At 39.6% G+C, this 288358-nt stretch overlaps 5 protein-coding genes across 6 annotated transcripts in view; 2 read left to right on the forward strand and 3 right to left on the reverse strand.

Moving 5' to 3' along the window:
- Positions 1 to 10612: 10612 nt before the first annotated feature.
- On the reverse strand, positions 10613 to 92647 carry LOC145994314 (uncharacterized). The gene is made up of 6 exons (XM_083130417.1): positions 92534 to 92647; positions 86323 to 86415; positions 81374 to 81521; positions 72738 to 72871; positions 67450 to 67599; positions 10613 to 10825 (listed from the first exon to the last, which is right to left on the reverse strand). The coding sequence occupies exons 1-6, from the start codon at positions 92604 to 92606 to the stop codon at positions 10671 to 10673; spliced, it is 753 nt and encodes a 250-aa protein (XP_082986543.1). The 5' UTR covers positions 92607 to 92647; the 3' UTR covers positions 10613 to 10670.
- Positions 92648 to 94495: 1848 nt separating this feature from the next.
- LOC145994052 (protein takeout-like) lies at positions 94496 to 170610 on the reverse strand. The gene is made up of 8 exons (XM_083130136.1): positions 170441 to 170610; positions 148347 to 148439; positions 114841 to 114988; positions 108154 to 108287; positions 104148 to 104297; positions 103309 to 103468; positions 98149 to 98168; positions 94496 to 94524 (listed from the first exon to the last, which is right to left on the reverse strand). Exons 1-8 carry the CDS (start codon positions 170538 to 170540, stop codon positions 94496 to 94498), a joined length of 834 nt encoding a protein of 277 aa, XP_082986262.1. The 5' UTR covers positions 170541 to 170610.
- A 25619-nt stretch (positions 170611 to 196229) lies between these two features.
- Positions 196230 to 221284, reverse strand: LOC145994315 (protein takeout-like). The gene is made up of 6 exons (XM_083130418.1): positions 221063 to 221284; positions 218422 to 218514; positions 210985 to 211132; positions 206591 to 206724; positions 197268 to 197417; positions 196230 to 196479 (listed from the first exon to the last, which is right to left on the reverse strand). The coding sequence occupies exons 1-6, from the start codon at positions 221172 to 221174 to the stop codon at positions 196328 to 196330; spliced, it is 789 nt and encodes a 262-aa protein (XP_082986544.1). The 5' UTR covers positions 221175 to 221284; the 3' UTR covers positions 196230 to 196327.
- A 2109-nt stretch (positions 221285 to 223393) lies between these two features.
- On the forward strand, positions 223394 to 227202 carry LOC145994317 (uncharacterized). Of its 2 annotated transcripts, none has more exons than XM_083130419.1 (2): positions 223394 to 223444; positions 225577 to 227202. In XM_083130419.1, exon 2 carries the CDS (start codon positions 225614 to 225616, stop codon positions 227102 to 227104), a length of 1491 nt encoding a protein of 496 aa, XP_082986545.1. In that variant the 5' UTR covers positions 223394 to 223444; positions 225577 to 225613; the 3' UTR covers positions 227105 to 227202. The 2 variants fall into 2 exon arrangements, with proteins under 2 accessions (XP_082986545.1, XP_082986546.1); XM_083130420.1 differs by having other exon boundaries at positions 223402 to 223429.
- Positions 227203 to 235898: 8696 nt separating this feature from the next.
- The window catches only part of LOC145994053 (circadian clock-controlled protein daywake-like), a 54898-nt gene continuing 2438 nt past the window's right edge, over positions 235899 to 288358 (forward strand). The window contains exons 1-5 of the mRNA XM_083130137.1: positions 235899 to 236040; positions 236501 to 236593; positions 240336 to 240483; positions 283367 to 283500; positions 288289 to 288358. The exon at positions 288289 to 288358 is cut by the window's right edge and continues 80 nt beyond it. Of these exons, the coding sequence (XP_082986263.1) occupies positions 235899 to 236040; positions 236501 to 236593; positions 240336 to 240483; positions 283367 to 283500; positions 288289 to 288358 (587 nt within the window). The remainder of the gene's footprint in view (positions 236041 to 236500; positions 236594 to 240335; positions 240484 to 283366; positions 283501 to 288288) is intronic.

The raw sequence follows: 288358 nt of genomic DNA on the forward strand, positions 1-288358 counted from the left end.
CCAAACATTTTCGACCGGGTGGGCAGAAGCTGTATATTCATAAATTAGGGTGGGCACTATAAATCTAAGACCTTATATGAGTTTTTCATGCACTCATGCTCGCCCCCCCCCCTCCAACATATACAGGGTGTCCTAAAACAACTTCAACAACGGTTGGATGCTGATATATATATATATATATATATATATATATATATATATATATATATATATATATATATATATATATATATATATATATATATATATATATATATAAAACAAGAAACTTTTCCTCATACTCATAATCTCGAAAGTGCTTAGTTTCTGATCTATGAGCGCTGAAAATCTAACCTGTATGTACAGTCATGGGCACGTCTGGGTTATAACAATCCCATTAACTTTCAATGCAATCATTACAACCCAGAAGTGTCCATGACTACGTATACAACCCAACTCACCAAACGATCGCTCTGACGTAACTTCCAGGGACGCGTAACAAGATTGCCACTTGAATTGAAAACAACAAACTTAGGAGTCTTATCTGGCAAAATACAAAAGAATAATTATACTTGCGATGTTGTAAGCATAGGTGCGCGCAGAATAATTTATTTGGGGGTCCCTTAAGAGAAGTTTCAGTTACCTACCTGGACATGGCTAGCCTATACTCGTAACTTCATGTTATTTTCACAGAAACTATTAAGTATATGAACATGAAATTTTAACAATATAGAATGAGCATTTGATTTGTTATCACTTTAGCACAGGTCGATATTTTAAGTAATGAAAGTAAACAATTGAAAATGATAAATACAAGGCTATATCTCTACAAGTACTATCAGCTGAATCACTCTCACGAAGTACACCTGTAGGTTCAGTTTTACCATGTTTTCTAACGCACATTAGCCTACTTCATAAAATATATTGCTGTACCTGGTCACTCGATAGTTAATGCCATGTGTTACATGTCATTTTAAACCGTAGAATTCAGATGTAAGCAAAAATCTGAAAATTGATACACTTGTCATTGAATGAGAAGTGAGAGAGCATTCATGAAAATCTTTGAACATGAAAGTCTTATTGGAAATGTTAGAAGGTTGCATTAACAGACAAGTCGGTCCTCGGGAAAAATAATATTTACGGTCCGATATGTGAAGCGGCTCTGCGATTTATCAAGAAAAAAATAATTTATTTACTACGTGATTACTGATTACTATAGTAAAGGAATATCACATTGTTTTGTGGAGAGGGAGAGACTCAGAGAGAGAGAGAGAGAGAGCTGGTCATCTCAAATGAAACGAAATTCCTTATTTTTTACCACTGATATTATTTTCATTATTTTAATGGTAGTTCAACATATTTTCTTTATTTTTTAGAAGACGTTTGGGGTAGCCAGGTACCTTTGGCACCTCCGTGTGTACATCTGCCTGTAAGAAGTATCTATATCATTTACAAACTGGCCAAGACATATAATTACCAACAGATACGGACTGAAATTCAAGACGCTTCATTCTAAAATGTCCCCATTGTGTTTCGAGTGTCGTGCAGTACCAATAATCGTGAATCGCGAGATACACTTACGACATGTTGATGAAATCGACGAACTGAGAAATGCAAACATAGTGTGTTCGCCACCTTGTTTTGTTTCACACGCAGACTGCAAACCCCTTACTAAAAATAATGAATGGTAAAATCTCTTGCAATAAAATGAAAAAATATCGTTTAAACATTAATTAATTCGCAGATTAAAACTAATACATTATAACTGAAATCAATCCGATCTGTATAAGGGTGTCACTAGTTGACGTGTGCATTCCGAGCGCCCAATACATATCAGCGTTTGACATAAGTATGAATAATGTCTTATTAGCAAAATTTAAAAAAAGCAAGAACCCGGGTATAAATCAAATTATTAGTTCATTTTGCATAATATTTATCTAAGCTAAAGAAGGACATTTTGGCAAAATATCACCGAAATGTAATAAATAAATAAATAAATAAAATTGTATGTATTATGTTATGAAGCACAAAGTTCTAAAATTGTGTCCCTATTCTATGTTAGTTAACCACAAGAAAAATCACATGATTACGTAACTGATAGGGGAAATGTATCTGCAAGAAGAATTTTTGCCTCCCTGATGGCATAGTGGTAAAGTCGTCGCCTTGTGATCAAGCGGTCTCGGGTTCAATAACCGGTGGAGGCAGATAGTGATTCGGACCCCACTTTAAACTGTAGGTCCAGTCCCGATTAGCCTATCTGTGCATAAACAACTCATTTAAGAAGATTCCTAATACGGTTGCTAACTCATCAAGTCATTACTAATTCTGCAGCTATTTTTCAAACCTACAGAGCTGTTTTATCAAAATCTATTTTTGTGATTGCTTCTTATTAGTAGAATGAATATAAAATTATTATTATCTATTTTGGATACGATATCGAAATTAGAAATTACAGGTATATAAAATCGTGGTGATGAAAGGGACGTATCAAATTACCTCTGTCTTAGTATTTCAATATAGACCTAACTAAACAACTTTGTGTGTTGCAGGAGGAAGCAATGCGAAGAAGAGGTTTTTATTTGTTTAACAGATCACCTTAATCATACCCAGGCCGGAAGCCCGGAGTTGACAACATCAAGCAACTCCACTCCACCCCTTCTACACTCAGTTTCAGTTACAACTTTTTGGCCAAGTTATGGCAGACAGTTAATTATATTTCTATATTTTTGCCACATTTCAAGTATCTATTTCTTTTCATTATGTGGCACATTTTCAAAGCAATTTGATGCATCATCCCTGTGAAGGTCCGAAGCTGCAGCCCTCAGGCCCATAATCTTGTTCTAATCTTGATCATATTCTGCACAATTTTGCTCCTCTCATAAAGCCTCCTAAGCCTACTGGCTGCTTAAGCATACAAGTGGGCATTAGATCACATTTTTTGTTTCAAAAGATTTGGAAATTCCTTTCGCTTTCCAATGACAAAATTAAGGAAGTTGAAAGAAAAGCTTAAATTAATCCCATTCAACTTATTATAGACTCTGACTTTTGTAAACCTATTCACGAAATCAGTGTTTCGGCAAAGCTTTTTATTGAATGATAATATGTGAACTTGTCTGTAATATAGATAATATTCACAAGTAAAATATACATGAAGTGAACACCATAATAAACTTATTTATTAGACCTTTCGCATTCTCCCAAGAGTATATATTTATTGAATTTGATTGGGTTGGCACAGCAATTTTTGGGTGGGCAATTGTCCATCCGTGCCCACCCCTGTCGCCGTCCCTGTCGGGGAGGCACAATAGTTGTAAGAGAGAGAGAATGCATTGGCGTCTCGTGAAATTGTTTGAGCCCTATTAAACCAATATTGATTTCAGCCTGCAAAAAAATTGAATTCAATAATTTTCTTGTTCGCTTTGCTCGCAATATATCATTGTTCTCTGTAATGCATTGTAAATTACCAGACAGAGAAATAAGACTTGTCTTAATTGATTTTGTTATAACAATTGTTTCGAGGAAAGGGAGCGTGCAGACAATTTATGTAATTTTTGCTGTTGGTTTATTGTGAGATGGATGAATTGGTTGCCTAATGGATTTAAAGAATATAAGTTGTATATAATATGTATTAAATAAACTTTGAATATGCACACAATTTAGTGTCCACATCGCTCCATGTTGCATATATCGTCGGTGAAGGGGCGAAGTGGCGTAACTCGAAAAATTGCGTTTTTGATTTATGACTACCTCCTCTGTTACCTGTCAAAATTTCGTGGCTGAATTCCCACTGGTTCCGGAGATTTAAGCACCCTGCAATTGGCGTATCTTGAAATTTTCTGCATAAAGATATCTACGAAGTTTCTTCAGTGGCTGCTAAGAAATGAAGGCGCGTACTGGCGTAAGCTTATATCGGGAAACAAGATATACGATTTACGAAATATTATATAAATTTATATAAGATTTATAAAACAAAGGTGAATCATACGTCTATGCACAAAAAAGTTAGTTCCAGGGAGAAATCTGAAAGAAAAATGTGATGGAATCGAATCCAGGAATTCTGGAGCTACACTTACTTCGCCACAGAAGACGACCAAACTATTTACATTTTTCAAATTATTTAGAGAATATTTTCGTTCACTGTAAATTAATGGAAAGATGAAATAGGTCTATAAGTTAGATAAAACTAAATTAATGCTTACTGGAAGAAATCAATGTTTCCTTTCTTTTCCTAATGCCTCAGGCCTCCCCGATGGTGCAGTGGTAGCGTCGTCGCCTTGTATTCAAGGGGTGCTGGATTCGATACCCGGTGGAGGCACATAGTGGTTCGGATCCTACTTTAAACTGTATGGCCAGTCCCTTACTATGCATAAAGTGGACTTTAAAAACTGTTTCTTTTACTTTATGGGTGTGAGTGATCGGAGTTTATGGGTCCGGGACGGGATCGATACGGTATATAAAACTATCCAGATCTTCAGGACAGAAAATGTCACGTATTTCCCGACTAGTTCAGAAAATTTTATGGATGGGTAATGTTCAGAATTTCCAAACACTACAAAAATTATCGAGTTCCACTCACATTTTGTCCCCAAAGAAATCATTTTCGGTATTTTGATGCCATTTCTAGAAGATTTCCCTTCCGATAATTAAGTATATCCAGAATTCTTATTTCGCGATCATTTTAAATTCCTGACATGTCGGAAATCCCGAAAGTAAGGAAATCATTTCCCGAAGTTTCCCGGGACAGGACTTCTGGATCCCGCAAACTGAAGTCTGCTTTCCGTTGCGACTGGTAGTATGTCAGAGGTCCCAGGTTCGAATCCTCGTCATTGTGTTTGTTCAATCACCATGTTCCTGACGTGAAATAACCAGAATACGTAAACTTTAATAAACAAATATCGTATCCGATGCAGAGGCGGGCTGATTAACATCTGTGCATAAATTGGACTTGAATCTAGGGATGTACAATATCGGAATTTTGATATCGAGATATATCGTCAAGAAAATATCGTCGCAGACGATACTATATTATTTCCGTATCGTGATATGGGCGATATATCATCTCCCTCTCTACAATATATATCGCAAAAATATCGTGACGATATATCGTCTAGTTAATATCGCCTGGACGATAGTTCCTCAATATCTCGATATATCGTCGATCAGTACTTGAATCAGTTGAAATGTCGGTTCTGCCAACCGAAGGTTTCGTGTTTTGATGACGTTACTTTCGTCTCAATATGTGTTCCTTGCACCCCTAGCACACGTGGTTTTACCACAGAGAGCAATGTAATAAAAACGGACTCTTTTGAACGTTCGTACCGCCGAAAGGACCCACCGAAGAGAAAAATGACACTTGCATTAAAATAAAAAAAAAATCATTATGACCTGCCTGCTTCCACTGGATCATTCACTGTGCCTGCACTTCCTTCTTCTTCCTCCATGATATATGTGGCGCCGTTCTTTCCTTTCAACATGTTTACAGTTAATCGGATATCATGAGTAAGCAGTTGCAGTGGAAGGAATCTTCCAAAGCAAAAAAAAAAAAAAAACATTTGTTTCCCCGCCATAATGAATTCACAGTTGCCTTCTCCTTAGATATAACACTGACATAGTGTTGATTGATTGGTTGATTGAGTTGGTGTTTAAGTCCACTTTATGCATAGTAAAGCAAATTTGGACTGGACCTACAGTTTAAAGTAGGATCCGAACCACTATGTGCTTCCACCGGGTATCGAACCCAGCACCCCTTGAATACAAGGCGACGACGCTACCACTCCCGCAACCATCGGGGAGGCCTGAGGCATAAGGAAAAGAAACGAAACATTGCTTTCTTCCAGTAAGCATTAATTTAGTTTTATCTAACTTGTAGCTTCCTTGACTGAAATATTGATTGTACCCATGTGTTATGTCGCCCCTCCTTCCTTCGAAAATTTTTAAGCCCCCCTGTACTTTTTGAGGACATCATACACTTCCTCAACATAAGATAACAACATTGTGAGGACGCTAATCACTTGTGCACCAGAAGTAATAAGCCTTGTGAGGACATTATACACTTCATCAACAGAATATAGTAGACTTGTGGGGACACTACTCACTTTGCATCAGAAGTAATAAACCTTGTGGGGACATCATACACTTCTTCAACAGAATATGGTAACCTTGTGGGGACACTACTCACTTGTGCACCAGAAGTAATAAGCCTTGTGAGGACATTATACACTTCATCAACAGAAGATAGTAACCTTGTGGGGACACTACTCACTTTGCATCAGAAGTAATAAGCCTTGTGAGGACATCATACATTTCTTCAACAGAAGATAGTAACCTTGTGGGGACGCTACTCGCTTTGTATCGGAAGTAATAAGCCCTGTGAGGACATCATACACTTCTTCAACAGAGGATAACAACCTTGTGGGGACACTACCCACTTTGCATCAGAAGTCATAAACCTTGTGAGAACATCAAACACTTCTTCAACAGAAGATATCATCCTTGTGGGGACACTACTCGCTTTGGATCAGCAGTAATATACCTTGTGAGCACATAATACACTTCAACAACAAAAAGGTAAGCTTGTGGAGCGAAAAGTTTCTTAAACGTATATCGAATTTCTATCGCGAATTGAAGCCATGACTTCCTTATTTAAAAGCATCCGAGCACATAAAGTAAATTGATTGAATTTGTGAGATGTAAATAATGCCTAAAAGGATAATATATTATCATAAATTAAAAATGTACATAAATCAATAATAATAATAACAGTTAGTATTTTCATGGCGTGTAAAGTTACATTTTAGCTTCCTTGAAAAATATATTGACTTTGCCCATGATACACCCCTCCCGCTTCCGCTTGGAAAATTTCTACCCTTGAGCGCACTATATATTTCTTCAAAGGAAGATAACAACCTTGTAGGGACACCACTCGATTTTCCATCAGAAGTTATATCCCTTGTAAAAGCACTTTTTAAATTATTAACTAATTTAATTTAGTAACACTGTCGAGTCTTGTTTCATGCCTTGGTCACCATTGTAATGTTTAATTGAATTTAGATAAAAATTAACATTTAACGTAAAGCAAAGCATGATTCGAAATGTATATAAATTAAACACAAACAGTTTGTGAGAACAATGAAAGATACTTTGCATATATCACATTTTGCATCGTTTCTTTCTGGCTTTTTGGGTTAATCGTGACGATTAGATAAAATTGATGAAGGGACACGGGAAGAAAATAATCGAACTCGGAACTTTATTGAATCAATTTCAAGTCCTATATCCCTCTGCAAGATTTCCACATCATATCACATGGTGGTGGTATTATTATTATTATTATTATTATTATTATTATTATCATTATCATCATCATCATTATTATTTGTAATACGCGTGCTATGTAGCGTTTTACTTTTTGTCTTGATGTTAAAACACAGAAGTTTGCATTTCTACCCAAAATAGCACAACACTCGTTAGTATAATTATTTTGCTAACTTTAATTGTCAGTCATTTAATTACATCCACCGTCAGATGTCTCCTATTTCATGTAACATCTGTTTCTCTTTTCCAGTGGTTTATTCTCTGCAGGACAAGTATTTACGATTTTGTTTATGAAAAATATCATAAACGACAAAAACTGCAAAAATCGACAGAGACTAAAAGTATTTCCTCTCTTTTATTGTCAAGTACCAACAGGGTAGCATTTTGAAACTTATTTACACATCGGTCCCCACAGCGTCTGTACAGAATCAATCGTGTGTATGGAGTGTATGTGCAAATTTTCATGAATCTAATGGACCTTGTGGGGACCCGAGGCCACCTGATTTCACAGGCCTTGTGGGGACTGGTGTCCCCACAAGGATAGGAAACGTTTTTCTTGTATAATTTGCTCACAATGTAGGTTACTTTTAATTTTCGGGAGTTTATAGTTTTACTGTGTTATTTGTCACATAATTTCAACAAACACATCAGACTACGACTGTGATTTCCCCCGGTCCCCACAGTGTATGTGCACTAACAGAGTCCCCACAAGGTAGCATATGCACGTATGTGTGTGTGTGTGTGTGTGTGTGTGTGTGTGACACTTATAATTGGTCCAATTCTAAACAGTATGCTGCTTACACTATACAAGCATAGGTTTTATGGAAGCGAATATGGGTAATTCTATATACTTCACCGATCGCTATGGAGTGAGCATAACGCGCTGCTAAACCAGAGGTTCCAGGTTTGAACTCTTTTTCAATCTTGTCGACAACACAGGGAATAATTCCCTGTGCAACAAGCAGAGAATTTTTCACTCTGTACCAGGAACAACACCGGAAAGTGGAGGGCCAGAAGTGAAAATAGATGGGATCGCAGGTGGACTGTGGTTTAAGAATAAAACCTGTTTCTCGCAGGTTTCTGAAAATTACAAATAGTTGAAAATTCTGACTCATTTATCCCAACAAAGCAATCTATCAGTATTGTCTTCCTGTTTAATTTTTATGAAGCTTTGAATATCTACAGGATGTGACATAAAAGGTTGGTTAATTTCCTTTCGCTAGGAGAGTTTCTGTAATGGCGTTGGCAACACTTATTGATTGTCATTGGCATCACCAATGTACACCATTTACAGACATGGATCGCTGGAGCAGAGATCAACGTGCTGTAGCTGTGAGGGAGTTTTATAAAAATGGCGACCCCTTTGCCGCTGGGAGAAGAGAATATCGACGTTGTCTGAATCTCGCTAGACACGATCCTATTCCATCGGCCAATGGAATCAGGATGTACCTGATAGAAGAACTTTGAAGCTACAGGAAGTGCGCTGAAGTAGAAACATTGCTATTCGCATGTTGGAATGTAGCATGGACGATTTCGATCGCAGATTGACCAAGCGTCAACGACGAAATGCTGGTTACGTGGAGCAGGACGTAATTTTCAACACGTGAACGTAACTCTGCATATTTACAAATGGCAATGTATAATGGTGTAGTTGATGTGTGTGTATTTTTGTCTAATGAAACGTAGCATTAGTTACGTTACATTAAAAAATGTTCATTTTTAAACCACACCCTGTTGTTCAAAATTAGCTGCACATGTTGATTTCTGAAATTGCATTAACACAACATGCAGAAGTTTCTGGAGGGGGGGGATTGAACCCTAAACCCCCTTCATATTCAACCAAGGAACAAAGTACTTGAAATTGGGTATCAAACACGCGAGACATCATTATTAGCGCTCGGAAGTTGAGGAAAAATCCTTTTTTTTGTTTTTCCTAGTATCCGAAGACGAGGCCCAACATGATATATGTTCATTTTGGGTCATTGTAGACCAGAAAAAAGTGGGTTTTCTTTGTCCTTTTTTGTTTTTTCGGCGTTTTTTTTGGCTTATTGGTCCTTTTTTTAGCCTTGTTTTAGGTCTTAACGGCTTTTTTTTTGCAACTTCACCTTCTTTCGACTACCTTTTTACTGCCCATTCTCAATTCCTATCATCGTCAATTCATCACCTCTTAAACATCCTTTCTGTAGTAAATAAATATATATATATATATATATATATATATATATATATATATATATATATATATATATATATATATATATATTTGGACGACTAAAGCAGGTACGGTACAAGGTCCTTTAACCGTAACTTGTCTGGAAGGTCGCGCTGTAAGTGGCAACTTTCTCTTGTTTTGAAGGTTTCAGTTTTTTCGCACTGTGTTTTCCATACCACCAGAATTTTGTATTTTTTTATTCATTAAATATGTAATTAAAACTGAAGTTATGAATTAATTTGGATCACATTTATACGTCCTTTTTTCCGTTTTTAGGTCCTTTTTTTGATATTTTTAGGTCTTGTTATAGGTCTTTGTTTTGGCTATTTTAAGGTCTTCAACTTCCGAGCTCCTAATCATTACAAAGCGAAAGATTTAATCTCAATTCCAAATTATAACAAAACACACACTGAAATCTATACACAAGACGTTTATTTCTCGTACAATCTGTATTATTATTATTAATACAGATACTTTGGTGCTTGTGCACATTATAATTATTGCACCTGCATCATGTTTTTATTGCACAGTCAAATATTACATGAAAGCCTGCCTGCCATTACTGATAATGCTTAAGTAGTTCATAGATTTACCAGTAGATGCCAGTAAGGACAGTAACTATCCCCGACATCTACTGGTCGCATTATATACCACGTGCACCAGCGTAGTTTTTAATAAAACTTCTCGAAAATGCATCTTTTAACCTGTTTAGATATTTTTTTCAAAAATATCTTGTTATCTTAAGTAAAAAATGTTTGAAATAGAAGATAATCTGTATAAATGTGAACTAATGATAGCCCATCATAACTTTCTTGACCTACTGAGAAAAAAATATCCTCACCTTTTCTAACTTTCATAGTGCTTTAAATGTTTGCGTTGTTTATATTTTGTACATTTCACGTCACTTAGGCTATTCGCAGCGATGATGATGTATTCAGATCCTACAAGTGAGAAACAAAATTAAGACCAGTACGAGATTCGAATCCGAAACATTCGGAGCCGAACACTGAACTTGTTCCATTTAGTTTGTGTATGAAGTAAAGTTTAGGCTCAATAAAACACATTGTAATTTAATTATTAAAATTTATTTTTAAAAGTTTCGTGCACAATAAATATTTTGAATAAATATATGTAAATAAATTACAATTGTCTGTTTTAAAAAAAGCTATTTTGGGAAAATTTCAGAATAGGGTATTTTAGCAAATATTCTATTCGCTATGTCCTTGAAGACAGCGCTGTATGCTTCTTCGTAAGCCCACTTGTACTGCGGAAATAAAACGTCCATGTTGGAGTTCAGAAAGTCGTTCACCAGTTCTTCACCTGCAAAGTAACGATACATTACGAAAGTTAGTATGTAAAAAGAAGTAAGTTTTCATTACATCACCCGAAAAGTTACTCGCGTAGTTGAAGTTACTCATTTTGAAAAATGAGTCCGTTGCATTTACCGTTCCTTACCTTATAACAGCTACAACTCGAGTTACTTCGACAGTTACTTTATGAATATGCAAGAATTGCAAACAGACTGTTACTTTCTTCGTTACTTTCTACATTAATTTTTACATGTCGTTATATTATCATATAATATGTAGATTGATTGATTGATTTGTTGTTTTAAGTCCACTTTATGCACAGTAAGGCTAATCGGGACTGGACCTACAGTTTAAAGTGGGATCCGAACCACTATGATCTACCACCGGGTATCGAACCCTGGACCCATTGACTCATAATAAATTAACTATAAAGAAATTTAAGTAAGTAAATTCAATGTAAACACTATTCTCAATAAATGTAGGCTATATCACGTAGGTCATTTACTAGCAACACACACACACACATGACCTTTCCACGCAGTACACCCTGCACTGCATTTACCAGGCTAAAAAGCCTGTGCGGTCTAGACTCATTCATGGCCGCAGTATAATCTTCCAATGGGGCTCGTCTTGTGACGTCCCTATACTCTGTCCCAGCTATCTGTGGAGCAGGCGAACAAGAACAAGTCTCTGCGCAAGTAGTGATGCGAGACTGCTCCACCAATGTACGGTGAGAGGGACGGAATTGCGTAATGGGTGACTGGAGTTACCCGCTTTCACTAGCTTTCACCACTCGATTTCTGTCCTCCTCCTCTGCCATTATGCGCGGCCCTGCTCCAGAGTTAGCTGGGACAGGGTATAATTGTCCGTTAATCCTCTCATCCCATCACCATTCATTCTCATCTTCCCAATTAGCCAAATGTGGCAGAAAAGGGAATTAAATTAAACTAAATCAATAGCCGGCCTCTGTGGCGGATTGGTTAGCACATCGCGCTACGACGCCAGGGATCCTGGGTTCGAATTCTGGCCTGGGCATGGATGTTTGCGAGTGTCCATTCATCAATTGATTCATTGATTTGCTTTATTTTACTTGTCTGCCACTGTTTGGCTAATTTGCGATGATGGGGATGAGTGATGACATGATGATGAAATTGATGAATGGGGACTCACAGACATCCATGCCCAAGCCGGGATTTGAACCCTGGTCCCCTGGCGTCGTAGCGCGATGTGCTAACCGCTCCGCCACAGGTGCCGGCTCAATTCATCAATTTCATCATATCGTCACTCATCTCCATTTTCGGAAATTAGACAAAAGTGGCACAAGAAGCTAAGTGAAATAAAGACAATAAATCAATAACGCACATACATGGGTACATATCAAGATTAGGGGAGGAGAAAACGCGCATGAAAACGCAAAGAAAAGTAACATCGAGACGAATTATTAACTTGTTTTTCGTTACTAAAAAAGTAACTAAATTGCAGTTGCTAATTCAAAATATCTAACAGTTATTAAAAAAGGGAACCGTTACTTCCAAATATAGGTTATTTCAAGACCCAGAATTTTATGATATGGTGAAAATGTGAAATCTGCGGCAGAGACTATTTAAAAAGAGAAAGGTTCGTTGTAATAAGATTGTATATGTTACAACAGTATCACTGCGAATGTTCTTAATGATAGAACGACAAACTTCAGTAAAAGGTTATGACGTTTTTTAAGCACTTGATGCAAAATATACGAATATTACACGTCAATTTGCTTCGGTAAAACACAAACGCAACCTGGGATAAAGAAATAAGAAACTACTTACAAATTTTCGAATTCAGGCTTCAGCCATCTTCTTTTAGTAGTTGTCATGATAATTTTTACCTCATTCTTTATTGATATTTTTTCTTTCCAGAATCGAATACAAGTTGACATAATTTCTACAAAGTTTTATATTAACAAATTTGAATAGTTTTTTACAATATTGTGTGATAATAACTTATTATTGAATAATTTGAAATAAAATATTTTTAAAAAAATCGCTACTATGTTGGGATATGGTTTGCTATGGTGAACAATAGATGGCTCTGGACTTATGAGTATATTTCTAACGTTTTTGTTTATTGTGTCTGAATGTTTTACTGTGGTAGAAATGAGTTAATATCTGGATATTTTTTTACAGAATTTAGAATTTTATTTGAATTTGAGAAGATAAACCACATGTAGGAAGATAACAAAGTTTAATTTCTAATTGCCATAAAGAAAAATGTATGCAATTTCCTTTTATACAAGTAATAAGAGCTAATTTTTTCTTGCCAAATGGTTAAAAAAATATATTCTCATTTCATTTTCTGACAGCTACGTTCTCGTTATCGGTTATACCCGGAATACCTATCCCAAGCATTTCCGAACTCCCGAGAGCACTATAAATGGGGTTAACAACCTGCCTCAGGAGGAGAACGCCAAGGGACCGAGATCGGGTAGCAAGAGCGCGACAATGCCGAACGGGGATAATCGACTACAGGGCCGCCCAGAAGCCGTGGGGCCCAAGCCAGAGGCCAGCCAGCGGGAGCAGCTCCGAGCTGGCCGTTCCAGCGTCCAGGGATCCTGATATAAGTACCTGCCCCTTTATGGTGCTAATCCTTCCACCCCTAGCTTCTCCATTTTATTAACATTCTATTGGAGTGCGTACTAAATAAATTCTGCCAATTAACTATTCAATTTGTGTTACGTTAATTACCTGTTCTACCTCTGACTCGTCGCCCATTGGTCAACAGGTCTTACCCTCTAATACAAAGGGTAAAATCCGGTGCGACTAAGGTTTTAACGCCCCCAATTGTTTCTCCAGGGACCAACCCTGGGACAGAACCTTAGCCCGAAACGTGGTGGAGGTAACGTTCTGAAAGAGCTCAGTGCAGTCGTAACTTTAAGGAGAGTCCCATAACTATACCGCGTATGGAGATTGGGCAGCTACCGTGACATAATCCTTGGCTCCAACAAAAGGGAACGTCATTTTCCATTCAACATAATTACAATTACTTGAAGGGGCGATGTAGCCAGATTCAAGGGCCGAGAAAATATTTTTAGATGGTCTTCGCTGCACATGGCTGAAAATATTATATCTCTTTTTCACTTTTTCTATAGTTTATCCTTCATTTTCTTCTCTATGTCTATTCCTTTCTTCCATTTTCTGATTTCCTACCTCATTTCTTTCTTTTCTTCTCTTTTCTAACATCTGCTTATAATCAAGGAGTCTCACGTTCAATCACCGGTCGAAGAACAATCCACAGTGGTTCTGAACCTACTTCCTTGGTTTCGTGATCTCTCTCTCTCCATTTCTCGCTCCCTTTCTCTGTCTCCTCTTTCTTTCTAATAAGCTTTGCTCAACACGTGCGAATGAATCTGCTTGCCTAACTTTATGCTGCTTCTTCATGCACTGGGTGATGACGTAAAGTTGGATTAACACTCCCGTACTTGCGCGTATCGCCAAGAAAGGAAAATCTAGCTCTCCGTTATTCAGTTTGCCATGATGTTCTTTTTGTTCGTTGTTTAGTAATATAAAGGTGGGTCCATTCACCTGTTCTGACGAGAATTGTAATGTCTTCAATAGTAGGTTGTGACTAGAGACCGGATTTTAAAGGGAAGTCCTTTTGTAGTTTTCAACACGGATCATGGAATAAATAATAACAGTGTTGATAATTTATCTTACACTAACAAGATTGCATGGTTTTGACGTCCCTTTGTTTTCCCTTTTTCAGCCCACATTCCATTTTCCCCATTTAAAACAAACACCTTCCTTGGTGTCTTTATTGACAAGATATCAAATATCTGTACGATTGTTTTTTCTCTGAACAAAACATTCAATAATTGTCTATTTGGTGCAGTTTAGAGGAACGAAAGAACAAGCTCCTTCCACCTTACCTTCCCTCCATGAGTGTTGGGAGCAAGTTGCACCCAGAGGCCAGCATAGTCTGCCTTTTACCTACCCGCTGCCCGCTTGCACGCGAGGACAGGTATACCTGCTCGCCTGCCCACGGCAACGAGTCGACTTGCGTCTTTACCCGGGTTCTTGGTCTTCAAGGCGCTCTGCGCTTACAAGGTACCTGGGCATTCAACAAGACCCGGGCGCCTGCAAAACCTGCTGGAAGGAAACAGCCCTCCGGCAGCGTGTCGCTCCAGGTGTTTCATCACCACGTGGACGGCTTCAGCCAGTGTTGCCTACTTACGTAGCTTCTAAATCCTATGAAGTCCTAGGAGGAGCTCTCTCCTCCAAGGAGAATTTATATACTTAGCGATTTCAGTTCAGCGTAAGCAGTTTTTATCTTATTGCTAGGAAATGCACGCAATATTACAGCTTCATTTATCTAAATGAATGATCGAGCAAACAAAAATCTCCTCACTGAAAACTAATTGTTTTTCATTGCATGGTGCCTTAACCAGGCACGCAGTGGCGCAACCAGAGGGGGGCAGGGAGCATTGCTCACAACCTTAGACGGAAATTTAGTTTAGCCGAGGGGCCAGGGTGTGGGTCAAACATTAAAGTACAAGAAAAAGCAGGCTAGCAGAATTTAAGAATAGCAGGGCTAAAGGGTACTTAAGATGGAATTAATTTTCATATTTTTCTTGCATTTTCCTTCCAGACGGCCAAGCGCACCTGCAGAGGGGGAATGGAGGGGTAATTGCAACCCCTTGATTTCAAATTTTATGAAAGTAGAAATATATTATAAAATATTGTACAGTCTCGTCAAGTTCAATGCCGTAGCAAGGGGGTAGCGGGAGTCGGCCCTGGGCGCCGAACGATCTAAGTGAGAAAAGTTTTAAAACAGAGAATGCCATGGCGGCCCGTGATATTATTTGCTATTAATGTTGGTTTGTTACGAGTTGGATGAATTGATTATGTAATGTATTTATATAATATATATGCTTTAATGAAATTTTGAATATGTACACAATTTAGTGTTAGCATATATATTTCTTATTTTACGTCGCTCCATGTGAAAAGAAAATATTGTAGATGGAAATTTTACATGCTATATGTATGTACATTTGGAATGCATTTATCATGCACTTTCTTTCTTTCAAAAACAGTTTGTGTGCTTGTTTTCCATTATTAGCTAATGTGAAATTGACGTGCTGAAAAAATATTTCTAATCCTCTGTTTCAACACAAATGCGTGAGAACCGACTTCCACCCCCTTTTTGCATGATTTATGAGGATAATAATGCCTTTCATGCTACTTTATTACTATTATTGTGATTGTTGTTGTTGGCACGTTTATCAAAGTACTTGCCGCCCCCCAAACGAGGGTAACGGCAATGCCCCTGGCCCCTGGCTGGCTACGGCCCTGGTGTTCGCAGTAGAACAGTGTGTTGTTCGACTCGCGACCTCAGCGTCGAACGTGACATGTTTCAGTCCTGCCCTATATCACTATATATCTATACGTATATTGGTTGTTTACGACATGTACTTATGGATCCTGTGCCACGGAAAACCTATTTCAATCTGTGTGTATAGGGGGGGGGGGTAGCAACATTCGTAAATCTCATTTCATTGGCGATGTGGCTTACGAAGCTTTGAGTTCCCTTTTCTAAGTAGTGAAAATATATTGCAGTTGGCAACACTGCAGACAGGTGTGCGCCCGGTGCAGTTTCTAGTCGAAGCAACTACGTCATGCAGAGGGAGGGGCGTGCAGTTGATTGAATGAACGCACTGAGACCTACTAGGTATCTTACGACTGCGGGTACCCGGCGGGTTTTCGATACCTGCCAAGAACGATCTGGGCAGATGGTCAGTCAAGGTGCTCAAGCGAGGGTGTTGCGCAGGTTGCATGGCATTTCAGGAGCGATGTCTCGCGAACGGGTCTGCTCCAGGTCTTGTGCAGGCCTCTAGTTGCACCAATTGTTGAAACAATTCAATCTGGGCTTACGCAGCAACAAATACACTGTAATCGGAACTCCTGTTGGGTTGAAAGTGTACTTTATCTGCTAGATTTAGACTTTTATTGTGAAGGTTTTTGAATAGTTTTAACTTAACTGTGTGACACTGACTGCAGTATTGAGTGTCAGTGAGATGGCGAAGCTAGGTGCAAGTGGCAACAAGCTGTTTCAAGGAAGATTTCATCGAAACGGATGGTAAAGCACATGACTTCGTGGCCTTGACTGCACCTAACTTCCGGTTCGCGGAACCGGTCGTATGACTAAGATAGTAGAGTGGAGGGTTGTAGGAGTTGTCAGTGGTAGGAGTGCTATTAGTATTATTATAATTATAGTATAGAGACAATATTGTTATTGCCTGATTAATTGATTTGGTGACTTAAGTTCACTTCATGCACAGTGAGGCTAACCCGGACTGAAACTGAGCCCGTTAATATTATTATTAGGTTAGGTTAGGTTACGTTAGGTTAGGTTGACCAACGAATACGGAGGGTTCTGAATATGTACTTGGAAGGAAATTTGCTGAAATGCTTACGTACACTGGCGTATATTACGAAGCTAGAATAAGGGTTATCTCTGTAAATGATGTTATTTTCTAATTACTTATAACATATTGTGCGACACGACACTAAAAACGCCAAATTGTATACAGTGGCGAAGCGTCCTATGAGGCCGGGCCTACCCACGCCATTACTCTTTTAAAGGTGTATTTACTTATTTCGTCAAAACACATGTAATGCAATGGAAAAGTTTGGAATTTTAATTTATGATAATTACAAAAAAAATCTAACCCTGTCCAATATACGAACTTTCCACGGAGTGAGGCACATTTGCTGGGGCCTCTTCTCTTCACATTCCGTCCTACGGTCGTATATGCGGGAAGCCTAATCTTACGAGTACTGTATGTATGCTTATAACGTGCTCGTGAGGCCGGCCTCGCGGTGTTACCCACTAGGACGAACAGAATATCAGCAACACTGCATTTCCGCCAGGGTTGGAAATTTGTGGTGTACCGGCATTTTTTGTAAACATTAGCCTGTGTTCGTGCAGAGATATTTCCATTTCATTGTACATTCTCCATATTTTGTACGAAACTTAGGTTTTCCTTCCTTTCATCGACAAGTGTAAGTGAAATTGAAAATTACGGAGTACTGTAGTTCTGACTTCGTTTTCTGGTCAGAGTGCTGATGGTCTTGTCGATTCACCCAACACCGTAACGTAGACAGAAAGTCTAAAGAACTTATATGTGTAAAGTAAGTCTTCTTACCAAATTATGTAAATTAAAATGCTAGCTACGCCTTATATTTACAAAGTAGTTTTACTTTCACTGGAAATAGAATAATTTATTTTTATCGTGAACGGGGATTCCCTCGCTCCTGAGCAGGACGCTACAAGGGAGCTTGGCTCGGAGCGCGAGGTTCGTGGCGGTAGAGCTTTGTTTGTGATTCGTGTCTTGTGCAGCGATCAGATTTATGCAAGAAGTGCCGGACTGAAATGTAAGAACAATCGAGTTCTTAATTGAGCGAAGATGTAATCGTCGGTAAGGTAGGACCCACTTTTGGTCTTTCATGTTTCCTTCTTATAACAATCATTTCTAAAATGTTTTCAACTATATTTTCCTTTCCAAGTAGCAGTGGCAAGTGACAGCAAAATATATATATATAAAAATATATATTAAAAGTTGTTGAAGCGTTATTTAATGCGTTAACACTGTCGTCGAATAGATATTACAAGCAGACATTTTTTTATGCAGCCGACACAAGCGAAGAGGTAGGCAGTTTCGTTTACCCTGAAGGGATAACAAGAGAAGAGGGCAGGGAATTAGAGTACAATGCAAGGGAAGACTTTTTTGGGGGGTTTAGGACAAAGACTGTTGTGTTATGGGGTTATTGCGCGGGCCATGTCTGTTTCAGTTCTGGCGGAACAGGCCAGTGTTGTCACATTGGATTGGCAGAAAAGAGCTGAATTACGACTAAAAATTGGGATTCTATTCTCTCAAGCAACTACATTTATTATACCCTGTTTATATGTTACATAGTAACTGTCGTGTTGCCGGGTCCCAAACAAGGATCCTATGTTCTATTATCACGTAAAGGTGTCTACTAACACAAGGGGTAGAACAAACTAGGATGCGAAGTATACACACTGAATGAGAAAGGTCACCTTTACTTATGTTTTTTTCTTGAAAGCCCCGTGGTGGTCATCCTAACACGTTACGAAGCCAGGTGACCTAATTGTGGTCATGTCAATGTTTCCTGATCATCTTTAATTCCTTCTCCATACATTTTCACCGTCACGATTAGCATAGAGTACAACAAATGAGACGAAAATATTCAAAATTTAAATTATGTTTACTTGCACATACAGGTGTCAGAAATTCATTTATCTAGAAAGCCAAGACTGGAATTAACTACAACCATTCCTTTAGTTAGACAACAGATAACAATGGTGTTTTCCTCCGTGCGAGGAAGTCTTGCTAAAAAAAACTAAGTTGGCAGCAGTAGAACGTACCAAACTGACAGTCGCTGAAAGTGCGGAATTCTGTCGTCTGCTCACGGCACAAACGTCAGACTGACCCGAAAATTATGGGGTTCTAGCCCTTTTCACCTCAATTGCAAAATAAATTTAGGAAAAAAGTGATGAAGAATTGACAACAGGGCTCGAGCACTATTCGTTGGATTTTCGCGATGTCCCATGATTGGTAGTTCTTTCTGGAGGTGTGTGCATAAATCAGGGGTTGAAAAAATACAAACAAAAAAAAAAGAAACGAAATGAACAAAAATCTAGATCGATGACATCTGGTGGGCGGGAGGAGAACGTCTAAGACATAATTATCGTACTGATGGCCGGTAACAACACTTTTGAAAACGTCACGCCACTGCTAAGTAAAGAAGCGGCCTGGAGAGACATTGAACCACTCTCCATGACATAGCCCCCCCTCCCTTTCTTTTTACATATTTAAGCAACTAATGGAAATTATCGCACTTTTGTGCCTACCCTGCTAGGAACTCTACGCTTCGCCACTGATTGTATATACATTTTTAAATATGGTGCCATAATTTTAAGTCTATAGCATGCCAATTGACAAGGCCACCAGGCAGCTTGTACAAGTTGGTTGTAGTATTCTACAGAAAAGTAAAAGTTATCTCTGTAGATGGGGATGTCATTTTGTAAATATTTGTATATTTTCTGACTGTATTTGTGGATTAGGCTTAGTCATTCCAGTAATATACAAGTTGCTTGTACAAAAGGGTAACCCACGACGTGACCAACCGAATTCCCTTTGTGCGCTTCTCGCCCTTGAACTTCCCTTGTGCGCTTTGCCCACGTATGTCTGGTCCACGGAACCTTCCTTCCGTCTGTTTTATTCGTTGTCACCCTTTTGACAGCTGAGTTGTGTCTTGTGAAAACAACGGGTGTTAAATTCGTCTTAATATACACAATGACCCTTCATTGTCATGGGCGTTCTCGAACATTACGAGTCTGAGTCAGTTTGAGTTCTAATATGCTGCAGTGATATGATATTACATGTATGTATAATTCCGTGTAGAAACATTCACTATATTATTTCACTGTATTTATATACAGGGTGACCTGTAATTAGATGTACGTATTATCTGAAAGGGGTTAACGTAGAGGCAATTTGTAATAAATTTGACCATATGATTGCCCGTCCGAAAATTAGTAGTTTTCGAGATAATCGAATTTCTATTGTTTTCTCAAATGACAATTTTCCACATAAAAATACGAATTGAGAAAAAACAGCTCATTGTATGGCACATATTTCAGCGTTTTCTGATAGCCAACAAATAAGTGGTTCGTTGAAAAACGTTTGTCCCAAATAACAATCACATGTAAGTAACGGGTTGGTTTAAACTTACAAGTGGTGATAAAAAAATCCAATCTTAGTTTACTTGGCAACATATGAATAACAAAATGGTATGACACGAAGCGTACAAATTACTTAAATTACTTCCTTGTGTCATCAGCTATCCAACAAGGTACAAATGTTGCTAACATTCACATTTGTGTATAAGAAATGATACTTCATTCATCTTCATGTGAATGAAATCAATGAACAAAACAATTATAGAAAATTACACGTCTTGCTCAAAGTGGGCACCTCCGTTACGAATGCAGGCACGCAGGTTTTTACGGACATTTGTTCTCGTAACTCGTGATGTGATGGTGTCTTTGATGTGTTGACCAGCTGTTAAGATCCTCTCCCTGAGCTCTTCTTGCGAGTTTACCGGTGTCTTGTAAACTAAGTCTTTCATGTGGCTCCAAATGTAGAAGTCGCAAGGCTACAAATCTGGGGATCGAGCCGGCCAAGGAATCGGGCCGCCTCGGCCAATCCATTTCTTTGGGTAATTTTCATCCAGCCACTGTCGCACGCCCAGCAGAAGTATGGATGGGCGTCATCAACAATCATTAGATCGAGCCATTTTTCCTGCCCCAGATCTTAAATGGCATCACTTATGAACATTTTTTGAGGAACGGGATGGCAATGTTGTTGGAGGATGTGCCTCTAGCTACAAGACGTGACATGATTTACCAGCATGATTTACCCCGATCGATTTGACGCCTTGCAACTTTTACATTTGGAGCCACATGAAAGACTTAGTTTGGGCCTCCCCCATGGCGCAGTGGTAGCGTCATTGCCTTGTAATCAAGGGGTCCCGGGTTCGATACCCGGTGGAGGCACAAGTGGTTCGGATTCCACTTTAAACTGTAGGTCCAGTCCCGATTAGCCTTACTGCGCATAAAGTGGACTTAAAACACCAAATCAAACCAAACCAAAGACTTAGTTTACAAGACACCGGTAAACTCGCAAGAAGAGCTCAGGGAGAGGATCTCAACAGCTGGTCAACACATCAAGGACACCATCACATCACGAGTTAAGAGAACAAATGTCCGTAAAAACCTGCGTGCCTGCATTCGTAACGGAGGTGCCCACTTTGGGCAAGACGTGTAATGTTCCTTAATTGTATTGTTCATTGATTCCATTCACATGAAGATGAATGAAGTATTATTTCTTGTACACAAATGTGAATGTTAGCAACATTTGTACCTTGTTGGATAGCTGATGACACAAGGATGTAATTTAAGTAATTTGTACGCTTCGTGTCATACCATTTTTGTTATTCATATGTTGCCAAGTAAACTAATATTGGATTTTCTTATCACCACTTGTAAGTTTAAACCAACACGTTACTTACATGTGATTGTTATTTGGGATTTTTTTTTCAACGAACCACTTATTTGTTAGCTATCAGAGGCCGCTGAAATATGTGCCATACAATGAGCTGTTTTTTCTCAATTCGTATTTTTATGTGGAAAGTTGTCATTTAAAAAAAAACAATAGAAGTTCGATTATCTCGAAAGCTACTAATCTTCGGACAGGGAATCATATGGTCAAATTTATTGCAACTTGCCTCCACTCTAACCCCTTTCAGATAATACATCTAATTATAGGTCACCCTGTGTACTGTGTATGCATTATAAAAAAATAGTTGAATACTGGACACAGCGAATTCTCTGTTTTTCCCTTCAGCTAACAGTTAGTTTGGCAACAGCGCATTTGCAATGACTGCATATTGGCTGAACTCATATTTCTTCTAAAAGCATACACAGTTTAATCAAGTTGCCATGTGTTAGATGACCGGTCGAGACACACTGTGTAGTTCGAATACTACTTTGAACTATTGTCCACAGTGGCGCAACCACAGGAGGGCAGGGGGGCATTGCCCCCCCCCCCAACCTTGGTCGGAAATGTGTTCTAGAGGGGGCAAGGAGGGGCAAACATTAACGGCCAAGTGTACCTGCAGGGGGCAATTACCGCCCACATGTTCAAATTTTATGCTAATAAAAATACTTTTCGTAAATTTTTCTTGATCGCAATGCCTGCTTTTCTTAGTCTTATCCAGCTCAGAACCGTAGATAGGTGACTGCGGGAATCTGTCCTGGGTGCGATATAAATTAAAGAAAGTTGTAAAATTGATTGATTGATTTGTGTTTTTCTAAAGTCTACTTTATGCACAGTAAGGCTAATTGGGACTGGGCCTATAGTTTAAAGTGGGATCCGATTCACTATGTGCCTCCACCGGGTATCGAATCCGGAACCCCTTGATCACAAGGCGGCGATGTTACCATACACCATCGGGAGGCACGAAAGTTGTAAATGATATAATGCCATGGCGTTCCATGAAATTATTTGCGCCCTATTAGTAGTGTATATTGGCCGGTTCTACGCAATACTTAGTAGGTATGCCTTTTTTTTATCAATCGAATATAAGTTTTTGACATATTTTGACAATTTTTTGTCGATGTTTTAGCGTTTAGCGATGTTTTAGTACAAATTTTCACTATACTCATTTTTTTTCCACTCATACTTGGTAGGTATATTATGATCTTACGTGATACAACTTAACCTATCCTTTTTTTTTACGATTATTTAATTTTTTTTTTACGATCCTAAGTGATATAACTTAACCTATCATTTTTTTTATTTATGCACTGTTTGAACGTCATCATTTGAGGATCATATTTTGTAGGTATTTTTTTTTATCAATTGAATATAAGTTTTTGACATATTTTGACAATTTTTTGTCGATGTTTTAGCGTTTAGCGATGTTTTAGTACAAATTTTCACTGCACTCATTTTTTCCATTTATACTTGGTAGGTATATCACGATCTTACGTGATACAACTTAACCTATTTTTTTTTTTACGATTTTTTAATTTTTTTTACGATCCTAAGTGATATAACTTAACCTATCATTTTTTTATTTACGCACCGAACTAACCTACAAGGGACTCTGTTTGTTTTAATATTTCAGTATTATAAGGTTTTCACAAATTTTATATAACCTAAAATGTGTTGGATGTTGATTTTTAGTATGTGGCAATTTTTTATGAATTTTAAAACTGTTCCGTCACCCTCTCGTTCTTCACGTCGTGGACGAAGGACTTCTCTGCAATCAGGATGACGCTGCATAGAGTATCGGCAGGCAGCGCGTCGTGGAACTCGCAGACGATCTTGATGTTGGTGCGATCGTTGACCACCACCTGCCTTCTCTTAGATGTGTTGATGACGGTCATGGGTCTCCGTGCTTTGAATTCGCTGGGCGTGTAGTACATGTCCACGCTTCCCTCGGTCACGCGTTTGTAAGCCGTGTAAGCTTCGTAAAGTTTGAGGTAATCGTCTTTGGTCACGTCGAGGTTGTAATTCTCGCGCGGGAACACTTCGTTCCTACCGTTCTTCAGATAAACGTTCTTGATCTTGCAGTCGTCGAACTTGCTGGAATCTTTTTCCTGATTCTTGTCCCTCCCGGTCTGAAAAAGCACCACGACGAAATCTGGCATGTCGAACTGTATGTTGTTGAACTGCGTCGTCACGTCGAATTCCATGTGACTTCCCGACGCCATCTTCTGCACGCACTGGTAACCGTGAAAGTGAATCGACACCTGTGGACTTTTCAAGATCTCCGCTTTGTACTTGAGGGCGTAGTTCGTTTCGTATTCCACCACCGGCATTCTCAATTCCATGCTTCGGATGACGCATTTCGCTGCTTCGGGTAAAGTGTTGGCTATCGGCGTGGTGCCGTCCGGACCCAAAGTAGCGTATCGCATCAGTGCGTCGTTGTCGTTGGCCGCTCTTTGAAACGTGATCCTCAGTCCTCCCTTCCACATGATCTCCTTGTAGTCCGAGAAGAAACCAGGCAGCAGACGCATGGGAAAGAGCACCGTGTGACTTCTCGTCGATATTTTGGTCCCGGCTTCGAATCCCCCGGCCTGGTAGTACGCTGCGCCCGTTTTGGATAATTTCAACGTTCCCACTGCCGTCGACGTGATGCCTGGATAATCTATTCTGTCGATGACGGTGTTGTGTTTCCTCACCTCCACCTGCGAGAACAGGTGAGGCACGAAGTTGTCCACGAGTATCAAGTTTGCTGCTGCGGGAAACGCGTCTCCGCTTTCTTTCTTCACCACGTCGAATTGAAGGTAGAGGTCCGCTCTGTGAGGATGAACGAACCCATCGCCTACGTCCACGTCGTATTCGATCTCCCTGTTCGCTTCGTTGAGATTGGCGAACGTGCGACGGTTGGGAGGGAAAGATTGCAATTCGTAACTTTCGATTTGCTCCATTTTACATGTATGGTTATTTATTATACGTTGATCTCCACGATGGCCGTCGTAGTGGCACCTGCGAAATCCACCACGTCTCCTTTCTCGTTCGTCACCACCAACTCTATGTCGTCTATGCGGTTGCGACATACTGGAAAATAGATCGGCGAAGAGGGCGTGTAGATGATCGGTTCCATGAACTCGGAACTTGGTTTGAAAGTGGCTATGATTCCCGTCTGCTTGTGACTTCCTAACAATCCGTCCGAGGATTTCGTGATCATGCCTTCCGCCACGTTACAGTGTACGTTCAGAGTCTCTATGGCCAGGAATTTAGGAATGTTGGTTGCTACGTGCTTGATGCCAGCTTCGAGTTTTGGGTGGTTGTTCTCGAAACCTAAAAGTTCTCCCATGGTGCCCAGGTCCACGGTCTCCGTCGCGGATAGGATTTCCACTCTGTGCGTGACCGAATTTTGAGAAAGGTACGTGCCTTTGGGTAATTGAGCTTGCAAAGTGGAAAGATTGTATTGGCCTGGCGTGACGACAATGTGTTCGCTTCCGACGCTAATTTTGTTGTTGTGCTGGGTGACGTTAGGTATGAGGTACATGCTGTAGAATGCACGCATAGCCACGGATTTAGGATAGACGATGTCGTCGTGCAGCGTGAGTTTCAAGATCGAAGATTCGCTCGTGAGATGGAACACGCCCATCCTAGTGATGCTGTTTGAGGTTCCACAATGCTTTCTGGAAATCTTCGACCGTAGGGTTATTTATTTTAGAGAGAAACGCGAGCACGGAGAGGCAGAGATGACCGCAGTTCACGTCTCCGAAATCTTGAATGCGTTCGTCGTTGTAGTATATAGAGGTTTTGCTCGTTTTCAGATAATGAATTAAATTTGTAGGTGGAACACCTCCGAAAGAATCGAAAACGAATGCTTTATCATCATTTTTGTGGTAACATATCCAATGCGTGCCCGGATTTTCTTGACCGTCCAAGTTGACTACTCCGCATTCTCTTCTTTTGACGGTTGAAGGTAACGAGTCGGACATGAAAACTCCTCTGAAGTGTTTAATTTGTAACGGTTCGATCAGAGATTCAATGTCTCGGTTGGTGAGTGCTTCTGTTTCTTTTTTTTAAACTTTCTCATCACGCCCTTCCCCTTTTTCTTCTCCATGGCCAGGTTGTGACGTTTCTGTTCTTCCAACTCGGCCTTGTTCTTCTTCGAGTCGATGACGGTTTTCGCGATGGCGGCACTTCCGCCGGCCAAACTTCCAACGGCCCCCAATGCTGCCAGGATGGCCGGGATGCTGAATATAAAACCTCCGATCTTTTGCTGTTTCCGCGAACGCTGCAATCTTTTCAATTGAGGTGTGCTGAGCAGTAATTTCATTCCGTGTCCTTTCGACAAGCAAGAACGTTTCTTCTCACGTTGTTTCTTGGTAAGTAACCCATCGAGGGCACCTAGATTTTTAAGATTGGAGTATGGTATCTGGTACACGACACCCTTGGGCTTCATGTTGATGCTCTATGTGTTATTTTCACGGTATGTTATTTATATATATATTCTGAGATTTTTTCTTGTGTATTTTTTTTACGGTATGTTATTTATATATAAATGTTCTGAGATTTTTTTTCAAGGCCTCGCAGTCGTTACACAAATTCTATTACGTGCTTCGTTTTCTTGCCAAGAAGTTCCTTTGTCCCCTTGTACACGATTCGAGTTTTGTTCTCGATTAAAATAGATAGCTTCTCGTCGGATAACATGTTAGCGTATCGATCTGGTAAAAATAGACTGTATTGTGCGTTGAGCAACAGGCGTACCTTGGGGCCATACTGGGTAGAAACGATTGAACCGGAAGTTATCGTGTAAGGTTTGTCGATTTCCAATTCCTGAATTTTTACATACTCGACTGACAAATTTAGCATTTGTTTTAATGCTTGGAGATCACTTATTTTTTCAGTCGTCATATCAAAGAAAAATTTCAAAGTGTTAGAGAGAAATTTAATTGTTTTTCACGATGTGTGTTATTTATATATACCGAAGATTATTTTTTTTCACGATGTGTGTTATTTATATATCAAGTTTTTTTTGACACGTATATATATTATTATTTTTTTAACAGAGGAAGAAAGTCCGTGCTTCGGAAAACGCGATGATGTGCGTAATGATATCTTCCGTCTCCTGCTTAGACTTGCGCCAATCTACTGTGTACCGTCTTCTTCCCTGCCTTGCCTCGTGCAATTCATCTAACCTTTCGTTTAATTTTTCCCCTGCAGCCAAAAGCAGAATGTTGAGATCACCGCACCTCAGGCCGCTGATCTCCCGAAGATGGTCCTTGAGAACCATTTCACAAGGGATGCGAAATTCCGGCGTCGTTCTTGCTATGATTACAAGTTTCCCTACATCTCTGTTTACTACTTTTTTGAATATTTTAGATAGTAGCTCGGGTGGCAAATCAGTTATATGAGACATGTTGTTATTATTATTATTTTTTACTCTATGTTATTTATATACCCCACCCCAATTTTTGTTTCGTGTTCATGGCGATGGTGGTACCCAGTGCGGCGACCCGTTCACCCAACGAAGCGTCTCTGCTCACGAACCTTTCGAAAGCTGCGTGCTCTAACTTTCTGTCTGCTTCGTGACGTGCGTCCAGATCCGTCTGCGTGGTGTTGTAGGCGATGTCGTGATCTTTGCATGCCGCGTCCAACGGATTCACACCCTTGTCTCCTCTCTCCAATCTTTTCTCGAGTTTGGTACCCGGTCCGCAGTACTGGTAGCCAGGTAAATGCATCTCGAAAGGTAACTTCTTGATGATGTCGTTCACGAGTCCTTTTCCTTCGGCCACGTTCCAAAATTTCGGAGGCAGTGTGTTGATGATTTTGATCAGGTAACCTATGCCCTTGTCGTCGTTCACGATGAAGTTGGAAAGTTTCGTGCTGATCATGTCCATGATGCCAACCTTCTCGTTGTAGAAATTACGATTGCCTGCATTCTCTTCGCCGGCTATCACCAACAATCGGTCCACGAGTTTCCTAACGTCGTCCACCCAAACGAATTCTTTGGGTAACGTGTTGTAGCGTTTGACGCCGCTGCCTGTTTTGACCTGGTTCCAAATCGGTTTGATGAGATTCCTGTACTTCTCGCCGCTGCTCGATTTCACCCTATTCTGCGAGGCGTCGTTGTTCTGGTACAAGGCATCCGTCATGATCAGAATTTCCTTGTAACTTTGGTAATCTTCGTCGGTGTAATCTTTCGGCTGCTTTTCGGCGACGAGTTCCCACAGTCCCACCGTACCCGGATACCTGTTCCAACTATCCTTGTCGCCTAAATTGACTTTAATGTCGTTGCCTTCGAAGGTCACCTTCGATTTCCCAATCTTCCACACCACACCGCCGCCTTCGCTGGTTTCCATGCTGGGATACAATCCGAACACTTCATCCTTGTCGAATTTCCCCGTGCTCAGGTAGTCTCGTGCCAAAGGTCCCAACTCGATTTTATCCGAAGACGTGCTGCCTATGGCTCGACGTCGTGCAGGTGCATCCTTCAGTTCGAACGGCGTCGAAGGAATGCTCGAAATGGGCGTGGGTACGGCGTAACTTTTAGCTGCGAGCGGTACGAGTTCGTTGATCAAATTTTTATTTTGTTCCGTGACACTTTTAATTTCTTTACCTAGACTGCTGATGGCATCGATCACGGGTTGATCCTGACGTTTCTTCTCTTCGTAGAATCCGCGATTCTCGGATTTCCAACCTTTGAAGCGTTTCGCGAGGTAATCGCGAAGCTTGAGATTTTCGTCTTCGATTTTTCGTTTCGTCATGACGTTATTTATACACGTCGTTTCTCACAACGTTGCAACGTTTAGAAAGTCGTTGATTTTGTTTCTGTATTTTCCGTCGTTGGGTTTCCTCGTCATGTCGATCGTCGCGAATCCGAAATCGTCACCGTTCCAGCAAGTAGAGCAGCAGCGTTCCGAAAATTGATTGTAGTTCATGTCTCCGCCTACGTAGTCATCGTACGCATGCTTGAGGTTGGTGTGATCTTGACGAAACAAACATATGAAATTAGCGTTGTCGCGTACTAACTGTTTTGGAATTTTGGAAAACGTTTGAGCTAGGTAGAAGCAATCCATTCCTTTGTGACGACCTTGCGTGAAAAAGTTGCGAATTTCATTTTGATTTTCCAGGATGGCGTCGTCGAACACAACGACTGAATTTTCACGACAATCGTCGAGTGGTTTTATTTCCGAGGCAAACGTTGCAATGTCCAGACCATCGTACAGTTTCATCAGTTGCTGGTATTTGGATTGCTCCAAACTTTTCGAGAACACGTACAGGTGCCTGTTCTTCCAATCTAACCAATTCGGTGCGAGGAGAAAATTGTCCACGAGCAGTGTCGTTTTCCCACACCCCGAAGGACCTACGATCAGACAGCGGATGCTGTCGGGAAGCAACTCGCCGTTCTTTTTTTTTCTCGTTTGACTTTCCGGATCCGGTAGACGCTTCACCACGTTCCACGTACTCACAAGATCACTTCGTCCGCGTCGATCCAACTCTTTTCCGGAAGTCCCAGCCATTTGACCAAAAGTTTGTCACCTTTCCTACGCAATACTTTCTCGATGAGGTACGTGTCGGGGTGTTTCGTTTTAGAGAGTTCCTCTTCGTAAAATCTTCCTTTCAAAATCTCGCCGCTACTATCTTTTATTATATACGTGTGTCGGTTTCCAGGTAGAACTCGAACCACCGTAAAGAGTTCCGTGCTCCAATTTTTTGTGAATCCCTTCTCGAAGGTGCGTTTGAATTTGCTGATCCTCACCCGGTCTCCAATTTTGTATTTAGCTTTTTTTGTCGTGGGTGTGTACTTTGGACAGTAAACGGTAGAAATTAAACGCTGCTCGTCGGACTTGGTAACGTCGGCTGGCTTCATGCCTATCGTTCTGTGTACCGTTTCATTATAGGTGTCGACGAGTTCCGGCAGGATGTCGACCCATTTGTAATTTCCCCGAAGCGTGAATCGTTTCCACATGTGTGTTTTCAAGGTTCGATTGAATCTTTCCACGATGCTGGCTTTGATGTGACTGAAGGTCGAATAATGTCGAATCTTGTGTTTTTGAATAAACTTTTGGAATACGGCGTTGTAAAATTCTTTACCGTTGTCCGTTTGCAGAAACCGTGGTTGTCTGCCGCCGCTTTCGCGAAAAATTGTCTTGAATGCTTCCGTGACGCATGTTCCCGTTTTCGCCTTCAAAGGTAGAGCCCATGCGAATTTCGAAAATGTGTCTATGACGGTGAGGAGGTACTTGTTGCCCTTGTTCAATTTATGTACGTTTTTCAAATTGCCGCTACTCATCTCCACGAGGTCGCTTTGCCAGAGGTCGTCGATGCCCTTGGTTACCACAGCCAAACGTTCGTAGTTGCGGCGTGCAGGTTTATGCAATTCTTCGACGATGGCTTGCCTAGACATTTTTTCTTAGAGATTACGTTTCAAGAGAAGCACAAGCGTGATGGGATTCAAAGAGGGTGGCACTTCGCTCGTGTTTTGAATGATCAGCTTATCGCCGGCACTCACGTCGAAAACGGTGAGATCTTCGTCTTCGTGTATTTCATATATGTTGCGCGTTTCGTTCCAACGTGCCAGAGGAATGTTTCCTGCTTTCTGGACACCACGATTCGATATCAAAGTCATGGTGGGAACGCTAGCTTTTCTACCGTGAGACCAGTACGAAAATTCGTTTATCTGAATTGTGCCATCGAGGAGAAACTTGTAGTACGGATGATAAGGATGCAACATGTACAGTTTGTTACCTTCGACGAACGTGGAGATTCTCTGTTGATTGGGTACGCTGTTGATTTCGATGGCTTGCAGAGAATGCAGTTTAGCGAATTTAGTGTCGACGCCGAGCAGATTACTGTGAACTTGTCCGAGTTTATTTTCGATGGGCAGCAAATGCTCGACTATGGTATCCGTTACGGCAGAAAACGACGGTTTGATTTTCACTTCCACGTTCAACTGCTTGTAGTTTTCGTTGAGTTCTTGCAACTTGGCACCGAAAAAAGCCAGCGTCGATTCTTGTGTGGATTCCAGCACTCCAACTTGATCTCTGATATTGACGACGACGTTCTGAAGGTTCTCGACTTGATTCAATTTCGAGCTCTTCTCGGTAAGATCGTTCACGATGCTTCGCATCTCTGTAAACTGCGTGTGAAGGTCGGCGACGCTCTGCGAAGTGGGCAGCATCCTTATCATCCGTACTACAAGTTTCTCCTCGATGGCACAATTCAGATAAACGAATTTTCGTACTGGTCTCACGGTAGAAAAGCTAGCGTTCCCACCATGACTTTGATATCGAATCGTGGTGTCCAGAAAGCAGGAAACATTCCTCTGGCACGTTGGAACGAAACGCGCAACATATATGAAATACACGAAGACGAAGATCTCACCGTTTTCGACGTGAGTGCCGGCGATAAGCTGATCATTCAAAACACGAGCGAAGTGCCACCCTCTTTGAATCCCATCACGCTTGTGCTTCTCTTGAAACGTAATCTCTAAGAAAAAATGTCTAGGCAAGCCATCGTCGAAGAATTGCATAAACCTGCACGCCGCAACTACGAACGTTTGGCTGTGGTAACCAAGGGCATCGACGACCTCTGGCAAAGCGACCTCGTGGAGATGAGTAGCGGCAATTTGAAAAACGTACATAAATTGAACAAGGGCAACAAGTACCTCCTCACCGTCATAGACACATTTTCGAAATTCGCATGGGCTCTACCTTTGAAGGCGAAAACGGGAACATGCGTCACGGAAGCATTCAAGACAATTTTTCGCGAAAGCGGCGGCAGACAACCACGGTTTCTGCAAACGGACAACGGTAAAGAATTTTACAACGCCGTATTCCAAAAGTTTATTCAAAAACACAAGATTCGACATTATTCGACCTTCAGTCACATCAAAGCCAGCATCGTGGAAAGATTCAATCGAACCTTGAAAACACACATGTGGAAACGATTCACGCTTCGGGGAAATTACAAATGGGTCGACATCCTGCCGGAACTCGTCGACACCTATAATGAAACGGTACACAGAACGATAGGCATGAAGCCAGCCGACGTTACCAAGTCCGACGAGCAGCGTTTAATTTCTACCGTTTACTGTCCAAAGTACACACCCACGACAAAAAAAGCTAAATACAAAATTGGAGACCGGGTGAGGATCAGCAAATTCAAACGCACCTTCGAGAAGGGATTCACAAAAAATTGGAGCACGGAACTCTTTACGGTGGTTCGAGTTCTACCTGGAAACCGACACACGTATATAATAAAAGATAGTAGCGGCGAGATTTTGAAAGGAAGATTTTACGAAGAGGAACTCTCTAAAACGAAACACCCCGACTCGTACCTCATCGAGAAAGTATTGCGTAGGAAAGGTGACAAACTTTTGGTCAAATGGCTGGGACTTCCGGAAAAGAGTTGGATCGACGCGGACGAAGTGATCTTGTGAGTACGTGGAACGTGGTGAAGCGTCTACCGGATCCGGAAAGTCAAACGAGAAAAAAAAAAAGAACGGCGAGTTGCTTCCCGACAGCATCCGCTGTCTGATCGTAGGTCCTTCGGGGTGTGGGAAAACGACACTGCTCGTGGACAATTTTCTCCTCGCACCGAATTGGTTAGATTGGAAGAACAGGCACCTGTACGTGTTCTCGAAAAGTTTGGAGCAATCCAAATACCAGCAACTGATGAAACTGTACGATGGTCTGGACATTGCAACGTTTGCCTCGGAAATAAAACCACTCGACGATTGTCGTGAAAATTCAGTCGTTGTGTTCGACGACGCCATCCTGGAAAATCAAAATGAAATTCGCAACTTTTTCACGCAAGGTCGTCACAAAGGAATGGATTGCTTCTACCTAGCTCAAACGTTTTCCAAAATTCCAAAACAGTTAGTACGCGACAACGCTAATTTCATATGTTTGTTTCGTCAAGATCACACCAACCTCAAGCATGCGTACGATGACTACGTAGGCGGAGACATGAACTACAATCAATTTTCGGAACGCTGCTGCTCTACTTGCTGGAACGGTGACGATTTCGGATTCGCGACGATCGACATGACGAGGAAACCCAACGACGGAAAATACAGAAACAAAATCAACGACTTTCTAAACGTTGCAACGTTGTGAGAAACGACGTGTATAAATAACGTCATGACGAAACGAAAAATCGAAGACGAAAATCTCAAGCTTCGCGATTACCTCGCGAAACGCTTCAAAGGTTGGAAATCCGAGAATCGCGGATTCTACGAAGAGAAGAAACGTCAGGATCAACCCGTGATCGATGCCATCAGCAGTCTAGGTAAAGAAATTAAAAGTGTCACGGAACAAAATAAAAATTTGATCAACGAACTCGTACCGCTCGCAGCTAAAAGTTACGCCGTACCCACGCCCATTTCGAGCATTCCTTCGACGCCGTTCGAACTGAAGGATGCACCTGCACGACGTCGAGCCATAGGCAGCACGTCTTCGGATAAAATCGAGTTGGGACCTTTGGCACGAGACTACCTGAGCACGGGGAAATTCGACAAGGATGAAGTGTTCGGATTGTATCCCAGCATGGAAACCAGCGAAGGCGGCGGTGTGGTGTGGAAGATTGGGAAATCGAAGGTGACCTTCGAAGGCAACGACATTAAAGTCAATTTAGGCGACAAGGATAGTTGGAACAGGTATCCGGGTACGGTGGGACTGTGGGAACTCGTCGCCGAAAAGCAGCCGAAAGATTACACCGACGAAGATTACCAAAGTTACAAGGAAATTCTGATCATGACGGATGCCTTGTACCAGAACAACGACGCCTCGCAGAATAGGGTGAAATCGAGCAGCGGCGAGAAGTACAGGAATCTCATCAAACCGATTTGGAACCAGGTCAAAACAGGCAGCGGCGTCAAACGCTACAACACGTTACCCAAAGAATTCGTTTGGGTGGACGACGTTAGGAAACTCGTGGACCGATTGTTGGTGATAGCCGGCGAAGAGAATGCAGGCAATCGTAATTTCTACAACGAGAAGGTTGGCATCATGGACATGATCAGCACGAAACTTTCCAACTTCATCGTGAACGACGACAAGGGCATAGGTTACCTGATCAAAATCATCAACACACTGCCTCCGAAATTTTGGAACGTGGCCGAAGGAAAAGGACTCGTGAACGACATCATCAACAAGTTACCTTTCGAGATGCATTTACCTGGCTACCAGTACTGCGGACCGGGTACCAAACTCGAGAAAAGATTGGAGAGAGGAGACAAGGGTGTGAATCCGTTGGACGCGGCATGCAAAGATCACGACATCGCCTACAACACCACGCAGACGGATCTGGACGCACGTCACGAAGCAGACAGAAAGTTAGAGCACGCAGCTTTCGAAAGGTTCGTGAGCAGAGACGCTTCGTTGGGTGAACGGGTCGCCGCACTGGGTACCACCATCGCCATGAACACGAAACAAAAATTGGGGTGGGGTATATAAATAACATAGAGTAAAAAATAATAATAATAACAACATGTCTCATATAACTGATTTGCCACCCGAGCTACTATCTAAAATATTCAAAAAAGTAGTAAACAGAGATGTAGGGAAACTTGTAATCATAGCAAGAACGACGCCGGAATTTCGCATCCCTTGTGAAATGGTTCTCAAGGACCATCTTCGGGAGATCAGCGGCCTGAGGTGCGGTGATCTCAACATTCTGCTTTCGGCTGCAGGGGAAAAATTAAACGAAAGGTTAGATGAATTGCACGAGGCAAGGCAGGGAAGAAGACGGTACACAGTAGATTGGCGCAAGTCTAAGCAGGAGACGGAAGATATCATTACGCACATCATCGCGTTTTCCGAAGCACGGACTTTCTTCCTCTGTTAAAAAAATAATAATATATATACGTGTCAAAAAAAACTTGATATATAAATAACACACATCGTGAAAAAAAATAATCTTCGGTATATATAAATAACACACATCGTGAAAAACAATTAAATTTCTCTCTAACACTTTGAAATTTTTCTTTGATATGACGACTGAAAAAATAAGTGATCTCCAAGCATTAAAACAAATGCTAAATTTGTCAGTCGAGTATGTAAAAATTCAGGAATTGGAAATCGACAAACCTTACACGATAACTTCCGGTTCAATCGTTTCTACCCAGTATGGCCCCAAGGTACGCCTGTTGCTCAACGCACAATACAGTCTATTTTTACCAGATCGATACGCTAACATGTTATCCGACGAGAAGCTATCTATTTTAATCGAGAACAAAACTCGAATCGTGTACAAGGGGACAAAGGAACTTCTTGGCAAGAAAACGAAGCACGTAATAGAATTTGTGTAACGACTGCGAGGCCTTGAAAAAAAATCTCAGAACATTTATATATAAATAACATACCGTAAAAAAAATACACAAGAAAAAATCTCAGAATATATATATAAATAACATACCGTGAAAATAACACATAGAGCATCAACATGAAGCCCAAGGGTGTCGTGTACCAGATACCATACTCCAATCTTAAAAATCTAGGTGCCCTCGATGGGTTACTTACCAAGAAACAACGTGAGAAGAAACGTTCTTGCTTGTCGAAAGGACACGGAATGAAATTACTGCTCAGCACACCTCAATTGAAAAGATTGCAGCGTTCGCGGAAACAGCAAAAGATCGGAGGTTTTATATTCAGCATCCCGGCCATCCTGGCAGCATTGGGGGCCGTTGGAAGTTTGGCCGGCGGAAGTGCCGCCATCGCGAAAACCGTCATCGACTCGAAGAAGAACAAGGCCGAGTTGGAAGAACAGAAACGTCACAACCTGGCCATGGAGAAGAAAAAGGGGAAGGGCGTGATGAGAAAGTTTAAAAAAAAGAAACAGAAGCACTCACCAACCGAGACATTGAATCTCTGATCGAACCGTTACAAATTAAACACTTCAGAGGAGTTTTCATGTCCGACTCGTTACCTTCAACCGTCAAAAGAAGAGAATGCGGAGTAGTCAACTTGGACGGTCAAGAAAATCCGGGCACGCATTGGATATGTTACCACAAAAATGATGATAAAGCATTCGTTTTCGATTCTTTCGGAGGTGTTCCACCTACAAATTTAATTCATTATCTGAAAACGAGCAAAACCTCTATATACTACAACGACGAACGCATTCAAGATTTCGGAGACGTGAACTGCGGTCATCTCTGCCTCTCCGTGCTCGCGTTTCTCTCTAAAATAAATAACCCTACGGTCGAAGATTTCCAGAAAGCATTGTGGAACCTCAAACAGCATCACTAGGATGGGCGTGTTCCATCTCACGAGCGAATCTTCGATCTTGAAACTCACGCTGCACGACGACATCGTCTATCCTAAATCCGTGGCTCTGCGTGCATTCTACAGCATGTACCTCATACCTAACGTCACCCAGCACAACAACAAAATTAGCGTCGGAAGCGAACACATTGTCGTCACGCCAGGCCAATACAATCTTTCCACTTTGCAAGCTCAATTACCCAAAGGCACGTACCTTTCTCAAAATTCGGTCACGCACAGAGTGGAAATCCTATCCGCGACGGAGACCGTGGACCTGGGCACCATGGGAGAACTTTTAGGTTTCGAGAACAACCACCCAAAACTCGAAGCTGGCATCAAGCACGTAGCAACCAACATTCCTAAATTCCTGGCCATAGAGACTCTGAACGTACACTGTAACGTGGCGGAAGGCATGATCACGAAATCCTCGGACGGATTGTTAGGAAGTCACAAGCAGACGGGAATCATAGCCACTTTCAAACCAAGTTCCGAGTTCATGGAACCGATCATCTACACGCCCTCTTCGCCGATCTATTTTCCAGTATGTCGCAACCGCATAGACGACATAGAGTTGGTGGTGACGAACGAGAAAGGAGACGTGGTGGATTTCGCAGGTGCCACTACGACGGCCATCGTGGAGATCAACGTATAATAAATAACCATACATGTAAAATGGAGCAAATCGAAAGTTACGAATTGCAATCTTTCCCTCCCAACCGTCGCACGTTCGCCAATCTCAACGAAGCGAACAGGGAGATCGAATACGACGTGGACGTAGGCGATGGGTTCGTTCATCCTCACAGAGCGGACCTCTACCTTCAATTCGACGTGGTGAAGAAAGAAAGCGGAGACGCGTTTCCCGCAGCAGCAAACTTGATACTCGTGGACAACTTCGTGCCTCACCTGTTCTCGCAGGTGGAGGTGAGGAAACACAACACCGTCATCGACAGAATAGATTATCCAGGCATCACGTCGACGGCAGTGGGAACGTTGAAATTATCCAAAACGGGCGCAGCGTACTACCAGGCCGGGGGATTCGAAGCCGGGACCAAAATATCGACGAGAAGTCACACGGTGCTCTTTCCCATGCGTCTGCTGCCTGGTTTCTTCTCGGACTACAAGGAGATCATGTGGAAGGGAGGACTGCGCGTTACGTTTCGAAGAGCGGCCAACGACAACGACGCACTGATGCGATACGCTACTTTGGGTCCGGACGGCACCACGCCGATAGCCAACACTTTACCCGAAACAGCGAAATGCGTCATCCGAAGCATGGAATTGAGAATGCCGGTGGTGGAATACGAAACGAACTACGCCCTCAAGTACAAAGCGGAGATCTTGAAAAGTCCACAGGTGTCGATTCACTTTCACGGTTACCAGTGCGTGCAGAAGATGGCGTCGGGAAGTCACATGGAATTCGACGTGACGACGCAGTTCAACAACATACAGTTCGACATGCCAGATTTCGTCGTGGTGCTTTTTCAGACCGGGAGGGACAAGAATCAGGAAAAAGATTCCAGCAAGTTCGACGACTGCAAGATCAAGAACGTTTATCTGAAGAACGGTAGGAACGAAGTGTTCCCGCGCGAGAATTACAACCTCGACGTGACCAAAGACGATTACCTCAAACTTTACGAAGCTTACACGGCTTACAAACGCGTGACCGAGGGAAGCGTGGACATGTACTACACGCCCAGCGAATTCAAAGCACGGAGACCCATGACCGTCATCAACACATCTAAGAGAAGGCAGGTGGTGGTCAACGATCGCACCAACATCAAGGTCGTCTGCGAGTTCCACGACGCGCTGCCTGCCGATACCCTATGCAGCGTCATCCTGATTGCAGAGAAGTCCTTCGTCCACGACGTGAAGAACGAGAGGGTGACGGAACAGTTTTAAAATTCATAAAAAATTGCCACATACTAAAAATCAACATCCAACACATTTTAGGTTATATAAAATTTGTGAAAACCTTATAATACTGAAATATTAAAACAAACAGAGTCCCTTGTAGGTTAGTTCGGTGCGTAAATAAAAAAATGATAGGTTAAGTTATATCACTTAGGATCGTAAAAAAAATTAAAAAATCGTAAAAAAAAAATAGGTTAAGTTGTATCACGTAAGATCGTGATATACCTACCAAGTATAAATGGAAAAAATGAGTGCAGTGAAAATTTGTACTAAAACATCGCTAAACGCTAAAACATCGACAAAAAATTGTCAAAATATGTCAAAAACTTATATTCAATTGATAAAAAAAAATACCTACAAAATATGATCCTCAAATGATGACGTTCAAACAGTGCATAAATAAAAAAAAATGATAGGTTAAGTTATATCACTTAGGATCGTAAAAAAAATTAAATAATCGTAAAAAAAAAGGATAGGTTAAGTTGTATCACGTAAGATCATAATATACCTACCAAGTATGAGTGGAAAAAAAATGAGTATAGTGAAAATTTGTACTAAAACATCGCTAAACGCTAAAACATCGACAAAAAATTGTCAAAATATGTCAAAAACTTATATTCGATTGATAAAAAAAAGGCATACCTACTAAGTATTGCGTAGAACCGGCCAATATACACTACTCCTATTCAATTAATATTGATTTCTGCCTGCAAAAAAATTGGATCCAAAAAATTTCTTGCTCGCTTCGCTCGCAATTTCTGTTATGTTTGTTGGCTGTAATGTATTGTAAATCGCCGGACAGAGAAATAAGACTTGTCTTCATTGATTTTCTTGTAAGTGCATGAACAATTGTTTTGAGGATAGGGAGCGTGCACATTGAAGAGACAATTTCTGTAATTATTGCTGTTGGTTTATTGTGAATTGGTTGTGTAATGTATTTAAATAATATATGCTGTATATACTATTTTTTAAATAAACTTTAAATACATACGTACACAATTTAGTGTCCACGCCACTCCACGTTGTATATAATGTGAAACAAATATCGTGCATGAAAGTTACGTTAATGTAAAAAAGAATTCTACTTGGAATTCATTTATCAAGCATTTTCTCTCTTTCAAAAATAGTTTATGTGCTTGTTTTCCGTTATTAATGTGAAATTGAACGTGTTAAAAAAAAATCAAATCGTTTGTTCGAACACAAATGCTTTAGCACAAACTTCTACCCCCTTTTTGCGTAATTTATGAGGATAATAACGTCTTTGATACTACCAGTACTAATAGTAATAAAATGTTGGTCCTGGGTTCGAATCCCGGGTTGGGCATGGATGTTTGCGGGTATACATTCATCATTTTCATCATGCCATCACTCATCCCCATCTTCGCAAATTAGCAAAAATTGGCACAAGAAGCGAAGTCAAATAAAGCAATTCATAATAACAATAATGATAATGTTATAATAACATTATTAGTAACATTATTATATTAACATTATTTTTCTTCACATTATTATTAAAATTATTATTATTGTAATTATTATTATTGGTACGTTTATCCTGGTAGTTGCCCCCACAGACAAAAATTCGTGGTTGCGCCTCTGATCGGCTACGTAGTTATTAATTCATTTGAACATGAAGTTGGACCACTTTTGCCATTCCTCTGCCTCCAGATCACTTGTCTCTTCTTCTTTATTTCTTTATTTGTTTTTCTCGTTATTTCCTTCTCTGACTTCATCTCCTTTTTTCTTTCTCCCTCGCCCCCTCTTCCTCCCTCTCTCCCTCCCTTTCTCTCTCTCTATCTCCCCTCTATTTCTTACTCTTTATAGTTGTGTGAAGTAGAAATCAACTGGATAGTCATTTGTTTACTCTCGCAAACACAACAGACAAAAATGTCGTCCTTTGCTTGTGCTAGAGAGGTTTTCTCTTCTTTGTAGTGAATTTATTGATTGGTTGATTTGGTGTTCTAAGTCCATTTTATGCACAGCAAGGCTAATCGGGACTGAACCTGTAGTTAAAGTGAGATTCGAACCACTACGTGCCTCCACCGGGTATCGAACCCAGGACCCCTTCATTACAAGGCAACAACGTCTTTGTTGTGAAGTGTGTGTGTGAGTGTAGATCAGTGACGGCGTCAGGGAAAAGTGACGGGGGGGCAGTCACATTGAAACGCCCTAAAACACTATATATAAATATATAATAATAATACTTCTATTATTATTAATATCTAATAATAATAATTATTATTATTATTAACTATATTCATTATGGTGCTTGTGATTGTCCTTTATTCAGAGTGGACGTTTACTGCCTAAATTAATTCTTGATTACGAGTTTATCTCCATATGATTCGCTTTAATAAAGTCATTAATTCTTTTTTTTATTCGTGGGAACTGCCTCAAGTTGCATTGTTTCTAATGGCCTATTTCAGCATTGAAAGACATTTATAATTTTATAATTCATCGTCTTTCTTGAGATGAAACTACTGATAAATATTCAAGTTATAAGATAATAATATAAATGACGAAAAAACTTTTCGAAGAGTTTAATTTTCTTGCAAAATAAACATAACGTTGGAAGAAACTGATATTAAGTATTTAAAAAACGAAAGTCACTTAGTGAAGTGCAATTCTCCTGTAGGAGAATTCTGCTGTATCTGCTTTGGAGAACACATTGCCCACCGTCGGTACGTCCAGGACTTGACATTTCTTCTCAATAGCAAGGACAGCCAAATGAGGCATCCTGTTTCGAGCAAAGCATTTCAAAGATTCAAACACGAGAAGGTTCTTTCACATGCTGCATTGGAGAGAATACAACTACAGTGTGAGCCTTGTGAAATGCCAATTTATACTTTCCTAGGATTTCGAAGAAATCTAAATCCATTAAATGGAGTACTTTCGTTCCATCTTCGTAACACTGAAGAGTTTTGGGCGAAATCTGCGTTTCATCTTTCATGGAAATGTTATCACATGAATAAAAATCTGAAAAGGGTTACAGTTATCTCATAATTCAAGAAATATTCTGACCCTGCTGCACCTCTCACTCTACCACTCCAAAGTATGTTTGTGCTACACAATTACAAGCACCTATGGAGTTCTTGGGGAAGAACTTCTTCGATTTTCATATGTACGAGAAAAAGCGATCCTGCTTCTAATGATTGAAGAGTGGAAAATCCTAAAAAGCGTTCCTTTACCTGCCCGCGATACAAATATCTTTCTTGTTCCTATCTCGCAATGTATTTTTTCATCTGACATCTGTGCGAATACTCTCACCTCATCCACTTCCTGACTTATTTTGCTGAGAATAAGTGTGGACATTAAGCAGATTAATTTGTTTTGAATATAATTTTGAGTGTAATTTGCATTTTAAGGTTCAAGTTCAATACATTTCCGAATAATATCCCCTCATTTTGAAATTAACTTTAAGAGTATCGAAGAAATTCCCTTTGGTAAGGTTTGCCTCAGACTCATCATCTCGAAAATCAAGTTCCTGAATAGTAAAAAACCACAACAACTGACATGTAGTGTCGGCTCTCTTGGATCAGTTTTGGTCCCACGTTCGATACCCGGTGGAGGCACTTTAAACTGTAGGTCCGTTCCCGATTAGCCTTAACGTGCATAAAGTGGACTAAAAACACCAAATCAACCAACCAACCAAATCTTGAATCACCTTTGAATGTATTTTACTAAATAGCGTTGTCACTAACGACCCACGATTAGAATAATTTGCCCGTACTACAGATGTGTTTTGTGGTCCTCAGAATGTTCGTGACGTTTTAAAACCATCCACATTCAACGCTTTTTTCCAGTTCTTAAAACTGGTTAAAACTTAGGTTAATCGCGACGATTACAGGACATACATGAATGAGAAATGGCATGCAGCACACACACACACATATATATACCTATATACATACGAGAGAACATTTTTCATTACATTTACTGTAAGGTCCTTCCATTTTTACAAGCGATTTATAATTACAATCATAGTAATTATAGGTGATTGATTATCAATGTGGATTTAAACGTAACAGATCAACTACAGATCAAATTTTTCACATCAGACAGACACTTGAAAAAAAGTGGGAATATAATCAAAATGTCCATCGCTATTCATTGATTTCAAAAAAGCATATGATTCGGTCAAAAGAGATAAATTATATAATATATTAGTAGAGTTTGGAATACCTAAGAAGCTTGCTAGTATGATAAAAATATGCACCAGTGAAACAGAAAGTAAAATTCGTGTGGGTATTAATATGTCTGACAAATTTACAATTCATGATGGGTTAAAACAATGAGATGCATTATCTCCATTGCTCTTTAATTTCCCCTTAGAATATGCTGTTAGGAAGGTAAAAGAAACTAAAGGAGGACTAAAATTAAATGGTGTGACTCAGTTGTTAGCATATGCAGATGATGTAGACTTACTGGGGGATGATGTGAATACAATTAAGAATAATGCTAAAATATTTTTCAAAACTGCTAAAGAGATAGGTTTGGAAGTTAACAAAGTGAAAACTAAATATATGCTTACAGGCCGAAACCAAGTGTTAGGTAATAATCAAAATCTAATTATTGATAACAACTCGTTTGAACCAGTTTCCAAATTCAAATACTTAGGAGTAATATTAACAAATGAAAATTATATTAAAGAGGAAATAAAAAGTAGGCTTAATTCAGGAAATGCATATTACTTCTCTCTTCATAAACTTTTGTCTTCTCGTTTAATATCTAAGAAACTAAAAGTTAAAATATACAAAACAGTAATTTTGCCTGTAGTATTATATGGATGTGAAACTTGGTCCCTTACATTGAAAGAGGAACATAAATTGAGAGTATTTGAAAATAAGATCCTTAGGAAAATCTTTGGACCTAAAAGAGATGAGGAGACAGGTGAGTGGAGAAGGTTACATAATTTAGAACTACATAATTTGTATTCACGTCCAAATATTATTAGAATAATGAAATCAAGAAGACTTAGGTGGGCAGGCCATGTGGCACGAATGGGAGAGGAAAGGAGAGTTTACAGGATTCTTGTTGGGAAACCTGATTATAAGAGACCTGTAGGAAGGCCAAGACGAAGATGGAGGGACAACGTTGAGATGGACCTAAGTGAAATCGGTAGGGATGGAAAAGAGTATATAGAACTTGCTCAAGATAGGGAAAGATGGAAGGCCTGTGTTGCTGCAGCCATGAACCTTCGGGTTTAAGAAGGCTAGGGAGTTAGTTAGTTAGTTAGTTAGTTATAGTAATCATAGTAACTAACTGTTGACTTTGTCATTTCCATTATTCCCGTATTTATTGTTATTCGTTTGAACGTTTCGTGTAGCGTTTTATCAAAAATGCTTTCTTTTGTTACTAGGAGTTAACCTGCTTTGTTCTAAAATCCATTTCCACAGCAATTAATAAAGAATTATGTTTATGTTTACATATCTCTCCAACAATGTGACTGTTATGAAGAGACGGCATTGTTTTAACTTCGAGTTACTTCCACTTAAGAGTTCAGTATGGGGCTTATGGCGACAGTGTTGCCGCAAGGTGTGCAGTAGAAGAAAGCTCCAGCGCGCATCGAGCGTCTGCTGTAGTACACACCGCAACAGAAGTTACTGGTCAACGGGTACTGTTCAATGGGACTGTTCACTGCCAAACTTTTCCTCTAGAGGCGCCACCCCTGTTGTGTCCCTAAATAATTTCATTCGTCATCTGGTTGCCCTAAGCTTTACATTGGAGCGCGATAGGATGGCTATACCAACGTTATTTTCAATGAAGGTAAGAATTTCTCGTGGAAAGATAACAAAAATGTGTTTAGCAAACCTTTAGGATTATGTAGCAAGTCATAAGTTTCCGAAAATTACATTCTCCTGCATCTAAGAATTAATATATTAAAGCGCAACGAAAGGGTAGCTCAGACGGGCTTATAGTATATTTATGCACAAAGAGCACTAAACGTGACGTAATTTTGGTTGACCCTAGCTGCCATGGGTCTATAATAAAAAAAATAGATTTTTACACTACGCTTTTATATTTTCTCTTGTTGCGACTTGCGAGTATGTGCAATTCAACGGCGGGAGTAGGAATCGGAGAAATTACCGAAATTACAAAAAGAAAATGTATTAAGTGAATAAGCGCATAATATTTATTATTATACACTATGCCCTATCCGATAACTTAATATTAACATATGTTTTCTTTGTATTAAGCAGACATTTCCCCCTCGTATTTTCGTCCTTTTAAAATTCTAATTCCTGTAAATAAGAAAACCCTAGAGGTTGCGAGATATGAAACAGATTGTAACATATTTTTTGTAATAACTATTCTTCTCGATAAAAGTGTATGTATAAAATAGAGAACCATATTTACCAACTATGAGGAAAAGTATGATATCACGCAAAAAACTGAGTCAGGTATTAATAACAATTATATAAAACAGTATCTTTACCAGATTCACAAGAATAAAGCACTAAAATTGTGAAAATTGCAAGTGACGTAAACAAGTGCTGTGCAAATTTTAAGGCTTTTTTTGAGTCCCTATTATCTTTTATGTTGTTGACGATCGTGTATTAAAATTCTTAGTTTCACAGCACTGGTTATTTATCAACCATGTTCCGACATAATTTCTGAGGTTATGATGAAATTAAACTTTCAATTTAATGTAATAGCAGCACGTTCAGCATCAAATTCTCCATGTATTTAAATGGGAGAACAATTGCCCATCAAAAGCGTGGGGACACAACAGGGGTGCTGCCACCTACAATAGTTTGCTTTGACCAGGCCCATACAAGAATGCATGACTTGGTGGGAAGCTGTTCATTCTGGTCCGTGAAGGAAGATTTGAAAATAACTGTTTCCGAATGTACTTTTCATACGTCTTGCTCTCTATTTTGTCACATGCGTCGGCAGTGTTTTTCTTTCTTTTATGCACAGAAAGTCAAATCGGGACTGGAGCTACAATTTAAAGTGGGATCCGAACCACTATGTGTCTCCAACGGGTATCAAACCCGGGACCCCTTGATTAGAAGGCGACGACGTTACCACTGCGCCATCGGGGAGGCCTCTTTCACATTTTTCAGTGCACTGTCTCATTTGAAACGGAACAGGTGTTCATTATAATACCGGCATACACCAAAGCAAATCCCCCCCGGTCGTCGCATTTTAATTAAGGGATTAGGGTTCCATACCCGGTGGAGGCACATAGTGGTTCGTATCTCACATAAAACCGTAGGCCCAGTCCCAATTAACATATATGTGCAGAAAACTCAATGAATCAATTACTAGAGGTGTGAAATAGATGAAGTTCTGTTGTATTTTTGTGAACAATGATTACAGAAAGAAAGAGACAGACATTGGAAATATTGAATCTAAAATGCTCTCGCTTTGTGCCCATCAGTTAGTTATTGTCTTGCAAGCAACAAGTCCCGGATTAAATTTACTTAAGTATCTAATAAATCTATTCCCTGTTTATGCATTTGCGTCAAACTTTACTATCTGGAAAAGAACTGCTCCATTTTATGTTCTTTTAATATAATGCTATCAATACTTTTTATAACAGTTAGTCATTCTTTGGGAAGATCAAGTGAACCGGGGTCTTCCCGCTAGATCCGGCATTGCATACAATATTCCTGTTTTCAGAGAAGAATTCCCCAAACGAGAAAGAGCACACACAAATAATAAACTACTTGACCTGACCCCAAGACGGAAGCCTATTCATGAACGTTTGTCTGGCCATTCCTCACCCCCTTCCCAACACGTGTTTGCAGCGAGTGGCAACAGGCGGAAGGCTGTTATTATTAACTCCCCATATCGCGGTTAACGCAAGAAAGGAAAGCGCATTTTTTGAATGGTCTGAATTGTAAAAGAAGGTATAGACTATCAGAACCTTACATTTCCTCTTCGAATGTTAACGACTTTTCTTTCTGACAGAAAAACACTTGTTTGGGGGTGGGGATCTCAAAAGTAAAAGCCCACAACAGCCCATACTGAACTCTTAACTCAGGCTCCTCTATAGCGTGACAAGTTAATTGTTAACTCAATTATTTTGATTTTGTCTAGAGCGCAATCAACTTATAAATATGGAAAGAAAACTGAATTCAGACTTAAAAAAATTGTGCTTCATGTTACATCTTGTGGAGTGAAATGCACTCGCATTGAGGTATGTCGTTTCACTAAAGGTATGCATTGCGTATAGTTAACCCTAATCTTAGAAAGACGTAACTTAAAACTTTGAAAGGGGAACACTCTGATATATATATATATATATATATATATATATATACACACACACACACACACACAACAACAACATTAGCGGCGATTGGGTGCCAAAACTAGGGGTACCAAAGATACTACTTTCTCTTGGTAGACAAGATATAGCATGAAGAGGTCCTAGTGCGAGGGCGAAAGTGACAAAAAGTGGGGGGAACTAGCCCCTAGTCGCCGCCACTGCATAACAATATAGTCAACTTCTCCTGTTAAATGTATTTACGAAATTAACGGCTTTGGGAGGGTCGGATGGTAAGAAACACACCTTCTGGTGGTAAAGAAACTATCTTAAGACTTCAGAACCTACAGAATAGGGTCTCTTATTTTCAATGCGAGGCTTTAGACTAAAAGTGAATTCAGTTTTGAGACGTATATGTACATTTAGCATGCATGTATATTAACTTCCAGTGTATATATATAACGGTTTATGTAAAAATTTTGTTATTGATTGTTAGTATTGAAACAATCCATTTCTGCTAGTGAACCATGTTGATTTGAGCATTTAAGAAAGATGGCGGTAAGTCACTTTCTAACCCTTAAACGTTTTCAAGGGCTAGGCATCACAGACACTATTTGCAGGATTTATAAGGGCTGGGAAGAGAGGGTAGGGTAATAGGCTTTGGGAGGGGATCATGCGTTAGAGTCTTTGCACGAGTTGCAAGGTCTTCGTTAGTAGAAGGGTTGTTGTCATGCTTCATGCTGGAGGGGAGATTTCAGACCGAAGCGACACGCGACACATGCCGTTTGTCGCTTGGTTATGAAATCTCCCTACGAGTCCCTTAGGGTATGGGTTGGAGGATGGGAATGCGACTCTTCAGTTTGAAGGTGCAATACTCTTAACGACTTCTATCAATGGTATCGTTTCTAGCTTTTAATATTTTTTTTGCTGAAGTCAGACGTTCTCGCATTGCTAACGGTGCTCAATCTTTGATTTATGTAAAATAAGAGGCCTTACTTTTGTAGGTCGATTTTATAATTTAATAGCGCGATTAAAGAGGTGGGTTGGTTGGAATAGACATTGGCTTAAAAGGTGATCATGTGCAATACCGCTCGCAGTTCCATCTGGCGGCGGAGAAACAACGAATCAGCGTTTAGTTGAATTTTATTCGATTGACATCGGGGATTTTCGAGTCACGAGACACCGAAAGTTCTTGGTGCGACGAAAAAAATTAGCATCGAATGCACAATGTTGCCAAACGTACTGCAAAACGGGGAAGGGAGAGAGAATAGTTGGTCAGCGCAGTTACTGGATAAAAGTTGTACAATAGTACATAAAGCACGGAAAATTAGTACATAAAACAGTGTACAAATAAGCTAATAAAAACAATTGACAAAAACAGACGTACGCTTGGCAACGTTGTAAGGGGAGAGCGATGTTACAGCTACAGCTTTACTTCGCAACTGATATTATTGACACTCATTGGGTCACACATCCCCAAAGACAATTGGTGGATAGATGGAGCTATGCAGAAAAAAGTAGTCCAGCCGCCAGTTGGATCTGCGTTCACTATAATAACCTTGCAGGAAATGTACCGTCCATACTGGAATAGGTTCATTTAAGTTAACTTAGCGTACAGGTACTCAGTACCTGAGTTTTATTGCATGCCTTTAGTCAGTAGAACACAAGCAAAATCCACTCTGTGCTGGCTGTTTTCAAATTACAACCACGAGCGGACAAAATCCGCGCCACGTTGTTATATTTAACAGTAAAGAAATAAAACGTCTATTTGTGGTTATTCATTCCGAGAATCAGCCTTCCCGATGGCATAGTGGTAACGTCGCCACTATGTAATCAAGTGATCCCGGTTCGATTCCCAGTGGAGGCACATTGCACAGTGGTTTCGGATTCCACTTTAAATTGTAGGTCCAGTCCCAATTAGTCTTTCTGTGCATAAAGTGGAGTTAAAACAACAATCAAGCATTCTGAGAATCGGGATGCAAGGGTGACTTTCTGAGAAGGCGCCTAAAAGTCAATAGAGTTACAAAAACTACCTCTTTCAACTTGGCATCAGACAGTTTCGGGAACTTGGATCACAGATATTGGTAGAGATTTCACAAACTGCTTCATAAGTCCCAATTCGATGTGAAGAGGTGGGAGTAGAACTTTTTCTCGTGGAATGAGGCTTTTACTTATGACGTTCTTTTAACCAAGAGTTAGGGCCAGTTGTTTTTTTTCCAATGAAGATCTCGGGCTGGACTATCCCACAAGCACAGGAAGCAGGAATACTTGATGATACTTGAGGGATACTGACTGATTGCCGAACAACGTGGTTAGTATATTGAAGTTTCCACAAACCATCCAGCGATGACCTCAAGAATTAGAGACAAATCTTTATAACTTTCTTCCATATGCACTGAGTGTCCAACAGGGATTGAAGCGAATTCATTTCTATTTTGCAGCAAGACTGCTTTGAGGCTTGTTTTGGAAGAGTCTATAAATAAGCGCCATTGGGATGTTTTGTATTCAATGTCAAATTGCCTCATGAGTCAGGGACATCACTACAAAAACGAGATTTCCCTCTTTAGAATAAAACGATGTGAATTCTCTCTCTCTCTATGCCTGTACCACGAAAACGACGTTCCAAGTGATAGAAAATTTTTATTCTTCAGTCTTGGTCCCAACAATTCAGCAGCATCTTTTGAAAGGCCCAAATCTTTATCAATATCGTTTAACTCGTTCTGAGGAAAAAGTAGAGGCCCCTCATAGATAGAACAATCAGAGCCAGAATCTTCCTGTGCTGGTATTGCACCTTCTTCTTCTGATTCCAATCTGATATCATCCAAATAAGGGTGTGGATGTGGTATTGGTATTTCGCTGGAGTGAAGTTATTTCTTTTTTGTTTCGTCTATTGAAACCTTAAACATTGGCTGAACAAAAGTAGCAGTTATTACTGTGGTTCTGCTGTTCACGCCACATAATTGGGATGCCAAAACGAAAAAATTGCTTCTTACCCTTATACCACAAGCGGAGATCTTCTTCGCCCCTCCTGCACACCTTATGGGGAGCCCAGGCCTTCTCTTGATCCCCAAGTTTCAGTTTGAAGTATGCGAAATAAACTTTCTTCACAAAATCACTTATGTTTCTTCGTTGCTCTTTAACAGTATTTTCCCCACAAATAAAACAAAAGGTATCCGGAGAAATAGCACAGCCTCTTGGAGCCATATTGCGCGAAGATGAAAGAATCGTACTGGCAAGCTTGAATGCAGAACTAGTAATGATGGATAAACAAATAACCTGAACGTACCGTTACTGAATACAACAATACAGGGCTTGTTTAATCTTGTTGTCGCTCACACCACCACGACAACTTTTCCCAAGAACCGAAAGAATCACGCCAAGACATGATGGTTCTGTGAGCTGGCCCAAATCCCCCTCCCCCACAATATCCAATCCGCTATTTCCTTCTCCTCTCTCCTTCACTGTCCTCCTTTTACTCTTATTTTATTCTTTATTTTTATTTTAGGAGTCATTTTTTAATAAGAATTTTCAAATCGAGAATAACTCACACAATTCTTTGTTCAGTGTAAGATTTCGAAGCTGTACACCCTCAAGAACAACTTTTGCGAGAAACTCTGTCGTCATGGAATTTTTTTAATATTTTTCCCGTATTCAGCATACAAAAATCTATAAGAAACTGTTGAAATATCCTATGCAGTTTTTTGGTTGCAGACCTGTGTAATTTAATAAATTTGGAATATGGTACGTTGATATTGATATAGCAGAGAAGGTGTAATTCTATGCCGATGAGTAGTTGTGACAAATAAATGGCGTCCCATTTTAAGTTCAAAAAGAATCGGAACAGATCAAAAAAGGGACTAATGCGGGACGTCTGATTATCTATGTTTTTAATTCTTGCAACCTAACTTGTATCAGAGGCGTATGAGTAGACCCAGTGTCCGGGTACCAAGTCAAGAATTGGGGCTCGGTGGGGCTCGCAGTGTTGTCAACGCTTTATTCGAAAAAATCACCAAGGTTTTTGGTCTAACCTAACCTAAAAAGCAAAGAACTGACAATTTTGCTTGAGAGTTCACAAACCGGAAGTGGGGCTCGGTGGGGCTCGCAGTGTTGCCAACTTCTTACTCGAAAAAATCACCAAGGTTGTGGCGCTCGTCGTAGTTTTTTATGATGTATATTTTGAGAGCAGAGTTGGCAAGACTGTGGGGGGCACTGTAGCTTTTTATGAGGGGGGGGGTTTATTGCCCTCTGTTTACATCTGGCAACACTACCGTAGATTGACAGTGTTGTTAACCTACTGGGTTTTTTCACTGTAAATTTTCATCAAAGGACCTGAGGGGTCCATGTATTTTTTATGTCTGGCAATACTGTTGGGGGCCTAGAGTGTCGGCAACACTGTGGGTTTACTGTAGCCTTTTATGAGGGGGGTCTATTGCTTTTTGTTTACATCTGGCAATTTTATTGGATGTTTTGTTTGAGGCTTGGGTTTTGCCAACCCATCCGAAGAAAATTCCACTATATGATCTTTCACTGGCTAAGCTAACCTACAAATAGGAATTGGCAGCACTGACTTATAAACCCACTGGGTCTTCTTGGCATGTTTTTTCATGATGTGTTGCCAGGCTATTGGGCATCTTGGCGTATACAATGTATATATTTTGAGAGGGGGGTTATAGCTTTTTATGCTGTACGAATACTAAAAACTTGACAGTGACAACCAACAGAGTAAATAAACCTACATGCAGAAACTAACAACACTAGTTTCTGACAGTGAATTTGAAATAAAATATTAAACAAAATACATGAGTAAGCACTGTGATTACAAATAATACCAGTGTTATGCCCCCAACTCCAACTGGACAACTGGGGAAAATAATTGTACAACAATTTGTACCTAATTGTACAATACTTGTACCTAATTGTACAACATATACACAGACATAAAAAAAGAGCCTTCCCGCAACTTACTTCATGCACAATTTATATGATTTTACAACTGTGAAAAGAAAGCATATGTGTTCTGTATGCACACATTCATTCTTATTTTTCGAAGTTGAATGGAAGCACGTGTTTTTACGCTCTCGTAATACTGACCTTGCTCTACTGATTTTAAATTGCTTCCATCCGGTTTTTTTTTCTGTGTTATTTCCGCATGCACGCAACATTCGCTTTCAATAGTTTAATGAAATACAGAAGGAGTGTTAGTTTAGCAGGTTTTGAGTTTACAATTTATTAAATTAAACAATAATTTATGTAAGAATATACTTGTACTTACCGAACACAAAATAATAAAAAAGCACATGTGAATCTTTGCGTGTGTTCATGTTATATGACGACTGAGTAAAAAAATAATGTTGACTCCCCGAAAGATAAAAGTTCCTGGTTCGACATCAGATGCATGCAAATTTTATGTTTTGCTCTCCAAAATCTTGATTTTTATGTTTGTGCTATTTGTCATACAGCAGAGGAGAAGAGGGGAGAGGGGAGGGGAGGGGGTACTATTAGCGCCATCTATTAGCAAACAATAGAAATAAAAAAGTAGGGTCAAACTTTTTCAACACCCAAAAATTTTAAACGTCCTCGTTTAGTAATACGATCAGCAGAAGATGTTTGAAGGAGTACTCTTAGTCGAGAAAGCTAATTGCTAGGGCCCATATATTGCTAAAATGTTCTTTAATTTACATATTTCTCATACCGCCATATGTTGTTCTAGTTGACTTCTTCCAAAAAAATGCTAATTAGCGAGAGTTAATTAAGCAAGGCAAGTAAAAGAAGCAAATAGGACAATATGTGGTGGCGTGGAAATATGTAAAAATTCGATAAAATTCGAATTAAAATTGGGGGATATTTTGCATTTTTTTCCTATAATATACAAAACATTTACCGTACATAATTTTTTCTATTTACAACAGTATAAAATAAAAGGAATGTGTGACAATATCCATATTAATTAGGAAGGTATGTTGTATGCTAGGTTAGCTAATTGTGTTTTCTACAGCTTCACTGTATAGAGGAAAGATGGAAAAAAGAGAGCTCTACAAAAACTAACGCTCTTAACAATATTGTACGCCCCGTGAAAATTATATATAAATAAGGCATAAGCGTATTATCTGCTTTCATGTCAGATTTTCCCGACCTGTGAGCTGTAGTGTTTAGGTGACAAGCGGCCCGCTCAAATATAATACTGTTGACAATATTGTACGCCCCGTGAAAATTATATATAAATAAGGCATAAGCGTATTATCTGCTTTCATGTCAGATTTTCCCGACCTGTGAGCACCTGTGAGCTGTAGTGTTTAGGCGACAAGCGGCTCGCTCAAATATAATACCGTTGACAATATTGTACGCCCGTGAAAATTATATATAAATAAGGCATAAGCGTATTATCTGCTTTTTCTAGCATACTGATCTATTGCATGCTAACCAAACCTCTTGGGAGGTGGGCCACGGGTCCTCCACATGTATGTATGTATGAAATGCGATTTGGGGGAGGCCAATTTTAAATTTACAGCTTAATTAATCTGCATGCATGCTTAATGTTTGATTTTTTTGTTTCTAGTTCGACATCAGATGCATCCAAATTTTATTTTTTGAAGTACAGTTAATATTACTAGGTTAATCTGTGACATACAACTAGCGATCGACACGACCACCTGACACACAGACACAGAGAGAGTGAGCAAATTTAAAGTGTGATCTGTTGTGAAAATAACCTGAATTAAACTAAGCTGCTCACCTACCTACATATAGCCTTACAGGTGACTCAAAAGCAGAAATTGGTCATAGCGTGACAGGTCGATCTATCGTGAACTAAACTAACCTCCCCCTACTCATACATATATACTATGTCTTACAATAAGTAAGGCTACTATATTACATGTAAGGGCTGACGGTTGTCAATACATACAAGATCTATTGCAAATTTTATTAACCTACGACATAAGCCATGGACACACACATACCAAGCCTTCCAGATAGGCTATAAGCAACTCACCTCTTGCAATTGTATAACGGGAAAATTAACCTACAGCTAGCAACACTGTTTGAGCTGCTTTCGACGAGTAGTGTTACCAAACTTATTTTTTTTTGCAATAGGCTCTACAGCTAGAGGCTTGAAACATATACCCTACCAGAGTATGCCAACTTACCTCATGTAAAAATATTACCTAGTGCGGGTTAAGCTGTGACATACAACTAGCGAACGACACGACCACCTGACATACAGACAGAGAGAGTGTGATACAGCTTATACGCAGTTTTTCCTACACACGTACTGGGTTTAAAAGGTAACTTGCAACAACCATTTCACTCACCTCCTATCATATAATAAAATTACCACAGGTTTTGATACTTGCTGCCAGAACATGGTGTTTTAGACTGGAAATTCAGCCCGATTATTCTATTTGTGCAAGAGAAAAATGATGATGCATGTATTTGGAATATATAATTCTTCTTACGGTATTTTGCGTGCCCCCAGTAACCTTGTTTTCGATTCACGGAAGCTATGACGTGTATTCCTGTTTTGCGAACATACGAGAACTTTTCACAATGTTGCATCAGATAATATATTTGCAAGAGCGAGTTGGTTGTGTATATAAATCTAGTCTTGGGGAATGGACATGAATATAATGTCAAAATTATTGCATAACTTAAAAAGAATATTTATTGCACTGCGTTTTCTAGCAAAGGCAAATGTGGAATGCCCCGGCCCCTCAGAGATTCGAATACTGTTGGTTAAACAGCAAGTATTGTCATATGGACTGACGATTATTATTTTTTTTTAAAAAAACAGACCTCGTAGTAAGTTATAACCTGAGCTGTCTTGCAAGTCTCTCGAGTTTGATATCTGGTGAAGGAATATGATGCCACTATAAACTGTACACAAGATATACCCAGTCCCTGGCATGAGATGACGAGGACCTATACAGTTGTACAATGGTTGTTTTTTTATTAAAGCATAGCGCTTATTTACATGTCAGCGCAACATGCATGCAAAGAAGGGAGGGAGACCATAACGGATAATTCTTATTTCGATTTCAATATTTTTGCTAGTCACGCTATCTAGACGAACACTGGAAGATGGGCAAAAGCGAGGGAAAGAGAGAAATGTTATTTTTTGCCCCTCTGCCTGTGTGTGATATACTAGTTTTACATGCATACGGCTGTATCGTGAAGCGAGGCCGAAAATAATTTTTGAAAGCAGTCTCGAGCAATCTTCGCGTTCAGCAACAAGAGAAATAAAATATTACACATGGGTGTGGGGCGCAACAGCCACAGTACGGTAATGTGCATGGATGTTAAAACTTTTGGGTTTTTCTGAATAGACATACATATCAGTTTTGCAGTCTCCAGATGGGACCGGAGCTTATTTTTTATTTGGACAAGGGGGTTCAGATTAACTATAATTTTTGTTCACATCAAAATGAAACAAAGGATTTTACTCCACTGCTTACTTACTCAATATTTTTATTATTGTAAAGAATGGGGCGGTGTGTCTTATTGTATATAGTCTTCCAACAACCACCTCGGGGGCGTAAATTTATGTTTCTGCATGTATGCAAAATGCACTTAACTTCTGTTGTGAAGTTTGTTTTGCTGTTGTGATTAAATACTAAACCAAAATCTCACTACATAATTTTGAATTATATTTGTTAAAATCGATCTATATTATATCATCGCTATAGGTGGTCCATGTTATGCGCAGGAGAATTTTTAAAAAAATGTCTTGTTTCTCGAACCTGTGGTCTGTAGATTTGCTTTGTTGGCAAACAGAAACAGAAAAATGGCACCATGTTATTCTATACTGATATACTGATAGTCACAACTATGTCGAAAAGCAATGATGGGGGACTTGTCTGTGTGGGTCTTATTAACAACTTCACAGCTGTACCTGCACAACTTATTGACAACAAATCAACAATGTTAGGGAAATGTGTGCATGGCCCCGAGAATACAATTTAAAATAACTGATGTGATATGAACCCCCTTCACTTGTGTGTATTTGAATATGCGAACATGAGGCATTTTGAATAATCGAGGCGGACAATCACAAAAACAGCTTGCAACAGTATGGAGAGTTCAAACTTCAGACGATTTTTGTTAATCTACGAAAAGCCAAGGGCGAACGGAGATTACTACGAAAATTGTAACGCGAGGCTATTTTGGCTAATGGCAACGATGAGGATGAATAATGGTTGTTTTGATGAAATTGAAAAAGTGGGGCACGTCTGCTTCGAAGTGCATTACACCAACAACTACAATTGTCCCTCTTCCCCACACGAGGCGATTAACAGAGGTGTATTTTTGCTGGTCTACGACTCTGAGGGCTCAAGTTACAATGTTTACCTATAGCTGTACATATTTAAAAATGACCTGAGCAATTAAATGTTACAATACCGATCCTGATTTTTGTCGGATGACGTAGGTTGCAATCCCACCCCCGATGGCGTATAGACTTAAATGTTTCCATAACATGAAATACTGTTAATGGAAATCTGTTGTTTCTAATGTAAAAATCATATAACAAGAAAAGAAGAAAATAAATGTTGCGAGCAAATACGGAGCCTCAACCCAAAACACATAAATAATCAGACAAGATGTCAACGGTGCGTTCATAACTAACAAGTGATTATTCAAAAATTGAAATGGTGCAGGGGGAAACAACCAACTAACTAACTAGGCTTCTTAAACCCGAGGACAGCAAATACAAGCCTATTCTGATCTGAGAAAGATCTCTATCTATTTTTTTTCCATCCCAACCGATTTTTAGGTCTATTCAACCCCTCATGGTACACGAGCTCCCACTGCCCTGATGGTGGAGGAAGCGAATCTATTTGGACATGAAAGAGCATTATGTGTGGGAGACTATAATTTATACATGTGGTTGCTTGGATGCTTACAGAGGATGCCATAGCTCGTGCGATTGAGGTATTTTATTAAGCACATATTTTGATGAGTGTAAAGAATTAAATAAGTCACAAGGGGGCTGAGGCATGGTTCGAATTTCTCGATCTAGGTATGGATGCAGACAGACACGAAGTTTTGTGTGTGGACACAAATGATAATGGAAAAATGCCGTTCACCCCGATAGCATAGTGGTAATGTTGTTCTTGCCTCGTTTCCATCGACAACATAGTGGTTACACTGTCCAATATTAAGAAGTTCTCAAAATTATTCAATTATTTTCTCTTTTTTTTTTATCATCTCGGTAACCAAAAAAAAAAAAGGTTTTCTCAAACGTTTAGATGACTACGAAAACGTTGAAATGTAAAATATTGTTGTATTGTAATCAAAAAAGAATTTGTTGAATATGCCTAACCTAAAATAAAATTCAAGAATTAATAGAGTTAAATATTTGCCACTCTGAAATGGCGACGGCTATCATAATATTATTTTCAGCAGGATAATAATGACAATATTATATATATTAAGGATTAGGCCCGAGGGATTCTTATTCACTACACTCGTTTCTAACCTGTCCACACTGGAAACCGAAAACACAAGTACGAGACACTAACTTGGGAGAGGACATGCAAAAACTCTGCGGGGACTCATCTTAAAAACTTCAGTAGATGTTTGTTATGGAACTCCCTCCTTAAATTTGATTCGAAAGGCACAAATATTCCGGTTCTTGAATAAGAAGCGCGTATGCCTTCGGAAAGAGAGAAGAAGAAATAAATAAATCAACTCATGCATATTCTTCATGTACGTACGCTTGGTGACAAGAAACAGTATTTTTTTTTTCTCTTCAAGAAATTGTTTTCAACTTTTTGCTAGGTGACCCAACAGGAGTGGACGAAATAGCTTATTCATTCAAACTGGAAGCTTGCTTTTTTTTTCAACAATGGAAAACATATTATTTCCAGTGAAATATCGACTCAACTACCTAGAATGGCTACCACGGGCTTGGTGACTGAATACTAAAAAACTATCGAGCGACTTACTTCACAGCAGTGTCACTTAGTTTCAACAAGAACAGTTCAAGGCTTCCCGAGTGTCCTGCAAGGTTCGGCATTTATTTTTTTTAATAGCAAGCAGATGAACTGGCCTTACAATATGAAGACCCCTCTCACTGTGTCGGTTGCAGTTATTTTCTGGTAATTATGTCTTGGCGATGGCGTTGTCGCTTTGTAATTATACTTAGGAGTTATTTTTTTTTTTATTTTGCCTTTCGCGACATGTTCGACTAATCGTGACAATACGTTTCAACTTTTCTGCATAAACGTTGATCATCGTTTATCTTGTCCGCATCGATTAATCTTCTTATGTTTTTTTTTTGTTTTTTCGTCGCGTCCATCTCTTCTGTTATCACAATCGAGACTTCTAGATTATTATTTTTTCTCCCTGCAATTTTAGAAATGTAATTTTTCATGATCATCCAGCGAACGCCTGAGACATTTCAGCAAAATGTCGATTATTCAATGGATGTTGTAAGGTTCCATGTTTTTTTTTTTTCACTATCTCTTGTTTGGTCGATTTTGAATTTGGGAGTTATTTTTTTTATTTTGCCTTTCGCGACATGTTCGACTAATCGTGACAATACGTTTCAACCTTTCTACATAAACGTTGAAACGTTTCAACGAACGTTCGTTGAAACGTTTCAACGTTTATGTAGAAAGGTTGAAACGTATTGTCACGATTAGTCGAACATGTCGCGAAAGGCAAAATAAAAAAAATAACTCCCAAATTCAAAATCGACCAAACAAGAGATAGTGAAAAAAAAAAAACATGGAACCTTACAACATCCATTGAATAATCGACATTTTGCTGAAATGTCTCAGGCGTTCGCTGGATGATCATGAAAAATTACATTTCTAAAATTGCAGGGAGAAAAAATAATAATCTAGAAGTCTCGATTGTGATAACAGAAGAGATGGACGCGACGAAAAAACAAAAAAAAAACATAAGAAGATTAATCGATGCGGACAAGATAAACGATGATCAACATTTATGCAGAAAAGTTGAAACGTATTGTCACGATTAGTCGAACATGTCGCGAAAGGCAAAATAAAAAAAAAAATAACTCCTAAGTATAATTACAAAGCGACAACGCCATCGCCAAGACATAATTACCAGAAAATAACTGCAACCGACACAGTGAGAGGGGTCTTCATATTGTAAGGCCAGTTCATCTGCTTGCTATTAAAAAAAATAAATGCCGAACCTTGCAGGACACTCGGGAAGCCTTGAACTGTTCTTGTTGAAACTAAGTGACACTGCTGTGAAGTAAGTCGCTCGATAGTTTTTTAGTATTCAGTCACCAAGCCCGTGGTAGCCATTCTAGGTAGTTGAGTCGATATTTCACTGGAAATAATATGTTTTCCATTGTTGAAAAAAAAAGCAAGCTTCCAGTTTGAATGAATAAGCTATTTCGTCCACTCCTGTTGGGTCACCTAGCAAAAAGTTGAAAACAATTTCTTGAAGAGAAAAAAAAAATACTGTTTCTTGTCACCAAGCGTACGTACATGAAGAATATGCATGAGTTGATTTATTTATTTCTTCTTCTCTCTTTCCGAAGGCATACGCGCTTCTTATTCAAGAACCGGAATATTTGTGCCTTTCGAATCAAATTTAAGGAGGGAGTTCCATAACAAACATCTACTGAAGTTTTTAAGATGAGTCCCCGCAGAGTTTTTGCATGTCCTCTCCCAAGTTAGTGTCTCGTACTTGTGTTTTCGGTTTCCAGTGTGGACAGGTTAGAAACGAGTGGAGTGAATAAGAATCCCTCGGGCCTAATCCTTAATATATATAATATTGTCATTATTATCCTGCTGAAAATAATATTATGATAGCCGTCGCCATTTCAGAGTGGCAAATATTTAACTCTATTAATTCTTGAATTTTATTTTAGGTTAGGCATATTCAACAAATTCTTTTTTGATTACAATACAACAATATTTTACATTTCAACGTTTTCGTAGTCATCTAAACGTTTGAGAAAACCTTTTTTTTTTTGGTTACCGAGATGATAAAAAAAAAAAAGAGAAAATAATTGAATAATTTTGAGAACTTCTTAATATTGGACAGTGTAACCACTATGTTGTCGATGGAAACGAGGCAAGAACAACATTACCACTATGCTATCGGGGTGAACGGCATTTTTCCATTATCATTTGTGTCCACACACAAAACTTCGTGTCTGTCTGCATCCATACCTAGATCGAGAAATTCGAACCATGCCTCAGCCCCCTTGTGACTTATTTAATTCTTTACACTCATCAAAATATGTGCTTAATAAAATACCTCAATCGCACGAGCTATGGCATCCTCTGTAAGCATCCAAGCAACCACATGTATAAATTATAGTCTCCCACACATAATGCTCTTTCATGTCCAAATAGATTCGCTTCCTCCACCATCAGGGCAGTGGGAGCTCGTGTACCATGAGGGGTTGAATAGACCTAAAAATCGGTTGGGATGGAAAAAAAATAGATAGAGATCTTTCTCAGATCAGAATAGGCTTGTATTTGCTGTCCTCGGGTTTAAGAAGCCTAGTTAGTTAGTTGGTTGTTTCCCCCTGCACCATTTCAATTTTTGAATAATCACTTGTTAGTTATGAACGCACCGTTGACATCTTGTCTGATTATTTATGTGTTTGGGTTGAGGCTCCGTATTTGCTCGCAACATTTATTTTCTTCTTTTTCTTGTTATATGATTTTTACATTAGAAACAACAGATTTCCATTAACAGTATTTCATGTTATGGAAACATTTAAGTCTATACGCCATCGGGGGTGGGATTGCAACCTACGTCATCCGACAAAAATCAGGATCGGTATTGTAACATTTAATTGCTCAGGTCATTTTTAAATATGTACAGCTATAGGTAAACATTGTAACTTGAGCCCTCAGAGTCGTAGACCAGCAAAAATACACCTCTGTTAATCGCCTCGTGTGGGGAAGAGGGACAATTGTAGTTGTTGGTGTAATGCACTTCGAAGCAGACGTGCCCCACTTTTTCAATTTCATCAAAACAACCATTATTCATCCTCATCGTTGCCATTAGCCAAAATAGCCTCGCGTTACAATTTTCGTAGTAATCTCCGTTCGCCCCTTGGCTTTTCGTAGATTAACAAAAATCGTCTGAAGTTTGAACTCTCCATACTGTTGCAAGCTGTTTTTGTGATTGTCCGCCTCGATTATTCAAAATGCCTCATGTTCGCATATTCAAATACACACAAGTGAAGGGGGTTCATATCACATCAGTTATTTTAAATTGTATTCTCGGGGCCATGCACACATTTCCTAACATTGTTGATTTGTTGTCAATAAGTTGTGCAGGTACAGCTGTGAAGTTGTTAATAAGACCCAACACAGACAAGTCCCCCCATCATTGCTTTTCGACATAGTTGTTGACTATCAGTATATCAGTATAGAATAACATGGTGCCATTTTTCTGTTTCTGTTTGCCAACAAAGCAAATCTACAGACCACAGGTTCGAGAAACAAGACATTTTTTAAAAATTCTCCTGCGCATAACATGGACCACCTATAGCGATGATATAATATAGATCGATTTTAACAAATATAATTCAAAATTATGTAGTGAGATTTTGGTTTAGTATTTAATCACAACAGCAAAACAAACTTCACAACAGAAGTTAAGTGCATTTTGCATACATGCAGAAACATAAATTTACGCCCCCGAGGTGGTTGTTGGAAGACTATATACAATAAGACACACCGCCCCATTCTTTACAATAATAAAAATATTGAGTAAGTAAGCAGTGGAGTAAAATCCTTTGTTTCATTTTGATGTGAACAAAAATTATAGTTAATCTGAACCCCCTTGTCCAAATAAAAAATAAGCTCCGGTCCCATCTGGAGACTGCAAAACTGATATGTATGTCTATTCAGAAAAACCCAAAAGTTTTAACATCCATGCACATTACCGTACTGTGGCTGTTGCGCCCCACACCCATGTGTAATATTTTATTTCTCTTGTTGGCTGAACGCGAAGATGCTCGAGACTGCTTTCAAAAATTATTTTCGGCCTCGCTTCACGATACAGCCATATGCATGTAAAACTAGTATATCACACACAGGCAGAGGGGCAAAAGGTAACATTTCTCTCTTTCCCTCGCTTTTGCCCATCTTCCAGTGTTCGTCTAGATAGCATGACTAGCAAAAATATTGAAATCGAAATAAGAATTATCCGTTATGGTCTCCCTCCCTTCTTTGCATGCATGTTGCGCTGACATGTAAATAAGCGCTATGCTTTAATAAAAAAACAACCATTGTACAACTGTATAGGTCCTCGTCCATCTCATGCCAGGGACTGGGTATATCTTGTGTACAGTTTATAGTGGCATCATATTCCTTCACCAGATATCAAACTCGAGAGACTTGCAAGACAGCTCAGGTTATAACTTACTACGAGGTCTGTTTTTTTTTAAAAAAAATAATAATCGTCAGTCCATATGACAATACTTGCTGTTTAACCAACAGTATTCGAATCTCTGAGGGGCCGGGGCATTCCACATTTGCCTTTGCTAGAAAACGCAGTGCAATAAATATTCTTTTTAAGTTATGCAATAATTTTGACATTATATTCATGTCCATTCCCCAAGACTAGATTTATATACACAACCAACTCGCTCTTGCAAATATATTATCTGATGCAACATTGTGAAAAGTTCTCGTATGTTCGCAAAACAGGAAATACACGTCATAGCTTCCGTGAATCGAAAACAAGGTTACTGGGGGCACGCAAAATACCGTAAGAAGAATTATATATTCCAAATACATGCATCATCATTTTTCTCTTGCACAAATAGAATAATCGGGCTGAATTTCCAGTCTAAAACCACCATGTTCTGGCAGCAAGTATCAAAAACCTGTGGTAATTTTATTATATGATAGGAGGTGAGTGAAATGGTTGTTGCAAGTTACCTTTTAAACCCAGTACGTGTGTAGGAAAAACTGCGTATAAGCTGTATCACACTCTCTCTGTCTGTATGTCAGGTGGTCGTGTCGTTCGCTAGTTGTATGTCACAGCTTAACCCGCACTAGGTAATATTTTTACATGAGGTAAGTTGGCATACTCTGGTAGGGTATATGTTTCAAGCCTCTAGCTGTAGAGCCTATTTGCAAAAAAAATAAGTTTGGTAACACTACTCGTCGAAAGCAGCTCAAACAGTGTTGCTAGCTGTAGGTTAATTTTCCCGTTATACAATTGCAAGAGGTGAGTTGCTTATAGCCTATCTGGAAGGCTTGGTATGTGTGTGTCCATGGCTTATGTCGTAGGTTAATAAAATTTGCAATAGATCTTGTATGTATTGACAACCGTCAGCCCTTACATGTAATATAGTAGCCTTACTTATTGTAAGACATAGTATATATGTATGAGTAGGGGGAGGTTAGTTTAGTTCACGATAGATCGACCTGTCACGCTATGACCAATTTCTGCTTTTGAGTCACCTGTAAGGCTATATGTAGGTAGGTGAGGCAGCTTAGTTTAATTCAGGTTATTTTCACAACAGATCACACTTTAAATTTGCTCACTCTCTCTGTGTCTGTGTGTCAGGTGGTCGTGTCGATCGCTAGTTGTATGTCACAGATTAACCTAGGTAATATTAACTGTACTTCAAAAAATAAAATTTGGATGCATCTGATGTCGAACTAGAAACAAAAAAATCAAACATTAAGCATGCATGCAGATTAATTAAGCTGTAAATTTAAAATTTGGCCTCCCCCAAATCGCATTTCATACATACATACATGTGGAGGACCCGTGGCCCACCTCCCAAGAGGTTTGGTTAGCATGCAATAGATCAGTATGCTAGAAAAAGCAGATAATACGCTTATGCCTTATTTATATATAATTTTCACGGGGCGTACAATATTGTCAACGGTATTATATTTGAGCGAGCCGCTTGTCGCCTAAACACTACAGCTCACAGGTCGGGAAAATCTGACATGAAAGCAGATAATACGCTTATGCCTTATTTATATATAATTTTCACGGGGCGTACAATATTGTCAACAGTATTATATTTGAGCGGGCCGCTTGTCACCTAAACACTACAGCTCACAGGTCGGGAAAATCTGACATGAAAGCAGATAATACGCTTATGCCTTATTTATATATAATTTTCACGGGGCGTACAATATTGTTAAGAGCGTTAGTTTTTGTAGAGCTCTCTTTTTTCCATCTTTCCTCTATACAGTGAAGCTGTAGAAAACACAATTAGCTAACCTAGCATACAACATACCTTCCTAATTAATATGGATATTGTCACACATTCCTTTTATTTTATACTGTTGTAAATAGAAAAAATTATGTACGGTAAATGTTTTGTATATTATAGGAAAAAAATGCAAAATATCCCCCAATTTTAATTCGAATTTTATCGAATTTTTACATATTTCCACGCCACCACATATTGTCCTATTTGCTTCTTTTACTTGCCTTGCTTAATTAACTCTCGCTAATTAGCATTTTTTTGGAAGAAGTCAACTAGAACAACATATGGCGGTATGAGAAATATGTAAATTAAAGAACATTTTAGCAATATATGGGCCCTAGCAATTAGCTTTCTCGACTAAGAGTACTCCTTCAAACATCTTCTGCTGATCGTATTACTAAACGAGGACGTTTAAAATTTTTGGGTGTTGAAAAAGTTTGACCCTACTTTTTTATTTCTATTGTTTGCTAATAGATGGCGCTAATAGTACCCCCTCCCCTCCCCTCTCCCCTCTTCTCCTCTGCTGTATGACAAATAGCACAAACATAAAAATCAAGATTTTGGAGAGCAAAACATAAAATTTGCATGCATCTGATGTCGAACCAGGAACTTTTATCTTTCGGGGAGTCAACATTATTTTTTTACTCAGTCGTCATATAACATGAACACACGCAAAGATTCACATGTGCTTTTTTATTATTTTGTGTTCGGTAAGTACAAGTATATTCTTACATAAATTATTGTTTAATTTAATAAATTGTAAACTCAAAACCTGCTAAACTAACACTCCTTCTGTATTTCATTAAACTATTGAAAGCGAATGTTGCGTGCATGCGGAAATAACACAGAAAAAAAAACCGGATGGAAGCAATTTAAAATCAGTAGAGCAAGGTCAGTATTACGAGAGCGTAAAAACACGTGCTTCCATTCAACTTCGAAAAATAAGAATGAATGTGTGCATACAGAACACATATGCTTTCTTTTCACAGTTGTAAAATCATATAAATTGTGCATGAAGTAAGTTGCGGGAAGGCTCTTTTTTTATGTCTGTGTATATGTTGTACAATTAGGTACAAGTATTGTACAATTAGGTACAAATTGTTGTACAATTATTTTCCCCAGTTGTCCAGTTGGAGTTGGGGGCATAACACTGGTATTATTTGTAATCACAGTGCTTACTCATGTATTTTGTTTAATATTTTATTTCAAATTCACTGTCAGAAACTAGTGTTGTTAGTTTCTGCATGTAGGTTTATTTACTCTGTTGGTTGTCACTGTCAAGTTTTTAGTATTCGTACAGCATAAAAAGCTATAACCCCCCTCTCAAAATATATACATTGTATACGCCAAGATGCCCAATAGCCTGGCAACACATCATGAAAAAACATGCCAAGAAGACCCAGTGGGTTTATAAGTCAGTGCTGCCAATTCCTATTTGTAGGTTAGCTTAGCCAGTGAAAGATCATATAGTGGAATTTTCTTCGGATGGGTTGGCAAAACCCAAGCCTCAAACAAAACATCCAATAAAATTGCCAGATGTAAACAAAAAGCAATAGACCCCCCTCATAAAAGGCTACAGTAAACCCACAGTGTTGCCGACACTCTAGGCCCCCAACAGTATTGCCAGACATAAAAAATACATGGACCCCTCAGGTCCTTTGATGAAAATTTACAGTGAAAAAACCCAGTAGGTTAACAACACTGTCAATCTACGGTAGTGTTGCCAGATGTAAACAGAGGGCAATAAACCCCCCCCTCATAAAAAGCTACAGTGCCCCCCACAGTCTTGCCAACTCTGCTCTCAAAATATACATCATAAAAAACTACGACGAGCGCCACAACCTTGGTGATTTTTTCGAGTAAGAAGTTGGCAACACTGCGAGCCCCACCGAGCCCCACTTCCGGTTTGTGAACTCTCAAGCAAAATTGTCAGTTCTTTGCTTTTTAGGTTAGGTTAGACCAAAAACCTTGGTGATTTTTTCGAATAAAGCGTTGACAACACTGCGAGCCCCACCGAGCCCCAATTCTTGACTTGGTACCCGGACACTGGGTCTACTCGTATGCATGGGGGGAAAGAGCCTCCCTTAATACTCTCACTTAGAAATTTAGTGTGTAGCAATCCTATCACCTTTATCAAACTACCGTGCGTCCATTTCGATCTGCAGCCGAGAGATCGGGAGAAGCGTGGCGGGCGGCACTGACGGAGATGCCGACATTTGCGGCCTGAAATGCCCGCTTATTTTTATGGACATATGCAGACATTTATATAAATATTGGAAAACGAGCACTAACCTGTGTTATAAGAGTATGGTTTTAATTTTAGTAGCTTAGTGACTGTATGTGCCGATGATTTTGACACGCCCGCCTCTTGTGAAACACGGCGTAGAGGTTTGTTTGGAGAACGTTCTAACGCTGCACCAATATCATCGAGTTTTGCTTCGGTTAGAATCCGTCGTTTTTGCTTAGGTGTTTTAAAATTTAACGATACAGTTTCTCGTAATTTAAGGACAAGATGTCTAACCGTATCTCTGTGTGGAGTTGAAACGCATGGGAATTTCTGTACAAATTACCTACACACGTCTCGACACGAGTTTGTTTTCACGTAGGTACGTGTCATACATAAAAAAATCTTTGTTCTAACGTGAATCTTGCGGCTGGCATTCAAATCGTCTCACTGACACGTCACACATACACACTACAATAACACAAACAAGTAACTGCAAGTAACCAAGAATAACACTCTTGCGCACAGTACGAAATTAACACGCTCTTGGTTTACATTGCTCGCCACTATATTTACAACTCTGTCTTCATCTAGTCGCGAAGGAACAAAAAACTCGAGCTCGGAGATTTCGGATTGCAAGGAAGCTCACGAACACTATTGACTTTTAACGGTTTCTTCTACAGCGTAATCTTGATACAGTGTTGCACATTCAAAACCTCCAAACGATCCCCATCGGCACAAAACTCTTTCAAGGATATAAACTTAAGCAAGACGTTACTGGTCAAAACTATGATTAAAATGTTTTATTATCTGTGGCTCTTAACATCGTTTCTAAAGCGTATTTTTTTGTGTATATAAGAGCAGAACTTGGATGAATTACAGAAGAACTTTTGCGTGTTATAACACAGGTTAGTGATCGTTTTGCAATATTTATATAAATGTCTGCATATGTCTATAAAAATAAGCGGGCATTACAGGCCGCAAATGTCGGCATCTCCGTCAGCGCCGCCCGCCACGCTTCTCCCGATCTCTCGGCTGCAGATCGAAATGAACGCACGGTATATTGTGCTATTGAAGAAAAAATAAGCATTTTCAAGTTCCACGAAACTGCAGAGGGGGCTTTTGCCCCCCCTTACCCTCTAATCAGAGGGTCTGCACACGCCTATTAGTCTTGTATAACATAATGGAAACCTAGTTAAGCGCTAAGGACTTGAATGTGTATGAAAGTCCTCTCATCGTTCGCTTGACGCTAGCGGTCTATTTTGTACAGTCAACGGCAAAGATAATGGTAGGCAAATTGTCCACCGCTATTTTCACTACTTTCTTATTCTTCATCGTGTGTTGTTTTATGGAATGAAACTGTGTTGGTTCGAAGCAGACATTGTTCTCTGCTTATTGACGTCTTTATTTCAATTCATTGTCACATTGTGTAATACAGAACGAATGAAAATGGTGGTGGACAATTCGCCTACTGTTTCTTTCGCCGTTGGGTGTACACCGGTAGATGGTACTTTCCCTGTACTTTTTATGAGTGCCACTTCGTACGCTAGACGAAGCATGGCAGAACTGGCAATAAAGCGCATAGCTTGAAGTTTAACCTGTCACCATGGATGCCTGCAGAAAATTTTCCAATGGGGGTCAAAATCGAGTAATGAAAGTTTTGACCAGTCAGGTAGATCGGACAGAAGGATACTGAGAAAGAGAGATACGTTAGTAAAAGAACGTCATACTTACCCCACGCTCCGTATGCGCCAAGAATACCGTTCATTCGAATCTCGGCGTGCGATTGTTGAATTTCACAGGAAACTTTATCAATTTTCACATAATCTTTGCCATCTCGAGTTTCAAGACCGCCTTCGAAGCTCGTCAGAAGACGTACGTCGGCTGAAATCAAACAAAACTTACATTCCCATTGCTTTACAAAAATTATTTAATAACTTGCAGATAATTCTTACATTCTCTTGTATGTTATTCTTTCATTTTCATTGTTGTACAAACTATTCTCATGTTTTTCTTGTAGTTCAACAGTTATGTATGAACTTAAATGCTTTACTTATAATTTCAATTGTTGTGCCATATTGTTTAGTATTCTGATTGTTAGTCTTGTATTCCCATTGCTGAAAAATTATAATAAATAACTTACATGTTATTTATACAAAACCAGGTACAGCTGACCGCTCAGTAGATGATCCCTGACGGAAATGAAGTGACGTAGCAGCAGGCGACTCGACTATTAGGGTCGGGGGTGTGCACCCTGAGTGAAAAACACATGTGGGGTCGCTGCAATCGGTGCAGCGACGCAAGTCGTTTAGGGTTACCAGAAGTTCTCTTTTACACGGACAAATCCTGTTTTCCGGGTACTAAAAATGCTCCGGGCGGCTTTTTAAAAAATTTGGAAATGTCCTATTGTTTGGGTATAGACAGCTGCTTAACTTCAAGATTAGTGACAAAATGTTATTTATAAACAATTGTTAATATTGTTTCCGTTTTCAATTTCAAAGTAAAGAAATACAACACTCTCAGTTGCAAGCGCAAAGAAAATAAAATTTTCTTGCAACAAAGAAAAATTGTTGGACCTTTGCGTCTCTTCTGTTGTCACCGCCGCGCCGCGTGAGGTTTCGATTCCAAAGCATTTGTGACGTCTACCGTGACTCTTAGTGAGCAGCAAGTTTCTGACAATAGGTAAGAATCGATTCGCAGCGGCTTACTTTGATTTGAGTTTCATTACAGAATTCACAATTAAACAGTATTTTTTTTTACTGCCGTACTCTTAGTTGTTACATGGCAGTGGAGAAGTGAAATTCTGTCGATCAGCGATCTGAACCATGCAAAAATGCAAATGTGTTTTTAGTGACGTCTGACAAAACAGGTTTTTTTACTTTAGGCCTGGAAGAAAAAAACTCTGAGGCAGAATGTCAATTTATGTTATTTTTTTAAAGTAAGGCAATGTAGACATTTGCCTACAATGAGGCCTATTATTAGTTATACGCAAACGGTGTAAAATTATTTTGTGATCTATAAGCCCACCAAAACACCAGTAAGCACAAAACGTGTGTCTTCGTCTAAAGCTAACAACATTTTGCAATCTTTTTTAAAGTTTGTCACCTGGTAACCCTAAAGTCGTTGCCGTATATTCTTTTAAAATTCTTTGAAATACAGTCTAAATAATGCACAGGATAAGCAATACAAAAGTATTCTGGCCACTGAAAGAAAAGCAGCAAACTAACTGTTGCTGCGGACACACGCTCTGCGTGATTGACGCAAACCAACACCCACGCACTTCGAAAAGCCGTAGCGGAAGGTTTTCTGCTTCCCCTAAAATCTGCAAATAGACCGGTCCTTCCTTTCACACCCGCTCCCCGTCTCCCCTCGTTTGGGGATCTTCTCGTGAGCGGTGAGCTGTACCTTTACTCGATGCCCCCATTTTTTGTCACTGGACTCGTCCAAGCAGCGCATGCGCATTTAACCCTGATGGCCGCGCCTAGAGTAGACGGACTATATGGTAAACAGTTATGGTATCGAATACGAAGAATCTCAGTATGAAAAAATGCACTATTATTATGCTAGAAGTTAACGCCATAAGAGGGAACTTAGAACGAAGTTATATAACATTTGAACAAGAAACTTGACATCATTATTTTTAGTCGCTATAGCCTCTGTAACTTCAAGCGCTGCGATTTCTATAATTATATATATATATATATATACAGGGTGTCATTTTAATGGCGCCCACGGACCACGGAAACGTATAGAGGACATAAAAACAAACAACTTTTCTCACTAACATTTTTCTCGTTGGTGCGTCGCTTCGACGCTACAGTCGTTCGAAAAAGCCTGTTTTGCCGCCTGAATGCTGGCAACCACACACAACATTTGATTGCATTTGTGACGTCATATCCCGTCGTGAAGCGATGCGTTCCAGGGTTGCCAGGAACACACATACTCTGTGAAAAATGACATAGCTACAATCAGCCACATTATGTACCGTAACACAAAACGAGAAAACACGTTCTGTAACCTAACAGGAAGTAAACAAACGATACGAAAAGTGGTAGAAAGAAAATAGAATTCAAGTGGAAGTGGTCATATCGAATTTTGTCTCAGCTTCCATGTCAAATATTTGCAAATCTAGTTACCAAGTTGGCATCTACAATTTAGTCTATCCACTTCGTTCTTCTGATACTAGTTGTCTGTGACACACTGAACAGGTGACAAAATACAAATGAAAACTCAAAATTCCAAAGGTAAGCAACAGATAATACATTGTATATTCAGAGCATTGTGAGGCAAGTGGCAAAAATGATTGAAAATACAGGGGTATAAGTAGTAGTAATACAAGCTCTAAGACGACTATGTGCTTATCTATGCACCGGATACACATGTAATAGTTTGCAACTGTGAACAGCGCAGTATATTTGCTACTGATTCATCATTACATTGTTACTGTGGTTGTACGTGTTCTAGCCGTAATGTAACAACTTGAACCTCGGATACTTCCTTTATCAGCACAAAAGTACCGCATGGCATCTGGACACAAACCTGTAGATATCAACCTTGCAACGAGATTTGCGAATATTTGACATGTAGTTGGGCGTAAACAGCCACGTGTAAGCTCTAAGTCCAATAAAATTTATTGTTGTTGATATTTTAGATGTAGGCTGAGACAAAATCCGACATTGACATTTCATTTCGAATACGTTTTTTACCATTTCTCACATCATTGGTTCACTTCGCCCTTCCCCTGAAATGACTGCTGATCTTCTGACTGGTAGGCTATGATGTTCGGTTTACTGGACGCGTTTCTCGCTTCGTTTTACTGCTAATAATGTGGTTGGTAGTTTGTCATTTTTCACAAAATTTGTGTGCTCCTTGCAACCCTCCCGTGCGCTGTTTCGCCGCAGGATATGACGTCACAGGTACGATCAAATGTTGTGTTGGGTTGCCAGCATCCAGGCGGCAAAACGGTCTTTTTTGAACGGCTGTAGCATCGAATCGACGCACCAACGAGAAAAATGTTACTGGGAAAAGTTATTTGTTTTGATGTCCTCTATACGAATCTGTGGTCCGTGGGCGCCATTAAAATGACACCCTGTATATATATACACACACACACAAACAGGGTGTCATTTTAATGGCGTCCACGGACCACGGAAACATATAGAGGACATCAAAACAAACAACTTTTTTCAGTAACATTTTTCTCATTGGTGCATCGTTTCGGCGCTACAATCGTTCAAAAAACCCGTTTTGCCGCCTGAATGCTGGCAACCACACACAACATTTGATTGCATTTGTGACGTCATATCCCGTCGTGAAGCGATGCGTTCCAGGGTTGCCAGGAACACACATATTCTGTGAAAAATCACATAGCTACAATCTGCCACATTATGTACCGTAAAACAAAAACGATAAAACACATTCTGTAACCTAACAGGAAGTAAAAAAAATGATACGAAAAATAGTAGAAAGAAAACAGAATTCAAGTGGAAGTGGTCATATCTAATTTTGTCTCAGCTTATATGCCAAATATATTTGCAAATTTAGTTACCAAGTTGGCATCTACAATTTAGTCTATCCACTTCGTCCTTCTGATACTAGTTGTCTGGGACACACTTAACAGATGACAAAATAGAAATGAAAGAACTCAAAATTCATAATATAATGTACTATATACAGAGCATTATGAGGCAAGTGGCATAAAATGGTTGAACATACAGGGATGTAAGTAGTAGTAATACAAGCTCACCGATGACTATGTGTTTATCTATGCACCGGATACACATGTAATAATTTGCAACTGTGAACAGGGCAGTATATTCGGTACTGATTCATAATTAGATTGTTAGTGTGGTTGTCCGATATTGACACTTCATTTTGAATACGTTTTTTACCATTTCTCATATCGTTGGTTCACTTCCCCCTTCCCCTGAAATGACTGCTGATCTTCTGGCTGGTAGGCTATGATGTTCGGTCTACTGGACGCGTTTCTCGCTTCGTTTTACAGCTAATAAAGTGGTTGGTAGTTTGTCATTTTTCACAAAATTTTTGTGTTCCTTGCAACCCTGCCGTTCGCTGTTTCGCCGCAGGATATGACGTCACAGATACGATCAAATATTGTGTTGGGTTGCCAGCATCCAGGCGGCAAAACGGTCTTTTTTGAAAGGTTGTACTGTCGAATCGACGCACCAAAGAGAAAAATGTTAAAAGATGTTTGTTTTGATCTTCTATACGAATCTGTAGTCCGTGGGCGCCAATTAAATTACAGCCTGTGTGTGTGTGTATATATATATATATATATATATATATATATATATATATATATATATATATAACGCTGGGTAATCAGATAGTATTATATTCTTATATATATATATATATATATATATATAAGAATATTATACTAGCTGATTACCCAGCGTTGCCCGGGTATTTATTTATCCCAATCTTCTATTAGACAGGAAAATAATGAATTCTAACGAACTAACAAATGTAACTAATTTTATTTACATGTATTTAAAAGTATAAGTAGAGCATTCAAATTATAAAGTAAAATCTTTAACAAATTCACTATAATATTAATTTAACCCAAAACTTGTTATAAACAACATTTTTAGTTTCACTTCCAGGAGCAAGAATAAATAAATTGAACGGCATTGGGAGTGTCACTATTCATCTTAGCGACTCCGAAAGCTATGGATTCCACACTAATATCGGTCGTTTTACATGACACCCTCCTTACCACCCCCTAGGGGTGCGAGGAGTGTCTTACCCCCATAGTATTTATTTCCAGATTGTACGTCATATGTGTACCAAGTTTGGTTGAAATCGCTCCAGGCGTTCGAGAATTTTTTTTTTATATATGTACATGCAATTTTATATATATAGATAGAAGAAGATAGATATGAATGATTCAACACGCAGCGTTGCCATATCAGCTATACAGTAAATTGCCAGTTTTGATAACAATATAGCAGAAGATTTATACTTATTGCTAATAACGAATATGGAAATTGTATACTCACTGGCATTTATATCGACTGGGCCTTCCCCTTCTACTTGCAGGAATAGGAAAGACCCCTTAGCCTTGTAGTAGCCGCTCACATTTGTGTATGGGAAGTACATGTTCAGGTAGAATCTAAGATTCTGGGGATCAACCCTGGAAGAGAATGATGGCTTCGATAAGTCGAAGGCTGGGACGTCGACACTAGATGGACGAGGGTAAATGGACTCTAGTTGACCTTAAAATACTAGTACCTCCTTAAAATAGGCTGAGTGAGAGATATATATATAGTACAGTTAGACACACACATGCTGACAGTCAAAGAGAGAGAGGCAGAGAGAAATAAGTGAAAGTTTGATTGATTGATTTAGTTAATATTACCCAAGATGAGGATGAATAGTGTGATAACATGAGATGGAGGAAAGGACAGTCACAAACATCACATTCGTACAGGTCCCGCAGAGGATTGTTCTGGCCGTGAGATCAGACGACAGAGCCTCGCTAGACTGCAAATACAGCCCATGGTGAGCTGCGTGGGTGTCTTCACCACTTACAACCAAGAAAGAGAAAGAGGATAGGAAGAAGGGGAAAATTGGAAGAACAAGTAAAGAGAAAGAAATGGAACGAAACAAAGGCATTATAAAAGATGAAAGCGGGAAAGGAGAATGGAAGGAAACAAGTACAGAGAGAGAGAGAGATGAAAATAAAGAATGAACGAAAAGGTAAAGGAATAAATGAGAGAAGATGATGCGAGGAAGAAAGAGAAAAAATAGAACAGAGATAATGAAAGAAAAGGACAGAGAAAGAAAGAAATAAGAGTAATGAGAGAAAAGGAGGAGGAATAGAGATATTACAAGAAAGAGAATGGCAGAGGATAAAAATAAGGAAAGAATGAGAGAAGAGAGAGAGAGAAGATAACAAAGAAGAAAAAAGAGAGAGAAGATAACAAACAAGAAGAGAAAAAGAGAAAGAGAAGAAAGATAACAAACCGAAGGAAATAGAGGGAAGGCGAAATAAAGATTGAAAGAAAGAGAAAGAGCATGACAGAAAAGATAGGAAAGAGGGAGAAAGAGGATACAGAGAAAAAGAGAGGAATAACAATAAAGAACAAGAAGAAAGAAATTAAAGGAAACAGAAATAACGAAAGTGAAGAAACGGAGAAGCCCTTTATCACTGCCTGTTGTGCCTGTGTCTTTGCTTTTGGAATTAATTCCAGCGGGGCTTTCCCTTTTTATTCAACACACTGATAATCTTTTTCTATTATATACAAAATTTTCGCTTTCTGCACGCGTCTACGATTGTATATTATCTATAATTTTCATCGGAAAATGAGTATTGTAGCTATCCCAGTTCGCTCCACCAAATTTACAGTTTGACATGCGCGAATACTGGGCACACGTACACTCAAACGCAAATGAAACCGTATGTGAATTTGTTCATCACAATTTTTACTTCATCTGCTTTCCAGAATGCTGTACTCATGAATTGAAATAAAAACGTATTTGCAATTCTCTTCCACAGATCAAAAGCAACCCTCCACTGAGCACACGGGAAATAACTTGGTGCACCCTTGTGTCTAGGCACGTAGCCAGAGGGAGGGCTCTGGGGGCTGAGCCCCCCGCCCGAAATCCTATTAAATATCTAATTTAAATACGTAGTTGCTTCCCAGGTGGCGTAGTGGTAACGTCGTTGCCTTTTAATCGAAGGGTCTCTGGTGTGATTCCTGGTGGGGTCACATAGTGGTTCAGATTCCAGTTTTAAAATGTAGGTTCAGTCCCGGTTAGCCTATCTGTGCATAAAGTAGACTTATAACAACAACTCAGCTAATTTAAATAGTATACAGTGGTAATTAATTTTATTTCCTTAGCAGTATTAAACATATTGTATAATAAGTTGTAAAATACTGAGAAATTCTTCTTCAGAGCTTCTACCCCGCACTTCTTCGTCTTCAAATGGAGGTTGCTAATAAGAAATGAGCCCCCTCCCCCGAGATAAAATTCTGGCTATGGGCCTGCTTATGTCCAATCGTATTAACCTTTCTGGTGACGCAACTTTTTCTGGCTGGGTGCGTCAGTACCTGCACTATTTGTGGACTAACACAAGTATACTAACGTTTTTCTTTTTCGGCTACTGCTTCAGTGAAATCACATCATTGCCATGTTATTTGTTAAAGTAACAATCACTACTTTACACAGAGAACTCGAAATGCATGAAAGCGAATTTTATGCACTTTTAGTGCATCAAATGACACACCTAATCGTGTAATCTTGGACTATTGGAAATTGTCTTCGGATTTGATACACTTTTACTGCATCAAATCGAATATCGACTGTGGAGTGTGTCTTTTGATGCATCTTAGTGTGTCGATTGCCCATCCGATGGGATTCATTTCTTTCCTTTTTCAGTCTCTCTAAGAGAAAGAGAGAGAGATTGCAAGAGAGGAGAGAAATATGTGTATTTGAGATAGGATCATCTCTCTCTCTCCTCTCCCTCTCTAATCTCTAATGCTTGTTATGTGGGAGAAAGAGAGGTGGTGGGAAGGAAAAGGTTGGAAAGGTGGAGGGAAGAGATGGATGAATTATAAAGGAGTTCTGATTGTAAATAGTATACAAATTACACAATTTAAAACTATGTAATATTTTCAGTTCTGCTTGATCTCATCTGTTTTAGTCCACATATGTCCCTAATTATTTTATTTTTAAAGTTCCAAATCATGTTCCTCTGTGATAAAGTACTCACTGTTTCACATTCATATACAACAGAAAAAATTGCTGTCTTCCATTTATTAAATCATATTTTTATATATTGATGAGAATAAACGTTTATGAACAAGTAATGTACATTGACTTACGGGTCAATCCATATGAATTCATACAACCTGGTTGCTTGACCATTTTTAAAAAAGTTTATTTTTTGTGGGGTGTGAGCCTCATATATTGACAGTTCAGAACCACTCTTATTTTATTTTTACTATCACCGATTTGAAGATGGCGGGCATTTTTTTATCATGGCGCGCGTCATTTTCTCCATTCGTAAGCAACAGCGGCAACTTTTTTTTCTCTGCTCTGGTAAGTCCTACGACAATGAGACAAAATCTGTGATGTTAAGCACATTATAGGCTACAATTATATTTCTGTGATATTTTCTAAATATTATTCCTTCATAATAAATTTTAAGGTCAAAATTGTGTACTTTAATCGCTCAAAATGACATTTTCGGACATTTTTTTGGGGAGGAAGGCAGTTTGTTTGACCCTTGAATTTTTTTATGCAAGTACCTGTGTACCAATAGAGTATGTCAAAATTATTTAAAGCTTGAGACTTTAATATTTGTTTTTCTACAGGGTCATAAACATGTACTTTTTGTTAAAAAATTCCAAGTTCAGGGTTAAATATCTCTGGTAGGCAGTTGTTTAAAAATCTGAAATTTGTACACAATACAGTACTTCATGATAAGTAACTTCAGTAAAAATTTTGAGTTTGAGATTTAATTGGTTTAAGAGATACAAAACTCGTGAAAAATTCAACATTTTGCATTAAATATGGCATGTCTAATTTCATTTCTTATTAACATTTTGTGTTGAAATTCTGCAAACTGTAATTTGGAATGTCAATGAACAACATCACAATCCTGAAATGGCTCTGCAATAAAGTATATATATGAGGGCGTGCTGAAAAGTAACGCTTCCTATATTTTTATTTTCTTTGTTACCTTGTAAACGCATTTTGGATTTTGAGCAACCATACATTGCACTTACAAGACTTTCCCGCTTCTCCATTGAAGGTTTCAAACTTCTATCGCCAGGGGGTGCTGAACTATTGCGAGGAAAATGTCAGCATGTAACCATGCAATGTCGGTGGAGCACCTGAAGTAGCGTGCAGTGATCGAGTTTTTAAACGAAGAAAATGTGCTACAAATTGACATTCATCTGAGACTGAGGGCACTTTATGGGGATGAATGTGTAGACATCAGTACTGTGCGATCATGGGCTGTTCATGCTCTTAAAGATAACTCCAGCTGAACACGATTCCGATTACCTCCATCAGTTGCAGTTCGCGGCCTTTCATTCCATTCTCTCAAATAGCTGAGATTTCTTTAGCTGGGGTTATCTTTACGAGCATGAATAATATTTAGAAAATTACACAGAAATATAATTGTAGCCTATAATGTGCTTAACATCACAGATTTTGTCTCATTGTCGTAGGACTTACCAGAGCAGAGAAAAAAAAGTTGCCGCTGTTGCTTACGAATGGAGAAAATGACGCGCGCCATGATAAAAAAATGCCCGCCATCTTCAAATCGGTGATAGTAAAAATAAAATAAGAGTGGTTCTGAACTGTCAATATATGAGGCTCACACCCCACAAAAAATAAACTTTTTTAAAAATCGTCAAGCAACCAGGTTGTATGAATTCATATGGATTGACCCTTACTTGACTTAATTCCTTCAGTTCCTATTGGAACATAGAGCATCCACGAAGTGTCTCCATCTCACTCTGTTGCATGCGATCTTCTTCATTTCTTTCCAACTTTTCCCCTGTTGTTTTCCTTCTTCTTCAACAGTACGTCTCCATGAACTTTTGGGTCTTCCCCTTTTTCTAGCACCTTGAGGGTTCCAGTAAAGTGCTTGTTTTTCAATTGTGTTGTCTGCTTTCCTTAGTGTGTGTCCTATCCAGTTCCATTTTCTTCTTTTAATTTGGTTTTTGATCTGGTCTTCTGATGCTCGTATCCAAAGTTCTTGATTTGTGATTACTTCTGGCCAATGTAAATTTAATATTCTCCTGAGACATCTGTTAATAAAAACTTGTAGTCTATTTTTGATTTCAGTTGTGACTTTCCAGGATTCTGCTCCATACACCAATACTGATTTAACATTACTTCTAAAAATCTTTAACTTTGTTTCTGTAGTTATAATCCTACTTTTCCATATTGGGTAAAGTTGTACAAAGGCCCCATTTGCTTTCTTGATGCGTTGTTTTACATCATGTTCTGCTCCTCCATTTGTTGCAACTACACTTCCTAAGTAAGTAAAATTGTCTACATCCTCTAATATTTCATTTTGTAGTTGAATATAATCTTGGATTCTTGCATTTATTCGCATTGTTTTAGTCTTTGATTTATTTAATGTCAGTCCGAATTTTTTAGCTTCTACAACCAGATCTTCCAATTGATTTTTTGCATCTCTATAAGATTCTGACAACAGACACACATCATCGGCAAAATCTAGATCTTCTAATCTATCCATAAGGCCCCATTGCATTCCTCTTCTTTTTCCCTTTACGGTTTCCCTCATTACTGTATCTATTACGAGAAGAAAAATAAGAGGCGACAGAATACATCCCTGCCTCACTCCAGATTCTGTTTCAAAGGGTTCTGTAACATCTCCTTCATGAATAACTTGACTCTTGTATTGTCGATATGACTCCTGGATTATCCTTATTATCTTAAGTGGTATTCCAAACTTCTGTAATATTTGCCACATTTTTTCCCTTGTTATAGAATCAAAGGCTTTCTCAAAATCTACAAAGATGGTATACAATCTAGTATTCCATTCTATACATTGCTCAATGATAATCCTTAATGTACAAATTTGATCTGTGCAGGATCTACTAGAACGAAATCCTGCTTGCTCTCTCCTAATCTTGGCTTCTACTTTATCTTGAATGCGATTTAATATAACCCTAGTTAGTATTTTACTTGGGACCGATAACAGCGTGATTCCTCTCCAGTTATTACAATTTGTCATATCGCCTTTTTTTGGAATGTTTATTATAAGACCCCTTTTCCAATCTTCTGGCATTTTCTCTTTTCCAAAACTGCCGCGAACACTTCATATAATATTTCTGCCATCAAGTTCACATTTACCTTCAAAATCTCTGGTGGAATTTGGTCTATTCCAGCTGCTTTCCCATTCTTTTGTTGCTTAAGTGCTAGTTTGATTTCCTGAATTGAAGGAGGAAGGTCTGAAATTCTCATCTCTGTACGCTCTTCATTTTCTTCAGTTTCTTCAGCCTCACTCTCTATTTCTCTCGTTCTGTCATTTTCTCTGATGTTCCTATTTAATACCTCTTCAAAGTGCTCTTTCCATCTCTTCATTTGTTCTTGTTTATCCGTTAACAGCCTGCCATTCTTATCCTTGACTGGTATATTTTTCTTAAATTGTCGCTTTGATAGTAAGCGTGTTGTTTGATAAAGTTGTTTTAAATCACCCTTACTTGCTGCTTCCTCTGCTACTCTTGCTTGCTGTTCTATCCAATTGCGTTTATCATTTCGAGCACTCTTCTTCACTTTCTATCAAGATCTTTATATTGTCTTTGTAGCGAACTCTTTTGGGTTCTTGTTTTTGCAGTGTTTCATTCTTCCTTCTTCATTTTTCTAGCTTTAATTTTATCCCATGTGTTCGTTGACATCCAGTCTTTCTGATTACTTTCCCTATATCCTAAAATGTTTTCACTTATTTTTATCAAATTAGTTTTGGTCTTCTTCCATTTTCTCTCTATTGTATCCTCTTCTCTTTCTTCTATATCTTCATCTTGCTCCATTTGTAAACCTTCAAACCTGTTCCTAAGTTCCAATACAAATCTATTTCTTGTATCTTTATCATTTAACTTTTTCAAATCAAATTTCTTTCCCATTTTTGAAAACTTTTTACATGCTGCCATTATACGAAGTTTAAAGACTGCAATTACCAAGTGGTGATCACTACCAATATCGGCTCCTCTTTTATTTCTTACATCTAGAAGGGATCTTCTCCATTTACGGGTAATGTACATTAACTAAATTGAATGTTCTATTTGTTTCCTGTTTGTGCTTTTCAATTGCTAATCTTCCTCGTAACTCGTTGGATTTGGAAATTGATTTGAACAGGTTATCAATAAGAAAGTTTAAGTTTAACCTGTGTGTATTGTGTAAAGTATTATGTCACTTCGTTTTGGCTCATAAGCATATAACAGAATCTGTCTCCTTTAGAGTTTTACAAAATTATTATTGCTATTATATTTACACCACTTACATGTGGTAATATTTTCCCAGTGCCAATTGACATATGACGTTTTGTAATAAATTTCAAGGAAAATATCATATTTATGAGTGCTTCATTAATTTATTTTCAGGAAGCATCACCATTTGCTAACAGAAGATTTTGAGAATGGAGCACCTTATCTGGCTGGCACTATTAGTGGAAGGAAAGTTGTCATGGTAGCTGGATGCTAGAAAGTGCAATGTGCCACTTTACAAACATTTATCTGTGCACTTGTTGCCATGTACTATGTTTTTGAATTAGACTACTCCGAAAACTGTGGTACATATGGCAGAAGTCGAGTACATACTATTAGGTCAGAAATAGAGACTGTCGCCTCAAGCCATATATCTTATGTTAGAAGTTCAAGGATTTAAAACAGAATGTGCATTAAGCACCAGTGTATCTGTGTCAAACAATAAATGTTCTGTCTGAGGATCATCTGTATCATTTCTTAGTATGAATCGCACCTAAGTTCTTTTATTGTTCTCTAACAACATTGGTGTGATTGAAAATGGTATTCATATATTTTCTATGTTTATATTAATTTTAGGTTACAGGGTGTTGATTTCTTTTCTGTTTAATGACAATGCTTTTTACTCCTACATCACTTAATTCTTGTTCATAATTGAAAATTTTTGCTCTTTGGATTTTTCTGTAATTGTTAATCTGCATATTCATGGTAAGACATAAACATGCAGATTAAAATGGGAAGGAAAATCAATTTACTTCTTTCTCTCAGCCTAAAAATGATTCCAATCTCTCATTTTGTGCAAATGTTATTTTCAGTATGTTCTGAAAGTGTTATTTTTATGTATTCAATATTCAATTCAATATTTGCACATATAACCATGAACTCACAAGGCCATGCCACTTTGAAACAGAAAAGTGTGTTTATATGAGCAGAAATGTGAACAAGATAAGCCCAATATTTAGTTAAGTGTAGCTTAACATACTAATTCCCTTGCACTAGAGAAATTTACACTAAGCATCCAACCATCTAAAAATTTCCAGTAATAAGGAATTTGTTCATTGTGTGCTAAGAAGTGTTTTCATCATGTTCTAAATGTGTGAAATATACTATAAATGATCAATAATTTCTAGAATGCACTTTGAACACTTGCAGAATATTTAATATTGACAATACTCCTTTCTTTCACTTTTTCAGCAATTTCAACACTTCTGAAGCACATTAAATGTGAAGTGCTTCAAGAAAGTGTTTGTAAAGTGCAATATTTTTTACAGTGGAGAAATGTATTGGAACTTTTCCCTTGCAGGTATGCAACCCCCATGAGTTAGAAAAGGGGAAAAAATGACGCATTTGAACGTATCACACTACACACTAAAAGTGCATCAATTTTTTTGACTCCAACGACACGTATAGGTGCATAAACGAAATATCCACTTTAATGTGTCATTTGACACATTTATTTTGAAGCATTTAGGTGCATCTTTCGGTTTGATGCATTTTAGTGAATCATTTGACACATTTATTTTGATGAATTTAGGTGAATCTTTCGGGTTGATGCATTTTTAATGTGTCATTGGAGTCAAAAAAATGATGCACTTTTGTGTGTCAATTGACACACTTTGAGTTCTGTGTGTATTCTACGATTTGATTGAGCTAAAGATCTCCCTTACTTTATGTACGTAAATTGCAGCCCTTCCATTCCTCGAACTTCGTAATTTTCGACTGCGACGTCAGCTCCTACCAATCCACTGTCTTGCCAAACATCGATTTTGGGGATGTTGAAAGGATTGAGTTTAGGTGTGCGGAATTCCCTCATACCTGGAAGATAAGAATGATTGATTGATTTCTTTTATTTTACTTCGCTTTTTGTGCCACTTTTGGCTAATTTGCCAAGATGGAAATGAGTGATGATGTGGTGAAATTGATGAATGGACACTCACAAAACATCCATGCCCAACGTCCGGCGTTGTAGCGCGATGTGCTAACCACTCCGCCACGGGGGCCGGCGAAGGCAAAAATGCATGCACTGTAAAACGTTGGCTGGAGGAAATGACATACATACAGCCTACACATGTTATTGAAAGTAGTATATAAGTCGGGAAAACGGTTTCGGATTGGCGTCTCGTGGCCTCAAATTTGTCAGGGGGCTTATTTTTTAAAGAATTTAAAATATAATGACAATTCACATGAATTACAAAAAATAGGTATTTTTTTCTTCTAGACTACAAAACTGGACTTACTTTTTTGAAAGAATTTAAAATGTAATGACAAATTACATGAAATACAAAAAACCGGGTATTTATCTTCTTCTAAACTACAAAACTGGACTTATTTTTTAAAGAATTTAAAATACGCGTATAATGACAATTCACATGATTACAAAAGAAACAGGTATTGTTGTGAAACATACCTTTCTACGAACGTTGACTCCTGTTCTTCTGCTCAGCAAATTTTGTTATTACTTTTTCGTTGAAGCCCTCTATGTTTGAAATGTATTCTATCTCTATTGTAAGCAAGTGCCAAGGCATTTGGTCTGTCTTGTCGCATTGCATTTCTTAAGCAGGTTTTAATGCACTTCAATGTGCTGAAACATCCTTCAGATTCAGCTGTTGCCACTGGAGTTATTAAAACTATGTTTCTCATTTTTACTGTTTCTGGAAGGTACCCTCTAAATAATTTTAAATAAAAAATGAATGCAATCTACTGATAGAGTTTATGTTTTTCAACTCTTCACTACAATAAAGAACACGAAGTTCCCCTCTTTAGTTTTCCCTCTCTATGAAGAGATAATAAATCTGGGAAGATGCCTCTGTTTAAAGATTGTTCTCTTTCGTTATGTCCTCGTAGAGCTAGTTCATGTCGACCACAGAATTTTAAGCAATCGATAATTCTATTTAATATATGCCTATTTTTCCGGACAAATCCATTGTATCTTGTAATTGACAGCCTATGTCCTTCATCAATTTGTGTTCGAACATCAACCCTGCCAAACTCACTCAAACATAGCGAATGAAAGCCACCAAAACACTACAGAACAAGACGCGAATTCGAACGCGACGCAACGGAACTAGCCCCGAATCAGCACTCAAATCCATTGCACTCTCCCCTTCTCTCTCTGCTAGCATGTGACCTTCACTGTAGCGTAGGTGGGTGTAGGCCACGCCTTCCTTTGCGACGTTCCCCGGAAAACGATAATTGACATCAATGACGCTAGGAGCGCTTTCATATCCATTGCAACAGACGATGAATTTACGTGGGTAAAAATCGCCTTTTAAAAGACTGTGTGATAGTTATGCGTTATGGTGATTGATAATTACGTGAATACGTCCGTTTTTCTTTAGGGGCTAAGCCCCGGAAGCCCCAAGGGACGAGACGCCACCGAAAACCCAAACTGCTAACTGCAAACCTTCCTTAAAAATGACCCTCGATAACCACTTTTTGTCTTTGAATAAATTTTAAAACGAGGGTTATAAATGGGAACTGGAACCCATATTGATTATGATAATGAAAATACGTAATAATAATATTTCGTAATTATCTGTTTTTAAAAGCTCTTTTTAAAATAACCATAAATTCTAAAAAATAAAGAAACGAAATTTATTTATGTAAGCAATGGAATTTCTAATGTCCTACATTTATATATACAGGGTGGCTCAATAAGTCACTTAACACCCTCAGTACAAGGCCACTGCGGCATGGAATGTGAAAATGGCGATGACCAATCATTGCCTGTCCAAGGGGGAACCACATTGACGCCACCCACACGGTCGGCGGCCATCTTGATGTCCGCCATCTTGAATTCAACTTCAGAATTTTAAAAGGGAAGGGGGTATATATCAAAATGGGCTAGAATTTCACGAGAAATGCAATGGTGAAGGTTTTTTCGACGTATCTTTAACCAGTAAAAAGTTATGACTGAATTCTTGTACCAATTTGCTTCTTTTCGAGGTGTTAGAAAAATGCCTTAAAATTTGTTTAGCGCTTCGGTAATGCATCTAGATCAAAGTGACGTCTATGGAGAGACGTTCGCATGCCATTGCACATTATTTTAATCGGATACATCCATGAAGAGCTGTGTATTATGAATGGTTGTCGCGAACAATTTACAGTGTGACGCTTCCATTGAATTAAAAGTCCTTCACAGTGACAAGGCTAATGTTTATGTTCAGAAGGAAGTTCATAAACAGAATATTCAATGCTTTTTATCTGATAACCCATTTTCGACAGATCAAAGCTGAATGGTTAGTGTTGGTAAGTTAATGGTGTGGCGTGCGTGTGGAACACGATTGGTTAGTCAATTTTCCATCAACGGAACCTTAAATGCTTAGGGCTACTTGGATTTGTTAAATAAACAGTTTTTTTCATCCTTGCTTATGGAAGAAGGTACTTTTTACAGAGTTTTTTCAATAGGGAAGAACATCAGAACACTTATGGGAACGTTATGAACCTGTTTTTGTCCAAAGTTAGTTATCAGATGACAAGGGTCGCATATTCTGTTTATGGACTTCCTTCTGAACATGAACATTAGCCTTGTCACTGTGAAGGACTTTTAATTCAATGGAAGCGTCACACTGTAAATTGTTCACGACAACCATTTATAATGCGCAGGTCTTCATGGATGTATCCGATTAAAATCGTGTGCAATGGCATCGAACTTCTCTCCCTAGACGTCACTTTGATCTCGATGCATTACCGATGCGCTAAACAAATTTTAAGGCATTTTTCTAACACCTCGAAAAGAAGCAAATTGGTACAAGAATTCAGTCATAACGTTTTACTGGTTAAAGATACGTCGAAAAAACCTTCACCATTGCATTTCTCATGAAATTCTAGCCCATTTTGATATATACCCCCTTCCCATTTAAAATTCTGAAGTTGAATTCAAGATGGCGGACATCAAGATGGCCGCCGACCGTGTGGGTGGCGTCAATGTGGTTCCCCCTTGGCCAGGCAATGATTGGTCATCGCCATTTTCACATTCCATGCCGCAGTGGCCTTGTACTGAGGGTGTTAAGTGACTTATTGAGCCACCCTGTATATATATATATATATATATATATATATATATATATATATATATATATATATATATATACAGGGTGTCTACAACGAAATGCCCTATTTTTTGAGGCAGTTTAAAAATAGTAAATCTTTCTAGTTTCAGGTCTAACTTGTCCGTTGGGTGCAGAAGGACTTAAAGTTGCTGCCTAAATATTTCAACGTGTAGCGCGCATTGGTGTTGGTGTAGTTGTCCATCAAAACCAAAATGGCATCAGTGCAGGAGAAGGCACAAACTGTGCTTTGGTACGCGGAGTTTAAATCCATTGTGATGGTGCAAAAGCAGTTTCGTTGTGTTTACAAGAAAGCAGCACCAGACGCCAAGAGGATAAAATCATGGCACAGACAGTTCCTAGACACTGGCAGCATTCTGAAGCGGCATGGAGGGGGTCGGTGTGTCTCCGAAGAACAAGTTGAGAATGTCCGCCAAGCGTTCCAGAGACGTCCATGTAAATCAATTCATCAGTCTTCACGGGAACTTCAGATGCCACGTGCAACTGTTCATAAGGCCCTCAGAAAGTGGTTGCATCTGTATGTATACAAGGTGCAGATTCTGCAGACCATCATCAAGCCTGATGACAAGCAACGACAATATGACTTTGCATGTGACATGCTTAACCGAATCGGCAGGAATCCTGCCTTCTTGTCAAGTGTAATGTTTTCTGATGAGGCCACATTCCATGTCTCTGGTACTGTGAATAAGCATAACGTTAGAATTTGGGCGTCAGAGAATACACACAGTATCAGGGAAAAGGTGCGAGATAGCCCGAAAGTGAACGTTTGGTGTGGCCTCATGTGCGACAAGATCATTGGACCGTTCTTCTTTACTGAGGAGACTGTCACAGGAACAACGTACCTAGACATGCTGGAGTTGTTTTGTTTTCCCCAGGTTGAAAACCTGCAACCAAACCTTTGGTTTCAGCAAGATGGTGCTCCACCTCACTGGTTGCTGGATGTTCGGAAAACTCTGAATGAAACATTTCCAGGATACTGGATTGGACGAGATGGACCAGAGCATTGGCCTCCACATTCTCCGGACATCACACCATTAGATTTTTTTTTCTTTGGGGCTACGTGAAGAACAGGGTGTTCACCACTGCAGTGCGGGACCTTGAAGATCTCCGTACTCGGATTGTGGAAGTGATTGGTACCATACCTCCGGACATGTTGCAGCAGACCTGGATGGAAGTTGAATATAGACTAGACATTCTTCGTGTCACCGCAGGGGCTCGCGTGGAAGTGTTTTGATTTGTTGTTGTAATTTTTTTTTAAACTTAACTTGGCATACAACTTATTTTTGTGAAAAAAAAATAATTAGTTTAATTTCATTTTGTATATGGAGCAAATTGAAAATAGGGCATTTCGGTGTAGACACCCTGTATATATATATATTACGCCAGTGAACGTAGCTATACACCATCCAATTCTACAAGTTCAGCCGCCCCCGAAAAACAATCCTGTGTACGCCACTGATACAACCAGATACACTACCCCGGCTTGATGTTGTTAATATGCAAGAAACAAATCTCAAAATCCCTTCAAACCACTTTCTCAAGCTTACCTTTAAGTACATGGGGAGTCAAGGAACGAACTGCTTCAGTGACACAATCGTTATACTCAGGATCTGTCTGGTTGCACAGGTGGATATAGTCAGCTGGAAAAAAATATTTGAAAATGTTGAATTATAATTGTGTTTAATTTTACTGACAATGGTAACAACATGTGGGATTATGCTACAGAATTTACTATATACATAAGAGAAAATACAATAAATATAGATAATTTGAGAATGACCTTGCGTTCTATCTGCAGAAGTAAGTTACCTAGACTGATTGATTGATTTTATTTATATATTTACTATTTTTGTAGAAGGTGTAAGACCCACAATAAGAACAAAGTAATTTTGATTGGCGAATTAAAAGTCTAATCGTCTTGACTATTAAAATATTGTGGAGATGAAGATATTTAGAAGACAGTCAAATACAGCTAAATAATAAAACTAATATGATTTTGATAAATACTAACCCTGCAAGTGGGATAAAAAATAAGACAGAATAATTACCAGACAATATTCGTTACAATTCGACTGGTTTCAGGGTTGTCCCAAGATAATTTCCATGGGGTGGGCAGAGAGAAAGAGAGGTGGGGGATGCTAGGAATAAAGAGATGCGCTTCCTGTTCAAGCACGTCAGAAAAATGTATCTATCATAACTACATTTGGATTTATGAGGTTAACCATTTGATTTATGACATATCGTATTATTTAATTATTATTCTTAATCTTCTTTTACTAATGGGCTTGTTTATAAATATCGTAACACACTGTTGGAATTTTCTGTTTCCCAAAGGAGTACGTTTTTAAAAATGTTCAGTAAGAAATAAGTTTTTCAAAATTAGAAATAACCTACCTCCGTGGCAGAGTGGTTAGCACATCACGCTACGACGCCAGAGGTCCCTGGTTCGAATTGCAGCCTCGGCATGAGTATTTTTTTGTAAGTGTCCCTTATCAATTTAATCATATCATCACTCATCCTGTCCTTCGCGATTAGCCAAAAGTGGCGTAAGTGCAAAGTAAAATGAACCAAACCAAACAATCGATGAAAATAAGACATGGAAACTACGAATCTTTAAATATAACCTATATTATTTTAATGAGTTTTTGTTTTCTCATTTCAAAATTTGGAGGATGTAAATATCACAAACCATGGCATAAGTAGAAAATATCAAAGGAAAAACATAAAATGCCGGTAATTTGCAGTAGAAGCGGGCGTAGAAAAATTACAATCCTGCCTAGGGCCCCAAAATATCCAACTACGGGGTTGTGTCTTACATACACACACACACACAGAGAGAGAGGGGGGGAGTTGATAAAGTTGTCGCCGTGTAGTTCGGAAATCTCGTGTTGGATCTCCGAAAGGACACACTGCTCACTGGTTTGAATCCCACTCTAAACTGTAGGTCCAGATCAGATTAGCCTAGCTGTGCACAAAGTGAACTTAAACAAACACGTGCTCGCTGTAGGATAAATAGAGATGCAGAGAAACACAGAGAATGAATGAAAGATGGAAATAAATTTAAAGAGATGTAAGCAGACAGGGAAACAGAGGGTGAAAGAAAAAAGGAAATATACAGAGAGGATTGAAGACATACGGTAAGATAGTACGGGGCCAAGAAATAGATAAACATAGAGGAAATACAAGAAATAGAAAAATGTATGAAGACAGAAGATGGATGAGAGAAACAAAGAGAGAAAACAAAAAAGAGAATAGATAAAACGTAGGAAGAGAAAATAAGAAAGATTTTATGAGTGTGACAGAAGGAGACAGAGAGAGGGAAAATATTCGTATCCATGGATACGGAAGCAGACTCCACCTGAAAATACTTGTCCACTCATGATCCAGCGGCGTATTGGCTTAGCCAGTTGGCCCTTTGAAAGGCATGTGAGACCCTAACATAAATGCACAATTATTATTGGTCATGAGCAAGCGCATAATCCTTGCTGCAGAGTGTCATTGTCACAGTAGGCTAACACTTAATTAATTTAGCTTGTAAGTTGTAATTACTTTAGTTTTTTTTACCTCAATGTAACTTACTTTATTTTCGAAAATATATTGTTATTCGCAAATTCTTATCGCTTTTTATTACTTGATTTGTTGTTGATTTATTGTTTTAAGTCCACTTTATTCACAGTATGGCTAATCGGGACTGGACCTACAGTTTAAAGTGGGATCCCAACCACTATGTGTGGGCCTCCCCGATGGCGCAGTGGTAGCGTCTTCTCCTTGTAATCAAGGGGTCCCGGGTTCGATACCCGGTGGAGGCACAAGTGGTTCGGATTCCACTTTAAACTGTAGGTCCAGTCCCGATTAGCCTTACTGTGCATAAAGTGGACTTAAAACAACAATTCAATCAATCAACCAACCACTATGTGCGTCCACTGGGAATCGAACCCGGGACCCCTTGATTACAATTACGACGATGCTACCACTGCGCCATCGGGAAGCCTACTATTTCAATATACTTTACAACATATAAAATTCTCATCCATTAAAAGTACTATTTGAAACTTCCTTTCTTCTAAACTATGGTTGACTAAAGCAGTTTGGTTATCACTTTATTATATTTCGTTGTTGATACTTAACGTCGCTTTTCTTCCACTTTTAGTTAATCGCGACGATAAAAGTGAATGATGATAAGATGGAATTGATGATGAAATCTCACAGTGCAGGCCTGGACTCGTACCAAAGAAACGTTGGTTGTGAGATGCTAACTAAATTTCGCAACAGTTAAACATGTCCGCCTTGAACTTTCTTTCGTATGTATTGAATACTGTCCAGTTAAAGAAGCCCCAAAATATTATGTCCACGCGGAAAGTAGATGGTAAATGCCCCTTTGTTCTACCGAGAAGTACACCTTTGCTACGAACGCGTCCAAATGAAGTTTCCTGTAGACTTACACACTCACACACACACAGATACATAAACATAGGCACGCACGCACAGGATAATTTGTGTATTCACACTGGGTTAGCTCGATCACTTCAGACTCAGGAATCGAATCCGAGCCCCCTTGTTACGAAACAGTTGATCGACTGGCTACAACAGGGCTCTGAGCGGACAAGGAGCTGTCACGCAAAGTGGTTCCTAAAGCCGTATATTACATAGGGCTTTTCATTTTAGTAACGTTACGTCAATACACGTATTACGTACGATCTGGGGTTCGTCCACAATTTTCCGACTGGGTTTGTAAGTTCGTGTTAGGGGGTATAAGGGAAAATTTACCACAATTAATTGGATATTTGTAAAATATTTCAGGAAGAATGTAAGGGAAAATTGGACGATGTTAAAAGGATGTTGGAGGTGAGTGTTTAACTCATTGAAACTCTTATTTCGGTTATTTACTTTCCACCTCTTGGGTTAATCGCGACGACGAGAAGAAATAATGAAGTGATGAAATGCATTACGGGCCGAACATAGGTTTGATTGATTCACTTGCTTTATTTTACTTCGCTTTTTGTGCTAATTTGCGAAGATGGAAATGAGTGATGATATGTTTATATGAATGGACATTCACAAATATCCATGCCCAGGCCAGGATTTGAACCCGGGACCGCTTTCGTCGTAGCGCGATGTTCTAACCACTCCGCCACGGGGCCGGCGCCGAAAATAGGGTTCGAACCTTGGATCTCTGTCTTCGTAGCACGTAGCTCACAACGCCGTAATGGGATCACGATTGATTCCTGCTAGCCGCTACACTTCAGGACGGGGAAACAGCTTGGAAGCTATTCAAATGCCTCCACGATGGCGTAATGGTAACGTCAACATCTTGCAATCGAATCGCGTTCGATATGCGATGAGGCGCATAGTGGTTCGGTCAAGCATTAAACTGTAGGTCCAATCTCAAGCAGGTGCATAAGGTGGACTTCAAAAAAGCTCACAAAGCTCAAAAGTTACTTAAAATTCTTCACTATGGTGTACTGAAATTCTCGCTAGATCGACAAGGGACAAAGGAACACACAACCGCCTGAGCCTCGGTAGAGTGCAATGGTGTTGTTCCCAGGACGCACATACTGCGTGGAGGAGAGAGAGGTTGACGCCCTGGACATACCGAACAGGTTGTCGCCTGTACCCAACGACCTGGATGAAAACAAGTTACGTAGCATGTCTCCAAGGAAGTCACCAGGGGCGTGGAGGAAGTGGAGGGACTTAGCTAGTCAGTCAACAACCGCTGGAAATTGGTACCGTTAATTTCAAATGAGAAAAAACAGAGCTTTGACAGTTCAATTAAATGGCAGCAGATTAACGAAAGGAAACAGAAAAATATCGTAAATTTTAGTGCAAAATGCAGGGATCGGGTGAAAACTTCACGCTCTTATATTCAGCACTTCATCGTAGTAATAAATTGCATGAAAGTTCCAATAATGGAATTATGTGAGAAGTTCAACACAGTCTTCATTGTTTATACTCTTAACTTTCGTATTATTTTTTGAGCGACGCTTCTGAAACTTTTGGCTAATCGCGGCGATGAGGATGAGCGATAATGAGATGAAACTGATGAAGGAACACTTACAGAGAACATCCATGTCCAGGCCGGGATTCGAAAACGAGAAATCCAAAGTCCATTAACCTTCAAACATGTGCCTTGAACAATGTATTGTATATAAAAGCTAACAGCAAAGTACAACAGAAAGACTAGGCATTTCATTCTATTAAAGTTGGGAAATGTACCATCACCGGCAATAAAAAAGGGACATACCTAGATCCTGAAATTCTCTCCTCCTGCAAAGCGGTATGCGTGTTGCCTAACTATAAGGCGCAATGAGTGGATTTTGAATTCTCAATGGCAACTTCTAAAACCACCGTAAAGTCAGGCAACACACATGACGGCTTGCAGGGAGGAGAGAATTTCAGGATCTAGGTGTTCTATTTTAATTGCTGGTGACTGTACATTAGGGTGGAACGGAAAAAAAATTATTTTAACAAAAATTCTAATAGTGCGGAAAATTTGCCTTTTGATGCATAAACAACAAAAATAAAATTTGATGGTAATCGGAGCATGTCTTGAGGTGCCGCAAGTACGATAAAGTTTCATAAATTTGATTTTTTTTGCTCTATTTTAACCTTGTCTCTAGTTTCTTATTTGCGCTATAGAAGCACAAACCAAAATTTTCGTACTTTTTATGCCTTTTTATTAATAGAACAAACGTTTTTTGGGGGGTTTTAAATTTAATAGTTTAATAATTATTTTTTTATCCTCACCTTAAATATAAAACCCCAAAAAAACGTTTGTCCTATTAATAAAAAGGCATAAAAAGTACGAACATTTTGATTTGTGCTTCTATAGCGCAAATAAGAAACTAGAGAAAAGGTTGAAATAGAGCAAAAAAATTAAAATTTATGAAACTTTATCGTACTTGCGGTACCTCAAGACATGCTCCGATTACCATCAAATTTTATTTTTGTAGTTTTTACATCAAAAGGCAACTTTTCCGCATTATTAGAATTTTTGTTAAAAAAAATAATTCGTTCCACCCTACTGTACATATATAAGAGAAAGAGGAGTATGAGATATCAACTCATCCGGTTTACCGAGTATCCCCAATAGTATAGTATTAATAATAATAATAGAGTTGACAATAAAAATATTACTTCAATAACATTAGCCTTCAAGGAGCTGTTGTGACAAGGATTTTAGTAGTGCTTTAGTTTCTGCAATATTGTTTTTACTATTTAATTTTGTAGTCACGGTGGTAAGGCGTCTGACTGTCATGCAGGAATCCCGGGTTCGATCCTCAAGGTGGGTGATTTCAGGTGAGGATTCTTCAATATGTCTGCATAAGCTCTGGAGTTAACTCTAACCAACCTCTCCTAAAATGTGTGCCTGATGGTAACTCTCCTGGAGCGTGGTGTTGATCACTATCTCCAGTGAACATTCATGGTTTGTTGTACTGTGTAGGTGAAGGCTTAAGCACCCCATCTCCCTACTACAAATGAATCTGGCGACTCCAATGCTTGTCTCTATATTGGTTTGGTTTATTTTACTTCGCTTTCCTGCTACTTTTGACCAATCGCGAACATGTGGATGAGTGATGATATTGATGAAGGGACACTCACAATGAACACCCCTGCCCAGGTCGGGATTCGAACCCGGGACCTCCAGCGTCGTAGCACGATGTGCCAACAACTCCGCCACGGCCGTTGCTTATTTGTCGAGTCCTGAACACTTTCAATAATCGGTTATCATTGAACAGACCGTCAATTGTTTGTACTTACGGGTTCTAAACTTCTTGGAGTCAATCGTGGAGAGGTGAAAGACAAGAATGGACAGGAGGAACCAAGAATCCATGGCTTCTGTTCTGGTCGTCTCGAACACACTAGTTCAGATCTCTTCCGTGTTCTTTCTAGAGACAGGTCAAGCAACTAAAATGCCATTCCGTTGAGTTTTAGCTTTTTTTTCTCTCTTTTTTTGTTGTCGTCGTCGTCTTATAGGTGGGTTTCACGTACGTCACATCATCGAGCAGCCAGGATCGAGGCCGGTTCTTGTAAACATACGGAATTCAAGCGGACGGGCGGGAGATTTCAACATTGATTCCGATGGTACTGTGCAGTTTTCCGTTGTTTAACAGAAACTCACTTTAGCCTTGAATTTTCCGAGAAAGAACAGAAGGTGCGCTTCAGGGCACGGGACGCGATAATTGTTGATCAGAAGACAACACGCCGCGTCTGGTTGACGAAAGTAAATCGTGCCAACATTAATGAACAAAGCGAACAATACAGAGTATGCAGTGAACATTTCCTCTTAGGCAAGTTCATATCCCACCTTTCTCTGTGATTTTTAGTACAGATGGATCGAACTGGTATGTTTAATCATACTTACAATAGTGTTTCCTTGTTTTTGGATAGAAAGGTACTGATACTTCCGATAAGTTTGACGTTAAAATGACAATCTTCAAAGCTTAATTCATCTTGATAATTGTACGTTGGTACTTGATTATTTATTATATTTCGTTCGTTAACAGAAACTATTATTAATTGTTATTCGATCCACGAGAAACCTACTGGTAGTACGTTTTGTGTACTGTCAGAAAAAAACACTGCTATCAAAGTTTCCCAAATTGATTGGTTGGTTTGGTATAGTTTCCTTCGCTTTTATACCAGTTTTGGCTAATCGTGAAGACGAGGCAGAGTGATGATATGTTGAAACTGATAAAGCGAAACTCACAAAGAACACCCATGCTCAGGCTGGGATTCGAACCCGAGACCTCTGGCATCGTAGCGAGCTGTGTTGACACTCTTCCACGGAGGCCGGTATATCCAAAATTGTTAAAGCAAGGAGTCAAATTACTGCTTTCGAACACCTCAACATTTTAAATTACAGCGCTTCAACAAACCTTAAAAGGAAACAGAGATGGTATTGACGGAGCATTGGAATTTACAGTTAATCTTTACTGGATGTAAATGTTTCAAGCAGAATCCTAACCACTAATAAATACTAAAACAAATTGATTCCAGGTAGCTGGGTCAAGTAAATTAACACACGTGAACTAGAGTTGGGCAAAGATTTATGTCCCTTTTCATTTCGTTATCGTCCAGTTCATATGGATCTACACCGCAAAACTTCGGTTTTTCTCCATATCTTTTTCTGTCGACTGCGCAAAGAGTTTGAACGTATGGAAAATTACAGCTATTTCCAGATGGCACGACATTGTCATTAATTTTATGCAATGTTATCGACATTTTACACAGTACTAACAAACGTACAGTTGGCGCAGGTGTAAAGAACGCTACGTGGAGGATACTTCCTTGGAAATGACAAACAACTTGGCCGCGAACATGGCGGCAGTGCGAATCCTGACGTCACATGAAACCCATCTATTTTTTATCACCAGTTGCGAAAAACATAGAAAAAATCTATGAAGTCAAAGCATGCAATATTTTTGCAATGAGGAATGAGCCTTAGGAGAATTTCTCAACATAGAGGTGAGCATACCCTCCAGGGTACCTCTTGAGAAATACATTATTTTTGTTGTTGTTGTTACTATTTGGATCGCTTTTCCGATGACGGAGGTAAAGGTAAAGTTCACCGTGACATGAGAGTACATATGCAGTTGTGGAGGTAGAGCTCCACACGTTCACACCATCGACCATTTTGCTTGAGGCTTGGAGAACCCCAGAGCCAATTCCCTACAGAGATCACACATCCTGGGAATCGAACCTGGGACTCCCACATGACAGTCAGATGTCTATCGACTGGACCACCTCTGCTGGAAAATGAAATAGTACAAATAGTAATAGTGAAAATACAGTTGCATAAACTACTAAACTCCATGTCACAACAGCCTCTAGCACTCTAATATAATATAATAGTAATATAATATCCCGTGGCGGAACAGCCTGTTAGGACCACGACCTACCTACCGACTGCAGGCCTCACTCTCACCAGAGATGGGAGATCTTCCAACCTGTTACGGGGTGACGTGTGGTCAGCACGACGAAACCACAGTCGTTGTGGTAGATTTTTTGATACGGCTCGTTTATTTTGAATATGTATATGATTCATTTGTTTGTTTATTTTTACATTAATCTGTTCTTATTGGTTTGTGTTATCAAATAATGTTTTTGAATTTATGTGTGATTAAAAGTGATAACGGAAGTGGAAGTCATTTCCGGTTTCTAGACATTTGTATAATGCCAGGTTGCCCGGACAACAGTGTGTGAAAAAGACTGGAAGTAGTTGGATTTCGCGTATAGTGACTGAAAATTTGTGAAAGACACTGTTATAAAAGTCAACCGCAGTTCATTGTATTGTGTTTATATAAGTAAGTATAGTGGAATTAGAATGCAGTGAACGAATAAAGTGAAATGGCTTCAATAAACGTTGTAAAACGGTAAGAAGCTAGTTTTTTCCTAATTGCGCGTCCTGAGAATGCTCAGTGTAACAATAACTAACATTAAGGAGGGTCTCATAACTCTGCCGCACAAGGAGATAGGGTAACTAGCGTGACATAGTAATCCAGTGACGCTCACCAAAGGGAACGTCACAACACTACTCATTCTTAGCTCCCCAATTTCCTCATGATGATTGGTGGTCCCCTGTCGCATCACAGGCCGAAATCTCAGGAGGAAAGTTGCTGCGATTCCCCGAGGATACTCGAACCGCAAGCGTCACGTAGCCGGGGGGTTAGAGCTTGCGCCTTAGATCACACAACCACGGTGCGGGACAGAATATACTTAATATTATTAAATCGCTATTTTAATTACCATTTTGCTTGCGAAGTGAGTATCCATGTGGGTTGCGATTCTTGAATTTCTGTCTCCACACGCCACTCTTTACATTAAATGTCCTTGTCTTCGACACCGGAATGTACGAGTACAACCTTGGTGACAATGAAGTTCGACCAGAAAGGAATACGTGATTAAATGCACAGAGGCATAGGCGGTGGAATGGGTGACCCGCAGAAATGACGCAGGTGTGTAAGAGGAGACGTGTGAGCAGGCAAGAATCGTGATCCCAGCATGTTGCACCCAAGGTCACGTAAAGAACGAAAACGGGGAACAATACACGTGACATTGAACTTCGACCAGGCACCAGACCCATACGGTAAATTCCAGATAGTGGCGCATTCGACGGAAGCATGACGTCACGGACACGATAAGGGAGTCCGCCGTATATAAGCGCGTGCCGTGCACCGAGGAACCGCAGTGCATCATCACCATGGCCAGGGGCAAACCTATTGACAACACCGTGAGGAGAAGAGTGGTGGAGTTGCAACGGGATGGACTCAGTGAACGGGAAATAGGGCGCCAACTGAACTTACCCAAGTCAACCGTCCACTGCGTCTCATCTTTCAACACGAAGATGCCAGGTCTCATACAGCGCGGCTGACAAGAGAATGGTCGACTCGCCATCACGTGCGAACTCTGCCATGGCCACCATCGAGTCCCGACCTCTCGCCCATTGAGAATGTGTGGCGTGTTCTTAAGCGACGTGTGCAACAGAGGGGACCCACGACAGTGACTGCTCTTATCGCCTGCCTGCAGGAGGAATGGCACCGCATCGATGTGGAATACCTTGAACGACTCGTCCGCAGCATGCTCCGACGCATTGCCACAGTTATTCGCCGACGGGGCGGCGTCACACCATGGTAAACAGGATCCCCTCTAACAGTGGTCGAACTTCAATGTCACGTGTAGATGGAAGAAAATGTTTTATTTTGTATGGACACCATACATTGCTGCGTTGCAGCGGAAAATCATCATCTGTAGGCGATCGTCCTAACGGTCGTGTAAACCCATTGTCGTATTTTTATTGTAGAGAATTAAGGTATATTTATTTCTTTTATGATGTTAAATTTTGACATTTACCCTCACGACGAAAATAGTAGAATATTGAATATTTACACTAAAATTTTAATTCAGGAAGTCACTATGGCCATAACAAAAATTCCTACTATAGCACAAAGAAAGAGTTGAAAACCGTTAGAAACTTCCTGGCGGAAAAAATTAAACATTGTATTTCTTCGAAAAATATTATCCGGAATATTTGTCAGCTACAGTAAAACTCGTTACAGTATTTGTATGAACTTTTGTATGTAAAAATCAATGGATTAAATCAAAATCCCGCATGTTAGGTCAACCGTAAACTTTACTCAAAATTAATCAACCAGATAATGCAGTTATTCTGTGTAGCTATACAATCTCAATACAAAAACTTAATTTCTATAACATCTCAGCAAATATGCAAGAAATTGTTGCAAGAGCAATGTTACATTTATGTGATTAAGGAATAAAGACTAAACCTAAATCACTTGTCACATTGTAATTTCGACCCTTTTGACTTTATTGAACGAAATATAATAAACAAATTGAATCTTTTCATTGTCGTTAGTAGGATGTGTGACAGATTGTAAACATTTTTATTGAAAAAAAAAAACAGATTAATATTTCGATTCATTTGAAAAATAAACAATTGGAATATTTCCTTACACTGTGTTTACACTCTGTTAATAAAATCGTGAAGAATGTTAGTGAATTATGAAACATTAACACTGATTTAATAATCAAAATTACGAACATCGAAGCTTCACAAAGACAAAATATAGAATAACAGTTCACATGAAACAATTTTATAAAATGTATTACACTTGTAGTTCATATTAACATAGCTAGGTAATAAAATGCTTTCTGCGTGAAAACATTTGTGTTTGAAACATAAGTAATATAATCTTGGATAATTTTACACACGAATATTTCATCAAAGTTCTTGTTACACATCGTACCCTTGTATTTGAATTCATAACATATTCGTATCTTCCCTTAGCCTTCGATTAGCCTAAAGAAGCATAAAAGCGGAGTAAAATACGAACGTAAATGTCCACATGTATCAATTTGGCCCAGTAGTATAGCTTTCTTTCGTTAAGCATACTTTGAAACTGAAAATTTGTGTAAATTATACGAATATTTTATCGAATGCTTGCATAACAGTTACACTAACAAACTGCTTTGGTAGACATGACCGTAATATTTTAAACGTTGACTAAATCTTGAAACAAATTATTTTGCAATCATAAGAAACAACGCATCTTAACGTTGTAATTCAGATTTAGATAATTATTTAACGTTGTAATTCAGATTTAGATAAATTATTTGATATTTCTAAAAAACGTGTTGACTAGAGATTAAAATTGACCAAATCTAAGAGTATACTCGCATTAGATTCCTATTCTGAACACATGAAATCTTTACATCATGAACTATTTCTGTTATTTATTTATGAGTATGAAACCTTTGTTACTTAACTTGCATTTTTTCGTAGTAATCACATGGAATTGCCCTACACCTTTCTTATTTTCAGCAACATCTTGAAGAAATGTGAACTTTACTCTTACCTTTTTCATCATAATTGTCCCTGCAATTAAGCACACAACACTTATACAACATACCTTTTGTACATTTAAGCATATTTACACGTCATGTAAACACGAATACAGTTCATAAATATTCATTACAATTCCACATTCACTAAAAAGGTCCAACATTGATTCCCAAGAAGCAAATCAAACATGGCGGCCATCTCGTCTCCAGTTGCTGACGCTTAGTCACGTGACCAGAGCAAGCCATCAGGCTTTCAGATAGAGAAGGTAATGGTTCACATCCCACTTTAAACTCTAGGCCCATTCGCGATTAGACTATCTGTGCATAAAGTAGACTTAAAAATAAAAGAATCTCAAACGATAGACACGTTTATTTAATAATAATAATAACTATTATTATTATTTTATTTAGCAGGCGAGGTTCAGGTTCTACCACCGAACCCTTATTATGATCTATATAGGAAAATATAAGTATATATAATATAATTCATGAATACAGATAGAATGAATGATTAAAACTAAATAGAAATAACGAATTTCACATGTACCTACAATTACAAATATACTCATTATAATAATAGTAGTCATAAAATAATACAAATTTGAAAGAACAAAAAAATAAAAATAGAAAATATATATTTTTTTTAAAATAAAGATACAAATGTAAAAAAATATGAGTAGATAAAAACTGAGGGGGAAATGTGAAAGTTAACATAAGGTTGGTTGCCTTTAAGTAAAAAAAAATACATATGTAAATACAGCGATTAAGTAAATTATATCAGTACATACTACAGCGCCTTGAATAACGTAGTGTGGAAAACGACCCAAGAAACTAGTTCCCCAGACGGATGACAAACATAGATGGCAGTGCGATCGAACCAGGTGCTAATTTTGTTATGAAAGTAATGCGGCTTAGTTAGTTTTTGGAATATATTGTGTAGATTTGTTTGTCTAGAAAGGCGGTAAGTGAATTGATGGAAACAGTTATATTTGTGGAGTGATTTGCAGTCACGAAATGTCATTAATTTGGAAAGAAAAGTAAAATAAAATTAACAAATAAATAGCATGCGTAACACAAGAAGATACATCGCAAAGTGATTCCGGACGTCAGGTGTTGGATTGTGTACTAGAGTTTTAATTTTCTATGTTATTAGAATATAAATAGTATCCTGAGAGATAATTCATACCGAGGCGACAAACCACAAGTGTCGCTTGGAAGCGAGCAGTCCGTAATCAATGCAGCCTTTCGAACCGTAGGGACACAAGCTCTGACTGCACCGTTTCCTCAAGGAGATTTTACACCAAAGCGACACGCGACAAACGATACGAGGATTTCACACCAAAGCGACACGGGTCCTTCGGTCCAAGGCAACTTTCATACCAAAGCGACACATGTTGCTTGGAAACGAGCCAAGTGTCGCGTGCACCTTGTCGCTTTGGTGCGCAGTCTCCCTAAAGCAAGACACTCATTGCATCGCGCATGCGCGACAAACAAACCACGGCAACATGTTGCAAGCTATTGAGGAAATGGTCCAGTTTGAGCGACGCACAAGCGACAAAGCGACACGTGTGGCTTATCGTGTCGCCTAGATCTGTTGTTGTAATGTGCGGTTTGTCGTGTCGCCTATCTGTTGCTCGCACAATTAGGAGCGAACGCTTGCCAATAGACTGAAGGCACCATGTCGCTTGTCACTTAGTTGAGAACTCCCCCTGTAGCGCGTCGCTTCGGTCTCAGCACCCTTCCTTTAAGGAGCTTTCCGACCGAAGTAACAAGTAGCACGCGAATACGCCATATGAACGTGTCGTTTGCTGTTTGGACCCTCATGTGCAATGAATGCTATTTTACAGTCTGGAATTGTGTGTCACTAGTGTGACAGTGTGAACATCCCGTGTCGCTTGTCCCATTGGTTTGAAAGTTTCCTTACACTCATGTCGATGGCACTGAGAAAGTTTTGTGGGGTTCCGCTTGTCGTTTCATGGAATCATCATTATCATCATCGCCGCGATTAGTTTAAAGCGGAAGAAAAGAGACAGTAAATATCAAAAATACAAATGCTTCAGTGTGTATATCTTTAAAAGAAATGATGATGATGATAATAATAATGAACCTAATTCATACACAAAAATTTAGTTGCCAAGAGCATTCCACGCGTATTTTTTCTCCCGTATTATTAACGAAAGTATGACGATAACAGGACGTGGTCGACTGTCTAGAATGTTCGTTAATATCTTCGCGACCACTGTACCAAATATCGTAGCAATTATCACATTCATAGAAATGCTTCATGTAAAAGAATCAGACGTTGCAGCGAAAACTCCATTTACTTCCATTATAAGCAGACGAATACCAAACACCGGGTTCAACACCAGCGCCTCTAGCGGATCATTTTCGAGTGGAACCAGCCAGAGAGCGCAGAACCGTGCCGTTTTCCAAAATACGTTATTCAAGGCGCTGTAGTACATACTAATATTACGCTCTCAAGAAATGTATGCTACAAATACGTACAAATATAATTATAATATTCTATCATTTCCCTGTTGTTGCGTATACACAGATTATATTTAAATTGCCGAGTTCACTTCAAGATGAAACGAATCAAGTAAACTTGTGTTATGTATTCCTTGATCTAAAATTACCACTAAACTTTTATATCAAGCTCCGTATTAAAAATACGACACATATCATTACTGAAAACAGTTTACAGCTTCTGAGGTATTATATACCTTACAGACCATTCACAATCTTGAACGACCCCAGCGCCACGTATGGCAGGACAGGAAACTAACACTCGTCTTCCAGGATTGTTTTTATAATCTCTACAGATGACACAATCCTGTTTTTTTGTGAAGTCAGAAAATATCATTACACGTCGTTCACTGATTGGGATAGGGAAATTGTTTGTCACACAGTCTCAAACGCAAAACAAAATTCAGTTTGGGAAGATGTAACGGAATGGAATCCTTAGAAAAATTGAATTGGCAATTTCTTTAAAAGCATCCTCATACACTTGCTCGATTTGCGGTTTGGCTTGTGTGTAGATAAGATCCCAGTTCGCATCCAGAAAGCAATGAATCACCTTACCTGTAAGAAAAAAGGAAGTGAATATTTTATTACTACACCGTTGGATGCAAAATTTACAATATTCAACAGCTAAAATTTAACAGTCTGCCATTTACATAAACAAAGAAAAGCAATCCGGACTTTTTTTAAACATTTCAAATTGAATATTTTGTCATGCATAAATTGCACTCATGTCCACCATAAATATAGTATAGTTTTCAAAATCGGAATCATTAAAATTACATTAATTGGCTTAACTATGTAACGACCAATAATACTTTCAAGATGGTAATGATAATATTTTACGGTAAAATTTTTAATGTGCAAAGCATATCGTGCTCCTAATAATGATTTTAAACTGTGTATTAATCTAAAAACTTTTGTAAGGATACAATAATTACGTCCAAGAAAAACGATTACTAATTGTTTTAAGAATTATTCTAAAATTTTGCTTTCACTTTACACGACTTGTGTGATCGAGTTGAATTATTAAAATAATATTCATATTCAAAATATAATGTAAAATCAAGCAGCAGATGGCAGCACAATGATAAATTATATTTTATGTGCACAAATGATGCATATTAATAACATAATGAAAGTGGTTCAGAAGAAATAAAGCGTTTTTTAATTTTTGTAGGAAGATTTTAATATTAATACTGCTCATAACTATAGACTGAGATAGTAAGTTAGCTTCTAAGATTAGTTTGCATAACTGATTTCTTTCCTAAATGGTATTTTTTTCAGTAGACCATTACTTTTTCGTTACAATAGAATGACTCCTTTCTTAAGTATAAAAATGTAATCACATCACTGTTCTTCTGCATCACTATTCAACATCGGTCACCAACAAGCTCACCGCGTCAGGGAAACACAAGTACCTTTTTAACATAACACGAAGTCGTAACAGCAATTACTGAATGTACCATACATTCCACAGGGGTGGCTCAAAATAAAATTTTCACCCGGGCGAGGTGCAATTTTGGCGACCCCGCTACCATTCATAACTTTCCACCCTGCTCCCTTTACTATCCACTCCCAATAGAAACCTTGGCCATGTCACATATTTACAGTTTTAAGTAAGAAAAATAATAATACTCTCATTTTCAAATACTCTAAGTATTAATGTTAAAGTATACGTTTATTGTATGTATGCATTTATTTACTACAGAGTGTTTCACTCGCTTTCGGCCTCTGATTTTCGCTTATAAAAATCAAGGAAATTTGCTACGGACGTACCTAGGTGTATGAGAATCATGGTGGTCACAACAAGTGTTGGAAGTGGTATATTAATTGACTCTTTTCACTTTGTCGGCAGGTTCCAATTGTTGCACAACAGTAACACGATATGCATACAGCTTCCAGTTTCTTCACCAAATATCGAATGGAAGATCTTGCAGGCGGTTGGTTTTCTGACCCCAAACTGTGTAATAAATTGTCGCTGGCACGCTATTATGGACTCTGCTTTGGCATTTAACGACAGGAGTGCGCGCAGAGGCATGCACAGATTGTGGCGCCATCTCCAATGACGTCACCATGCTTGTCATGCACCAAGGTATATCCGTAGCAAATTTAATTACATTATGACCAAACTCATGGACCGAGATCGAGTGAAACAGCCTTTAAATTCAAAATCTTCATCCTTGGGAAGAATAATTCGTTGAATACTTTAATACCGGACAAACATTTGACTTTAGACAGGTTTGAACTTCTTGAATGGTAAAAACCACTTCTGATTTTCTATCCATCTATTATCCATTTTCTTACATTACCATTATATTTTTTACATCTTCCTGTCATATTTTTACATTCACTAAATCGATACTTATCCTCCATAATATTTTACCTTGTGCTGCCATCTATGTTTCTTCTTCAAAACTGAGATGCTTTGTAACAATTCTTTTAAAACAAATAGTAATGCCTTTACAATCAAAATCAATGTTTTGGCGCTAATCAAAGAGGACACCCCGGTTTGGGGCCTCGGGCAGTCGCCCGGCCCTGAAGCCGCCCCTGACCTTTCCATAAGATCACGTTATTAGAAATTAGAAGGCAAGAAGCACATCACATCACATCACATCGCAACAGGATGCTGACACGTCAAACAATAGACATACCTATCCCGAAATCTGTTAATACAAGTTACTGATATAAGATCTGTATCGATCTGGGCCAAAAACCGAATCACGGCGCTGAACTGGCTGCCTAGCTGGATGCTTGACTGGTTTGGAGGAATAGGACATGTTCTAATGGCTATTAGCTTTCCTCGACTAGATTCTGTGGAACAGCCAATTAGAGCAAAGTTTGGCCATGTGAAGATAATCTGTGAGTTTGCAAAGGGGAGTTTCTTGTCTGTGGTTTCCGAGTGTTGGCTGTTTTTGTTAGTTTCTCGATAAAAAAAAAGGCAATAGATGACGTGCAGTGCGTTCGTGTTCATTTCATTAATGTTTAGGTATTTATGCAAAGCGATGAGATGTATACGTGACAAATATGATTAGCCGAAAATGAAAATCCTTATTATTACAAGTGCATTAAATTAAATGTTCATTTTTTTCTTTTAATTTATGAATGAATCCTACGAATCTCATGTATGAATATGCATACCAGAGATAATTATAAAGCTTGTTCCGTACGCATTCATTACCATTTTTTTAGAGCAAATCTCTTGTCCACACTTTTCCCTTTTTAATTTTTAATAAAAGCACAAAGCTATAATTCTCCTACCCTACAACATTCTTCAAATTGCTCGTCCATCTTTACAGACATTGTCTGCTCTACGCAATGTCTTATGGGAACAAAAGACTATCGACAAGTACGGTCTAACAAGTATCGTGTGAGGCGAAAACTAGCAAATGGGTAACCAGTCCAGTGCCAACAAGAGCATTCCTACTGGAAATCCAGTTCCGTGTGATTCAGGCTTAAACCTCTGCTTTCTGACTTAAACTTCCATACTTACTTAAAATTCCAAACCCATCGAATAGATTTCCATAGTGCTGGTACAAACGCTTCGGCCTCATATCCAAATCAACGGATGCAATCTCCATAAAAGTTTCACCGTTTCTAGTGACATTTCTTCCGTTAAGAAGCACGCTGACGTTTATACCAACTGAAAGATAAATTGGTAAATATCAGAGTAAAATTAATTTTATGCACGAAGATAGTGAGGTCATGTATTCTAGCCTCTTTACAACATTTTTCTAAACCACTGTAGGATGTTCAAATCGCGAATCGACCCGTGGATCTCCTAAGTTGTTTATAAGGCCTATAATCTCATATAAACCCATCTAGAGTTTTATCAAATCCGCACTAGCTTTTATAGTGTTTTCTGAACCTTGGAAAAAAAAATCTACAAAAGAGACCAGTGGAGTGGTTTGTTGAGTTACATTTGTATGGTGTAGATGAAGTGAGGAAATACTGCTTGAATTTTTCGGAATATCAGTGACAATGGTTCTTTATTAACAAGTAATGTTATTTGGACGTTATTCATTGTCTAGTGCCAGCCCCCGGTGGCGGACGCCAAGGGTCCCGGGTTCGAATTCCGGCATGGGCATGGATGTTTGTGAGTGTCCATTCATCAATTTCCGGACAACGTTAAAGAAACTTGTATCTTATCTCCCTCACAATCTTCACGAGCCATGTTGAGGTGTGTGGCCGCAACATGTTCACGTAGGTGTCCTTACAAGTGTTGGCGATATCGAGGGGACATATGGTGGCCACACATCTCTTCACTTCTCTTTAAGATTGTAAGGAACATAATATCCGAGTCTCTTTAAGGTTGTCAAGAACTATATATTACAATTTCATATATAACTGATCCTGAATATGGTACAACGTTAGACATAGTCCAGAATAATGATAAATGAGAAGAGGAACTAACTATATTCCCTAGTACTCCCTCAATCACAAATACGTTGTACAGGATGTTACACTCGCTCTCGAACCCTAATTTTCGCTCATAAAAATGAAGCTACTGGTCATATTGTAATGGAATTTGCTACGGACATACCTTGCTGTATGAGAAGCACGGAGACGTCACGGTAGAAGTGGTCACCATTAGCATCAACGCATGCGTGCTCACACAACTTCATGTAACAGATGGTAGCGTTGAAAGTGTGGCAAGCGGTCCCATCCTGCTGAAAATAGGTATTATGGAGTTCCTCGTCATCCAACTGATTTAGAAACTCTTGGAAGATTCCCACGTGGACTTCTGTATCCACTGTTGTGTCGAAAAAGATGGGCCAATAATTCGTCGCCTTGATAAAGCGCACAACACTCTATTTTTTTCATCATGATGAGGTGTTTCCTGCACAGTGTGAAGATTCTCTAACTAACTAACTCTCTAGCCTTCTTAAACCCGAAGGTTTGTGGCTGCAGCAACACAGGCCTTCCATCTATCCCTATCTTGAGCAAGATCTATATACTCTTTTCCATCCCTACCGATTTCCTTTAGGTCCATCTCAACGTTGTCCCTCCATCTTCGTCTTGTCCTTCCTACAGGTCTCTTACCATCAGGTTTCCCAACAAAAATCCTGTCAACTCCTCTTTCCTCTTCCATTCGTGCCACATGGCCTGCCCACCTAAGTCTTCTTGATTTAATTATTCTAATAATATCTGGACATGAATACAAATTATGTAGTTCTAAATTATGTAACCTTCTCCACTCACCTGTCTCCTCATCCCTTTTAGGTCCAAAGATTTTCCTAAGGATCTTATTTTCAAATACTCTCAATTTATGTTCCTCTTTCAATGTAAGGGACCAAGTTTCACATCCATATAATACTACAGGCAAAATTACTGTTTTGTATATTTTAACTTTTAGTTTCTTAGATATTAAACGAGAAGACAAAAGTTTATGAAGAGAGAAGTAACATGCATTTCGTGAATTAAGCCTACTTTTTATTTCCTCTTTAATAAAATTTTCATTTGTTAATATTAATCCTAAGTATTTGAATTTGGAAACTGGTTCAAACGAGTTGTTATCAATAATTAGATTTTGATTATTACCTAACACTTAGTTTCGGCCTGTAAGCATATATTTAGTTTTCTCTTTGTTAACTTCCAAACCTATCTCTTTAGCAGTTTTGAAAAATATTTTAGCATTATTCTTAATTGTATTTATATCATCCCCTAATAAGTTTACATCATCTGCGTATGCTAACAACTGAGTCATACCATTTAATTTTAGTCCTTCTTTAGTTTCTTTTACCTTCCTAACAGCATATTCTAAGGCAAAATTAAAGAGCAATGGAGATAATGCATCTCCTTGTTTCAACCCATCATGAATTGTAAATTTGTCAGACACATTATTACCCACACGAATCACCCAACCTAGATTAATTAAATGTAATAGAAAAAACACCAATGTAGGCATGCAAGAAAAACAAAACCAGAAGTCCGACAATTTCAATTTTTCCAGCAATTTGTTTGCCGTATAGGTCCCACTTTAGCCCCATACTTGGTGCAGAATGTTCTTTTGGGTCTTTCCAGATTGCTTGTTGGTTTTGTAATATAGTTGTAGGTTGTTGGGCGCCAGATTTGCACGAGACACTCTATTGCTCTTAGAAAACTAACGAATATGCGGAATAAATTCCACAGTGTAGTGACGTTAGCTGTGAACTTTGGGGCCGGTATCTTTAACGACACGGAAAATGTGTTAGTTACCCTGTATTTGCAACCGCATTAAGTATCCAGACGAGTATCAGCTAGAGAGGCACGTATCTAGAAATATATTGGGGGGGTCCGAACCAAGTGTCGCAAATTAATAATAATAATGATTAAAATAAAATAATTATAATTGTATTATATTAATTGAAATTGTATTAATTAAAATATTCAAATTAATTAATATATCGAACCAACCACTCCCAAATAGATTTATGGAAAATATAGCTAATCATCATTCATCCTCATTAATGATGAGACCACTTGTGCTCATGAAAAGTTGGATGCTTGGCCGCGAAAGGTACAACTGAAATAGAATACCTAACTATACAACTAGAAATGAGAAATAGTCAGTCGTCCGATTTTGTGAACCTTTGAACCTGAATCATGTATATTATGGTTAGGATAGTTACCTGTCTAGACTTAGAAGAATTATAATGAAATTGGTAACGTAGAGTAAAATAAAACTAAGCTCTCTCTTGGCTTCGTAGGTAGTTGACCTAACTCAGGCAGACTAGTGCTCTTCCCTGTTCGTAATCGAAACCAAAAGCGAGTCCCTTGCCAGTCTGTCCGTCCCTCTCAACACCTCTCACTGCAGATTTCCTATACGCTGATGATTCAGTTTTTACCTTCCTATTCATGTAAACTGCTTACTCTTTGTTTACCTGTTGTAAACCTTGCAGCCCCAATATATCAGGAAGTGGAAGTCTGCTTGACACTCGACTGTGCACAATTCAAATACCTGAGAGGAATGAACAGCTGGTGTAAACAAGTGAATGAACTTAAGTGAAATGAAGCTTACAGAAAGTTAAAATAAAAAATAAACAATAATCCTAAGGATTGATATGATATTTTTATTACATGAATAGGTAGAAAGACTGCGTAAGGATAGTGGTAAAACAGCACGTATTCATTATCTAGATTACGTATAGTTAAGGTCGGCAAAATTTGTAAAAAAAAATTGCCATGGAAAGAAAATTAATGTCCAATACATAAAGAATTTAATATATATTGAATATCAAAAAAGTATGTTAGCCTATACCCAGTTTACTAAAAGTAAGTTCCTGGTAATATTTTATGCATATTATTAAAAGTAGTAATAAATCTTATCGAAATCTTCTTTGATACTGTCATTCAAAGTCGTATGATTTCAATTTGCCTTCCAATAAGTACATTTTCATTATTTAATTTTAGTTATTGTATTTTTTCATTATTTAACTTTAGTACTCGTACTTAGTAAGTCTTCCGGAGGGTCCGGACCCCTGAAGCCCCCCTAAATACGTCATTGCGACTAGACTAACCTAATGTGTGGTTGGTTGTTCCCTGTGCATTGATAGGGAGGGAAATATATTTTCCCTCCAGTTCATAGTGCGTCAGCAGAACGCTTCTTGGAAGATGAGCTTCAATCATCAGCTTGTGCCTCCTTAAGTCAGCGCTGAAAATACATTAAAGGAAAAAGTAATATAAACTTATTTCATAGGTGGAGCCAAATGTAAAGTCTAGGAATGTGATGTATATTTTATCGAAATAATATATCTATAATTTTACAATTACACACAAATATATATAATAATATATGTATTAATTTAGTCATACATTTACTCGATCACAATGACCTTATTTTATTATTACTTTCTTTGTTGCTATCCTGCTAGCATCTTTTTCTAAAAGTTGAGTACTAAAGTGTAAATCACCAACCCTGATACCTGTAAACAAACGGTCTCACTGATTCGATGGATCACTCCGCATCAGCTGATTCATGACCGCAATCATCTGCTGTTACACTCATAGTTTGCCGCACCTATTCATTTTATATAAGAGCCTCTGAATGTGAGAACCCGCTCTCAAAACATCAGACGAATATGCAGCCGCATACATTGTTACTTTCCTGGTCATTCTCTCTTTCATAACCCTTAAAACTGCAGACACTGACACACCACTGCACTGGGATACGAACTTAACCACTTCATTTACTGGTTTCCCAGGATACCACTGACAGAACGTTACATAAATATTGAGTAGAATCTGTTTCTCACCCCTTTTCAAAGGCTGTCCTTGCTGGTGTTTTGAAAACAAGCTCGGAGAACACGGAGACTTTCTCGCACGCATAGAACACGGCATGTCATTTTTCTAAGGATAAGTCAGGCAATATTACTAAGTTGCACTACTTCCTTGCTGTTCACATGATTATTTTTAGAAAATAACCAATGTTATAAAATATCATTATGTACACAAATCTCTAAGCTCATTGAATGTTACAATGCATATTACTACAAAATGTTCACACTTAACTTGCCTTGCCATGTCACCAAGTTATTTTACGAAGTGAACTATATTTGGCGGAACAAAAATCGTTATTAGGATGCTTGTCAAAGTTGCCAACCGCAATAAATTTACGAACTTTTTGTCTTGTTTTCATCATCATCATCAATATATTTAATGGACTTACAGCAATGCATATGGATGTTTATGCCCATTATATATTTTATTTACATAAGATACAATTTACATAAAATGTACAAACAAATTTCAAATACACTCTTATCTATATCATCCTTAGAAATATACATTACCATGTTATATCATTTTGTCTAAAAAAATGCAAGTAAAATATATTCAATTCACATGCAAGAAAGAAGCCAAATTTATGGGAAATGATTACTGGTGCAAAGAGTTAACCATAAAGGTGAAGCAATAAGTAAAAAAAGAAAGAACATTGGGTTTAAAGTGAGACTTCATTTATGGCAGCGTATCCCATACTACAAATTGGCCATTGTTTTACCTTACGTAATGAATCCTGTAACAACGCTGGATTTTCGTGTGGATTATTTTACTTCTATGAGTTTGCAATGCTTTCTGTATGCAGGTGGTTTTGTTTACAGAAGGTCTCAGGGTTTGTGATTTGAACTTTAGTTAATGAAGTAGGTATGGACTATATTACAATAATCGCTTAAAAAATCAGTAGAAGGTTGAAAAAGTATTAAAATATTCAAAGGTAAAATCCACTTTTTCTACTAAAATTAAAGGTGTATTATTAAAGATTCACATGGAATACGAAAATAATAAATTGGTAGTATTTTCCAAATTAGTGACGCTTGATATAAATAACTTATAAGTTGGTACATTTCCTGCCTGTTCAATTATAGATTTCAACGATTTGCTAAGGTGAATAATATATATTATAATGAATTAAAATTTGAATCCGATTTCATTACTTAAAGTTTTGTTTTTAAAGCAATTACAGTTTCCTAACGATTTATTCAAATTATTATTTTATCGATATTTTACCCACAAGATCTATTTATGCTTTTATTGATTACGCTGTAATTTCGATTGTTGTCAAATTTTGACAGACGGACGGATAGACCGATTGATTAGCCTATTTGTACCGATTGTTTTATTCTTTGGCATTTTCGAAAGGATATTATTAAAGGATTTTATTTCATGTTGCTTAAACCTTTTTTTTCGTTGGGATAAGACAATGTCATCCCTTTTCGTAATACTTAAACATTGCTTTTAGCGGGGAGCGTGTCCTTGTGACCCCGCTAAATCCGCTAATGGACAAGTACATGAGAAATCTCGAAATCGTGTGTGTCGTTTTAGAAAAGAATTAAATTTGAGTAAAGTAACAATTAAAAACATACTTTCGTTTAAGCCAGGATAGAGATAATATATTCATTTAAGAATTATGAAGCCTGACGAACATTAAAGGAATAATAAGTGGCCTCCCCGATGGCGCAGTGGTATCGTCATCGCCTTGTAATCAAGGGGTCCCGGGTTCGATACCTGGTGGAGGCACATAGTCGTTCGGAATCCACTTTAAACTGTAGGTCCAGTCTCGATTAGCCTTACTGTGCATAAAGTGGACTTAAAACACGAACTGAATCAAGCAATTAAAGGAATTATAAAAATCATCAAATGTTTCAAAAGTAAGAAATCACTCTTCTGAAAATTTGCCGCATGTGGCTTGTGATGTTGTCGCACCAAACACATCATATAACCATAACGGACTGCCTGAATGAGACGATGTAGAAAATTCACAGTTCTTTTATCCCGCCAAATTTTGTATTTATAGTTTGAGTAGTTTCGTAATTACCATTGCATTAAAAGTGTCTCAGTTGTTAACTGTCAATTGATTGACCGTTACAGACTGAAGGACGTAACAATCCAAATATTTTTACCCCGTTAAAGTAGCATATACTAGGATTTCGTTTACAGAAAATTCTAGATCATTACTTACTTTCGAGATATCGACTCCTCGCTTGTGATCGATAATTAGTTATCACCGCCAGCCGGAAGCACTGATCCAGTTGGTTTTGTTTTTGTTTGGTAGCCCTATCAGGAGACCAAACTTTGTGTTTATGAGTATTTAGTTCCTGAGATATCGAATGAATATGTCCTGAGCATAAGGCTACTTTTTTCAGCTTCTGCTGTGAAAATAAATCGTTAACTTAACAGCTGACAGGATTCGAAACGAAAACCTCTCATTCCTTCAAGGCGAAGATCGTTGATTCGTTAGTTTCTGATGACTAGGGATAGGATTTTTATGACCTAAAAATCACCAAAATATGCAAAATAAAATATGCACTTGTGACCTAAAATTTTACAAAATATGCACTATAATTTGAAAAATATGCCCTTATAACTAGACTGTTTCAAACATCAATATATAACTTATGCTGAAATATTTTCATCCTACATACTATTTATAGTTCACTTATATGCACTGGACTTAGCAGACGTCAATGGGCTGAAGAAAGTCCTTGTGTGCAGTGATTCGACCAGCGTGTTTGTTGCAAACTCTGGATTCGCCGTATTCCCGGCATCCGGTAGCGCAACGCATATTCAGACGGCTTGTGTCCTTATCTGCCAGCGCGGATGTACACTTCTGTTGGGTCCCTAGCCACGTGTAGTGGGCATCCAGGGGAACGAAGCAGCTGATGCTGCCGCCAAGTCTCCTGATGCAGATGGCGACGTTCTCGTCCACCTTTTGCCAGCTAGCGATCTGCAGAATGTGTTCCGTTGTTGCCTTCTTGACACTTGGCAGGCCGAGTGGGATGCGGAAACGGGGAACAAGCTTCACGCTGTTAAGCCCACCATAGGTGCTTGGCGTTCTTCGTCCCGTCCCTCTCGGCGAGAAGAAGTTATTCTTACCCGCATGCGTGAAGGACACAGCCGTCTAACGCATGGTCACTTTCTGCAAGGGCTGGACCCTCCGTTGTGTCGTGTTTGCAATGTTGTTTTAAGCATTCGTCACATTCTCGTTGAATGTGTCGATCTTGCTTACCTCCGGCAGACTTTTAACCTTTCGGACTGTTTGTCATCCCTCATGGGTGATGACATGAGTATTTTATCAAATGTTATTAGTTTTTTGCGAAGAGCTGGACTCTTCCACCGTCTGTAAGGAGGCTTCTAGTTTGTTTGTTCTGACTTTTTAATGTGTTGCGTTTGTCTCCTGCAGGTCTTTTTACAACCTTGCACTTTTAGTTTTTCCCAAGGGGCTATTTACACACCTTTTTAAAGTTTTGAGTCAGAATTTTAGATAAGGGATATTTCCGCGTATACATAGAAGGGTGCGAAATGGCCTTAAGTGCCGACGCACCCAGGAATTTTAAATCAATCCAATCCAACTTTATGGGCCCTCATGAGTTACAATGAATACTTTCTCTAAATTTTGAATTAAAAATTGTAGAGAATGTGGTGCAGATCAGAAAACATGGGAGCAAGAACGAATCCACTTGGAAAATGACTGGATATTTTTTTGAGAAAGCGAAAATATGTTGAATATGACCGAAAATCCATCAAAATATGCTTTATCACGTAGAATTATGCCAAAATATGCCCTTAAGAAGCACCTTAATTCAATTAGTTTCTTCATAATATGAATTTCTATATATTTAGGGAACACATCACCCTTACCAAAAAAAATATGCTGTCATAAATATCCTAGCCCTAGAGATGACTAAGTCTGGGATGTTGATACATTTCATTTTTTTTTGAAAGCCCAATACTTTGTTCAGTTGTATATTAATGGGTTTCAAAACAATAGGAACCAAACAAAGCATTTTTCATGGGGCATTTTTTGCATTTTTTTGTCGATTTTGGAGGATATTGAGTTTTCAAGGGGTTCATTGCACTTTGGAGAATTTGCAAAATTATTTTAAAACATTATCTTACTTTTTTATATTTTCACAAGAGAAGGGATATTTTGTTACTGGTTTTGTTTATTTTCTTTAAAAAAAACTTGTTTCTTGTCAATGCAAAAGTTGAACAACAAAAACTTTGGTTGCAGGAAATGTGGTAACTCCTATCTTTCTGGAACAAAGGGACCTAGTGAATAAAGTAACAACTGACTTAAAAAAAGAAAATATATGGAAACTGGGAATGCAAGTAGCCAAGGAATCGAATCTTGTTTTGAACAAAAATGAAGCGTATGTTAAATTGCTGATGTTTTGTCTGGAGAATTTTTTTTCTACTGGAGAACTACTAAGGAATGGCTTACTTCAAATATGCTCCTCTGGTATCGGTGGACTTGGAAAGAAGCTCTTCAATGTTCAACTCCTTTGTTAAGACACAATCGGCAGTAACAACGTACATATGGTGTTAGTAGTCAGGGACGCCGACTTGTCAAAATTATTGGGAGGGCTCTCATCACTGAAATAAATGAATGAATGACTCACCCCCTCCCTTTTTTGAAAATAAAAATTACGTCTTCGTATAGCAGTTTTTAAGCAGCTATTATATTCCTCATGAAAATGAAATGTGACATGAAAAACGTGTGTCTGCTCATTTGTTTTTTACATAACAATTAACATTTTTATTTAAAAGTAGGCTATGTATTTACATTAAGAGGCCAACATAACAGTTTTATGCAGGCCTCGGTAGCCGAGCGTGTTGGGTGGTCGGCTCAACTCGCTTTGATCCGGATGTTTCGGGTTCGAGTCCCGGCGAGGGCATGGGTGTGTTTTAATGTCCGCAACAGACTTGTAAAGAAAGGACATGTGACGGGTGCAAAGAACCTTAGTGTTGACGTACCCATAAAAATAGCGAATATTTACAATATTTAACAGTTTTATTTAATTATTTACATAAATGCTAACACAAATCGCAGGCAAATAGTTTAACTTTTTTGTTCTTGCTACAATATTTTACTTTTTAAATGTAATTTTGCAATAATAAATAAGCACATAGCACGCCGTGCTTTAGCAATAATGCCTTTGATCATAGCCGTTCCCGTTTTCCCAATACAGACTTTTCATAAGCTTTCCTTGCGTACTTTACTGCAAGCCAGTGTTAAATAAACTCAAAGACTTTAGAATTATTTTCCCCTCATTCTTTGGACTAGAGGAAGAGATTTCGAGGATAACTAAATATTGTACATATCAATATTGCCTGAAAGTCGTGTTTACGACCTCAAATTGTTCAGAATTCACTAAACAACATACTGGTATAATTGTCATTTCACCTCGTTATTTTGAAACTCTTTTTAGTAAAAATGTTAAAAATACTCATAATTATATACTTAGTATATAGTAATAAGTCATGTGTTTTGCTGTCTCCGTTCATAGCCCCCCCCCCCCAAAGTTGATGGTTTAGCGGTCTTAGCCCCCCAAATTTGATGGTCTAGAACATTTCAAATGTGTATTAAAAGTTAAGTTCATGTGGCACAATTCAGAGTAAACTTTACAAGAGAAGCAAAATAATACATTAGATCCTCTTAAGCAAAATTATTTGAGGGTCTCTGCCCCCACAACATTAACATTGGGGGGGGGGGGGGCTCGCGCGCTCCAAGCCCCATGAAGTCGGCGCCTATGTTAGTAGTGCATAAAGCAATACAAAACTGGTGAAATGAACATGCAAGTTTGTTGTAAAATAGAATTTTTGTGGTTTTTAGGGCATTATTGCATATTTATAGACCATTTTCATCTGGTATTTTATTGTGCATTCAAGTCCCAGCTCTGATAATCACAATGCAGAAACCTACATACCTTACTTTTGTTACTTTGGCCTCGGAATATCCATAAACCTTTGCGTTTCTGTAGAGAAGTTTGATCCTCAAAGGTCCCACCCTCTGCTGGCCTTCCCAAAATGGTATGGAAATGGGGTCAAGAGGTGGTACATGCATTTCGTGAATACCTGCAACAAGAATTAAAGAGGAACATTTCGATATATCTGCATTGTTATCAATATACAATACATTCTACGGGGTCAACGACAGTCTGAGCAGGAGCTACCGCTTCAAGCCAATCACATAGACATATATGTGATGAAGGGACACTCACAAACATGGGTGCGCACAGAATTTTTTATCAGGGGGGTAGTCATAGATACTATTTTCATGATTATTTTTATATTGCTATTACTACTACTACTACTACTTATGTTTGCATAACTGTATACTTAACACTAATTCATGTAGGACAAAAAGCTGTTTTTATAGTTAAATAATCAGGTAAAATTACTGTAAGTATAAATGTAACACTATTATTAATAATACTAATAATAATAATAATAATATTAATAATAATAATAATAATAATAATAGTTCTTGTAACTTACGGACTGTAAACAATACTTTTCTTATAAAATCTCGCTACAATTTCACCATTCGAATTACATTAACTTTTTTCAGAAATCTCGGTGGGGCAAGTGCCCCTCTTGCCCCCCCCTCCACCCCACTGCGAGCGGCCATGCTCACAAACAAGATCCATAGTGAGCCAGAGAGTCGACCCCGCGAACTTTGGTGGCGAGATCAAAAGTCGACCACTTAACGCTCTCGGACACCAAACCGCCACATATGCATATTTAACAATTTTATAGAAAATATTTATATTGGAAATTATCATTTCTCTAAACGTTAGTGAGAATGGTTCTATACTAGCATGCAATTGGACTTTATCTAGTGGTTCTACCACTAACAGCTATTCTAGCACTACGTTTCGAAATAGCACCTTCTCTCGTCTTTAGGTGAACATTTACTATATTTACATAATACGAAACGTTTGAACATTTAAATTATCTTTAAAACATGTACTTCAGCATCTAATGCAACAAGAATTAAGAGGAACATTTCGGTATATCTGCATCGTTATCAATATACAATACATGCTATGGATTAGGTAATTAGTGAGCCGATACTACTTTGAACCGAAACCGATTCTCTCACCGATTCCCACCGATACCGATACTCTTACCGATTCTCACCGATACGATACTCTTACCGATTCCCACCGATATCGATACTCTCACCGATTCTCACCGATAATACCGATACTCTCACCGATTCCCACCGATATCGATACTAGTAGTATAAAATACGATATAACCAGGACCGGAAAGTATGAACCCCCCTCAAGCAGGTTTGGCTACACTTAAAACTAGCTCAACATGCCTACATGAGCTTTTTGCTCAAGTGTGGAACCCTGCCCAATCCAAGATTTTTGTAAAAAATGCCCTCGGGAATTTCTCGGAAAGTATGAACCCTCTCAGATTGATTTGCCTATACTTATAAAAGGCACTTCTGTGAGATTGTTGTCCATAAACTTGTCAAAAATATGCCCCTCTTGATATTTTTTTTGCCCACACCTAAAACTAAGCCAAGATCCTTATAAGAGCCACACCCACACCCACCCACACCCACCCACATACACCCACACACACCCACCCACACATATTTACTTCCGGTCCACTTCCGGTCCACTTCCGGTCCACTTCCGGTTTACTTCCGGTTCACTTCCGGTCCACTTCCGGTCCACTTCCGGTTTACTTCCGGTTTACTTCCGGTCCACTTCCGGTCCACTTCCGGTTTGACTACTTCCGGTCCACTTGTGGCCTATTTCTGGTTTATTTATATTGCATCATGTTGTGCAACAAATTATTACCCAATATTAAGCAATAAATTATTAGACATGTGTTGTTTTCTGATTGGGAAGAATCTCAAAATCATAGAATCTCCCCACACTTGCATGATTTGAAAACCATCCTCCATAATAGGAAAAATCAATATAATAATAAAAAACAACAAACTGTCCCACAATTCTCCTGCAAGAATTATATTTGTGGCACTCAAAATCAGTGATGTATTTCAAGTTTAGATAATTGAATTTTTGTGTGCTGTTCACGGCCCAGCGGAACTCTGTTTCATTATTGATTGAAAATAAATTATACTCTGAGAGTGTTGAGAATCTAATTTAGAAATCAGGAAGAAGAGATTCAGATCTAATATATTTTGCAACATCTCTTCTGTCAAAAAATGACATGAGCATTGATCCTATTGTGCACCTACACAATTGTGGAGAGCAATCATGTAGATATAAACATAAATTGTACATGGCTCTGTGTACCTCCCGATCAGAATTTGAGGTTGAGATTTGAAGTTTGCAAAAAATTGCAGTTTAAAGGTTCAAAATATCTTAAATCATGAAATTTTATCTTCAAACTCAGCAAATACAGAATAATCTTATTTGCATTTATGACTCCTGAGATATATTTTTCTCTTCTAACAAAATCCGCACCAGAAAACACCAAGCCTGTATCTGTGGTTACAAATTCAAAATCATCGTAGGATTTCAAATAAGTATCATAATTTAAATGTTTCCAGTTCTCAGATATGTCAAATGGGATATGAAAACAATACATTGATTCAAAATATTTTGTTGTGAACCAATAATTTTTTCTGTAACAATCATAAAAACCTACAAACAGCCCAACAATTCTCCTGTGCAACAGATATATGTATTTTTTCTTCTTGCCCTAACAATTCTAGATGTATGCAGTAGTTGTATCATGGTCTATAAAAGTTGTTTACCTTGAAATTATGCAAATGAGGGTAGGTATTTAATAATTGAAGGTTACCGAGTGTTGTAGGCGATATGACGCAACGTGGGTGAAGGGTGTGGGAGTAAATGATAGCGTAGGAGATTGTAGGTAGATGGAAGAGGTGGGGGAGAGGTGTAGTAGGGGTTCGAAGCCCGTACTAGGAGTCTAATGTTGTATCGACTGAGTCATGCTGTCGTGAAATGTTAGTATGTGTAATGGTAGGGGTGCGAATCGAAGGTGAGCAGGTTGTGGAGAGGAGGGATGTGGTAAGAGTGGTATAAAAGTTAAAGTAAAAGAGCGGGAGTGTGTTATTACGCAAAATGAGCGACGTGGCAGGGACATCGTGTGGTGCGGAGGTGGCGGGTTGTATGCTGGCTAGTTGCGGTTGCTTTCCGGATGTTTTAGATGAGACGTGCGTGGTGAATACGCTGAAGGGCTATACACCGATGTATAGGGTAATGTGTGGCGGTTGTTTCCAAGGGTATGCAAATCAATTGGGTCATGAATGCTTGACGTACCATTCCGATTTTTGCTCGGGAGAGTATGAGAAAGAAAATTGTCTGACGTGTTTGGAGCATACGATGGAACGTCTTGGAAGTTATTTTCGCGATCGTGATAATACGCCTCATCTATTTGATTACTATCAGCGCACCCATCCGGAGATTGTAGGGCAAGAGGGTAAACGTAAATTTTACGTTGTTCTGCAGAATATCTGCGTGAAAAGTGACGTGATGCGGGAGTTGGGAGATTGTATCAGACTGAACGAATGGGTCCGTGGTTTCTCGAGGTGAGTAAGTATAATAAGGAAAAGGGAAGTATGTGTGTGTTTCAAGGTGAGTAAGTATAAAATGTCGTTGTGGGTGTCCTTGTTCAATGTGAGGTAGTTTCAAAATGTAAGTATATGATCGATCAAAGTGAACTGGGTGTGGTACGGAATATTAGAGATGTTTCAAGGTGAGTATGTATAAAATGTCGTTGTGGTGAAATGTGGGTGTCCTTGTTCAAACAAAGTGAGGTAGTTTGAAAATGCAAGTACGTGATCGATCGAGGTGAACTGGGTGTGGTACGGAATGTTAGGGTGGAGGTAGTCGTCGTTGTCTCAAGGTGAACAGGTACAAAAAGGAAGGATGTGATGGGAGAAGCTTAGTGTGTATGGAATGCAGAAACGTGTGTGTTTTTCCGAGGTCGCCAAGTACTACGAGGTGCCAAGAGTAATGTTAGCGTCGGATCGTTGTCGTTTCCGTGATCGTGTTTTGAGTTTGGAGAAGGAGTTGAGTCCTTTGTTGTTGCGTCGGTTGGGGTTGTGTGAAGGTGAGTTGACGTCATGGATGGGTAGAGAATATATACGTACAGTTGTGTCGGGGAAACGTTTATATTTGTTCGACTGTTGTGTTGGTAAGGTGATTTGATTGGTGACGACAATGTTTACACCACACGGTAGTTATTTGAGTGCGTGTGATTATTTACTCGACCAGTACGAGAGACTAGGAACGACTGGAAGTGTGGCTAGGAAGCGTTTGATACTGCAGGAGGTGATTCGATTAATGGGTGAAGGGGAACCTTGTAGCAAATTGGGTGTATTGGAACGTCTGAGAGTGGACGTTGCCGGTGGAAATCAAGATGGTGCAGGTACATCATCGCGCTCGAGGTTGAGGCAGGTGGAAGCTGGAGAAGACGAAGAAGGTGCGGGAGAAGAGGAAACAAACCGTCGTGTTGAGGTTCCGTACAATAAATATGTGAATTTGAAAGAGGTGGGCGTTCGTCGTATAAAAAAATACAATGCGGAATGTACAACAATGACGTTTAGTTTTAATGGACCGGATGGAACAGATGCGTTACAATGGGTGCACCAAGGTTTGGACCATGTGGTGTCACATATCGTCGGCCAGTATAAAGCAACAGATAAGATTGGTATTGTGTTGCGAAATGTAACAGACGAAAGTATCAAACCTGTTGGTTTATCGTTACGTCGAATGAGTCAAATGCATCCTGATATATTATGGGATGTGGTTGCTCGAGTTCTCCAATCAAATACGACGTTTCTATCTACGGATCTGTTGGAGATGGAGGTGTCGGTGATCGATATGCCTGTAGGATATGGAAGAAAATATACAAGTAGGGGTGTGTTATCGAAGGAACGTTATGTACAGTTGAAAAGGAGTGTGGTGACGGTGAAGAGTACAAAGGCGAGTGGTTCCAAGGATGCGAAAATATGTCTTGCAAAGGCGTTGGTGATCGGCATAATGTATGCAAATAAAGAAAGCGATCCTGTATATTTTCGTCAGCATAAGCAGATGTTCATCAATGGCGATGGTCGATTGACGGAATGTGCATTGGATTTATGTCGACAAGCAGATGTGGATCTGGAGGAAACAGGAGGGGGTCTTATTCAGTTGGCTGCGTTCCAGCGTTATTTTCGTACCGAATACAAAATATTTGTGTTTAACAGTTTGGAACAACCGGAAGTGGTGTTTGCACAAAATGTTCCCGATGCCAAAAAGTCAATTTACCTTCTTTTGAATCAGGACACAAACCATTACGATGTGATTGTAAATCCTGTGGGTGCATTTACGATTCCGTATTTTTGCGAAAAATGCTATCTATTCGCACGGAACGAAAGACATGTTTGTAAGAGTATGTGTCCTCAGTGTCGGTCAGAACCTGTGTGCGAAAAGGAACGTACCGTGAGTTGTGCTAGATGTAACAGAAACTTTAACAGTGACATTTGTTATGCAAAACACTTGACGACACGTTACGGTAAGGGAACGGTTTGTAGTCAGATCAGAAGTTGTGTTGGATGTTTCCAACTATTAGACGAAACGCATCCGTACACGGGAAAACACAGATGTGGCTACAGATATTGTAAAACGTGTAAGGAACAAAAAGAATTCAACCACTTGTGTTACATGGAAAGACATCAAGGACGGGGAGAAGGAAACGCGTTGAAACGGTACCTGTTTGTATTTTACGATTTCGAAGCTACACAATGTACGCCGTTTGTTGGTCGTCCATCAACGTATATCCATGAACCGTGTTTGTGTGTGGTCCAGCAGGTGTGTAGGTTTTGTATGGACGACGGTGACATGCAAAAGAATTGTAACGTGTGTGGAATAAGACAGCATTGTTTCGAGGAGGATCCAGTAAAGGAGTTTATGGATTACGTATGTATCGAACGGCCATATTTCAAAAAGATTGTTTTAGTCGCCCACAATTTTAAAGCATATGATGGGATGTTTGTGTTGGGTGAGTTGTTGAAACGCGACGTGGAACCACCGGAGGTTATAATGGATGGGACAAAGATAATGTACATGAGTATAGGCAAAAAGGTGTGTTTTCTGGATTCGCTAAACTATTTGCAAATGCCGTTGTCAAATTTTTCGAAAACCTTTGGACTACAAGAGACAAAAGGATTCTACCCACACTTTTTCAACACAAAAGCAAATCGGAATTACAGAGGTCCATTTCCACACCATCGTTATTTCGATCCAGACCATATGTCCTCGAAACAACGGGAGAAATTTTACCAGTGGTATGAGCAAGAAGCCGATAGGTGTGTACTGTACGACAACGCATACGAGTGTCGAAAATATTGTATTCAGGATGTGACCGTGTTACGTCTTGGTGTGTTGAAATTCAGACAACATTTTCTGGACATAGCGGGAGTGGATATTCTGGTAGAATGTTTCACGATTGCATCTGCCTGTTCCTTGACGTACAGACGTCATTTTCTTCCTCCGAGTACAGTGGGAATAATTCCCAACGATGGTTACAGACAGCTCGGTAACCAATCGAAAAATGCTATAAAATGGCTTATGTTTGTGGAGAAAACAGAACACGTGGAATTACAGTATGCAGGGAAAGAAAGGGAGCACAAAGTTGTGAACGGTATTCCTGTGGATGGATACGACGCAGACTCCAAGACCATCTATCAGTATCATGGGTGTTATTTTCACGGTTGTCCTAATTGTTTCAAGGAAAGAAACAGTCCGGTATCGAAGAAGATACAGACCGATCCAGCGGACACGATGGGAGCACGATATGAGCGAACCCAGAGAATATCGGATCTATTTCGTAAGTTGGGCTATACAGTAGTCGAAATGTGGGAGTGTGAGTTTCTCCAGATATTAAAAGATCGTCCTACACTGAGTAGCGAGTTGGAAGAACACCCTACGTTCCAATGTCTACCGTTGAGAGTGCGGGATGCTCTATATGGAGGTCGTGTGGAAGTGTTCAAAATGTACTCATCGACGTCAGGTTCCGAGGAGAAGATAAAATATTTCGACATTACATCCTTGTATCCTACGGTAAATAAATTCGCCAAGGCCCCGGTAGGTCATCCGGAGGTGTTATTCGGTGAGAATATACCCACTACGAAGGATATGTTGGAGATGGATGGGATTGTGAAAGTACGGGTACTACCACCGAAACGATTGTACATTCCTGTGTTACCGTTGAGGACCGGTGGAAAACTGTTGTTTCCTTTGTGTCGTACATGTGCAGTATTGTGCGATCAGTTAGAAGGAAAAAAAGATGGGTGTCAGCATACGGATGAGGAGCGAGCTATTGTGGGAACGTGGGTGTTGGATGAAGTTCGTGTTGCTGTGGAAAAAGGGTACAAGATTCTGAACGTGTACGAGGTGTGGAAGTACAAAGTAAGTGTTTACGATCCTCGAACCCACATTGGCGGTTTGTTCGCTCAATACGTGGACACGTTCCTTCAGATCAAACAGGAGAGTAGCGGTTGGCCTACATGGTGTACGGATGAGAAAAAGAAAGACGAGTATCTTCTACGTTATCGTGAACACGAAGGGATCGAACTTCGAAAGGAAAAAGTGGAAAAAAATCCTGGTTTACGTGCAGTGGCGAAACTATGTTTGAATTCACTGTGGGGTAAATTTTGTGAAAATCCAAACAAACCCCAAACGACCATAATCAAACAACCACGAGATTTGTTTGAAAAATTAAGTGAACCGGGTATCGAAGTAAAACAGCTGTTGTTTGTGAACGACGATACAGTTTTCGTAAACTGGACGTACCTGGATGAATGTACACCCACCAACAAAAAGGGTAACGTGGCCATAGGAGCGTACACGACCACATTTGCCAGACTGCGTCTATATAAGTTGTTGGACGCTTTACAGGAGGATATTTTGTATTGCGACACGGATAGTGTGATATTCAGGGAGACAGACACGAACCGAGGTAAATTACGTTTGGGAGATTATCTCGGTGATTTGACAGACGAGTTGGCGGAATTTGGTGAGGGATCCTACATTCGTGAATTTGTAGCTGGTGGACCGAAGAATTACGCATTAAGTGTATGGTCGCCGGAGAAACAAAAGGAATGTCGAGTGGTGAAAGTGAAAGGAATAACATTGGACTATGGTACGAGTATGACAATTGATTTCGATGTTATCAAGGAATTTGTTATGGCACTTGAGGAAAAAAGACAGATTACAGTACGATATCCGAAAAAAATCGCCAGAAAACGTCCGTTTATTCTGGTAAGCGAACCGCAGGAGAAAACGTACCGGGTTGTGAACACAAAAAGGCGCTTGAAAAATGACACTTTCGACACACTACCATATGGGTTCCAAGATTGAGAACATAAATGAAGACGCGTGTGGGACAACCAGATTAGTAGATGCGATGGCACTGAGATGGAAACAACCGTTTCGTTGTATCGTTGCCGGACCGAGTGGTTGCGGAAAATCAACATTTGTAACCAATTTGCTGCGTAACCGTAAGGACACGATCGAAGGAGATTTTACAAACATTCTTTGGTGTACAGGGTCAAATTTTCATCCGCCGGATATAAAGGGTGTGGAACACTATAACGGAATACCTGACTACAATGTGATCGCAAGTCATAGTCCGTGTCTGGTGATCCTGGATGATATGATGACGGAAGCGTACAACGATAACGGGGTGTCAGATTTGTTTACGAAAATGTCGCATCACAATTGCGTGAGTGTGTTACTTCTAACGCAAAATATATTCCCCAAAGGTTCAAAAGCACGTGATATAGCCTTGAACGCTAACTACATGGTTATATTTAAGAATCCCAGAGACCACTTGCAAATATCAACGTTGGCACGTCAAATCTACCCGGGGATGTGGAGAAACTTTGAAAAACTATTTAAGGAATGTACGCGAGTGCCGTACAGTTATTGTTTGCTGGACTTCACTCAGGACACACCCGAACCGCTCCGTGTACGATCGGAATTGTTTACACAGTCAGAGGACGACAAGAAAAACGGTATTAGTTACTGTGTGGTGCACGTTCCAGATCCTGATCGATGCCTGACCTTCGACCACGATGAGCAAATTTATTCGCTCAAATAGAAGCCTGTTCCAAACACTTCGTTCGGCGCCACCTAGACTTCGAAGAGCTATTTTAAAGGAAGCCGATCCAAAACTGGTGAATACGTTATCCGAGTGCTGTCTGAACGTATTGAACAACAACGTTCCAATCACAAAGGCGACAAAACGTAAACTTGCAAAGTACAAAAACGTGTTACGAAAATTAGCAACAAAGAGCGTACCGTTACAACAGAGAAAACGTCTTCTCGTACAGAAGGGTGGGTTTCTTCCCGTTCTTTTAGGCAGCGTCATTAGTGGTTTACTGGGTACATTGTTGAATCGGTGAGGAGCGGTATATAAAAAATGCATTACAAAAAATTGATTCTGATGTCCCCGGAGCAGTTTGAAAAAATCAAAGGGAACGCAGCCAACGTTGAATTAACGGGTTTAGATCAGGAAATGCATCGTATATTATATTCCAAAAACTTGGACGATCACGAAAAATGGTCATTGTATCGTCAGACACTGGACAAGTACCTACGTGTGGTACGTAGGAAGCAGGAGCCTTTGACCATACCGGTACTCACGACGACGACGTCGACGACGCCGCCCGAGAAGGTTGGAAACGTAAATAAAGAAGGTGCTACAATATTTAGCGGATTGCCGTGGGTAGAACGTCGTCTGGTGAAAGAGGAAGGTGTGACAACAGCGGGAGAAGAAGAGGACGACGACGACGACGAGGACGACGACGACATCGACGGAGGCGAGGAGAGTAAAAAGAAGAAGAAATCACCGAGACGTACTCCTATCAAATCCCGACTACGAAGTGCACGTGGCACAGCGAGCAGAAAACGGTCGAGACACGTAGCATGGGAACCGTTACGGATGTAAACAAGATCCTGGGTGCAGCGTATTATTCACCGGAGAAGGGAGAATCGTTCACCACTGCAGACAAGTTGTGGAAGGCCGTAGACAAGAGGATACCGAAGAAGCAGGTCCAGGAATGGTTGATGGAGCAGGACACGTACACGTTGCATAGACCCAAACGTGTAAAGTACCCGAGAGTAAACTACAACGTGACCAACATTGATGAGTTGTGGGAAGCAGACCTGAACGATCTTCAAAATCTGAAAAGGTACAATCGAGGTTACAAATATTTACTTACTGTAATTGATGTGTTTTCCAAGCAAGCGTTTGCAGTACCCCTCAGAAACAAAACTGGTGTAGAGGTAACGCGATCATTAGGTAAACTTCTCCGAGAGTGTAAACGGAAACCAACGGTGTTACAGACAGATGCGGGAACAGAATTCACCAACGTTCAATTCCAGAAACTGCTGAAACGAGAGGGTATCGAGCATCGTATTCCTAAAAACGCAGACGTCAAAGCAAGCGTGGTGGAACGTTTCAACAGGACATTAAAAACACGTATGTGGAAATATTTTACCACACGTGGGACGTACAGGTATATCGATGTTCTGGGAAAATTAGTTCGAGGTTACAACGAATCGTATCATAGAAGTATAGGTATGAAACCTGTCGACGTCAACGAACATAATGTGTATGTGGTGTGGAAAAATTTACAAAAAGGTTCGTCGTCGAGGAAACCAGTGCCGCTTGTCGCCGACGCAAAAGACAAAAAAGTGTTTCGTACAGGAGATACGGTACGAGTGAGTAAGGTGAAATTACCTTTCGAAAAGGGGTACGTACCGAATTGGAGTCGTGAACATTTCAAAATACACAAAAGAATTCAGCGTAAACCTGTTCCAGTTTATCTCGTCGAAGATCTCCGAGGTAACGTGTTGGACGGTTCGTTTTACACGGAAGAACTACAGAAAATCATCGTTCCCGAAGAGAAAGAGTACAGGATCGAAAAAATATTGCAACGTCGGAAACGAAACGGACGATTGGAATATAAAGTGAAGTGGCTGGGGTATCCTACGACATTTTCGTCGTGGGTACCTGCAGAAAACGTTCATCGTGTGTCGCCGTAGTAGGAAGGGAGAAAATGGAAAAGATAGAGAGATTTTACGTGCGTCTCTTCTCGAACAGTTCGATGGATATTTTCCCTCGAAACACAATATCCCATTTTACAACAAAATTACCGGAAACAATAGAATTGGACGAAAACTGGGAAGTGGGATTGGTGGAGGTGACATATCCTCTGTATTTTGACAACGTAGTACGGTTGGATGAGACGAGGTCGTTGACGTTTCCGGTTATGCAGTACGCGAATGTCGGTGAATTTGCTCAGGTTATGTTCGGAGATTTGAAAAAGGAACCAAACAAACGAAAATACGTGGATGGTTTTATAAACGATATCGAGTCTATCTTTGGAGGAGGAGTATACGGAGAAGAGGAACCTTCGGTAAAAAGACATAAAAGAGCAGAGGGCGACGGCGGCGGCGACGACGACGACGACGACGACGACGGTAGAACATTTACGGTGTTACCTATTGCCAAAGAAACCTTGGTGGCCACGGTCGCTGCGGCGGCGAACGAAAACAGCATTTTGTATTCGAGACCAAAATCGTACGATTTTCCTCATAACGTCAACAGTGTGAAAATTTTATCCACAGCGAACAGAATTAAAGTGGGCCGAGACGTGATCATGAACCTACCACCGCAGCTGTACACCTCGACGAAGGAACTACTAGCCAACATCCACAACCTGATTCCCGACAGCCTGAGTACGGACGAAGTGAAAGACGTGATGATCGACACGGCAAACACGTTACGACAAGTCCTGTACACGATGGAAGAAAAGAAAAACGTAGAGGAGGAGGAGGACACATCGACGCCGTCAACGGTCACACCATTCAACACGCAACTGATATGTGTATACTGTGATTTGATCCCATATCAAATCGTGGGGGATGCTACAGCACGACTCCTTCGAACCATATGTCATGATTTTGCCGCCGGCGCAGGTAACACCGGTCAGCATGACTTTCGAAATGTGCACTATTACCCACTCACCAGATATTCGTTCGAAACTATCGAAATAGAATTTCGAAACGATAAGAACGAGATTATACCGTTTCACGGGAACAGCTCGCCGTCGATGGTGTTACTGGAATTCCGTAAACGTCCACGTCGTCGACTATACGATTGATAAATAAATAGACGTGCATCAATCGATCCCCAGACAGTTGGATACGAACCCCGATCATGACCAATACCATCGTCGATTACTACATTCGGCAGGCGCAAACAGGTCGTGGAATCGGACCGTATTACCAGGGGCGGAGATATCAACGCGGACATGGGATCCTAGGGTCGTTTTTTCCTTGGTTGTTTCGCGCCGTGAAACCACTTGTGATGTCCGGAGCCAAGACAATAGGACGTGAGGCGTTACGTACCGGAGCGAATATATTAGCGGATGTGGCTACGTCGGACGGAGCAGCTGTACGAGACATTGTGCGGAAACGTCTACACGAAAGCAAGACAAACCTGCTGACAAAAGCCGAAGCTAAATTAAAAAACATGACCGGTTCCGGTATAAATGCTCGGAAACGAAAACGTGTTGGTCAGTCGAAAGTCGGGTGCAAACGTGTGCGTGTCAGTACAGCAGGTAACGAGCGTCGTCGTCGGCGTAAGGCACCCAAAGTAATAAAGAAGAAGACAACCACCCGTAGCACCAAAAAGAAGAAGAAGAAGGTCACCACAGTAACCCAGCGTCGTCGTCGTCGCCAACACGGACATAAGGATATATTTTCGCCGCCGTAATCACCTAGAGACAGAATGGAAGGTGTTGCATCGTCACTGGATATTTTCGAGGAGCCGTGTATTCAAACAGGCATTGTGGATAATTACATAGAGATTTGTCACCCTATAGCCTCGATAGAAAATCAAAATGTTGTAGAATTTGTGAGTCAAGGAACGGACGAGTCCTACAGAGATCTGGCTACGACCAAACTATACTTAGACCTGATAATGACAAAACTGGACGGTACCCTATTGAAATACAACGACCTTACGACAAAACAGTGGGGAGTTGTGAACAATCTGGCACATTCGCTCTTCTGTCAGTGCTCCGTTTATCTGAACGACAAACTGGTTACCTTTTCGAGCACCAACTACCACTACAAGGCTTTTCTGGAGACGGTAATCGGCTACGGCGAGGATGCGGCGAAAACTCACCTCACATCCAGATGTTTCTACAAGGACACAAGAAATGAAGCGAATGCTGCTACAAACGAGGGTTTTGCAAAAAGACGAGAGTTGTTTCAGTGGGCAGATTCCTCCGCCACGGAGAGCACGGAACTCCAGAACCATGTGGAACTTAGCACCAACCTGCATGCGGATTTTTTCAAGCAAGAAAAGTACCTTCTGAACAACGTCGAGTTGAAGGTTGTGCTCACCAAGGCGAAAAACGAATTCATCATGTGGGGAGACACACCAAACGCACCGGTGACAATAAAGATCAAGCGAGCAACGCTACACATCCCACATTTCAAACTACACCCAACCTACCTGCTGGCACACAGTAGAGCGCTAGAGAAGAGTAACGCAAAATATTTTTTCAAACGATCCGAGTTGAAAACCTTCACCGTTCCGGCCGGAGGAAAATCCCTGACACTAAACAACATCACCAACGGAACAATTCCAACCTTTCTGATATTCACAATGGTTCCAAACAACGCCTTCGTGGGGAGCGGAGACACGAACCCGTTTTACTTGACACCCGAATCCTTGAACTACTTTGCATTGTACCTCAAGGACCAGCTGGTACAGACGGCGCCCCTGGAACCGAACTTTACATCCGGAAACTATGGAGGCATCACACGAGCATACGATACACTCTTCACAGGAACAAATATTTATCATGCAGACAAAGGGCACATGATCACCAGAGAAATGTTTACCAACGGTTACTTCATGTTATGTTACCAGTTGACACCCGATCAATGCGATGACCCGTCATGCAGAAGTTTACCAGATAAAGGGGAGGTACGCATCGAAGCGAGATTCAATTCACCCTTGACACGGTCCATGACGTGTTTGATATACCTCCTCTATAACACTTCGGTGGAGGTCTCAAAAGAGAGGGGCGTCATTTACAACTACTCCGGATGAACACGTACGACATCCACAACGTACTCTCTGGAGATGCTGTGACCGGAGACGTTTTCCACGGTGTTTACCCGAGTGATATTCTCGCCGACGTGGTAGTTACAAAAAAACCAGCAGCCCTCGTTGCTAACACTCATCCGTCCACCAAAAACGGAGAACATTGGGTCGCCGTGTACATCGACAAGGAAGGATACGGCAAATATTTCGACTCCTACGGAAACATTCCTATTCAGCCAGCCTTTGCCCGGTTCATGAATCGAAACTGCATATCGTGGGAGTACAATCCACGTCAGTATCAAGATTTGTTCAGTACCGTCTGCGGTCACTATTGCTGCATATACCTACGCCACGAATGCATGCGAGTTCCCAAACGACCCTTTCACGTACACTTCACAAACGACCATGTCCGAAACGATCACATCGCGATTCAAATGTTTGGTGCGTATTTTTTGCATCCTCCTCCTCCTACCACTACTCCCACCCCGACTAGCTGTACCACTAACCCTAATATACAATGTGTGCAATCATGTTGTAGACTCATCGATCGTTTCTCTTGTTCCTGTTGTTGCAGACATTAAGAAAGCGAAGGAGGTGACTGTCACTGCTCACCTGGAGATCATCTTCCTGGACGACGACGACGACGACGACGACGACACCAAAGGCGACGGCAACGGCAGGGACGACGACGACAAACACCTCACAACAGCGACCATTCGACATAAGAAGAAGAAGAAGAAGCAGCAGCAGAAGAAGAAGAAGAAGAAAACGCATCGCGGACGTCGATAATGGAAACGACGACGTTCCCGACTGACACCACGATCACCAACTCCACCAGCGGACATTTGATTTGCCTACGGCAATCTCTAGAATACCTGTCACCAACTAAAATTATAATTCTAGGGTACGAACTTGGCGGCGGCGACGGCGATACCAATGGACTAGAGAAGTGTTTCCCGGCGGTGCTGCTACGTTTCTCAGAACGAGATGTACCCCTCTGTTGGAATATCTTCCGGGACCTGCTACTCAATATCAACTGGAACCAAATAATAACATTTTTCCAAACAGGTGACGGATACACAAGAGTACTCCGCGACGGCGACGACCACGTGATGGTCGTCCATACAGACTATTTATTTTCAGAACGCATTCTTGTGTTTCTAGTGGGCGGCCAACGACTTTGCTTGACACAAGATGAACTGAAACGATTTCTACGAGCACGACGCACGCTGGCAGCCTACATGTGTTACTACGAGGGGTTACACCCACAGGCTGCTGCGTACATGCGATACTGTGTCGCAAAACATAACGTCCGTGATGATGTGTCCCACCCACTCGTATGTCCTCGGATCGACCTTCTCAGTGCTGGGCTACTGCGCATCATTCGTGCGCACGTGGCCTCCTGTCTTCAAACATAAATACCCAAAGTGAAATACCCACCCGACCAGTTGTTTTTGGGATCCTGTGGCCGTCGCTCCTACTGCTCGAAAGACCACCCTCGTCACCCACTACTACTACTACTACTACTACTAGTATCATCAACAATGGCCGCCGCCGCCGTCGACCCCCGAGCAATTGTCTTCACCGTGGACGACGCCTTCGAGGTTTCCGTTGTTGGCGAAAGGGATGACACTAGGATCGTGTTCCGGAAGGATGGTTCCCGAATCAGTCTCGGCACGGATAAATATACAGAATTAACCAAATCAATGGGACTTCTTACAGACATTTTCCACGATCGTCGCCTAGATTGCAGCAAACGACGTATCGTAAAATGTGTACTTACACCCGACTTCAGCATCATCATTCAGGATTGTGCTCGCAACTTCACGGTAACCCTCCAGGATGGTGGCGAGATCCTGCTGCTGGACGCCCGACAATGGGAGACCTTCATGCACATGTATCACCCTATATTGAAGACCTACTACCGACACTGGCACGCCCAATGAAACCGGAGACTACCAGAACTACCAGAACTACTACTACTACTACTACTACTACTAACAACACTATATGTATTCTCTAGTATATGAAGCTTGTACGTACTAACACTACAAACAAAGAAAAAAATAAATAGTTTAATACACATTTATTACGTTTTTTCATTTCACATGTATATTTTTTGTAGAACCGCAATACGTGCACGGCACAGAACGCAACAATCCGTGGTCTTCACAGCACAAGATGCACACACCAGAAAATGACCACACGGTAGGTAAGCTATCTGTCTCTTATGCACATAACAGATGACACAGTGTTGATTGTCCTCCATGTTCACATTCACCGCAGGGGCGACAACGACCGTTGTGGCGTCGTCGTCGTCCGCCTTTTTCTCCTCTTCTCCATCCACGTCCGAGGAATCGACTGCTGCTGCTGCTGCTGCTGCTCCAGAGATACCTTTGTAGAGTTTTGTAGCTGGAGGTTGCTCCGCGTCGGCGCCGTCGACGACCGTGGACGTCGCAGCCGCAGACAGACCGTCTGCGATCATCAGACGAAGGTAGATGCACTGAGGATACCATTTTCTGTGTTCTATCCATGGATTTTCGCCCCGCTGCCATTGGTACAGACGTAGTCCACAGTAGTAGCATCGAACCACGTCCCCGAATCCACTGTAGAAGAATCCGGCGTCCGCCATTTCCTCCGGTCGAATGGTTATCGACTCGGGCCAAAGTGGACTGTATGTCGACAGGCGACCCTGGTAATCGGCGTAGGTCGGAAACATCGGGTATCTCCTGTTGATGCACACGGAATTTGGATCGGCACTTCCGAGCCTACGTTGCAGTTCGGTACCCAGCGGAGACGTGGTGACAGCGGCGGCGGCGGCGGCGTCCATACCATACACTCTCGTGAAACTCACTACCACCACTACTACTATTACTACTGCTGCTGATGCTACTAACCCAACACGTCCTCCTCGAAGGCGGCGGTCGTCCGGAAACGAAGGGGGCCCCCCGCACAATGCCAGGCATGGCCGCAGGCCATGCTTGGCCTTGTCACACACACACACACACACACACACACACACACACACACACACACACACCGGGTTTGTGTCCTATTGTTGACGAAACATATATATCTATCTACCCGATAGGTTACTACTACAGTCTACTCTGATCAACCAAGTCCGAGCGGCGGCGGGATTCGAACCCTCCTCTAGGCTAATCGGGAATCGAACTATCTTCTTCACAACACGTCATCTGGACCCACCTTACGCTATAGTGTGCTTCTCGGTCAACCAAATCCGAGCGGCGGCGACGGGATTCGAACCCTCCTCCTCCTCTAGGCTAATCGGGAATCGAACCATTTACTTCTTATGTCTCCACAGAGTATCGAACCCGCCGCCGGCGGGACCTCTTTTAGCCAGCAATGCGTCATCTGGATCCACCTTACGCTATAGTGTGCTTCTCGAATCCAAGCGACGGCGGCGGCGGGATTCGAACCCTCCTCTAGGCTAATCGGGAATCGAACCATATTCTTTTTATGTCTCCACAGAGTATCGAACCCGTCGCCGCCGGCGGGACCTCTTTTAGGCAACACAATGCGTCATCTGGATCCATCTTACGCTATAGTGTGCTTCTCGGTCAACCAAATCCAAACGGCGGGATTCGAACCCTCTAGGTTAATCGGAAATCGAACCATTTTCTTCTTATGTCTCCACACAGTATCGAACCCACCACCACCGCCGGTGGAACCTCTAGGCAACAACACTATATCTTATCCACCGCCGCTATTCTGTCTCCCACGGTCGACGATAAATACAAAACATTACATGTAAGGATGCATACCGGACAAGTTAGGTGAGTGGTTTACGTGACAGACTTCGAATTCAAAGGTCGTAGGTTCGAATCCTCGTCCCGACAACCACACACCTAACTTGTTCTGTATTTTCACAACCATTACTACATGTTTGTTCCACTTTTCCTCTCTCTCTTTCTTTTTCGCTCACCGCCGCCGCCGCTACTCTGACCTTTTAATCTGACCCCATAACATATTACGTTACCATATGTAATCGACCGCATAATATATTACCTACACATACTCGAAACCTACATCAAGACAACTTTCAGTAATTCTCCTTTTAGGTACTTTCTCTACCCGATTCCACTCTACAGCTGACCCACAATCACCGCTATTTATTCTGCAAAATATTTTCTTGTTAGCACAATCATACTACAGAACCATCATGGATACACGCTACTCTTCGTCGTTGTCGTCGTCGTCGTCGTCGTCGTCGTCGCAGCTACCAAACACTATCGCTGGTGTAAGTATTCTTTTTCTATCACACAACTTAATTTCATAGGAGAACCCCCGAACAACAACAACAACAACATCTCGGTCAGTGATTTTTTATTCACCTATTGTTGTGTACAAACACATCATCATCATAGTACTCGACACCATCACCATTATTCTTATTTCATATCGTACTTAGCCGCAAGATTTTTATCGACACCTACAAAATTTTCTTTACGAAAAAATTTGTACAAATCATAGCTGCTTCGTAGGGTCCAATGGGATTTCACAGGATCTTGTAGCACATTTTGAAAAAAAACATCGATCTCCGGACTTTCCTTCCGCATCTGCTGCATTGTTGTATACAGGGCGATCAAGCCTTGTATCTCCTTCTCTATGCGCATGGCGTTCGCTTCTAGTATCTGAAGAAATTCGTTCGTGTGCTCCCTCCGCACAATGTATTGCAGATAGTACGACGTCTCGTTACTATCCTTGCTGTCTTGCTCGCAAGGCTCGCCTCGGTGTGTTTTCTTGCAGGGTAGGCAATACTCCCCTGGGAAATTTTGTGATCCTCCTCTTGGTGATGGGCCCTGTGAATACAAAACAAATCACACTACTTCATCCATCTCACACACACATACTTATGGTGATTTTGTTTTCTGTCCAGGTTCGAACCGTGGACACCTTACAGAGAGATACTATTGAGGTGGACGGACGTGTCATCTGGCAGTCGTCATGCGTATTGGAACGTCGCGCTGACATCATTTATTTACCATTTGCAGCGACTCCTAATGACGGGGTTCCTCTGAATCTGCCACCACCACTACCTCCCCATTTACAACCTTCAGCGCCCCCACTTTCCCCTCCACAACCTCAATCACAACATCCTCCTCCTCCTCCTCATCTAGCACGCACCTCCACATTCGTCCGGCGGACCAGCATCCCCGCCGCAACCTCTACTATATCTCGATCACCAGTAATGGCATTATATCCAACGGGAATAGCAGCGCATACAGCGGCGATCAAACAAGAGGACCCTTTACCATTGGTGTGCAAACGATCACCAACCTCTCCATAAGGTAAGTAACAAACTACACACTCACCATACTATATTCCGTACTTTGTTTATTCTTTGGCGAATAAATCTGATGCTAACAGTGACGGGGACGAGGTGCTCGACGAATCTTCCACGGTCACAATTGAATCTTCCTTTTTTTCGTCTTCTCCGTCTTCTTTCGTATTCTCTGAACTTTTCGTCGACACCACTTCTTCTTCTTCTGTCTCCTCTTTTCTTTCTGTCAATGAGGATAACATAGATGTTAATTTCACACGTTTATTCTCACTGCCAGGAAAAAATGAGGAGTACAAACCCTCTTTCGATTGAGCATGTTGGTCAAAAAACTGCCGAACACACTATATATCGGTAAATATTTATCTTTTTCCACATAATGACACTCAACTAAATTCATATCATCCGGCATGTCCCCCATGAACATATCCCCTATTGTGTGTCTCGGTGTCAGACGACCATGAAACAGACTTAAATAACCCCACACCGCATTCCACCCATACAGAAATTCGTCGTGCGCAGCATCCATAGCTTCCTTTAAGCGCGACATTTTACCCGTATCCAAAATAAAACAATTTTGGAAACCACCCACTCTTCCTATCGTATGCTCACCCACTTTACATCTAACAAACTCCTCCAAAGTAGCATATAGAGTACCTTTCGGCATACTTATATGCTCTAGATCTAATTTCAACGGATTACCTTTTCTAATTTCATATTGCGTCGTACATTTTTTAACGACCACACTTCCTTCCCAAAATTCACCCTCTCCCTCTCCATACAAACACACTTTTGCCTGAAATTGTCTTCCGCAGCATGAATGTAGTACGGACCACTTAATTCCCCGGTCCGTAACATCTCGCGAATCACAGACTCATCATCAGTCACGAAACTAAAATGATTATACGCAGGTAATCTATTGTGGAGCATGAACGACTCGCACATACGAACTTTTTCATTTTCCACATTCGTTTCGAACCTACATTTCTCGCTTGGTCCGTAAAACCATTTCGCCATCGAAAACGGATCGGCGTCATCGTGTTTACCCATTGTTATTAACATCTCCCCTTTACCACCAATCTCCACGTCCACACAGAAACGCCAATATAACATGTTGTTCGACATTTTGTTTGACCTAACACAATCAATCGAAACAAACAAACCTTCAATCCAACCTGTAACGATACAAAACCTTTATATTATTACCATACTCTAACGTACCACTCGAACCAAACACATTCTCCCCCCAATACCACATATTTACCTACTCGTCGTTACTGCTAGAACCTGCTGCGGATGCAAACAAAATCACACCACACATCGGCTCTGTACTCTCAATATATACACTTACGCCAAGGACAACTCGACACATTACCCAAACAAGTACCGACAACACCACTTACGTATTCACGGAACGCACTCCCATCTACATCTTATGCTCACAACCTTGACAACATACCACGGACCGGACAACCTTGCCGCACCTCGCACTCACCTTGACATTATCCCTCCGACGACGACGACGACAATTCAAACCACTTTTACTAACACACATTCCCGAGCGTCGCGCAACGCACTACAAAGCTGTACCGACAAACGCCTCCGGCTCCAGACTCGCCGGCCTTGCGAAACAAACATCTCACTCACCTTGTACATGTTCCCCCACTCTTAAACAACCACATTCCCGGCTGTATAGACTCTAACACTCATTACCTATTCAGTTCACATTTTACTCGCCTTTCCTTCTCAATAACGAAAACACATTCCAGATTTATAACTACGTCTTATTTATTCTTCTCTATCACTCGTTTCAGATACCGCCTGCCATCAGCACGGACCTTACCATCGTCTACACGAATCAGCAGCGCCAGGGAAACCGATGTACCACCTATTCATCACCAATAAACTATAACATCTACAGCTTTGTATTTTTTCATAACACCTACGTCAACGACACACACACACACACACACACACACACACACACACACACACACGTTTTACTCATACCTTCTAGGACCTCTGTCGCCCGGATAGCTCAGGCGGTAGAGCATTAGGCTTTTCACTTAATGGTCCAGGGTTCGAATCCCTGTTCGGGCGAAAGCTTTTTTTCTTTCAAACAACGTCGTCATCGCTTCTTATGCTCATCTACAAACTCCTACGCTTTCGGATACTTACGTAACCTCACATCCGATTGCGTCATACTCGCCTACACCCTCCCCCATCGTTCAAAGTTAAATATCTACCCTCATTTGCATAATTTCAAGGTAAACAACTTTTATAGCCTATGATACAACTACTTATGCATCCAAATTCATGGTCACTGTCAAGCACCCACCTAAATTCTGTCTCATTTCTAACTGCAAACACATCATATTCACATAAATCGGAAAATGCAAGCTTGAATTTTTCCAACAGTGATTCCGATTGTATATATTGTGACAAATTCCTTCTCTCAAAAAACATTGCAACAAGTGCTGTGTGTTATTCTTCTAAAACAATGACACATTCAAAAATGCAATGCTGTAATTTTTTAAGAGCATGCCCAACACTATGCTTAATAATATTGTTCCTTTGTTGCTGATAATCCCGATTTATTTCCAAATCACACTGCCCGGGATACATGTTTGCTGAACAATATTGCAAAATTGGAACTGTAACAACTATGTATGTATTATTGGGAGCATAGATAATTGTTCCCCACACCTGCATGTTTCATTCCAAGAGGTTTTGTCTAGGCACAGTGCAAGGCACTTACTGCTGCAATTTCTGAATTTTTGCCTCAGAAAATACAGAACAAGCTCATTCAGGCATTTGTGCTTTATATACCCAACAAGATCCGGGTGGAAATCATCTGCACTGAACAAGTGCCCATCATCTGTGGTCACAAATTCAATATTCCTATTAAACAGATTGGGATTGGAAATTATTATGTTCAAAAATTTAAAATGCACCCAATTTAAGCTCTGATCAGCCATGAGCTCTAAATCATAATCTTCATACCCATCACAACAATTGCTGTACCAACATTCATCAAACAATTTCAACCTGCAGAAATAATAATAGCTCCCAGTGTGGTGATGCACAAACAATCCACAAATTCTCTTAAACTTGTTGTACATAAATTTTTCAAACTTGCTTACATCCTTCAGTGACAAGTATTGAAAATTCTTGTCACTGTTAAGAACCCAGTGCATTTCAGTCTCATTCTGAACTGCAAACAAATTATACTCGGACAGGTTCAGGAACCTAAGCCTAAAATCTTGAACAAGTGATTCGGATTTTATGTATTTTGAAATTCCTCTTCTGTCAAAAAATTCTGCATTATGACAAGCTTAGTGGCAATGTGAACAATTCCCTGTCACATTGGCATGTATTTTGTATGTTGTGCGCTTCAAGTGACAGGCATATGCATTCATGCTTACAATTTTTAAATTTTTGCCTAAACATATACATTAGAATCTCACTGAAATTTGTATATTTTGAAAATTTGTTCATGCCTGGCTTAAAATCTTCAAGTCGATACAAATTGCCCTCATCTGTGGTGACATATTCAATATGATTCAGGGGTAGAGGTACAGAAATTCTGTTGGTGATATTATAGTGGATCCAGTTTAGACTCTGTGGCATAATTATGTCCATTCTGTACACAAAACAATTCTCATTGCAATTGTTGTACCAGTAATCATCATACATTGCAAATCCACAATGCCAATAATAATACTCTACAGAATAATGCACAAAAAATCCAACAATTCTTTTGCATGTATTGAACATGGATATTTCAAATCTTATTAGGGATTTCAGGGACAGGTAGTGAAAGGCAAAATCACTTGAAAGCACCCACTGCATCTCAGTTTCATTCTGCACAGAGAACAGGTCATGCTCGGACAGATTCAAGAACCTAAGCCTGAAATCCCCAATAAGTGATTGTGATTTGATGTATTTTGAAATTGCTCTTCTGTCAAAAAAATGCTGCATATTTAATAATTACACACTGGCATGAATATGCAAGGAACAGAATCATGAAAACCTATTACTCAATGCATTCTGATACAGCCTCATTGTTTATGATTGTTGCAAATTTTGAGATGAAACTGTTTTTATGTGATTCAAGGCCCATCAAAGATATTACACAGTGAACAATTACAGTGTCACTTGTTTCATCCAAAACAATATTGTATATGAGATGGGGTAATTTTTTCAATTTAATATATTCCAATCTGTCAAGTTGCATGAAGCACTCAACTGCAAGAACCCTCTCGGTGTTATTTTTTGCTGTTCTGAAAAGGAGGTAGCATGAAACAATGGCATTTACAGATTCTGAATTGTATATAATTTTTGTAGAGAAACAATCAACATAGTTGATAGAGCTCATATAATTAGATTTTTCTGCTGAGGTCTTGGAATTTTGGATGAATGCATATCCTATATTCTCTATGTATTCATATGTGATGATATTATCAGGTGCTTTGTCCTGAAATTCTACAAAATATATTTTTGTTGTTCCTACAAGGGTCATAACATAAAAATCATCATAGTACCCAACCTCAGAGTATACATACCTGAGCAACTGATTGTATTTGAGGGTATTGAGCTTGAACAGATTGATCTTATTTTCAGGGGGGCTCACAATGTTGTCACAGAACCTGAGGATCCCATCACTGCTCAGGGATGTGCTTAGCTGAGGTCTGAAAATCTTGTTGACATAACATTTTGTGCCTTTATTTGAAATTTTAACAACAATTTTGAAATCTACAAGGCTTATCTCTGTGACATAATTCCCCAGGATGCTGACAAGTTGTTGATTTGTATTCAATGCATCTATGATGCTCACTTGCATAATTTGTGTGGGGACATATGGGTTCTCTTCAAAACAAACAGTTCTGTGATTAAAATTATCTGAAAAATTTCTTGCATTTGTTTCATATATACTGTAGACAAGATACTGATTGTTTATATATTTTACAATATAATCTTCAGACATCTTGCAAGTGGGGGCAACAGAATATTTATGGGTTATATTTATAGCTAGGTTTTCACTATTCTGTACAGTTAATATGTTGGGAACAAAAAATTCATTCTTTACCTACAATCCTGTTTCTGCTCTATTTCTGCACTCCCTGCTGTCCCTGCTGTGTCTGTTGTTTCTGCTGTGTCTGAAAATATTTTTAATTTAAATAATTGTTTCCCACAATTGCATCTTCTGCTAAGATTATTCCCACCTAGAATTTTTGCAATACAATCAGAATCACAATCTTTGAATTTTTGTCTTATAAAATACATTATAATCTTATTCAGGTATATATATTTAGAGTACCACACACAATCAGGATCAAAATCATCCCCACTATACAAATGGCCAGCATCTGTTGTGACAAATTCAATATCATTATAAATTGTAGATATTCTAAATTTGTAATGCATCCAATTCAAGCTTGGATATGAATCAATCCTCATCCTATGCTCTGAAAACAAATTGTAGCAATTTCCCTACCAGTGATTCCTAAACACTTTGAGCATGAAATAATACCCGTAATCATCTGTGTAAAAATTCACAAAATATCCAGCAATTCTGCCATAATTATTGTACACATTTTTTTCAAACTTGCTTATATATTTAAGGCATAGGTAGTGAAAAGGCAATTCACTGTTAAGCACCCATTGCATCTCTGTTTTATTGCAAACTGCAAACAGGTCATACTCAGAGAATCTAGATAATCTGATTCTGATATTTTCCACGATTGTTCCTATATAAACGTTTCAACATACGTTCAACATACGTTCAACGTATGTTGAACGTATGTTGAAACGTTTATATAGGAACAATCGTGGAAAATATCAGAATCAGATTATCTAGATTCTCTGAGTACGACCTGTTTGCAGTTTGCAATAAAACAGAGATGCAATGGGTGCTTAACAGTGAATTGCCTTTTCACTACCTATGCCTTAAATATATAAGCAAGTTTGAAAAAAATGTGTACAATAATTATGGCAGAATTGCTGGATATTTTGTGAATTTTTACACAGATGATTACGGGTATTATTTCATGCTCAAAGTGTTTAGGAATCACTGGTAGGGAAATTGCTACAATTTGTTTTCAGAGCATAGGATGAGGATTGATTCATATCCAAGCTTGAATTGGATGCATTACAAATTTAGAATATCTACAATTTATAATGATATTGAATTTGTCACAACAGATGCTGGCCATTTGTATAGTGGGGATGATTTTGATCCTGATTGTGTGTGGTACTCTAAATATATATACCTGAATAAGATTATAATGTATTTTATAAGACAAAAATTCAAAGATTGTGATTCTGATTGTATTGCAAAAATTCTAGGTGGGAATAATCTTAGCAGAAGATGCAATTGTGGGAAACAATTATTTAAATTAAAAATATTTTCAGACACAGCAGAAACAACAGACACAGCAGGGACAGCAGGGAGTGCAGAAATAGAGCAGAAACAGGATTGTAGGTAAAGAATGAATTTTTTGTTCCCAACATATTAACTGTACAGAATAGTGAAAACCTAGATATAAATATAACCCATAAATATTCTGTTGCCCCCACTTGCAAGATGTCTGAAGATTATATTGTAAAATATATAAACAATCAGTATCTTGTCTACAGTATATATGAAACAAATGCAAGAAATTTTTCAGATAATTTTAATCACAGAACTGTTTGTTTTGAAGAGAACCCATATGTCCCCACACAAATTATGCAAGTGAGCATCATAGATGAATTGAATACAAATCAACAACTTGTCAGCATCCTGGGGAATTATGTCACAGAGATAAGCCTTGTAGATTTCAAAATTGTTGTTAAAATTTCAAATAAAGGCACAAAATGTTATGTCAACAAGATTTTCAGACCTCAGCTAAGCACATCCCTGAGCAGTGATGGGATCCTCAGGTTCTGTGACAACATTGTGAGCCCCCCTGAAAATAAGATCAATCTGTTCAAGCTCAATACCCTCAAATACAATCAGTTGCTCAGGTATGTATACTCTGAGGTTGGGTACTATGATGATTTTTATGTTATGACCCTTGTAGGAACAACAAAAATATATTTTGTAGAATTTCAGGACAAAGCACCTGATAATATCATCACATATGAATACATAGAGAATATAGGATATGCATTCATCCAAAATTCCAAGACCTCAGCAGAAAAATCTAATTATATGAGCTCTATCAACTATGTTGATTGTTTCTCTACAAAAATTATATACAATTCAGAATCTGTAAATGCCATTGTTTCATGCTACCTCCTTTTCAGAACAGCAAAAAATAACACCGAGAGGGTTCTTGCAGTTGAGTGCTTCATGCAACTTGACAGATTGGAATATATTAAATTGAAAAAATTACCCCATCTCATATACAATATTGTTTTGGATGAAACAAGTGACACTGTAATTGTTCACTGTGTAATATCTTTGATGGGCCTTGAATCACATAAAAACAGTTTCATCTCAAAATTTGCAACAATCATAAACAATGAGGCTGTATCAGAATGCATTGAGTAATAGGTTTTCATGATTCTGTTCCTTGCATATTCATGCCAGTGTGTAATTATTAAATATGCAGCATTTTTTTGACAGAAGAGCAATTTCAAAATACATCAAATCACAATCACTTATTGGGGATTTCAGGCTTAGGTTCTTGAATCTGTCCGAGCATGACCTGTTCTCTGTGCAGAATGAAACTGAGATGCAGTGGGTGCTTTCAAGTGATTTTGCCTTTCACTACCTGTCCCTGAAATCCCTAATAAGATTTGAAATATCCATGTTCAATACATGCAAAAGAATTGTTGGATTTTTTGTGCATTATTCTGTAGAGTATTATTATTGGCATTGTGGATTTGCAATGTATGATGATTACTGGTACAACAATTGCAATGAGAATTGTTTTGTGTACAGAATGGACATAATTATGCCACAGAGTCTAAACTGGATCCACTATAATATCACCAACAGAATTTCTGTACCTCTACCCCTGAATCATATTGAATATGTCACCACAGATGAGGGCAATTTGTATCGACTTGAAGATTTTAAGCCAGGCATGAACAAATTTTCAAAATATACAAATTTCAGTGAGATTCTAATGTATATGTTTAGGCAAAAATTTAAAAATTGTAAGCATGAATGCATATGCCTGTCACTTGAAGCGCACAACATACAAAATACATGCCAATGTGACAGGGAATTGTTCACATTGCCACTAAGCTTGTCATAATGCAGAATTTTTTGACAGAAGAGGAATTTCAAAATACATAAAATCCGAATCACTTGTTCAAGATTTTAGGCTTAGGTTCCTGAACCTGTCCGAGTATAATTTGTTTGCAGTTCAGAATGAGACTGAAATGCACTGGGTTCTTAACAGTGACAAGAATTTTCAATACTTGTCACTGAAGGATGTAAGCAAGTTTGAAAAATTTATGTACAACAAGTTTAAGAGAATTTGTGGATTGTTTGTGCATCACCACACTGGGAGCTATTATTATTTCTGCAGGTTGAAATTGTTTGATGAATGTTGGTACAGCAATTGTTGTGATGGGTATGAAGATTATGATTTAGAGCTCATGGCTGATCAGAGCTTAAATTGGGTGCATTTTAAATTTTTGAACATAATAATTTCCAATCCCAATCTGTTTAATAGGAATATTGAATTTGTGACCACAGATGATGGGCACTTGTTCAGTGCAGATGATTTCCACCCGGATCTTGTTGGGTATATAAAGCACAAATGCCTGAATGAGCTTGTTCTGTATTTTCTGAGGCAAAAATTCAGAAATTGCAGCAGTAAGTGCCTTGCACTGTGCCTAGACAAAACCTCTTGGAATGAAACATGCAGGTGTGGGGAACAATTATCTATGCTCCCAATAATACATACATAGTTGTTACAGTTCCAATTTTGCAATATTGTTCAGCAAACATGTATCCCGGGCAGTGTGATTTGGAAATAAATCGGGATTATCAGCAACAAAGGAACAATATTATTAAGCATAGTGTTGGGCATGCTCTTAAAAAATTACAGCATTGCATTTTTGAATGTGTCATTGTTTTAGAAGAATAACACACAGCACTTGTTGCAATGTTTTTTGAGAGAAGGAATTTGTCACAATATATACAATCGGAATCACTGTTGGAAAAATTCAAGCTTGCATTTTCCGATTTATGTGAATATGATGTGTTTGCAGTTAGAAATGAGACAGAATTTAGGTGGGTGCTTGACAGTGACCATGAATTTGGATGCATACATCTAGAATTGTTAGGGCAAGAAGAAAAAATACATATATCTGTTGCACAGGAGAATTGTTGGGCTGTTTGTAGGTTTTTATGATTGTTACAGAAAAAATTATTGGTTCACAACAAAATATTTTGAATCAATGTATTGTTTTCATATCCCATTTGACATATCTGAGAACTGGAAACATTTAAATTATGATACTTATTTGAAATCCTACGATGATTTTGAATTTGTAACCACAGATACAGGCTTGGTGTTTTCTGGTGCGGATTTTGTTAGAAGAGAAAAATATATCTCAGGAGTCATAAATGCAAATGAGATTATTCTGTATTTGCTGAGTTTGAAGATAAAATTTCATGATTTAAGATATTTTGAATCTTTAAACTGCAATTTTTTGCAAACTTCAAATCTCAACCTCAAATTCTGATCGGGAGGTACACAGAGCCATGTACAATTTATGTTTATATCTACATGATTGCTCTCCACAATTGTGTAGGTGCACAATAGGATCAATGCTCATGTCATTTTTTGACAGAAGAGATGTTGCAAAATATATTAGATCTGAATCTCTTCTTCCTGATTTCTAAATTAGATTCTCAACACTCTCAGAGTATAATTTATTTTCAATCAATAATGAAACAGAGTTCCGCTGGGCCGTGAACAGCACACAAAAATTCAATTATCTAAACTTGAAATACATCACTGATTTTGAGTGCCACAAATATAATTCTTGCAGGAGAATTGTGGGACAGTTTGTTGTTTTTTATTATTATATTGATTTTTCCTATTATGGAGGATGGTTTTCAAATCATGCAAGTGTGGGGAGATTCTATGATTTTGAGATTCTTCCCAATCAGAAAACAACACATGTCTAATAATTTATTGCTTAATATTGGGTAATAATTTGTTGCAAAACATGATGCAATATAAATAAACCAGAAATAGGCCACAAGTGGACCGGAAGTAGTCAAACCGGAAGTGAACCGGAAGTGGACCGGAAGTAAACCGGAAGTGAACCGGAAGTGGACCGGAAGTGGACCGGAAGTAAACCGGAAGTAGACCGGAAGTAAACCGGAAGTGGACCGGAAATGGACCGGAAGTAAATATGTGTGGGTGGGTGTGTGTGGGTGTATGTGGGTGGGTGTGGGTGGGTGTGGGTGGGTGTGGGTGTGGCTCTTATAAGCATCTTGGCTTAGTTTTAGGTGTGGCCAAAAAAAATATCAAGAGGGGCATATTTTTGACAAGTTTATGGACAACAATCTCACAGAAGTGCCTTTTATAAGTATAGGCAAATCAATCTGAGGGGGTTCATACTTTCCGAGAAATTCCCGAGGGCATTTTTTACAAAAATCTTGGATTAGACAGGGTTCCACACTTGAGCAAAAAACTCATATGGGCATGTTGAGCTTGTTTTAAGTGTAGCCAAATCTGCTTGAGGGGGGTTCATACTTTCCGGTCCTGGTTATATCGTATTTTATACTACTGATACTCTCACCGATTCTCACCGATATCGATACTCTCACCGATTCCCACCGATATCGATACTCTCACCGATTCTCACCGATATCGATACTCTCACCGATTCCCACCGATATCGATACTCTCACCGATTCCCACCGATACCGATACTCTTACCGATTCTCACCAATACGATACTCTTACCGATTCCCACCGATACCGATACGCTCACCGATTCCCACCGATACCGATAGTCTTACCGATTCTCACCGATACGATACTCTTACCGATTCCCACCGATACCGATACTCTCACCGATTCCCACCGATACCGATACTCACCGATACCATACCGATACTCTTACCGATTCCCACGGATACCGATACTCTTACCGATTCCCACCGATACAGGTACTGTTACCGATTCCCACCGATAAAGGTACTGTTACCGATTCCCACCGATAAAGGTACTGTTACCGATTCCCACCGATACCGATACTCACCGATTCTCACCGATACCGATACTCTCACCGATTCTCACCGATACCCATACTCTCACCGATTCCTACCGGTACCGATACTCTCACCGATTCCCACCGATACCGATGCTCTTACCGATTCTCACCAATACGATACTCTTACCGATTCCCACCGATACCGATACTCTCACCGATTCCCACCGATAATACCGATACTCTTACCGATTCTCACCAATACGATACACTCACCGATTCTCACCGATATCGATACTCTCACCGATTCCCACCGATACCGATACTCACCGATACCCTACCGATACCGATACTCTTACCGATTCCCACGGATACCGATACTCTTACCGATTCCCACCGATACAGGTACTGTTACCGATTCCCACCGGTAAAGGTACTGTTACCGATTCCCACCGATAAAGGTACTGTTACCGATTCCCACCGATACCGATACTCTCACCGATTCCCACCGATATCGATACTCTCACCGATTCCCACCGATACCGATACTCTTACCGATTCCCACCGATACCGATACGCTCACCGATTCCCACCGATACCGATACTCTTACCGATTCTCACCGATACGATACTCTTACCGATTCCCACCGATACCGATACTCTCACCGATTCCCACCGATACCGATACTCACCGATACCATACCGATACTCTTACCGATTCCCACGGATACCGATACTCTTACCGATTCCCACCGATACAGGTACTGTTACCGATTCCCACCGATAAAGGTACTGTTACCGATTCCCACCGATAAAGGTACTGTTACCGATTCCCACCGATACCGATACTCACCGATTCTCACCGATACCGATACTCTCACCGATTCTCACCGATACCCATACTCTCACCGATTCCTACCGGTACCGATACTCTCACCGATTCCCACCGATACCGATGCTCTTACCGATTCTCACCAATACGATACTCTTACCGATTCCCACCGATACCGATACTCTCACCGATTCCCACCGATAATACCGATACTCTTACCGATTCTCACCAATACGATACACTCACCGATTCTCACCGATACCGATACTCTCACCGATTCTCACCGATACCGATACTCTTACCGATTCCCACCGATACCGATACTCACCGATTCCCACCGGTACCGATACTCTCACAGATTCCCACCGATACCGATACCGATGCTTAAAAATTGCAATATTAAACTTTTCTTCAAAATATTGATTGATGTCAGTGTCTAAGTATTCAACTCTAATTAGATGCATCAATTTATCAATGGTTTTGCTTTAAAATATTCAAGAATTATGTTACATGTTATGCTAATACAAAATTCAGTATTTTCACACAAAACTGATTAGGAAGCAACTTCTAATTGTGTATAGTTTCCAGGATAATTACACTCCGTGACAGTGTGCCATTTTTGCGGACCTCGTGAAATGCCGGAATAGAATCGGCTGGTATCGGTAGAGGAATTACAATCTATATATCGACATCGGTATTGGCTCAGCCCTAGTTTTAAGCACAAGAGAACTGTGATAGAAGTAGTGATTGTGATTTAAATTGGCACATTTATATAACAAGCTAATAATAGTCTAATAAATGTAATTATAAGTTTTCGGCCGTCTAAATTTTTGGTTGTGAGAATTCCAAAAAAAACTTCAGCACTTTTTGTGTAGTACATTAAGCAGTTATACATAAAATATTACATTTTGTTTATTTCATAATCGTAATGTATGTTGTGTGTGACAATTTCGATAATTTAGGTAATGTATTCAAGGTTTCATTAGTTCAAGTAAAGGTGGCGCCACTACTAGCTACCAGAAAGATCCATAAGTAACTACTTTCCAGTAATTTTTTCATCTGCAAATAAAGGAAACTTCCACAAGGATTTATAGTGGACAAAAAGAAATTACTCAGGTGTTTAACGAAATGATGGATTTTGCGTGATTTTTTAATATCTTCTGCTTTTTGCTTTTAACTGCGAGTAAAATGAAAATAAAAAAATGAAAGTATGCTCGATTAAAGGTCTATAGTATTTCCTATTACTGTCAGTATGTCGTTTGACTACAAATACTCAAGTGTATAAAATATTTTAAAAATGATATTTTGTAAAACCAGTTTCTCGGTTGTGGGCTTCCCGTTAACATTGTTCAAGTGTACATTTTGCTATCGGAACTAATTAGAAATAGAATCATGGCCGAGTCTTGTGATTTGAGAGATCATAGACTGAAAAAGAAATGCTTCCAGCCCATATGAACATTCTGGTTCACACGAAACTTGCATGAAGAGATTACTGATTTATCGGACATCCCCGATTAACGTGGTGGTAACGTCCTCGGTTTGTAATCAAGGGGTCCCGGGTTCGATACCCGGTGGAGGCTCATAGTGGTTCGGATCTGTAGGTCTAGTCCCAATTAGCCTTACTGTGCATAAAGTGGTCTTAAAATACCAACTCAATCAATCAATCAATCTAGTCCACTATTAGAAAGTCTTACCCCACTAAAATAACCTACGCTAAGAAAGAACAGAGGATGAAAGAAACTAGATGAGGACACAGAGGACCAAAAGAGAGAGAAACCAAAATAAAGAAACATAACAAATAGAGGAAAAATAGAGATAGATAAACAGGGTATCTATCTATCTAAGCCACTACGTATGGTCTGTTTCTCTGTCCTTGCATCAATCCGTTCTTTCTCATATTACAGATACATTTGATGACTGATGACATTCAATTAACATTACTTCTCTGAGCTACAAGGAATCCTCCGACACGATGATGCACCTTCTCATACACTTACCGTTAGAATAGTTATCAATGTAGTCCTGTATGGCTTCTTTCAGACACTGGTTCAGCAAAGGATCAGATCTTCTACACCTCTTCCACTCAGGTGCTTGAATAGAAAATAATATTTTAAAAGAATGTTAATATTGCAGAAAAAGTACAAAATTCTTGTGCATGTTTTGCACTTGATTTAAAACGAAGGGATCACATACTCCCCTACTTAATTGAGCCAAAGTGGCTTAATATGACACGTTGAAGAAAACTATACATGACCTGCACCAATAGCGTTGATGGTGTTCGAGAACCTGGTCGGGGACTCGTCCGAGGTTTGCACCTGGAACCAGGTTCTACGGGGAGAACCGGTCAGAACCTGTCTCACGTTTGCACCTAGGAACCGGTTCGTGAGCTACTAATCCATTTCAGTTCCATGGTCGGGGACTTTCCCGGGCTTGAACCTGGGAACCAAGGTTCTGTTGAAGAAGGGGCCCGGTCGGGGGCTATTCCTGGGTATAAACCTGGAACCGTTTTAGAGAAGATCTGGCCGTGGACGTATCCCCAGACCGTGGTCTTGGGGACCAGATCTTCCGATCCTTCCGCAGTTGGCATCTGGCAGTCAACTGAGCTCTTGGATACTCTTTTTTATTATTATTTTTTTTATTTGACGTCAGGATTTATGTATCCCAGCATATTGTTTATTTAACATTAGCTGGAATCGACAATAATTTACAATATTGTTACAAGAATTAATTTTCTTTCCATCAATATTTTACAAAAAACTAACGCAACTGTCCCGCTAGTACAATATACAATTCCCAGAAAATCACCAAAATCTACTCACTACTATATATATATGAACATTCACAATCACAATCATTACATTAACTTGATTGTCATTTCATTTCTTTGGTTTATATAAGCAGTCATGGACGAGGAGGTGAAACCCTCTCTACTCTGGGTTTTATTTGACCTATATCTTACACTAATGGGTTTGGTTGCATCGTAATCCGTCTCCACAGGTTATTCCGGACAATATGTAGTAAATCTTCAATCGTGGGCTAGTCCAGGTCTTCGTAGAGTTGTTGTATACGTGTCGTTAACGGGTAATGGCCTATGTATGTGAGTGCTCTGTTTTGTACATATTGCAATTTCTGTAAATGTGTTTTAGCGGCCTGTAACCATGTAGGGCCGACATATAATAATGTAGGTCTAATCATCATTTGATACAGATGGAGTCTTGTTTCAATTGACAACGCTGGTGATCTTAGTAGAAGCATGAGGTATCCTGTTCTTTGTTTTGCCCTTCTTGCCACCTCATCTAGATGTGGGCCAAAAGTCAGTCTTGTATCAAGGCTTATTCCTAGGTACTTTATCTCATTGACCGTAGGGACTGGCGTCTGGAATATTTGGAATTTTTCTCCTTAGCTCCACTCGATGCAAAAACTATGGTATTGCTTTTTGTTGGATTTATTTATATTTTCCATTTCTGAGTCCATTTTATTAATTCTGGCACATACTTGTTAATTCGTTTTTCGCAAGTGGAAATTAATTTTGCATGTACTAACAATGCAGTATCATCTGCATATGTTGCTAGTAATCCTTCTTTTGGATATGGAATATCTGCTGTATATAATGATTATAACCTAGGGGAAAGGACAGAGCCTTGAGGCACCCCTGCTTCAATAGATCTCGAAGTAGATTTCTGCCTTTGCACAGTTACTATAAACTTTCTGTTTTGAAGATAATTCATCGTAGTTTTTAATTAGCACTGAGGTAGCGGAAGTTGTTGTAATTTGAGCATTAGTCCACCGTGCCATACTCTATCAAATGCTTGCTGCACGTCCAGAAATAAGCCAGCGACACGATGCTTTCTGTTGTTATGAACAGCAATATAGTCCAAAGACTCTAACAAGTTGTTCGGTAGTACTGTGATTTTTCCGAAAGCCAAATTGGTGGTTTGGTATTAGCTGATGTTCGTCTATAATAGCTGTGAAAAGCTGGCACAACACCCTTTCGAAAAGCTTACTAACATGAGATAATAGACTTATAGGCCTATATTTGTCTTCTCGTTCGGATTCTTTCCCATTTTTGGAATAGCTATTATCTTTGCCAGTTTCCATTGTGTTGGAAAATAGCCCAGTCGTATAATGTTAGTAAAAAGTTTGCCAAGATACTCAAACCCCTTTCTTGTGAGATTCTGAAGTGCCGCAGGTGGAATACCATCTAGGCCAGGTGCTGCTTTCGGTTTAACTTTTTTGTCAGCCTTTGGACTTCACTAGGTGTTACGTGTCGAGCATCAAGAGTCGATGGAAGTTGTAGAAGTTGGTCGTATGTATGTTGCACCTCTTGCTCTGTTTCAAGATCAGTAAGTTCTGCATTAAGTTTGAAATGCGTTTGAAATTGGTCTGCAAGAATTTCCGCTATTTCCTGAGGATTTACTATCGTAGGCCCTTCGGGAGAATTTAATGAATTCAACGTCGGCTTATCTCTTGCATTGAGAGTGCGTGCTAACTTCCAAAATTGCCTATCTTGTGGTTCCAGTTTTCGTAGACGTTCATCCCATTGGGAGGTCCGCTTTCTTACTAGGAAATTATGTAATTCTTTGGCAAAGTAACCTCCATTCGTAAAGATGGTGTGGTGATTGAGTTCTATACCAGCGACGTCGGGCCCATCGTGTCAAACAAAATAAAATTTCCAGTACTGGAGAAGTGTTTGACGTAGGTAAAGTAGACATGGTAATCATTGTTCGGCTCCATGACGTTTTAATAACCTCTGTAAAGTTGTTTACTGCTTCATCGATCTCCTCATCCATGTTTATTGATTGATGTAGGTTCAGTCTCATATGTGATTGCCGGCGAAAAGCATTCCAATCTGTTTTTGGTTCCTGTAGTGTCTGGAACCTATGATAGTAGATGCCCTGGGCAATAGCTGCGATAACAGGGAGATGATCCGAGGTAAGAGCGTCTTCAACATGAGGTGCAGTACTAATGCCTACTCCTTTGTTCAAAAGTACGTCTAAGACATCAGGTGTTCATCTACCCCTAGGGTAGAAAGTAGGGTCCAGTGGAGCAGATATAGAAAATTCAGTATCTGGAAGCACTTGCAGTAGGACATTTCCAGACGGGTTAGATATTCTGGAATGCCATATAGGATGCTTGGCATTAAGATCGCCTCCAACAATAACGTTGGGTCCCAGTGTGTCCAATTGTAGTACGTCTTGATAATCCGGCACTGTAGCTGGAGACCGATACGCTGCAACTAATATCAGATCTTCTGAAGTAGTATGCACCTTAGTTGCAATTGCCTCAATTGATGTAAATGTGGGTAGTGCTATTCTTTCCGCGTTGATTCCTTGTCTTGTTAATATGAGAAGTCCGACTTTTCTTTGTTGGGGCCGGTCTTCACGGAAGCTTCTATAACGAGAGATGGTCGATTTCAAATGTGGTTTGACGTGAGTCTCGTTAATTAGTGCAATATCTATATTTTCATTGCAAAGTAGATAAGTGAGTTCAGGTGTCTGATTTGCTATGCCATCGGCATTGTATATCAGCAAATTGATATGTTGAAGCAAATTATGTCGACTAAAAACAGACATCAGATTGCATTTCCATCAGTATTTGTATTATGACTGGTATTATAGATATTCCCGAGGTTGCTTGGGAGATCTCTTGTAGTCCTCGGGATACATGTTGCCATATCTTGGTAAAGTTCCATGTATTAGCCAGATCCAGGAGTATTTGCAGATCTATGCCAGCTTGCCCAGTATTTGTTGTTGGTTGGTGACGTTGTCCCATTCGAGACTGTGGGTCAGCTCTGTAGGCATAAGATGTATAACGTGCTGCTTCAGTGGGCCTGATAGATGTTGAAGCTGGAGCTGGAGCTGAAGCTGCTGGAGCTATAGTCGTGATTCTGGCAGGTTGACTGGCAGTTATCTCCTGAGGTTTTCTCTGTTTTCTATTACAGTGAAGATCCGACAGCCTATAAAGTTTGCGGGATGTTCTCCCCCACAGTTCGCACACGTGGGGGATCATCCCTCTTCTTCTGACATTTATATGCTTCATGTGGTTTACCACATTTAACACAGCGTGGTATGGTAAAACATTGTTGCTGGGTGTGGCCTAGACGTTGGTATTTATGGCATTGTATGACTGTTAGGGCAAATATTCTACGACCTCAATCCTATAGATGTTAATATTTTACAAATCGTAGATCGTTGATGCTACTGGTGATATCTTGAAAGTAATCAGGAATAGTGGTATGGTCTTCCTTCCAGGACCTTTTGGGTTACACTGGCTCATTTGGTGAACAGTCATAACTTCAAATCCATAATCAATGAGCTCCGACATGATGAACTTCGTATCTAGATCTATAGGAAGATGTCGAATGACAACCCGAAGTGGACGATTTTGACGATTCGGAGCTATGGCGAATCTTTCTCTGTTTATTTGAAGATATGTTTTCAATTTGTTAAAATCATTTGATGAAGTACATTGAAAACGTATACTATCCATTGTGTAACGCACCGAAAGGGTTGAAACGTGGCGCCGATTACGTGAGGCTGTGCCGCCGGTATTCCGCGACGCGACCCCTCGTAGGATTGGAAATCGGTCGAGTCCGCTCCGCCACTGGACATCACCGTGTGCGTAAATGTGTGCTCTTCCCATAGCCAAAGTTTGACGTAATTCGGCCCACTGGGCACGGAGTTACAGAAGAAAGTTCCCCGAAAGTTTAGTGAAAGTGCCACCTTATGGGTAAAGTGGTAAAAATGTGCATCTTGTGGTGAAAAAACACTTCCTGTGACCCCCCCCCCAGAGCCGTTTTACCTCTGAGACCGCACCCACCCCAAAGAGGAGATTTCAGTGAACGTATAGACACCTCGACCGACGCAATCGGGTGAGTACAAACTTTTCTACATAGGTTAAACCACCCCCATGCTATCCTTATGCAAGGATTAGGCTTAAAAGGACTAAAAGTGCATTCTGTGTCTACCACCCGATAACTCGAGAACTAGCCCTTGCTAAGGGGCGGGACTTATACCCCCGAAGAGCCCCATCCTTCCCCCGAGCACCAAGACCATTACCCCCCCTTCAAGTGAAAAAGAGACTCTACCACCCCCTTCAGAGTGACGGCATGTGTTGCAGTTAAATCGCTGTAGTGGTGGGACGTGGACACGGGCGACGACCCAGGCTTGACACGTCCTGTCTTCAAGGGATGTGACGTGGTGATACACGTTTGATGTTGTGATCGTTTGACGTTTCGCAGCGCGTGTCAAACAACAACAAACTCCACGTGCGCTCTTGGCGGGAAAGCTGTCTTGTGTTCTCCGCGAGTGATACGCTGCTTTGTAACGCAACGAAGTGCAGTGTGAAGGATGGCTCCCACGGGGGCCACCCCTAAGACTACCAATAACCGCCACAGCATGGATTATCCCTCTGAGCAAACAACCGACCCCTTTAGAAGGGGTGGAGGGTTAGCACGCACACCCCCTTCCAAGAGGAAGCACTTGTCGGATAGCCCAGAGCATACAGTTTCGCAGCAGGAAAATCCCGGTCAGACCGCTGCATCCCAACCACACCTAACTCCCACCCCAAACCCCCCAGGAAGCCAAATAAGCACAATTGTATCAGACTCGTCAGAATACAACTTGGGAATGTACCAGAGGCTACATTTGGATATTTCTACCGTGATATCGAAAGATAAGAATATTACGGCGGACAAAAAGACGCTACTACTGGAAATCCTGGCCAAAATGAATCAAGTGCATACAGAAGCCATAGTAGAGTCCCGTTCTTTAAGAACGGCGTGCCGTATTTTGGAAACTAATAATAACCCCCAAACAGTAGCAACTCAACAAAAGCCAACATATGCGCAAACACTGTCCAATAAAGCACAGCAGGGAGAAAAAGCTGCTCAAATACAAAAAATCACCAGCAAAGCAAAACATACCGTATTTATCACAGCGCAAGATAACCAAAAGGTTCGTGATATATGGGATAATTTCACTATGGCAATAAATCCAGTCCGTGAGAGGGTAAAAATCGAAGCTATGCGAACCACCCCAAAAACCCTTATTGTGGAGACCGCCACCAGAGAGGACCTTGAAAAAATAATGAATAATCAAAACCTCAAATCCAAGAAACTGAATGTAGAACTCCCTAAAAAACGCAACTCGCTGATGATCATTTATGAAATCCCAATCAAAAGAGAAGAGGAGAATATAACAGAGGAATTTTATGCACTGAATGGTATCGAGGAACACTTGAACATGTCTCTAGATGAATTCAAGACCAAATTCAAGTTTCGGTTTAAAACCGGGCCCAGGAACCGACCAGTCTCGCACAGAGTATACGAGGTGGATCCCGTAATTAGGAAACTTATCCTAAATATGAATAAGGTACATTTAGCCTATCTGTCCTTGTCAATGAAGGACTATTTAGTCGCCCCGGTTTGCCTCAAGTGCCTGGAATATGGACATGTCGCGAAGCACTGCAAAGGGGAGCAATACTGTATAATATGTGGAGCTGAGGGACACTCTAGAGAGGAATGCAGAAAGGAGAGGGTAGAAAAATTATGCATACCCTGCATGAGAAGGAAAAGAACGTGCAACGCCGATATAAAGAATTGCCCTACAATGAAGTTCTTTCAGCAGAGATTAATAGAAAAAACCAATTATGGAATTTAAACAAATAAGAAAGAGAAATGGGAACACCCCTAGCCGCCGACGCCGTAATGCGACAAGAGCGGCGGCATACGCAGTAAGGAAACAGGGTGAACTTCAGGAAATTCTAAAATACCGTTTCACAATAGATCTTCCTCTCCAACTCAATACCTTAATCTCCGGAGAACTACTTTATCCCCCCACCCCTCCCCGCAGCAACTTCTCTCGTCATTCCACACTAACGCCGTTACCTACTCACTATAACTGTCAAAAACCCATTCTTAGCACACCGATACCTGGCCTGAAACCATGTGCCTTCATTATTCCCCCTCAGTTATCCATATCCCCCCCCGCCATCGCCACTCTCACTTTCTCCCCCTGAATCAGTCCTACTCACACCACCGCACTCACTCTCTGCACAATCCTCGCCAGTCTCCTGGTCTTTCTCACACACCCCATTCAGCCCCACCTCATACTTCTCTCATAGCTATGAAGACCCCCAGAATGACCCCTGCCCCAATCTATCGTCTCATTCTCCTTCCCTGATTGACCTAGTCGAACCTCCAAGTCGGTCAAATCTAAACCCGGAAGCTCCTCCCTTCCATGTACAAACAAAATACTTAAATTTTACCGCACCAGTCATAATGAACCCACCCCGACCAGAACTCAAAGATACCCCAAAAACGAACATCAACCCAGCAATGATGTACCGTAAATTCGAACTTGATCTACAACTTAGCCGGCTTGAAGAGAGGGATAATTTAATCACTGGGCTGCGTTTGCTGGTTAGATTAAAACATGATAACGGAAAATCCATTACATTCCCTTACCCGGAGGCTGTGGATAAGATGATCCTAAGATGCCGCAACATCCCGGTTAGTCCGGATGAATTGCACGACTTACTAAAACAAACGTTTCACCGAAGGGACCTAAAGCTAGACTTAGAAGAGGTCTACAAAGATTTCGCAAGGGGATATGGAAGAGTTGTCCAGGATACCACCAAGCCTTGGCCGTCGTGGAGCTCTGTAATAAGACATTAACGAGAAACAAGTTAGGCATACTGCAGGTAAATTTGAATGGAGCGAAACTGGCCACGGAGGAGATTTTCATCTTAGCTAGAACAAACAACGTCGACTTGCTGTTGTTACAAGAACCTTACATTCTAAACGGAAAGGTGATACATGCACCGTTGGACGCTATACTAGCCTATAACCAAAACCAGAATGCCAAAACTGCAATAGTAGCACTAAATAAAAACATAAATATGCTCAAAATAGAACAGTTATCTGATTCACACACAAACTGCGTAGAAATAGAATACAATAAACAAAATTTTACAATCATAAACACCTATTGTCAATATAGTCACAGCATCGACAAATACATAGACCACATCAGAAAAGCCTGCAGGGCCTATTCATGCAACAAGATTCTGGTGACTCTAGACAGCAACTCTTCCTCACCCCTCTGGTTTGGCAGGGATATGGATTCCAATGGCGAAAAAATGATGAACCTTCTAGCTGAATTAAACTTAAATGTAGAAAATCAACCGGGTAACCCACCAACTTACCGGGGTAGAGCGGGAGCGAGCAGTAATATTGATCTAACTCTATCCAACAACCGCATGAGCCCTCTTATAGAGGGATGGAAAGTCCTGGACATGGTAACAACCAGTGACCACAACGTCATTGAGTTTTATGTCAACCTGGAAGGTGCTCCAAAAACCCACACGATGAGACCACCTACCTACAACTGGGCAAAAACGGACAAGACTGCTCTGCTAAACAACATCGATCTGCCAGAATGCTCTAGATCTGCAAATAACGCAAATGATTTGGCACAATTGCTCACGAAACAGCTTCAAGCAGCCATAGAGGCATCCACGCCTAGGCACGATATGGACAGACCTCCTAAACCATGGTCAAACAAATTGACAAGGCTTAGGAACAACATGCGCAGATCTCGAAAACTATACCAAAAACCAAACATTCCTGACATAAGAGCAACTTATCTAGAAGACTATAGAAGAGCAAAGTCTAAATATGCAGAAGAGTTGAAAAGCTTCAAATTGAAAAGGTGGCATAATTTCGTAAATAGATATCTTAATAAGGATAAATGGAGTCTGCCGTATAAAATTATCACGAGCAAAACTAAACAGAGAGAGGTGACAACAACCCTAAAAAGATCTGATGGAACCCTAACCAATAACGCAAGGGAAACCGCGGAACTGATGCTGCATGGACTCCTCCCAGATGATGAAGAACAAACGGACAACGAGGAAAATGCCGCGATAAGGGGGGAACGTGGACGCTATCCTAACAACACTCCCATAGCCCCATTCACATCTGAAGAAATTGTCCGAGAGCTGACATCAATGAAAAATAACAAGGCGCCAGGCCCAGATGGCATACCAGCTGGAGTAATCAAGCAAACGCTTCCAAAAACACTACCTTTCATTACAGCCCTCTTCAACCAATGTATTATAGGAAAGGAATTCCCCAGGGCATGGAAGGAGGGACGCCTAGTAATAATCAGGAAGGAAGGAAAAGAAGATGCTGCGAGCTTAAAATCGTACAGACCCATCTGCCTGCTAAATACTATGGGGAAGCTTTTTGAAAAACTTATAAACAAGCGTCTGCAGGAATTCCTCGCCATGGTAGGAAAAAATGACAACCAGTATGGCTTCACAAAGGGTCGTTCTACGGAGGACGCTATAAATAAGCTAAAACAGGTTGTGGAAAAATCAGAAACGAAGCTCGTCGTAATTGTTTTCGCGGACATTAGCGGGGCTTTCGACAATTTGTGGTGGCCCCACCTCTTCTACACCCTCAGGAAAATAAACTGCCCGGTTACACTCCTCAGATTGTTGGAAAATTACTTCAAAGACAGACGAGTTCACCTCGACTTAAATGGAGTAAAGGTATTAAAAATAACTACAAAGGGCTGTCCACAGGGCTCGGTATTGGGCCCGCATCTATGGAATGTAAACCTTGAACCCTGTCTTCGAGCGCTAGAAAATGACGAAAACATTGACCAAGTTATTGCTTATGCCGATGATGTAGCGGTGGTGTGTTCGGGCAACTCGAGAGCTCAAATCGAGAATAAAGCAAATCAAGCATTGAGAACGTTGGCAGAGTGGTGCAGAGGCGCAAAATTAGAACTCTCGTCATCTAAGACGAAATACCTTATTGCCAAAGGACATCTAAGTCATAAGAGGAATCCTAGCATTAAAATATCTGGCTCAACAGTGAAAAGGACAAAAGAATTTGAATACTTGGGTGTGACACTGGAGGAAGGGATGAGATTTGGGGCTCACATTCGCAAAATTACCCAAAAAGGCGAAAATACCATGAGCAAGTTAACGAGACTGGCAGCCCAAAACTATAATCTGCCACCAGGCATCATGGATACATACATAAAGTCCATATATGAACCGATTACCACATATGCGTCCTCGGTCTGGGTGGGTGGACTTAAAAATAAGAAGAATGTTAGGGTACTTCGATCCTCACAAAGGAGAATACTCCTGAGAGTGACGGGAGCATTTGGCACGACCTCCACGGAGGCGGTCCTTGCCGTAACTGGTAACATACCACTAGATGAGGAAGTGAGATGGCGAGCAGCCAAATACCAGTTCAGGAAAGGAGATGAACAGGAATTGACGAAATGTGTTGGAATCTTCCTCCCTACCCTACACGATATAAGAGCAAGATTGACAAATGAATGGCAAATGGAGTGGGAAACTGCTGAGAATGGAAGAAGAGTATATAGCTTTGTGCAAAACATCAGATACAATAAACTAGCCAGCAATCAATATTCAAGAGGACTCGTACATCTTCTGACAGGCCATGGCCCATATGGTACGCATCTCTGCCGAATAGGCAGCAGACCCACACCTGCGTGCAGCGCCTGTGGTGTGATAAGAGATACGCCAGAACACAAAGTCTTCTTCTGCCAGGCAGCTGGTGAAGAGATCAAACGACTAAGACGGGAACTACCAACCACTGACATCAAAACACTCTTATGTCCTCAGCAGTTGGACAAGCTTAGAGCCTTGGCGAACGCAGTATCATTAGAAGAACAAAGAAAATTTAATACTCGGCTCCAAAATCCCCAACCGGAAGCGCCCATCCCGGCAAGACACAATGAAGAAGTAAGGAATATCATGATTCAACCGGCAAGGAATTCACACACCAGGAATGTGCCTCCCGCACCGGCTCGGCTGGACGAACAGGAGGCAGAAGGAGACGAGGTGTAAGAAGTGGAGGAAGCTCCGGAAAATGCTTCTAGAAGAAGATTCTTCGCTGTCTTACTGGGAAGGCAGGAAGCTGAGGAGCGTAGGAGAATTCGTCCAATCAGAATGCCTGGTGAGAAACATAAAGACTACCTTATAAGAGTGGCTGCATCCAGAACATCAAACATGTAAATTAATCCTCTAACTCATATAAATATCCTCATCAGACGCAACCAAAACACATATCTTTAAATTGCCATGCTAAAGTGCACTTTACACATTTTATCCCTGCACTGGTACTCCAGTGTCTTACATTTCAGTTTCATATTTATCACCATATATCTACACTTTCAGCACCATGTTTTCACTACGCTGGAACTCCAGTGTTAAAATATTTTTCTTCTTCTTCTTTTTTATTATGTTCTTTTAAATTTTATATCTATTATTATCTCATATATAATTTTTATTTCAAAGCATTAAGAAACCACACATACCCGTTCTAAGGAAACTCGCACGCACTATAATCACTCTTTAGCAACTCCAAATCCCAAACTCTTGTACAGATGGGGGCTGGACACCGACAGCGGAACACCTAGCCTCTGGGGTGGAGCATTCTTTGACAACAATAATTGCAAAACGTAAAAATAAATGGTCTTAAACCAAGAGCTCACCCGCTCTCGGTTGCCGGCTCCTGATGCAAGATGCATCAATAAACAATATTATGTAATGTATAGGGCGTGCGAGCTCCAAAAACTTCTCACTCATAGATCCTGGAACCCGGGATCCGGTACATGCTAGATCACCACACATTACAGCATATCACCTAAAATTGTAATACAAACAACATGTAACGGAAGATACTTATTCACGTGGAAAAATGTATAGCATTGTACTGTCTACAAATGTAATGTAATGTAACTCAATTTATTAACTATGTTATTTAATCTTGTATTGTTTTCTTTTTATTTTCAGTCTTATGTATTTGCAATTATCAATAAAATAGTAGTGCACAACGATAACGGGGGAACCGTAATTCGAGCAAAAGACGTCCCAGTTTATTGCAGAGGCACTGAGACAAGCGTATGCCCTCGAATGCATACGGGTGGAGGTTTGGTTGTATTCGGGGGTTCCCCCCTTATATTGTGTAACGCACCCTTGGGTTAATCTTGGTAGTTTCGATAGTTTTCATGACAAAATTATGAGGTTGATGATAGTTTTGGTTCAACGGTTCTCTGGTAGGTTTTGGTGTGGAAACGGAAGGTGTTTCATCTTCTCCCTCTGTTTGAATCTGCATATTTTCAGGTGGTAATTCTGGTTGGTCTGATGTGAACGCATCATATCAACGGTCTTGGTTTGTGTGGATTGCATATAACGTTCTCTTCTATCCGTTGGCTTCATAAAAAGTTTTCGGAAGATCTGGAATATACTCGTCCTGGTGGGCGCATTTTCCCTCCTGGCGATTTGGAGATGGCTCTGGTGTTATCGGATACTCTTCTCTCTTCATTTACAACAGTATCTGATGTGTAGCCGTACTCAGATGCAATGCTCTGAGGTTCCCTTTGTCGATATTGTGCATTTCAGAATCGCTAAAGCGTTCTGCATCTATCATTGGTTGCCTCGATAGCTATCAGAGGGATGAAGTGGGATCACTGGTTGTGTTCCCTGAATGGTTTAGCTTGTTGGCCTATCGGATGATTGGGTTTTTGGACGTCTTCCTTTATTTCCCTGGACAGGGTCGGGTAGGTTAAGGTTCTTCACTGACATCGCTCGAACGCGTGTCTATGACGCGGCGATCTCGACGTTCGATGGTCTGAAGCTTCGTTGAGCACCGTGAGGTTTCCACTCCAGGTCCCTTCGTACAGAGGAGCTCTTGGCCATTCTGCGCTTCTTTTATACCGTTTGAGAGTGTCGCTGATCGTGGCAGGAAAGAGAAACAAAATTTTGTGACGTCATACATGTCATAGTAGCAAACCCACTTTTATGCAGAGATACAAACTGTATGTACGAAATTCTCTCATTCTTAACTGGTAAAAATCCCAAGAACATAAAACTCAGTAAAAGCACATTGCATTACACTGTTTCTATACAAAGGAAATATACAAGTCTTTATCAGTTCAAATCTAACAACAATGAGAAGAATGCATTCTCTGACAGATCTTAAACAATAGCTGGACACAGAAAAAAATAACATAACAACAATAGCGTCTTTCTTACAGAACTGGAAATGTTACCAACATGTGAGCCATCGACTGCGTGAGGGCAGAATGTTTTTAAAAATATATACATAAATATGCCATGCCATGCCATACCATACCAAGCCACCATGTAACGGGCACGTTACAGAGTTTACTTTTTCTTGATAGACACGGCTTAGCATTAAGAGTCTATAGTGCAGTGGATATGTGGCACAAAAGTGATGGGGAGAACTGCCCCCTACGCCAAAGCTGCCACTGGTCTGCACAACATTCAAAATTCTGCCAACGAAAACACAGATATGACTGTGAGACAGACTAATTTAGACACGAAATACACAACTGCACTACTCGAAACTCTACAAAACCTCATTGGGACAACTTTTCAAAATCTATATTCCTGTAATTTTTCAAAGCTGCTTCTACATATTCTTGGGATTTCCTACCACCAGATTCTACCTCGTGTGCTACAAAAGTACTTCTTGATGAGCAGGGACAGAGCTTCGGTACATATGAGCAGATTCAGCATACATGAGTTGAAATCCAAACAAAATACATGAGCAGGTTTGAACAACAAACGAATAACTTTTGATTTGTGTGTATGAGTAAATTTTCCTACGTTTTCATAATGTTAGTTAATGAAATATTTAGTAGGGATAAATGGAATTGAATGCTCATACTTTTTGTTTCTTTGTACAGTACAAGTTTTGCAAGTTGTAATTTTTTAAAAAAATTTTGTTATCTAACCAGTGCCGGCTGGCCAAGTGCAACAAGTGCAGATGTTTTCACCTAATTTTCAAATTAATATTGACATTTTTCATTTGCTTGTTAAATTAAACTATTTCCCAGCAGAACGCACACGATAATACTCAAATAATACGCCGCTCGGCGCTACGCACGTGAATCTAACGTCGATTTTCCCCCACTCTTGGCTAATCGCAATGATGAGAATGAGAATGAGAGATGATATGAACTAATTGAAGGGAACCTCACAAAGAACAATCGAGCCCAGGCCGAACTACTCCCATGAAAAAATAATTTATAATAGTAATAATTTCTAATAAGGTAAGAAGGCAGATAAAAATGGCAATAACAATGATGATTGATACACTCACAAATGTATATTGTAGGTAGAGTATGAGTTTATAACCAATGAAAATAAAAAATTGGAGGCAGGCAAGTCACCAAAATTGTTAAAATATGCGTTATACAATTGAAAACGCAACAAATTTAACAGTGGATGTGAAAGTGTTAATTTTTCATTGAACACTTATTCGATTTAATATTTGTATTGTAATATACTTTTTGTGTTTCACTTTTCTGCTGCTTTTAGCTCATCGTTATGTTGACGATGCATAGTTCTTAAATGAAACTGATAAAAAAAATAGTTTAGAAAATAAGAGGTCTATCAACGACCGGAGAACCAGAGGGACGAAACATCAATTTCTCAAATTTACAGGAGAGACGAAATAATGTATCCAAAGCGAATTTTATATACGTGACTCCATCTTACTTCTAAGGATCAGAGGTTGAGACATGTCGATCTGACTCCAAATATAGCTCTTCAGTGGAGTTGATTTAAGCAAAATTTAAAACCGCATTTTTGGAGTTACGTTCTTCTGGTTCTCATACTCAGCTATAGTGTAGTGTGTGGAGAATCAAAGTGATGGAAGCGGGAATAATCAGAAGTGCTTAAAACGCATTTACAGATACCATTATGCAAAGTAGTCACACCAAATAGGCACTGATATCTGGGTTGTTGTTGTTAAATATCCAGGAATTTTAAATAAATTCCATTCCGGTCCAGGAGAGAAAATCAGCAAGGGTAAATGGGTTCTGGACCGTAAACAACCTTTTTATCTGTAAAGTATTTAAATTCGGTCCAGGAACTTTTTCGGCTGAATTTGAATACGCTCCAGGAACCTTTTCCCAGGTTGAATTTAAGTGCTGTCCATGAACCTTCTTTTTCAACTGAATTCCAGGGAACTTTTTTTCCGTATAAATTTAAATACGGTCCAGGAATATTATCTCAATAAAACAATAAGCAACATGGACCGAATTTAAATTGTGCGAGAAAGAAAGTCCCGGTCTTGTAGCGGAACTTGTAACGAACCTAAGCGTTTAAGGTTTTATATTTGTAAGAAGTTAAGATTTTTAAATGTTTCTTACTTCAAATAATGTGCAAGCTGTCACAGACAACTATAGTTAGATTGATACGGTTGCGGTTGGAACTTGTGTATATGTTTAGAAATTAGTCATAATCTGTTCGTGTTGACGTCACTTTCTCATCTCAGCAGAGGAAGTGAACCCGCCTGAATGTTTCTCACCTGACGACAGACTCGGTTAGAAAACAGGTGAAGGTGTGAAATCAACAGAAACGTGGTAACGGTTAATGGAATGCCCGAATAGTGTAATTGGTAACTATTTTCGTTTCATTCTGGCTATACTCGGAAATAATAATTAAGTACAGAAACTTTCGTGTATTTATGTTTGTCTTGTCCAACGTTAATTCTATATGCAAGTGTGTTTAGTGATTGTGATGTGATTTAATATGCTATAGAATTGTTCCTCTTAAGGCCAAAAAAAAAGCAAATCTGTGCCTTGCTTGTAAGTCCACATACGATAGGAAATATAAGTGATTATAAAACTGAAATTAACTTTGAATACTGTGTTGTGTTTCTTTTCTACCCAGCAAGCCCTGATAATTTGCAAAGGTTCTCATGTTCCCGACTAAAGGAGTAGCGGACTAACTTTGTGACGACTGGTGTCTAACCGGGGGACGTTGCAAACCCAATATTACCCATTAAAATTTGAGTTCCTGGACCATCAGCGACCCTGATTAATAGGCACTATTCCTACTACACTGTTGCCTGGAACTAATGCCCCCACTGACCGAGTATTTTCGTACATGAATGGTTTGTGGACAAGTGACATGAACGTTCTTTCAGTACAAACTTTGAAAGCTATATTGATTGGTTAATAAGGTGAACTTTAATCACACGTGGGTAAACTTCTACAAAATGTTATTTGAAAAGAAGGATGTACTGAAGGAGATCCATTTCTTGAAATATGTCGTGTCAATCTTATACAATTTCATATTTTATTATGACCACAAAGGTAATTGCTCTGGATTCTTGTCTATCAGAGGCACAGCAAGGGAGCAGTCGCTATGAACTCCAAGTATTGCTGAGTAAAGATGTTACGTCAATCTTTGTGGGACACCAGGTTAACAAACAACTTCGAGGAAGTAAAGATGTGCATCGACCTGCTATTTACAACAGCAATCCTTGGAGGATAAATAGTGTGTATTCTGATAGAAGGGGGTCAGTTGAGATCAGATCAGTGAGAAGAGCATTATAGACACTACTTGAGAGAGTGGTATTTCTTCGCACGTCGGTCTGAAGGCCTGATGCAGGTCTGACACCAAGGTAGAGGGGTCGAATCTCCCTACCTGCACATTGACGTCAGTAAGAACTTGTCTACGTTCTTCCCATACGGTGACTCTTCGGAGAACACCAGCTTCTGGTTGAAACAGGTATTTTCTTTACATCATGCCCAGACAATCTTAGGGAGACCTAAAGTGAAACTTAGTGTGTATTGTGTATTCATTTGCCGTTCTAAGCTATCCAGGTACAACCTCTCGCATGAGGATTAATCGCTAAGCGAGTATGAATGAAGAAAAGTACTATCGCAACTCGAGGGACGTCTGAAGGTCCCGGGTTAAGATCCCCGGTTCCTAAGGGAACTATGATTTTCTCTACTTAATTGTTCTGCCACTTTTGGCTAATCGCGATGGATGGCGATATGATGATATGGATGAAGGAACAACCACGAACACATGTGGACAACACACAACGAAGTCCCATATATGATTATGTTGCATATGGGTCCAAACGCCAGAACCTCCCAAGTCTGCAAAATGCAGTACATGGTGTACGTGGAAGTGAGGTTGACAGCTGTGTGTCTTGATAAAAGGTCACCCCTTACACCTCAATGAACGACTTCTAATTCTAAGGAATGCTTATTTGAACTGCATATCACCATATTATGGAAATTTCAGTATCTATTTATTTAATCAGGTTTCAAACATAAGTATTTATGACGGAACATTTTTTCTATTAAAATTTGAAGTATTGCATGTCACTTTTTCCAGGTGCAATGGTATCTGAAAGCTTTAGGAGGACACCCCTCCTAAATGATGTAGATGATGGATTCTCTGAGCAGGGGGGGGGGGGCGTAGAGAGGGCACTGTACTTATTAAAACATTTCCAAATTTAGTTTCTTCTCAACTACACTCCCATCTTGAGGATACACAAACATACGAACCACTGTGCAAGGTGCCTCTAACGGAAAGTGAACCCGGGCCCCTTAGGTTACAAGACTCAGCGTAACCACTATGTCGACAAGGAGGTCCACTTTTTTCTTCAGGACATATACCCTGGAAATATCTGGATGTTGGAGCATAAAACGATGAATGAGTGAATGAATAAATATTACAGTAAATATTTCTGCATTATCATGTTTGCACATCTTATTGCAGAACACGTGTACTTACATAGATCACCTAAATTAATGGATATTACCGTAAATATTTATGCATTATCGTGTTTGCAAATCTTATTGCAGAACACGTGTACTTACATACATCACCTAAATTAATGAATATAACCGTTAATATTTATGCATTATCGTGTTTGCAAATCTTATTGCAGAACACGTGTACTTACATAGATCACCTAAATTAATGGATATTACCGTAAATATTTATGCATTATCGTGTTTGCAAATCTTATTGCAGAACACGTGTACTTACATAGATCACCTAAAATAATGGATATTACCGTAAATATTTCTGCATTATCGTGTTTGCAAATCTTATTGCAGAACACGTGTACTTACATACATCACCTAAATTAATGAATATAACCGTAAATATTTATGCATTATCGTGTTTGCAAATCTTATTGCAGTACACGTGTACTTACATAGATCACCTAAATTAATGAATATAACCGTTAATATTTATGCATTATCGTGTTTGCAAATCTTATTGCAGAACACGTGTACTTACATAGATCACCTAAATTAATGAATATTACCGTAAATATTTATGCATTATCGTGTTTGCAAATCTTATTGCAGAACACGTGTACTTACATAGATCACCTAAATTAATGAATATTACCGTAAATATTTATGCATTATCGTGTTTGCAAATCTTATTGCAGAACACGTGTACTTTCATATATCACCTAAATTAATGAATATAACCGTTAATATTTATGCATTATCGTGTTTGCAAATCTTATTGCAGAACACGTGTACTTACAAAGATCACCTAAATTAATGAATATTACCGTAAATATTTATGCATTATCGTGTTTGCAAAACTTATTGCAGAACACGTGTACTTTCATATATCACCTAAATTAATGAATATAACCGTTAATATTTATGCATTATCGTGTTTGCAAATCTTATTGCAGAACACTTGTACTTACATAGATCACCTAAATTAATGAATATTACCGTTAATATTTATGCATTATCGTGTTTGCAAATCTTATTGCAGTACACGTGCACTTACATACATCACCTAAATTAATGAATATAACCGTAAATATTTATGCACTATCGTGTTTGCAAATCTTATTGCAGAACACGTGTACTTACATAGATCACCTAAATTAATGAATATTACCGTAAATATTTATGCATTATCGTGTTTGCAAATCTTATTGCAGAACACGTGTACTTTCATATATCACCTAAATTAATGAATATAACCGTTAATATTTATGCATTATCGTGTTTCCAAATCTTATTACAGAACACGTGTACTTACATAGATCACCTAAATTAATGAATATTACCGTAAATATTTATGCATTATCGTGTTTGCAAATCTTATTGCAGAACACGTGTACTTTCATATATCACCTAAATTAATGAATATAACCGTTAATATTTATGCATTATCGTGTTTGCAAATCTTATTGGAGAACACGTGTACTTACATAGATCACCTAAATTAATGAATATTACCGTAAATATTTATGCATTATCGTGTTTGCAAATCTTATTGCAGAACACGTGTACTTACATAGATCACCTAAATTAATGGATATTACCGTAAATATTTATGCATTATCGTGTTTGCAAATCTTATTGCAGAACACGTGTACTTACATACATCACCTAAATTAATGAATATTACCGTAAATATTTATGCATTATCGTGTTTGCAAATCTTATTGCAGAACACGTGTACTTACATAGATCACCTAAATTAATGAATATTACCGTAAATATTTATGCATTATCGTGTTTGCAAATCTTATTGCAGAACACGTGTACTTTCATATATCACCTAAATTAATGAATATAACCGTTAATATTTATGCATTATCGTGTTTGCAAATCTTATTGCAGAACACGTGTACTTACATAGATCACCTAAATTAATGAATATTACCGTAAATATTTATGCATGATCGTGTTTGCAAATCTTATTTCAGAACACGTGTACTTTCATATATCACCTAAATTAATGAATATAACCGTTAATATTTCTGCATTATCGTGTTTGCAAATCTTATTGCAGAGCACGTGTACTTACATAGATCACCTAAATTAATGAATATTACCGTAAATATTTATGCATTATCGTGTTTGCAAATCTTATTGCAGAACACGTGTACTTACATAGATCACCTAAATTAATGGATATTACCGTAAATATTTCTGCATTATCGTGTTTGCAAATCTTATTGCAGAACACGTGTACTTACATACATCACCTAAATTAATGAATATAACCGTAAATGTTTATGCATTATCGTGTTTGCAAATCTTATTGCAGAGCACGTGTACTTTCATATATCACCTAAATTAATGAATATAACCGTTAATATTTATGCATTATCGTGTTTGCAAATCTTATTGCAGAACACGTGTACTTACATACATCACCTAAATTAATGAATATTACCGTAAATATTTATGCATTATCGTGTTTGCAAATCTTATTGCAGAACACGTGTACTTTCATATATCACCTAAATTAATGAATATTACCGTAAATATTTATGCATTATCGTGTTTGCAAATCTTATTGCAGAACACGTGTACTTTCATATATCACCTAAATTAATGAATATAACCGTTAATATTTATGCATTATCGTGTTTGCAAATCTTATTGCAGAACACGTGTACTTACATAGATCACCTAAATTAATGGATATTACCGTAAATATTTCTGCATTATCGTGTTTGCAAATCTTATTGCAGAACACGTGTACTTACATACATCACCTAAATTAATGAATATAACCGTAAATATTTATGCATTATCGTGTTTGCAAATCTTATTGCAGAACACGTGTACTTACATAGATCACCTAAATTAATGAATATTACCGTAAATATTTATGCATTATCGTGTTTGCAAATCTTATTGCACAACACGTGTACTTACATAGATCACCTAAATTAATGGATATAACCGTTAATATTTATGCATTATCGTGTTTGCAAATCTTATTGCAGAACACGTGTACTTACATAGATCACCTAAATTAATGAATATTACCGAAAATTTTTATGCATTATCGTGTTTGCAAATCTTATTGCAGAACACGTGTACTTACATAGATCACCTAAATTAATGGATATTACCGTAAATATTTCTGCATTATCGTGTTTGCAAATCTTATTGCAGAACTCGTGTACTTACATAGATCACCTAAAATAATGAATATTACCGTAAATATTTATGCATTATCGTGTTTGCAAATCTTTTTGCAGAACACGTGTACTTTCATATATCACCTAAATTAATGAATATAACCGTTAATATTTATGCATTATCGTGTTTGCAAATCTTATTGCAGAACACGTGTACTTACATAGATCACCTAAATTAATGAATATAACCGTTAATATTTATGCATTATCGTGTTTGCAAATCTTATTGCAGAACAAGTGTACTTACATACATCACCTAAATTAATGAATATAACCGTAAATATTTATGCATTATCGTGTTTGCAAATCTTATTGCAGAACACGTGTACTTACATAGATCACCTAAATTAATGAATATTACCGTAAATATTTATGCATTATCGTGTTTGCAAATCTTATTGCAGAACACGTGTACTTTCAAATATATCACCTAAATTAATGAATATAACCGTAAATATTTATGCATTATCGTGTTTGCAAATCTTATTGCAGAACACGTGTACTTACATAGATCACCTAAATTAATGAATATTACCGAAAATTTTTATGCATTATCGTGTTTGCAAATCTTATTGCAGAACACGTGTACTTACATAGATCACCTAAATTAATGGATATTACCGTAAATATTTCTGCATTATCGTGTTTGCAAATCTTATTGCAGAACACGTGTACTTACATAGATCACCTAAAATAATGAATATTACCGTAAATATTTATGCATTATCGTGTTTGCAAATCTTATTGCAGAACACGTGTACTTTCATATATCACCTAAATTAATGAATATAACCGTAAATATTTATGCATTATCGTGTTTGCAAATCTTATTGCAGAACACGTGTACTTACATAGATCACCTAAATTAATGAATATAACCGTTAATATTTATGCATTATCGTGTTTGCAAATCTTATTGCAGAACACGTGTACTTACATAGATCACCTAAATTAATGAATATTACCGTAAATATTTATGCATTATCGTGTTTGCAAATCTTATTGCAGAACACGTGTACTTTCATATATCACCTAAATTAATGAATATAACCGTTAATATTTATGCATTATCGTGTTTGCAAATCTTATTGCAGAACACGTGTACTTACATAGATCACCTAAATTAATGGATATTACCGTAAATATTTCTGCATTATCGTGTTTGCAAATCTTATTACAGAACACGTGTACTTACATAGATCACCTAAATTAATGAATATTACCGTAAATATTTATGCATTATCGTGTTTGCAAATCTTATTGCAGAACACGTGTACTTACATAGATCACCTAAATCTTCAGGCATTTTGCTAGTAGTGTGCTCACAAACAACATGAAGAGACATGAACACCAGCAGAACTTCCATTGTTGAAAAGACCATTACTGATTTGTGTTCCAAGCGGTTGATAGTTCAAGAAGCCCATTGTGCCATTCCTGTCCCTCTGTCAACGACTTCTGGAAGGACAGAAAGAATGAAGTTAGCCTTTACTAATTTGTTCTTAGCTCCATCTATGGTTAATAAAATAAGGTCCAGCAACTTCACACTAGTGACTGAACTTAGAATGCTGGGTGACTCAACACTTACACAAATACGTATTTACAGGGGGTCAGGACCCCCCCCTTTCAGCCGAAAGGCTTATCAAACCCAAAATTAAATAAGCAAAATAATAGTTGTGCGCACGGGGGTCTCAGGGGTACATGAGCCCCGTAATGTGAAAATATGGCCCGTGTTACAAAAAGCACGGAATTTCGTTTCACTTGGGATTCCATGCTCTATACATGGACACTACTGGAAAATCCCCCCCCCCCCCTCTGAGTTCGAACCTGTATCTCCTGAATAGATAGCAGTCTGGTGCTCTACCGACTGGATCACCGGCGCTTATCTTTAGTAACACATAAATACACAGTGTGTAAATTAATTTGAGCCCATAGCCGTCCGCACGGGGGCAAGGGGGCGATTGCCCGTAATTTTTTTTTCACGGAGAGGCAAGTATGGGGCATATTGGCCTGATAATAGTGTTGCCCCCTCAAAAAATACCACTTTTTTAAAAATTATCGTATTCCTTCATCCCGATTGTCATAATTAATGTAAATTACTGTGACTGAAATCAAATTATACATGTGAAATATGTACTGTTAGGTTGACATTCGTTATCTAAGGAGGAGGTGTGGTCATCTTTGTCCTCCCCCTTCCAGACTTCCATGCTCCTATACAGGGTGATTCAGAATTCCTATTACAGTATGCGTGTTTGAAACGTGGCGGCGAGCACATGTTGCTAACATTTGTTCGTTCCTCAATTTCATAAACATCTGTCGCACGTCTCTCTGGCGATTATTGAAATCGCATGACAGTCAAAATACACACGGTGAAAACTTTTTAGAAAGAACACTCTTGAATTCCAGTCCTCATAAATTGGAAATAATTTGCCTTGGTAAGTTCGTAAGTACTGTAAATACTTTTTACAGCATCACAAGTATCATAATTATTTGTTTTTATGATACCTACCAGCACCCAAGCGTTGTTGAAGTTGTTTTGCGACACCCTGTATATACACATACCAGTGAATTCATCAATATATATATATATAGACACACACATATATGTATATATACAGGGTGTATCATAAGTAATAGCGCAAACTGACGATAATAGAAGCAAAAAAGTCTGGGTAAACATGCGTCTCCAAACGAGCCGTTTTCGAGATAATCGCGACTGTGTGATTACAAGCTGCCACTGACTTCATTGTTTGTAAACGTTCTCATAGTTGGTAAAATGCTAATAATGTGTGCGAATGTGTGGTGTATATATATGTGTGTCTGTGTGTGTGTGTGTGTGTGTGTGTGTGTGTGTGTGTGTGTTTGAGTGTGTGTGTGCGTGCGTGCATGCGTACACACTAGCGTACGCAGCGGTGAGGAGATGAAGCTACAGCCCCGTCACAAATTGTGAGAAATTCAAATTAAACCTTGAGATAACCAACCACGCAATACAGTCATAACGGAAGATAATGTTGTAGCTTACATGATCACTGCGAAGTACATTAGCATTGAGAAAGGATGAGCAGTTTGTCTTTTAGCCATGAAGCAGGGAAAGTTAGCGTCCTTGAATATTTTTTATAGCCTTTGGAGTTTTTAGCCTTAGAACTGGAAGGTCACAAAGTTGCCATTTTTTAGTTATTCCGTAATGGACCACAAAATGCCCCGCATTGTCAATGGAATTTTCCTGCTAAAATAGTAGTACGTACAATCAAGAAAACTACATCCCACTTTTTTCCTTCTAGGTTCAAGAGTGTTGTTTTACCTCCTGTCGTATTTCAGTTTATCCTGCATTTCCCTAACGAATTTATCTGTACAAACCATATGCCTCCACCGGGTATCGAACACGAGACCCCTTGATTACAAGTCACCACTGCGCCATCGGGGAGGCCCTATATTAAAATTAGAAAAAGTAGCTAGACCCGATCATTTCTATTATGTTGTATATATTTGCTTTTGTCTTTCTTTTGCCCTTGTCCTAAGTGGTTTACTCAATTTAGTGTTGTATATTGAACCTGATATTACGACGGCAACCAATCCAGAAAGATTTCGAATTGTTGTGCATTGAACGAGTGCTCCCTGGGCGATGGCAACAATCAGGGATTCAAAAGGAACAATTAAAAGCTAAAACTATCGAGGCCTCGGTGGCGTAGGTGGCTTTGGTCGATCCCGTGCATGCTCTTGGGTGCAGCTTGCTTGTCCCACATGATAGCTACGTGCTTGATGGCGACTTGCCTACGCCCGGACACACGGAGGATCCCTCTGACTTGGAATTCGTCACCCGATGGTGGGCCTCACAAACTTTTCAATGATTATGTGAGAATGGATTGATGTATGATCTAGGGATAGACGGTGGACAACAATTACCTTCCGCCAGGGGCTCCGGGTTCGAATCCCGGCCTGGGCAAGGATTTTTTCTCTTTCTTCCTTTTATTTTTTTTTACAGATTCTCATTTTTTGTGTTCATAAGGGTGTTTGTTATGTTTATTATTACACTAAGATGCACCGTTAATACAGAATATTTGTTAAGTACTCCTTCTATAAATTAAGTATATATATTTTGTTGAAATATTAATTTTTCTCGAGACGTTTTTCATGGTGCATGTTCGTTACACATTACTTTCAACATGTGCACCATCAAGCATTACGACACACTTCCCATTTGTCGGCAGTGGCGTAAAAGACGTTCTGGAGAATTGCTGGTGTTATGGCGGCAGCAGCTTGTGTAATGCGATTTCGGAGCTCGTCCAATATGGTAATGGGTCGGGTGCAGGGACTGCATTTGAAACCTACTTTGAGTTTCAGTTTCAGTTCGGCTCGGAATGAAACATTGCGGTTCACTTTCAGTTCTCGAACTGAAACTGGAATGAAACCGGAGTATATATGTCCGAACCAGAACTGGAATGATCTGATGTTTTACGTCCAGTTCGGCACGGAATGAAACCATTCGGTTCATTTTCAGTTCTCGAACTGAAACTGGAATGGAACCGGAATATATATGTCCGAACCGTAACTGGAATGATCTGAGGTTATAGTTTCAGTTCGGCCCGGAATAAAACCTTTCGGTTCACTTTCAGTTCTCGAACTGAAACTGGAATGGAACCGGAGTATATATGTCCGAACCACAACTGGAATAATCTGGGGTTTTAGTTTCAGTTCGGCCCGGAATGAAACCTTTCGGTTCACTTTCAGTTCTCGAACTGAAACTGGAATGAAATCGGAGCATATCTATCCGAACCGTAACTAGAATGATCTGAGGTTGGACTTCTAGTTCGGCCCGGAATGAAACCCTTCTGTTCATTTTTAGTTCTCGAACTAAAATTGGAACGAAACCGGAGTATATCTACCCGAACTGTAATTGGATGGTCTGAACTTTTCCTTCAGTTTGGCCCGGAATGAAAGTTTTCAGTTAAGTTTCAGTTCTCGAACTTAAACCGTTTCCAGACTCAAATGTTAAGGATCTGGGCGCGTTTTGCGATGTTTGAGATAGAAAAAAATACTGAGTAACTTTACATTTTCTTCATTTAAGAACTGTATCTCACATTGTACTGACAATTGTATTTTTTTTGTAATTATCTGTGAAATGAAAACGAAAAGTTTATATGAATCCGCCGCGTCACTTTTACCTCAGTTGATTCAGTTCAAAATGGCATCAAACAATGGGATGAAAATTAACTGTGAAAAAAGTTACGTATCTTCATTACAGTAACCAAACTGTAGTTAATCAAACACATTTCTGAAAGTAGCGTATGACATCACAGTACAGTAACCAAATTGTAGTTAAACAAATACATTTATGAAAGTAGCGTATGTCATCACAGTACAGCAACCAAATTGTAGTTAATAAAACAGATACAATTCTATGTGAGCTGTGGCTAGCTTCATAAGTGTGTCCATTTTCGCGCAAAACTACATCAATAAGATTAATACACATTAGATTTTCCTATGGCAGCAAATTTTCCAATTCATGGAAAATGGCATTTACTCTTTTGTATGTAATTACATAATTTTGTTTCTGAATTCCTGAAAATAGAAAATTAAAATAAAATAGTGTATGAACTGTTAATTTATGAAAAACGCAATAAGCATCTATCCTCGATGGATATTTTCACACCTACAAATAACCATGGATTAAAGAAAAAGCACTTAAAAATATGCTTCACAAACTTTGGTTGATTGTAAATGATACATGTCATAATTTTGTAGTACGAGTTTCTCCTCCTCGTATGTAACATTTGCACTTTAACAGCTATTATTTAAATTTTGAATAAAAAAGGAAATTAGGTCATACATAAATCTTACAATGTTAATCTTTTAAATGTCTTTCCAAACGAGAATTATGAAAACGACAGGAAACATGTGAGCATGAAAGACAATGACTATTGACCTTCCTCCTCGACGAACTCGTAAACACTACTGGAGCTAATAGAGGAACTGAAAGAATTTTCATCTTGGTTTAAGGCTGGCAAGTGCTGATCAGAACGCTTTTGGAATAAAGCATTCGTCCGCAAGACCATGAGATCATCAAGTGTTGGAGAGGAAAGGTTGTACCTCATATCTGACATTACAAACTTCACACTTGAGAACAACCGCTCCACGCTTACCTGGGTGGCTGGTGCAGGCAAAACCACCGGTGTCGGAAACAATGCGCCCGGAAAAGTGCGTTCTCGCAATAAAAGTGGGAAAAATGCGCCCTCCCAAGAGTAACCACAATGAAAAGTGGGAAAAATGCGCCTTGCATTTGCCTTCCCCAGTTACCCATTGAAAGAAAATGCATTGTGGTTTAAGCCGACAGTGTGTCGATCAAACGTCTTTCGTGACAGCAGAACCAATGACCACCACTCTTGGACAATGCCAATATGAGAATTGTTTCTTGAATTGCGCTGCAGCTGTGGTGAAAAACACGATTCCAATGTGGATTTGATTAATCTCTTGTATGAACAGGGTTATTTATAGTACCTGGGTTTAAACAGTTTGATGGCATGGCAGTCGGGTAGGAGGCCACGTGATTGGTTGGGAACGGGAATGCAATGCGATGTAAGGCACTGTTGGAAAATACATACTTCCTGTTCCCTTCCTACAGGTGGTGACGCAATAGAAACTGGACCGGACGGACGTAGTGACTAGTGAGTCACCTACTGACTATTTGAATCAACAATGTTATTTTTTTATGTTGTAACAATATTACATTTATTTTGTTATAATTGAAATCTGGGCTATAAAATATGAAAAATGACACCAAACACGACCAAGATATACGAATTACAAACATATTGCCACTCAGAAGTAATAACTCGTATCCATATTATTATGTAGCGTATTGGAAGCAATAAGTTCGTGTTTGGTGTCATTTTTCACACTTATTTCATACAATTTTTAGGTATATAAAATATTGAGAATTCAGGGGGGTACACAGAAATATTCAATTATGTCAAGGGGGACTCTCAGGCAAAAAAATTGAGAAACACTGCCTTAATGGCATTTCGGATCTTTTCTATTTCCAAATATTCGGATCTGGCAGCCCCCAAAATACCAAGTTGTTCACTACGAAGTTTTATTCCGAAGCAAAACTTAAACTGAAAGTACACGGAGGGTTATGGTGCACCAGAATGTAGCGGAACATTTCAGTTCAGGTTCGGGTGCGAACCGAAAGTGTTCACAATGAGGTTTCATTCCGGAACTGAACTGAAACTGAAAGTACACGGAGGGTTATGGTGCACCAGAATGTAGCGAAACATTTCAGTTCAGGTTCGGGTGCGAACCGAAAGTGTTCACAATGAGGTTTCATTCCGGAACTGAACTGAAACTGAAAGTACACGGAGGGTTATGGTGCACCAGAATGTAGCGAAACATTTCAGTTCAGGTTCGGGTGCGAACCGAAAGTGTTCACAATGAGGTTTCATTCCGGAACTGAACTGAAACTGAAAGTACACGGAGGGTTATGGTGCACCAGAATGTAGCGAAACATTTCAGTTCAGGTTCGGGTGCGAACCGAAAGTGTTCACAATGAGGTTTCATTCCGGAACTGAACTGAAACTGAAAGTACACGGAGGGTTATGGTGCACCAGAATGTAGCGAAACATTTCAGTTCAGGTTCGGGTGCGAACCGAAAGTGTTCACAATGAGGTTTCATTCCGGAACTGAACTGAAACTGAAAGTACACGGAGGGTTATGGTGCACCAGAATGTAGCGAAACATTTCAGTTCAGGTTCGGGTGCGAACCAATAGTGTTCACAATGAGGTTTCATTCCGGAACTGAACTGAAACTGAAAGTACACGGAGGGTTATGGTGCACCAGAATGTAGCGAAACATTTCAGTTCAGGTTCGGGTGCGAACCGAAAGTGTTCACAATGAGGTTTCATTCCGGAACTGAACTGAAACTGAAAGTACACGGAGGGTTATGGTGCACCAGAATGTAGCGAAACATTTCAGTTCAGGTTCGGGTGCGAACCAATAGTGTTCACAATGAGGTTTCATTCCGGAACTGAACTGAAACTGAAAGTACACGGAGGGTTATGGTGCACCAGAATGTAGCGAAACATTTCAGTTCAGGTTCGGGTGCGAACCGAAAGTGTTCACAATGAGGTTTCATTCCGGAACTGAACTGAAACTGAAAGTACACGGAGGGTTATGGTGCACCAGAATGTAGCGAAACATTTCAGTTCAGGTTCGGGTGCGAACCAATAGTGTTCACAATGAGGTTTCATTCCGGAACTGAACTGAAACTGAAAGTACACGGAGGGTTATGGTGCACCAGAATGTAGCGAAACATTTCAGTTCAGGTTCGGGTGCGAACCGAAAGTGTTCACAATGAGGTTTCATTCCGGAACTGAACTGAAACTGAAAGTACACGGAGGGTTATGGTGCACCAGAATGTAGCGAAACATTTCAGTTCAGGTTCGGGTGCGAACCAATAGTGTTCACAATGAGGTTTCATTCCGGAACTGAACTGAAACTGAAAGTACACGGAGGGTTATGGTGCACCAGAATGTAGCGAAACATTTCAGTTCAGGTTCGGGTGCGAACCGAAAGTGTTCACAATGAGGTTTCATTCCGGAACTGAACTGAAACTGAAAGTACACGGAGGGTTATGGTGCACCAGAATGTAGCGAAACATTTCAGTTCAGGTTCGGGTGCGAACCGAAAGTGTTCACAATGAGGTTTCATTCCGGAACTGAACTGAAACTGAAAGTACACGGAGGGTTATGGTGCACCAGAATGTAGCGAAACATTTCAGTTCAGGTTCGGGTGCGAACCGAAAGTGTTCACAATGAGGTTTCATTCCGGAACTGAACTGAAACTGAAAGTACACGGAGGGTTATGGTGCACCAGAATGTAGCGAAACATTTCAGTTCAGGTTCGGGTGCGAACCAATAGTGTTCACAATGAGGTTTCATTCCGGAACTGAACTGAAACTGAAAGTACACGGAGGGTTATGGTGCACCAGAATGTAGCGAAACATTTCAGTTCAGGTTCGGGTGCGAACCAATAGTGTTCACAATGAGGTTTCATTCCGGAACTGAACTGAAACTGAAAGTACACGGAGGGTTATGGTGCACCAGAATGTAGCGAAACATTTCAGTTCAGGTTCGGGTGCGAACCAATAGTGTTCACAATGAGGTTTCATTCCGGAACTGAACTGAAACTGAAAGTACACGGAGGGTTATGGTGCACCAGAATGTAGCGAAACATTTCAGTTCAGGTTCGGGTGCGAACCGAAAGTGTTCACAATGAGGTTTCATTCCGGAACTGAACTGAAACTGAAAGTACACGGAGGGTTATGGTGCACCAGAATGTAGCGAAACATTTCAGTTCAGGTTCGGGTGCGAACCGAAAGTGTTCACAATGAGGTTTCATTCCGGAACTGAACTGAAACTGAAAGTACACGGAGGGTTATGGTGCACCAGAATGTAGCGAAACATTTCAGTTCAGGTTCGGGTGCGAACCGAAAGTGTTCACAATGAGGTTTCATTCCGGAACTGAACTGAAACTGAAAGTACACGGAGGGTTATGGTGCACCAGAATGTAGCGGAACATTTCAGTTCAGGTTCGGGTGCGAACCAATAGTGTTCACAATGAGGTTTCATTCCGGAACTGAACTGAAACTGAAAGTACACGGAGGGTTATGGTGCACCAGAATGTAGCGAAACATTTCAGTTCAGGTTCGAGTGCGAACCGAAAGTGTTCACAATGAGGTTTCATTCCGGAACTGAACTGAAACTGAAAGTACACGGAGGGTTATGGTGCACCAGAATGTAGCGAAACATTTCAGTTCAGGTTCGAGTGCGAACCGAAAGTGTTCACAATGAGGTTTCATTCCGGAACTGAACTGAAACTGAAAGTACACGGAGGGTTATGGTGCACCAGAATGTAGCGAAACATTTCAGTTCAGGTTCGGGTGCGAACCGAAAGTGTTCACAATGAGGTTTCATTCCGGAACTGAACTGAAACTGAAAGTACACGGAGGGTTATGGTGCACCAGAATGTAGCGAAACATTTCAGTTCAGGTTCGGGTGCGAACCGAAAGTGTTCACAATGAGGTTTCATTCCGGAACTGAACTGAAACTGAAAGTACACGGAGGGTTATGGTGCACCAGAATGTAGCGAAACATTTCAGTTCAGGTTCGGGTGCGAACCGAAAGTGTTCACAATGAGGTTTCATTCCGGAACTGAACTGAAACTGAAAGTACACGGAGGGTTATGGTGCACCAGAATGTAGCGAAACATTTCAGTTCAGGTTCGGGTGCGAACCGAAAGTGTTCACAATGAGGTTTCATTCCGGAACTGAACTGAAACTGAAAGTACACGGAGGGTTATGATGCACCGGAATATAGCGAAACATTTCAGTTCAGGTTCGAGTGCGAACCGAAAGTGTTCACAATGAGGTTTCATTCCGGAACTGAACTGAAACTGAAAGTACACGGAGGGTTATGGTGCACCAGAATGTAGCGAAACATTTCAGTTCAGGTTCGAGTGCGAACCGAAAGTGTTCACAATGAGGTTTCATTCCGGAACTGAACTGAAACTGAAAGTACACGGAGGGTTATGGTGCACCAGAATGTAGCGAAACATTTCAGTTCAGGTTCGAGTGCGAACCGAAAGTGTTCACAATGAGGTTTCATTCCGGAACTGAACTGAAACTGAAAGTACACGGAGGGTTATGGTGCACCAGAATGTAGCGAAACATTTCAGTTCAGGTTCGGGTGCGAACCGAAAGTGTTCACAATAAAGTTTCATTCCGGAACTGAACTGAAACTGAAAGTACACGGAGGGTTATGGTGCACCAGAATATAGCGAAACATTTCAGTTCAGGTTCGGGTGCGAACCAAAAGTGTTCACAATAAAGTTTCATTCCGGAACTGAACTGAAACTGAAAGTACACGGAGGGTTATGGTGCACCAGAATGTAGCGAAACATTTCAGTTCAGGTTCGAGTGCGAACCGAAAGTGTTCACAATGAGGTTTCATTCCGGAACTGAACTGAAACTGAAAGTACACGGAGGGTTATGGTGCACCAGAATGTAGCGAAACATTTCAGTTCAGGTTCGGGTGCGAACCGAAAGTGTTCACAATGAGGTTTCATTCCGGAACTGAACTGAAACTGAAAGTACACGGAGGGTTATGGTGCACCAGAATGTAGCGAAACATTTCAGTTCAGGTTCGAGTGCGAACTATAAGTCGAACTGGAGCATGTTTCAGTTCGAGTTCAAATTCGGTTCGCAGTCCCTGGTCGGGTGGACACATGTCAGCAAGAATGGGCACCACGTCATTATGCCTTAGATGTCCGCACGTAGCTGAATACTCACTATCCTGGGAAATGGATTGGGCACGGGGGATCCCTGGTGTGGGCCCCTGACCTCACTCCCATGGACTTGTTTGTACACTGTAAAAAATGTTGGAGTTAAAACGACACAGAGTGTGGTGCATGGAGGTCTACACCACACTTTGGTCAACTTTTAACCTCAGTGGTGTCACGAAGGTGTTGATTGCAACCATTTGTCTATGTTACTTCAACACCAGTGAGGTTAAATGTTGACCAAAATGTAGTGTAGACCGCCTGAAACCACTCTCTGAGTCGCTTTAACACCAGTTTGTTTTTGTTTTTTTCAGTGTATGGAGATTTATCAGAGAACGTGTGTTCACCCGACCCATTACCACATTGGAGGAACTCCGAAACAGCATAACACAAGCTGCTGCCGCCATAACAACGGCAATGCCCAGAACGTCTTTCGCGCCACTGCCGACAGATGGGAAGTGTGTCGTAATGCTTGATGGTGCACATGTGGAAAGTAATGTGTAGCAATCACTAGATCAACAAAATAGATACTTAATTTATGGACACACTGTACAAGAGAGATACCGGATGTTTTCTGAAAACGAAAGATGGCTATATAGTGAATCCGATACACAGGGGAGAACGGGACAATGCTGGTATTAGAAATGGTTCATATACTGTTGGTTGTAAAATGCTGGGACAAGAACCCGCTGAACTTTCTGACATTCCTGAAACGTTGAAACAGAGAGAACCAGTTCTTTTTTACTGGATATCTATATTTAACAATAAACGTTGAAAATTCTAAGATTTTAACTGGAAATTTTGAAAATCAGTAAGACTAAATAGATTGTAAACAAAAGTAAGCTTGAAGCTCGTCGGTCAGAATCTAACACACCAGGTTTCCGTGCGTTGGAAAAAAATAAGAAACAAAATATCATCAAGCATTTTATTGCATTTCTTTACCTGTAATCATCTAGACTTTTCAGACATACATATATTTAGCTATCTATCTATTTAATAGAATATAATAATATCAAAATCTAGGTGATTACAAGTTAGGAAATGCATCAAAATGCTTAACACTGTTAAGCCTTGTTTCCATGGTTAATAAAACATTCAAATGGTGACCAACGCAAAATTTATTGTATAAAAAAACGTAACGTTTCCACCTTCTAACAGGATCTTCTTCAGACAAAGATTCACAGTAAATTCAATATTGTTAGAGGGTGGAAACGTTGTTTTTAGTGTATGTTTTTTATAAATTTTGTATTGGTCAGCATTTGAATGTTTTATCAAAATGCTTCTTGATTTTTCCTTTATCTTATATATATATATATATATATATATATATATGTGTGTGTGTGTGTGTGTGTGTGTGTGTGTGTGTGTGTGTGTGTGTGTGTGTTGAAAATTGTAACAAAATGAAGTAGTAGGTGGACATAAAGGTTTGTTTATAAGTTTTCAAATTAAGAACAGGATTTTTAATACACATCTTGAAATATACTGTGATTCATGTGATAAATACTTCAAAAAATATTGTACAATGTGGAGACTAATTTCCTGGTTCAGGTGACAGAGCAGCACAATTTGAAAATGCAGCAGACGTTTCCTGCGCGTTGCATTGGTAGAAATGATACAATTGCTGAGGTCCTTCTGAACTCACAGTCAATGACGTTTCTTGGTTGTAAGGATTCTATTGACAAGAATTCTATCGAGATATTATTATAGTAGAGAAAAGTTCCTTTTGCAGGATTCGTTGGAAGCAAACATGCTAATGGTGAAACGGAAAAGTTACGGAATAGCATAGGAACAGCCGAAATCTTTAATTAGATAATCAAGAACCTTTAAAAATTAAAAACATCATTGCTGGTAAGAAACACAAAAAGGGTGTTGAAACTGACATTTTGAAAGTCACGAACTCAATCTTTTGAAAGAGATTTTAACCTGCAAGGTATGGCATTATACTTTTTTATTATAATAATTGGAAAACTTGTGGATCTTGCGGCTGTCCAAGATATTGATTGTAAAAATTAATTAAAATAAGCTATTACATTGTACAAATTAAAGACTCGCAAGATAATTATTTCCTCAAAATTAGTCTTTTCTTCAAGACTAAAAAATCGTCAGAAATAGATATTCCAAATGTTGTAATAGATTTTCTAAAAATGTTTTCTGTGTATTTGAATTACATTAGAGAAAACCTTCACTTCGTACATAAAATTAATTCTACGCTTAAAATAAAATAAAAACTAGCATGATTTTTTTATAAATACAGTAGGCAATTCGAACCTCCTTATGAGATGAATTTTCGCAATTTCGCGTATGTATCGGTAAACAATGCAGAGCCATCTATCCGAGAATGTTTGAATCATTGTTGCATTATATTCTGAACTTCATAAGGTACCTTATGCTCCCGAATAGGAACCACACAAAAGTATTATGCAGTGGCGCAGGAATGTTTTGGTTTTGGACTCTACAAAGTTGAATTTATGCGTGGGGTGTGTTTCTATGGATTTCAATTTAAACTGTAGGCTTCCATAAAGTAGACAAGTGAACTTGAAACAAATAAACCATGGCCATTCCATTTTAGAATAACACAAAATTTTCAAAAGTTTACATTGGCAATAAATGGGGGAAGAAAAACCTCCTCATTCCATCTCAAAGGCCCGTACCCAAGCGGGGGGCAAGGTGGGGTCCGAAAAAGCGGAACAAAGAGAAGCGGCGAAAATGCTGTTGTATTAGTTGAGTTAGGTTATTGTACGTCAATTTTCGGCCACTTTTGGCTAATTGTGTAATCGTGACGATGAGGATGAGTGATGATATGATGAAATTGACGAGGAAACACTCACAAAGAATACACATCCCCAGACCGGGATTCGAACAATGGACCCCTGTCGACTCTGTCACAGCGGTCGGCGAAATGCTGTTGAAGTATTAGATGTGACCAGCAATGCTATGGTGATATTGCAAGGAGCTAAATGTACATAATTGTAGAGTTGAAAATTATGACCCAAAGTAATGGGAAAAATTCAACTCATCGATAGACACCCCCCCCCCCCCACCACCACCACCAACCCGACAATCAGCAACACAGTCGCTCTCATCCAAAGGCTGTCACAGCGTTCAGCTTAACTTATTGTTTGCATTCAATTCTCAGAAGTATTCGAATAGTACAGGGTGAGTCAAAAGTCCCTGACCACCCCTTGTAAAATGAAAGGGAGTGTAGATTGCAGCAATAGGTCATGGTAGTAATAAGTTAGGCCTAGGGGAAATCTTTTTGGTGCATGTCATGACAAGGTCCACCATCTTGGTGACCGCCATCTTGGATACAACTTCATTTCTTTAAATGGGAAGGGGGGCATGTGGGGTATGGTTTTGGGCTAGAATTTCACCAGGAATTCAGTGGTGAAGTCAGATTTATGAAAACTTTAATGATAAGGAAGTTATTAGCATATGAAAGTTACACAATGAAAGTTTATCGTCGTCGCCTTGTAATCAAGGGGTCCCGGGTTCGATACCCGGTGGAGGCACAAGTGGTTCGGATCCCACTTTAAACTGTAGGTCCAGTCCCGATTAGCCTTAATGTGCATAAAGTGGACTTAAAACACCAAATCAAAATCAAAAAAATCACAATGAAAGTTACACAATCTGTTCAATGTGCTGTCCTTCTTGTGTTATGCACATGTTGAGACGGTTCTCCCATGCTAACTGGACACGGAGCAATATCTCAGGTGTGCTACAAGTTACCCACATCCCGAATCTTTTCGGCATACACGATTGACTTCAAATGACTCCACAAGTAAATATGTGAGTGAATTCAAATCTGATGATCGTGAAGGCCATTCCACTGGCCCACGTCGACCAATGCATCGACCAGGGAACTGTAGGTCCAGATAGTGACGAACCTGTCGCCCATAATAAGCTGGTGCCCCATCCTGCTGAAAATATATGAGGAAGCTGCCACCCTTCGTCAAAACTGGCGAAAAAATGCGTTCTTGCAACAAGTAGACCTCAGCATTTAAATTGGGCCAATGATACGTGTCCCTCAGATCCCGGCCCACACCATAACCTTCCCAGCCCCAACCATATTGCTCGGATCTCTCCACAACGGGTTCTCCTATCAAGGTCGTCCTCAGAGAGATGGTGCAGCAGCTGCAGCTTGTACGGGTGCCACTTAACCGTCTTTAACACCCTGCAAATGGAACTCTGGCTGACACCACATTGCACAGACATTCGACGTGTGCTGCGCTGCGGAGACTTGGCAAGCGATGCTAGCACTACCGTAGCTGTTCTTTCGTCAGTGGCAGTTTTGGGCCTATCAGATCGTGGACTGTCCTGGACTGTACCGCTCTCTTCGAACCTGGTCAGCAATTGGGACACTGGGTTCCGTTCGTTGAAATCACGAGCTGCAGCACGGGCACTTCTCCCCCACCCTTCCCCCACACACAGCTTGATGATCTGGACTCGTTCGGCCTTGGTCAATGGCATGCTTCAGCACCTGCAAATGATAGGTAATTAACACTTTCGTATGCCCATAACTTCCTCATCATTAAAGTGTTCATAAATCTGACTTCCCACTGAATTCCTGGTGACATTCTAAGCCAAAACCACACTCCACATGCCCTCCTTCGCCTTTAAAGAAATGAAGTTGTATCCAAGATGGCGGTCACCAAGATGGCGGACGTTGTCATGACATGCGCCAAAAAGTTTTCCCCTAGGCCTAACATATTACTACCATGACCACTCTACACTCACTCTGATTTTATAATTGGTGGTCAAGGACTTTTGACACCCTGTTTATCGCCGACACGATATATATCGTGGAGACGATATATCGCCGATATCACAATACGGAAAAAATATCGTATCGTCATTGACGATATATCCCGATACCTAATTTTCGATTTCGTCCATCCATAGCCTTGACTCATCTCACTCAACAGGTTAATATAGGTGCCGGAGCTTGCCCCGAGTTGATATTTTCCTGGAGATGAGGTCTGTTCGAAAAGGTTTATTATCCATATTATCCAAACAGCATCCTGTACTAGGGAAATTGATGCCCAAGGCTGACGGTGTCGCTTCTGCCAGTCTTAGGTAAAAGGGACTTTACTATGTTCTATAGTATGGCTCCTTAGATTATCTCCATTGAGTTACCTATAGGTTAGACTTAGAACTTAGGACTTAGTAACTTGGAACATAGTATCTTAGAGTTTGTACATTATGTTATATGAGCACTACTGAACGTATATATCCGAACTTACTGAACCTTGTGTGAATGAGATAATAAACATTAGCGAGGCATAACTGAGCTATAAATCCCAAGTGACGTCAAAGCCCCCCCCCCCTTTGGCGTTGCATAAGTGGTGGAGGTGTGGGGCAACACATAAAGCCTTGCATTGGATTGCGGTAAAATTTGGTATATAGACTATAGAGACGACGAGGAAGTGAATACTAACACAAAAAAATGGTTTAACATTTCGCCACCAGGTGGAAATATCGCGCTGAAACCTCGTGAACAGAATCCTTCTTTTAAATCATTGATCACACTGTATTACGCTTCCAAAGGGCTATTAATATTGATGGTGCTCAAATTGTATGCTTCTGTACTGACACGAACTAAAAATATAGTTTTGTATATTCAATTTCTGTTATTTCAGGTCCAATTTCCACCTGGTGGTGAAAATTCGAACTTTTTAAAAATCACCAATCGCATTCCTATGGTCTACATGGCCTCTATAACAAGATTCACCGAAACCGCTTGCTCCGAACGAGCTGGAGTGGGTTTTGAGTACCGAAATTTTAATTCTATGCGCCACATTTCCACCTGGTAGTGAAAATTCGAATTTTTCATTATCACTTCCTCATGGTCGCCATAGTATCTCTACTAAGTGTCACCACAATCCGATGCTTCGAACGGGCTCTTAGAAGGGGATATTTTAATATGACCACCCTGTATGTACTAGTACAGCAGAGTCAAGAGAATATTACCTTTGCTGGGAACTAATGCTTGAGTTGGTTTATAAAGTTCGCTTTATGAAAGACTAACCGCGAGTGGACGTACAGATTAAAGTTTGGTCCGAACTACGCGCCTTCACCGGGTATCGAACCCGGTGCTCCTTTGATTACAAGATATCGTTATTATCACTACACCATCAGGAGGACAGATACTTATGCAAAACACACTGATATCCTTACAACTCACACTCTATTCAAGATGTGGCGCAAGATCTTTTGAGGTGGGTCTGCCAAAGGTTTGGGTAGATCACATCATTTACATTATGACAAGGGAACGGATTTATATATAGTAAAAATATGCTAAATATATAAATACATATTTAGTTATTTTCACCAAAATATGGAGTTAAATATGGCCTTAAAATTACAAAAATCTCGTACCTTGTTAATAATATACTGCTGGACAAAAAAAACCGGACACTTGCATTTTTTGTGATAACGCAATGGGTCGATAAAAGCTCTGGTACAAGGGCTAACTAAATGTTGCAGAAACTGAATTAAGTACGAATGCATAAACAAAGTCCGAGCCTATGAATGGTGCATATGGTACTACATGATCTGCCGAACATTCTGGAATATACCTGCGAGCTGTTATTGCAATTCAGATGTCAAATACTAAAGTGTCCGGTTTTCATTGTCCAGCAGTATATAAAATACAGTACGCTGTCTCTGCTTAGAACTTCTTTGCTTGTTCTGATGTTTACACCGGCTGAAATGTGCTCTTGCACTAAGAATCATTGAGTAGCTGCAAAATAAAACTTTACCACCGGTTGATAAATTTTCATCTTTAAATTCCGATACGTAACTATTAAGTTTTAAAACAATTGATTGCGCCTCTCTCGGTATTGCAACTATTACAGTGACTGTCTTGAAGAGAAACCAGAATAGAATCCCGTACGTGTGCCACAAAATCGTTGCTTATGGCGCTGCTGTCGGGCGCGCAACTAGTAGCAAGGGTGGGGTTAGCAATAGGACTCTCTTCCAACGTTGCCAAAATAACGTTTTTAATAACCAGAAGCCGATGCTTGAGCCCTCATTCTCTATTGTTGACAACAATTGCAAATAAACAGGAATTTCAAGTGCAGTAAAACCTCGTTAATTCGGACCCCGATAAGCCGGACTTCGCTTAATCCGGACAGAGAAAATAAAAAAACAAAAAGCAGAATGCAAGGTTTTAAATGTGGCTAGAAGTCAACAATCGCATTTGTCATTTGCTCCGTAGCGGCTAAGAATACGTACATTCAACGACAATGTTAGAACTTCCAAAAGAAAATGCAGTCAACCACTGATGACATTCTGTTTCCCGAAGACTTTGTACTGTTCTGTATAGTGTATTAGGCCTATGCCCTTTAAATACACCATAATAAACTTGTTTTGTTGCTATAGACGGAGTTTTAATGCACTTTCTACTGTTCTCTTAGGTTATTTAAGTTAATCCGGACTTTCGTTAAACCGGTTAACTTATTCGTCAATTATTCCGGATAATCGAGGTTTTACTGTGTTTTCAATAGCAAAAGTGAGCGAATATAGAGTATATGTTGAGGAAATATTTAGAAATATGAAAATAATATGTAAAAATAACTAAAATATTAGGTAAAACCTAATATATGTACAAATATGGAAAATAAAAATTGAATTTTTTGAGTCTACATGCCATGATGCGCAAAGATAATACAAAATATAAACCATTTCAGATTCATACATAAATATGTATTTACTCATAATTTCATTCCCTGTTTATTACTGAGTAATTTAAGAAATTATTGTGTGCGGTGTAAGAGTGATCTTAGCTGAAGGCACTAAATTGCAGACTATGGATGTTCTGGCGCCTGGATGCGTCTGAAGAACTTATATTGCGTCGCCAACAGGGATTTATAAATTTCGGACTCCTAGGCTATCCTTTCTTTTGGGCCATGTCGACATAATTATTAATTTTTTTATTAACTATCATGGTACTTCACTTCCACTATTGACATGCTCTGTGCATAATACCTTTAAACTTTAAATTATAGACACATCTGATTAAAAATTATTCATTAAATTTCGAACAAAACACTTAGATTTAACAAGAGAACACTCACCTAAAACGGTTTCGTTCTGGGTTTCATAATAGCCAACTAATTAATGAGAGATTCAAAGTCAATTTCTTGAAGGACAACAGCATTTGCTGTGAAGGTCGATACCCGACGCTGAATTTCTGGAATTCTTAGAAGGGTTAATGACCGTTCTCCACTGCTTGATGGTTTAATAATCACAAAAAATCTCAGAGGAGTTGAGTTGAAGCTGATGGGGCTGTTGAACGAGACAGATTTGCTTTAGGCGCAGTTTCCGAACAGAAGAATGAAAGAAATTTAGGAACTTTCATAGAATTTCCGACATATACCGGGTGATCCGTTTGAGATGTCAGGAAAGTAAACCTTCATACACAAAAGCTTAATGTACGTATCTCCGAGCAGCTAGTTGTAATATAAGCAGAAAGGATGTAAGTTTCGAACGAGTGGAGGTTTACTGACCTCAGCCACATAGCGGCGCTAATGTGCATGGTACCAAAGGTGGTGATCACGGCACAACAGCGCACGTAGTATGTCGTATGGTATGCGAAATTTTCGAGTATTACATGCATGCTGCTGCCGCCACGCAGCTGAAGTCCGTAAACCTCCAATCACCCGAAATTTACATCCTTTGTGCTTAACCTCTTGTGTATAAAGGTTTACTTTTCTGACATCTCAAACGGATCACCCGGTATTTTTTGTGTCGAATATAAGCACCACTTGCAGTGTACTAATTCCGCACACGAACCAAAAGGATGGAAACCGACACTACATTACGGTAGCCACACTGGGCGGGAACTGAGAAACAAAGATGTTGATTTCAACCGTCAATATCCCTCCACTTGACTTTCAATTGTCGTAATTGCAAATGTTTAAATTCGATTCAATCGAGCAAGTCTCGTGATATGGTGCTGCTACCTTTGCAATCTGCCATACAGACTCAGGTTATAATAGTGCTGAAAATAGGCTTATGATATAATAAGTTATTTAAACGTCGAAACCCCTTTCATTTACCCTCTTTCATGAAATAAACAAGTAAAAGAGATTGACATGTTTTATTTTGTTATTATCTCAATATTAAGGAATCATAATAGTCGATGGTCCTTGTCAATTTCAGAGCCTCAATTTTGTGTGGTCCCCTGGACTTCCGCCCCCTAGGCTATCGCCTAAGATAGCCTAGTGGCAAATCCCCCCTGTCGTCCATATGTATTTCTGAATGTTCCTTTATCGATATCATCATATCACCAATTATCTACATCGTTGAGATTAGCCAAAAGTGGCACAAAAGCAAAATACAGTAAAACCTCGTTAATCCGGACTAATTAGGGGAATAAGTTGGCCGGTTTAACGAAAGTCTGGATTAACTGAAATAACCTAAAAGAACAGTAGAAAGTGCATTAAAACTCCGTTTATAGTAATAAAACACGATTATTATGGTGTATTTAATGGGCATAGGCCTAAATACACTATATATAGTACTGTACAGAGTGTGCGTGAAACAGAATTTCATCAGTGGTTGACTGCCATTTCTTTGGGAAGTTCTCTTGTTGACTTCTAGCCACATTTAAAACCTTGCATTTTTTTTTCCTTTTGCCTGTCCGGATTAAGCGAAGTCCGGCTTATCAGATCCCGGATTAACGAGGTTTTACTGTAAAATAAACAATCAATAATATACATGTTCAAATGTTACAAATGCAAATTATTTTAATTTTACGTTTTATTACATGTCACATGGATCTAATACAATAATAATTAAAATTAATTAACAGTGAAACTTTCAAATTCGGGAACATTTACAGGTTGAATGTAGTGCACGAACGCATGGTAAATTGTTATTTTCTTGGTGAAACATCTTTCTAATTCATATACATCGTCCTAAATAAAAGTAGTAGCTAATATCCAGGGCAAAGAGAACATGAAAGATTAGTCAACAGGTGTCACTGCTGCGAATACTTTTCTTTTTCCTGTATTGTTAATGAGATCCAGAGTGGATTTATTTATATTTTCATTTTACTACCTTTGTTACTCTTATTTTTATAACAAAAAGTTTAATGACGGCTTATCACTTCTCTGACAACTTTTATCTTTTGAGAATTGTATCATTCACGGGAATAAATTTTTAAATTCTATTATGTCGAATAACATGGGTACCTGGGGGAAACCCTGGAGGATAAAGGCGGTCAGGGGCGTGATGCTGATCACATCACCCCCACTCACGACCGGATCAAGAAAGTGTGGGGCGTTACCCCCACACCCCCTATACGCCGTCATGGCGTGGTGCTATGCACAGGTGAGCACTTTACCTTTTTTTTTTCAGGAAGATTCTGTCCTGAAATTCGCTTGAAGATCTCTTTGGGGTCAATCCATATGAAGTCATACAACATGGTTGCTTGACCATTTTTAAAAAAAGTTTATTTTTTGTGTGGTGTGAGCCTCATATGTTGAAAGTTTAGAACTAGGGATGGCCAAACGGATCCGGATGTTCGGATCCGGATCCGGATCCGGATCCGAGAGTTTTGTATATCAATCCCATTATAATATTACCACACCTTAAAAGGTATTATGATCTTCGATTACAAAGAAATTTTTCATTAGTTAGTCCTTCAAGATTTTTTTTCAAGTGTTGTTATTAAAATACTGATGTCTACACATTCATCCCCATAAAATGCCCTCAGTCTCAGATGAATGTCAATTTGTAGCACATTTTCTGCGGTTATAAACACGATCACGGCACGCTACTACAGGCACTCCACCGACATTGCATGGTTACATGCTGCCATTTTTCTTGCAATAGTTCAGCACCCCTTGGCGATAGAAGTTTGACACCTTCAATGGAGAAGCGGGAAAGTCTTATAAGTGCAATGTATGGTTACTCAAAATCCAAAATGCGTTTACAAGGTAACAAGGAAAATAAAAACATAGGAAGCTTTACATTTCAGCACGACCTCGTATTATTATTATTATTGTAGATCCATTTCTGGATTGAAACATTCCAAATTACAATTTGCAAAATTTTAACATAAAATGTTAATAAAAAATTAAAATAGGCATACCATATTTAATACCAAATATTGAATTTTTCACGTGTTTTGTATCTCTTAAACCAAATAAATCTCAAACTCAAAATTTTTACTGAATTTACTTATCATGGAGTACTGTATTGTGTACAAATTTCAGATTTTTAAACAACTGCCCACCAGAGATATTTAACCCTGAACTTGGAATTTTAACAAAAAGTACATCTTTATGACCCTGTAGAAAAAGAAATATTAAAGTCTCAAGCTTCAAATAATTTTGACATACGCTATTGGTACACAGGTACTTGCACAAAAAAATTCGAGTGTCAAACAAACTGCCTAACCCCCCAAACAAATGTCCGAATATGTCATTTTGATAGATTAAAATACACAATTTTGACCTTAAAATTTATTATGAAGAAATAATATTTAGAACATTACACAGAAATATAATTGTAGCCTATAATGTGCTTAACATCACAGATTTTGTTTCATTGTCGTAGGACTTACCAGAGCTGAGATAAAAAAGTTGCCGCTGATGTTTACGAATGGAGCATAAGCTTTGGGTATGTTGGTTTCAATGGGGTTAAGTCGTAAATCTGAGTATGCATCAAGTCTATTTCTGTATCTACTTGCTTTTCACTTGAATCAGAGATGCAAACCTTTTTCACACAAATATGAGGTAGAGAACGGCACGAACAACTTTAATGTGTCATGCGAAAGTTCAGTATACTCACCTCTTAAAGATATCCAAAACTTTGTTAAGTCTGAACTTAAAATTTACTTTTAATGCCCGAATCACAGCTGATATCAGGTAATTAAGAACTCATTGCTGCGACCGAAAGGAAAACGTCAGATTTCCTTGAGTTAAACATCAGAGAGATGCCGGTAAGTAGCAATGGTAGAGCGCACGAAAGAGAAATGTAGAGTTTAGACTAAGTACAACACAGGTTGTATTCAAGTTATTAATGCAATATATCTTAGTAATTTAAATGTAATGGGTTTTTAAGACACAGTAAATACATTTTTGAACCTGACTTCGCGACCACCAAACGCCCCCTCGGGACCCAGCAGTGGGTCGCGCCCCATAGGTTGAGAAACGATGCTCTACAGACATGCATAGGCAGTAAGCAGTGCGGTCAACCTAATGGAAATTTGGGTAGTTCCAAGATCCGCTCAAAATCATGCTGACCCAACCCATGCTGCCAGTATTACCTACAAAGGGTCAATCCATATGAAGTCATACAACATGGTTGCTTGACCATTTTTAAAAAAGTTTATTTTTTGTGTGGTGTGAGCCTCATATGTTGACAGTTCAGAACCACTGTAATTTAATTTTTAGTATAATAGATTTGAAGATGGCGGGCATTCTTTTATCATGGCGCGCGTCATTTTCTCAAAAGGCAGCCCCAACCGTCACATTACTCGTAGTTAGGTGAGTAAAGAAACAAAAACAATTTCAACATGTGCGTTTAGTTAGATGTTAGACTAGAGTAAATTAGTCTTAAATTAAATATTTACTTTTCTAGTATGAAGTATGCCTAATTTGTTTAAGCAAGCTTAAAAGAGGGTTTCTTAAAATACTCCATATTAGCAAAAATATGATTATACACTGGGTGCACACCCCTACAAGTAATTCTGCCGGCGCCCATGCTTATTGGTCCCATACAGTGTAATATCCTTCAAGGTGGGTCCCGAACAGAATGCCCTGGTCAACATGAAGCATCAGAGAGGCTTTTAAAATAAAATATAATCTTAGGGATTGATACGAAGGTTAAGAACCACTTCTATAGAATGTACATTGGTCGATGCTTTATCACATATTTTGGACAGAGAGGGGGATAGAGAGGAATATAGGAAACAATAGAGAAAAGAAAACAGAAATACAGGAGGCAATAGAGAGAGGGGGGGAAGAGAGAAATACAGAAAGCAATAAAGAGGGAGAAGAAATAAATACAGGAAGCAGGAGAGAGGGGCAGAGAGAAATACAGGAATCAAGACAATGAGAGGGAGAGAAATACAAGAAGCAATAGAGAGGGAGAGAGAAGAAAACAGATATACAAGAAGCAATAGAGATAGAGGGAAAAGATAGAAATACAGGAATCAAGACAAAGAGAGGGAGAGAAATACAGGAAGCAATAAAGAAAGAGAGAGAGAAGAAAACAGAAATACAGGAAGCAATAGAGAGAGAGAGGGGAGAAGAAAGAAATACAGGAATCAAGACAAAGAGAGTGAGAGAAATACAGGAATCAAGACAAAGAGAGGGAGAGAAATAGTGGAATCAAGACAAAGAGAGGGAGAGAGAGAGAGAGAGAAGAAAACAGAAATACAGGAAGCAATAGAAAGAGAGGAAGATGAGAGAAATACAGGAATCAGGACAAAGAGAGGGAGAGAAATACAGGAACAATAGAGAGAGAGGTAGAGATATACAGAAGGCAACAAACTGAGAGATAGGAAATCAGTGATACAAAATGCGTATGAGGAGGAATGAGCAAGGAAAATAGTAAGAATGAAAGAGTGAGTGAAGAAACAGCAAGACTGGAAAACACGTTCTCCCTGGACGTGCAAGTAAAAAGGCTACAAAAACAGAAGGAAGGTGAAATTTTAGTTACTGGAAAAGAGAAAGTGATAGAGTAAAATACATAATAAAAATTAAAACTGTGCAAGTGACACTCCCCCGTGACTGACGTGTAGGTGCCCATGCCTGGAACGTGATGTATTCAATCACAGATAAATATTTTGGAAAGCTTACCTTCTTGTGAAATACCTCTAGGCGAAGCAACGACCTATCTGAACGCACAGTGATGCTACGCAGACTTTCTCTACACCGCGTGAGTGACTGATTTCGTTCAGGGCCTCCTCGCGAAATTGCTAATTGCAACATCCTTCGTCGTTCTCGGACGAAGATTGGTTTAAAAATGCTTCGTGAATTTGCACGCTGACACATCGGGATCTTAACAACTGTACCAGGAGCTTATCCAGAAATTCCCATCTGTTGTGCTTAAGTTCGTATTTAGGTATTATGTGGGTGTCACCAAAATGACCATTTATTGAGCTTCGCTGAAATATTTTGAAGAGTGCTGGGAAAAATTTGTGTTATGGATGATGAGAGGTGAGGTTTAAAGACCGGGTGACTGTTTGGGGGGGGGGTGACAAACCGGGTCCTGCTTGAGTAGCGCTGAGATTATGCGTGATACTATTTCGTCTAAAAAGAGTTGCTACATACCAGATATTTCATATTGGAAAGAATAACACGGGATGGAAGAAAGGAGCTTTAAGAACGAAACATAGATGTCAGCACAAGATACGTGAATATGAATAAATCGTTGGAGGGTAAATGTCGATTTAGTGAGAGGAAACATAAGAAAAAAAATGTAGAGAAAATGTAGTAAATTAACAAATTGTAGAAAATAGATGAAAAGGAAAATAAAATTAGTTTTCATGAATCAACAAGTTCAAGCTTACAGTCAATTAATAGGTACGCATAAAGAAGTTCTCATAGAAGTAAATTTTTCCCAAAGGAGAAAATGGAAGTATGACAGGCAATTAATTGAACATACAGGGTGGCCTAAGAAAGGTAACCGAACATAATAAAACGGTTCTTTTCGGTCACCTTTTTTTGAGCCACCCTGTATATATTACAAAATCATGTAGTAATCTAATGTTAGAGATTACTGATATTTTTATATCATTACATAGGCGTTAAATAAATGTATACCTACAATAAACGTATTGATAAATGTAACATGATCACGGCTTTTATTGTAGGTGTAAAGTTGGGAATGGAAGGACGGGGGAGAGGCCGCCAAAGTCCACCTCGCACGGGTGAAACTTTTATCTTGAGCCGCCCCTGCACTGTCAGGTAAATCGAGTGAGATAAATCGAGTCCTATACACAGGGTGTTTCCGTGACCTTGAATCAAACTGGCATTACTACAGTGTTTCGTAGTACTCTACGACGAAAAAGTTAAAGTAGTTGCTCAAAATGCGACTCCAGAGTCGATGAAGACACGACAGCGTCGCAAGAATCTCTGTCGCATCTGATCTAACTTCCCCGGAGTCATCCTGCCGATATCACAGGCAGCAAGGATTCTTGCCAGGAGGCGATGCAAGGGGTGTCCCAATTGTCAGCCGTTACTGCTAGGCAGTGTACCCTGAATGTCCGTATTTCATCTACAAGCCGCATCTTTCAGTTGTCTAATTCCACAGTCGTAGGCAGACGCAACAAATTTTGGCTTATAACTTTTTAATGGCGTGCTTCCGGACCGGGGTTCTTGTCTCATAAATGGTACTTGGGTCAGACTCCACCCACCCTGTCAGTTTGATTCAAGGTTAAGGAAACACCCTGTATAATAAGGGTATTTTTTTTTATTTTAGTATAGCGGAATCAGAATTTCTGTGCCGTACTCGTCCACGGGGAATCGAACCAGGTCTCCATTGATTACAAGACAACATGTTCCCTATAAGGAAAAGGGAAGCGTAAATATGAAAAAAAGCATTAATTTTTTTTAGAATTATTATTTCATCGGCGCTTTTCAAGGCCACTCAATGTTTATGTTCGCATAGATAAGGGTGATGAAGATGCAAATAATATAATTTGATTCAGAGATTCTTCAATTCTAAAAAAAAATGCTCACAAATATATTAAATAGGCTAAATAAAATTTTGCATTATACGAAAATGTTCACACGATTTATTCATTTCTAAAGACATCAGACCAAACACACGCATACATACTATTCTCTCTCTCGTACAGTCAGAACACGAATCAAGTTACATCACTTAATAAATATATTGTCGAATGGAACGTTCATGAACACTTTGTTCGCAACCTCCTTGAATATATGTCCTATAGTCTCGTCAACAGAGGGCTTCAGTTCTTCAAATATGGATTCCCAGTTTTCATTCATGAAGTTATTCAGATCCAAACCTGCAATGACAACGATTATAAGGGCAATTTATCATGACATAACAACTATAGACCATAACTGTACACTTTATTTTTTAATATTTTAAGTAGTCTTCATTCTTTTGTAGTTTATTACAAAGAAGTGAGCATTCTGAAATTTGAATCGAAGTACAAATGAGACTGAAAAAGGTTGAGATAACGGAATTAAAATAAAAAAGAAAGACGAGAGAAGTCAATTTTAGACTGAAATGAGAACTATGAATTCAGATATATAGTGAGGCCTGAAGTTGGAACTAAAGTGAGATTTACATTTCAGTTTGAAACAGAAAATTGAATGGAGGACTAAAATAAAGATTTAATACAGAACTGAAGAAAGCAATGAAGGCAAGATGGGTTGAAAAACGAATTTATATGTGATCTGAGAGTAGTGATAAGGTTGGAAGAATTTCGCAACAAGAATTGATTAAAGGAAAACTCGCGCACGAGATTTGGGCAATGAAGACGGCTTGCTATCCTGAATTCGGGACTAAACTGGTTCTACATCAAATGGGCGGGTTAAAGTTACAGTGGTGTCAAAAAAAAAACAGTCTGACTCACAGCACTTTCCTGATCAACACAACAGCTGCTTCCTTTATCACTAGACCTTAAACTGTCATCTGTTGACAGTTGAATGAAGCTCTGGCTTACTTCACGTTTTCTGTTAACAGATTGACTTATATAGATCTGGTATCTGTGTCTAAGCATTTTTTTTAAAGTGACTTACACCACTGTAACTTTAACCCGTTCAAATATACTTCTTGATAACTCACCTAACCTGTCCACAGCGACATCGGAGGTAGTCAAATTGTACGTGACTCTGCTGACAGACAAATCCACTGCTAGAGACTCAACCTCCATGTACAACTCTCCATCTCTCAGTTTAGGTTTTCCTCTCAGGCTGTTTTTAAACGAAGGCTCACCTGAAAAGAAATTCCAACTTATGCATATTTATCATTTAATGCGCAACATGCATTCATAAAGTTTAATTCACAATCTTAGATCTTCTAATGTAAACTCAAGATAGGTTGGAGTCGTAGTTGAACACATAATTTCACTACAAATCTTCCAATCTGGGCTTCATGCTTGCATGATTTCTCTATCACCTAACCTAACCTAATCGCTACAACGAATAAATTTGCAGTAATGCGAATCTTGTAATTTTAGAAATGATTAACGTAATATTTATCAGACTGTTCAAAAAATATAGATCAGAATCAAAATTGGTATTTTACATTGCATCTACTAGATCGGGGTTAGAGTTTGTAACGGGTTTGACCACTCGTCCGGGAGACCGAAGTCCCCAGTTCGAGGTGCCAAACTACTCTACCGCTGGTCCGTAGGTTCAGGGTTCCGCGGCCGCCCGATTGGACGGTCGTCGGTCCTTGGTTCGCGTCTCCGGTTAAGGAAACACGATCCCTACCACCAGCTAACGGTTTAATTCCAGGTTCATGTCACCGGGTCGGTTATTTACACCTCCGGCGGTAAGCCACGTCGTGCATAAAGTGGTGCTGTTATTCATTTATACCAATAATAATAATAATAATAATAATTGTTGTAATAATAGAAAACTATAACCCTTCTGGTCAATGGAGACAAGCTATACAGCTTCAAACTCAGGACTAAAACCAAAAATATTGACCATACGAGGATATACATCTATACATATATATATATGAATCAAGGACACCTGTAGGATAACGAATATATACGTGTATTCGGCAAAAATAAACACAACAATGATAATATAACACATTCCTTGTACATATCCCCTCGCTCTCATTCCATCATGCACACACACACACACGCTGCAGGGGTGAACACAATATACCATTACATGATAAAATATCTAACCGCCTCTTTGGTTTATTTCCCGTGTACCTTCGAATTTGAGATTTCTATTAGCCCCTTAGGCTTGCTTTCAATGTAAATAAGCGCGGCCAGCGCTCTGTCACATATGAGACGCGATTAGCTAGGCGTCATAGTTGCCAAAAGTAAATAATAATTGACATTACACATTGTTGAGGCACTACAATGCAAAGAAAAATAAGCACACACTAAATGAGTGACAAGAGGAAATTAACTGGATTACAAGTACACGAGTGCTGATAATACAAACGACTGTAATATAAACTAGGATATATTCAAAATGATTAACTCAGCTATACTATTGAGTACCTAGTTTTTCTGATACCTATATCTATCAAAGAGCACGGTCGAAAAGATAAAAACACAAACATATAATTACTCATATAAATACTCGGCGCGAGAATAGGAAAACAATAACAAATAGTAGGTCTTTTACATTTACAGAATTTCGAAGGGTGAGCGAAATAGGTTCTTAATTTATGAAGATTTACAGTACTTTTGATTTAATTGGCCAAAATAATTAGTAATTGCAGGCAACATTGTTCGATTTCATCTCGCTTTGTGTTATGACAAACCCGTGGCGACGTGGGTGGACAAATGTTCACTCTCACACATAAAGAGAAAACTGGAGGATACTATACCGACTCAATGGCGGCGTGGTCCTCGTTGCGGCGTGCCGACGACACTCGTGGCTAGGACAGTCTGTCCTCCTGGCGGGCGAAAACTGTCTCTTCGACTTAGACGTAACATTCATTTTTCTTCCTATTTTCCATCGCGGCGACGAAGATGGGCGGAAAAAGCACCTCGCTTCCATCTGTCTGCTCGGGGCGTTGCATCCGATCATGGCTTCAATGGCCGTTCGGGGATACGCAGGGCGTCGGGTCGTCTAAGGGCGGACGTCGTTTCATCTCTCTTCTTTTTCTATCTCTTCTTCTTTTCTCGGCGTAACATCCGTCTCACCGTTGTGGTACTTTCGTCTCTCATCTGGGTTGGCAATGCGAGTTGTCGCTGCGGCGTGGCTTTCATCTCAGACGCCGATATGCAAGCGTCGTGGTGCGGTTCTCTTGACTTAAGGCGTCGTATACTTAAGCAGGCGTCGTGGCTTCTTCTCTTGGCTTCATGGCAGCAGTAATCGGAAACCCGAAGGTCCCGTCCCTCTCGTAGTTTTCAACCGCCCATGGTTATTCAATGTCCCTCCTTACAAAAAGGGAAAAACACAACTGGAGCACGTGAAACACGTAATTAACACGGCCTCAATTCCTGGCACTGTCACTGGGATCACACACTCACGGCAATTAACACGACGCGGTCGAAAAGTTAAAACAAAGCAAAGTTCCGTATCTCGCGCAAAGTGACGCGGAGATGGTGTTCGGTCTGAATATGGCGCTAAACTGTGTCGGTCCTCTGGAGTCCAGGGGTATTTAAGGAAAACTTGAAACTTCAAAAATCAACCGCCTCGCAGTTCGTTAGCTTAGAAAAAATGCTGGACGGTGGTCTTTCTTCCAGGCTCGTTGTCCACTTGGGAGGTTTGGGGGTGAAGAAAAAAAACAGAGCAGTCCTCACACGTGTTGCGACAGAACTCCCCTTCGGTCGGCAACTCGGACGTTGTTCCATTCGTTGAACAAGTAAAAGTCACCCTTAGTGTCAAAAATTCCACAAGTCGCTATTGTTTTCCTACCCTCGCCGTCTAGAACCGAAAAATCCAAGAAAAGCCAAAAAGCACAACTGGCTACAGAAAGTTGTTAAGAGTATTTACGAAATTCTAAAATACACTCACATAAACTACAAAAAAGACTGGTGACAAAAGTAATTGTCACATCTCGCCCCCCCTAACTTCAAAAAAATTTGTAGGCTTTAAAAATCGCTCTCGGCTGGGGAGATTTTTTAAGGTTACATATTTTTTTAAAAAACACCCTGTATATGAACACTTTTTTGAAACACCCTGTATATGAATCGAATCTATACTTGAAAAATGCTTTTATGAGTAAATACACAATAAAACAATCCTTAAAGGACGTAAAAAGATAATACATTGGAATATAATCAATAATGACACAAGAGAAAAATATAAAAATATAACTAGTCCATTAACATAAACTCCAAGTCTCTAAGAGCGGTCTCCCGAACGCTGAAGTCCGGAGACGCCAGGTGTTGGAGAGTCACTTCTTGTTTGCACCTGATTTCCATCCTCAGTCCTTCGGTCCGACTGCGGGCTTCTTGATCTACTGTGGGGTCGGTAATAACCATCGCGTAAGTGACCTCTTTGGAAAGTATCGTCGCGGTTACCCTGCACTGTGCCGTGCGGCGATCGACGCATATTTCCTCCTCCACGTCTGCCTCTCTGGTACTGCCGCTGTTCTCTCTGTGGCGAAGGTGGTAAGGGATGAAAGTTCTGATCATTGGCGCGTGGATCGTGGTGCTGTCCTCGCCGCACCATCTGAACTCGCTGGCGTCGGTTCCGGCCGTGACGATCATCTTCTCGTCTGGGACGCTTATTCCAGCGCTCTGACCTGTCGCGTTCTTCTTCTTCTGAGCACTGGTACAGGTTCTCCAGCGTCAGCGACATCGAGTCGGGGTCGAACACACAACTGCCATTAAGGTGACGCCGGACATTTTGAGGAAAATGATATATCAGCGCCGCGATTATTTCTGGAGTCGTCATTTGAGGCTGCAGTGCCTTGAATTCATTATATTTTTTCCAGAAATATTGGGCGTACGTAACTCCCGCGTTTCGGCTGTACCTTTCGTTGCGTAGTTCGATTAACATCCGTTCTACTTGGATCGGCCGCTGAAATTGTCCTAGGAACATCTCCCGGAAAGCTTCATAAGATGTGAAATGCCCTTCATTCGTTTCAAACCAATTTTTGGCCCGATCTTCCATTAAACCTCGCAAAACCAGGATCTTTTCATTATTCCTCAAGGACAGCTCCTCTGAGGTAGTTTCGAACCGTTCTAAAAATGCAGACGGTAAAACTCGATCAGCCCCGTTGAATCTTTTGAAATGGTTCTTGTATTCAAGTGGAAAAATTGCTCGCCTCGCAATTGTGGGTGCCGAATAATGACCGCAGCTGGTGGTCGCTGGTCGAGTGGGTAAACCGGGGAAACTCTCGTTTACCGGTGGCTCATTGACTATTATCAGTTCAGTCGAAGGGTCTTCATTATTGCTGGTGGCCGAAGTACCTGGGTTTGTCCTCGTAGCCGTGGGCGTTTCTCGTCGCTGAGGGTGAGAAAGGTCCAAACTGTCCATTCTTTTTTCCAAGGCCTGTATCCTTTGCGAATGGTCATCAATCTCGCCTATTGTTCTCGTCACGCGCTCTCTCAGACCTTCCGAGTTTTGGTGACAGCTCGCCTCAAGCTGTGCCGAGGATTGTCTCATAAGTGCCAGTTTCTCTTCCGTGTGGTCTGTCCGTCGCGACAGTGTTGCCAACTGCTGGTCCTGGTCATCAACACGGGAATCCAAGCGAGCGATTTCCGCGGTGAGTTTCTGCTCACTGTCTTGCAAACGCGTGGAAAAACGTTCAGTCATTTGTTCCACCGAAACACGCACTACTTCCTGGAATCGGGTCTCAAGCTGTTCGATTCGCTTTTGTGTGTCTGCATGCTCCGCCCGGATCAGCTGTCTTATCATCTCGAACATCCTGTCGTTGGTGCCGGCGCCATTCTTCAATGCATCATCTGTTTTTTCCATCGGAGCGACATCTTCCGGGGGGGAAACGGTCAGCTGATTCGGATCTTCAGAAGGTGGCGTGGATTCAGTATTTACAACTAAGCCCCCGTGTCCTGGAGTTCCTGACGAAATAACACAAGTACTACAGCGCGGCTGCGCTTCGTTCGACGGGTCCATTTCACCTAATGGGATTTCAATCCCGCAAACTACACAATTCCGTGCTTCGCTCATCTTTCGATAAATAATTTTCTCACTTCTCAATTTCATTAGATATTTAAAACACTCACTATGACCTGAGGTCGTCAGAAAATAAGTCTGCTCTTCAAAAATATATAACGCACTACAGAAAAAACAATACAAACAAATACCTATCAAAAATGCAGAGAGGAGGGCACGACGGGTCCTTTCCTGCTACCTTGTAGAAGCCTAATGAAAATAAAAACGACGCGCACACACAAAAAATTGCCACTAAATCTGTATAACATACTTCCTTGAAATATCGCCCTTGCCGATGTTTGCCTACATAATTGCCCTTTACGTTAATCAAATTCGCGCCGAGATAACATAAACACCGAATACTAAATATGGATATCAATAAACATAGCAAAATACGTATAAAAACATTTCAACGCTTACTGAAAAAATATTATGCACTTGTAAAACTACTACCATTACACTCCCGACGAAGGCGAAAAAGAAGACCGGTGCCTGTTCGGGATGCCAAATGTAACCGGGTTTGACCACTCGTCCGGGAGACCGAAGTCCCCAGTTCGAGGTGCCAAACTACTCTACCGCTGGTCCGTAGGTTCAGGGTTCCGCGGCCGCCCGATTGGACGGTCGTCGGTCCTTGGTTCGCGTCTCCGGTTAAGGAAACACGATCCCTACCACCAGCTAACGGTTTAATTCCAGGTTCATGTCACCGGGTCGGTTATTTACACCTCCGGCGGTAAGCCACGTCGTGCATAAAGTGGTGCTGTTATTCATTTATACCAATAATAATAATAATAATAATAATTGTTGTAATAATAGAAAACTATAACCCTTCTGGTCAATGGAGACAAGCTATACAGCTTCAAACTCAGGACTAAAACCAAAAATATTGACCATACGAGGATATACATCTATACATATATATATATGAATCAAGGACACCTGTAGGATAACGAATATATACGTGTATTCGGCAAAAATAAACACAACAATGATAATATAACACATTCCTTGTACATATCCCCTCGCTCTCATTCCATCATGCACACACACACACACGCTGCAGGGGTGAACACAATATACCATTACATGATAAAATATCTAACCGCCTCTTTGGTTTATTTCCCGTGTACCTTCGAATTTGAGATTTCTATTAGCCCCTTAGGCTTGCTTTCAATGTAAATAAGCGCGGCCAGCGCTCTGTCACATATGAGACGCGATTAGCTAGGCGTCATAGTTGCCAAAAGTAAATAATAATTGACATTACACATTGTTGAGGCACTACAATGCAAAGAAAAATAAGCACACACTAAATGAGTGACAAGAGGAAATTAACTGGATTACAAGTACACGAGTGCTGATAATACAAACGACTGTAATATAAACTAGGATATATTCAAAATGATTAACTCAGCTATACTATTGAGTACCTAGTTTTTCTGATACCTATATCTATCAAAGAGCACGGTCGAAAAGATAAAAACACAAACATATAATTACTCATATAAATACTCGGCGCGAGAATAGGAAAACAATAACAAATAGTAGGTCTTTTACATTTACAGAATTTCGAAGGGTGAGCGAAATAGGTTCTTAATTTATGAAGATTTACAGTACTTTTGATTTAATTGGCCAAAATAATTAGTAATTGCAGGCAACATTGTTCGATTTCATCTCGCTTTGTGTTATGACAAACCCGTGGCGACGTGGGTGGACAAATGTTCACTCTCACACATAAAGAGAAAACTGGAGGATACTATACCGACTCAATGGCGGCGTGGTCCTCGTTGCGGCGTGCCGACGACACTCGTGGCTAGGACAGTCTGTCCTCCTGGCGGGCGAAAACTGTCTCTTCGACTTAGACGTAACATTCATTTTTCTTCCTATTTTCCATCGCGGCGACGAAGATGGGCGGAAAAAGCACCTCGCTTCCATCTGTCTGCTCGGGGCGTTGCATCCGATCATGGCTTCAATGGCCGTTCGGGGATACGCAGGGCGTCGGGTCGTCTAAGGGCGGACGTCGTTTCATCTCTCTTCTTTTTCTATCTCTTCTTCTTTTCTCGGCGTAACATCCGTCTCACCGTTGTGGTACTTTCGTCTCTCATCTGGGTTGGCAATGCGAGTTGTCGCTGCGGCGTGGCTTTCATCTCAGACGCCGATATGCAAGCGTCGTGGTGCGGTTCTCTTGACTTAAGGCGTCGTATACTTAAGCAGGCGTCGTGGCTTCTTCTCTTGGCTTCATGGCAGCAGTAATCGGAAACCCGAAGGTCCCGTCCCTCTCGTAGTTTTCAACCGCCCATGGTTATTCAATGTCCCTCCTTACAAAAAGGGAAAAACACAACTGGAGCACGTGAAACACGTAATTAACACGGCCTCAATTCCTGGCACTGTCACTGGGATCACACACTCACGGCAATTAACACGACGCGGTCGAAAAGTTAAAACAAAGCAAAGTTCCGTATCTCGCGCAAAGTGACGCGGAGATGGTGTTCGGTCTGAATATGGCGCTAAACTGTGTCGGTCCTCTGGAGTCCAGGGGTATTTAAGGAAAACTTGAAACTTCAAAAATCAACCGCCTCGCAGTTCGTTAGCTTAGAAAAAATGCTGGACGGTGGTCTTTCTTCCAGGCTCGTTGTCCACTTGGGAGGTTTGGGGGTGAAGAAAAAAAACAGAGCAGTCCTCACACGTGTTGCGACAGAACTCCCCTTCGGTCGGCAACTCGGACGTTGTTCCATTCGTTGAACAAGTAAAAGTCACCCTTAGTGTCAAAAATTCCACAAGTCGCTATTGTTTTCCTACCCTCGCCGTCTAGAACCGAAAAATCCAAGAAAAGCCAAAAAGCACAACTGGCTACAGAAAGTTGTTAAGAGTATTTACGAAATTCTAAAATACACTCACATAAACTACAAAAAAGACTGGTGACAAAAGTAATTGTCACAAGTTAGCTAAGAGATTAAAAACAAAATAATTAAGAGAAAGATAAAAGAAGAGAAGGGATAATAAAGAAACGAAAAGAAAAATGAGATGAAATAAGAATAAGGTAGTGGATAGGAAAAGAATAGGTGTGTTTAGATGAGAGAATTAGAAGACTGAAGGCAGACATTGAATATAAAATAAGATATAAGGACATGAAAAATAAATACACTGAAGTGAATAGGACAGGAAATAATGGAAAAGAATATGAGTGAAAAATGAATGAAAGGAAATGAGTACAAAGAAAGAAAGAAGGAAAGAATCAATGCAAAGAGAAGATAAATAATACACGAAGAAGGTCAAAATTAGAAAAGAATTTAAATAAAACAGAAAGACATAGGAAAGTATTGTAAAAACTTAAGTGGAAAGTTACAAATGAAGATGAAGCAGGTAGAAAACAAATTAAATGAATCGAAGAATTTAATGAAATTCAAATGAAGAAGAAACTAATAGGAATGTACTACAAAATGAGAAGTGAAAAGTTAGATATGAAGGAGGAGCAGAAAAAAACGATAAGAAATAAATCCAAGAATATGATGGAAATGAGACAAAAAAGAAATAAGAAAGTTAGAAATGAAGGCGGAGCAGATAGAAAGGATGAGAAATAATCGAAAAATGGAATGAAATTGAAATGAGAAAGGAAAAAATAGGAAATTACTATATAGAAACGAGAAGATATAAATTGAAGAAAAGTTATTTTTTCAGAATACATACTGATGTTCAGAGAATCAGTTAAGTAGTAAGAATTGCAGAGACTGTAAGATTAAAGGAAATCCACAACATCCCACTTGAACCAGATAACTTATTATGAACGGTTGCACGGCACCGGACCAGCCAACAATCGCAATGGACAATTCATCAGAAAATAATATTATGGTAGTTGTTGCGGTGGTGGAGGGGTGGAAACGAGAAGAACAGGAACTCCTCAAACGAGCACAGATATTCGGTGCATGGTATAGCTGAGAGGATATGTTCAAATTGAATAAGAGGCGTCACAGAGGAATGAGTACTCTGTGCGCTTCCATCAAAGATTCATTCTTCATTTGCCTTATTCATTTTCTCACACAATAACACACACCAGTGTGCACAGAACATAAAACAGTTGCAAGACCGCGGTATAAGTGACACTGGCCATTGCCCACGAACGCCCACAAGTTTCAATTTTCGAGGAGGCATTCCAGCCGATCGGCTTATGAACCGAAGTTACACGATGTGTTCCGAACTGAACCGAGCCCTTATAATGGGTTGCCTAATTGATTTCGTTTAATAAATTTGCATATGCCGGTGTGTGCTGTGCCGAGGCGAGCCGTACTGTGACGTACCCTATTTTAGTCTTATCTAAAGATCAGAACCTTATCTTAGCTTATCGTAACTTACTGAGTAGAAGTGTGCATTTTCCTCTCTCGTTCAGCGGCAGCAACAAGATCTGGCCTGAGATTTCATAGTTTCCTTCCAGTCTCACCAAAGCATCTGATATTGTCGAGTCGAGTTCATATGCTTCTAAGTTGCTCCTGCAAAGACGTCATACCATAAAAACCTGTTTTTTTGTTCCAGGACTTTGAATATTGAAATGCTTTTATCCCAAGTGTAAGATTTAGAACATTAGTGGTTTTGGCACTGGTGCGACGATAATAACCACACAATTTACATGATATATTAAGTTTATCAATATATAGTAGTAAATTTTTTGTAGGCATTGGTGGAACCGTCTCGTGTCACTACTTGCTCAGATATTTGTTTACGTTCGCTTGCTCCAGTAATACCCGGGACAGGGTATAGTGTAAACTTTTGTATTTGATTGAGCAATTGGGAAGAATTAGGAATTTACTGTATTCTCAAACCTAAAATAGTATAAGACAATTATTAACCATGTTGGCTGAGCGTTTACTTACAAATGTAAATAAATATTTATATTACTGTTCGTTAAAAAGGAACCACGCCGAATCGAAGAGATTGATTTCTACAAAATGGCATGTATGAGGGCTATATTTTTTCAACCTCCGATGGCGCCGCCAGATGAACCGTGAAACGCTAGGAAGTGGGGCGTCACGCAGTGTGATTGGTGTCCCCCCTGCCACTACCACCACCACTGCCAAGGCCAGCGCTTCCGTTGAAGCTGAACCACGAGCGGGTTGATATGTCTGCTACAATACACTCTCCCGCCAAGTGCGAGGTGTGTTACTGTTTGACTTTATTGAGCCGGCGACCACAACCAATGCGGCTGCATACTGTGAGACATTGCGCAGACTACACAGAGCCATCCAGAACAAACTGAGAGGTGCTGTCTTCAGGCATTGTCTTGCTTCATGACAATTCCCGACAACATGTAGCTGCGACAACCCAACACTTTCTTCAACGATTCCACTGGGAAGTGTTTGTTCACGCCTGGCGCCGTGACTTTCACCTTTTCCCAGCGATGAAGAAGTGGTTGGGAGAACGGCGCTTCCACACCAATGATAAGCTTCGGGACACAGTGCAGAACAGACAGGCGGCACCTCTTTTTGCAGAGGGTATTGGAAAGCTGGTGCATCGGTACGATAAATGTCTGAATCCTCTTGGGACTTACTTGAAAAGTAGATGATGCGTGTACGTAACATTTGTCAATAAACCCATTTTGCTATTCACTGTGGTTTTGATTTCATGGCCTGTCGGAGGTTGAAAAAAAATAGCCCTCGTATATACAAGGTAACCAAAAAAGTTCTTGCCGTGCTAGAGCAGTGATGAACAAAGAGCAATACAGTGGACGGTACGTAGCTTTAGGTTTCGAAGTAATCTCCATCAGCATTCAACACCTTTTGCCAACGTTCCTGCAGCTGCACAATACCCTGGTGATGAAACTCGGCGGGCTTGGAAGAAAAGAAGTCCGTGAGTGCGTTCCGCAGGTCTCCCTCATTTGGGAAGGATCTCCCGCGGAGGTGGTTGAAGAGGGAATGAAACAGGTGGTAATCTGTTGGTGCGAGTTCCGGTGAATATGGTGGATGACACAGTGTCTCCCAGCCAAGTTGCTGAAGGGTCTCCCGGGTCCTCTTTGCCACATGTGGCTTGGCATTGTCGTGCAGGACCAGCACACCCTTGCGATTCACCAATGCCGCATCCTTCTGCCGCAATGCACGGTGCACCCATTGCAACTGCTGAGAGTAGAGGTCAGCAGTGATGGTCTGACCAGGTGGAAGGAGCTCGTAATGCACCACTTGCCGACAATTCCACCATGCAGAGAGCATAACCTTTCGTGGGTGCAGAGGTGGTCTTGAGGTGTGAGGAACAGGGTCACGTGGCGACAACCAATGTCTGGTACGCTTGGGAGTGTCATAGAGGACCCACTTTTCGTCACCAGTGAGCAAGCGATCAAATATGGGTGTGTTCAGGTGCCGAGTGAGCAAGGACAAACAGGCTGTCACTCGTTGTTCCTTGTTGGCTGCCGACAATGTGTCGGGTACCCACTTGCTTAACTTTTATGACTTTCCTATCCCATGCAGGTGCAGTCTGACTGTCGCAGCGGAAACATGGAACCTTTCTGCAAGTTCATCACACGTTAGACCACTGTCCTCCTCGATGGCTGCTTTCAGGGCCTCGTCATCCAACACACGTGGTCGTCCACTGCGAGGTTCATCCGAAAGGCTCACATCTCCCGAACGGAATTTCTGGAACCAATGCCGCCTGGCAGTGTGTTCGTTCACGGCATTCTCCCCAAATGCCTGGCAAATGCGGCGACTTGATGAGCCAGCTGACAGGCCCACTTTAAAGTCATACAACAAACACACGCGAACAAGCTGCTTCGATACCTCCATTTATCTTCGACACTGGACGAGCTATGACTGCTGTGTGTGCGCAACGTGCCTGTATTACTGACAGTCGATGGTCAGACTAACTCCCGATCGCTTGGCAGGCAAGTGCGTCATTTGGTTTCCTTTCTGTGAGCGCATGATTAATGGGACGTCAAAAACGGCAAGAACGTTTTTGGTTACCTTGTAGTTTAAATAGCCCAGTGAGCCATGGTAATTAGAGCACTTTTGATAATCAAAAGAAGGTAGATGATTTTAACTCTTTACTTGGATCCAACAGGGAATAGGAAAAGGGTAGGTGGCCGAGAGATACCAGCACTTACCTCTGCTTCCGGGCGGCGGCACTGGCTGCTACTCTCAACGATGGACTAGTAAGGTTGTAGCTAACTAGAAAGGAGGCCTGCCTCAAGGCACCCGCTTATATAGTAGCCAGTTCCGCTGTACTTTGCAACCTCCGTTTCCTGTGGAATTCTCCTACGCAAGTCGGAGCATATCAGAAGAAAGAGGAAACGGGATCTGAAGTACACCAGTAAGCAAACGTTCTGCACCCGTATCCCTAGCCATCTACAGTAGTACGCGTATAGTTAATGATTTACCAGATTGATAAGTATCGTGGTGATTGGTACTTTCCCTCCCCCCCCCCCCCCGAGACAAAATGTTGCAGTAAATTTCTTGAATCGGACAAACGGCTGAAATTTGCTAGTTCTTTTAATTTGAATATTCGTACTTACGTATTCTGCATTGAGAAACATTGCTGAAGGTGGCATTTCGCTTATTTCACGGAAATAAGATCTATTTGCGACATATCGAGTAAGTTTTCTTCGTTTCTTTTTGCCTTTGGTAACACGCAAAATGGCAGTCACAGTTTCACTACCGTACTCGACATGCAGTGTTTCCACTCCACTGCACCCAAAAATGCCTACGCAGCCCCACAAACCATTGACGCATAGCCCCACGAACCATTCATACATAGCCCTACGAACCATTTCCGGTAAGGTTAGGTTAGGTTGGGTCACGTATAGGTTACAATAGTTAAAAATTGGTTTCGAAAAATATATGTGTAGCACCACACACCATTCTCCCATAGCCACAAGAACCATTGACACATAGCCACACGAACCATTGACACATAGCCCCACAAACCATTTCCGGAAACCTACCTTCTTCAGTTACAAAAACACGTGTTTGGAAACACTGACTGGGATTGACCGGGATTACGTCATCACACACAGGCTACATCCACCTGGAAGTAAATGGATGCAAGAGCTTTCGTGCATCAGTCACACATTTATATCGAACAATAGATGATTTACCGGCAAAATTCAATTAACGATGCGAGAAAACACTTCCCCGAACTTCCACAAGTATAAAGAAACTGCATTCGGTATGTAATTTCCTGTAAATTTGAAGAAATCCGTTTGTCCGATACGAGAAATTTACTAAAGTTTGCTGTTACACCCGTTGTGTGTGCGTGTTTCTTTTTCCGTGACTAGTTTCTCTAGGCACTGGAATCTTGATTGATAGATTCGTACGACACTTTTGGATAATCCCGAAGTTGAGGATGAGGAAATTGATTAAGCGACACTCACAAGGATCACCCATACCAAGGGCGAAATTCAAACCCTGACTCCTGGCATCGTAGTGCACTGCTCTAACTACTCAGCTACGTAAGTCTGCTCGGAATCTTGTAAAGCGAAACACTGGTGTAGCTTAGTGCGATTGAAACTGGTTGTGATTTACATGCAAAGTTTTTTTTTTAATAATTTTAGAAAATATTAAATAAATTTTCTCCTAAGCCATGGAAAATCTTGGGGGAGCTAAGTGAAATTTTCGGGGGGGGGGGGCAGTACCCCTGAACCCGCTTAACAACGTCCCTGAGTATGAAAAATGCCTACAAATGTATCCTGGCTCGTTAAGACCAAAGAACAAGTGATGCTCGTCGATGAAGATATGTACTCTTCACATATTAGAGCACGCCCCAAGTCTTACCTAAGTGATTCCACCTTGGCCTTCGAGAGGCCAATAATGTGAAGGTCCGAGAAGGTCACTCCCAAGCTGATCGATCCTTGGCCGCCTTGGATGGAAACTTTTGGCACATACAGTGGCTCCAATGGGAACAGTCCAAATTTGGATATACCTGAGGAAAAGTACGAAGAGACACACTGTCACTATTTTCTGAAATGTTAGAGCCTACGCTTAAATTGAATCTTATGTTGGTCAGTATTTATGGCAATCATATGAAACACCTTCTACCTTCTTCACACGTTCTAAAGCAAATTGGTTGCTATTGAACCTAAGTTATGCTTGCTATTAGACAGCATAACCGTGTTCTATATTCATTCTCGTTCGCTCTCCGTCAGTCTTTCTGTTTCTAACTTCTCTTTCCTCACTATTTGTCCTTCCCCATCTCATTCCTGTCTTCCCATTTCCCTTTCACTCTGTTTCTATCTACATATCCTTCACTTCATCTGTCTGTATTGTTCTTTCGTACTCACAATATTTCCTCCTCTCTATTTCTCATAATCTCGCTCTCTCTCTCTCTCTCTCTCTCTCTATCTCTCTCTCTCTCTCTCTCTCTATCTCTCTCTCTCTGTCTGTCTGTCTGTGTGTGTGTGTGTGTGTTATCCTTCATTTTATCTGGCTGCATGATTCATTTTGTCTCACTCTATTCCCATTCTCTCTCTCTCTGTCTGTCTGTCTTTATGTCTGTGCTTTCCTTCATTTTATCTGCCTGCATGGTTCTATTTGTCTCACTCTATTTATTTTCGCTATCTCCTCTCTCTCTCTCTGTCTCTCTCTCTCTCTCTCTCCTCCCTCCCTCTCGCCTCCCTCCCTCCCTCTCTCTCTTCATATGTCTCGCATTCTCTGTGTCTCCACTTACCAGGTCCTTAGCTAGGCCGTCATGCACAGAGGACACCATTCAAAGCTAATTTACTTTTAAAAAGACATGAAAGTCAAAATATGCAATGGAGAAATTAACACTTAGCAGAGATAGGCGGAGAAGGAAACACATACAGGGTGTTACTCTACCTTTTAACCATGTTAACTTCATTGAAAGCAAGAAGAGTTAAATGCTAATTATTCTCCTTCTGATATCAGTGGGATTTCATAAATATTTTGTAAATTATACTTAGAAAAATGTGTAATACATAGTTCATAACGGTTATTTCTTTTTCAAGCGAAGTTGAATAGTTTTCAATTACAAAGTTTTCTATCGAGATCATATCTTACACTGCTTTGTTCATTTTTATTATTCTTAACCGCTTTTTCTTCTTTTACTTATAGGCTCATCTTCTGGTAACACACTGCTTGAATTTTCTGTTTCACAAAGTAGAAGTAAAGGTACGTTTTTCAAAATTGATACTGAGGCATAACTGAAATAAATTTGGAAAATCAGAAATGCAAACTACGAAACTTCAAATGTAACCTATATTATTTTTGAATTAGTTTTTATTTTCTGTCCTTATTTCAAAATTTGTAGAATGTAAATATCACAAAGAAATAAAGAAGAAAATATAGAAGGAAGCACAAAATGTCTGTGCTGGGGGAAGGAGGGGGGCGCACCAAACCACAATCCTCTCGAGGGCGCTAAACTATCTACTTACGGGACTGTCACTCGCTCTCTTTCTCTGTGTTTCTGTATATTTAACCCTTAGCTTTATTTGTCTCTCTTTCATTGTTTCCTTGGTTTCTCTCTCTCTCTCTCTCTCTCTGTCCCTATTTCTCGCGCGCGCGCACACACACACACCTACACATACACACACACACACACACACACACACACACTATTCCTCCCTCTTGTGCTTCCTCTCCCATCTCTATCTTCCTTCGTATTATCTGTCTGCATTGCTCTCTTGTCCTCACTCTACTTAATTTTCTCTCTCTCCCTCTCTTCTTATTTGTCCCGTTGTTTGAATATTCTTCTCTATATTTTTATCTCTCTCCCGTTCTCTCTCTTTCTCTCTATCTTTCTTTCTCTCTCTCTCTCTCTCTCGCTCTGTTTTCCTTTCTCTTGCTATGTTTTGCTCTCTCCTTCTTCCTCTTTCTCTCTCATTTTATATCTCACTATTCCTCCACGTTTTTCTTTATCTACGTCTGAAACAATTGAAAGAGCAATTTAAGCACAGCTTGTTTTGTAATGAATTCCTAAAGAAATCAACATGTGGGTCCATATTTAAATGACAATATGTCAGGGGGAAAATATAAACTCATGCCTATTACTGGATCAAAGCACTTTTGGGACTCCGAAGTTTTTAGCTGAAGGTAAAAGGCAAGCATGGGAAGTTTAGGCTCAAATATACTTTTCCTAAGACTTTCGCTATGATCATTAATGCACCTTTGCATTGTAGTGAATAACAGATTTGAGTATACATTAACCCATTAGTGCATAAAGTTTGCAGATGAATTTTTTGTGTAACTTTTGATTTATTCTTTACTTTTTAGCTACCATTTAATATTTTTTAATGTTTGTAGATCATTGTATGTTGTACCCTAAGAGGGGGTGGGCATCCGAAAAATCGGATCACATGCCTGGAGAACACTGCACTTCAAAATATTTTGCCATGTTATGTTAGGTTAGATATAGAGTAATTTAATGAATAATATTTTCAGAAAAATCGCAATTCTTAAGTTTCTAACTGACAAGCCAAAACATATTTAATGTTTCTAATGATTGAACATTATAATATGATGTCAACTCATGCGGCGGCATTGGGAGAGAGGGGAGACAAACGCGAAATTGGATTTCATACCAGGGAAATATTGGACTGTCAATTTGGATTGTTCTAAATATAATAATACTTTCAAAAACCTTAAATTGGTCTTTGAAAGGTCAAAGTAAATTAAATATATTTTAATATTTTAGTATCATATGTGTGCACAAAGATAGTGAAACACCCCCAAAAAAAACAAATCACATGACTGAAGAACACTGAACTGCAAATATTAGTTATAATATGTCACATGTAGAATATTTTCAAGAAATTCAAAATCTTATGTTTGTACTTGATCAAAGATACATATTATCGTTATTTACACAGTTTGAATATTCTGAGAAGTAGTTTCTGAGACAGTCCTTACCTCCCTAATATGTATGATAGTCTTTGAAGCATTTGGATGTAACCCTACATCACACTTTTGACACATGTATTTAGCTTTTCCTGCGCAATAACAACACTTCTTTTCTGTCGACACAGGAATGATCGATCCAATGACTGCGTTCGTCGAAACGAATATCTGTATTGGGAGCACCAGGCTCTCTTCCTCTTCGTGATTCTGTTCCGTAGCTTTTCAGTAGACTGACACACACATCCCTCTGAAACTTCAGAAGACTTTGAGATTTTTCATTAGATGGCATCACTTTCCGCATAAGCAACCATGCATTCACAATTGAAACGTCAAGCATATAAGCAAAAATTGGCCAGTACCATTTCTTTTGGCGTATTCTTGTTATGTATTTTGCAACCATTTGATCAGTGAGATCAACTCCACCCATTCCTTTATTGTACGATCTAAGAACTGTTGGCTGCGGTACTGTTATTTTGCTTTTCTTCTCTTTGTAAATGTAAATAGTGTAAAAGTGTTTCGAATCGGTTAAAACGTATGCTGTGTTATAAAATGTTTGGCACATCTTCTTCTGTGGACCACATCCGCTTGTTCGGGTATTTTGCATTCCCGGATAAGATCAATCCACCAATAAAAACCCAAAATTCAGGTTCGGTTAAGTTGAGAGCAAAGTTTTTCTGAGATGCATATCTGTTACTTTCTTCTATAATAATATCAACAAGACGTTTTGAGAAGTTGAGCTGAAAAAACTGCAAGGGTGTTTGACAGGTTTCAGCATCAGCAGAAAAGGGCTTTTGCGAGCATTGTACATTTAGTGTTGAATTTAGATCACCTTTTCTCCATTTCAAGCAAGGTTGTTTCGTCATAGAAAGGCTTCTTCTTTTAGTTGCCGGTTCCGCTTCACATTCAGATGATGTACTTGCTGTATCCTCAGGCCTGTCTTCGACCATCACATCTTCTACTATACGTTCTGCTACTTCTTCCTGAAGCTCACACTCACTCAGAAGAAGTCTCCTTCCCAAGTGATTTAGGTTACCCTCGTGCTCGTCATCAGACTTATCACTGTCAGCATCAGTTTCATTTTCATCCTCTGGTGGTACCACATACAAAACATGTTGACTTGCAACATTACGAACATCATCTTCTTCATCTTCTAACGTCTGAATAATATCAGCAACAGAAAGCCTAGAACAGAAGATAGAAAATTACGTAGGACCGGCAGAAAAAACTGAAAAATGTAGACAATTATAAACATACTTATTTCTTCCTAAATAAAGTATAAAGAGTGAAACGTACGTCTATGTGCATGTGATACGATTTTTCGAATCGCGCCGCATGAGCACTTACAACATAATAACAATACAAAACTCTTATTTCACAATTATCAGAGAATAATTGACAATGTCTTACGAACACATGTACATGAAAATCAAAGTAAAATCCCTGTGTAAGATATTTAATTTCAACAATGTACTTACCCTCTGCGATAACGAGTGCTAGTACAAGCCGCCATACTTCTTCATTTTGCGTCTGGGAAACAGTGTTGACAAGTCCTGGCAACACATGAATCTGGTTTTCATTGCTGAATGTTCAAAGTGCATATTGAAGGAAACCAGTAACAAAATTATTTGTTTTTTAATGATTTACTCAGGAAAATAATTACATCCGATTTTTCGGATCACATGCTGTAATGGGTTTTAAACAACAGGAGAATAGAAGAAACAAAATGAAACAGCCATGTCTAAGAATCCGATCCAGTGTCATGTAAATGATTTACTGATGGTGAGATAGCCTTGAATTCACATCATTCAGGAATCGAATTACCGGGTAATTGATCTGATTTTAGATCATTCTTGTAGCCGCCTATACGTCATCAAGATCAAACAAAACAAAAACTTTAGTTTCTCACGAATAAAGAGAGAGAGCATCCTTGTGGTGTAGGATGGGAGTGACGTCACGGAGCTTGCAGATGCTGTTCTAGGTCTGACTCTCCTCCGATGGAGACTCTTGGTCGCTCCTCTTTGCTTTCCCTTAAAGATTACGAGAGTTTCGTACTGTATGGTGGGGTTTACACGTTCTTTCCCATTGCACTAATATTTATTGTTATTAATTACTTTTCTCTTGTACAAATGTTTATTGTTCTTTAATCTTAATTTCTGTAATTTACCTATCACTCATATTTATCGTTATTAATTACCTTTCCTATTGTACAAATGTTTATTGTTCTTGAATCTTAATTTCTGTAATTTACCTATCACTGATAATGTGAGGATAGTGACTAACCTGTATATACTTATCTTGTTGAGAGCTGTTGCCATAGCGATTACGATTGTATTTTTGTCTGGACTTTGAAGTTCGGGCTCGGTTTTTGAATAGAGTGATCAAGTTGAATTATAAGAAGTTTAATTTCTTTGAATGCAATGGATTATATGTTAGGCATATAAGTATTTAGTTTGCAAAGAAGTAAAATAGACTTCCTCTTTCTTAGTGCAAACTTAACTTTGATTTTTATTTGGCGAACTAGCAGAGATATATTACCCCATACCCTGGGAAACGCTTTCGAATGCTTTCGAGTCTTTCATATGAACTTATTACTTGCTCTTTTAATTAAATCATGTTCTTTCGAATAAAGAACGTGTCAGGGTGTCTTGTATGCGTGGCACTTCCTTCCTGTAGATTTAGATAATTAGTATGGGGTTCTACGGGTGGCCAAACTAAAAGAGGCCCCATGTCTTATAAGCAACATACAGACAATTCACTCATTTATTGTATATACAGAATACAGAGTAAGAAAGTATTATTATGAAAAACAACGCACTGAAGATTCAATAGGTCAATAGTTCACAGGAGGTGCTGAAAATGTTCAGCATGAACCTCGATACACAACTCAGCACGTCTCAACATGTTTCTAGAAACTTTTGCCAGTTCATTTGGTGTGATTTCCGCAATCGCATTGCGAATGTTTGTTTTCAACTCTTCAATTGTATGCGCCCGACCCTGTGGCCGAGTGGTTAGCACATCGCGCTGCGACGCCTAGGGTCCCAGATTCGAATCCGGTCGGGCTTGGTTGTTTGTGAATGTCCATTCATCAATTTCATCATTTCATCACTCATCCCCATCATCGCAAATTAGCCAAGAGGCACAAAACGCGAAGTAAAATAAACTCAATCAATCAATCAATCAATCTTCAATTGTATGCGAGTTGTTACTTTAGACCTCCCTTAAATTACCCCACAAATAAAAATCACAGGTCGACACATCGGGCGATCTAGGAGGCCATAAACCTGCGGAAACTGTACGTTCTTCTCCGAAAGCTTCATGGACGTATGACATTGAAAACCGTGAAGTATGCTCCGTAGCGCCATCTTGCTGGAGAAACGCATACTCTCGTTCTTCATCCGTTAGCTGCGCTATGAATGGTTGCAACCTTTCCGTTACATACACTTGCGAGTTCACAGTGTTGTGAAAGAAAATGGGGCCTACAATCCGTTGGCCTGAAACAGCACACCAAACGCCTACTTTCAAATCATGCAGAGGCACCTCAAAGCGTTCCCTGGGATTGTCTGTTGACCAATAGCGTGTGTTTTGAGAGTTCACGTACCCGGTAAGGTGAAACCATGCTTCGTCTGCGTGGAAGTAAAGTAAAGGCATTCTGCAGCACATCACAACACGCTTCAAACCGACTACTGACAACGCAGCACTGATCACTCAATCGCTGCTCGACATCACGTGACCCCATTCGAGCGCCACCCTAGCGGTAAGAAATAACAACACGCAATCACACAACGTGCGAAAAAAAATCTTGTAACATAAATTCAGCTCTTATTTGCTTAATGTTCTTTTTATATCACGTTTAACACGGGGCCTCTTTTATCTTGTCCACTCTGTAGTTTCCTTCATTTCCCTTTCTTTACGCGAACATAGGTTGCTTCATCTCACTAGCATTGCTGAATCCAAAATGTGTCCCCCTTCCATTTATTTAGATCTATTATAAGAGATTACATCAAGTATAATGGAGCCTTTGTTATAAATTAAGTTTGGTAAAATTGATTTGAGAAACTTAGGTCATTTGTTAGAGTTTGTTATTTTGAAGTTAATTTAAAATGTCGCCTAAAAACCCTTAAGGGTAAAATCTCCATTGGTTGGAAAAGATATTTAATTTCTTAAAAAATAAAACTTATGTAAATTTTATTTGAATTAAAGAAAAAGTATAAAAGGTATAATAGTCTCACTTTCACGTGTTAGTTTCCACTACAATTAAATACTGTAGTTACTTTGTTGTTTGTAAAATCTCTCAAATTTAGAATTTATTTAACTTACCTCTGCCCTGTATTGTAATACGAATAAATATACAGTACTTACCACGCGACAAGTGAGGAAGAGAAGCTTGAAATGCACTTTTTACACAATCGTCAAAACTTGGATCGCTTCTCTTGCATGTCGGGAAATCTTTTGCTGAAAGTGAAAAGTTATAAAGAATAATCATAAAATATATTTTGTACTTTTTAGAATTCTAGTTCATTAAAAACTTTCAATGAAGCTATGTACATGCAGTGACTACTGATTTTTTTATTATCCTTGATTGTATTAGGACCTTCTGTTACTCATAGATATATAAATCTGACCAGGACATGTTATAGAAAATCGGAAATAAGAATCACAGATATGTAATAAATTTCTTTGGGTGTAAAATTACTACAATTAAGGAAAGTAATTGCAGTGCCATCTTTCTTTATTAATTGAATTATTTTCATACTTATGGTACGGCAATTATAACACAACCTTTGTATGTAGTAAAATTATTTATTTCTTGAGATGAATGTAATAAATTATGTTAAAATACATTTTATAATTATTAATTCGATACCCTGTGGAGGCATATAGTGGCTCGGATCCCACTTTAAACTGTAGGTCCAGTCCCGATTAGCCTTACTGTGCATAAAGTGCGATTAGCCTTACTGTGCATAAAGTGGACTTAAAACACAAAAAATCAATCAATCAATCAACTAAATTATTAATTCAACTGAAATTCTTCATGGCGATATTTTGATATAAAAATACTTGCAGGACTGTAATATTAAGTGTTAAATATATTGCCATAGAATATTTAATGGTTTATGTAGAAAACGGCAGCATAGTGGTAACGTACTCGCTTTGTAATCAAGAGGCTCCAGATTCCAATCCCTGCGGAGGCATATAGTGGTTTGGATCTTACTTTAAACTGTGCATAAAGTGAACGTTAAACTAAAACTCAAATATAGAGTTTTGGCTTGGCCTCCTCTGAATTGTTTTTCACGAATTGCTACTGTGTTAGCCATTTTCTTATCTAGAATGGTGCAATATTCATATTCGTTATCTATTTTAATAATGAAATGAGAATTATGCTTGCGCTACGACTCCAGGGGTCCCGGGTTTGAATCTCGGCCTGGGCATGGGTGTTTGTGAGTGTCTATTCATCAATTTCATCATATCATCACTCATCCCCATCTTCGCAAATTAGCCAAAAGTTGCACAAAAGGCGAAGTAAAATCAATCAATCAATCAACTTGGTTTTCTACCTCCCTAAATTTATCGCTACGACGAAAACAGGATGATTTGATTCATAAAGAATCCAATACAATTGTATCCCCCTGGATAAGGACTCTGGATCTTTGGCTGTTAAAAACTGGTATTAAAACGAACATAAGTTTACTCGTGGATCTACTGACACCTCATCATATGGAGTCGTCACGCACAACATCCCCGCATCCCGAACACTCACACATCAAATTTCGGGTCTCTGCCGGGGATCGAGCACGGGACCCCTTGATTAGAAGTATCCAGACTTACCATGCCATCGTGTATGATCTGTTAAACTTTACCATAACCTGGTTTGTCAGCAAATTGGGAATATCGATTGCAGAAAAGGTAGGGTGCGTCTTAATGATTCCATAACGAAGGTTAATTTCTTCTACTTGTACAATACCTAATTTCTTTATTAGTTTTAACACGAACAGGATAAAAACCTTAAGAGTTTTACAATAAATTCGAAAAGATGTAGACCCACGGACCACAACTGTAGTCGAGGGTATACGATGGTATACACCTTATGCCCTCTGGTAAACCTCAGTGGCGGCGATTGGGTCCCAAAACCGGGGGGACAAGGTGCCAAAACTGGGGGGGGGGGCAAAGATAGTGCATTTCCCTTCGTAGATAAGATTTAGCATAGTGCGGGTGCAGAAGTGGATAAAACTGGAAGGTACCTTCCCCCCTCGTCCCCCCTAATCACCGCCACTGCTAGTGTACAATGAGTGTACTTCTACTTTCATGTCGTTCGTATCTATTCGTGTATTTTAGTCAATACTCCAGAAGCTTATAATACTCAAGCGACGTGTGTCGCGGTGTGAAATTTCCCTAAATAATATCCTTTCTTTTTCCCGAAGCAATCGACAAGTAACTATAAATGCTCTTATTGTTAAACACGACAATTAAGGTCTGTTGTATTTCAGTTTTAAACACGAAGAAAATTAAAGATAAGACAATTGTTGCTTTTTCTGTTCTTTTTCTGCCTTTTATATTTTACTAAGATTTGCTCTTTTAGTGTAATTAACAGTATTATTAAAATTGTTAACAGTACACAAACTGATAATAGACAAAGCAATCTCAACAAGGAAATAAAATACAATAACATGCAGTACTATAGCCGATAAAATACTGCTGTAGCCTTTTGTTTAAATCCAACCATTAAAATACGTGTTCATATATTTTTAGATGCTTTATCTATTGTAACATATCTGTTTTATGCCATATGGGTATACCATGGTATTTTTGTACAAGCGAATTGACTTCATCCATGTATTTAATGGAAAAATAACCTAATGTTTCACGAATCTTATAGTATCCCCTCTGAAATTTTTGGGAGTACAGCACTGTGTAGACCTATTAACAAAAAGTACCACCACAACATACGTTTACCTCCAATCAATTATGGGAAAAAAGCAACAAAACGTTTTAAATAACTTACGTAATTTCATGGGATGAGCGCATAGAGTGTAGCCTGCGAGCGAGCATAAAATCTCCAAGACACAAATGCCTGCTGAAAATCTCATGGTGAATCGAGACCTGGACGAAAACATATTTCACTCCTGTCTTGTTTATGGCAATAAAAAAGCCAAGGTGCTCGTTCCCGGTGCGTTTTTATGTAGCATCGTACGACCTTCAAACTCGGTACGTAAGCACTCGCACCTCCCAAACTGTCCATGATGTACTCGCTGTTTGTGTTCCTCGTTTGCAAAACTGATTTGGGAGGTTTTCCTTCAATGGTAAAGCCATTGTGCGTTCTCGCGTTGACCGTTTAATGGACCTGAAATCACTTGCTAAAGTTTTCGATGATCCACACGGGCCTTACGTTATTACGAGCCAATCGAAATCTTTGCAAGTGACACGTGACAATATTCCATTCTCGAGATTCCCTTGCTAAGTGTAAATAACCTGCAAATAAACGATGTTGGTGCTTAAACCATTGGATGAACAAACAACTGAACAACGTGAACGTGAAACACAGACTAGCACCTTGGTGATATCTGTGAGGGCAATGAATCGTCCTCCTCTATAAATGTCACCCGAGTGTGGAGAACATAATTGGCTAACACATTTCTGTAAGTACAATATAATACAAATAAACAAAAATAATACCGTAATTATGTTGCTGTTTACGGTACTGCAATATTGTAATACTAATGTCAAAAACAACGTCCCAGAATCTAGTGCAACATCGGTTAAATAATAGCCTAAACACGTTCTACTTTACGTACCGTCACAAATTCATACATGTAAGATAATTTGACTAGAGATAGCACTATAAAGTCACAAATCCACAAACATCTGACATTAAAGTAAAATTAATTAAATTTCTTCGGTCTAAACAAAAGAAAAAGTATTAACTTCTTTCCAGTTATTGCTTTTAGTATTTTGAAAGCTGTTTCCATTCTACAAAAATTAAAACAACACAACTGTACTGCCATCTCTTGATTGACTTGATAATATATTCTATGTCCTCCATTTTAAGAACTGTAAATTATATTGATTTGTTATGTAAGGTAATACAATACCATTTTGTTATCAAAATTTTATTTAGGTATATTCACTTATGGCGTACAATACAATTATTTATGACTTTACATTATAATTTATTACATAACAAACATGCAGCGGCGGCAATTGAAGGGCGTGGGACGGCAGTTGCCCCCACTTGTTGCCACATTTTCCCCCCACTATGCTAAACCTTATCTACGAGGGAAAGTAAACTGTCTTTACCCCCCCCCCCCCTTACCCAGTTTGCAGCTTGCCCCCTGGTTTTGGAATCCAATCGCCGCCACTGGAGGAATGTTTTTTTTTATAGTGTACGTTAGGTGTGAGTAGCTAACGTAAAATTCACTATATTAGATCGTTAAGCTTTACAGTGCGCCTGTTTATTTGCATAAAAGGGACGTAAACATTTTTACTTAAAGTTGAAAATGTTATCAAGCAAGAAGATAGATAGATAATGATTGTAAACTACAGTTGCGTGTATCATAAATATGTTGATGAACTTAATATTTAAATTTGCTTTAATTTGGATAGCTATGTAATGGTCATTAGTACTTTAAAAGGGCTCGTGGTGTTTTTTTGACGGTAGTTGTGTTGCTTCTGAAATTGACGGTCAAAAAGGTGCAAAAAGCTACAGCTTAATTTTAAAATACACATATCAGATATTGAACCGATCTCTATACTTTGTCCCAGCTAACTGTGGAGCAGGCAAACGAAATGATGTCTGCGCAAGTAGTGACGCGAGAGAGCTCCACCAATGAAGACGTGAGAGAGACGGAATTGTGTGGAGTGGGGGAAAGCGACTGAAGTTACCAGCCTTCTCTCAGCCTCTACTGCTTCGCTCTGGCCAATAGATTTACCTCGTTTCTCTGACGGTATGCGCGGACTTGCTCCACAGTTAGCTAGGACAGGGTATAACTACGAACTGGTAACTGTTTCGTGGTTACACCAAACTGAACTTTTTTATACTGGGAGGCGGTTTGAGGTTGAATTCCGCCCTCGCAGGACTCTAATTTTCCACTGCAACGGTCCTTTTCAAACTAGAGTTACCCAACTGGGAAGCTAAGCATAAGGGAATCTAATATTCTGTAAAGCCCCCGCAGGGAACCACCCACTTAGTGGCGGGAAGTGTACCAGGTAAAACCTCTAGATATCTAGGTGCGCATTGAGCGGCCGAACAGTAACTTCCTCTCAACCCCTGTGATACTTCAGCACGGTTTGACTCCGTTAATTGTTAGTCAACAATGCGTCCAATCGAATTGTTTCCGGTGACATAGCGACGATAAATTCCTCAAATGATAAGGTACAGTTGCTTAAGGTAATTAGAACTGGATTTCTTGTGTAAACTTACGAGGAGGATTAACGACTTGTTTCGCTGATAGTGGATGATCCCTTTGCTTTGAACTACATCATTTTGATTGTCAATAACCATCATACATTGATTGATGTCCATTTTATTGACAGCAATGCTAATCTGGACTGGACCTACAGTTTAAAGTGGGATCCGAACCAATATGTACCTCCACCTGATATCGAACCCGGGACCCCTTGATAACAAGGCGACGACACTACCACTGCGCCATCAAGAGGGGCCTCTGACTTAATGGTAATGTTATTGCCTTGCAATGAAAGGTCCCCAGGGGACCTTCCGATGATGTAGTAGTAACGTCGTCGCCTTGGGATACCGGGTTCGATATTCGTTGAAGGCACATAGTGCTTCGGATCCTACTTAAAGCTGTGGGACCAAACCCGATTAGCCCATCTGTGCATAAAGTGTTTTAAACTTAGCCTTCAGAGACTGGAATGTGTTACTATCACTTTCAAGTAGCTCTCGGTGTGTAAGGATGTGTACTGATAGGGTTAAGGAAGAGGGGGTTACATAAGCTCGGAGGGACGCTTAAAATGTATTCAATGATTTTTATACCATGGGTACATGACACACATAGGTTACTTTTGCCCGTCACGCAATAAGCGGATAAGCCCCCTTAGTTAAAACAAAATTGAAAATAGACCAGTAATAAGAAAAAAAATGTCTTGAAAAACTTCCTTACTCAATTTTTAAAACTAATTCATTACTTAACGAAAAGTAAAACCATAGTGTCTCTGAGGAATTAAATCTGAGGCTGTAAGGGGGCGCTCAGCACACAAGGACAAACACAGGACAACACACAACCACACACAGCGTTATTCTGGTTATAACACCATTAAGCCTTGTTTCCATGATATGAAAAACTCAATATGCTGACCGATGCAGAAATTTATTTTATTATAAAACATAAACTAAACGTAACGTCTCAACCTTCTAGCAAGATCTTCTTCAGACTCTGCACCAAGTACAAATGTAACAAGGTACAAGAAGACCTTGCTACAAGGTTGAAACGGTACGTTCAGTTTATGTTTTATAATAAAATATATTTCTGCCTTGGTCAGCATATTGAGTATTTCGTTATTCTGGCTGTAGGTCTAGGCGCCAGAGCCTCGTTGGCCTACTACGATGAAGTAAGGTTATTTACTTACATCTCAGGGGCGCCGAAAAGTGTATTCTATCAACGATCGACACACACACACACACACACATACAGATATATTAAATAAAGAGCAAAGGAAGTTAGTTCTACAAAATCTTTTTTACTCTGAAAGTACATAGCTTCATTTATTTTTCTGCATAGTCACCAATGCACAGGGCCACGGTTGTACGGTCGACAGGGCGGGGCGTCTGAGTAACACTCGGGAGAGACGGATTTCTGGTAGGAGCTCTTCGAGGAACTCTGGGGTTCATCAGTCTCTAATGAGTGGGTACCTGAGAAAAACCCTGGGGGTTGAAGGCGGCTGATGCTGATTAGATCACCGTCAGAAATGGCCGAGATTGTGAATGTGTGGGACCATGTATATACAGGGTGATTCAAAAGTCTCTTGACATTTTAATCAAAAACCATTTTATTGGCAAAATTGACAGTACTGCTGGAAAGTACTCTAGAATAGAAGACAAACTCAGTACATGGCAATGTGTTCCTCTAAGTCTAGCCATAGCACCTATCTCCCTTGCGTAGACTGGAACACATGCTCCAACATAGCTGGCGTGATCTCCCCTGTTGCTGCAGCTATTCGCTGTGTCAGTTGCTCTATGCTGTTGATCTTAACTTGGTACACCCTACACTTAATAAAACGCCAGACAAAAAAGTTTAGGGGAGTCAGGTCTAGGAGCGAGCCTCCCATAGCCACGGCCGATCTACCTATCGGGGAAGGTGTCGGCAAAGTAGTCCCGAACTATTCTGGCGAAATGGGGTAGTGCACCATTTTTCTGGAAAACAGCAGTGTATTTTATCCCATCATGAAAACCATTCTTTAGCGATATGAGGAAAATGCCAAGAGACTTTTGAATCACCCTGTATATATTTTCCTCCATTTATTGCAAAGTAACTGTACTAATTTATACGAGTCTTGTTCCAGCTAAATTGGAATTCTCCCCTGAGTGAAACAAAAAAAAATGCCTCGCACAAGACATCCCCCATCTTTGTACTTCGTGACGTTGAAATCGTGTCTCCCTGTCCTGAAGAACCTGGAGAAAAAGTACCGGGATGGAAACACTGCAGTGGCGCCGTTGGACCGCCTGCCTGGCAGCATTGTCTCCGATCTGATGGAGATGCTCTGCCTGGACTACTACTGCAGCTCCAAGAGTGATTCCAAGAGCAAGGATTTTGAGAATCCACAGAACTTGAGGATCCTCTTCACCCATAGGGTGACTAGAGTCATGGTGTTCCACTGCGACAAGGACTACTCTCATTTGACGTCCAGGTGCAAGAACATGAAGGATGTCACACTGCTGGGCGTGAAGATGCCCGATTTCACAAGGATGTCGTTCATCTTTCAGCGCAGATCGACGGTAGTCTTGCGCGCTTTCGGTTCTGGTAGAGGAAACGATATACTGTTCCGAAACTCTGAGTTGCGGAACTCCTTCGTGCCTCAGAGAGACATGGAAGATGTCAATTGGATGTGGAGATTCCCTTGTTGTTCTCCTGTGCAGAATACGAAGTCACCCGTCCTCCTGCGGCCTACGGAGCTGTATCTCAGTGACGTATACATGGCAGCAGGAACCCTCGCACTCATCCTGGAAAGCCTGCCAAGGATAAGGATCCTGAGAAACGAGAAGCTCCTGGAAGCCCTGTACCGCATGCACAGTAAGGATGAAGGTGACCAAGTGGTTCCATACGAGCTGCTAAACATCGATATGGAGTTCTCGTCTGAGGATTTTGAGGATAATTTCGATAAGTCCTCGACCGCTGCTGATCTTGGGGTTCGGTTGTGTCCCAAGGCTAGGATGGTCTTCCTCGCTCTGGGTCTGGACACTCCACAGACCGTCTTTCTGCTTCTGGCAAACCTGAAGCTGGTTGAGGAGCTGGTCGTGATGTCTTCTGTCGGTGAGTTTTTCCCCAACGAACCTCTGTACACGTTCCTGTCCACCCACGGCAAGGACATCAAGAGGCTTCAGCTTCGAGACATGGTCCTGTTGGATCCGGAACGTGTCGTCTCCCTCTGTCCCAAACTCGAGCATCTCAACCTTGTAGGAACCACTCTACAGTTCGGCATCAACCCTGATATACAGTTCAAGCTTCTGGAGAACCTCAGCGTGGTCCACATCAACCCTGCTGACGGGGTGCCTTTCCACCTCTGGCAGTACCTCCTGAAATCTCCAAAGCTCGGCAGGATCAACCTCAAAAAGGCCAACCTAGACAGCGGTCTCCTGGATGACATCGTAACGCTCAACTTGTGGAAGGGTGTCAGCGTCGTCTGGATGAACGAGTGCACTGGGTTCAAGCCTTATCATGTCTTCGATCTTCTCCTTGAAGATAACTGCCTGTGCGATCTTAGACTCATCCAATGCAAGGGCCTAAATCAGCAGCAGACCGAGAGCTTTGCTAACTGCATTTACAACAAGAGCCTTGACGTCAGATACGAACTCATCCCAAGCATCCAATAACGTATGACTCTCCCATGACTAAGCTTACAGAGACATCTACTACAATGAACAACATTTTTGTCAGATTGTATATCTAGCACTGAATTCCAATAAAGGAGATTGCCACCCTTCCATGTGCTTTGGACCGCTTTTTTTCACACTTCAGGGTTTGATTTTGAACCCACTTTATTCCATGATAAAATTTACAATAATATTCCTTTAAAATTTAACAGTCTGACTTAATTTCCAAAAACTTGACACGACTGTTTTTTGTTTTTGTTTCTTTTTAGAGCCGTGGAGCAAATCCATGAGAATTGGGAATATTTTTATTTATTTTCTTGATTAACGTGATTTTGTTTTAGTTTAGCACTTGTAAGAGATGTCAAATTGTATGGATCCAATGAATTTATTGTTTCACTTGTATTTTTAACATGCCTGTTTGCTTTTGAATTTGTAGATCATTCGTAACACCTGTAACAAAGCGAATGTAACACAGGATTTGTTTTGACTTTTTATATTGAATTTAAGAATAGCGAGCATATCAGGACCTAGGTGACTCATTTTTATTCCCGATGGTAATATAATTAAGCCTTGTTTCCATATTAAAAACACTAAGTTGCTGACCAAGGCAGTTTATATAAAGATTTAAAAACACTTTACAAGTAACGTTTCAACTAGTTTAGTTCTTAGGAAGACCCTAAAACAAGGTTGAAACGTTACTTGTAAAGTGTTTTTAAATCTTCATATAAACTGCCTTGGTCAGCAACTTAGTGTTTTATTGCCAGTGACTATACAGTGATAAGTATAAGATCGATTTCTCGAATTAAAATCATTCAAACTAAGCTTACTTCTTGTTCCATCATATATTTTGTGTAATGATATAATTATATGAAGACTTATATTATGTGCCAGAAACATAAAATAACACATCTAAGTCTTCACATATTTATTTTATTACAATTATGATCATTCATTGTGTGTATTTTGTTTGCGAGAAAATTTCCGGCAGAAAGTAACTGAAAAAGTAAGTACACGTATGTATTATGTATGTACGTACGAATGTATGTGTGAGGCCTTAGCGGTAGCGTGGTAGTAACGTCGTCGCCTTGCAATGAAGGGGCTCCGGGTTCGATACCCGTTGGAGGTACATACTAGGGTAAATCAAAAAATAAGTTACACCCCCTGTATAAAACAAACAAAAAACATTAGAAAGAAAATAATTATTGTACAAAAATGTATGCACATTTAACTTTTTTCCGACATAGTCACCAAAGTATTCCAAGCACTTTTTGAATCGTGTGACCAGTTTTTTTATATTTCTTGTGTATAAAATTTCCGTCCAGTATCAATTGAGTTGACTTTTGTGCTCATCGGCTAACAATCGCGGCACCCAGTATCGTAAATACACCCAACTGGTGATGAATCAGCATAGACACACTATCGTAGGATATGTTAAGTTCACTTGCAATTTTATTTAATTTTCACGTGGCGGGTGGCAAGGATGATTGGATTCACACGCTCAAGTTTTGTCGATAATGTTCACAGTTGCAGGCTCCCCAACGCACTGTTCGCCTTTCACGTTTGTTCTTTCCTCGAACATCTGGCACCATTTCCTGATCATGGGGTGTGACATTGCATTCTCACCATACACCTCGACAATTTGGCGATGGATTTCACTCTGATTATGCCTTCTTGTCTACAAAAGTCGGACAACAGAGCCCACCTTAATTTTGGACGCCACCTCAATACGATGCGCCATACTCATACGGTGACTACTGTTATATTAAAGCAGCTGCAGCATCGCTGTTTTGGGTGTGGGGACAATACATTCCAGACAGTGTTGCCACCAAACGTGATTATTTTATCTCTTCTAGTACAGGAACACGGCTCGGGTGTAACTTACTTTTTGATTCGCCCACGTATATAGTGGTTCGGAACCCACTTTAAATTGTAGATCCAGTCCCAATTAGCCTATCTGTGCATGAAGTGTATTGACTGTTTAATTGATTGATTGAATTTTATTTCACACTGTCGCCACTTTTGGATAATCGCGAAGACGAGGATGATGTGATGAAATTTATGAAGGAACACGCGGAAAGAACACCCTTGTCTAGGCAGGGATTCGAACCCTGGACCCTTGGCATCGTAGCGCGTTGTGCTAACCACTACTCAGGTATTTATGTGTGTGCAGGCCCGTACCCAGGATTTTTTTAGGGGGACCAGACCCATAGGCAAATTTTAGATAAATTTTATCTCATATTATACACTGTAATATATATATATATATATATATATATATATATATATATATATATATATATATATATATATATATGTGGGAGGGTGTATAGGAGAGGGTGGGTAGAGAAATGTGTTCATTTTGTTACGAAATGTTGAAGAACAGCATTTTCTAACCTATATGTATGCAAACACGTGACAAATATTTCCAGTTGACACTGACATTTGTTTCTGTCAGAGAGCGAAAAAAATTGTATGATAGAGATAGACTACATGTGTGCATAATTCAAACAATTCAAATAGCCTACGAAAAGCAACATATGTGTGGGGGGTTGATAGATGAGGGTCCACACCCATTTTGCAAAGTCCCTGACTTTTCCAGGTATTTTACATAACTGTGTAATGACTTAACATGCTAAAAATAAGAGTTACACTTGAACTTTGTAAGTTAATCAAATGAATCACGTTTGTTGAACATTTTTGAAAATAAATGAAATAACCTTTTTATAAGCAATATTACCCAAAAAGGATGATTGTTGGGAAGATAAAACGCAGCCTGTTTCTGGTTCCAAATTTTGCCAAGCAAAAATCTTTTAATTCCCTGACTTTTCCAGGTTTTGAAAGCTTTTTTAAAAAATCATTTGTTTGTAATGACCTCAGTCCTAGCCTTGTTTTCGTGACTCTTTCAGTTGTCCAGGACTTTGGAGTCAGTGCGAACCCTGTAAATGAATTATCTGAAGGGAATGGCTAATTGACTTCACCCTGGCAGTGTTTCTGTTGGCGTAATATTGTTTCTATGGTGTATTTTCGCTTTTAGAATTTTATTCGACAGTAAAATTAAATGTCAGTGGCAACCAAGAAGCTATTAAATGGGGATGCATACATGTGGGATAGAAAATGCCATTATCAACGGCTTGTGGCATCGAATCTTTTAGCCTTAATGTCTTCTGCACACTGTGAAAGTTGTCTGTTGTACGGTCACACCACTGTGTATTTATGTTCAAGACAACTACAAGTAGAAAAGAGGAAAATTTGCAGTTAAAAAACATATTCCGATTGACAGAATTTCGTAAATAATAATGTACTTAATTTCTTAAGTGTTTTGTACAAATAACAATATATGTTAAAAGTACTTCGGGCATTTTTATGCCGCAAAAATCTAGCAACGATTCTGCTGTGAAGTGGATTCTCCATTTACATAATATTAAGTAACCCTAAGCCATTGAGGGGCAGAATGGACATCAGTTGCAGAGAAACCCTGATGTCGGAGAAAGAAAACAGTTTTTTTTTATCCTTCTGTTCAGTGGTGGCGAAAAGAGATCACAGACCTATTGGTGCGGGTGGAGCTAAATGCCCCTTATATGGTTGGTTTTGTATTGCAGTCATTGAGGAACCTTTCTTCCATAATGAAAAGAGTATAGAAAATTCCCCTGTAATCTAATTATGTGCAAACATTTGTGACCGAGCCGAGGCGAAAAGTTCGGGACATGAATTAAAAGGAATGGACGGTCCCGACAAAATCGGAACAGTCTGATAGCCTTCTATCAATGGTTATAGCACTAAAATAGCCCAATATGGCAGACTTCTAGAGCCTGCCTCTGTCCAGAAACAAACTATTCATTTGTGCAAGGACAAAATAGAAATTCATGCATAATTTGAAAAACCATCAACGTAATTTTTGTAGGTTTTTATACGTTCAAATTAAAAATTTCCATTGCTCGACGGGCATGGCCCCCTGGCCTCCCTCTTCGATACGGGCGAAGCCTTGAAATGCAAGGAAACGGACCAGTTGACAAATACTGTTCTGCAACTGTCTTTAGTACTCCAATCCTTGGTTTAAGACCTGAAGCAACCTTTACCTTCGAATGTCCTCAGCCTGGGCATTGCCCCACCAGAACTAAGCACGTGACAACTCCGAAGGCAATGAAGATGATTTACGATCCGCCGAGCGCGCTCTAGCGCTGTGTCATCGTGTGTTTTGTGTGTGATGTGAATCATTTACAAAGAGAGACAGCATGCGATATATCCCCGTTGTGTAGGCATTAAGGGCAGACTGCGAAACGAAATCGTTTTCGCACGAAAGACAGACTGGTTACAGCTGCATATATCAAGGCGACTCTTTAACCAATATACACTAGGAAGGTTTCACATTTCACACCCCGTTGAATCGATTTTCAGTGGGATTTCATCGAAATTTTATCAGTTTCTTCCTTTTTTCCAAAGTGAAATTCATTTGATTGTGCCTACTTAGTGATATATGTCGACAAAATCTTATTATTCATCGTGGACTGTCTTCATTATTTTCTCCTTGGCTCTGTCTCTCTGCCATAGATCTGCATTTCTCTTTCTTTATTTCTTTATTCCATATCATACTCATTCCCTATCTCTGGTTGTTATCTCTATATTTTTCTTGATTCTTTCTTCCCTGTTTAGTCTTTCTCTCTCTGTTTCCCTCTTTCTGTTTTCACTCTTTATTTATTTGCATCTCTTACTCTTTCTCTCTCTCTCTCTCTCTCTCTCTCTCTCTCTCTCTCTCTCTCTCTCTCTCTTGAAAATCTGCTTCTTTATTTCTCTGTTTATTCCTGTTTCCTATCTTCCTCTCCGTTTCTTCTCTATTTTCCTGTTTATTCCCTATCTTACTCTCCATTTATTCTCTTTCTACAGTTCTCCTTCACTATTTCTCTTACTTCATTTCTCTCATTCACTGATTAACCTACCTCTTTCTTCTCCTATTTCTCTCTTTTTATTTCCTTATTTCTTCTCTCCCTCTCTCCGTTTCTCACTTTTATTATCTTATTTCTTTCTCTTTCGTTTTTTGTTTCTTCGTTAATTTTCTTTCTTGCTCTTCTTTGTTTTCAATCTTTCTCTCTTTCTCATTTCTCCTCTTTCTTTATGTGTTTCCCTCCTACAACTTCTCTCCCCCCTCTCTATCACCCTCTCTCTTCCCCCTATGTGTGTGTGTGTGTGTGTGAGAGAGAGAGAGAGAGAGAGAGAGAAAGAGGTGTTTCTACGAATGAATAGTATGTGGCAATTCGCTGTTGCATGTGTTGTAAGCGCTTTCCATACATGGAGAAGAGTTATCTCGTGAACATAGGCTGGCATTTTCATTTCCACACTTGAATCGCACGTGGAAAATCGATTCCCAACCTCGCTTACAAAAAAGGGAGAGGGTTTAACGGACAAGCGATTTAAATCTGATTTGCAGAACACTCCGCGTTGTTTAATGTCCTTATTGCGGTAATATTTCGTACGTTTGTTGTGTATGTAATGTACGGGACAAGGAGTGAATATTTCATTGTGTTGGTACAAGCTTTTCGAAATTCTATCACAATATATATGCACAAACATTAGTTCCGAAATGGACATTAGTGAAGTGCTGTCCTCTGAACAATGACGAAAGGAACGTTGCTTACTGGTATTGCAACAATGCAATGTTTGTTGTGCTTGCTCTTTACAATTGTTGTTCTACGGAGTAATTGTTGCGCTGCAAAAATTCGTAAGTGTTTACAACATATTTATTTATTTCATGCTTTGCTTTATGTGTCAGGCCCGTACCCAGAATTTTTTGAGGAGGTCGCAGATCTAAAAATGTGTAACAAACCACCATTGCTATAGTAGTTTTGCAGCTAGACGTACAATTATAAAGTTGCAATATTATGATCCGAAGTAACGGAAAAATTCAACTCACTGATCGAACCCACCTGACCCGACAATCAGCATCACAGTCGCTTACAGACAAAAGGTGCCACATGGCATACAGCTTGGTTGTTTACATTCTAATAGTATTCTAATAGTACTGTATTCCGCAAATTAAAAATGTTTTCAATTTTTTTCTTGCACCAGTATCATTGAACAGCCATGATAATTCTGGGTTTTGAAAATAATATATTTATACCAAAATGAAATTATTCGTATTAGCAATGATTCTTAACATGTCGAATGTGTGTGAACAAAACATAGGGAAATAGCATCACGACTGCAGTTCGACAGAAGTCCCCACTAAATCTGGATATCTGGTATACTTGTATCACTAGCTGTAAAACTAAAATCACACAAATATTACAAACTGCAGACTTCTAGAGTCTGCCCCTGTCTCCCCACAAATAATTCATTCATTTGTGCAAAGGCAAAATCGAATTTTTTTGCAAAATCTGGAAAATTGTCAATGTTGTCAATGTTGTCACAACAAAGCTAGTGATAACAATGTCGACATGGGTCTCTAAATAATGTCGGCATTCTGGTTCGAAAAATGAAATCCATTCTTACCCATCACCTCTATTTTTTTAAGAAAACAGCAATATACTTATTCTGCTATAACTTCTCAATAAAGGCCCTTTTAAAATGGTGGGTAAGATATTCATTTTCTACATTACAAATCCTCCGATTTTGAAAATCAATATAGAAATGTAAACATTTAGCTAATCGACCTTTCACGTGACAAATTGGCATAAAAATTGTTTGGATTTTGTTTATGTAAGTTTTATTTACGAAATCCCTCACACAAGATTTTCTTCACAAAATGTTCAATGTTATAATATGGTAGGTGGATTGACCTTGGTGACATGGGGAAAATCCTGACCTGGGAGAAAATGGATTTCATTTTCGTGATCAGCATTCAAAATACTACCAGAATTCCCTATTTGTTTGAAAACAACCGCTTTTTCTTCAAAATGTCAACCAGTGTAATAAACAAAACCGAGCCAAACCGAAACAATGATCTGAAACCTACACCGTTGTTTCTTCAATACTTCTACCTACCTCCCCTAGAGGGTGTAGACTCGTCCTCTCCGATGTAAACAAACACACGTGGATTCTACAGGGAGTCCATAAAGTCCTGCAAAAAACTAAAACTCTATAACTTGAAAACTATTAAGTTTATTAACAAAATATTTTGTGTGTACTTACAGCAAGGTTCAAAGTTTATTTCCTGCTTGTTAGGTTCATCGCCAAACCTCCAATTGTGCACCATTCACATCCAAACACTGTTGCAGTCTTTTTGTGAAACCGAGAATTGCGTGCTGACGGTGCTCTCCTGGGATATTCAGAATCACATCTCTTATTTTTTCTTTTAGGTCATCCAGATTAGCTAGTTTCTGTGAATACACCTCGGTTTTTACATGACCCCACAACCAATAATCGCAAGGTGTCAAGTCTGGTGATCTTGCAGGCCAAGGTGTAGGCCCTCTTCGGCCATTCCATGTACCTTGAAATTGTTCGTTAAGAAACTGCCGAACTTGTAGGGCCGGGCCTTCACCTTCTTGTGTAGGATCATGTGTAATGTTGACTTCGGTATTCCCAGTTCCAGTGATCTTCGTTTCAGCGATTTCATTGGATTCATTGTCCTGCACTGACTGAAGCACATCGTCACTGGATCCTGTCCTTCCACTGCGTGGCAAATCTGACACACTTCCCGTTGCCTTGAACTTTTCATACCATCTCTTGATACTTGAATTTGCTGAGGTGGTTTCCCATATGTTGTCTGGAACTTTCTCTGCACTGAAACGCAAGATTTTAACTCTGCAAACCACAGAACACACTGTGCCTTTTCCTGGATGAACGCCATCTTAAGTCACATGATAACGTGATTACCAGTGCAAGCGTCACTAAGCAGTGTGGCCAGAACAAAACTTTAAACTTCCACCCTTCTCACCCAAAAAATGTGTATTGTTAAACACAACAGCTAAAAAGTTATTGAGTTTTAGTTTTTTGCAGGATTTTATGGACTCCCTGTAATATCCCATTGGTTGTTTAAATGGCAGCTGTGCAAGAATCTTGATCGTATGAATATAAATAATATGTGATTAAGCCGTGTCCTCCCGTTTCGCCTAATCCATTTCGCCTTATTGCGTTTTCACCTCTCCCAATAGAATTTCAAATGATTTATGTGACACGAACTTTCTAAGGCGAAACGGGACATCCAATTTCGCCTTATCCTGTTCCGCCTTACACACAAAAGAATTTCCCACCTGGGAATATTATCGACTTGAAGGGTAATTCATAATGGGGGCGCAGATCTTGTGATGTTGCCTACCTTGGCTCCCATTTTCCTGTCGGTTATGTTAGGTTAGGTTAGGTAAGGTTAGGTTAGGTGAGGTTAGGTTAGGTGAGGTTAGGTTAGGTTCCTGGAACTTTCAAGATTGTGCCACGTCTGTTAGAAGACATGCACCTAATGGCGTATTTAGATGCTGCATCATACTGCATCCACCTAGAAAATTTAAATAAATTATACTTATAGTATGAGTCCAAGAAAAACGCGATAAATTCACGTTATACCAATGTACAATGTAGCATGGTGTTTTATTACATTAATAATAATGACGCTTCATTTCGATAATATTCCCTGGTGGGAATTATTTTGTGTGTAAGGCGAAACAGGATAAGGCGAAATGGGATGTCCCGTTTCGCCTTAGAAAGTTAGTGTCACATAAATCACGCAAAATTGTATTGTGGGGGATGAAAACGCAATAAGGCGAAACGGGCCGTAATCGATTAAGCTATACCATACAACGTAGCTGCTATTGTGAAGATGGGTGACCTTATATTTTGAACTGTACAGCTATAATCAGTGCTCCAACTGATGGGGGATGAGGGGGATGGTATCCCCCAGCAAGCAAAATTTTCGCAAAGCATAATTTTTGCAAAGCTGTCTCATTATCACCATGTTAAACTAGAGGAGCTCAGCACAGCTAACCTCAAGACTCGAACATACATCCCTCCAGGTAACATTTTCCATTTCAACCGCTGGCAATAATCAATGTGTTCATGAGCAAAATAACGCCACAACTATCTCAGAGGAAAGTCGCGTGGGTTTGCTTATTCTTGCACAGTCTTGTTTTTCGCGATCGAACTTTACTCACTGAATGTGCATCAAAAGTTTAGAAATGAGTTTGCTCATGAGCGTCACTTTTAATTTCTGTCACGTCTGCAACGATGAGGATGAGGGATGATGAGATGAAATAGATGAAGGGACATCCACAAAAAAAGACCCATGGCCAGGTCGGGAATCGAACCTCAGAACTTTAATTTCGAGATTCATAATTGACACTCTCGGCCAGTGAGCAAATGTCCTTTTGCATATTATCCTATCCTTTGTCACAACCTTGCAATCGACATGCTTCAAGTGTTCAACCAATCTGATGATTGCAGTAGTATATTGGCATGATTTCCTTTGTTTTTCAGACGAGTTTGTGCGCATGTGCAAGAGGAATGACCCCACTCTGAACCAATGCCTTATAAATTCCGAAGAAAGTCTTCGGACACAGCTGATCAATGGTAAGTATAAAGAAGATGATCATAGAAATGACTAACCCATCTTGATAATAATAGACTAATTGATGAAACTGCAATTAGCCTTTACACAATGCTAAAACATACACTGAAATGCTACGTAATTCAGATACAATTTAAAATCTGTTGTGCTTTAGAAGAGACGAAGTATCCCATAATACCGTAGCGTTTGGAACGCGGGGATCAAAACCTAGGGATGTAACTCACCCCACAAATTGTAACCCTTGATGGTAGCGACGGCCCTAAAGGGTCAGGTACGAATACATAGCTTATTATTTAGTAATAAATTGGAAACCCATGTTTTAGATTTAACAGTTCTGACTGAGCAAGTGAGAATGGCAGATAGATTGAAGATAACTTACCCATCTTCGGTAACGAAGTCAAGCTTCTCTCCTGATTTTCTCCTAAAGGTAGGCGCCCTCGACGTTAAGTGCGGAAAACTCCTATTCTACAATATTCAGAGCAAGTGCTGACAAGATTTTCCAGCTAGCTTTATTCGATACCGGACAGTGATGTTACGATACAGAGTTAGCATACATAAATGATGGTTCCGATTTGAAACATACCAGGGCCAATCGAAAAGTATTTGCCCCATCTTTTTTCAGCCGAAATAATTAACATGCAGGTATATTAAAATATAGGAATTGTTTTATGTACCTTGCACTATTTTTCCACATAGTCACCACAATGGTTCAGGCATTTTTCCCATCACGCCACTAGTTTCCAGATGCCACTGTTGTAGAATTCGCCGGTTGATCGGGGAACCACCGCCAGATAGTGGTCTTCGCTTCGTCGTCGCGAAGGAACCTCTGTCCTGCCAGGAACTTCTTCGGTGGACCGAACACTTGGAAATCACTGGGGGCGAGGTCTAGACTATACGGTGCATGCTCCAGAATCTCCCATTCGAATGACTGAAGTTTATCGATGGTCCTGTTTGCTACATGAGGCCTGGTGTTATCGTGGAGGATAACTACATTGTCCACATCGAGAATCCCTTGGCGCTTTTTCCTGATTGCAGCTCGCAGACGTGAGAGTGTACACAATAGCTGTCAGCGTTGATGGTGTAATCTCGTGGCATGAAATCCAGCAGGAGTGGTCCTCGGGGATCCCAGAAGACCGTGAGCATCACCGTGGCAATGTTTTCCGTTGTGGTCTTCTCGGCCATTTTCGAACTCACACCACCACCACCGCACACTTTCAAAGCGAGACACTTGACTCCATACGTCGGCTGCATTTCCCTATGGATCTCGATGGGCGCTCGTCCCTTGCTCCATAGAAAACGAATAACACTTCGCTGCTCATACGACGTGGACGTGTTGAATACTGCAGCCATCTTTGCAAAGTGACAGCAGCGCCGTGCCGCGGAGCAGCCGAGAGTTAACTCTGGGCCGTTCCAAGAAAAACCTATTGCATTGAATGTATATCTCGGTTTCTCAACCACACTAATATTTCGACTGAAAAAAATAGGGGCAAATACTTTTTCATTTGCCCTCGTACATTACTCACGTAATGATATTCAGATGCACAAAACTGGTACGAAATTAAAGATACGTTTAAACATTTTGTGCTAAAGCCATGGAGCCGTCATGAACAACAATGGAGAAAATGACTTCCATCGAAAACAGGAGAGCTTGAGAACTCATCACACGTTCAGCCTGTAGTCTAGTTCCTACCAGACATGTAGCACATTGCAGCATATCATAATCGATTGTTGCGTTGGGTGCTCTGATTTGCAGACACGTATCACACATGTGGTTAGCGTAGTGCTCTATGACGTCAGGGATTCCAGGTTCGAATTCCAGCCTGGCATGGGTGATCTTTGTGAGTGCTCCTTCATCAATTTCATCATATCATCATTAGAACTGAGCGGATATCGATGCCGATGTATCGATATTGGCCAATACCAGTGATATCGATATCAGAAAGTATCGGTTCCAATTTAGCGATACCTGCCGATACTTTCAAATTTTGTTGTTTCGCGGGGTCCGCAAAAATGACGTGCATCACTTTCGCCGAGTCTAATTATACTGAAATTATTCAAAATTTTAAGTTTTGTGTGAAAAACAATATTTTTTGAGATTTACATAACGAAATTTAATATTCTCATGTAGTTCTCAAATACTATTTAAAACAAGAATGTTGGTAAATTCGTGCACAAAATCTGAGAGGAATGCTTACACAATAGTATTAATCTATATTTCGAACCAGGGGCGTATATTCGAGGCTAGCTAGGCTATCTGCGAAGCCTAAAGCCTAGAAAGTACAATACTGAAGAAAAATTTGATTAGAAACTGTGAATTAACCTGATTTCAAGAAGAAGATAATGGCGATTCTGAAGTTGGCAACCTGAATTCTTAGTAGTTGGCAACCTGAATTCTTCGGAGTTGACAACCTGAATTCTTCGGAGTTGACAACCTGAATTCTTCGGAGTTGGCAACCTGAATTATTAGGAGCTGGCAACCTGAATTCTTAGCAGCTGGCAACCTGAATTATTAGGAGCTGGCAAGCTGAATTATTAGGAGCTGGCAAGCTGAATTATTAGGAGCTGGCAAGCTGAATTATTAGGAGCTGGCAAGCTGAATTATTAGGTGTTGGCAACCTGAATTATTAGGAGCTAGAAAGCTGAATTCTTAGGAGCTGGCAACCTGGATTATTAGGAGTTGGCAACCTGAATTTTTATAAGTTTGCAACCTGACTACCGTTGGGATGGCAACGTGGCTTCCTTGAAGATGTCAAGAATGAGTCTAGTCCTCTCCCTTCCTCCATAGACTAGGACCAGGTGTCATAGTGAGCTAGTTCTGGTCTTAGACTCAGCATACGTCACTATTTTGAACAACTTTTAATTATTCATATTACAATTCTCAAGTACTACCGTTATCGGTGGAAATCGTCGAGAGTATCTGCATAGGTATCGGCTAATCCTCACTCATTCTGCGCGATATGACGCAGGGAATATAGAGCTCAAATCACGGCCTGAGCATGGATGTTCTTTGTGTGTGCCACGCGTCTCCTGAACGCATGCGGTGCATGCTGCGCATGCGTCAATTGTGGGAAAAAAGACAGCTTGCTCTGCGACGACATTAATGATCATTTCTACATTCTATTTTCTTCATATATGAGAAGTATCTATTTTACACGACAGCGCTCAACTAAGCTTATATTACATTTCTTGGATCTGATGTGAAAGAAAGTAAGAATTATTTTCCCACAATTGACGCATGCGTCACTTCAGATCCGAGAAATGTAATATAATCTTAGTTGGGCTTCTCCTATATGAATAAATTAGAATGTAGAAATGCTCATTAATGCCGTCGCAGAGCAAGCTGTCCATTTTCATACAATTGACGCATGCGCAGCATGCTCCGCATGCGTTCAGGAGACGTCTCTGATCATCACTCATTCTGATCTATGCTATTAGCCAAGAAGTGGCAGAAAAGCAAAGTGAAACAAACAAAGTCAATAAACGTGTCAAACATGGACTATGATACGCGTAAATGTGATTTTCGCAGCTGTGGAAGCTTCATCTCCACTATCACTTTATTCAGGGATGTGTACGAAAGAGTATCACTTGACAAATACACACTGCTGCACGAATGCGCCTTAGTTCGTGATATAGCCTTACTACATATTGCCTAAGTAAAGCATAGAATGTGGACACCGAACTTATTTCTTCGTGTGCCATTTCATGAAGGAACCTGCCATAACTCTTGCTGTTCTTCTCTTCCAGGCATTCCAGACCTCAGCGTTCCTTCCATCGAGCCCCTAGTGATTCCTGAAATCAACCTGATTCCACAGTACATGGGACATGGCTACAAGGCAATCGGAAAGAACATCAGAATTTCGGGAATCAGCAGATTCACAATTGATTCCTTAAGGTTAGTGACGTCATTCTATTCTCGTTCGTGTCCTTGTGTTATATTTTGCGATGACATTCACTGCTGTAGAAAGAACCGGATTTCTTCATTACCAAGTGAAGCTAGTGTACAATTCATATACACTTTAGTCAATATACAGCCTGCAAATTGCTATAAATAAGACGACAGTATGAAGTAGTTTAAAAGAACGGTAAAAGATGGCGATGATAATCAAAGCTTTGCTACAGTTACTTATCTTTGTACATGAGCCATAATATAACATATAGAAGCTTAAAGAAGGTCAGATGTCAATACGCATAAAGGATGTAAGCACTAATGTCAATTGTAGAAAACAGAACATTGCATAAAAAGAAATTACCGACAACTACCGTATAAGATTATAAAAGAAAAGTCAAGTAGAACAAGAAGCTAAGTAAGGCAAAGCTGCTGCCTACTTTCATGAAAGTACAGCGCCTTGAATAACGTAGTGTGGAAAACATCACGGTTCTGGGCTCTCTGGCTGGTTCCACTCGAAAATGATACCGCTAGAGGCGCTGGTGTTGGTCTCGGTGCATGGTATTCGTCTGCTTAAAATGGAAGTAAATGGAGTTTTCGCTGCAACGTCTGATTCTTTTACATGAACCATTTCTATGAATGTGATAATTGATATGATATTTGGTACAGTGGCCGCGAAGATATTAACGAACATTCTGGACAGTCGACCACGTCCTGTTATCGTTATACTTTCATTAATAATACGAGTGGAATGCTCTTGGTAACTAAATTTTTGTGTATGAATTAGGTTCATAATTATTATAATCATCATCATTTCTTTTAAAGATATACACACAGAAGCATTTATATTTTCTATATTTACTGTCTGTTTTCTTCCGCTTTAAACTAATCGCGGCAATGATGATAATGATGATTGCATGAAACGACAAGGCGAAACCCACAAAACGTCCTTAATGCCATCGACATGAGTATAAGAAAACTTTCAGACCAATGGGACAAGCGACACGGGATGTTTACACTGATGTGACTAGTGACACACACACTTCCAGACTGTAAAATAGCATTCATTGCGCATGAGGGTCGAAACAGCAAACGACACGTTCATAAATTATGTCGTATTCGCAAGCTACTTGTTACTTCGGTCGGAAAGCTCCTTAAATGAAGGGTGCTCAGACCGAAGCGACGCGCTACAGGGGGAGTTCCCAACTAAGTGACAAGCGGCAGCCTTGAAGCAGCACTTCAGTCTATTAGCAAGCGTTTGCTGCTAATTGTGCGAACAACAGATCTAGGCGACACGATAAGCCACACGTGTCACTTTGTCGCTTTTGTGTAGCTCAAACTGGGCCATTTCCTCAATAGCTTGCAACGTGTTGCCGTGCTTTGTTGTTTGCGCATGTGCGATGAAATGAGTGTCTTGCTTTAGGGATATTGCGCACCAAAGCGGCACGCGACACTTATCGCTTGAGAATTTCACCAACGGAACTGGCCTGTGCTGCCCGTCATGCCTTTACAATGTCAAATGTTGCTCTTGATTGGCTCGTTTCCAAGCGACATGTGTCGCGTCTCGCTTCGGCATGAAAGTTGTATTGGACCGAAGGGCCCGTGTCGCTTTGGTGTGAAATCCTCGTATCGTTTGTCGTGTGTCGCTTTGGTCTAAAATCTCCTTGAGGAAACGGTGCAGTCAGAGCTTGTGTCCCTACGGTTCGAAAGGCTGCATTGATTACCGACTGCTCGCTTTCAAGCGACACTTGTGGTTTGTCGCCTCGGTATGAAATATCTCTCAGGATAGTATTTATATTCTAATAACATAGAAAAATAAACTCTAATACACAGTCCAAGACCTGACGCCCGGAATCACATTGCAATGTTTCTTCTTGTGTTGCGCACGCATGCTATTTATTTATTCATTTTATTTTACTTTTCTTTCCAAATTAATGCCATTTCGTGACTGCAAATCACTCCACAAATATAACTGTTTCCATCAATTCACGTACCGCCTTTCAAGACAAACAAATCTACATAATATATTCCAAAAACTAACAAAGCCGCATTACTTTCATAAGAAAATTAGCACCGATACTGATCGCACTGCCATCTATGTTCTCATCCGTCTCGGGAACCAGTTTCTTGGGTCGTTTTCCACACTACGTTATTCAAGGCGCTGTACTTGAAAGTAACTAATATATACGGTTACTCGTTATTTTGACTGACGGAGCGATTGTTCTTTTGTCGAAAGTACGGTACGAATAGCTGGTGCTATGACAGTAGCACACAACCATTATTATATAAACAAACTTTATGTCATGTTGTTTTCAAACCGGTATTGTAGAGGGTACCTACCTCACAATCTCGAATTCATGTAAAGCAGTGCAGAATATCGAGTGTTAAAGTTTGAGTTTGTTTCAAGTTCACTTTATGATCCGATAGGCTTGTGATGTCTCGAGCTACAGTTTAAAGTGGGATCTGAATCCCTATACGTCTCCACCGGGCATCGAGCCTAGTACCTCTTGATTACAAAGCCTCCATGTTACAACTACGTCATCGATTAGATCCGAATATCGGAAGAGTATAAAACGGACACTTCGGGATTGTAATAAGGTGCTGCATCTTTCCAAAAATATAACTGTTTAGGACATGAAATCAAGTAAAATGAACATACTTTGTTGTACCTTTTTGCATCTTCTCGTGAGATTAGCACAATTATCCCCTTTTTACCCCTTTTTTATGCTTCAGTACCTTTTTCCTTACTTTTCTTTCATGTTGTATTATAAAATTGGACAGAAAAATAAATTATTTTCACTCTTCTTGAACTGCTACATAAAATCCTATAGTCTCCTTTTGTAGAGCAGAACAAGAGCTTATAAGATGGTATAATATAATCATTGCAGCCCCAACAGCTCCTAAGATAATGCAGCAAAACACGCGAGAGAAAAAACAAACTTCAGCAAAACCTATTCGGCAGAAACACAGTTCTCTACGCGGTCCGCGCTCATTATATACAGAAGGCGCAGAAAAAGTGCAGTATGGCTGCACAGCTCTAAGATTCACCTAGATCGACTTCAACGGGTCCAGAACAAAGCCCTTCGAATCATCTACGGCGCAGATCGCTACACAAGCACGGTCCAGATCCGTGAAGATCTAGATTTGGAGACACTCTACGAATTCATGATGAGAGAAATGAAGAAACGGCAGTTTTCAAGTGATCTCAAATGTTAAGCAGTGCCACGCCGGGTCACTACATGGATGAGTGACCATAACCAGACTACCACTCATCGCCCGCGACAGTTGCGCGGCGTCAACAGCCTTTCAATGTCAATAAACACAGTCACTACAAGAAACATTCATGAACGCTAGAAGGCTAAGCTAACCAGCTGGAACTTCACAACTAAGATGGAAAAACCGCCAAGATCCGATACGAGAGCATTGAATAGAGGCATGTTATCAGAACTTTCTTTTGCACCTTTTTGAAAACATTTTCAGAACCTCTTTCTCCCTTTCTCAATCATAATTTTGCAACATAAAATGTTTTCCCTTGTAATGTGCTACAACGCAGAATTGTCTGTGACTGTACATATATCACACAGGCACCCCACAGCACTGGAGCCGGTGCGAATGACAAAACAATAATGATGATAAATAATAATAATTCTTAAATACGACCGGTAGGATATTGTCAGAAGTTGCCAGAGACACGCCCCCTCCCCCAACATGACAAAAATATGTATAACTCTTGTAAAAACCGACACGAGAACGAGACATGCCGATAGGAGACCGAGAGAAAGATAGACGCTTACAAGACGAGACGCGAGACCAAGATTTGATGTCCGAGACTTGGTTATGATATTTGAAAATTTTAAATGAACCAAATTTACATTACTATGCAACTTCTTCAAATATGCCAGGTGGATATCATCTACCTGAACCTGATTATGTATAGTTAAGTCATATACACTTTGTACCAGTCTATTGGTGGTAATATTGAGGGGTTATATATTCAGGAGATAATTTTGTTCTTTTAGTAGGGTTCGAAACGGATGCGTCAAAAAAGAAACAAAAACTTCATTAAGAAAACTTTTTCTTTAGTGCCAGTTCTACGCAGTTAGAATATGTGCGATGACACGCTGTACTTGTCGTTTAGTGTGTATGTATGTGTGTGTGTGTGTGTGTGTGTGTGTGTGTGGAGAGAGGGAGGGAGAGAGAGAGACTTAAGACGAGAACTAGGGATTATAAATCAAGCCCAAGCCGAAAATGAGACATGCATTTACAACTCGAGTTGATACCGAGATTGAAAATTCATTTACAGAGACAAAGCCTAGAACGACATGTACATTTACAACTCAATACGAGGCTGAATACGAGATATGAATTTACAACTTGGCATGTGATCGAAACTCAGTCAAGTATCGTCTCATCTCGATTGCAGCCCGAATCTGAAGCATAAAGTTTAATATTAGAATTTTAAATTCTTGCAATGAAAAACCGCTCGTGAAGGTATTCGAATTTCCGTCATTGATACCAACCAACAGTATTTAGAAACTTTGAGCATGCAATCATCTTCTTCTTAAGAAATAAAACTTGTGGATGTTACGAGAATGTACCAACAGAATATAAATAATAATTCATAGATGGCAAATAATTGTTAACTACTTTTGGCACGTATCTTCTTCGCCATTTAATTATTCGTTATAATTATTAAATTTTTATGAAATCCCAAATATTCCACCTAAAATCGTCTAACTTCTGCTTATAAGATAACCACTTATAAAGTTTTAACTTCACTATGCTAACGAAATAAAGTGATCTTAGCTCAGTTAATAATGGTTTCGTGTAGGGAATAAATCCGTAAAGCTAAATTTTGGTCACATGTTAGAATACTAATAGTAGTGGAAAAACCACAAAGGTCCCCGCCCCTCGTCCCCCCCCCCCGTCCTCTTAAACCTCAGATTTCCAGACTCTCAGTTCCCGACCTCTAATAATATAATTTTGAATGTAACTTTTCTAGAACATTTTACAGTGTAACATGTGAGTGAATTAAGTGACAGCAAATTGTTTAGAATAAAAGTTGTAGCCTAATTTATAAGCTTTAAAACTATAAGTTTCAATGTATTCTAATCAAAGGTACGCCATAAAATATGTATCCAAATAGAAAATAGTACCAGAAAGTGTCTATCACTGTCTGGCGTCTAAGTTCCGAATAATAGACTCAATGATAAAAGCAAGACACTTGATACCCGTACCATTTAAGATATTTTCGGTCTATTAGTCAATCGCTATCTGCGTGCCGACCACCGCCATCTTGAAAAGAGTCCGCCATATTGACTATTTTTTTGTTTGATATATATATCTCGGGAACAGTGGCATCTATTAACGTCCGGTTGTTCCCACAAATAGTGTAAACTTTCACGATAGTAAATAAATGTATTTTGAAATATAATAATAGCACTTTTGTAGGAAAGCACTATTTATAATATTTTGAATGTTCCTTGTAAACACCGACACGAGAACGAGACATGTCGATACGAGACCGAGACTTGGGTGTGATATTTGAAAATTTATCATTAACCAAATATTCGTTAATATTCAGCTTCTTCAAACTGACCAGGTCCCCAGGGGTATCTACCAAAACCTGGTTATGTACGATCCTTCCAGCCTCGGCACTCAACCAGTTCGCATGTTATTCCAAAAACTTACAATCTCTGCCACTACCCACCTAATGGCGCTGATGGCCGACTGGTCTGCTTCTACAAAGACGCTTCTAAAGCAGGTGAACTTTATGATTAACAGGCTTGTGATTTAAGTATTTAGGTCTTTCAAACGTTTCTGTCGTTAAAGAAGCAATGTATTTGAACATAATTGAAATGAAGAATCTGCAAATAAGTTCAGTTACGTCTTCAGAATGATCATAATTTGTGGAAGAGAATTACACATTGCACTGTCTCGAAGCCGGTAGTAGGCTCTATATTTTCGTTTCGCTTCACACTCTGGGTAAGAGAGGAACAGTATCTTTGATATACAGTAAAACCTCGTTATTCCGAACCCCGATATGCTGGACTTCGCTTAATTCGGACAGGCAAAATGCAAAACAAAAAAGAAAGTAGAATGCAAGGTTTCAAATGTGGCTAGAAGTCAACAAGAGAACTTCCCAAAGGAAAGGCAGTGAACCACTGATGAAATTCTGTTGCCCGCAGACTTTGTACTATATAGTGTATTTAGGCCTATGCCCTTTAAATACACCATAATAAACGTGTTTTGTTGCTATAAACGGAGTTTTAATACACTTTCTACTGTTCTTTTAGGTTATTTCAATTAATCCGGACTTTCGTTAAACCGGTTAACTTATCCCCCATTAGTCCGGATTAACGAGGTTTTACTGTATATATATATATATATATATATATATATATATATATATATAATATATATACACATATATATTAAAAATTGTCCACGTAGCTGGGCGATGGATAGTGCATCAATCTATTTTTGTCACCTTTATAAATTAGATCCATTCAAATGCTGAACTACAGGATGAGGTTATAGGCTATATCTGTGCGTTGCATTTGGAGCAAGACATAATTGTTATAACTTTTTCGTTACAAATCCAGCAACATAAACAAGGGAAGATAGTGGTACGTATTTCTGCCAAGAAGCTCAAAAGAAAGAAAAAATAAATAAATAAATTAAAATATAATCGTAACAAAATGATTAGACTTTGCATAACAAAACGCAAATAACTCATTTATTTACTAAATGGTTATGACATATTGGCGTATCCAGCGGGGGAGAAGGAGGGGCATTCTTCGAAGAAAACGAGTCGTGAAAATATCATAGGGTTCGTTGTATTTTGTACGTGAAAAGTAGAATAAATATTATCCCCTTTTCAAATAATTCATAATAAAGTATTGACACAATATCGAATCGTTGTTTGTCCCACTTCAACGAAAAAGTTTGATTTGTCCTGCTGGAAAATAATCCCCCCCCCCCCAACCCTTCGTTCACGTAAGGGTACCTTAGGGGGTGTCGTGTCGTTTGCGCCAAGTCATTTGCGCCGAGGCTTCCTATCGGTTCATTTCCGCCGTGACATATGTCAAGGCCATCCTTGGCTGGTTTTCCCACAATCCAGAGTGTCATCACCGCCGCGCGCACGTGTGTTTATGGCCACATAGTGCATAAAGTGGCCTTAAAACATAAAATAAAACCTATCTTTATGACTTTACACAGTTGTGTTTACGCTGAAATGTTAAACCTATCCACAGAGTCAAATATAACTTTTCTTTACTTATTTCAAAAGACGTTACACAGGATTATTTGTATCAATTTTATTCCACAGCACAAAATACATAAATCAGCATCAACCTATTAACTATTAATTATTTATCGTTAATCGTCAAAAAAGCATTGTAAATACAGTGTTATTTTTACAAACATTATATAAGTAATAGCTACGTATATAAACACAATATTACGATACACTTGCACAAGAACAATACAAACGTTATTTGAATTCTTGTAGGTATGCAAGTGCTCGAAGTCATCCTCGAAGATCGTTTGAGCTTCTGTACTTCGAAAGAACACACTCAACACATTTGTCCATTTCGATGTATTGATATTTTCATATTCTCAAGCATCTTGTCGTCTCTTGCAAATCTCAGTTTTACATAAATACTAATTTCCCAATGTAGATCCCTCATATATACTTTCATCTTACATTCATTTACCAATCACCTTCCTTTTCAATCGAAGATAAACACAGCTATAGCTGGGCATCGTCATAAACACACGTGCGCGCGGCGGTAATGACGCTCCAGAAGGTCTTGACTTATGTCGCGGCGGAAATGAACCGATAAGAAGCCTCGGCGCAAATGACTCGGCGCAAGCGACACGGGCTCACCTTAGTTTCGGTTATGGCTTGACACATTATCGATCTCGCGAATAGTGGAAGAGATGGGTAATAGCTACAGGGCAATCGGAAAGAACATCAGAATTTGTGTGTGTGTGTGTGTGTGTGTGTGTGTGTGTGTGTGTGTGTGTGTGTGTGTGTGTGTGTGTGTGTGTGTGTGTGTGTCTGTGTTGTATGTATGAATGTGTTTAGAAAGTTACTTGTTAAATATTACATTTACAGTAATAGTTACTAGTACTTGAGACTGTTATTTTAAGAGTTACTATTTATTGGAAATATTCTTTCAAACAAAATATACACAATGAATTATCATTAATTGTAATAAAATAAAATACAGGAAGGCTTGCATGTGTTTTTTTTATTTTTCTGGCACATAATCTAAGTCTTCTTATACTTATATTATTACACAAAATAAATGATGGAACAAGAGAAGATTACATTATAAATTTTGTCATCTCCAATTAGACTTCCTGGCTGTCCTAATTTGCTCATGATTTTAATTCGAGAAATTGTTCGTATACTGACCACTTTAATTTGCATGTTGTGGCGTCAGTTCCACTTGCACCTGTTTCTCTTCCTTTCCAAACTCAACAATATCCACTCCCTCGGCGAATCAAAAAATTAGTTACACACCCTGTAAAAACAAACAAAACACATTAGGAAGAAAATAATTATTGTACAAAAATGCATGAACATTTAACTTTATTTCGACATAGTCACCAAAGTATTCTAAGCACTTTTTGAATCGTGTGACCAGTTTTTTTTATTTCTTGTGTGTGAAAATTCCGTCCAATTTCAATTGAGTTGACTTTTGTGCTCATTGGTTAACAATCGCGGCACCCAGTAAGACCACAGTTTACGATACACACAACTGGTGAAGAATCAGCATAGACACACTATCGTAGGATATGTTCAGTTCACTTGCAATCTCTTTTAATTTTCACGTGGCGGGTGGCAAGGATGATTGCATTCACACGCTCCGTTTTGTTGATAGTGTTCACAGTTGCAAGCTGCCCAACACACTGTTCGTCTTTCACGTTCGATCTTCCCTCTTCGAACATGTGGCACCATTTTGCGATCATGGGGCGTGACATCGTATTCTCACCATACACCTCGACAATTTGGCGATGGATTTCACCCAGAATTGTGCCTTTGTGCCCACAAAAATCGGACGACGGAGCGCACCTCAATGTTGGACGCCACCTCAATACGACGCGCCATACTCACACGGTGACAACTCTCATACTAAACCAGCTGAAGCACGGCTGATTACTTTTTGATTCACCCTAGTAGCTCGACCACCACGTTTTAAATGAATGCAAAAATGCACCCAAAATACTAATATCTTCGCACATATGCCGAATTTCGATAAAGCGTGTATGTTCTAAATTTAGCATGCAACAAAGTCTAGTTTCATTGCCTTGGGAGATTCCACGGAAATCCTTTCACCTTAGCATCCAGAGGAGACAATAGTTCGAAAGAGAATTTTTTAATTTATCTCTTCCCCCTACGTCACTAGCTGGCGCAGGATTTTTATTCTGGTGGGGGGGGGGGTGTTAAATTGTGAACGTGGATATCGCATAGCTACACTCTGCGTAGAGATTTCATCCACTACAAAATATTTCGAAATTATCATAATTAACCTTTGCTTTAAAAATTGTTCAAAATCAAAAAAAAAGTTAATCGGGGGTCGTTTTAAGAGAGTTTTCCTTTAGCACAATTTTTCCCGAGATATTTCCTGCTTTCATTTGAAAATTTCGATTTTCTCAAATTTTTTGTTGGGGCTGTAGACCTATCAGCTCCCCACCTGCGTACGACAGTGTCATTAACGTTTTTCAACTTAACAATATAAGTATTGTAAAGTAACTGCTGATAGCGTCAATTTTATTGCAGAAAGTAGCTCTGTTAGTTAAAACTACTTACTTTTAAAGTAACAAGTTTGAATTTCTCCAAAAGTAACTGTTACTTCTAACTGAGTTTGGATGTAACATATATGTGTGTCTATGTGTGTGTTCAAATGTAGGTATGTTATATCCCGTCTTTATTTTAATTTAAGAAGAGACAACAGAGCTTTAAAATTTTTGAAGTGAAATTTGCAAAACCTTGCGTTGAAAATAAAGAAAAGCCGTGTTCACCAATAATTTTGATTTTTTAATTTTTTGAAAATATTTTATGGCTAACTTTCAAGATAGGTTTTAACACAATTTAAAGCATGGATACAATTGCGGAAGAGATAAAGCTCTGGGCCTTATTTTAAACAATTTTTGCTTCAAATTTCCGTCAGAGATATAATCGATAAAAACCTATTGAGAAGCTTTCAGCGGTCAATCATCTTATTGTTAAAAAATAAAATCTGTTGAGTATTACGAGGATGTATTAACAAAGGATGTATAATAATTTATAGCAAGGAAAGGACTGTTAGCTACTTTTGGCAGATATCTCCTTCGACATTCAATGATTCGTTCTAATCATTAAATTTTAAGGAAAGCACAAATATTCCACCTAAAATCGTCTTACTTGTGGTTACAAGACAACCACTGGAAAAGCTTTAACTGCAATGTACACACGCTTTACTCACTCGTGCCACAGTTAGTTTCTTTATACAGAGTTTTTCTTCTGTGTCGGCCGAACTGCATCTTGCACAAAAATGCTGTACAAAAACCCTGCAACTTGTTAAAAACAATAAAGGAAAAAGTAATTTGAATAAACAATGAGAGATGGCGCTAATAATATGAACTTCAGTACAGTTGCATCTCTGTGTATTCTTGGTCAGAAAATAACGTATGGAAGTAAAAACAAGTCAGTTGTCAATACAAGTGAAATGGATTATCATTATTGTGGGTATAAAAATTAAGAACAGGCACAAGCAAGGAGCAATTACAGCTAAACTCCGTATAAAATTGGGTTGAAAAGCCAAATACAATGTGAAGCAGTTTGAAAATGAGGTATCCGTATAAGTATTAATATGTGAAATATTTGGAAAGTTACTTGTTACAAGTAACTAATATGTCATTACATTTACTCTATACTTTGCCTCTCAGCATGGGTAGATAGAGCCCTTCTCCTTTGGTGTTCGAAAGTCACGTACAAATAGTTCGTGTTATGACATTAGCAAACAGAAGACACGCCTATATGCCAACTTTATGAGAGGTTGTTTTCAACTCGCCATTACCCGTTGCGGGAGTGGTTAGCATATCGCGCAACGACGCCAGTGGTCCCGGGTTCGAATCCCGCCCTGAGCATGGATGTTTGTGAGTGTCCATTCATCAATTTCATCATATCATCACTCATCTCCATCTTCGCAAATTAGCCAAAAGTGGCACATGACACGGTCGTGCCAGGTTCAACTATAGGATATTAATAACCATAAGAATAGATTTATCTCAATACAAATTGAGAATGAGTAACATGAGACTGTATATCGGTATACGCGTGATACCTCCCAGGGCACGGGAAAACATTAAGATTTGCAGTAAATAGACAGAAAAACACAGAACTTGCGTTTTAACATATTAATTCAGAATCTATTTATCTTGATTATGCAATTTAAAAAGAACCAAAGTTGAACATCATAACAAAACTCACAAAAAGAAATCACAGTAACAGCACAATCTCTCTCTCATGCACTTCCATTAATCTCGTCACTTCCATCCAAGATTCATATCTATCAGGCGGGATGGTGTACTTCAACAGACTGTTCATATGTCCGGGAAGGACATGTCAATCGCCCCCTCCATTGAGAAACAAAATCGACGACGACTCGTGGAAGCACTCACAGTCTAGGAGATTTTGGATTCAACCTTCTAAAAGAACCTTCCTCATGTCTGGAGAACAATTAAAAATCTTCAGATTGTCGAAATTCACCTTGCACACTTCCTTACGAGTGTTTGTGTCCAATAACACGGCCGTGTTGAATTTCACTTGGGTAGCTATGAACGGTCCTGTCCACAAATAAAACAACTTGGAAATGGTTCGGTTAACAGCTGAACTTGGACGATGACTTCTTAGCAGCACCAGGTCATCCTCCTTCAACTGCAAAGCATGGCACTTCTGCTTCAGTTTCCGCCTCTGCACAGAATATCGTTCCCTTAACTGCACTTGAACAACCTTACTCTGCCAGTCTTTCTCACCGTCTTCTGACATAGGCCATGGAAAATCTCTTAGCACTTGCGGTGGGACTGAATGGCGGAAAAACAATTCAATGGGTGAATATCCTGTAACTTCAGAAAGAGAATTGTTAATTAACCAGGCAACTTCATAAAGATGCTTGGATCAAATATGGTGATCGTGCTGGCAATAAACCCTAAGTAAACGAGTTATCTCTTGGTTTGCTCTCTCTACTAAGTTTCCTTGAGGGTGGTAGGGCGACGTACACACATGTTTCATTCCCATGGATTCGATGAAACTCTGCCATGACCGGGAAGTGAACTGGGATCCTCTATCCGACAAAATTAGTTTAACAGCTTGATAATGGGCGAAATATCTCTCCTTCATTAAGCGAATTATCTCAACGGTACTAGCCTTCCGCACAGGATAAACTGTGACGAACCTGGAGAAAACATCTATAAGGCTGAGAATATAATAGTACCCTGAAGAAGGCGGTAACTTTCCAATAAGGTCAATGGAAAGCATCTCGTGAGGTTCCATGGAAAATCTCGTGAGGTTCCTTTCCACTAATGTGCAGCTTTTCCTTCATGATACCTAACTTGTCAGGCTTCACTTTTGCACAAATCAGGCAATCACGGATATAGTTAGAAATATCAGGTTTCATTTTTTTCCAATAGTATCGGGATTGCAATTGCCTATAACACTTTCCCACACCAAAATGACCGCCGTCATCATGAATTTTTTTCAGCAGCTCGGGACGTCTGGAATTCGGAACACACAACTTGTACTGTGGAGCCTCCCCACTATAACTTCTAAACAGCAATCCAAGATGAAGTTTAAAGGACTTCCGTAACCTGGTCATGCCTGCATCTTCGTTTTCAGTAGGCTGCTGAAGTTTAGCAATCATTTCACTGCAAAAATAATCTTTAGCCTGGGCTTCCTTCCAATCACTCACTTCTTCATCTTCATCTTCTACCCAGAGAAAATTTATGTGGTAATGCAGACAATCAGACTCCAGCTTGCTCTCAGTATCTGCCTTCACAGGATATCTAGATAACGTATCAGGAATAATGTTTTCCTTTCCACTAACATACACTATTTCGAACTGATATGATTGGATTTTCAAAGACCAACGGGTCAATCGACTATTCCAATTTTTACTATTTTGCAGCCACTGTAGTCCTTTATGATCAGTATAAATTTTAAATTTTCGCCCCTTAAGATAGACTGCAAAGCGTTCTATTCCAAATAATATAGCAAGGCACTCAAGTTCATGAACAGAAAAATGAAGTTCATTGTTACGTAGCTTTCGGCTAGCATATTGGATAACTAAAATATCATGTCCATCTGTCTGGAACAAAACGCAACCAAGCCCTTTTCCACATGCATCTGACTGTAGACAAAATTCTTTAGTAAAATCTGGTTGCGATAGCGCAGGTGCACTAACCAAATCAAGTTTCGTCAATTCGAAAGCTTCATTTTCTACTTCTGTCCATTGAAATTTCACATCTTTGGACAAAAGATAAGTAAGTGGTTGCACTTTCACTGCAAAATTTTCAATGTACTTTCTCCTCCAACCGGCAAGTCCCAAAAATTCCTAACGTCTTTTCTATTTCTAGGTCTAGGAAAATTTAAAATGGCGTCGTTCTTCTTAGGATCAGTTCGGATGGAATCCCCAGAAACAATATGGCCTAAATATAATATTTCCGACTTAACTAAGTCACATTTCTTCAACTTCACCGTCATTCCAACTTCTTCTAGTCTGGTCAAAACATAATTAATGTGCCGGAAATGTTTCTGCAAATCACAATCGAACAGTAATAAATCGTCGATATACTGGGTCAGAAATGAATCAGTTTCGGGCCCAAATATAGAATGCATAGCCGAAACAAAAACTGAAACTGCGTTAGCTATTCCGAAAGGCATTTTTGTAAACATCCACTGTCTTCCTTTATAAGAAAATGCAGTGTATGACTGGCATTCTTGCTTTACAGGAATCTGCAGATACCCGGATACCAAATCAAAACTAGTGAAGTACTTGGCACCTTTAAATTTCTGGAGTGCTTCGTCTATTGGTTCAACAGAACTTCTAGGAACAATAACAAACTTGTTCAACAACCGAAAATCTACACACGGACGTACAGAACCATCCGGTTTGTCCACAACAATGAGCGGGTTCAAGTACGGAGAGTTACAAGGCACAATTATTTCCCAATCTTTCCATTTTTGCAGCTCAGCCTCTAGTTTTGCCCTTTTTGCCACTGGAATCGGATACGGTTTTTGACTCACTGGAACGGTACTGGACAAATGAATATCACAGACTAAGTTCTTGGCAGTGCCAGGCCTCTCTGAAAACACCTTACTATGTGCAATAAATATCTCGAACAATTTGGCTCTTTGTTCCTTATCCAATAATTCACTGGAGTCAATCTTCTCCCTTATATCCTCTAGCGGTGTAGCCCATTTATCGTAGCTAGCTTCAATCCTCCGGACGCTCATTTGCTTATCAACGGAATCATCATCATCTAGCTTTTGCTCAATTGGCTCTCCATCCACCATTAGATACAACTTTTTATGCTTGAGATTGATCTCTGCTTCATATTTCTGCAGGAACGAATAACCCAATAATAAGTCTGAAGGCAAATCCTTCACAACAAAAATTTCTAAAGGTATGGTGCTCTCAGCAATTTCCAGCACGATTCTGCGCTTTCCCACAACTCGAGTTCGACTTTTTCCAGCGAAATCAATAAGTCGCACCTCTGGAGTAGCTTGTAACATAGCCCCTGGCAAATTTTGCTTTATTTTCTTCCAAATCTCGAGACTCAGAACAGATATTTCAGCTGCAGTGTCCACTATACAAGTTATATCAACATTTGCTACACGTGCCTTGAACTCAGGCGCTCTTCCAAAGTTTTTAGACTGACTAGCCTGACACAATTTGTAAAGAAACTCCCTCTCTTCATGATTGATAACAAACACCAGCTTCAGTTCATTATTTACAGACTGGGAAATATTTTCTGCAGGCCCCAGTTCTATCCGAGACCGCCCGACATCAGAAGGGGACGTTTCTATGCCAGGCGTGGGGTAAAATCCCGCACCTGGTCGAGATTTGCTCCATTCTCCCAGCAAAAATTTCTGGTCAGCTCGACGCTCTGTTGCTGCTCGTTACTAGGGTACGACACTGCAGCATCTGTTTGTAAGCCACTGCTCGCCACTTGCAATCGTGGAGAGCTACGACCTTGCTCCGGGGAAGATAAACGGTTCTCATTTCGTGGTCTCGCACAAGGTTCGTATCTGGCAGCAGTATACTCACGTCTCCGCCTATTTTGGCTTTGTTGATGATAACGATTGCCGTTTCTATATGAACCTGCAGAGCGATTTTCACGGTAATTATTCTGCCTCTGGGCCATACGAACCCTCGGGTTTCTGTTTGCCGAGTGGCCTGGAATATCTCGGTTGTTCTGGTGAGTAGGATTCTCCTTCCTCCACGCAGTTCGCCAAGCATCCTGCTCTTCCGCTTGCTCGTATCTCTTAACAAAATCTGCAAGCAAATCAACAGTTACGGGAGCGTGTGCCATACACAATTGCTTCACTCTATAAGGCAATTGGCCGATTATGAGGTTTACCACCTCCTGCTCTGTGTAGTGGCTACTCAGGTTTCTGTAAGCAGAGTATACAGACCAAACATATTCTTCCAAACTATTGTCATTGTTTTTGTTGTACCGTTTGGCCCTAACAGATGCCAACTCCCTTTCTTTTGCCTCTGAAGACGCAAAACGCCTCTTAAACGCCCTACGGAAATCTGAATATGTGTGGAAATCATTCTTATGAGAGTAGAACCAATGATAAGCCATGCCTGTTAGCAAACGAGGAATAATCTTCAGCCTGTATCTGTGCGGAATCTGAAGGATCTCAAGGTTGGTATCTAATTCTTTGAGATAAATCTCAGCCGAAGTGGCTATAATATTTCCGTCGAATTTCCGCATGGAATTCAGGTCAGCCATCCGGGGAGTCATCCCACCACGCGTAGCATTGGTTCGAGATTTTCTTTCTTTTCTCTTTTCCGATAAAGTCGACTCGCTGCTTGAAGAAATGGAAACGATCTCTCTGTGGCGTCTTTTCTTTACATGTGTACGGTTTCGTTGCCCCGAAGAGACCTCAGAACGACTAGGAGACAGCAACCTTTGAAAAGGCGCGCTCAGCTGGTCCATCCGCGGTAACTCTGGTTCACCGGAGAGTGGCAACTTGCTTAAAGTGGTTGAAATTTGGGCCACTTCGTCACAAAGATTACGCATGTCTAAAGAAAGCTTCCCTTCTTTGGATTCCATATCATTTTTCCACTCTTCAGCATTCTTTCTAGGACCCTCCGTGCTGCTTTTAAGGTTTTCTGCCACCGTCTCTACAACTCGCAAATTCAAGTTCTCTCTCAGCTGATATGCCATACTGGTCACCTGGTTATCCAACTCTCTGGACATTTCTTCCCTGAAACCGCTCTGTGTTTCAGTGATTTCCTTTCGGAAGTCCTCCTTGGTCTGCTCAGCTTCTTCCCTCAACAGAACAACTGTTTCATGGAGTTTAGATTCCAGCTGCTGAGAATTTGACTGACACGCTTGACGTAAGCTCATCATCTCAATTTCAAGGCTTTCGTTCAATTTCTGCTGTCCCTCAGACATTTGCAGAGTCAGTTGTTCGATCCTCCGTCCCATCTCTGAATTGGACGCAGCGAGTTGTGAACAACTATGGGACAGTTTCTCCTCCATCCTTGCTTCTAGCCGGCACTCAAGAGTTCTACTACTTTCTTCTAGTTTTAGTTGTAAACTGTGCTCCAATATATTCATATTTTCCTGGAGTTTATCCTCTAACCTCCTAGAGTTCTCGTGTAACTTAGCCTCCAAGCTATCAGAATGTTCCCGCATTCTAGATTCTAGATTATTAGCATTTTCCGTAATCCTTTCCTGGATTCTAAGTTCTAGATTACTAGAATTTTCGGTAATCCTTTCCTGGATTCTAGTTTCCAGGTTGCTAGAATTTACTTCCAACATTCGCTGCAATGACGCGAGCAAATCAGCAGTAACAGGAACAACAGGAACTGCAAGTTTTTCTTTGCATGCGAGACATGTTAATTCACCAGGAGAATTACTTTCCTTTGGTGAATTTAGCTTTGCACAATTCAAATGAAAAGTATTGTGACACTCAGTGCAAACAAACTTATCATCAAGCCTTGATGTAGTCTCACAGCAAAACACATGAACTGTGCTTTCATCAACACATGAAGCTTTGGTTCCACTTCTTAATATTTTCTTTTCCATTGTTGCGACTCAAAAGTTCTGAGTCAACTGCAAATCTAAAACACGTTACCAAAGATTAACGTAGCTAATACACAATGTGTTCTGGCCCCACGTTCTGTGCGCCAAATTATTGACACGGTCGTGCCAGGTTCAACTATAGGATATTAATAACCATAAGAATAGATTTATCTCAATACAAATTGAGAATGAGTAACATGAGACTGTATATCGGTATACGCGTGATACCTCCCAGGGCACGGGAAAACATTAAGATTTGCAGTAAATAGACAGAAAAACACAGAACTTGCGTTTTAACATATTAATTCAGAATCTATTTATCTTGATTATGCAATTTAAAAAGAACCAAAGTTGAACATCATAACAAAACTCACAAAAAGAAATCACAGTAACAGCACAATCTCTCTCTCATGCACTTCCATTAATCTCGTCACTTCCATCCAAGATTCATATCTATCAGGCGGGATGGTGTACTTCAACAGACTGTTCATATGTCCGGGAAGGACATGTCACACAAGAAGCGAAGTAGAGTCCAGCGCAGATAATTCTGCCGTGCAATGCGCGACAGAACTAAAGAAGCAGTGTTGCTAATGGAGCAGATAGAAAAATCGCTGCGGTGCGCCGATGCACAGCTGTTACGTACAACAATAAAATTAGAGAATTCAGGTCTATCTAACGTTGAGTTTTAAACGTCATGCATTATACCAGGACTAGGATTAATATGTACTAACAAGTGACTATGTATGTAGCTACATACATATGGACTAAAAATTCGCAAAATATGAACTAACACATAAGTAAAATTACCAAAAATGCTGCAAAGAAGACTTCTTCATACGATTCCTTATTTGAGTGATTTCAAACAAAATAAAAAAATATATATATTATTTTTCATTGCATTAATGCACTGGTGGCGTTCTAACTTTTCACTCCCAAAACCCGTATACACTGGTATGGAACTGCAACGGCAGATAATAACATGCCAACGTGTTAAACCGCTACAATTGCACCATAACACTCCTCCTGAAGCAGTATTATTATTTCCTCTCTGAGATCGGCGACAGTCGGTTGCCTTTGTTGTACATTTACAAAGGATGCCGGCTTCCACAACAATAACAAGTACATATACTGCCACTAGACGATAAGCTGCGCGGCTTTTTCTTTTGTTATGAACCAGGGCCGGCGCTAGTCATTTTGCCTCTCTGGGAGGTGGCGGCAGATGCCGCTCTATTTCGACCCCCCCCCCCCCCGGTCATTACGCAGCAACGGAAAATTGAAAATCAATATATTCCTAACTAAAACATCAAAATATAAAATAAATAATGAGACTTCTTATGCTATTTCAATACTATTCAGCGCAAAAGAATATCTCGCTCGATCACAGTTTTCAATAGGCTTATTTTTTTCTTCTCTTCAAATTTTGCCGCTCTGGGCGATGGGACGGTTCGCCCTCCCCTTCCGCCGGCCCTGCTATGAACTTGGTCACCCATCAAAGCATGGCAATTTTAACACAGAAAACAATATGTATCGCATTAAGCAGCAAAAATGACAGCCTCCTCTATGCAATTTCTACAAGAACACGTGCCGGAGCCAGAGTTGAAATGATGTTGGAGCCACATAATTTATTTATTTTGAATAATTCCAAAATTATGAAATATGAACAATTTGTTGCTGCTGTTCGCTGCTCTCTTGCCAAAATGCTTTATTGGGATGCTAACACCATGACTGGCTTCCTCCTTCATGAACTCGTGCACGTTGCTTAGAATTTCCCGAGCTTGGCTATGCAAGGTTTTTTATTTCAACTTCGACAGAACTGGAGGCATTATGGAATTTAACGTTCATCAGCAAACACACACTTTTACATAAACACACGCAATACACGCACACAACGTCAAACCGGTCAAATACTTAGTATAAAATAAAAATATGGTGCTTCCAATCCAACAAAACTCACCGCCACTTTACCTGCTTTCCCCTTCCGTGACAGAAATAGTGCTTCATTATTACAGTTGGCAACACTAGTTACTAGCTAGCCAATGAACATGCACTGCATAAAAGAAGCAACGACTACGCCGTGCTATATTGCCACATTGCCGTCCCTGCTGACCGGTGGGAACCGCGAGCTGGAGCGCTGTTCAATTGTTTTCAATGAAGTTTGCGCGAGTGTGTCCAGGAATGGAATGACAATATGGCAACAATAGCGAAGGTTTTCGAGCAGGGTAGAACACGTGATGCTAAGAGAGAGGGAGACGAAACGAAAATACGTTTCTACGCAACGGCAAATTTACGTGTGTGGCACTCTAAAATAAAGCAAATCAATCAATGCTGCATTCTACTGGTGTCTGTCTTTCAAATTTGGCACGCACCTTCTGCCTTTAGGGTTTTAGTATTAGGTAGTCCATATAGGCCATAGGCGTAGCTAGAAGTTTATATTTGGGTGTGCGCAAAGAAAAATGAGGTCTTGTACCTTTTTAATAGCATATTTTGCAATGCAATCACTTGGCTCTTTAACTGCACTGATGTTTGTAAAGGAATATAAATTCACTAAATGACGGTGTTGAAAATTTCTGAATATATATAGTAGAAAAAAATCAAATTGCATAGAAATTACACACACGCACACAAAATGTTCATAAATGTTACAAACAAATACATATAAATACACGTCATCTATAACGAGAGACGTCTGTCAAAAGGTACAATGTTCTTAAACGCATCAATAACTTCATTTACATCAATAGACTAAGCTTTTTCCTGTTCCACAAATAGCAAGAGCAGGGCTTCCAATCTATCCTGCTTCTGAGTTGCTCTTAAGTTAGTTTTAACTTGGGTAAGCTTGGGGAAAGCTCTCTCACACGTGCAGCTTGTGACAGGTATAAAAGAAAAGCACTGTAGTACAGAGTAGAATGCAGTAAATATCTTATTTCTCTCTTCTTTCTCCATTTCTCTTTTCTTTCTCCAACCACTCAAACCACTCCTGTAGCGTACCAGAAGAACTTCCCTTAGGTACAGAGGATTTTCCTTTCAGAAGTCTTACTTCTGCTGCCAACTCGTTGCCTGACAATTTGAATGTTCTAGCTAAGACGGCTATTTCTTCATCCTTTACATTCAAGTCAACCAGATTTCCCATGCCACTGATGACCTCAACAGTTTCTTGACGAAATCTCTCATCAATACCACAAACAACTGAGTCTAAAAGAGGATTATAACAAGAAATTATCATCTCCTCTTCCTTTGTTTCGTACAAATACTGCGAGCTGACTGATTCGTCAAGAATCTTTGCAATTTTGCGCCTCTTCACTGGAAGAATTGAAATCTCCAGACTATCACAGACCTTAATAGCTTCGTTGAAGAGTTCCATGAATTGAGATGAATTTCTCATGGATTGCACAGCATTGCGAAGCGATCTGACACTAGATACAGCTGAAAGTAGATTTACATCTGAACTTTGGAGTAACTTGCTGTAGGACTGGATACAGCATTGTGAGACAAAAGACGAACTGATACGATCTGACTTGTTGTTTTAGTCCATTCCCTTTAGCTCTCACATCACTCTGATGACTGTTTTTGAGTGATTTCTTCCAAAGCCAAAATAATTGCAGAGTAGTTCCTTTTCACTGCAGAAACAGCTTCAGCACGGCACGCACATCTCGTTGTTGACAAAGACTTCAGTGTTCTTAAACTTAGACCAATTTCCTGGTATACACTTTTAAAACTGCATGCCTTGACGAACTACTTTCACTGAAAGAGCAAAGGCATTGAATGGTTCCGAAAAAATCTGAAACTAGTCTATTTTCGGGTCGCGAGTTACATGAGTCCACAAGTACAAGATTCAAACAATGAGCATAGCAGTGAACGTACATTATTGAACTGTTCTTTTCTTTGCACTTCATTTGCACCCCAGATAGTGTCCCAGACATTGTTGAGGCTCCATCGAAGCAAACTGAAATAACATTTTGCCAATCAACACCAAACTCTGACACTACTACAGCCGGGAAGGAATAACCTGGCAGTGACGTCACTCCCCGCTAAGTCAGCGTTGCCAACTACTATGAAAGGAACCATGGCACGAGTAAGAATACGAGCAGCAAGGATCGCGGTGCAAACTACCAATTTTCAATTTAATGTTAGCACTGCTAGATGTTTATTTTATGTTTGTTTATTTTAATTAATTCATATAATTCGGCTTTCAGCAAACCTTCTGCATGCGGAATATTGTGAGATGATAGCCACGACTTCATTTCATCCTTCTGCTGTTTGATGTTGGGACTTTTTTCAGTAACTTGTTGTGGTATGGAGGATTGTCACACACAATAACAAGTTTGGGGGCAGATTGGGAAGAAGCTGTTCTTCGAACCACAAAATAAAATTGTTAGTGTTCATCTCCCCATGATAGTTCCCAGAAGTTGTTTTGAAAGGAACACTAACTTCGCCCCCTCCACAAATCCACTTCCACCACCGGCATGCACAATAATAAACCTGGGACCCTTTCCTGTTGGCACTTTTAACCCCCCCCCCCCCGAATCTTTGGAATCCAGCCAAACTTTGGGGACAGTGTGGTATGTGTTCAAGAAACTATCATACCATGTAAATGAAAGACCGGCGGTTTGCTCTCTGCGTAGTTCTTTAACTGCACGCAAAAATGATCGCCGCCCGCAACGCAACGATGCTGTTTCGTTCAAGGAGTATATTCCTGCTGTTTACGCTGTGCTTTTTAAATCTGAATCCTAATTTTCTTATGATCATACGCAACGACCAACGCGAAACCTTAAAATTAACATTTCTTGCAGTTCCTTCATCAGTTTATGTACGGTGACAACAATGCCTTTTGTGTATAAATCATGGATTGTTCGGCGCACGACTGCTTCTTCAAAAGAATCCAGATTTGTGACACGTTTCTGGGCGTTCGGTCGGTTTTTGCCCGCCGTTGAAAAAGGTTTCCCGCTCGCAATCGCAACACTTTTGTGTTTCTCCTTCAAAATTCTCCACACAGATCTTTCACTGACACCTGTCGCCATGGGCGTTCTGTGAACAGCTGTGGTTTTGTTTTCATCGCAATCAAAGTACTTATACACATTGAAAACTATTTTTCTTGTATCGCTGTGCAAGGGCTTACCTTTCTATACTCCACTGCTCATTGTACAACAATGAAAAAACCAGCCAAAAAAACATCCCTAACAAAGAAACAAAATAGCCTGCAATCCCTCGCTCGTAGCTGCGGTTTGTTAGACTAATGTAGCAGTGTGGGGGTTTGCACTCCTGCATCACCCCTCTCGGGATGATTTCGATTGGTTTGCACGTCACCTTGTCGTCCGCTCTAGCGAATGAGCCTTCGCTTCTGGAAGGAGAGGTGAAGGTGGGAGATGATGTCACTTCCAAGCTATTTCTTCTGCGCTGTAGTGCTAACGTATTAAAAATTGTCTGCGTGTGTGTAATGACATCAAAAAATCGAAAAACTATAGACATCTGTTCATGATGACCAAAATCACTCGTTTCATCAACGATAATTAATGCACATGTCTGTACCAAGTAATGACATTTTCAACTTCCTTACAAGAACATTTTTCAATCTGCGGATTACATCATTCTGAATTTGTGGACTTAAGTAAGTGCAATTTTTTAGCCCGTTCACTAAGTGCTCTTTCAAAATGGGGTCATATTTGGAAATTAAATCAACTACATCTAGAAATAACCCCCCGTCGTATGCTTCTTTATTCTCAGTATGACCTGTCAATGGGCGGCATCCTTTTGTAAGACAAAGAATTATGTTTATTAGCCTCTCCATGACTTGTCAATTTTGCAGTCTTGTTTCTTCTGGCTTTGAAAGAAAAGCCTTCTTACTCTCATCTAATTGGTTTATTTTTATTGTAGTTTGACTAGGTTCTTAAGCTTTGCTGATGTCCTTTAGATTTTTCATGACTTCGAAAACATTCGTTTGCTCTATGCCAGTTTTTAAAACCTCGTGTAATGAATGCTATTGTTGTTATAACCCACATTATGTATCTATCTTGTGATATATTTCATGTTTTTCCTGACTACTTCGACTAGTTTCGATTGATGTATGATCACTTGTCGACCTTTTTATAATATGTTTAACACTGCTATGCCTTGTTTTTTAAGAGAAAATTAATGCTAATTAATAAAACGTATGTATTAAACTTAAAGTACTATGAATAAGGTGGCGCCAGCGGGGGGTTCGAGGGGGCACGTGCCTTCCTTCTCACTCAACAGACAAGCTACAGCCTTCAGCACGGCACGACCATCTCGTTGTTGACAAAGACTTCAGTGTTCTTAAAATTAGACCAATTTCCTGGTATACACTTTCAAAAGCAGACAATTCACCCGATATAACTTGTAAGGCGAAACATTAGTTATACCGAAGTTTAAAACCCTGATCTTTTCGTGATGCTGAAGAACCTCTTTTCAGCGTTGCGTTTAGAAATATCCGCCTTGGAATACAAGTACGCCAAAGCCGCCACTAAGAGCGCGGCAAGATATTTCCACAACTGTCCCCTGAATCACCAGCATTTCATCAACCAGGAGAGTGTCCCACAGGCTTGCAGAGCTATCGCCCTTTTACAACACAGAAAATTTGTGTGCATTTTTCCAAGGCAACACTATAGTTGTTTATACATTCATAGTTATAGAACTTTTTACAACGTTTTACACTTTTCTTGTATTTTAACAAAATACAAAAATCTTTAAAATTATTTTTTAGTAAGAATTCAGTTTAAAAACCCTTTACATATGCAATATTAACAATAACATATTTTTAAAGAAAGAAATATAACATATTTTAAAGAAAACGGAGTTGAACACAGATTAATCTATCACAGATGCAACGCATAGCGCTTGAAAAAGCTGCAGTTGACTGGGGCGACACATATTTCGAATTCATGCAGTGTTGTGCAGAATATCGAGAGCTTGAGTTTGATTTCATTTCTAAGTTCACTTTATGCACAGATCGGGACTGAAGCTCGAGTTTAAAGTAGGATCAGAACAACTATGTATCTCCACAGGTTATCGAACCCGGTTCCTCTTGATTAAAAGGCCACGACATTCATCGGGGAGGTCCGAATATCGAAAACGTACAGTCACGGACAACACATCTGGGTTTTAATGATACCATTAAATATTATTGGGATTGTTACAACCCGGAACGGTCAGTGACTACAAATATTGCACAAAAGGGCCCACAGCACCGGAGTCTGTACGAATAACAAAATAATAATAATAATAAACAAATGAAAATGGTATTGACGAGAAAATAAAAAGCAGGCTTAATTCAGGAAATGCATGTTATTTTTCTCTCCATAAACTTTTATCTTCTCGTATAGCCAAATATCTAAGAAACTAAAAGTTAAAATATATAGAACAGTAATTTTGCACATGGATGCGAAACTTAGCCCCTTACATTAAAACAGGAACATAAATTAAGAATATTTGAAAATAAAATCCTTAGAAAAATATTTGGACATAAAAGGGATGAGGAGGCAGGTGAGTAGAGAAGTTTACTTAATTTAGAACTGCATATTAGGTATTCATTCATTAGGATTTAAATCATGATGAAAATATAAATGAAACAGACGTAAATAAGAATTGGGAACACATACGTACTGCAATAGAATCAGGAGCTAAAGAAAGTATAGGATACCATAAACCAAGAAAAAGTAAGCCATGATTTAATAATGAATGTCATAATCTAATAGAAATAAGAAATCAGGCTAGACTTAGGTGGTTAAATAACTCTGATGATACAAATCTAAGCAATTATAATAGAATAAAGCGAGAAGTTAACCGCACGTTTAGAAGTAAAAAAAAAAGAGATTACATGAAGAGCAAAATTAACGAAATTGAAACAAACAGCAAAAACAAAAATATCAGAGATTTATATAAAGGTGTAAATTAGTTTAGAAAGGGGTGGCAACCTAAAGTAAACTTGATAAAAGATAAAGACGGTGATTTTCTAGCTGACCCAAGCGATGTTCTAAATAGATGGAAGAACTACTTTAATGACCTTTTAAATGTCCATGTAGGAGATAAATCAGACTGAACTTGACTGAAGTTAAAGATGCTATTAAAAGGCTAAAGAATAACAAAGCACCAGGCATTGATTTAATACCAGCTGAGTTAATTAAATATGGTGGAAATTCATTAATATGTCAAATTTATAAATTAATTTGTTTAATATGGAATAAAGAAGAACTCACTCAACAGTGGAAAGAATCCAAAATTGTTCCTGTGTTTAAAAAAGGTGATAAAATGAACTGCAATAATTACGGTGGAATTTCTCTACTCTCAACAACATATAAAATATTATCTAACATTCTATTAACAAGACTAACCCCATATGCTAATGAAATTATAGGTGATTATCAATGTGGATTTAAACGTAACAGATCAACTACAGATCAAATTTTTCACATCAGACAGACACTTGAAAAAAAGTGGGAATATAATCAAAATGTCCATCAGCTATTCATTGATTTTAAGAAAGCATATGATACAGTCAAAAGAGATAAATCATATAATATATTAGTAGAGTTTGGAATACCTATGATTTGCTCTTTAATTTTGCCTAAGAATACGATGTTAGGAAGGTAAAAGACACTAACGAAGGACTAAAATTAAACAGTGTGACCCAGCTGTTAGCATATGCAGATGATTTAGACTTATTAGGGGATGATAAAAATACAATTAAGAATAATGCTAAAATATTTTTCAAAAGTGCTAAAGAGATAGGTTTGGAAGTTAACAAAGAGAAAACTAAATATATGCTTACAGGCCGAAACCAAGTGATAGGTAATAATGAAAATCTAATTATTGATAACAACTCGTTTGAACCAGTTTCCAAATTCAAATACTTAGGAGTAATATTAACAAATGAAAATTATATTAAAGATGAAATAAAAAGTAGGCTTAATTCAGGAAATGCATGTTACTTCTCTCTTCATAAACTTTTGTCCTTTCGTTTAATATCTAAGAAACTAAAAGTTAAAACATACAAAACAGTAATTTTGCCTGTAGTATTATATGGATGTGAAACTTGGTCCCTTACATTGAAAGAGGAACATAAATTGAGAGTATTTGAAAATAAGATCCTTAGGAAAATATTTGGACCTAAAATGGATGAGGAGACAGGTGAGTGGAGAAGGTTACATAATTTAGAACTACATAATTTGTATTCATGTCCAGATATTATTAGAATGATTAAATCAAGAAGACTTAGGTGGGCAGGCCATGTGGCACGAATGGGAGAGGAAAGAGGAGTTTACAGGATTCTTGTTGGGAAACCGATGGTAAGAGACCTTGCAACGTCCCACCTACACACAATTACCACACTCTAAACACTTCACTTAGGAGGACGGCAAAAATCTACCCATATGCGCTAACTTTTTGTCAGCCGTAGAACATGGACTCAGAATTATCTCAGGGTTTGCTGGGTGTAAGGAAAGACTATACCAGCTTAATATACAGTGTGTCCGTAAAGTCATGGTGCACTTTTGACCGGTCACAGGAAAGCAACAAAACAAGGTAGAAATGTGAAATCTTCACCAAATAAAAGGAAAACTCTCCAAGTTTCTTACCTATTCAGTGCAGTTCGATGTGACCTCCATTTGTTGCCCGACACACATCTAAACGATACTCAAGTTCTTCCCACACACGGTTAAGGACATCTGGTGTAACAGAGTGAATAACGTCTGTGATTCTCTGTTTTAAATGATTAATGTCGTTGATATGTTCACTGTACACATGTTGCTTCACATAACCCCACAAGCAAAAGTCTAATGGCGTCAGATCTGGGGATCGTGGTGGCCATGGCTGGACACAACCCCTGCCTATCCACAGCTGGGGGAATGTTGTATCCAGAAACTCACGAACAATGTTGGCGTAGTGTGGAGGCGCGCCGTCATGTTGAATAATGACACCTTCTGGAAATTGTGGCACTGCATACATTTCCAACATGTCAAGGTAGTTGTTTGCCGTCACAGTCTGCTCCGCAAAGAATAATGGGCCTATCACTTTATCATGCATAAGGCCACGCCACACGTTCACTTTAGGGTTGTTACATTCGTACTCAACGTAGGCACGTTCACTTTAGGGTTGTTACGTTCGTACTCAACGTAGGCACGAGGATTTTCAACAGCCCATATTCGGACGTTATGGCGATGAACATGTCCACAGACATGGAATGTCGCCTCATCGCTAAACACATTCTTCTGCAGAAATCGTTCATCATTGTCGATCTTATGAAGCATATCCGCTGCTGCGCAGTTCCTGGTGTTGCGTCATCACCTTTGTGCGCACATGCTTGCGCATCATAGTACGGAAACTTGGAGAGTTTTCCTTTTATTTGGTGAAGATTTCACATTTTTATCTTGTTTTGTTGCTTTCCTGTGACCGGTCAAAAGTGCACCATGACTTTGCGGACACACTGTACATATATATTTTTATATGTTTATTATAGTCTCAACACAAGGGTGTCCGTTTGCACACTTACACACGTGTCTTTACCTGAAACCCTTACCACACACGTGCTTTTACCTGTACCGCCTTTGGTCTCGAAGAGAAAAGGGGGCAGGGAACATCCAATTTATTCCTCGCTGTGAGGCGCCAGGGGGAATATGGGGACCTAATTTTATTTAGGGCCTTGGTCGCCGCTGACGTCACGGGTTGCCCTGTAAAAGAGAGTAGGTTGTGCGTAGTACCCCAACCACAGCCGGGAATTGGCCGAAACCAATCGGTAATCCCGAATAACGGGCGCAGGGTAAAAGGATTAAAGGATGCCGCGACACCCCCGGCGTTAACTGGGAATTGGCAAGCCAACCGGTGTCTCCTATGAAGGGACGGCAGGTTAGAAAGGAAGGTCCGGGTGCTCCCAGACAAGCCGGGCAGGTAGAACCTGGGCACCTATCAGCCTAAGCGAGCGGACCAGGTAGGTAGGTTGCTGCTAGGCTCTTCTTCTTCTTTCTTCTTTCTCCGTCCTTCCTTCTGGGATGGCTTCTAGTTCTCAGGCTGGGAGGCCAGTTAACCCTGGATGTTTGCCTGTTGACATCAGGGAGCCAACTGAGCTCCCTTTTTTTTATTATTATTATTTTTTTTTTATTTTTAAAAAGCTCCGGTCTCGCTGCGCTGGGTTTTATACTCGCGGTGGCGCATGGGTGGTGAAAATTTTAACTACAAGTACGCTAACTCATTTTTTTTACATATTGCAAACTTCGTACTGAGGAATATCAAGGTTTTGACATTGAGAAATCACTAGTGGGAAAATCACTAGATGCTCGTGACAATATAAACTAAAACTGTGTGCATTCAGACAATACAATTAATAATGAGCCTCGCAGGACTCTGCTATTCTAAACAACACGTTGAACAATGTAAATGACAATAATTGATAACATTAAAAAGAATATAACGACCACGCAGGGTCTAATAATGAGTGAAGCTAGTAAACGTAGAGGTGGAACCGTTAACGTTTACTGAATACATTTAAACTAAAAGCGTACGCCTCGCAGGGACATTCCGCTTAACTCTTTCACCCGATTAAAAAGAATATAGCGACCACGGAAGGTCTAATAATAATTTAATGGCGACCAAGCAGGGTCGTTACAACCTGTAGGATGGCGAAGGCGAAGATGATGGGATAACGTTGAGATGGGCCTAAAAAAATCGGTAAGGATGGAAAAGATTGGATTGATCAGATTAGGAACAGGTGAAAGGTTGTGTTGATTAATTTATGATTAATTGATTAATAATTTGGTTAATTTACTTCGGCACTTTTGGCTAATTTGCGAAGATGGAGACGAGTGATGATACGATGAATGAACACTCACAAACATACATACCCAGGCCGGGATTCGAACCCGGGACCTCTGGCGGAAGGCTTGCTGCAGCCATAAAGCGTTGGATTTAAGAAGGCTAGAGAGTTAGATAGTTATAATAATAATAATAATAATAATAATAATAATAATAATAATAATAATCCTCAATCCTTTTAAATATGGCAAGAAGGACATTGGCAGAAGTTGCCGGGAACACGTCCCTTTTCCCCAACCAGACAAAAATATATTTCGCTAATCCAATGACATCCTCGTACATTCTATGAAAAAAATACTACCAACTTCTGCTCTAGGGATATTAGCGAGATAAAACTCACTTTGCACGAGAACGAGAACCAGAAGACGACAGACGCTTACAAGACGAGACGAAACCGATGCATGCTGTTTGAGACTTGGGTAGGATATTTGACAAAAATAATTGAACCAAATTTATATTACTATGCAATTCTTCAAATATACCAGGTGGATATTTTCCTAGACCTGATTATGTATGGTTCAGGCATAGATATTTTGTTAAAAGTGAGTATATCGGTGGTAATTTGTAAGTTCCTGTTAGAGGTAATATACTCAGCATAAAATTCCGTTTTTTGAGGGTTCGAAAATTATGCGCCAAGACAGAAAAAGAATTTTCTGGAAAAAGTTTCACTTTAATGACATATACCTTGTCCCAAACATCTCTGGAGCAAAGCCGCGCATAGCGTCAGAGAAGTGAGGGAAAATGGAGTGAACAGAGCGAAGCAGTAACCGCTACTGGGAAGGCTGGTGACTGAACTCTCACGTGTTCATTGGTGGAGCCGTCTCGCATGACTACTTGCGCAGAAACTTGTTTACGTTCGCCTGCTCCACAGATAGATGGGACAGAGTGTATAGCTATACGCTGTTAAAATTTGTATCTTTTCACGCTGTGTGTTGTTTTACTGCGTGTATACTTTGTACCTATTCACACATGCGCGCGCGCATACATACATACATACATAAGTACATACATACACCCCCAACACACACACACACACACACACACACAAGACGAAAACGAGACGAACAGGGAACGGGAGATGCATTTACGAATTTCCGTCAGTGAAATCGTCTAGAGAAACCAAGAGTATTGAGAAGTTTTCAGCAAGAAATCATCTTATTGTTAAAAAAAAAATGTTCAATATTACGAGTATGTACCAACAGACGATAAATAATAATAATTAATAGCTGAGAAAGAATTGTCGGGAGGTCACTACGTCGCCATTCAGTCAAAAAATTGACCTCGAGATTCAACATAGTTACATGCTGAAAATACAAAGTTAGAGAAGGTAAACTACAACATTCTCCTTTCATATGAGAATAATTTAATGTTGGTTGAATGAGGTCTGTCATCAAATCCAGATGAATTGCCTTTAGCAAGGGTATATTTTCACCGAGAGATGGCATTGTTAAATATGAAGGGAATAACTATAAGTTACATTTACAAAGGCATGTTGTCTTGTCAATAGATGTCACTGTTTAATATAAAGGGTACAACTATAACGTAAAGAAGGGACAAAAAATGGGGATCCTCGGAAGGGCTATTTCTGACTTACAAGCCCGAAGAAACACACAGCAAGTTGAATTTCCTACACCTATAGGTTTAATAGGACTAGTCAATGGAACGAAGATAAGTTGTAAGCGGCATAGTTCGTATGAACTTTCCAGCCTAATCATTACCAGTGCGTAGTTAGAGATCGGTTAGTTCATTGAACTCTCCAGCCTAATTATTGCCTATTTTTGTGGTTTATTATCCATTTCGCCTTGACTCATCTCACTCAACAGGTCGCTAGGTGCCGTGGCTTGCCGCGAGTTGATAGCTTCTTGGAGATAAGGCCTTGCTCGAGAAAAGGTTTATTATCCAATGAAACGAAGATGAGCAAGGTACTTGTCTTGGATATTTGCAACAAGTTTGAATTCAATATTGATTAATTTTCCTAACATTTAAATTATCGAAAATTTTGGTTAGTTTGTAGAAGTGGAAAATTTATTGGTAGATAATCCATTACCCTGCAATAAAAAAGTGTGTGAAAACTAATAGCTGATTCCTTTAGAATTAGCAGAAAAGTCCCATCACGTAAGATTTTGTTACAAACCCCTTCTTTGTCCATCACTTTCTCTCCTAACCAGCAAACAACTTTTCTGCAAATCTGCTCGCTAGGTGGTAGCACTGCAGTTTCTTAGATTATGTTAAGAAACTGGTCAAAATAGACAAATATATTGAAATTTAGAATAAAGAAATTATGTAATAACATTATGTTATATTGTATATTTGACAGAACTAAATAATTCATTCACAAGCTAAGATGTCATTTGGTTACAAAATCAAACACTCCATGATTTACTTCAACCTCTGTCATTCTTCAACCTCTGTCCACTACACTTGGAGTATATGACAGAACTAAATAATTCATTTACAAGCTAAGGTATCATTTGGTTGCAAAATCAAACACTCCATGATTTACTTCAACCTCTGTCATGTATCCACTACACTGTTCGAGTATTTGACAGAACTAAATACTCCAATCACAAGCTAAGATGTTATTGTTAATGATGTGGGGACAGAGCCCCTCAAATAATTTTGCTTAAGAGGATCTAATGTATCATTTTGCTTCTCTTGTAAAGTTTACTCTGAATTGTGCAACATGAACTTAACTTTAAATACACATTTTAAATGTTCTAGACCAGTGGTTTCCAACTTCAAAAGGTCCGAGGGCCAAAATTATATCCAGCAGTTGATTGGCGGACCGCATTCTTTTTTTTTTTGGTGTGGGGGATTAAAAATTACAAGAACTGTAAGTACTGAACTGAAAATGTAGTACTTACGCATGACCTAAATTTCTAAAATGAGGCAATAAAAACAATGGAATCACAAGTCAAAATTGTATAATTAGAATTTATTTCACAAAATCCCAATACTTATGGATGAATTCAAAGAAATGAAAAACCATACAAATAAGAATCCTTCATAGTAAGTGTTCAATGTGAAAATTGAGGCCGATCTGCTTCTTTTATTAAAGTTGGAATGTCCACTTGAATTTCTGTATTTGAAAGTCTCAGAAGGTGAAGCAGTGAAGAATCTGCCAGTCGGCTTCTGGAGCGGTTCTTGATGAACTTCATTGAAGAAAAAACACTTTCACACGTGTATGTGCTGCCGAACATCGATGTCATTCTTTGCCCAAAACTACGAAGGTTTGGAAAGCTTTCCTTTCAAAGGTATTTGAAAAACTATGGCCTCTTTTCTTCGCTAGTTTGGAGGAACACACCGCCTTGCAAATCACACAATTCAAGTAGGAGAGAAAAGCTTCTTGTTCTTCGATGTTAACGCCAAGAGGATTGCTAAATAGCCGGATGCTGCTTTTAAGTTCTTCAAAATCTTTAAATCTGGAGTCAAGCTCATCCATTATTTCTTTAATATTTGCACTGAATTCAGAAAAGTCCAGTGTTTCTTCATCTTCTGCTAGCTGTCGACAGCTTGGAGAATGGACCAGGTTTTTCCTCTCCAAAGTAACGTTGAAAATCTTCAGTTTATTACGATACCCATTTATGTTTCCCATTAAATCTGACCCCAGCTGGTTTCTTCCCTGCAGTTTCAAGTTCAGTTCGTTCAAATGACCTGTGATATCTGTTAGAAACGCCAGTTGTTTAAGGAATTCCATAAATAGAACGTATTTTAATAAAAATACATAAAATTAATGTATATTGCAAACTGGCTTCGCGGGCCGCAAAAAAAGACATCGCGGGCCGCCAGTTGGAAACTCCTGTTCTAGTCCATCAAATTTGGGCGGCTGAGACTGCTAAACCATCAACTTGGGGGGGTGCTATGAACGGAGACAGCAAAACACATGACTTATTACTAAAATACTAAGTATATAATTATGAGTATTTTTAACACGTTTACAAAAAAGAGTTTCAAAATAACGAGGTGATATGACAATTATACCAGTATGTTGTTTAGTGAATTCTAAACAATTCGAGGTCGTAAACACGACTTTCAGGCAATATTGATTTGTACGATATTTAGTTATCGTCGAAATCTCTTCCTCTAGTCCAAAGAGTAAGGGGAAAATAATTCTAAAGTCTTTGAGTTTATTTAACACTGGCTTGCAGTAAAGTACGCAAGGAAAGCTTATGAAAAGTCTGTATTGCGAAAGCGGGAACGGCTATGATCAAAGGCATTATTGCTAAAGCACGGCGTGCTATGTGTTTTTTTACAATTGCAAAATTAAATTTAAGAAGTAAAATATTGTAGCAGGAACAAAAAAGTAAAACTATTTTCCTGCGATTTGTGTTAGCATTTATGTAAATAATTAAATAAAACTGTTAAATATTGTAAATATTCGCTATTTTTATGGGTACGTCAACACTAAGGTTCTTTTCACCCGTCACATGTCCTTTCTTTACAAGTCTTTTGCGGACATTAAAACACACCCATGCCCTCGCAAGGAATCGAACCCGAGACCTCCGGATCAAAGCGAGTTGAGTCGACCACCCAACACGCTCGGCTACCGAGGCCGGCATAAAACTGTTGGCCTCTTAACCCATTACTGCCCAAATTATTTATTTTTCGAAATTTCTTGTATCCTTTGAAACCCTTTTGTAGTTTGTCTAAAATAATGCCAAAATAATGATTTTTATTTTTTTCGACCAATAGTCTTTTAGTTTTAGCATGTCGACAAATGTCGACAGTGAGCACGGATGGCACCATCAATACTGAATAACAAAACCTTAATAAACATGATTATATTACTAAATATATGGGCTGTTATTACAACGAAATTCTACATATTTTATATTTTTATTGTTTGACATTCAGATTATATTGATACATGAACATATTTACAAGAAATTACAATGCTCATTCATATTTTTACATTTGCAGCGGTACATAATAAAATTCTATGAATTACTTCTGAATTGAGTTGCTACTTTCGAACCTAACTAAATAAAATCATAATTAAATTTTGGAAATAGAAAACAATGCATACTTTGTGTAAGTGTTGCTGATCTATTTCTGTGTGTGAAATGCCTCTGAACACTGTATATGGCATCCGACATTGAACTTCTTACATTTCTTCCTTGTAGCCTTTCCACAATGTCCACAACGTACTTGTTTGGAAACAGTTTCCAAATGATGTGATGTGCCATCAAATCGCACTTCAGGCAATACTCTGGATGAGACTTTAACGCTTGGTCTTCCTGCTAGTGGACGGTTTTTCACGTACGACTGCATATAATTCCGTACTACATACCTCGTAAATGAGAGCCGATCAAGCCCATCTTCTTTTCCTTTAGCAGTCAGGCGGTAAAGTTGCCATGCGTTGTTCATGGAAACGTTAAGCAGATAACTTATCATTGGCCATAAACCACTTCTTGTTCCTGATACTAATCCTGTAGCATGCAATGTTTTGGTCCATGCGGTCAACACCACCCATGTAAGTAATGTATAGAGCAACACACGAAGGTTGAGGACCTGAAATGTATTTTTTGTCCGCATTGCTCCATCGCCTTGCATGTCCCAGAGGTGACACACCCGAGACAGTTGATGCTACCGTAACGATGTTGTTATCATGGTAGCGTACAAGAGTAATGCGAGTACTTTTGTCTGTTAGTTGATGGTAACTTCCCCGCTCTTGTTTCCTGCACGAACAAATATCCGGAAGTGGAGCATTTTCTACACGATTTGGGCGAACCATACCTGTTCCATCGTGACCGTTTGCTTGTAAATGTTCCAGCAGACGAATGGAAGTAAAATAGTTGTCAAAAAACAAAGAGAGCCGTGAACGAGCCGAAAGTTCGGATATCAAATCCATGACTACAGAGCCACCTACTCCCAATTCTGGTATTGTATTTCCCGTAGCAGCACCTTGATACGGCTCTCCTTGAATAAGATATCCAAGACGCGTCGACAATGCCCATACTTTGAAACCAAAGCGAATGGGTTTCCCGTGGATGTGCTATTTGGCGCCATGTCTCCCATACTATGGAACCATTGACTCGTCAATTGAGAGATATGTATTACCTGGATAAAATTGAAGCCAACGCTCATTTATCATAGACCAAACTGGCCTTATCTTCCCAAAACGATCAACAGCGTCTAGTTTTGAATTGTCACAAAAATGTATGTATCGCAGTATTCCTTCAAACCTATTCCTTGACATTGCTTTCGAAACACCTGCGTGATGTACATCTTCAGATAATTCCCAATACATTCTGGTTCTAGCCATTACATTGTATCCAGAAAGGAATAATATTGCAAAGAAAAGTTTGAGTTTATCCTTGCACAATGTAAATGCAGGTTTTCCCTTCTGCACGGCATACTCAATTGTGGATTGAACTATAAATTCAATAACTTCATCGTCCATAAACATTTCGAACAATTGTACCGGTGTGAAATCATTTTGAAGAAAGTCGGGCCGTGTGAACTCGATCGAAGGTTTGTCTCCGATGTCACTCTTTTCCCACTTACGAACTTGAGACTTTATTCTCTGATGTGAAGGTATAACTTTTACTCCAGTCTTGATTTGTTTACTCTCGATTTGAACACAACTACCGGGATCTTTGCTTGTTGACGCTTCAGATTTTGGTCGCTTCTGCGGAGGACTTCCAAAATCAAACTGAGGCACATCGGACACTGAAACAGCTGCAACATTATCGCACGCATCATCATCTGGTTCACCCTGTCTCAAATGCACTATTCCCTTATCGGTGATTTTGGAGCAAACCAGCACTGCACCTGTCCGAAGTTGATTACCAGAAAGTTTGTTCATATCTCCAACGGGTTCATCTTCATCACTATCACCATCGCTTAGAAGAACATTCTCAGGAGGCTCGGTGTATACAATTGCATCTAAGAGGTCGTCTGTCTCTTCTAATATACAAGCGATCTGCTCTACAGTCAACTTGGAAAAATTATACAACTGATATGGTAATAGGGCCGGTGATGAAAACAGTGGACCCGTCCGTGCTCACTGTCGACAAATGTCGACACTAAATTATAACGACGTACGTAGAAGATGATAACAACCATTCAACGAAAGTGAATATAGCGTAAATATAACCAACATGTGCTATTTATGCACACATAAAAATAACCTAATTAAGATTTAGGATAATACGAAAAAACATACCTATTGCTAGCAGCCATAGCGCACGATGCAAACACAATGCAAACACGTGTGAACAACAATGACTCACCAAGCTCTGTGGAGGGAAACTGAAGGTTACTCTGCTGCAGTCGCTGAAGTAGTTGCCAACTCATCCACGAAAGTTATCGTTGTAAACAAATATCACAAAACCCATGAGAAAAAAATTATACTAAATTATTAAATTTTATGTCGACAAATGTCGACAGTGGGCAGTAATGGGTTAATGTAAATACATAGCCTACTTTTAAATTAAAATGTTAATTGTTATCTAAAAAACAAATGAGCAGACACACGTTTTTCATGTTACATTTCATTTGCATGAGGAATATAATAGCTGTTTAAAGACTGCTATACGAAGACGTAATTTTTATTTTCAAAAAAGGGAAGGAGTGAGTCATTCACAGTGATCAGAGCCCCTCCCAATAATTTTGACAAGTCGGCGCCCTTGGTCTAGTATATTGTTGCAATGTCCTGGGTTGATGGGGAGTTAGAATATACAGTATGAGGTTAAGGATTGGAAACTTTTGTAATGGAACTTGTTGTACCTAGGTAATGAAATAGTTTGTCAAAGCTCTATCAAAAGAGGGAGAGAGAGAGAATGTTTTAAGTGCCTGGAAAGAAAATTTCCAGGACAATCAGAAGTGAAATTAAATGAAGATGTATTTGAAGGGCCAGATATAAGGAAACTGATAAAGGACAATAATTTTGAAACTACGATGAACACAGTTCAAAACGAAGTCCGGAATGGTTTTAAAAAAGTTGTGCACAAATTTCTTGTTCATTTTAAAGACCCCGAATTCAAGTGTATTGTGAAAAACATGATGAGAGAATTCAGAGATTTGGGTTGCTCCATGGGTTTGAAATTGCACTTTCTGAATTCTCATTTGGGCTACTTTCCCGAGAACCTGGGTGCCATAAGCGACAAGCAGGGGGAGAAATTTCATCAAAATATCAAGGATATGGGACGTACGTACCAGGGTAGGTGGAACACAAACATGTTGGCAGACTACTGCTGGATGCTGCACAGAGATCTTCCGCAATCCATCCAGAAGAGACAAAGTGGAAGAAGTAGATAAAAAAGGTAAAGTGCTCACCTGTGCATAGCACCACGCCATGAAAGCGTATAGGGGGTGTGGGGGTAACGCCCCACACTTTCTTGATCCGGTCATGAGTGGATGTGATGTGATCAGCATCACGCCCCTGACCGCCTTTACCCCCCAGGGTTTCCCCCAGGTACCCATGTTATTCGACGCTGGGTGGGCGCCGGGGCCGCTTCCATCGTTAGAAAAGTACCCGGATTTGAACCGGAAAGGAATCGAAACCGGGACTTTTAGCATGGTAGTCAGACGCGTTACCGACTTAGCCACCGAGATTCCACGGGAAAAGAAAACAGCATCAGGAGGGACTGTAAATGACGATAAGTGTCGGGAATGGCATTTGGATTATTTTATAGCATACACCCAATGTTTTAAAAATATTTTGCCGCTGTTTTGTGTTTTCCATTACATTTCATTGACGACATATGTTTAACCAGTATAGTAAGATGGGCACTTTCACAAGCAGCTGTGACTCACTTTTATGGAAAATCCTTACGTAATAGAGAAGAATGGAGGTCTTATTTGGAATCAGCGTATCAATAAACATAAGAATCAACCCTCAGGTTACAAATACTTTTTAGTGACCCGAATTTTGCAGGTTAGTGTTATGAACCGAATAATTGCTGTTTCATTTTTGTCAAGATTGTTAATATGGTGTTATAGGTCTTTGTTCGATATGCTAATGTTCTGTTACTGCATTATATGCTACCGAGGTTCATATATTTTTCACTATTTCTGCACGTACTCTAAAACTCTTTAGGCATATTGAACATCAGCCCTTACGTTTCTATGACTTGGATTCGTACAAATAACGGCTATAACCTTCACAACATCCAATGTATTAATATAGTTGAATTGATTAAATCTTTAAATTTGGACCGCTTTTGGTTTACCTCTTCCTGTGTTATTCCTTATTTAGTATACCTCAAGCAATGAAAAACACTGGAGGAGGAACAAATAAATTAAATAAGTCATAACATTGTATGTGGTATGATGTTTTCAAAACGGAAAATTATGAAGTGGTGTTGATTAAGGGGGAAGCCTATTGTATTTATTACTAGGGACACAAATTTGATATGCGAGTGAACTGGTTAAACATCTAGAATGCTATAGTTAGAAAACTAACCATTTGGTTGGGTTAGCCTTCAGGGGATGCCCCAAATCAGTGTCGTAATTGTGATTTCCTTTCCAGGGGGGGGCGGTAGGGGCAGTTTTTTCTTAGATATGCAAATTTGTATGTTACCAATTAGTAAATTCTACTATTGCCTGCCAGTTCTAAGTACCTTCGGACATTAAATCTTATGAAAATATCTATCGTGGACAAATCTCATTAATATAGATAAATTCCCAAACATCAATAGGGACCTCTCCCATGGCGTAGTGTTAACGTTCTCACCTGGTAATCAAGGGGCTCGATACTCAGTGGCAGAGCCGTAGCTAGGGAAAGCGAGCGGGGCGGTCGCCCGGGCGCTGGTGGAAGGGGGCGCCGGACGGCAAGAAGAAAAACATTGAAAATTACTTGTAATAAAGGATGCATGGGATCCCCTCGAAAGTATTGGCGCCCTATTAAAACAATATCATTGACAGTTTGCAAAGATATTGATTTTTTTTTGCTCGCTGCGATCGCATTACAAATTTTTCTTTTAAACAAATGAAAGAAAAGAAATAGTATCCAATTTATATATTATACGATAGGTCACACTAAAAGTTTTTAGACACGCGCAAGTAAAACACTGGAGACCAAAAGTATGAATGCTATAATTTTTCAAAGTATTCTCCATGACAGTTGATACACTTGTTCATCCGCTCAAACCAAGTGTGAAAGCACTGGGACCACACATCTGCAGGCACCTCTTGAATGCACTGAACGAAGGCGGTGACTGCCTCCTCGGGAGTAGGAAATGAAGAACCTCGTAATGTATCCTTGATTTTAGGGAACAGGAAGAAATCACAAGGGGCGAGGTCGGGACTGTAAGGAGAATGAGTCATTTCTTCGATGTTGGAGGCTTTGAAGAATTCAATTGTTCGTACTGCTGTATGGCTGCGCGCATTGTCTTGATGCACAATAATGCGACTTCGTGGGCGTTTTTCACGAACTTTCCGTACGATCTCCGGTAAACAAACCGTAGTGTACCCTTCAGCATTAACGGTCCGACGTCCCTGTAGCGGCACTGTTGCAATATGGCCCGTCCGACTGAAGAAAGTGGCAACCATTTGTTTGCCAACACTTCGTCCCTTCCTGACTTTTGTTGGTGGGTCTTCATCCGGGAAGATCCACTGCGTCGACTGTCGTTTGCTCTCGGGTTCATAACAGTACACCCAAGTTTCGTCACCTGTTACGATGTCATACACTGCATTTGATTGTCCTTGGTTAAATTTGTCCAGCATTTTCATGCAGCATGTGACCCGTGCCTGCTTTTGCTCCTGAGTAAGATGGTGTGGGATCCGTCTGGCACAGAGCTTCCTGACACCAAGGTGGTCATGCAGGATCGTTTGAACCTGACTCATACCAATACCCAGTGTTGCACTAATAACTGCATATGTCACCCGGTTATCCTCCTCTATCATGCGACGCACTCTGTCGACGTTTTCTTGAGAAGTTGCTGTCACAGGACGACAATCACGTAATTCATCACTGAGTATCTGACGTCCACGTCGAAATTCTAAAAACCAATTAAACACAGTCGCACGGCATGGGGCTTCCTCCTGAAATGCATTTCGGAGCCTTTCATAACATTGCTGCTGCGTTAAACCTGCTCGAAAATCGTAAAAAATCATTGCTCTGAAGTGCTCCCGTGTTAAATCCATTTTACTGTACACACACGACAATAATTGACTAATTTCTGGCACACAACAATTAACAACTATAAATTCTGCAGCATTAACACACTTCACAGACTACTAACTTCAACATATCCTACCTAGGTAGAGACAATGTATTGCTGCAATCAGTGTTGCCGCATCTAAAAACTTTTAGTGTCACCCACGTATATATAATTTGTTTGTCAGTGACGATATGTTTTACAACTTCTTAGTGAATGTATATGCAGCTGTAAAAATACTATTGGTGTAATCTGCAGTCTGCATGTCGTATTTTCCTTTAAAACAAAATATTTTTTGCGAAATTTGACGTCAGACAATAATTGAGGACATTAAAAGGGCAAAATATTTTGCCATTTTGTATGACTCGACTCCTGATGTCAGTCCTAAAGAGCAAATGTCCCAAATTTATCGTTACGTTACAGTATCTTCAGATGAAGAGTGCAAAATCGAAGAAAGTTTCGTTGGCTTTATTAATACTGACAACAAAACTGGCGCTACCTTAAGCTGAAGACATTTTGCATGCTGTTCAGAATGATGGCCTTTCCATGTCAAACTACCGTGCTCAGTACTTTGACAACGCCAGTAATATGTCGGGGAAATACTACGGTGTTCAAGCTCGCATTTATCAGCAGTTTCCTACAGTTCTCTATGTTCCTTGTGCGTCACACTAGTTAAATTTAGTTGGTGTTCATGTTGCGTCAGCAGACACAGAAATCGTCAATGGATTTGTATCAATTCAAAATGTTTACAGGTTTTTCAGTAAATCAACTCATCGTTGGGGTGTTTTAAAAAATCATGTTCGTATTACTGTGAAGAGTCAATCAGCAACTAGGTGGTCTTCAAAAGCAAACGCAGTACAATCTGTGAGTACCCAATTTCCGGATGTCTGTGCAGCTTTGGAGGAATTATGTGACCTCTCAAAAGAGTCATCCGAAACAGTTACACGGTGCCAAATGCCTGCTACACAGCCTTAAGAAGTTTAACTATCTTGTGTTCTTATTCTGCTGGGCTGATATCCTTCGAGCTATTAACGACGTTAACCTACGGCTACAAGAAAAGTCTGTTACAATAGATATAGGTGTTAGTCACTTACAGGGACTGCAAAGCTTTCTGTCTGCCAATCGGGAAAGAATTGTCACTAACGCTATTGAGAAAAGCAAACAGATCTGCGATGATATGAACAGAACAACGTCCCAAAAAGAAAACCAAGGTTTTCGATGAAGTTGCAGAAGATGAAAGTGTAGTCATAAATGCAGAAAAAAAAATTAGGAAGAGCTTGTTTTGTGAATTGGAATCTATTTTGTCACAAAAAGGCGACAAATTCAAGCTAATGAAAGGAATTTTGGAGAATGTTTCAGTAATTATTCCAAGCAATATGGAAGTTATGTCAGAAGAAACGTTGAGAAAGGGAATCTTTGATCTGGCTTTATTATACCCCGAGGATATCAACGGAAGTGAGTTACTTCATGAACTGTTGTTCTTTAAACATCATGCCCAAGCATTTTTAAAAGACTTTCACTTGGAATGCTTGTCAGAATTGTCAGCACTTGCTGCTCTCTCATGCATTCATAAAATATCATGTATTGAGTTGTACCCAAATTTTGTCACTGCATTGAAACTATTTTTAACTCAACCTTCGTCTGTTGCATCTTGTGAAAGGAGTTTTAGTAAGCTAAAGCTTGTAAAGAATTACTTGCGTTCTTCCTTGAGTCAAGAAAAGCTGACTAACCTGACTATTTTGTCTGTTGAGAAGTGCAGAGTTCAATCACTTGTGTTCGATGATGTTATTAATTACTTTGCTGTTCGAAAGGCAAGAGGAGTGAAATTGTAGCTAGTATGTTCACACAGAAGAATTGTTAAATAATCAAGGTCAATAATGATCCTTGATTCAGAAGAATATGTGTATACGTACAAACAACTCGATAGTTTTGATTGCTACAATTACATACAATTGCTACAATTATTAGCACAAATGAAACGTCAGTTTGAATGAACGACATTATTTAAGTAAGGCACAAGAACAAATGATTCTACCGCTCCCTTAAAATAACACAATGGTAGAAGTTCGACAAGGCGGGTGTAGGGGGCGCCGAAATTTATTCTCGCCCGGGGGCGCAGAAATCTCTAGCTACGGCTCTGCTCAGAGGAGGCACAGGGTGGTTCGGACCCCACTATAAACTGTAGGTAGAGTCCCGATTAGCCTTTCTGTGCATAAGCTGACTTAAAATAAAAACTCAGCTCAACCCAAATATTAATAGACACGAATGCACTTCATTTCTGCTACTTTTTTTCTATGGAACAACAAACACTCGGAAACCACAGACTAGAACCGATGTTTCCTTTCCAAACTCACAGGTTACTTTCACATGACCAAACATTCGCTTTAATTTTGTTACCACAGCACAGAACACAGTCTAGTCCTCAAAACAAGTCTGGCAGCCATCATTTCCAGCCTGGTAACCAGTCCAGCTCCAACTATGGCTTTGATGTTCAGCAAATTTTATCAGAAGGCAAGTCTTTAAGGCTTTAACACTGCTAAGGCATCCTAGTAGGATAACCAGCTCCGTGTAATTCGGCTTTTACTCTCTTAGTCGAACTTGAAGGAGTGTAGCGTGTAACAAAATTTGTACGATATGTGTGCTTTACTTTCTAGTTTTGATCCAGACAAGTTGACTGTGAAAATGGGGCTGACGATTCCCCATCTCACCCTGACAGGAGAGTACGAAATCAACATAAATTTGCTGATGATTCCCGTTTGGGGTCGTGGAACCATGAGAGGAAATTTCAGTAAGTCTTTTTTTTCTATTAACTTTCCTTCGTATTTAAAAATTCTTAAAATTTCATCTCAATTGCTTCAAATAAATAACCGTGTCAACAATTGTTAGGGTTATGGTTCTAGTGGCAATAACTGTAGCATAGTTAGTTGTAATCGGTAGTGATGACAATAATGCTACAGCGCCACGATATATGTGCCTTTCAAGTGATTGAAATCAGGGTCATTAAAGCTCCACGAAATTTTTAAAAAAATCAATTCCGGTCCAGGAGAGAAGATCAGTAAGCGTAAATAGGTTCTGGACTGTAAAGAACCTTTTTTGTCTGTAAATTATTTCAATTCGTTCCAGAAACCTTTTTTCCCGAGGAACCTTTTTTTTACTGCTGAATTTAAATACAGTACAGGAACATTTTTTCCGGATCAATTTAAATACGGTCAAGGAACCTTTTCTTAATGAAACGATACGCAACTTGGACCGAATTTAAATTGCGCGAGAAAAAAGGTTACGGTCCTGCAGCGGAACCCATTCAAATTTATGGGTCGACCTTTAACAACCCTGGTTTAAATACAAGACACTTGCGTCACTGCTCCCAGGGTACAAGTATGGTGGTAGATCAGCAGGTAATATAGTAGCGGTGATGGAACAGCAGTAACATTGATAGTAGAAGCGGTAGTAGTAACAACAACTAAAATTAAAGTTAACAATGTGGCATTAATAGTTTTCTCTTTCCATATCTAGTCTAGTAGTGGTAGTAATAGTACCATGATAGTATTGTAGCAGCATCAGTAGTAGAGCTGGCAGTAGAAATATTGGATAACAATGACAGTAGTTGCAGCCAGTGGCGCAAGCACGTTTTTGATTTTGGTGGTACCAAGTTCAACCTCCACACACACAGACAGGGTAATTCAAAAGCGCAGTCCCATAGGACGACTCTGTTATTAGTTCGCATAACGAAAAATGGAAAAAGTGGAAGTTAATATATAATATTAAATATTTACCTAATCTTCAAGTAGTATCAAAATAAATTGACACGAATCTTCTGGAATTTTGTTCCATTTTTAAAATTTAAACAAATGGAAATAGACAGCTCGCCCAACCAGCTAGTTTTTGAAAAAATAAATATCGTTAATATTCTGGAAGTGCAAGTTGTTATTTTGCGTACGATCAGTGATTGCACTTATTTTTTGGCTCACTTAAAATTTGACTATTAGGTTAATCTGTCAGAACAATCGAATACCCAAAACACGACAAATAATAGAGGAAAAGGTCTATATATGGGCGAAGGTTTAAATATGGGTTTTGGAGTTATCAGCGCTCCCGGGTGCTGCAGCCTGTCAGAGGCTATGGGAACTGGTTATCTGTCAAGGACAAAGGTTGCGGCGCCAAATCGCAAGAGAAAGTGGTGGTTAGTTTCGGCTTTGGACGCTATTATAGAATTGCGACCTCCGTAAACTTTTTGCAGGTATGTTTTAACTCAGCGTTTTCTGAATTCTCATCTGCTTTGTATACGTTCTGATATTAGCGGTACATAAAACCAATGTGGGCTTTTACAATGCCATGATTTGTTTGTGAAATATGTACCACAGAGAGCGAAAATAAATTGAAGAAGAAAACTAGCATGATGGTCTATATATTGGCTATGACATGAGATCTAATGTTGCGATCACATTTTCAACAAATATTTGGATGTTTTTCTTAATTTCGATTTTTCCCATTAAAAACAACAGATTATTCATAAATATGAATTGTATAATGTTTTAGCGATCAATGACTGGTTTTTTATTTTATTTTAATTGCTTTTTTATGATATTGCTACTAGTAGCCTATATTTAGACCATAATTTTGAAATACATCATTTTACCATTTTTTGGAAATTGATTTTTTTTTTAAATGGAGACCTTCTATACTTTACAATTCTATTACATTTGAGTATATATTTCATAGATATGCATTTTAAAGGCAGGTGCTTGATATATTATTTTTTTTCTCCGAAAATGACAACATAAAAAGGGGGCCCATATTTAGACCTTTTCCTCTAATTTTATTGACAAATTAACAAAGGGGAAAAAACACAAGTCACAAAAGAGGTGAAAGCAACATAGACGCCATTATACCTTCCTAAGCTCCCTCGCGGCATCAACACATCTTCATGTAGAGGGGAAGCTCATATGAATGCTATAGACATTCTAGATTAGCCGCGGTAGCTCTGTCGTTAGGGCGTCTGACTACCATGCGAGAGAGCTTTGTTCGATCCTCTGCAGGGGATAACTGGAATTTTTTCCACCTGTTCAAGCAGCTCCGGCGCCCATCCATCGTAAATTGGGCCAGGGGCGTGGTGCTGATCACATCACTCCCACCTTCGGCCGTGATCAAGAAAATGTGGGGCCCTAACTCCACACCTCCTATACGCCTTCGTGGCGTGGTGTTAAGCACATGGGAGCAATTTATTTTACTTTAGGCATTTTATTTTACACTGAAAAGGAAAATGTAGTGAAATATCTACAAATTTTAACGAACAGGAACGGTCCGTTGGCATTTGTGACGAGATTTAACGGTAAGGTTCCTGATTTTCACGAACCGGAACGCTATTCCGGTCCGCTCCTAGCCGTTTCGAGCCCTGGCTTTCACTCTAAAGTACTTGAATTATCAAACATAGCATTCACCGTTGAGGCTGCACACCAGTGTGAGCTGCAATGCTATGTTGACACACACTTCGTCATCGCAATACCGACCTGTACCGGGTAAATTAAGAATTGCTGACGATAATTACAGGCGAAGTAGAAAATACGTCATACATATTTAATTGACGTGTTGTTTTCAAAATAATATAATGCAGCCCAACAAAGAAACTTTTTTAATCATCGAAAGTAATACAAATTGAATTTTTACTATGCGTCGCTTTTCTGTCACGTTTGACTAATCGGGACGATGAGCATGAGTGATGATTAAATGAATTCAGTGAAGACTGAAAGGCGGGACAATACTACAATCAGCCCCCGAAAGCTAGTGAACCTGAAAATTCTCAAAAATAAGCTCTGAAGTTATTTTAGGTATTAGATAGACTTTTTTATGAAAGATAGAAGATACACATTTCAATAATTGGACACGACGGAGTGCTTGGTTTAAACTACGTACTAAAGTTATCGAGTTAATTAAAAGCTATTGTACTTTTATTTTGACTTGAAAGTCCTTGAGGTAACAGATTGAAGGCAAAAATACAAAAGTGAACACAGCGGTAATGAATGTCAGTGAACTATTACAATTTCTCAGTGTGTGTTCCACATCATTTTGGTGCTTGCAAACCTGTTTCGAAACGACAATTGCATTCTAACAGTAGCTTTTGTTTTAAAGAGTTTTTGCTATGCTTGTGGTGAGAGCGAACTGAGTAAGTTTTATACATAATTATGATCTCTTTACGATATCATGCTACATGAAGTAGTGCCATCTTTTGTCGTCTTTTAGAAATTAAACTAAGCATTTTTCAGAGGATATATATTTATGAAGAAGGTTTTCGCGTTTATTTTTTATTAATAATGTGTATAATCGCCTTCTACTCCTCCTTTCACTTTAGCACATTTTCCTGCCAAATATACAATACCTAAAGTTTTACTTTCGCTGTGCTTTTAAACTAGTATTTTAAATTGTATCACATGGCCTACGCATATTTGTGACAGTTTCATACGTTGGAAACTCTTTTTGAGGAAGTTATTTTCCATTATTTCTCGAGCGCCAAATACCGACGTTACGGCTCCCGTGTGATGGTAGGTGCGCCCCCATCTCCCGCCAGAAGCCCGCCACTTTTACCAGTGATGCAAAACGTTCCCATAGAAGGTGAAAAATTTAGAGAAATATTCATTTACACGTGGTTTCATGTAGCTGACAGAATTATTCCGTGTATAACACGCCTTAGGGTTTTCTCATGGATAAAATGTTGGAAAACCTGCGCGTTATATTTGGCGATTTTATTATTTAAGTCTAAAACACATAAACGTTGGATTTCGCGGTATTTTTCGTTGCTTCGGTACAAAATGTATTGAAATCAGCGAAAAGTTCCACAATTCACATTTTATGTCAAATTCGTTATTTCGCGATTTCGAATGTGTGAATGCATTGTAATCAAGGTGTCCCGGGCTCGATATCCGATGGAGGTACATAATGGTTCGAATCCCGCTTTTAACTGTAGGTCCAGTCCCGATTAGCTTTAATGTGCATAAAGTGGACCTAAAAAACAAACTCATCGAATATGGGACATTCCAGCGTTACGTGTGTGACATTTTACACTCAAAATTGAAGGTTCTAGACATGAGATTGCATCAAAATATTCATAATGAACTGATTTCATATAATTATGAAGTACATTATGGTGTCTGCTAACAAGTGAAAGAAACTTGAGTATGATGGCATAGGTAGAATGCATGAAAAGCATTAACAAAAGTGCGTTACGTGTGTGACGCTTTAAAAATGTAGCAAATTTTGACTTCATTTGTCTGTGAAGCACATAGACTGCAGATGCTAGTGACTTTTAATGGTGAAATGCTCAAATTATATTCATTCACAAACATCTAAACCTTAATGCAATTAAATACACTAATAATTTCCATATTAATTCATTTGGCTATTTACATAGAGTAGGACCACTTTTCGTGGAATTCCTCATGTGTGAAATGTGTTCAGAAGATGTCGCTGTACATTCATAAACACGTTTTTGCAAAAATAAACATTTTTTGGCCCTATCGAGTTTGAGAAAAATCAAGGTTTGGTTAATAAGTTGTGCTTAAATGCTATTCGTTTATTTTTAAAGGTGAGTGTTCTGGACGCGTCTTCATCAGGGGTCAAATAGTCAAGTCCCGTGGGAAGGAGTACCTACGAAT

This window comes from Lepisma saccharinum, chromosome 10 (assembly GCF_977018435.1).
Source record: "Lepisma saccharinum chromosome 10, izLepSacc3.1, whole genome shotgun sequence".
Taxonomy (NCBI): Eukaryota; Metazoa; Arthropoda; class Insecta; order Zygentoma; family Lepismatidae; genus Lepisma; species Lepisma saccharinum.

Coding starts and splice junctions, on each gene's coding strand:
- LOC145994314 (XM_083130417.1), bottom strand. CDS start 92,606: ATGGATTCTTGGTTCCTCCTGTCCATTCTTGTCTTTCACCTCTCCACG. Junction 72,872..81,373: donor CTGCAATTTACGTACATAAA/GTAAGGGAGATC, acceptor ATTCTCTTCCAG/GGTTGATCCCCAGAATCTTA. Junction 10,826..67,449: donor TGGCGCATACGGAGCGTGGG/GTAAGTATGACG, acceptor GTTACTTTGCAG/GTGAAGAACTGGTGAACGAC.
- LOC145994052 (XM_083130136.1), bottom strand. CDS start 170,540: ATGGTCTTTTCAACAATGGAAGTTCTGCTGGTGTTCATGTCTCTTCAT. Junction 148,440..170,440: donor TGAAGATTTAGGTGATCTAT/GTAAGTACACGT, acceptor TTTCTATTCAAG/CACCTGAGTGGAAGAGGTGT. Junction 104,298..108,153: donor AACAACCAACCACACATTAG/GTTAGTCTAGTC, acceptor TTTATCTTTCAG/TTGGTATAAACGTCAGCGTG.
- LOC145994315 (XM_083130418.1), bottom strand. CDS start 221,174: ATGTTTTCGTCCAGGTCTCGATTCACCATGAGATTTTCAGCAGGCATT. Junction 218,515..221,062: donor CGCTCATCCCATGAAATTAC/GTAAGTTATTTA, acceptor TTTCACTTTCAG/CAAAAGATTTCCCGACATGC. Junction 206,725..210,984: donor GCCAAGGTGGAATCACTTAG/GTAAGACTTGGG, acceptor ACGTCTTTGCAG/GAGCAACTTAGAAGCATATG.
- LOC145994317 (XM_083130419.1), top strand. CDS start 225,614: ATGCCTCGCACAAGACATCCCCCATCTTTGTACTTCGTGACGTTGAAA.